General features: G+C 37.0%; 1 protein-coding gene across 4 annotated transcripts; it reads left to right on the top strand.

The window, feature by feature from the left end:
- The first annotated feature begins 84,182 nt into the window (after positions 1 to 84,182).
- Positions 84,183 to 239,844, top strand: LOC131070913 (replication factor C subunit 3). 4 transcript variants are annotated; one of them, XM_058006595.2, is made up of 12 exons: positions 84,184 to 84,597; positions 120,023 to 120,133; positions 120,231 to 120,263; positions 165,070 to 165,132; positions 174,712 to 174,880; positions 175,379 to 175,560; positions 175,798 to 175,934; positions 176,455 to 176,553; positions 182,918 to 182,987; positions 183,152 to 183,226; positions 183,404 to 183,449; positions 238,242 to 239,046. In XM_058006595.2, the coding sequence occupies exons 1-12, from the start codon at positions 84,514 to 84,516 to the stop codon at positions 238,271 to 238,273; spliced, it is 1,101 nt and encodes a 366-aa protein (XP_057862578.2). In that variant the 5' UTR covers positions 84,184 to 84,513; the 3' UTR covers positions 238,274 to 239,046. The 4 variants fall into 4 exon arrangements, with proteins under 4 accessions (XP_057862580.2, XP_057862578.2, XP_057862577.2 ...); XM_058006594.2 differs by lacking the exon at positions 238,242 to 239,046 and adding an exon at positions 239,498 to 239,844 and having other exon boundaries at positions 84,190 to 84,597; XM_058006597.2 differs by lacking the exons at positions 176,455 to 176,553; positions 238,242 to 239,046 and adding an exon at positions 239,498 to 239,844 and having other exon boundaries at positions 84,183 to 84,597.
- The last annotated feature ends 48,514 nt before the right edge of the window (positions 239,845 to 288,358 follow it).

Below are 288,358 nucleotides of genomic sequence, written 5' to 3'. Positions count from 1 at the left end.
TTTTAGTCTGATTTCCTGTATCTCCTTTTCTATCTTTAAGTGCATCAGCTCTTGAGTTTCATATGTGATATCACTAGACTCTTCTTGAGTTTTTGTATTGGATGTATCTAAGAGGTGGTCTGGACCCCATTCTTACTTGTTTGAGTCAGTTTCTGAAACATCTACTTGCTGCCTACCAGTGTATGTGATTGGAACTTTCAGTGGGGCAAACAATTCTCTTATTCTTTCTACTTTGTCTCTCATATCTTCTAGAACTTCAACTCCATGTAGTGTTGTAGTTGATACCATTGGAACTTGAGTACTGACTATTTCTTCTCTCTTGATTGGTAGTTCCTCTTGTTATTTTCTACTCTATGCTTTTGTTTGTTGAGTGTCGACTTCCTGTGATGTTGAAGGCGATATCCTTTTCTTCCACTTAGACTTAGAAGCATGTTTTTGGTTTGATGTATTTTTTGGATTGTATTATAGTCCAGCCTTATCATTTGTAGATTTTGTTTGTAGCTAAATTGGTTCAGTAATACCCTCTTGATGTTTGCCCAAGGGACCAGTGCCTGAATATCCCATGCATTGGATCATTTTGTAGTCGGGACCATATTGGTTGGGGAAATCTCACAATGTTGTACTTCCTCGTTTTAACTATCTTCCTTGAAAATCCACTTAAGAACAGCATCCTCTTCTATTTCATCTGCCAGGGAAGTAGAAGACTATACAAAAAGACCATCATATATGATATTTGGAGTTGAAGTCTATGTTCTCATAGCCTCTGATGGTTTGCCCAACTGTTTTGGTGATGGAGAAAGAAAGACTAATAACAGTATTGGTTCTATCTTGTATCCATCCATGCCAGTATTTGTAATCTTCAATTTCTTTTCTAAGTCCTTGATTAGAGCTTCTAGATTTTCATTTGTAGAGGCTACCCTATTATGAGGCACAAAGGTATCAGCACCTTTTGTCAATGCATTACAGGGGAGATTTGTATCAACAGGAATACTGACTTCAACTCTGTTATAAGAGAACTTTAAGAATTGATGGTATGTAGATGGAACTACCTTCATTTCATGAATCAACGACCTGCCCAGTAAGATATTGTATGACAAAGGAAGATCAAGTACCTGGAAAATGACATCTCTTTCTATAGGTCCCACCCTAATTGGTAATGATACCAAACCTTTAGAGGTTCTTTCTTCTTCATCATAGGCTTTAACTATTATTTTCTTGGTCGGATCAATGACATTTTTAGAAAATCCTAGTTGTGTAAGCAAACTGTAAGTACAGATATTCAACCCTACGCCTCCATCTATCAAAACATGTTTAACTCTATGTTTATGGATCATGGCTTCAATATGCAATGGCTGGTTATGTGGATGATTTAGTGAATTATCATCTTCTTCAGAGAAGGTCAAATAGTGAGGTGAAGTTAGCTGACCCACCATAGACTGAAACCGATAAATATCTAAATCTTTTGAAACATTTGTGGTGAGCAATGCTTTGTCCAAGATCTCTTTATGAGCAGAAGAGATTTTAAGCAATTAAAAGATTGAAATTTGAGCATTTGTCCTATTCAGTTGGTCAACAATGCTATATCTAGAAGATGATAATGAAGTTAGTTGTTTAAATTTAGCAAATGTTGATTCTTTTTGTTTGTTTGACAAGGTTGGTAGGTTGATGGTGTTTGAGCTGAAGTTGAAGAACTAGCTCCTTGGAGAGTTACTTTCTTTTGAGAACGGGTCATTGCATTTTCATGTCGTGATTCATGTTGTTTATCTTTGATTATAATCACATTGCAATATTCAGGTTGGGAAGACTCAATCATGTTGATAACATTGTCATTGCTGGTATAAGCATAATTTACTTTGGCACCTCCTTTTGTTTTTGAGGAATCACCTTGTTCGTAGACAAGTAAGGGATCTTTAAATGCTTTGTGATCAGCATTTGTTGGGTGATTCCCAACAACAATTTTACTAGCGTCTATGAGATCTTGAATCTCATGCTTGAGCTTCATACAGTTATTTGTGTTATGACCTTTGTTTCAATGGTAGTCGCAATATTCATTTTCTCTCCACCACTTTTGTTTGACTTTTGGATAATATGGCCTAGAATTATCTGGTAATGTTATCAAGTTGTTTGCCAATAGAGTTTTGAAAGCGGATTCGTATGATTCTTCTAGAGGAGTGAATTCGCGTCTAGGTTTCGAAAGCCAAGGTTTCTCTTTAAACCACTCTTCTACTTTCTTCAGAGGATTTTCTACTGCGTTTCAGCTGCTTTGAGTGCTTGTGTGCCACTAGCCAAGTTGAATATCGTGGGCTTTGAGTTGGTTTTAACAATGTCTACTACTTCGTCATTAACAACATTCTTGTTGTTGTCTTTGCCATACTTCCAATACTTGTTCTTCTCTTTAGAGCTAGATCTTGGTTGTGTTTCTTTCCAAGGTGAGATATATTCTTTCTTTATAAGCACATCTTCCATTCGGATAGTATTATCTACCATTTTGTTAAATGATGGGTGCACTTGCATTTGGATACTATATTTCAATTCAGGGATCGGATTGTAGATGAATATATCCATTTTATCAGAATCTGGGATAGGCCATGAATACTTAGAGAACATCTTTATCCAATGTTGGAGGAAAGTGAGAAAAGGCTCCCCTGTTTTCTGTTTGGTATTGCAAAGTTCGATCATAGTAACAGGATGTCAAATGTTATAGGAGTATTATTGTAAAAATAGTTGGATTAGTTCTTCAAAAGTTTTTATTCCCTTAGGTAGACTTGAGAACCATTCCATAGCTTGTCCTCCCAAACTCCTCAGAAAAAGGCGCATGAGATACGTTTGATCATGCATGAACTCCATACATAAAGAACAAAATTCTCTGATATGGTCTTGGGGATCTGAGTTACCATCATATTTGTCAAATTTTGGGATTTCAACTCGTGAAGGAAATGGAGGCATGTATAGATTTTTGTCAAATGGAAATGGGCATATTGTCTCCAGAGAATATTGTTTTGGGTACTTATCCTTATTTTTTCAGTTATGTGATCTCAGTCTACAAGGCTTGTAATTGTCTGTGTACCATTATTATAGGTGATTCTTCCTTTTTAATAACAAGAGTCTGAACGTCATATCCAGTAGGAGGTTTGGCGGCTTTTTTGCTAGTTCTAAAAAATAGTCTTCTTTTTCTCTAGCCATCATAACCTTCATCATATTTTGGAAATCTTTATCCTTCTGACATCTATGAATATCTTTTTCTAGAGGTTCAGAGTCTTCAGATTCACTTGATGAGGAATCATTATCGGTATCACGAATACTGAGGTTGTCTTCATTATTTTGTTATGTTCTAGGTATAGTGGGAGATAAAGGTTCATCATAAATCGGTATCTCTGATGATGAAGGTTTATTAGTCAGAGGATCCTCTTCGTAAAATGGATTATCTTTATATGAAAAGGGTTTCCCTTTGCCTTTGGCATCTTTCTTACAAGAACTTCTAGTTTGAATAGGCATTTTTATTGATTGGTGTGACCTAAAGTTGTTTGTGATGCAGAAGTCAAGATCAAATTCAGAGCTATTTGTTCGATTAACGTATTGTTTGAGAGAAGCAGCCAAGATTTAGTCTGGTTTGAGGAATGATCTATCTTGTATAAGACGTTTATCTAAGTTGATTCGAGAGAAGTGACTAAAACTCAGTCTGGTTTCAGGAACGATCTATCCTGTATAAGACGTTATCTAAGTGACTTAGGTTTGATAAGTAGTTGATTGAACTAGCTGAAAGATGATCAATCAAATCGTGCAACACAAATGGAAGAGGTACACTATCTTGATCTGTTTATGCTCAGGATAATGATAACTAGTATTATGCTCGTTGTAGACTGTTTTAGGCAAGTTTGACTGTTCTGGACTGAAAATTTTAGAGATTTGTACGACAGGTTTTACAGGACCAGACGACAATATGCTAGCTTCAGAATAATGACAATAGTGTTTCGTACGAGTTGTTGCCTAGTACTGTACGACATATGGGTATGCCTGGAACGACAGACTATTCAGTGCAAAAGTTTATTGTACAACACAGGATGCAAGGTAAAACGATAATTCTCAGACTCAGACGACAAACAATCAAAGCTCGTACGACATAGGATGAAGGCCCAAACGACAGACTATTAGGACTGATCGAATATTGTACGACATAGAATATGAATCAGGACGATAAATAAGAAGACTCATATGATTGTTTTCTAGATAAAGGCAAAATTTTGGGTTTTCAATGACTGAGTATGACTAGATTTGAGATGGACTGAGTTTTTGATCACTAACTGACGATGAGCAATTTAGGGGTGGACTGATTTTTTGATAGCTAAGGTATACTAGTTTGTGACATGGACAAAGTTTTGACTAGGATATACCATTTTTGACATGGACAGATTTTTGACTTGGATAGACTAGTTTTGGACAGAGTTTCGACTAGGATAGACTAGTTTTGACATGGACAGAGTTTTGACTAGGATAGACCAGTTTTGGATAGAATTTTGACTTTAGGATAGACTAGTTTTGACATGGACTGAGTTTTTGATCACTGAGTTGTTTCTTGTTTTTTCCAGTTTTGGTATTCTAGTTTTAGTTTGAGGGATGAAAACACAATAAACACGTAATATGAATAATAACTCCAATCACAGCATGCAAACCCTATGGAAATTCGTGAGAGAAGAAAACCTTTGCTTATAGACTCAAGTACACACCCAATAGCTAATCATAATACAGCCACTGAGTCTCACGCAATGGATTCTCAACACCGTATTAGTCGACTCCAAACGCTAATGAGGTCATGAAATGACAAGTATCTTGGGAGAGTTACTATCTCTCTTGCACAAAGATTATCCCCCCTTTCGGAGGTGAACCGGGTAGCTTCTAATTTTAATTGGAACTATTAAGGGATTCATTCGGCGCATCGAGGTATAAAATCAATTAAGAGGTCTCTTAGCCTTGAAAACCAAGGTTTAATATACCCGAAGGTAAAGACGAGAGCTATTCCCCAGCACTGTTGTTGATTTGATTTTCATCAAATCACATTTATTTTATAGTGGGTTGGAGTACTTGGCATTTAGTCATTCCCACTTGGGTCGTTCCCCTCTCACCGGCTGTAATGGTGATAGAGTTATTAGCTCCTCAAGAGGGCAGGCCTGCTAAAGATATACAAATCACAAACTTAAAGAAAACACCTCAAGGGTCTGGATTTCTAATTGTCTATAAAGACAAGAGCATACTCTCCTACCTCTCAGAATTTTCTTAAAACATGAAATACAAATTTGTTCTTTAACCAGATAGCAAGTTAGGTGCCTAAAAATGAATTTAATGAATACACAATGTTTTCTCGAATCTCCTCAGGCAACCTGCAAAGACACCAAATCAGTAGTCATATTGTCTTTATGTGACAAGCATATTCTTCGACAAGCATTTTGCAAAAACTGATTAGGCTATGAAAATTCTTCAGATAATCAACCAGGGTCAACGTCAGTGTAATCAAAATTGAATAGAAAACCTAAAGAATGAAACTTGCTTTTTAACCCAACAAAATACAGAATCGTACGAAAATTCTCACCAACTCGTACGATAATTCATATAGGATCGTACGATAATTGAAGTTTGTCATTCTGGCATATAGGAATTTCGTACTATAATACGCAGAAACTATACGAAAAAAAATCCGAAAAGTAAAAAATCTGAAGAAAAAAATAAAAAATAAAAATAAACAGTCTTGGATGCCGAAAAAAAAGTAGTCTTCCGCCCCACGGTGGGTGCCAGAAATGTGTGTGTGAAAAAGTGAAATAAGTCTAATAACTGCAAGACACAACACTTCAATTAAGTCATTACATGTATGGTTAGACAGATATAAGCATGAATAATAAAACCATCACAAATCGACCAATTGTCTTCAAAAAGATGTGAGTATAAGATTGCTCTCAGATTTTTATAAGCAATACCAATGACTAGACTACACCAAGACGAAGGATTTAATCTATATGAGCATGATATTAAGCTAAATGGATGCAAGATGGATGAAAGATTCAAGCAATATGGATTCATGCAATATGAAATATGCAAAAAGAAATTAAACTAAGATGCAAATAATATCAAAAAGAAAGCACAATATATTCAATGACTCCAGAGCAAAAAGTGTATAATAATAAATCTCCAGGGTGTTTTGAATGAGAGAGGAAGGCTGAATTTATAGAGAATTACAAGAGAGATCAAGAAAAAGCACAATTTAGGATTAATTGAAATAATTGAGAAATCAGATTCGTTAACCTCGAGATAGATTCCAATTATAGTTTAATTGAAATGCATTCAGGTTAGAAGTTTGAGTTTGCATTGGTGATAAGAATTAATTAATTTCATGCATTTGTGATAAAAGTAAATAATTCTTTGATTTATTCAAGAAAAGAGTCTTTTCAATGCAACTGAAGTTCTTTTTCTGAAAAGCTTTGAGTTCCAATTTTAGAGAAAGCAATTAAATTCCTTTTAATTGCTTTTCTAATTTCAAGTTAATCTTAATTTAGAAAAAGAAATAGTATCTCAAGTTTGATTTCTCTCAATTCAATTCTTTTATTTTATTTTCAATTTAACTCTTGCTTTGTGATTAATTCCTCTTTTGTAATAAATTAATTCCTTTTTTATGATTAATGGAAAATTAATTAATTAATTAAATATGCTAGGATATTTAATAAATTAAATAGGATAATTGATCAAAATGATATTCTTGGAATGATTTAATTAATTAAATAAATATTTAATTAATATAGAATTATTAATTTGCCATGTGACATTTGATGATTAAAGAATTAATAATGTGCTCAAGATTGATTTAATTGCTTTTGGTTAGGACCTTGGTGATCTTGTTGAGATTAGGGGCCCATGATTTAGATCACCATTTTTAGGGTATTACACATCTAAATCTTTGGGGACATTAGTAGTGAGCAAAGCTTTATCCAGGATCTCTCTATGAGCAGAAGAGATCTTAAGCAATTCCAAAATGGAGATTTGAGCGGTAGTTCATTTCAATTGTTCAAAAATGCTATAACCTAGAGAGGATGATGAAGCCAACTGCTTAGATTTAGCTGCAATCGTATCTGGCTAGTTGAAGAAGTCGGTAGGTTTGATGTTGTTTGATCAAGAGTTGAGGGACTAGCTCCTTTGAGAGTAACCTTCTTTTGAGTGCGGGTCACAACATTTTCAGTTTGCGTTTTATTTTGTTTATCTTTGATTATGATCACATTGCAATACTCAGATTGGGAAGATTCAACCATGTTGATCACATTGTCATTGTTAGTGTAGGTATAATTGACTTTGGCACCTCCCTTGGATTTTGAGGAATCACCTTGTTCATAAGCAGGTAAGGAATCTTTAAAAGGTTTGTGATCAGCATTAGTCGTGTGATTTCCAACAACAATTTTTCCAGCATCGATGAGGTCTTGGATTTCATGTTTGAGTTTTATGCAGTTATTTGTTGTATGACCCTTGTTTCAATGGTATTCACATTATTCATTTTCCCTCAACTGTTTGGGTTTAACTTATGGATCATATGGTCTAGAGTTATTTGGAAATGTTATCAAATCATTTTCCAATAAAGTCTTAAAATTTGATTCATATGATTCTTCCAGAGGAGTGAAATCGCGCTTAGGTTTTGAAAGCCAAGGTTTCTCTTTAAACCACTCTTTTGATTTCTTCGGAGGATTTTCTGCTGCAGTTTCATCTGCTTTGAGTTCTTGTGTGCCACTACCCAGATTAAATATTGTGGGTTTTGATTTTGTTTTAACAGTGTCTACCACTCCATAATTAACAATGTTTATATTGTTATCTTTGTCGTATTTCCAGTATTTTTTCTTTTCTTTGGAACTAGAGCCTTATTGTGTTTCTTTCCAAAGTGATATATCTCATTTCTTTATAAGCACATCTTCATTTGAAGGCACTGTCTACCATTTTGTTAAATGAAGGGTACACTTGCATTTGGATATTGTATTTCAATTCAGGGATCGGGTTATTGACAAAAATGTCCATCTTCTCAGAATCTAGAATAGGTCGTGAATATCTAGAGAACATCTTTCTCCAACGTTGAAGAAAAGTGAGAAAAAGTTCTCATGTTTTCTGTTTGGTATTCCAAAGCTCGATCATAGCGACTGGATGACAAATGTTACAGGAGTATTGTTGGAGAAACAATTCGACTAATTCCTCAAAAGTTTTAATTCCCATAAGTAGGCTTGAAAACCATTCAATAGCTTGTCCTAAACTCCTCGGGAAAAGATGCATGAGATATGTCTATTCATTCATGAACTCCATACATGAAGCACAAAATTCTCTGACATGGTCTTGAGGATTTGTATTACAGTCATATTTGTTAAACTTACGAATCTCCACTCTTGAAGGAAATGGAGGCATGTAAATATTTTTGGCAAATGGGAACGGGCATATCGTGTCCAGAGAATATTGCTTTGATGATTTATCCTTATTTTTCATTTATGTGATTTCAGTCTGTAACGCTTGCAATTGTTTGTTTACCAGCACTAAGGGTGTTTCTTCCTCTTTAGTGATAAGGGTTTCAATGTTATAATCAGTAGGAAGTTTAGCGCCTTGTTTTGCTAGCTCTAGAAAATAATCTTCTTTTTCTCTAGCCATGATAATCTTCATCATTTTTCAAAAATCTTTATCCTTTTGACTGCTATTTATAACAGCTTTTATAGGTTCAGAGGCTTCAGAATCGCTAGACGAGGAATAAATATCATTAGCATGGGTATTGAGATTGTCATAAGTATTGTGTTTAGCAGCTTGTCTTTCTTGCATGGGTATTGAGATTGTGGGTATTGAGATTGTCATAAGTATTGTGTTTAGCAGCTTGTCTTTCTTGCCTTTCTCTAGAACTGATGGGAGATAAGGGTTGATAAAAAATTGGTAAATTTGATGATGAAGGTTTATTAGAGACAGGGTCCTCTACGAAGAATGGATTTTCTTTTAATGAAAAGGACGATCCTTTACCTTTGGTATCTTTCTTATGAGAACTTATGGTTTGATTAGGCATTTATAACTGATATGACCGAGAGCTAGATGTGATGCAAAAGTCAAGATCAAATTGAAGCTAGTTGTTCGTTTAACATAGTGATTTGAGAGAAGTGACTAAGATTCAGCCTGGTTTCAGGAACGATCTATCATGTATAAGACATGATCTAAGTAACTTGGTTTGGTTTGAGAGACGTGACTAAGACTCAGTCTGGTTTCAAGAATGATCTATCATGTATAAGACATGATCAAAGTAACTTGATTTTGATAAGTAGTTGATTGAACTAGCTGAAATATGATCGACAAAATCGTGCAACACAACGGCAGGGGTACATGATAGAGAGGGATATGGGATGTTCAATCACTTTCTTTGGTTTTTGCTCAATAAGGGTCTCCATTAGGTGTCACCCAATGGACCAATGTCCTTAACCTTCCAAGGTTATTAGAGATTTCCCTAGATCCTTCCCAAGGATCTCTCCACTTAGGACAACTCACAGTTGACAAGGAGTCTCCTACCCCTTAGGTTCCAACCTTTCAACCAAAGTCACCTAACAACCCCACACCCCTAGCAATAGGATCTTTACTCACAAGGCGGAATTTGGCCTATGTGAATGTTCATATGTGTTATATGTCATTTGCATAGATTTTGACCCCTCATATGGGTGTTTATTATCCTCGTGTTGTTTCCCCTATTAGACCTAGGAAATAGGGCTACAAGCAATTAGCCCTCCAATCGGACTTTTCCTGATTTCTCTCACATTCTACCTAAAAAAACCCCTAAATAAATTAGATATTTGGATACCCTTTTGGGTCTTCTACAATATTCCAAACTTCTGCATCTGGGTTTTGAGTACGAATGGTCAAACCCTACTGACCCTATTTTGCCTCTTCTAGTCAGTATTGGGGTTTAAGCTCTCAAAAGCTTCATCAATCAATAAGGAATGCAAGAATGAAATTTTATAGGGGTCTATGCCTACCCAAGGGTCCTTCACATTCCTATTTTGATCATTCACCAATCTGTTGTTCAGGTTTTCTATCTCCTTTTTCTACTGCTCAGGCTTGCCACATGATCGATGTCAAGCCTAGGGCCTCATCTTAGGATAGTCAAATGATACCTCATGTCTTCACAAATACCAAGAATAGTTAATATACATTCCAAATCAACATACTCCCAGGTTTCAAATCGATCTCATAGAGAGATGTTGATTTGTGCCCCTATTAGCATTCAAACCCTTGGTATGAGGGTTTTACCAGACCAGTGGGATTGAAAATTCTCTTTCTTCCAAGCCTGAATGTTTCAAAGCCTCAAATCAACTCCAGATTATTGCTAAACCTCTTCTACAACTTTTCAAATTCTCAATTAATTCCCACCAATCGTTAGAAATCATGCAAGAATTGGAATTCAAGGGAAATGCAGAAAAAACTCAACAACCGTTTTGTTTAGAGACAAAGATTTCATTCAAAATTTACTTCTCCAACTTCTCTAACTGGAAGGCATCATTCCTCCAGGATTATATCACACCAAGGAACTCCTCCAACTACCTCAACACATATAAGTAACCAACCAACCATTAGAGTAACCACATTTGAAAATGTTGCAAAAAAGTTGCTTGACAACAATTGCAACTTTTGACAACTTTTTACAAATTGATCTTTCCTTCACACCAAAGGTCAAGAATGAACATACTACACATTATAGACCCCTAAACAACAAAAATACCTATATAATTCCCATACAAGGCCTTTGACCAATTTGACACACCTTGGAGCCTTAGGGCTTATTACATTGCCTAGGCCTAAGCAATAGGCCTTCAAGCACACACACACACACACACACACACACACACACACACACACACACACACACACACACACACACACACACACACACGAGCGCGCGCGCACGCGCGTGCACACACATTATATTCCCAATACAACCATGAATCAAAATGATTTGGACACATGTCTAGGTGCTCCTTCACTAGTACACTATCAAGATTATTTATGCTCAGGATTATAATGACCAATTTTATGCTCGTTGTAGACTGATTAGGCAAGTTTGACTATTCTGGAAAAGTGTGTAGACAAACAAGTTTCTGGACTAACAAAATTAGGAATTCATATGACAAAGTTTTCAGACTCAGATGACAACTTAACAATTCCCAGAGGATAAAGATAGTTTCTCGTATGAGTTGCAGCCTAAACTCGCACGATAGTTTAATGACCTCCAAACGATAATCTGATGAGTATGATGGTTATTCGTACGATAGTATGCTAAGAGCCAAATGATAATTCTTTAATAGCAGAATGACAATTATGTATACTCAGACGAGAATTATGTATACTCAGACGATAATTCTAGTAGGGCTAGACGACAAACTGACAGGACCAATGAAGACTCGTACGACAATATTTATGTAGCCAAATGACAATTCAGCTGACTCGTACGACAGAGGATTGGACAAAGATGAGATTCTGACAAAGACAAAGTTTTGACGACTGATAGAGTTTTCATGACTAACAAAGACTAGTTTTTTACACGAACAGATTTTTGATGACTAACAAAGACTATTTTTTGACAGAGATGGAGTTTTGATCACTGAGTTGTTGATTGTTTTCTCCAGTTTCAATCTTTCAGTTTCAGTTTCAAGGATGAAAAATATAGTAAACACGTAAGATGTATAATGACTTTCAAGCACAGCATGCTAACCCTACGAAAGTTGGCTTAGAGAAGAAAACATTTGCTTGCAGACTTAAGTACACACCCAATAGCTAATCAGAATACAGCCATTGAGTCTCACGCAATGGATTCTCAACATCATATTAGCTGACTCCAAATGCTAATGGGGGCACAATATGGCAAGTATCTTGGGAGAGTTACTATCTCTCTTGCACAAAGATTATCCCCCTTTCAGAGGTGAATCGGGTAGCCTCTATCTTATAGTTCTTAGTCAGGAATTTCGTTTGAAAATACCCCTTGAAGTCACACAAGCATGATTGAGGCTTATACCCTAACAAGGTACCCAAATAAGTTGTAGTCACATAAACGTGATTGAGACCGTGAGGCCCTACAAAATGTCCAATATGAGAGATCTCAAAGAGAAAACTCAAATAATCCCATCCTCTGAGACTTTAATCACCAAAGGCCTATTTATTATAGTGAGTTGGAATGCTTAGGTCCAACTGTACTCACTTGGGTCTTTCTCATAGGGTGATTACTTTTTTCCACTATGACAAGCCCGCTAAAGGTACACAAATTGCAAATTTAGAAAAAAACCTCAAGGGTCTGGATTTCTGATTGTCTGTACAGACAAGAGCATACTCTCCTACCTCTTAGATTTTTCTAAAAACATAAAAGACATATTTGTTCATTAACCAGATAGAAATTTAAGTTGCCTAAAAATGAATTTAAAGAAGACATGATATTCACTTGAATCTCCTCAGGCAACCTGCAAAAACAATGAATCAGCAGTCATATTGGTTTTGTGTGACAGGCATGTTCTTTGACAAGTGTTCTGCAAAAACTAATTAGGCTATCAAAATCTCTCAGACAGACAAACAACAAATTAGGGTCAGCATTAGTACCATAAAAATTCAACAAGAAAAACCCTAAAAATGCATTCTATTTTTAATACAAAAATATAGAATATCGTATGAGTATTCTCACCGAGTCGTACGATAATTCGCGACAAACCGTACAATATCTGCAGTTTTTTGTTCAGGCCTTTCTGAAAACTCATACGAGTTTTTGCAGAAACTGTACAGACAAAAATCCTAAAAATAAATCTAAAAAAATAAAATAAAGTTAATCTGCGAGGCCAAAGGATGTAGTCTTCTGCCCCACGGTGGGTGCCAAAAATCTGTGTGAAAAGTGGATAAAGTATCTGCAAGCTGTAAGACACAACACTTCAATTAAGTCATTGCATGCATGGTTAGATAGATATAATCATGAATATAAAAACCATAACAAATCAACCTATTGCCTTCTAAAAGATGCAATTATAGACTTGCTCTCAGATTTTTCTAAGCACTACCAGTGACTAGACTACACCAAGACGAAGGATTTAATCTATATGAGCACAAGAATAAGATAAATGTATGCAAGATTAAGCTAGATATGCAAGATTAAGCTAGATGAGTGAATATTAAGCTAAATGAATTCAAGCAATCATGATTAAACTAAATATGCAAAAATCAAAAACTAGGATGCAATAATATCATAGCACAATATCTTCAATCACTCTAGAGCAAAAACTGCATAATAACAATAAATCTCCAGGGTGTTTTGAATGAGAGATGAAGGCTGAATTTATAGAGATTCAAACAAGATACCAACGGTCAAGATCAATTAGTAATGAGCGGTTGAGATTATTCAAGAAAAAGCACATTTCGAGATAATTGAAATAATTGAGAGATCAGATTCAGTTAATCTTGAGATAGATTCCAATTATAGCTTAATTGAATGCATTCAGATTATAAGTCTGGGTTTGCATTGGAGATTAAATTTAGTTGATTCCATTCACTTGAGATAAAAATAGGTGACTCCATGCACTTTTCTTTAATTCACTCAAGATTTTATTAAGAAAAAGGTTTTTTAATGCAACTAAACTTATTTCTTCAAAACCTTTGAGTTTCAATTTTAGAGAAAATGATTAATTCAATTTAATTGCTTTTTTTATTTTCCAAGTTATCTCAATTTTAGAAAAAGAAACATCTTAAGTTTGATTTCTTTTCTCAATTTAATTATTTTCTTTTGTTTTCAATTTAACTCTTTCATTTGTAGATTAATTCCTCTTTTTGTGATAAATTTTGTAAATTAATTCCTTTTTTTGTGATTAATCTCTTTTTTTTAAATTAATTCCTTTTTTTATGATGAAATGACAAATTTATTTATTAATTAAATATACTAGGATATTTAATTAAATAAATAGGTTTAATTGTTCATAATGATTTACTTGGAATGATTAATTAATTAAATAAATATTTAATTAATGTAGAGTGATTAATTTGTCATTTAACATTAATGATTGAGAAATTAATTAATTAGTGCTCAAGGTTGATTTAATTGCCTTTGGTTAGGACCTTGGTGATGTTGTCGAGATTAGGGGCCCATGGTTTAGGTGACCATTTTTAGGGTATTACAAAAACTACAACACTATATGCTCAACAACAAGACTAAGCTAATAGCAAAGATTGATCTCTTGAAATACTTGTTGTCTAAGGCAACTCTCACTGGACACACTGCCAAATGTGTTATGCTCCTAAGTGAATTTGATATTGAATATGTAGACAAAAAACCAATCAAAGGATAGGTTATAGCAGATCAACTGGTTGGTGCCCCGCTACAGGGAGATTACCCCATTATCACATAATTCCCTAATGATTTCATTATGGCTATCACCACATCTTCAAAATGGTAGTTGTATTTTGATGGCTCCTGCACACAAAATGGATCAGGGGAATGTATCTTGGTAGTAACACCTCAAGGAGATTGCATCCCGAAGTCATACAAGATAGCCTTTTCTTATACCAACAATATAGCAAAGTATGAAGCATTAATTAGTAGGCTTTGTTTGGCTATCCAATGGAAGATAACACGATTATAGGTCTATGGTAATTCTCAACTTGTCATAAAACTAGTAAATGATGAATATCAAACAAAGGACGACAAGTTACTTCCTTATCGCAACATGGTTGAGGATCTCAAGTAGCACTTCACTCTTATTTAGTTTGATCAAATCCCTAGGGAAAATAATAGAGTTGTTGATGCTATGGCTACAATTGGTTCCCTCCTCTAGATGCTGGCAAATATTCAAAAGTGTGAGTTCTTGGTCGACCAACTCCTAATTTTGACATATAATGTCCTTGAATCTAAAATGGTGTGTGTCCTTATTGGTCCTTAATCCCCTTGGTAATAGGAAACCTATGCCTACCTTTGAGACAACATCATCCCACCCCACCTTACTAAAACCCAACAACAAACCTTCATCCGTTGATCCTCTTGATACACTATCCTTGGTGACACCCTCTTTCAAAGGCATTTTGATGGATCCCTCCTAAGGTGTTTAGACAAAGAGGAGGCCGAATGGGCACTACATGAAGTGCATGAAGGTATCTGTGGAGCACACTCAAGCTGCCTCACATTGGCTAAAAAGATTTTGTGCACAGGATATTATTGACCTACAATGGAAGAAGACACATACCATTATGTAAAGAAATGTATCCCCAGCCAAAAGCATAGTGACAAAATTCATGTAGCTTCTTAGGATCTATAGCCATTTATCACACCATGGCCCTTCTCTTAGTGGCGCTCGATGTTATAGGGAAAATCCACCCCACCTCATCCAACAACCACAAATTCATAATTACTGCTACAAAGTACTTCACTAAGTGGGTGGAAGCCATACCCCTCAATTAAACAACTCGTAAATAAATTTTCTGGTTCATCTTGAACTACCTCATCTGCCTCTATGAAATACCCAAGGTTACCATTACAGACAATGACATACCCTTCAAGAATCAGAACGTTAAAGAACTATGCAAGAAGTTTTGCATCTAACACTACTTTTCCACTCCATATCACCCGCAAGATAACGGTCAATATGAGGCTTCAAACAGAACTCTTATCAAAATCCTCATGAAAATAGTCAATGAATTTGGTCGTGATTTTCACTTGCAACTCCATCCTGCCCTATGGGCCTACCGCACAAGCATTCGCACACCCACAGGTGCTACCCCCTATTCCCTAGTCTTTGGCTTTGAAGTCATTCTTCCAATTGAGATTGAGATTCCTTCACTTCAGGTATCACTGCAGAACATTCTTCCTGATGAGGAATACAAAGTTGCTAGATTGCAAGAGCTTGAACTGCTAGAAGAAAGGTGCCTCAAGGCCTTGAACTATCTTCGGGTTTATCAGAACTGTTTGCAATTAAGATATAATAAAAAGGTCTACACCTAGGAGGTTGACATTGGTGACTTAGTGCTTATGAAAAATCAGAAAAATCTACAAGATCGTGAGAAGAATGGCAAGTACGAGCCTAATTGGTGTGGACCTTATGTGATCAGATCAAAATAAGGATCAAGTGTCTATCAATTGGCTTCTCCTTAGGGAGATCCTTTGGATGAGCCTATGAACAACATATACTTGAATAGATTCTATGCCTAGTCCTCAGAGGATCCTAGTATTCAAAAATCATAAAAACAACAAAAAAATCATAAAATCATAAAATCATAAAAAATATTGAAAAAAATGAAAAAAGTAAAAAAGTAAAGAAAAAATCAAATTGTCCATCAGTGAAAACCACTTCATGGCACTATGGACAAGTACCTTGGTGAAAACCTAGTTTCACACGTTAAGGTAGATAAGCTAGATCCATCATCTCATAAGACAAACTGACTTTTTAGGGATGAGACTTAAAGAATTTACATCTCCCACTTGCGATTTTATCATTTTTATAGTGTTCGCGAGAAAATTTTGCTTCCTAGCCCCATTCCCCCCCCCCCATCACTCATCTAGCTTCCATATTTCATTAGTAAAGTCAAGAATTAATTCGCCACAGTCCCAGGTGGAATTACTCCTTTTATGTGCATCTGTGCAAGATGTCCCCATTTTTTACCATCTATCCTAGTCTTTGTATTCCATTAGTGATGTTAGGATTTATTCACCTCCAACTCATCATATGCCAATCCGCTTCGATCAGTTCCCATCCACAATGGACTTGGAATGATTTCTGAATCATCCAATTCCACTCCCCCTTCCGCTTCGCCTTATTCCTCCCACGAGATGATGAGTCTTTGTCTGAACTATGAATAAGGATCATCCCAGTAAAGTGATATTTTTCTTGATACCTAAGCTTATCCCATCAAAATGAGCTTCTTCTTGACTTGTGCATCATCCAAGCACCCATGCACATGAGCTTAATTGTGTCTTTGCAATTAGTCTCACATCTACATGTGTAAGGAAACTTGCAGCCAACTTTATGACAATTTCCACATAACCCAATTTAGATTCGAACAAAATAATCACATAGAATCCATATGCAAATAATAGACAACATACCCATCAAAGATGACACAAGATATGCCTTGGGAAAATCCTCATGAGGAAAAAACCCGGCCTCCAAAAGCATCATCCACCATGTATTATCAACAATGCAAATGTGAAAGCTTCTAAAACCCAACCATCAACAAGCACTCCATGTGAACAAGCATGTAACCACACATCCCATGCCATGCTTCCAACCTCCAAAAATGCTAAACTTGGCTAACTGACTTCAACCCAAACAACTACCCTTGTAGTTGCTTTTATAAACACAAGCTCCCATAAAACCACCAAGTGGTATTACATCAAAACCATGTGCTACAATACCATGTGCAAATACCATGGGCTACCTACCCCCTTGACCCCACATCTAATATTGGGCACTTTATCAAATTATGTTCCCCAATATTAAATAAATACAATATACTAATCTCAATGTTACAATACAACTCATCAAGTGGTCCCTAGAATATTCCCAAGGAATCTCTACATGTTACACATTCATGTGCAACATCAAATAAATATTACATTACACGTCCATGGGAAACTCATATAATAAATAAATATTACAATTACAAACACTATTATGCAAGGTGTACAACACCTATTTTCCAACATTCTCCCACTTGTTGTATGCATTGCATAAGGGCCAATAAGTAACCACAACAAGAACAAGGGAACAATCCCTCTAGCACATATACCATCATAAAATCCATGTGCTCCATCAAAATACCTGCAACAAGAAACAAAGTGACCACCATTTGTCACGTCCCTTATTATTTTCATAATTATTATATAATAATTAAATTAATTGCAAGTAATTATTTAATCATGACATTTCTTATTGCATGATTTAAATGTTTTAATCAATATTATATTAATTTTTCCTTTAAATCTTAAATATAAATTTATATTAATAATATAAAAAATAAAATAAAAATTGTTTGTAATATATTTTAAGAAAAAGGATTTATATTTAACCAACGAACATGCTTTATTGTAAATAAAATCTTTAAATTTAATATAAATAAATTAAATAAAAAAATAAAATTAAAAGTAAGATTTATTTGTTTTTCTTAAAATAAAAAATTGCATGGTTGATTTATTTAAAATTAGTGCTTTATTAAAAAGCACACGATATAACTAGGAATCAATAAAGTTAAGTTAGTACTTTATGAAGAAAGCATACAAATAAATAAATAAAACAAATGTTTTATCTAATAAACTTAAAAAGGTGAATGTTTTAAGTGCTTATTTTAAAATCACATATTTTATTTAAAAATAAAGAATCTTTATGTCATGTTAGTTAAACCAAAAAAGAGAGTTTATTTTAGATATCAAATAAAAACAAGTCAAACTTTAAGTTTGACTATCTAAAGATAAAGCAACATGGCCTTGATAAAATAAAATAATAAATAAAGCAATGAACTAATTTTAGGGAAACTAATTTAAGAGAGAGTAATTAAGTCGAGAGGTGTTCTATACAATGTCAGCATATCCGTGAAACAAAAAAGAAAGGGTAGTTACCAGATATTAAGTTTAATGCTCTTCAAAAAAGACTTAATGGAATGCGGATCGCCTAATGTAACTGACATTATCTTCCGATAATGTAACTGCCATCTTAATGAATTGTACCAATGGTGACGTGGAAGACCGACCGGTTCATCTTCACTACCGTCTCTTTAAAATCGCTCCCATCTCTGTTAGAATAATTGCTACTGTTTCGTTTTCTTCAGCTGCAGGTTTGGACACTTGCTTTCCAGTCCTCCAAGTGAGCTCTTGGACTTACACCAAACAGGCAATGTTTTGCACCTCCAAGATACAGGTAGCACTCATTTAATGTACTTTATTATCCATTTTTCATAATATTGATTTGATTCGATTTAATGTATTTTATGTTTTTCAATATTTTCTGGGTTTTCCTAAAAAATGATCTATTTAGTTGAAGATGGTTTTCTATATTTTTTTGTATCTAGGATATAGTTTAAGATGACCACTCCCAGAGAAATAGATATGGCAATGATTTCCAAAATCAGGAATAATTGCAAGACAACCATGTCAACATTTTGCTATAAAGATCAGTGAATGCAAGAACCCTCTCCCTGTCACTAAAAGAACCCTCTCATCTCTCTCAGGATAATAGTTTCAAAACTGATACGATATAATTGTAATTGAATATGTATCCTCTTCATTTGCACGGGCAAATTTGTGGTAATGTTGTTGTGGGATCTCTCATTACATTTATGGCTTATTTCTTCCATGGAATGTTAATTATTTCCATTGCCAGGAGGCTTACTAAGATGGCTCTGTTATTTTATAGAACTTGTCTACTTTGATTTGTGTGTACACATCCCTTCAGGTAACATGTAATATATTGCAAATAGAACTCAATGTTTTTTATTTATTTTTTCAGAATGATTGAGTTTTAGTAATTTTTAAGCAGTTACTTCAGGATAAGTGGAATATCTTGCAAATGAATTGCCTTATATTACTAAATCAATATTCTCATGCATTAGTAAATCATTCTCATAAGAGCATGACATTAATCCAAAAGCTATGGGACAATTGCATGCATAGATTAATAAGTGGCACAATGGCATGCACAGAGTCATGTGTTGTCTTCATAGTTCTGCTAAACAATAAACGACAACACCTTGTGTCTCTTTTATAGGCTCTTTTATTGCCATAGAAATGTTGTTACCATGTAAGAATTTGAGCATTCCAAGAGATTTTTAATGGAACTTGGTGCTATCAAAATATTTTATTCTTCTTTTCTCTTGCTCCGATGATCTAATTAGAAACACAATGTGAGTGAAATATTCTTGTATCCAAAATTTGGCAATTCCTATATGTATTTATTGCAATCAGGAACTCCAAGGAGTTGAGGTGCTGATAGGAATCGATAAACATGAAGGAAATGATGATGGTAACAATGAAAAGAATCATTTTTTATATAAATGTATTTCTGGGCTTGCAACCAATAATGCCTCTTTTGGAGTTTCTTTCATATTTATGAAGATTTATACAACCTTGCACAAGCCCACAGTATTTTCATATAAGTTTGCAATGAATTTTCATCATCTAATTTATACATCTCTTTAGAGCATTATAGCAAATTGACATTATTGAGATAGAAATGTATTTGCTACACTGATTTATCTGTAAATTTTATTGGTACTTTGACAGATCTTATCTTATCAAATCAAATCTACAATATAGTATATTCTATTTTATTTCTCTTATATCTATATCTAATATGAAAACCATTATTGAGGTTTTAATTAAATGATAATGTTTCTATTTTTTTATTCGACAATTGTAAATCTCAAAAAATCAATTGTACAAATAATTTTAAAATTATCAATTTATTTAACAAATAACGAAAAGAAATATATTTTAATTTAAAAATTGAACTAATTTGCAAGCAAAAAGGGAAAATAGAATACAAATGTATATCTAGAAAATATAGAAAGATTATTTTTATAGATTTTAGTTTTAAATTTATTCTAAAATGGATGTTTCATTTTAAAAAAAATTTAAAAAAATAGTTTAATTTTAGAATTTAAAATGATTTGCATGCATAAAAAATAGAATAGAAATGTTACTTATATATTTATAAAAAATTTAGAAAGTTTTAAATTAAAACTAATTGTTGCATGCAAAAAGAAAAAAAATGAATAGAAATGTTGGTTATGTATCTAGATTGATTTCTTTTATATTTTTCAATTTCACAACTAAAAGCATACTCTACCCCATTTAAGATTATGTAAGTTTTAGTTTTAATTTATTCTAAATCTAATTGTTGATTCATTTAACAATTTAAAAAATCGAATTTTATTTTAATTTTAAAATTTGAATTGATTTGCATGCAAAAAGAAAAACAAATAGAAATGTTGCTTTAGATTAATTTCTTTTCTTTTTTTAAATTCCACAATACTCTACCCATTTAAGATCAATTAATTTCTACTAATGCCTACATAATATAATTTTAACTTTTATTTAAAAATATATAGATAATATAATTTATATAAATAAATATAATAAAAAATAGAAATATCAAATGATTCTATATATTGATGTAGCCTTTGTTATTTTTTATTATTATTCAAATAATTTTTGTAAATGATTAAATGTTTAATATTATTTCATAAAGGTTAAATCTTTAATTAAGATTTTAGTTAATTATTGTTAGGGTTTGATAAGCATTCACTTAATATTTTGGTTTAATTATTGTTAGGGTTAAGGTTGTATTAGGGATATAGTTAAGGTTTAAGGTTAGGATTAGATCAAAGGTTACAAGTAAGATCATTTTAATTAAAAAAAAATTTAAATTAAATTAAATTAAATGTCTATATTGTAAATATTCATAAGAAAAGTACATTATAATGAAGATTTTTTATTTATTTTATAATCAAATGATAATTAGTGGTATCGATGCATTACCCTGTACAATAGTAACCATAATTGTAGCGCAGCCTTAATCCTTAAAACTTATTAACTATAACCTTAACCCTAATCCCTATAATTGAATGAAAACCTTAACCTAACCCTAAGCTTAACTTTAATCATACAATTAAATTCTACTTACAAAATCAACCTTAATCTAACCCTAAATGATCCTAACCTTAATATGAACCCTAACCCTTATTGTAACCTAATCCTAATTGAATTATAGCCCAAGCCCTAACCCTAATTGAATTTCAGTCCTAATTTAACCCTTAACCATATTTTTTTAAAATCATAAGCCTAATTCTAATCCTAATTCAAATATAATATAAACCCTAAATTTAATTAAAATATTACCTTGATCAAAATCTAACCTTAACAATATCCCTAATCTGGACCTAATTGAAACCTAAACCATATCCTAACCATAAACTTAAATATAACCCTAAACATAACTAACTATAGAATTAAACCCAACCTACAAATTCAACCTTGATCTAATCCTAATTGAACCCTAACCCTAATTGAAACCCTAACCCTTATTGAACTTTGATCCTAATTGAATTCTAGCATGAATCCTAACCCTAATTAAACTTCACTTCTAATTTAAACTTAACCCAATCAAACCCTAACCTTGATAATATCCTAATCTAGACCTAATTAAAACCTAAACCATAACCTAACCCTAAACTTAAACCTTAATCTTACCATAATTGGAACCTAATTATAACCTAAAACTAAATTTAAATAGCCCTAACTATAACTTCAACCCTAATGAAACCAAAATTAAATCTTAGCCCTAAACATAACCCTAACCCTAATTGAACTCTAATTATAATCTAATCCTAACCTTAAAATATAACTCAAACCTTGATCCTATACTATTTTAACCCTGATCATAATATAATTAAATCATAACCCAAATTGAACTCTAATCTTAACCCTAAATATAATTATACCCTTACCATAACGAAACCCTAATCATAAAAAATAGAAATATCAAATTATTTTGTATATTGATGTAGCCTTTGTTATTTTTATTATTATTCAAATAATTTAAATTATAAATGATTAAATATTTAATATTATTTCATAAAGGTTAAACCCTTAATTAAGATTTTGGTTAATTATTGTTAGGGTTTGATAATCATTTACTTAATATTTTGGTTTAATTATTGTTAGGGTTAAGGTTGTATTAGGGATATAGTTAGGGTTTAAGGTTAGGATTAGAATAAAGGTTACAAGTAAGCTAATTTTAATTAAAAGAAACTTTAAACTATTTTAAAATGTCTATATTCTAAATATTCATAAGAAAAGTACATTATAATGATTTTTTTTTTAATATTTTATAAGAAAATGATAATAAGTGGTATCAATACATTACCCTACAATAGTAACCCTAATTGTAGCCTCAACTTAATCCTAAACTCTAATTAAATCCTACTTATAAAAAATTCAACCTTAATCTAACCCTAATTGTACCCTAACCTTAATATGAAACCTAACCCTTATTGTACCCTAATCTAAATTGAATTTTATCCCAAACCCTAGCCCTAATTAAACTTTAGTCCTAATTTAACCTTTAACCCTAATTTTATTGAACCATAAGCCTAATTCTAATCCTAATTGAACTGTAATACAAACCCTAAAAATAATTAAAATCTTACCATAATCAAACCACAACCTTAACAATATCCCCAATCTAGACCTAATTGAAGCCTAAACCATACCCTAAACCTAAACTTAAATATAACCCTAATTTAGTTCTACCCTAACCTAACCTTAAACATAACTCTATGATTAAATGTGACCTACAAATTCAACCTTAATCTAACCCTAATTGAACCCTAACCCTAATCTAAACCCTAACCCTTATTCAACTATGATCCTAATTGAATTCTATCATGAACCTTAACCCTAATTGAACTCTTATACGAACCCTAACTATAATTAAACCATTTCCAAAATCAAATCCTATCTCTAATTAACTATAACATTAATCCTTAACCCTAATCTCTCTAATTGAATGTTGATCCTAAACTCAACTCTAACCATAGATTTGAACCCTAACTATAACTTTAACCCTAATCTACAATTAATTGAACCCTATTTTTAAACTTAACCCTAAACCTAATTGAATTGTGACCATAATTGAACCCTAGCCCTAAACTTAACCCTAACCCTAATTGAACTATAATCTTAATTAAACTCTAATCCTAACCCTAATTGAGTCCAAACCCTAATCCTAATTGAAGTGTAATACTAATTTAACCCTAACCCTAATGTAATTGAAACACAACCCTAATGCTAACCATAATTTAACTCTAGCACTAATTATAATCGAACCCTTATAATAAGCTAACCCTAAAATTAACCCTAACCATAATTACTAAACCCTATTTTGAACCTGAACCATAACCTTAAAGTAACCTTAATTGTAAATCCATCTAAACCTTTATCATATCCCACTCTTTATGCTAACATAACCCATAAACCTATTTGAGCCCTAATGCTAACCTTGAAACCGAGCTTTATTATATAAACCTAAACCTAACAACATGCTTTATCCTTAAATCCTAACTCTTCCTAAATTATAACACTAACTCTAACCTCAATTTAGTTGTAATACTAACCCTAATCCTAAATAAACCCTAACCCTAACATTGATTCTAATTGAACCTTAACCATTAACCCAAGCATTATCCTACAGTATAATAACCATAATTGTTAAGTAAAACCAATTATAACTATTATTTAATATATAATGCTATGACTCCCTCTAATCTAGACCTTAACCCTAACCATAACTTGATAATGACCCTAAACCTTACTATATATCTAACCTAAAACCTAACCCTAACCCTATTCCTAACCGAAACCATAACTCTTATAGCTATCATCATGTATACTATCTCTAATTGCAATCCTAACCCTAACCCTAACCCTAATCCTAATTATAATTGTGTTATAATTCTAACCCTAACACTAACCCTAATTTTAATTATAATCACTAATTATAATATTAACCCTAACCTTAATTATAACCCTGACCCTAACCCTACCCTAATTCTAACCCTAACCCTACCCTAATTATAACCCTAACCCTAATTCTAACCCTAACCCTAACCCTAATTTTAATTATAATCACTAATTATAATCTTTAAACCTGACCCTAATTATGATTATAACCCCAACCCTAACCCGGATTCTAACGCTAAACCTCATCCTAACCCTAACCATAATACTAACCATAACCATAACCCTAAACCCTAACTCTAACAATAATACTTAGTCCTAACCCTAAAACCTAATCCTAACCATAACCCTAACACAAAATCCAACCGTAACCCTAACCATAACCATAACCCAAAACCTATCCCTAATCCTAAGAGTAAATCCTATCCATAATCCTAATCTTAACCCTAAACCCTAACCCAAACCATAATCCTAACCCTATCCTTAATCTTAAACCCTAACCCTAATCCTCACCCTAACCCTAAGCAGAAACCTAATTCTAATCATGATGTTACTAATGACCCTAACCAAAATCATAACCCTAACCCTAGTTTGATGTAAACCCTAACCCTAGCCATATTCCTAACTATGATCCTAACCCTAAGCCTAACCATAATCCTAAACCTAACCTTAACAACAACAATGATGTAAACAATAAGCTTAACCATAACCCTAATCATCATCCTAACTCTAACCCTAATCCTAACTCTAACCTAACCATAATCCTAAACCCTAACCCTAACAATAATCCTGCCCTAAACTTAACCCTAACCCAAATTTACCTTTAATCCTAATCTATTTCTAACCTTGATCTAGCCCAAACCCTGTTCCTAATTAAACTTTAATACTAATTTAACCCTAACCTTAATATAATTGAACCATAACCCTAATTCTAACCCTAACTTTGATGTAAACCCTAAACATAATTGTAACCCTAACACTAAACCGTAATCATAAACTTAAGTTCCTTAACACTAAACCTTACCTCTAACCATAATCCTAACCCTAATCATAAACCCTAACCCTAGCCATGATCCTAAACCAAAACTAAACCCTAACCTTGATGCTAACCCTTACCATGATATACACCCTAACCATTATCATAATCCTAACTCTAATCATAACCCTAACCATGATATAAACCTTAACCTTGATCATAAAACTAACTTTAACCCTGATCCAAAACATAAATATAAACCAAATCCTAATCCTTACCATACCCCCAGTTATATTTATAACTCTAACCTGAATGTAATTATGCTTACCCTACCCCTAACTTTGATGTAAACCCTAAACATAATTGTAACCTTGACACTAAACCCTAACCCTAACCATTAATTTAACCTTAATATTAAACCGTAACCATAACCCTAACCCTAACCATAATTCTAACTATATCCTAAACCCTAACGCTAACCATAATCCTAAACCAAAACCAAACGCTAATATTGATGCTAACCATTATCATAACCCTAATGGTAAACCCTAACCCTAATCATTAACCTAACTCGAAACTTGATGTAAACCATAACCCTGACCATAACACTAACCTTAACCCTAACGCTAACCATAACCATAATACTCGTGACTAAATAAAGTTTTATATTATCATTAAATAAAGTTTAATATATCTTAGATTTTATTTGCTTTGATCTTGCAACACATATATATTATAAAAAATAGTCTAAATAGATATATGAAATTTCATATATCTTTGCGTAATAATATAATAATATTATAATATGTTTTATTTTAATAAAAAGATACTATATAATTATATATATATATATAGATTTATTTTATGCTTCTTATGTTGCACCGCGCGACTGCCACTAGCATATATAACTTAAATTTTAATTTAATCTATATAAAGTGTGCCGAGAGATATCATTCTCGAGGCACCTATTTTTAATCAATTTTACACAGTAAAGTCAAAAAGACGCCTCGAGAAGGATATCTCTCGGCGTACTTTATATAGATTAAATTAAAATTTAAGGTATATATGCTAGTTTACGCCAAGCGGTGCCATCTACTTTTGGTGGTAATATATATATATAAATTTGAAGTGGGGGAAATTGGTTGTTCAGTGTATTGTGTTTTTTTATAAACTCTCTCTCCTTATTTGGAGGGAGATGAAGAGAGAGTGCAAGGTCGATGGATGAGAGAAGGCATAAGCGAGGAAAGTGTAAGGGTTGGCATTTAAATCTTCTTTCACGCATAGCACAATATGCTACAAAAATCAACCAGCTAAATATTTGCGGATTCTTATACTCTATCGGGTATGATCTAGACAAAACTACAACCTTCTTTAGTTTCTTTTGACTGTTTTATCGATTGAAAATGTATACACCTAAAAATGGTCTGAAGATAATTACTTGAATAAGCAATTATTTAATTAATCCCCCTTCCCAATTTAATTGAATTCACTAAGAAATTTGATTAAATTGCTCCTTTCCTCTACTTATTAATAAATCTAAGGATTTATTTAATAGGTTCATTTCATAATCCCCTTTGATTAATTAATTCCCCCCATCAAATTCATTTCTTCTAAATCCCCTAATTAATTAAAATAAATCAATTTATGAGTTGTTGAGATTAATTAACCTTTTCCTATTATTTGAATTTTTTAATTGTAATTCTCCTAACTTCTTCATGAATCAATGATGAACAGTTAGTATCAAACCGGTACAGAGAGGGGGGGGTGAATCAGTACTAAGAAAAACACTTTTCCTTGAACCTGTTTGACTGAAAACACTGCACTTGACTAGCAAGCAATAACACCGGTCTAAACCAGATTACTACCGGTTAAACATGGTAAGAATGTGAAAGACATAAACCGATAACTCTTAGCTTTCCACACAATCTAACATCTTATTTCCATTTCACCTATATGCATACACTAGTAATACATCAACAGAAATGTAAAGACTTACTGGTTCAACATGCTTTACTGCTTGACAGAGAATAACAAAGCATCACATGAAAAGCATCACACATAACACATATATTTTTCACATGGAAACCCAACTAGGAAAAACCACAGTGGGGATGAATACCCACAAGCTATTCTTTGAACCCTTTTGAAGTCCACTTTGTTAGGAGCCTAGTCTGGTTAAAGACTTTACAATAGGTTATGTTAGGAACCGATCCTGCTAGGGATCACCCGGTTAAGGGATGGCTAAAATACCCGGTTAAGGGTTAAACCCTGTTAAAGGTTACCTTGTTAGAGGATTTTGAGGACTCAATGATTTTGAGTCGCCCTGTTAAAGGATTTACAGCAAGATGATTAAAGCTACCCTGTTAAGGGATTTTCCAACTGTTGAAGTGGTTAGAGGTCAACAGGTATTACAATGATCTGGTAACAGCACTCAATGCCAATGTAGATCTGCTTTAGTTCCTTCCTTCTACAATCACACTCTGCAGGTATCTATTCTCTTATCTGGTCTGGAAAGAATCACGTATCTCTGCACTTAGATACACACACAACATTTGCCAGCAACCTCAACATGAAAAACAACATTGACCTTATAGGAAAGATAGGTCGGTAGCATAAACCCTAAACCCTAAACATTTATGTCGGTTCAATCCTAACTGTTGAACATATTGCATTGATTCCAACAGTCTTGAACAGATCTCAAGACATTCTCAAATGTTCATTCTTCACCACTTCTTGGAGGTTGATAACCCATCACGCGTTCTCCACCATTTACAGAGACTTTGCACATTCCCGAGGTAGATAGGGTCAATCTCCTTCATGCAAGATCCTTCACACGCACAAGGCTGACGTGGCAACACAATCTATTCTTCATTACAATGCTAAATCATCACACTGTCATCGGTTGAATCACACAGGCTTGGAACACTTCAACCGGAAACCCTGAAGCTAAGACTACCAACCGGTAGTCATACCATATGAAACCTTGATACAAAACATTCCATATACCAGTTCACATTCCAACATACCAGTTCACTTGGGCAGACATACCACTTCACTTTTTCACATATACTGATTCACTACATCATACCGGTTCTTTTGCAAGTTGCTTACTTCAATATACCGATTCACTCTTCAATATATTGACATCATTGACAACATACAATATCATCATGTCATCACGCTCTGCACATATGCCAACAATCTCCCCCTTTGGCATTGATGGTAATATACAAAGATATCTCTCTGCTTCACATCTTCTCCCCCAATACTGCAGATATCTTCTCTGCTTCACGTCTTCTCCCCCTTTGACAACAATGCCAAAGTGGAGGCATAAACATCTATGTTCAACTATGTTACTCCCCCTAAGGAGTAGCATCCTTCAACACACCAATCCTGAAAAAAGATATATCAATGTAAGACCTGACTGATGTGGAGCACACACCTTTAGTTCACCTCTTGAAGGGGCAGCACCCCTAATTCACCTCTCAAATAGGTAAAGGTAGCCTTCGGTAGAGACTTGGTGAATATGTCTGCTAACTGCTCCTTGCTGGAAACATGTTCCAGTACAACTTCTTTGTTCTGAACCTTCTCCCTCAAGAAATGATACTCGAAGTGCTTGGTTCTAGCATGTAAAACCGAATTCTTGGAGATGTTAATTGCACTTGTGTTGTCACAAAATATACTTACCAGTTCAGATACAGGAACTTTGAAGCTATTTAATACATGCTTCATCCATATTGTCTGGGTGCAGTTCATAAATGTTGCAACATACTCTGCTTCTACTGTAGACTAAAAGATACAACTCTGCTTCTTACTCATCCATGAGACTAGTTTGCCACCAAGAAAGAATGCACCACCGGTTTGCTCTTCCGGTCGTCCACATTACCAGCCCAGTCAGCATCTGTAAACACTTTCATGTTGAAATCATTACTGTATGGATACCATAATCCATAGTCAATAGTTCCCTCCAGATATCTCAGAATCTGCTTGACTGCTACCAAGTGGAATTCTCTAGGGCTTTTCTGGAACCGTGCAATAATGCCCACTACATGTGCAATGTCTGGTCTGCTATGTACTACATAGTACAATTTACCAATCATTGATCGGTATTCCTTCTCATTTACCAACACTGAGTCATCCTCCTTTGATAGTTTACAACCGGTCACCATCAGTGTACCAACCAGTTTGTTGTCTTCCATGCCAAAAGTATTCAACACCTCTTTGACATACTTTGACTGAGTGATAAAGATTCCATCTTTCATTTGTTGAATCTGTAGTCCAATGAAGAACTTAATCTCCCCTATAAGTGACATCTCAAATTCCTTTTTCATCTCATCTGCAAAATCATGACTCATCTTGTCATCTCCTCCAAAAATTGTCATCAACAAATACCTCACAGATTAGAATTTATTCTCCTTCTGACTTCAGGTAGATATTACTATCCTCACTTGTTCTCTCAAATCCAATCTTCACAAGATGGGAGTGTAAGCGTTCATACCATGCTCTAGGTGCCTGCTTTAGTCCATACAAGGCTTTATGTAGCCTACACACCATGTCATTGTCTTTAGATAGGGTAAACCTATCTGGTTGCTCTATATACACCTCCTCTTCTAGTATTTCATCCAGGAATGCAGATTTTACATCCATTTGATATACTTTGAATCCCTTAAAAGCTACATATGCAAGAAGCATATGAACTCCTTCCAATCTGGCTACAGGAGCAAAGGTTTCTCCATAGTCTTCTCCTTCTTCTTGAGCATATCCTTTGTACACCAGTCTGGCTTTGTTTCTTACCACTATGTCATCTTCATTCAGTTTATTTCTGAAAACCCATTTGGTGCCTATAACATTTTTATGCTCAGGTCTGGGTACCCGAGACCATGTACCATTCTTTTCTATCTGGTCAAGTTCCTCTTCCATTGCCTTGATCTAGTCTTCATCTTTATGTGCCTCTCTGAATGTTTTAGGCTTGCATTCAAAGATCATGCAAAAGTTTTCTTTGACTTTTCTTCTTGTCAGAATTCTTGCATCCTTGTCTCCTATAATCTGCTTTGGATCGTGATTCAACTTTACATACCTAGGAATGATCTTGGTTGTTTCCTCTTGCTTTTCTTCTTCATCCTCATCTTCATCAGCATCAACATCTACTAGTGTAGGAGCATTGTTACTGGTGCTAGGCTGTTTTGCAGCCGGTTCCTAGAAGGTTACTACCGGTTCATCTCCTACTTTCTCACTGTCAGTTTCCTCAGATTTCTCAAAGGTTTCATCAACTCTAACATTGATGCTTTCAACAATTCTCTGAGTCCTATTGTTGAAACATTTGAGAGCTTTTCTCTTTATGGAATACCCTAGGAATATTCCCTCATCACATTTAGCATCAAACTTGCTCTGATGTTCACTCCTCTTGATATAACATTTACTACCAAACACTCTAAAGTAGCTTACCACTGGTGTCTTACCAGTCCAATACTCATAAGATGTTTTATCCTTACCCTTTTTGATGAGTACTCGGTTCATTTTGTAGACTGCAGTGCTCACCGCTTCTCTCCAAAAAGTGTGAGCAACTATTCCTTGGATCAACATTGTTCTGGCTGCTTCAACTACAGTCTAGTTGTTTCTCTCTGCTGGTCTATTTTGTTGTGGAGTCTGGGGGGCAGATAGTTGCCTCTTGATGACATTCTCTTCACAGTACTTGTTGAATTCACCGGAACTGAATTCTCCTCCTTGATCAGTTCTCAGGCACTTAATCCTCTTACCATTTTCTTTTTCAACCAATGCTCTAAAGGCTTTGAACTTTCCAAAGGCTTCAGAATTGTCCTTCAAGAATGTGACCCACATCATTCTTGAGCAATCATCAATAAGAATCATAAAATACCTATCTCCCTGCACACTCCTAGTTTTCATAGGACCACACAATCAGTATGCACAAGATCAAGTAAATTGTTTGCAGTGAAAAATTTACCTTTGAAGGTTGAGGAAGACATTTTCCCCAATTGACACTCTCTGCACAAAGGATTCTTTGGTTTTCTCAACATAGGCAATCCTCTAACTGCCTTGATCTTACTGGCCTTCACAATTTTATCAAAGTTTACATGGCAGAGTCTCCTATGCCATATCCAGCTATCCTCAAACTTAGCCATTAGACGTGTACTGACATTAGCATTTAGCTGAAATAGGTTACCTTTGGTCTGCATACCGGTAGCTATCAGTTCACCATTCTTTCCTTTGATTTTGTACACTCCATTTTTGAATTCCAGAGTGAGTCCATTATCATTCAGTTGAGTAGCACTCAAAAGGTTGTGTCTGAGATCTTCTACCCAATAAATATTGTCAACACTATTTCTTCCATTTAGAGAGATAGACCCTATGCCATTTACCATACATGGTGCATCATTACCAAAACAAACCACACCACCATCATATTGTTCCAAAGATAGAAACTTACTCTGGTCACCAGTCATATGGTGAGAACAACCACTGTCAATAATCCACTCATTGGAATTATCAAAGCGAGAGAAAAGAGCCTTCTTGTCTGACACATCTTCCTTGACTGCTACAAACACAATATCTTCACTTCCTTCATCTTCTGATTCCTCATCAGTGACACCTTCATCAACCGCTACAAAACAGTTTCTCCGGTTTCCTCCTTTGAACTTCTTGAACCTCTCTGGTTTGTCCTTGTTATCACCATTAGGGAAGTTTACAGCAATGTGTCCTATCTGGTTATAAGAAAAGCATTTCAAAGGAAGCTTACCTCTGTATTTACCGATTCCCTTGGGAAGTCTCTTGGCAAAAAGAGCTTCAAATTCCATGAGGATCTCCTCATCATCCATTTCTCTACTTTGTCTTGGTTCACCACTGGTACTAGCTTCTTTGCCTTTTCTAGATGGTGCAGCAGATGCTATAAAGGCTTATCCAATCTTCTAAATACTGCCATCATAATTATTTAGCTCATAAATTGTTAACTTTGCAATGATGGAGTCCAGGGATACCTTTGTCTTGTGTACAGACCTCAACTCCTGAATAGCAACAACCCTTATTATGTAGACCGGTAATAAGGATCTCAAAACTTTGCTAACAACAGTGGAATCTTCCATTTTACCACCTGCACTCTTGATATCTCCAACAACAGTTTTGATTCTTATTCCATATTGTTGAATGGTCTCTCCTTCAATCATCTGCATGTCTTCAAACTTTCCCCTAAGGCTTTCTTCCTTAGCTTGTTTCACATGCTCATCACCGCCATAGATATTCTCAAGGGCATCCCATACTTCTTTGGGATTCTCTTTATCCTGAATATCAATAAACTCAATGTCAGATAAACTGTTGATTAGGGCTTCCATGACTTGCCCATTCTCCTGAATCTCTCTCTTTTGATCATCAGTGAGAGTACCGATAGGGATAACATAAGAATTCTCAACATAGCTCTATTAGGATTCCAACAGATACTGAGGGGGGGGTGAATCAGTATTTAACCGGTAATAAGATTTTCTTGACTTAAAACATGTAGAACATATTAATGCAGTATACCGGCAAACAGAAAGTAATGCAATAAACAGAGATAAAAGCAACCACATGAAAAGCACACCATAACACAATAGTTTAACGAGGAAACCTGGTGTGGGAAAAACCTCGGTGGGATTTGTGACCCACAATATTCACTTATTGGCCAATAAGAGAATATTACTGCTACAAGAGGGGCCTGCACATGCAGGAAGGCTAAGTGCCTAGAGCTCACTGCTCAATTACAAAATGGGAAGTCTCACTGACTTACAAAATGGATTATGTAAATCCAATGTCTTGTACTGCTTCAAAATAGCATCTACTATGCCAGATCTAGTACCGATTTATAGCTCTACTTCTTACATAAATCCTTAACCTATAATTCGCATAATAGGTCTGCCTTATTTCGCCTAATTACATTCCTCCATGCTTACATAATTGTTCTACAATGATCTCTTATATATATGAGTCATTTTATAATTTGCCAAGTCGGCTTACAATGATTTTACAATAATAAACAAAATAAATTACAAACAAAATTCTTGTCGGCTTTTGTGCCGGTATGCTTTCTTTCACTGCCTGTGCCGGTATAGAATCTAACTTTGCTAGTGCCAATGGATTGCCTTGTCGGTGTCATAGGATTGTAAGGTTACCATCAATGACAAAACCTTCAATCACTTACAATGTCTCATTGGAGTATGCATTTGCCAACAATCTCCCCTTTTGGCATTGATGGCAACACTCATGAGAAAAATTCAAAAAGTGTATCCAAAAATTGAAGTCCAAAAATTGTTACCAAAAATGTGTGCTCCCCCTGAGCAGATGATCCCTAAGTTATTGGGATTTTCTCATACCACTACTCCCCCTTTGGCATCAATGACAAAGGTTGTCAAAGTGTCAATAGGGTGTAGTTTCCTGTTTCAACCTTGTAACCAGTTGGTTACAATCTGAAAAAGACCTGCCAAAACCAGATTCAAGCTCTCAATGAGCTTTTTGCTGTCTTTTATTGCGGCCTCTATCCTCTGAATTGTATCGGTGAGGTGTTGCATTTTCTCTGTTGGTGTTTTATATCCTTGAATCAGGGCATTAGATATTTCTTTCCTTAAGGTGGCGAGGTAGTCCAGTTTTGGACTTAGTCTCCATTTAAGATCCTTAGCCTTACCTTTTATTCTTTCCTTTTCTCTTTCCAGCTTTAATAGTTCTTCCTCAAAACATGTTATCTTCCGCTCAAAAACTGATAATGAATCAGATGAGTTAATGAAATTGTCAGCTAGTTGATTTATTTCCTCTTGTATCTTGTTGATCTTCTTGTCTATATCAACTGTCAAAAAGTTAGTCTTACAAGTATCTCTGTACAAAGTTTTGAATTCCTTTAATGTGCTACATAATTCCGGTAGAAGTGTGTCAAACTGCCTTGTACACTTCTTTATTTCTTCCTCAAAGAATTTGTGTTTTTTCTTCTCTAATCTCTCCTTGAATGCTTCCTCTTTTATTTGTTCAACTGTCACAATGTTTTCAGTAATATACTTAGACAAAGTGTCAAGTTGACTCAAAGAATCTTTATTATCTACATTACATTTTGGAGCTATCATCTTCAGAATTGGAATTGTATCATCAATAGCCTTGTATGCTTGTGAGCTACAATCTATTATTTTCTTTGAGTCCAAAAGAACTTTTGTTACATTAGTTGATTTGAATCCTGCAGTTGAAGTACCAACACTCTGTATCCCACCAGTGGGAGCAATATCCTTGCTTGTGGTGACCTCTGGTAGGTCAGTTTGTGTTTCCATTTCCATAAGCAAAGGTTTGTCTTGCTCAGCTGATGTCGGTGGTACTGACTCTGTGTGAACCTATTGTTGTGATGGAGCATTTTTCTCTACTTATTGTTTTGTGTTACCATCTATCGGTTTACCTTCTATGTTATCTATTGTCGGTGCCTCACTAGCCATATCTATCTTTCCAGTTGTGTCCTTATCTACCACAATGTTAACTTTCTAAGTATCAATGTCAACTGTGTATAACACCTCAGAGTTTGGATTTGTGTCCTCTTCTGGTATCTCCATACTCTCATTAGCCCATTGATCTTCAGTTGTAACTACCGGTGGAGTATTCAGAGGTGGTGGGGATAAGTTATCTTTTATTTTTATGCTCGGAGGTCCACCAACCTTGCCTTTACCCTTCTCCTTATATTTCTGATATACTTTGATAGGTTTAGGATTTCTATACTCTTCCTGATTTTCTTTCTCAACAAGGAATATGTCCCATGCATTAGCAGTTTCCTCTGCAACCTCATTTACTCTACCAACCATAAGTGCTACATGTCGGTGTGCAGTTGAGAATACTGTTCGGTTAGCCTCTGAGATCATATCATCTATCTTCTTTGGTGAGTTAACAGGATAAACAGCAAGTAGTTTCTCAAATTTTATTTTCTTGTCAAGCTCTACAACAGCTTGCCTTCTAGCTTCAAGTCTCTTAAACAGTTCTGCCAGTAATTCATCTACAACTTGCATCAAAAATTTCTTATAGATATCCAAGTGTAGAATTACACTGTTTTCAACTTTCTCCTTGTCATCAACTGATAATGTATCATATAATTTGTTGATGTTTTTCAGTTGTCCATCCTCTATTATTTCATCTAGTAGTTTGTCAATTGGAGCAATATTTTGTTGAGTCTTTTTCTTGGGTGTTAACTTTTTCTTCTTTGGAGTTGTCTTCTTAGCCAAGGGCCTTACTGCCTGTTGTTTTTGTCTGGTTCTTCTAGGCGAAAGTGTAGATACCGGTAAAGGTTATCTTTTCCTCACAACTCTTTTAAATGCAGCTGGCATATCACTCTCTGAAGAAGTTTCTACTGGTGAAATGTGAGTTTTTGGCTGTAGTGTTTCTAACTCATCTTAAGTGATACCGGTTTGTTTAAGTACATCTTCTTTGATAGCCTTTGCTTGTCTAGATCCTCTTCTTATTGTTGCTTCTACCTTCTTTACCCTTTTCTTTGATTGAATTTGATTCTCAATAGTCTCAGCACTGCCAAATACCTCTTCTTTAGGTTCCTTGGGTGCTTCTAGAAGGGCTTTTGCATATGTTTCAATTATGTTATCATCAATTTCATAACCCATTTCAGTAGCCCAAATGGTTCTTGGGACAACTGCCTCTATCCAGATCTCATCCTTCTTAATAACAAAGCATATTTCATCCTTATACTTATCTACAATTGCTTGTGATAATCTGACTCTAGTCTTCATCTGGGCCTTTAATGCTTGAAAGTATTCATTTATATTCTTTTCTCTGTTTTCACCCATGTTGTGCAGTAATTCAGACAGTTGTTTGCCTACCGATATGTCAAAACCTAGATTTTTGTTGCCAATATGGGTCACCTATTTTGTTATGTGCGGCATTAAACAAACAAGTAGGTTACCAAATCTAAATGTCCCCTTTTTGTCTTTCTTGATCTTTCCAAGATTATCAACCAGTTCATCCTTCAACCATTCACACACATCTATTTTTGCATTATCCTTGATCATATCATAAGCACTCTTTATGCATAAACTAGAAACTGAATTTAACCTATTTGCATGTGTTGTTTTGTAGCCTAGAATCATGCTAATGAATCTGATATTGATGTTAGTTAAATCATTCACTCTTAAAGATCTCTTATTGGACATTGCACCTGTTAGGTTGATCACTAGGTCATTTGAGACCTTCTTTGTCTTATCAGGTTTGTTACCAGTGGAGGGTAACCCTGCTACAACTTTTACTGCCTCTTTAGTAATTTTGTGGATTGAATCCAACCAAAAAAATTCACCATGAACCCTGCTTAAAACTATCCTTATAACATCCTTAGGGAATTCTGGAATACTGAGGATTTCAGTGAATCCTAGGGTTTTGACTATTTTGTGTTTAGGTTTCACATTACCAGTATCATCGCAAATTACAGTCTTATACATGTTTTTAATTTCCTCGTCACCTAATTCTTCTATGTGACAATGAATGTACATTCTAGGATCTTCTACAAAAACTACTCCTTTGGGAATTTGAGAAAATGCACCAACATTATCATCCTTCTTAGCAATTTCAGGAACTAACTGAAATATAGGCCTAGGGTGTTTGATTACTTCAACTACAGTAGGGTTTGCTATGAATTCAGGTACAAAAGAAGATGCCATGATTATAAATACCTTTCTCTACCTTAGGAATGATTGATTGCTGAATTGCTTTTCTACTTTGCTCGAAATGTCTTTGCTCGGAATTTTCGCGCTCTTCGAATGTTTGAATGCACGATGAAGTAGAATGGAGCCAAAAACACTTATTTATAATGTTAATTTTGCCAACCACCACATTTAATGCTTGCCAGTTAAGTAATGACTTAACTTATCTGCCGGTATAGAAGTAATTTCAACTTCTTACCATCAATCGGGGGAATTATAGCATGTTTCACATTTGATTGCCAAACCCTCAAAGAAATTTTCTTCAGTTAGATGAAGACTCTCCTGCCGGTGAAATGTTACTCTTTTCTGCTGATGGAGTGTTACTTTGTTATGCCAATGGAGGAGTATTCCTATCAACATTTAGTTTTGATTTCCTAATCCATTGTTTTGAGAATTCCTGCTTTACTTCTTCAACCTTTTCTTTACCTTTCAAACTAGGACCTTTGTTATTTACCGGTGAAGACTTGCTTCTACAAAATTTTGCAATATGTCCAATCTTGTTACAAGCATAACAAGTCACATTATTTTTCTGAATAGCTTTTCCATAACCTATGCTGGATTGTGTTCTACATTGATTAGATAAGTGTCCAAATCTTCCACAAACATAACATCTCACATTCATTCTACAATTCTCTAAATTATGACCAACTTTGTTGCATTTTGAACATTGACCAGTGGGTGTATTGGTATTCTGATAATTTCTAGATCTACATTGATTTGCTTCATGACCATACTTGTTAAAGGTAAAGCATTTGCCATTGAATTTATAAGCAGTAGGTTGTCTTACCTGTTTTCCATGATCCTGTGTGTTTGCAGTACCAGAGCTTTCACCAGCTTCAAAGCCAAGACCATTAGTGTCACCATTAGGTTTCTGATTCTTCAACAAGTCATCAAGTTCTTCTGAGCTTTTCTTGAATTTTTCTTTATGTTGATTTGCAGAAGTCAGTTCTCCTTCCAAGATACCTTTTTGTCTCATGAGTTCATTTGAGTCATTCTGTGCATGCATCAGATATGTCTTCAACATATCATTTTCATAACTAAGTCTTGTGTTTTCATGTGCAGCTTCATTCAGTCTTCTAGTCAAGTCTTCTTCATTCTTCTTTCTATCTTCAATTTCTTTACAAAATCTCATTGTCATATCCTGCATCTCATTCTATGTTGTCATGTTTTCTTGTTTTAGCTTATTCATCAGATCACTAAGAGTTTCCCTTTCATCATTCTCATTTTGCATCTTTTCACAAAGTTCTCTTCTCTTATTTCTTGCAATAGTAAGATTTTCTTGAAGTTCTTGAATAATATCCTGTGTAGCCTTTAGATCATCTTCAAGTTTGATATTTTTCAATTTTTCTGCATCATAGTCTGAGAGAGCTGCTTCTAATTGCTTCATCAAGTTTTCCATCTCTACCGATGTCAATATCTTCCTCAAGTTGTTAGGCTTATGAAAATAGAGGACTAAGCTCTAATACCAATTGTTAGGATTACCACAGATACTGAGAGGGGGGGTGAATCAGTATCTAACCGGTAATAAGATTTTCTTAACTTAAAACATGTAGAACATATTAATTCAGTATACCGGCAAACAAAAAGTAATGCAATAAATAGAGATAAAAGCAACCACATGAAAAACACACCATAACACAATAGTTTAACGAGGAAACTCGGTGTGGGAAAAACCTTGGTGGGATTTGTGACCCACAATATTCACTTACTGACCAATAAGAGAATATTACTGCTACAAGACTGGCCTGCACATGCAGGAAGGCTAAGTGCCTAGAGCTCACTGCTCAATTACAAAATGGGAAGTCTCACTGACTTACAAAATGGATTATGTAAATCCAATGTCTTGTACTACTTCAAAATAGCATCTACTATGCCAGATCCAATACCAGTTTATAGCTCTGCTTCTTACATAAATCCTTAACCTATAATTCGCATAATAGGTTTGCTTTATTTCACCTAATTACATTCCTCCATGCTTGCATAATTGTTCTACAATGATCTCTTATATATATGAGTCATTTTACAATTTGCCAAGTCGGCTTACAATGATTTTATAATAATAAACAAAATAAATTACAAACAAAATTCCTGTCAGCTTCTGTGTCGGTATGCTTTCTTTCACTGCCGGTGTCGGTGGTCTATGTGCCGGTGTAGAATCTGACTTTGCTAGTGCCGGTGGATTGCCTTGCCGGTGTCATAGGATTGTAAGGTTGCCATCAATGACAAAACCTTCAATCACTTACAATGTCTCATTGGAGTGTGCATTTGCCAACAAGCTCCAGTGTTGAGCACCCATGCTTCTCATGTATATTTTCATTCTGTCCTTCCATATTTTAAAGTTGTCTCTGTTGAACTTTGGACCATCCCTCTTCATCATTAGAGTAGGATCTTTACCTCAAACGGTTAAGCTTACAACACAGAGGACCTGGAAGATGCTCTGATACCAATTGATGAATCAATGATGAACAATTAGTACCAAACCAGTACTGAGAGGGGGGGTGAATCGGTACTAAGAAAAACACTTTTCCTTAAACTAGTCTGACTGAAAACACTGCACTTGCCTTGCAAGCAATAACACCGGTCTAAACCAGATTACTACCGATTAAACAATAAGAATGTGAAAGACATAAACCGGTAACTCTTAGCTTTCCACACAATCTAACATCCTATTTCCATTTCGCCCATATGCATACACTAGTAATACATCAACAAAAATGTAAAGACTTACTGGTTCAACGTGCTTTACCACTTGACAAAGAATAACAAAGCATCACACATAACATACATATTTTTCACGTAGAAACCCAACTGAGAAAAACCACGGTGGGGATGAATACCCACAAGCTGTTCTTTGAACCCTTTTGAAGTCCGCTCTGTTAGGAGCCTAGTCCGGTTAAAGACTTTACAATAGGTTCTGTTAGGAACTGATCTTGCTAGGGATCACCCAGTTAAGGGATGGCTAAAATACCCGGTTAAGGGTTAAACCCTGTTAAAGGTTACCTTGTTAGAGGATTTTAAGAACTCAACGATTTTGAGTCACCCTGTTAAAGGATTTATAGAAAGCCGATTAAAGCTACCCTGTTAAGGGATTTTCCAACTGTTGAAGTGGTTAGAGGTTAATAGGTATTACAATGATCTAGTAACAGCACTCAATGCCAATGAGATCCGCTTTAGTTCCTTCCTTCTGCAATCACACTCTGCAGGTATCTATTCTCTTATCTGGTATGGCAAGAATCGCGTATCTTTGCACTTAGATACAAACACAACATTTGCCAACAACCTCAACATGAAAAACAACATCAACCTTATAGGAAAGATAGGTTGGTAGCATAAACCCTAAACCCTAAACATTTAGGTTAAGCAATTCAGTCGGTTCAATCCTAACCATTGAACATATTGCATTGATTACAATAGTCTTGAACATATCTCAAGACGTTCTCCAATGTTCATTCTTCACCGCTTCTTGGAGGCTGATAACCCATCACGTGTTCTCCACCGTTTACAGAGACTTCGCACATTCCCGAGGTAGATAGGATCAATCTGCTTCATGCAAGATCCTTCACGCGCACAAGGCTGATGTGGCAACACAATTTGATCTTCATTACAATGCTAACTCATCGCACTGTCATCGATTGAATCACACAGGCTTGGAACACTTCAACTGGAAACCCTGAAGCTAAGACTACCAACCGGTAGTCATACCATATGAAACCTTGATACAAAACATTCCATATACCGATTCACATTCCAACATACCGGTTCACTTGGACAGACATACCGCTTCACTTTTTCACATATACCGGTTCACTACATCATATCGGTTCTTTTGCAAGTTGCTTACTTCAATATACCGGTTCACTCTTCAGCATATTGACATCAATGACAACATACAATATCATCATGCTCTGCACATATGCCAACACTTCTAACCACCTAACCTAACCCCTTCTAAACCTAACTCATTCCATCTAACCTCGGGTTTGCCTAAACCCATCCTAGCTTGCACATCCTAGCCACCATGTCCCCTTTCCTTGAACACTTTACTCTCTCATGAGCAAAGATTTTGTGACATGTGTCACTAAGTGTTCCCTTTAATCCAACCTCTTCTAGAAGCCTCTTGACACTTGTCACTATAGAGATGGCACATGTTCCCTTTTATCCAACCTTTCTAGGAGCTTCTTGACACTTGTCACCATGGAGATGACATTGTCCCCTTTCATCCAACCCCTTCTCCTACCAACCTCCAAATGTTCCCTTTAATCCAACCTCTTTGCCAACCTCCTCCAATTTAACCATTGATATCTTCAAACTTAATCTTGACCATTGATTCCTGCCACCTCACCCCTAGCCTTGGAAATCCTATAAATAGACCCCATTTTGGAGTTCAAAGGATCCGAAATCCTATCTCATTTTTGCATTCAAGCATTGTTACTATAGGCATCTAGCTTCTAGTTTATCATTTTAGCAATGTTATCATGTTCAATTTTAGTTTAAATCTAGCTTATTTTATAGCATAATCATAGAATCATGTAGCTTAAATCATTATCTCATCTACTTCATGCATCTTTATCATTTAAATCCCCCAATTAAGTGTAGTCAAGTCACTGGAATTTGCATAACCAGATCTGAGAGCAAAATTCATACTTGCATTTACTAGGAGGCAATAGATCGATTAGCTATGGTTTTATCTTTCGTTGATTAATTTTCCAACCATTACTTGTAATGATTTATTGAGTGTTTTGTGTTGCAAGAACAGGTATACACTTCACAGGCACAACATTTTGGCGCCCACCGTGGGGACGGAGTTATCATTTTTGGCCTCTCAAGCTTCATCAACATTCATCTCTGTCGGGTTTGAATCAGAATGTCATACGAACTCATTTCTGGCCTAGTACGACATACTTTGTGAGCTGGAGCGACAAGAAATCCTATATCATACGAGCCTTCAGGAAAATTTTAATGTCATACTATCTCTCATCCTGACTCGTACGAGCACTCATCCTGACTCGTATGGTCTCAGGAAGATACTCGCACGGGAGGGAAAGGTGTGTCATACGACACTGCTTCTATGATTTTTTAAATTGACTGCATTTTAAGGGTTTGATGCTTTAATTGATTACCATGAATGCTAACTATGTTATGTTTATGAGATTTTTGGCAGCCTAACTCTTTTCTGCAGGACGATTGTCGAAGATAAGCTAGTCAAGGATCAAATTCAAGACACATCAATGAATACTAATGGATCTATTTTGTAGGTTGCCTAAAGAATTCAACAAAACTTTGTGTATTCCTTAAAAAAAATTAGGAACACTTATCTTCTGCTAAAGGAATGAACAATCATGTATTTTGTGTCTTTGATGATAGGCGAGTATGCTCTCACCTTTCTTAGGTGATCAGAAAGCTAGACTCATCTTTTAGTTTCATTAGTGCATTTCTTTAGTAGGCTTGCCCTCCCGAGGAGTTAATAACTCTTAAAGCCATTACGGCCGGTGTGAGGGGAATGACCTAAGTGGGAACGGCTAACACCAAGTAATCCAACCCACTATAAAATAAATGTGATTTGATGAAAATCAATTCAACGGCAGTGCTCGAGAATAGCTCTCCTCCGTACCTTCGGGTATAGAAAGCCTTGGTTTTCAAGGCTAGGAGACCTCTTAATTGAGTATTATACCTCAACGCGCCGAATGGATCCCTTAGTAGTTCCAGTTAAATTAGAAGCTACCCAATTCAGCTCCGAAAGGGTGATAATCTCTGTGCAAGAGAGATAGTAACTCTCTCAAGATACTTGCTATATCGTGCCCCCATTAGCATTTGGAGTCGGATAATACGGTGTTGAGAATCCATTGCATGAGACTCAGCGGCTGTATTCTGATTAGCTATTGGGTGTGTACCTAAGTTTGCAAGCAAAGGTTTTCTCTCCTCAGCCAACTTCCTTAGGGTTTAGCATGCTTGGAGTCACTCATCATATCGCGTGTTTGCTATTTATTCATCCCTAAATTGAAAAATTAGACATCTAAAACTGGAAAACATAAGCAAAACACCAAAATTCAATAATCAAATTCGTCAAAACAAATATATTTTTTATTGTCTTGTTCTCTATCGTATGAATCAGGTGATTTGTCGTACGAGGATTATGTTTTGTCGTATGGTTGATAAAATATTGTCGTATGACTCTCTGCTTTTGCAAAGGAAATTTATGATTTATCGTCTGTTTTTGTATCTTTTGTCATTTGGGACTATGTAATCTGTCATACAAAACTCTATTTCTGTCAATCTAGAACTGCTGCTTTGCATGACTTTTTCAGGTCTGTCATTTTGCTTGATCAATTTGCAGTAAGCATAAACACCTGTTATCTATCGCTTTATGCTTAGACTGTCTTCTTGGTTTGCTTGGTCAAGTTATCATTTGTCAAATCAGACTTTAGAACATATACACCTCAAGATTTTCATGTGCTCACCCTCAACAAGTTCAAGATCTAAACATCTCAAAGTGCACTATCACCCTCTTTGGTAAATTGATCTCTTAAACATAGTTTCTCATCAGGATCTATCATCCTTTATCATGAAATGGAAATGTTTGGTCAAGATAATCTTGTCCCACATCATAGGATATATCATTCCTATTGGACTTGATTTTGATCAAATCATCATCATCGCACTCGAAAATCGAAGATCAAAAAACTTGCAAACCTTTAAACACTTGAACCATCTTTTCGTGTCATGTCGTGCTATCATAATTACCTTGACAGTTGATCACTTACCAAAACAACTTTTGGACAATCGAACCCCTAAAACAGAAACGAAAACATTTGAAATAGCTAAAAATCATATCAACATGACATACCAAAGCAAAATACAAGTAACAAGACAACATATCAGATAAATCAAACCAGTCCAAAATCAAAATCCAACTATGTTAAAACCTCACAAGGATTCAAATACATCTCAAAAGAAAGGTGGCTCTTTTATGCAACTCTTAAAAATGTCCCTAAAGGATTTGGCTAAAGAAGATCAAAATCGTACACCTATGTCTAGTAATGACTCATCCCCCCATAAACAAATTGACTGTCCAAAGGCATCTATTCTTACACTTCTTAAAAATTGCAAGAACCTTCCATAGCATCCTCACCAAACAATATACCCATCAAGCCTATTTCAGAGGATCCTATTCAAAGCTCATCTCCTTCATATCCAATCATTAATTCATTGCAACATCCCCATAGCACTCCCTTGCAAATTGAAGTCCTCATTCATAGAACACTTGTTAACGAGTCCTGATAGATGGGGGAGCTAGCTTGAACATTTTATCTTTGAGTCTTGTTTGTGCTCTAGGATATTTAGAAGATGTAGTTGATCTCAGGAAAAAGATAAAAAATCAAAGCCTATGGTGAAGAAGAGCATTCCTCTAAAGGAATTGTGGTATTACCCCTCAGAGTGGGACCTTTGCAGAAAGACACAGCATGCCAAGTTCTAGACATGGACCTACCATACAACATACTCCTGGGAAGTCCATGGATATAGGACATACAAGCTATTACATCAACATGTCATCAAATGCTTAAAATTTCCATACAATGGACACGAAATCACAATATCAACAGACTCAAATCCATTGCAGTGTTGTAATAATCTGAAATCAGCTCAAGAGGTCATTGTTTCACATAATAGGGAGGTAGCATCTTCAAGCACACAATCCAAAGAACAATCATTTGCATCAATTCTATCAAGCATGGAAAAACAAATGTAGCTCAAAGATTGAGAGAACAGAAAATATTTGTTATCATGGAAAAACAAACAAGAGCAACTTGAAAGGGAAAGAGAAGAAACATATATAGATGTTGATGTAGTTCACACGTATGCAGGACAAACGATAGAAACTAGGTTACTTGAATCAGAATCACATTTAGTTGACATGGAATTAACTGAGGACGATCAAGAGTTTCTTATGAGAGGTCATTCTGACGAGAGTATCATTCTAGACATGGAAATACATACTAAAAGCTCTGATATCTCTATCATGACCCCTTATATCTTTGACATAATTCAACATGAGGATCCTTTGTCCTTAATCCCTCCTGAACCTATGGACTGGGAAAATGAAGGACATACTGCCATTGATACCTTTCCTAATGACTAGGCCATATCCTTATATCTTAATGAAATCAAACCCGCAACAAATTTCACCAGGGATTCTGCTAACGTATCTTCTAGTCAAGTGGGTGTTAAATCTCCTAGTCGCAAAAGTGAAAATCAAGAAAAGAATATCAAGTCTAATGCTAAAAACCATTTATTGGTAACATTAGATCGAGGAAAAGTAAAAATAAAGGACGCATCTAATGGTGAAAACCTCCTTGAGGCACCAGAGGATGGGAGATTTGACACCTTACCTGAATTTTATCAAGAAAGGTCATCCATTTTAATAGAACCAGTAGAGGAAGTTATCATTGGCACAAGTGATCTATATCCAGCAACTTCCCTATCAAAACATGAAGTACAAAAATATTTGGAACTCTTCAAAAGAAGGAAAATCAATTTTACCTGTTCATATACAGACATTCCAGGGTTCGATCCATATCTTGCAATACATCACCCAAATATCAGTCTGGGAGCAAGCATCAATAATGGAACACAACATGGATCAAGAGCAGGTATTCTATTCATCACACCGCAAGGTCATACAATTCCAAAAGCATACAAATTAAGTTTTCCATGCACCAACAATACAGTGGAATATGAAGCTTTGGTAATAGGTATCAAAATGGCTATAGAATGGAACATTACACAACTTCCAGTCTTTGGAGACTCTCAACTCGTCATTAATCAAATCAATGATGACTATCAAACAAAGGACGAAAAACTAATGCCTTATAAAAAGATGGTTGATGATATCAAGAAATACTTTGTAGAAATAAATTTCCAGCAGCTCCCAAGGAATGACAACAAAGCAACAGACGCCATGGCTACACTTGCTTCTCTCCTTCAGACACAGGAAAATCAACAGCGTTATGAATTCCTAGTGGAAGAGTTGTTTTACCCCGCCTATAATTGTCTCGATTCCCAAACTATCTATCAACTTGTAGGGCATGATTCCTCCCGCTATGACCAAACTTACACATCCTGAAAGATAACATCTTACCTCCTGACTTATCAAAGAACCAAAAGAGAAACTTTATTCGCCAATCCTCCCATTTTGCTCTTGTCGCGGATACCCTGTTTAAACGAGGTCTAGACGGTACTCTTTTAAGATGTCTTGAACAAGAAGAATTTGAGAAGGCCTTACATAAAGTCCATAACGACATTTGTGGCACTCATTCAAGTGGTCTTATCCTTTCAAAAAAACTCATACGCTTGGGCTATTATTGGTTGACTATGGAATGAGATTCTTTTCAAATAGCTAGAACATGCAAACAATGTCAGAACCATGGGAATTTAATTCATGCACCAGCATAAGAACTTGATGCTTTGGCAACATCTTGGCCTTTTTGTCAATGGGCTCTTGATCTAGTAGGAAAAATAAATCCTTGTTCATCTAATGGTCACAAATTCATCCTTGTAGCTACAAAATATTTCACAAAATGGATTGAGGCATTACCTCTCATAAATATCACAGGAAAACAAATTGCTGCATTTATCTTGAACTACATCATATGTCGCTACGGAATACCAATGACCATTATCACTGATAATGGGTGACCATTCAAGAATCAAAATGTACAAGAGCTATGTGAGAAGTTCAAGATCCAACACAGATTCTCCACACCCTATTATCCACAGGGGAATGGGCAAGAAGAAGCATCAAACAAAACTATTATGAAAAATCCTCAAAAAGACAGTGAACGATGCTGGAAGAGATTGGCATATTCAACTGAACCCTTCTCTATTGGCCTACCGTACCAGTATCCGCACACCAATAGGTGCTACACCTTTCTCTCTTGTTTATGGATCAGAAGCAATATTGCCAATAGAAGTAGAGATACCTTCTCTATGAGTATCATTAAAAGGTCTCATCCCAGATGAAGAACAACGAGTATCTAGATTACAAGAGTTAGAATTGACCCATGAACAAAGACAAAATGCCTTTGATCATTTAAAGGTATATCAAAAAAGAATGTGTCGGAGCTATAATCACGGGGTCAAACCACGAATCTTTCAAGTGGGGGAACTAGTACTAAAAGAAAACCCACACAACCAGGCAGATCGAGAAAAGAAAGGAAAGTTTGAACCAAAGTGGTTAGGTCCATTTGTGATCACAACAGTATTTGGATCAGGACGATATCAGCTATCAACACAGGATGAAGATCAGCTCAAGGAATCCATCAATAACATGCATCTGAAGAAGTTCTATGTCTGGAAAAGCAAAAAAAATCAAAAACAGTGAAAAAGCAAAAAAAATTCAAAAATAGTGAAAAAGCAAAAAAAATCAAAAACAGTGAAAAAGCAGAAAATCCAAGAAAAATCAAATATGAGAAAAAGTGCAATAAAAACATATGGTGAAAACCTGGCAAACAGGCGCTATCTATCAGCTAGCTCTTCCATCTATTAGTTCATGCATCCTTCCGCTTGCATTCATTTTCCATCAGCGTTGTTCATATCCATCATAAAGTATTTGTACATACGCAGGCATCGTGACTACTCTCTCACCGTGGTTTGGATCATTGCGTATATCATACCGAATTTATTTTTAGGCTTGGGGCAAAATCCTACACTTAGCTGGGGGGCAAACCTTTTGATCATTTTGAGCTTAAACAAACAGGTAAAACAAACAATTAGACAACACTTATCAAGCGAAAACACTGAGACATATCCAACATTGAACACGAGATCAAATTATCAACCATCAAACTATCACAAAGTCAGTCTAAACGCATGGATGATATTTTTTGGATAATGATTTTCACATGGTTGTTCAATTTTTCTATATTGATTTTCACTATCATGATTTCTAAGTGACTCCAGGATGTCTTTGACTAGAGGAACAAGGAAGGAACATGATATCTTTCTTGTCTGCTGTCTAAAAATTAATCATTATTATGTGCAAATTTGTCTCAGGACATGATCATCAAAGTATCATCGAAGACATTTCCGATTTGCGTATTGAAATGATTAATATTACCTGTTTTATGCAAGCAACACTCAGGTCATCTCAGTTCAATTATACCTCGATGCTTGTGCTAACTTGCCATATCAAAATCCAGGAAAGCAGTGCTCAGGTTGTCATGGTTTAATTATACCATCGATGTTTGCACTCACTTCCCACATTTAAAAAGCTCAATGATGACAAAAAATGCAATAATCCAGTGACTGGTCCGATCATAGCATTGCATTTGCATTTGCATTTATCTTGCATTTCATTCTTGCATAGGATCCTACATGCTCCTTTTATCCAAGGTTAAATCTATCACAAGAATCCTCAAGGTATCATCACAAGTGTATACACAATCAGACTAATGACTCATATCTCTCCAAATATTGACAACCTAGCAAAAATCTTATGCTATCCTCTCAACAGAATCAACATCAGCATATCTGAATCTTTCTGCAACCCGATATCAACAGATTGTTAGTTCTTTATCTAATCAACCTTATCAATTAAATAAATCAATCAAATCTGATCTATTCTATCATGTCTTATACAAGATGTATCTTTCCTGAAACCAGACATTCTGATCAAGTCTTATATAGGATATATTGTTCCTGAAACCAGACGCTTTTGATCATCTTTGTCTTATATAGAAGGTGTCATTCCTGAAACTAGACTAAGTCTAAATCTTATCAATCTAATCAATCAAGATTTATCAATCTTAACATCGAGAACCACACCATCGTGAACAAAGAACTCACAATTTCATCAAACAATCTTGCAGAAGAAAATCATTTCTAATCAGGACATCAATCTCACAAATCTCAATTAATCTCTTGAGGGGGCATCACCATACCGCAAATTTATCAATCAAGAGTTGGGGCATCCTATCAAACCAATATCATCATCAAAATGAGATTATTCTTTGAATCAACGCATCATCACACCTCGCTTCAAAGAGGGGCAAAATGTATACACCTAAAAATGGTCTGAAGATAATTAATTGAATAAGTAATTATTTAATTAATCCCCCTTCCCAATTTAATTGAACTCGCTAAACAATTTGATTAAAATCCTCCTTTCCTCTACTTATTAATAAATCTAAGGATTTATTTAATAGGTTCATTTCATGATCCCCTTTGATTAATTAATTCAAATTAATTAATCCCCCCCATCAAATTCATTTCTTCTAAATCCCCTAATTAATTAAAACAAATCAATTTATGAGTTGTTGAGATTAATTAGCCTTTTCCTATTATTTGAATTTTTAAATTCAAATTCTCCTAGCTTCTAACCACCTAACCTTACCCCTTCTAAACCTAACTCATTCCATCTAATCCCGGGTTTGCCTAAACCCATCCTAGCTTGCACATCCTAACCACCATGTCCCCTTTCCTTGAACACTTTACTCTCTCATGAGCAAAGATTTTGTGACACGTGTCACTAAGTGTTCCCTTTAATCCAACCTCTTCTAGAAGCCTCTTGACACTTGTCACCATAGAGATGGCACATGTTCCCTTTTATCCAACCTTTCTAGGATATTCTTGACACTTGTCATCATGGAGATGACATTGTCCCCTTTCATCCAACCCCTTCTCCTACCAACCTCCAAATGTTCCCTTTAATCCAACCTCTTTGCCAACCTCCTCCAATTTAACCATTGATATCTTCAGACTTAATCTTGACCGTTGATTCCTGCCACCTCACCCCTAGCCTTGGAAATCCTATAAATAGACCCCATTTTGGAGTTCAAAGGATCCCGAATCCCATCTCATTTTTGCATTCAAGCATTGTTACTGTAGGCATCTAGCTTCTAGTTTATCATTTTAACAATTATCATGTTCAATTTTAGTTTAAATATAGCTTATTTTCTAGCATAATCATAGAATCATGTAGCTTAAATCATTATCTCATCTAGGTCATGCATCTTTATCATTTAAATCCTCCATTTAAGTGTAGTCAAGTCACTGGAATTCGCATAACCAGATCTGAGAGCAAAATTCATACTCGCATTTACTAGGAGGCAATACATTGATTAGCTATGGTTTTATTTTTCCTTGAATAATTTTCTAGCCATTGCTTGTAATGATTTATTGAGTGTTTTGTGTTGCAAGAATAAGTATACACTTCACAGGCACGACATAATACATGCATACCCTCTAAGACCTTAAGCTCTCTTAGAATTTTACATTTAGAATTTCTGAAATCTATTCTAATCATTCTATAAGATTTACAATCCATTCACCATAACACTACTTTGTATGGAATTTCTACTATATTTCCAAACTTCCATTTTTGTACGGGCATGATGACCGTTGACATTAACTAGAAAATTTTCTTAAGGTTTTATATTCAAACCTTTGTATGCAAATTTGGGAATCCAACCATTTTATTTGCATGATTTATTTATTTACTTAGTCGTTCATAAAATTCGTCATTGGAGTTCTTCCATTTCTTAGGAATTTCCTTCATGTTTTAGAAAATGGATCTGTCGAGATTTGTTTTATTAAGTTAGGCTCTATCTAAAACATTCATAATTTCATATTGATCTGTTAGACGTATTAAGGGAATACTTTATAAGTTAATCTTGGTATAATATATATCCATCTATAGATATCTCAATGCTATCTTGCAAATGAATGTTAACAATTTGTAATTGCATTTATTTTCATAGTAATCAATAGACCTATTCCTCCTCCATTTCTGTGCAAATTCCCTTCTTCCTCTTCCTTTACTACTATCAGTCACAAAACTCTATTTTAATGCATACAATCAACATTTTCAATTGTATGCAAAGCTATGTGTGGGGAATGAGTAGTGTAGGTTATGGAGAATGTTTAGTGCTCTTAAGCTGAATCAACCTTCCACTCTATGCCGATTACATAATTAGTATCTTGTTATTTAGAAATATTAAAAGACTTGAAAGGAACAAGTAGCTAGCACCTAGAAATTCATGACAAGTTCTCAAGCCATAAATTCCATTCATTCGTCTAAATATTGTCATAAAGTTATGGGTTGCGAGAATGTTACCTTATTGTGCATGGGTAGTAGGATATATGAATAATTTTATTAATATATACCTTAATCCATATTTGGTAATATGTTCCATCAAAACACATTATTGTTATCATAAATATTTCTATCTTCTAAATTCTAATTAGCAATTGGGTATTAGCATGGAATAGTCTAAACGAGATATGGAAATCTTTCTCTATTATTATTGAGGAAAATGATAGAGTATTGCATCAATGTGGTAAATGTTCATTGTTTGCTCTAAAAGTATAATGAAGATTTTGAATGTAGCTATGAACTCTTGTACAATTCATTGTTGTGTTTTCTCACTGTTTGACATAATTTTATGTTACCTTTGAAGTAAATGAGAATGGGATGCAACTAAGATCTAAAAGTGATTTTTGATAGATAAGCAAGGATTGTTGCTTTGTCTTCATATTTGTAATGCATATTGTGCATCATGATATTGTTACATTAGTATAGAATTTTGATATATCATGTTAGTTACACCTTTCCATTACTCATGCGAGTATTGCATTTCTAGCCTTCCTCGTACTAGGCTGGGTATCTTTCGTGTCATGAAAGATTTCGGGGAAGTATAACTACTTTGTGGTAGGGTGGAAATGCGCTCCGACAATATTCTCACTCATGATGTGCATGAGGGAGACAAATATCAAGAATTCCTGTTAGGTTGGTCATCATGATTTGTTGCTTATGCATTTATTTTATTTAACCTTGTGGTCCATTGTAAAGGTTTACGTTTGCTTATGTTTATCTTGTTGTCAACTTATGTAATTTGAATTTATATGTTGAAATATAATTTATTGTCTCTAACCTTGTATATCCAAACACATGGCAATGATTTGCTCATGATTATGTGTATTTTGTGATTTATATTATTTTGAAATTATGGCGGTCCGTACACCATCTCATACTTGAATGCTCTCACCCTTTACCATGCCACTACCACTGGACATAGAAAAGGCCATCTAAAGAGAAAGCCACATAATTTGTCACAATGAATGATAAGTCACATATCAACTGATATCCAAACACAAACACTCAATCCAAAGGCAACCAATGTATCGGTAGCCGTCAAGAACCAATAACCATAGCTAAAATAGCATCCACAATAGTGCTAACACATACAACTATCCATACCTCCAAGGTATACATATCAAGTGAATCTCGTATCATCAACATATACAACCTGTAACATGCAATCATAAGCTCCAAAAGCAATACCTATCACATATGTACACCTAGAAACTCCCACTGCATAGGTAATGTAAAATCTGAAATGAATCCACTAACAACATCACATAGAAAGTGTAATCATAACCATGTAGTATCAAGGAACATCCGCAACAATATGAATAAAATGTAAACCAATAACCTATAAGTACAACTCTCACCACAAGTCTCCATAACTCTCTCATGTTCTCCATAACCAATAAAAGAAAGGGATGAAGGAACCCCCATGTCTTCTCCCACATGACATATCATGAATACAAACTAATCATCACATAGCTCCAAACAATCTCAAATCCAATGTAATGTGAAACCAAACATCTAGGAAGATAACCAAGACTTGAGAGAGAAACACTGCAAATCAAAACCTGTATCATGTCCTTATACATACATCTCTAAATGCCAACTATGTCAAGTATGATCTCCTCCATAAAACCCTAAATGAGAATAGCATAACAACACCCAAACCCATTCAGTCCCTTGGACCAAAAAATATATATATATATATATATATATATATATATATATATATATATATATATATATATATATATATATATATATATATATATATATATATATATATATAATGTAAACAACATGGATGCAAGCCTCTCATAACTAAGAAGATCAAACTAATACCATTCCCAATCTCAAGGGAATATTCCCAATAAACCATCTCCCAAACTCAATATCAATGAATGAATACCATCATAATAATAACTCAAATGCACAAGGAGATAACCAATGCCAAACATCTCTCAAACTGAATCCTCTAGAACTAACCATTTATCCATATCTATGAAAGATAAGCATAAACATAATGCACCTAAAAGGAACAATGGGCAATACCTCTCAAGTAATAAATCAAGTAGACCAAGAGTGGGGAATGAGAATGCTCATCCAAGATATCCAATTCATCATGACTCATCTAAGAAAAAATCTCCTCTCAAGTCCATACCAGGTGAATGCTCCTTAAACTTCCTGTTGAAACTATCAACCATCTCAACATATATCTCTAATCACAAAAGAATACCAGCATCACCTATGTCTCCATGTATCCATGTGCACCAATCAATCCATGCCAAACTCCAAATGCAACATAGCATCGCCATGAAGTAATCAAGCAAATGATCATGTACTCAATACAAAGAGAACCACCAAGATCAATGTCAAAGCTCTAATTGCAAAATCAGGAACATAACATTATCTAACCATCTCCTCCAAAGAGAAAACATGCTCCATGTGAACATATCAAATAACCATATCATTCCAAAACTCTAAACTAGTATCAAGAGTGCACCATGACATAATATCAACCATCATATCAAACAAGAATAACATGTCAAATGAAAGTATAAACCACACCTCAACCAAGGACTCCTTGAGCCCTCAAGGCATCAACATCCTCAAATATCATGAAGATTTCCATCTCCTACAAGTGTACCTACAAATGTGAAAGACCCTTCTGCAGCAACAAGATCTAAGGCATCCTACAAACATCTGCACACTAAGAAGATCATTGACCATCCAGTGGTGAATCACTACCATAAGATCTCATTGAACCGTGATACTGAGCTCTCCATAGCATCGTGATAACCATCTCCTAAATGAATATTATCTAGGTCTACACACATAAAAATGAGAGTGTCAATAACATCATGTAAACCATGAACTCCAAGCCAAGAAGATGCAAAACCGCCAACAAACAATTAAGAACCAATCCTACACCTTCACATCATCACTGCCAAAATCTCTCACTGAAAGTGTATCCAAGCTATCCATGACATCATGATAAAATCATTGTCTACCATGAGAATCAACCAAAGCCATCTAACAATTAAAGAACTCAAAGTGCACATCATAAGCTCCCAAAAGCCAAAGTAACCATGATCCTCAAACAAGAAGATACATTGCCATAACTATAGTGTCCCTACTTGAATTGACTTTTATTTCATGCATGATAGACTTATCTAGACTCTTTATGGTGTTTTGGATTATGATTATATACGTGTTTAGTTACTCATTATGATGTTAGACATTTTTTCCACATATCCTATGTTGATGACTTATGTGGATGATGACATTATCATTATTGATCGTGTGATTTGATGGATATATGTGTTTGATGGATCATATATGCTTGATGGATTCTATATGAATTACTATGTTGATGTATTATTGATAGTATATATTGATCATGGATTTGATGTTATTATGATTAGCCTAACCCTATTTCATGGTTACATACGATGAGTTGATTATGCGATGTGTTTTGATTATTGTATGACTGTCTTCATGAGAGGGACGATGTCACATCACTCACTGCGAGTGGGATGTGTCATTGTGATTCCCTATCACTTACTTGTTATGATATATATATATATATATATATATATATATATATATATATATATATATATATATATATATATATATATATATATATATATATATATATATGTTGTATCGTTGCTTTGTGGTTGCAGGATTTGCAGGTACTAGACACCAACTCCACCTGACTCCACAGGTCTGAGCGTGTCTTTAAATCCCAATGGCATGTGGTTAGGAGATGACATGAGTTTCCCTTCACATACTCTAGGTCTAAGTTGTTCACTTTGAGTCATCAACATCTCTATGTAATTCTCCATGTTAGTTAGTGAGTTGTGGCTTTGTGAGTATGCTAGTTATTGTTGATTTATTTGGTGTATTTATGTGGGATTTTATAGTTAATAATGTTTAATTCAATTTATTGGATTATAGGCCTTTTGAGTATTTAATTATTTGATATTTAATGTTTATTTATTTAATGTTGATTTATGATTTATTTAATATTAATTGTTTAATTTATATTTGTGGTTTATTTATTTATTTATTGTTTATGGTTTATTTATTTATTTAGTGTTTAATATTTGTGGCTTAATTATTTATTGTTTATTAATGCCTTTTAAGCTTTAATGTTGATTAATATTTATTAGAGGTTATTTAATTATTTTATTAGCCTTTGGGTTATTTATTTAATTACCCATTTGATTTATTTAGTCTTAGCCTATAGTATTTGTATAGTTTAATTATTCTTTATGTGGGGATAATAAAGTATCTTATGTTATATCTCTTTTTACATCCCACTTATATTTATAAAAGTGTTTTATATTTCCCTTTACCTACCCTTTATTCTCATTGGTTGATTTTGAGGTTAGGGTTTTGGCTTGGAGGCTAGGGTTTTGGTTTGGTTTTCATTTTTATTCGGCAGCCTGAGCTTGTTGTCGGGTTATCGTCCTTGAATCTTTTCTGTAAATTTTGATTTCGGGAGCTTGGATTTTCGCTTTGGAGTTTGCTGAATTTTTGTGAGCGCTTCTTCAACCTTCTTCCATCACTTCTAATCCAGGTTGGAGGCCCTTCCATGAAGTTTTATTTTCAGATTGTGTGTTTTCTCCGTGTCTGCAGAATTGGCTGTGTGTGGGAATATATTTGGGAAAACGGTTATTTTATATAGTTAGCCTAGATTTTTGGATAAACATTTCCCTTAATAGATTTTATAATATAATTTAGCCTTGGGAAGGGGGAAATTAAATCATTTCGATTGGCTGGAAGTTTTGCCGTGAACGCACAAAACTGCGGAAAATTCTTGTTTGTGGAATCTTTGTGTTTGGCTTTCTATTGATTAATTGGATTAGTAGATTTCTCAGGAAGTCTTGTTGTGCTCAATTGTCTTTGGTTGGTTTTATCCCCAATTATCTCTGAGAGCTTCCTCGTTGGAATTGTCATGAAGGAAAGACTACAAAGTTCCTTCTATACTTCTTTGCTTTTTCCTTACTCTATTTGATGCTTGCCCTTCTCTGGGATTGTTTTGATTAGATAATGTGTATCAGATTGGAAAGAGTCTTCCTATGAGTGTTTTTCTATGGATGTCTGAACGGAAGCACTTATGCTCGATTTGCATTTTATCTTTCATTTTTTTTTGGATTTGCAATTGAATTGTTGCGAGTATTTAGTTTTGATTGGACGTCACTTATCTAGTTGGTTTCGTGACTTGACTATTTTTTCCTTGATTTTTAATTCATATTCTGGCCTTTTTTCATCAATTTTATTTTCTGAGTCAAATGCGCTAAAGAAGTTATCATATCCGCCAATCATTTAGTCATATGCGCTACTTAAATTGTCATATGCACCATTCTATGAGGTGTATGTGTTAGAACAGTGAGTAAATGCACCTCAGAAGCTATTGAATGCGCTTCAGATTTGATCAAATGCACCACATAAATTGTCAAATGCACCAGTCAATTAATCAGATGCGCTAATCTGTCTATTTGAGCTTTTTCTCAGTTTTGCATTTTTGTTTTTTGTCTTTTCGGAATTTGGACTTGTACCAGAGGCATTTTATGAAGTCTGTCAAGATTTTTCAGTTTTGTATTTTGTTAGATTTTGATGATCTTTTTATGGTTTTGCTCATATACGATTGATATGTTTCGTTGTTTTGGATTTGTGCCTCTATCATGTTGAGAAGTCATGGTAGAGAGAGTTGGTTTAATGCTCTTTGATCAACAAGTTGATGTGCCTTGTTGTTGGTGTTTATTTCATTTATTGAGTAGATTTGATTACTTTATTATGACGATGCATTTCTATGCTATGAAGCTCCTTGATGTTATTTGGCATTATGATTATTGGATGTTCATGTATGTGTATGGTTGCATGATGTTGATTATGGATTTTCAGATTTATATGCTGCTATGAGCCTCGTTGTATTTATTTTTTAGGAACATGTTAGGGGGAGTGGGCTTCCTTGTGATGACCAGGATCATGAGTGATAGGCTTGCATGAGGTTCCTTGTAAGGATGCATGAAGTCTAGATCGCTAGGGCACATTGGAAGTTTACCATGATTGTAAACAAGTGATAACATTAATAATGAATTAATGAGATGGGTAGTTAGATTCACTAAACAAGATAATTAATAGTTGAACCCCATGACTTGATCCTAGGGAGGATGTTTTAGGATAGGCATAGGAAGTCCATTGCAATGGCAAGTCAATCTCCCTTGATCTCTCATAGGTTGAGATGGCTCCACATGTCCATCAAGTTGGTTCCTTGTGATATTGTATTTGCTATGTTAGAGGATGGCATGTGATGACACTCCACTCCTACATGTATCCCCTTGTCGATTGTTTGTATGCCATGTTTATTTGCATTTACGACTTGATGATTTGTAAGCCTTAGGGAGTTTCTTCTTGTGATTTTTTGTGGTTAGTTCTTGCTTGAGAGTCTCGTGTAGTTTAGTCTCTTTGGTTGATAAGTGCCAGCTTAGGTCTAGAGTGTGTGTTGGGACTTTGTGTCATCTCCTAGCACGGGGGGTGCTTCCACATGGTCGGGCGGTTGGTGCTTTTCAACCATTGGGATATTCCTTGGATTCTTCGTGGGTGGGTATGAATTCTTCATCATTGTAGCAGTTGTGGATGTTTCTCGTAGCATATTTATGTAATGGATATTCTTGATTCATGTAATGTATTATCATGTAGAGGTATTAGTGTAAAGACGTAAATTATTCTAGATCCAAATAAGACATAATATACTCTTTATTCATAAATAAACTCATAACTCAAATAATAAGTCTATTTCCTTCTTTAAATTTAAACCAAGCTTGCTAAATCAAAATAACAATAATATTTATTAGAAGATAAGGAAATTTTCATAGCAACGAAATGTATAAATATCTCATTACAATATCTTTAAACCATGTTTAGGCTTTTTATTTCCATAAGTATAATCAAAACATAAAATGAAAGAGAGAGTGTTCCTTGATCTCCAATCTGAGTCATTTCAAATGAGTCCTTCAAATGAAGATGAGAACAAGAATCAAGCACTTTTTCCACCCAACCTTGAAGCTTACGCTTCCCCAGAATTCTTGGTCAATCAAGAATACCGACCCTGCACGAATTGCTTAGCAAAAGAATTCGAAAGACAAAATGGAATCTGGTGCGTGCCTAGATAATACATGCATTTTCATTTTTCTAATTCCAATAAGAGACAAGCAAGATCAATCAAGGATATGGTAGAGATTATAAATAAAATAACTCCATCTATTTCAATGGTTTATTCAATTGGTTTACTCAATCGAGTATAATGCCATGCATAGCAAAAATAGATAGTTTGGAAAAGAAAACTATTCTCTCTAGGTTTCCATATTCGGTACCCGTCCCGGAAGGTAACTTTCCCCATACACAAGCCTATCTAGCTTGGTTCACATAAATCAAGAATACAATTTCATAAAGAAAACAATCTTTTGTCTAATAAAACTAACATCTCTCCTAATACTTTTGTTCATAAATAAAGCACTTTTTTCATTCCCACATATCTAAAAACAATCTTTCGTAGAATAACTATTTCACAATTTTGATAAGCAAACATAATTTCATTTCTAAATAAAAAGGTAATTCATCTAAGTTTAAAATGAGGAAGGTGTAGTGCAAGTATGAATCTTTTCATATAAATGAGTTAAATTTGAGTACACATTCTTTAAATGATTATCTATTCTAACCCATTAGCATTAAATAAAATTCTTTGACAATATAAATGCATTTCATAGCTATTTCATCCCATGTATCATCTAATGTTTTCCCTCTATGACTATTCAAAAGAATAATAAAACAAATTCAATGTAAACATGGAATGTCATAAATCAAATCTCATTCTACTAACCATAGCACCATTTCAATGTCATTTCTAAATGCAAAATGACCAAAAATAGATGAAGATCCTACCTCCTTATGCTTCGATATTGGCTTGCAGTGAAGTCTCGTGTACCTCCTCTATGTCGGCCTACTTCTTCCTTGATTGATGGTTCAAAATTCTCTATTGATTCTTCCTCTATTCCTATCTTTTTTCTAAATTTCTCTCTCTAATCTCTCTTCTCACACTTCTATCTTATTCTCTCCTCTATCTTGTTATTTTTCTCTCTAGCTCTAACTTGCTATCTTTTTCTATATCTTTTATGTACCCTCTCTATCGAGCCCTTGCCTCAATATATACTATTTTTCTCCTACGTAATCTTCTATATCTATGGCTTAGTTATTGTTAGGAGTTTGTCATCTTGGTTGCATTAAAGACATGTCTATTACTTTACTACTCCGCGTCTACTCCTTCCCAAGGTATTTCCAGTCTATCAATCTCTCTTATCGACACGTTTTGGAGTGGTGGAATGCCAAGTGATGTTTCCTGAAGCGAGTCGACCTTGGAATGCCAAGTGATGTTTCCTGAAGAGATGGTTTGCTTTCTCCACTATCACTGCAGAGACTGCAATCTTTCCTACTGCCATCGTGGGATATGGAGAAGTTTGTGGTTTGCCATACTGCCATGGCACTACGTGCCAAGTTTCTTCCTCCCCCATCGGTCGCGAGCTATTGTCGTTCGATTGACGTGAAGTTAAACTGCAGTTCGTGGGAAGTCGACTTGTCGACTTCTACCAGTCGACCCACCAACCGCCACCTTTGCTATTATAAGCATAAGCATTAATATATATGCTATTCAAAACATAAACGATAACATATTTTTAATAATTAACACTTTGAATTCAATCATTAAATATTAAATAGAATTAAATTCTAATTTAATCTTTTATGATATTTAATAAATTAATAATATATTACTTAAATCGGCAAGACCATTTCATTCACTTTCAAATGAAAAATAACTTATAAAATAATAATTGAATTTATACATACAACTTCGTATGATCGCAATCACGTCAACATAAAATTTGCATTCTCTTAAGCTAGAACTCTAATTCATATTTAATAGGAATGTTAAGTCGCTATTTCTTTTAACTCTAAATATCAATGTAACAACTACTAATAACTCAAATCATTTTAATCAAAATAATACATCAACAAAGTCACAAATGCACAAACAAACTTTTCTATTATGGTGTGTGAGATTCCTCTAGTCTATCAAAGTCATAAGCTAAGACAACTCTACTTGAGTCATGTTCTCGCCTTCATTTTTGTTCACATGTTCTTGCATTAATTGCACTCAATAATTCATCAGTAATGACGATCCCCAATAAAGCTAATACTAGCCATCTAATTGCATATTGCATGAGTAAAGTAAACAAATCATTTCTTATCATTTGCATACAAATTGCATTATCATCAAAATAAACGTTCATATTCATTTCAATTTCAATTCACAATGAAAAGCCTACATTATTTTTCCTAATACCACATTATTAAAAATACGGTTCATGACATCCTTCCCTTCTTGGAAGAGACATCGTCTCGATGTCTTATTATCCATCAATAAGCACATAGCAATTCTATCTCATAAAACGTTAACCATACATCAAATTCCAAATATAAACAATAATAGCATACATGCTATCCAAGTTCACGTCATTAAATAAAAATCATTGTTTCAAAGATCTCATAAGATAAGCAACTATTTCCTCTGCAAATGAGAAAAATGACGGTCAATCGTCTCAGCATCCTCCCATGTAGCACTATCCTCAGAATATTGGTCACACTGGACCTTATACTGAGTAAAATCTCTACTATGTAGCTTCATGCTACACTTATCTAGGATTCAGATGGGCTCCACTAGCACCACCCCTGGATCCTGTACCTGTTAAGATCACCAATCAAGAATATGAGATGCATCAACATGATAAGGTTTCAACAAAGAAACATGAAACACATTATGGATTCAAGCTAGAGCAAGTGGTAAAGCTAATCTATAAGTAACTAGATTAATAACTTCCAGTACATCAAAGGGTCCCACATATCTTGGTGCCAACTTTGATGATTTTCCAAATGAGATAGAGCTCTTATGAGGTTTGACTCTCAAGAAGACTTTATCTCCTATAACAAATTGTCTGAAAGTCTTATGTCTGTCAGCATAACTCTTTTGTATGGCAGCTGCCTCCTTCAACCTACTCTTGATCAACATAATTTTCTCATCCATTTCCTTAAGTAAATCAGGACCAATGATGATCCTATCTTCCAGTCTATCCCAACTGATAGGTGTGGGACACTTTCGCCCATAGAGTGCTTCAAAGGGCATCATCCCTAGAGATGCATGAAAAGAGTTCTTATATGAAAATTCAACCAAAGGCAAATACTCCTCCCACTTGTACTGTTGATCCATGCAATACATTTGTAAAAGATCTTCCACCATTTGATTAACCCTTTCTGTTTGGCCATCCGTCTGAGGAGGATATGGTGAACTAAAATTCAGTCTAGTTCCCAATGTTGCATTTAATGTTGTCCAGAATCTAGAAGTCGCCCTGGTATCCCTATTTGAAATTATGGTTTCTGGTACACCATGCAACCAAAATATTTCTTGCGCAAATTTCTTGGCAAGAACAAATGATCCATCCTTGAGATTCCCAGGTATGAAATGTGCAATTTTAGTCGACTTATTCACCACTACTAAGATAGTGTCATGCTTATTTTTGCTCATCGGTAATCCTTGGATAAAATCCATACTGATTACTTGCCACTTGTATTATGGTATAACATGTTGAAATAAAAGTCCTCCTAGATGAACATGCTCAGCTTTCACTCGCTGACATTCCAAACATTGTGCCACATACTTAATCACCTCCTTTATGAGTTTGGGCCAAAAATACAAAGATCTCAGGTCGGCGACCATCTTTGTTTCTCTAGGGTGTCCTGAATAAGGTGTATTGTGCATCTCATGTAATATTAACTTTCTCAACTCCCCCCCTTCAGGTATGTACATCCTTCCTTGGTACCTTAGAATACTGTTAGGTTCCAACTCATATCCATCATAGTGATGATCTGAAGAATCTTGCCCCAAGGCTTGCTTAACCCTTAGGTAATGCTCATCTTCTGGAGGATTCTACAACACTTTTTGTTTCAAGTTTGTTCTTGTTGTAACCATAGCAGATAGATGTCTTCTTCTGCTGAGAGCTTCGGCTACCCTATTTTCCTTCCCTTTAATATATTCAATACCAAAATCATACTCACTTAAAAATTCAAGCCACCTTCTTTGTCTTGCATTAAGGTTAGGTTGTGTAAAGATATACTTCAATCCTAAATGATCTATTTTTAGCTCAAAAGGCTTCCCTAAAAGGTAATTCCTCCACATTTGTAATGCATGAACAATAGCTAGAAGCTCTAAGTCATGTGGTGCATAATTCAATTCATATTGCTTTAGTTTCCTTGATTCAAATGCAACCACCTTTCTGTCCTGCATTAACACTGCTCCTACACCTTCACCTAAGGCATCCGTAATTACGACAAAATATCCATTGGGATCTGGTATATTCAAGACTAGTGTTGTTGTCAATTTTTGCTTCAAGAGCTAAAAAAACTCTTCACACTTCTCAGTCCATTCAAACCTTTTTTCCTTCTTTTGAAGTGAAGTAATAGGTGTTGCTATCCTAGAAAATCCTTCCATATACTTTCTGTAATATCCTGCAAGTCCCATAAAACTTCGGACTTCAGAAACATTCTGAGGTGTTGGCCAATTCACTATTGCTTTTATCTTTGTAGGATCAACTGAAATTCCTTCAGTAGTTATAACATGACCTAAGCAATGCACCTTTTCCTAAAATAAAGCACACTTAGAAAATTTCCCATAAAGCTTGCGATCTCTCAACCGCTGCAAGACTATCCTCAAGTGCTCCTTATGTTCTTCTTCATTCTTAAAATAGATCAAAATTTCATCAATGAAGATTAGAACAAAATCATCCAGGTATTCTCTAAAAATATTGTTCATGAGGTTCATGAATGTTGTTGGGGCATTGGTTAAACCAAATGGTACAACTATGAATTCATAGTGTCCATATCGTGTTTTGAATGCAGTCTTAGGAATATCCTCATCTTTAATCCTTAACTGATGGTATCCTGATAGAAGATCGATCTTGGAAAATACCATTGCACCCTTCATTTGGTCAAATAATTCATCTATCCTTGGAAAAGGATATCTATTCTTGATAGTCACTTTGTTCAACATCCTGTAATCAATACATAATCTTAAAGTGCCATCCTTCTTATTTATGAAGATCACTGGTGCACCCCACGGGGATACACTAGGTCTAATAAAACCTTGCCTAAGCAATTCTTGTAATTGAGCCTTAAGCTCATACAATTCTATTGTTGTCATTCTATATGGAGCCTTAGACTGTGGCTTTGTTCCCGGTAAGAGTTCTATAGAAAAATCAAACTCTCTCTTTGGTGGCAACTTAGTAAGGTCTTCTGGAAAAACATCCAAGAATTCTCTAAGTACAGGATAATCCTCAGGGCTTTTCTCAACATTATCCAAATTGCATATCATGACAAAAATTATGAAACATCCTTTCCTATGGGATTTCTTGAGTTGCATTGTTGAAATGTGTCTCAATTCAAGAGGCTTTTGAGACCCAAGAATTTAAATGGAATTCCCAAAATCATCTATACAACTAATGACCTTATCCTCACAGTTTACTACAACTTTGTGCTTAGTTAGTCAGTTGATACCCAAGCTCACATCATACAATCCTAATGGTACCACATAAAGGTTAACTTGAGTTTGAAAACTGGAAAGCTCTAGTTCACTGCAAAATAGACAAGAATCTACCCTCTGTTCTGCTTGATTCCCATATTGGACAATCCATGCATTTGAAATATAACCAGGTCTAATAGATAATCTAGAAACTACTTTAGGATCAATAAAACATTCAGTAGCTCTTGTATATATTAAAATAGAAACCGATTGCCCAAAAAGCTTACCCGTCATTTGAATAGGTGAAGCTTGAAAATCAGCCTGACGGTTGTCAACCGTTGCATGAATCTGGTGTTGTGAAGCTCCTTGCTGACTTGCTCCTCTTTGTGTGGGGGTACAATGTGGACAATTTGAGGCATAATGATTCCCTCCACATTTGTAACACTCGTCCTTAGGTCCTAAATGAGCACCTAACCTTTTTTTGTCCAAGTTCTACAAGGCATTGTGGTTGATATAATTGGTGTTGCTATTTGCCCTCTTATTACCATCCTGATTCACTCATCCTCTTTCTTGAGTGTTGGGTCCTCTCTTTATATTCCTTATTTGTTGCTTGTTGTTGTTTCTCTTTTGGAAATTCCTATTTCCAAAACTTGGTCTGGTATTCACATTTTTACGAAGATTCACCAACTGATGCAACTTCTGCTCTTGCTTGGTTGCTTTCTCAAATACTTCCTCCATAGTCAGTGGATTATGTATATCCACTTCTACTCCAATATGAGCTCTTAAACCCAAGATGAACTTTCGAATGTGAAATCGTTCATCCATCTAATATTGTGGAACATACTTAAGAAGGTTGGTAAACTTTAACCTTCTGTCATGCCACCTTGTGTTAGGTTCTGAAATTCAGTCGTCTTATTATTGAAGAATAACTGAGGAAGCCACCTCTTCCTAAAGGATTGCAAAAATAACTCCCAAGTAACATCTCCAGGTTGCAACTTTCTTTTGGACTTTTCATTATCCCACCAAGTAGCAACTTCTCCAATAAGTTGGTAAGCAACCCATACTGCTTTGGTTTCGTTGGACATGTTGCGGAGACCAAAGTACTTTTCCATCTCTATCACACATGCCTCTGCACCATCACCAAAAGTCTTTCCATCAAACTTTGGTGGGGCTATTATTTTCAAGTCCTTAGACAATTCTCCTTCAATCCTTGCTCGGTTATTTGGTTATTCCTCAACCCTAGGAGCTTCGTTTCGGACTTCACCAACCCTTCGAACCTCTTGTTCGAGTCCATTCATTCTTGCAACATGTTGGTTTATTAGATCAAGGATTTGATTGTCTTTCATTTCCATTACTAGATCCAACCCTTGTGGTCCTTGAACCCATTGTAATTCAAAAATTCCTGCATCAGGGAATGTTAATATTTCTTAGTGAAAAAGAAAGAAATATTTGCAAAGGTTACAATATCCATAGCTTCTACTTAATCAAACTTCCTATAAATTTGTCATTACAATATAGCCATACAGACTAATATCCATATTTATTACAAGGAACAAGCCAATATAATACTAATATAGGACATAGCTAGATAATTTGCACATCTATAGCATCCAAGTTTTATGATGTCCGACATGGTTGAATGAACTAAGGTCCATAGTATATATATTTTTCTATCATAGGAATCATACAAAAAGGTATTCAACTCAAATTTATTATAAAATAGTATCTTTATTTATTGATAGATATTAGTGACATTACAAAAATAAATCACTCTTCAGGTGGAGTCAAGGGATTATATCCTTCAAACTCACTGGAACTCAGTGGGGTATAACCTTCTGACTCATCAGCACTGAGTGGGGTATATCCCTCTGATTCATGAGAGCTAATCACAACTGGCCTAATGGGAGAATATTCTAACTCAAGCTCCTCCTCCTCTATAGGGACAATTTTATCCTCAAGGGACTCAGTAGGGACTACTCCTATCTAAACAATTTCTTTTTCTTTTGGTTCAACAGAAACTTGTTTCTCTATGGAAGGAACATCTTCTTCCTCACTTATCCATCCTCCACTTGGATGATTACCAACAATAGGCCTGACAGGAGATATAGTATCCTTCTTGACCCTTAAGTATTGAGCATACCCAACTACTGATTTGCAAGCTATTTGTTTTGTTCGCACCATCTCTGTAAGTTTCAACAAAAAGTTATTATTCTCAATGTTCAACTTGCAAAGTGACTCATAGGTCCTAGTGTTATACAACCCAGGCTCTGATACCAAAATGTAAAGACGTAAATTGTTATAGATCCAAAAGAGACATAATATACTCTTTATTCATAAATAAACTCATAAATCAAATAATAAGTCTATTTCTTTCTTTTTAATTTAAACCAAGCTTGCTAAATCAAAATAACAATAATAGATTTATTAGAAGATAAGGAAATTTTCATAACAACGAAATGTATAAATATCTCATTACAATATCTTTAAACCATGTTTAGGCTTTTTATTGCCATAAGTATAATCAAAACATAAAATTAAAGAGAGAGCGTTCGTTGATCTCCCATCTGGGTCATTTCAAATGAGTCCTTCAAATGAAGATGAGAATAAGAATCAAGCACTTTTTTGGCCCAACCTTGAAGCTTACGCTTCCCAAGAATTCTTGGTCAATAAAGAATACCCGACCCTGAATGAATTGCTTAGCAAAAGAATTCGAAAGACAAGATGGAATCTAGTGCGTGCCTAGATGATACATGCATTTTCATTTTTCTAATTCTAATAAGAAACAAGCAAGATCAATCAAGGCTATGGTAGAGAGTATAAATAAAAGAACACCATCTATTTCAATGGTTTATTCAATTGGTTTACTCGGCCGAGTATAATGCCATGCATAGCAAAAGTAAATATTTTGAAAAAGCAAACTATTCTCTCTAGGTTTCCATATTCGGCACCCGTCTCGGAAGGTAACTTTCCCCATACACAAGCCTATCTAGCTTGGTTCACATAAATCAAGAATACAATTTTATAAAGAAAACAATCTTTTGTCTAATAAAACTAACATCTTTCCTAATACTTTTGTTCATAAATAAAGCAATTTTCATTCCCGCATATCTGAAAACAATCTTTCATAGAATAACTATTTCACAATTTTGATAAGCAAACATAACTTCATTTCTAAATAAAAAGATAATTCAACTAAGTTTAAAATGAAGAAGGTGTAGCATAAGTATGAATCTTTTCATATAAATGAGTTAAATTTGAGTACACATTCTTTAAATGATTATCTATTCTAACCCATTAGCACTAAATACCATTCTTTAACAATATAAATGCATTTCATAGCTATTTCATCCCATGTATCATCTAATGTTTTCCCTCTATGACTATTCAAAAGAATAATAAAACAAATTCAATGTAAACATGGAATGTCATAAATCAATTCTCATTCTACTAACCATAGCACCATTTCACTATCATTTCTAAATGCAAAATGAGCAAAAATAGATGAAGATCCTACCTCCTTACGTGATCAGAAGAAAATTTGAAATATTTTAATATATATTTTTTAAGTTTTTCTATATGTTAGTAATTGTCATTTTTGAAGGCCTTTGGGGCATTTTCAGCCCTTGAAAGTTTGGCATGTCCTTTAGAATGCTAATATAGACACGTTCTTTTAGGACTTCGCTTCTAACTCTTGGAGACCTTTCCAACGAGTTAAACGATTTGTAATTTCGAGCCCCGAGCAGAAAGTTATGCCTAGTTAAAGTTAGGACAAAATTTCATATAGTTTTTTTTTAAAATTTTGTTGTTTTAGATTTTATTATGTAATAAACAAATGTGACTATTGGGATTTGATTCTCAAGGGGTTTTTGTGACCCTTGGAATCTCATGAACTACTATATGTTGGATTTTCGAATGGAATAGATCACTTTTTGGCTTGCTTCAATTTTGTGTTATCTTGTTCATCCACAATACACAGGTTCTCACTTAGGTGTTGTCGTCCGAATCCATAATTTGGATCAGTGGTATCAGATAAATTTAGCTCCTGTATGTCATATCACACACGATCAACATATCAAAGATTGGGGTTGGAAACAAGGAATCCTTCAGACTACCTTCCTTTGAGACGCACAAGATCACAAATGGCTAAGTTGCAGATTGACGATGACATTAAAGCCTTGGTTGCAGATGCATTAACAAAACAACGAGAAGAAATGATGGAGCATTTCAAGCAAATGCTGGATAGTCGTGGGTCACCTGCAAACCCACCATTCACATGGTATACACCATTCAAGGTGCAAGTGAATTTTGATGTACCCACATTTCAAGGAAAGATTGATGCAGATGTCGTTGATGACTAGGTTTCAAAATTGGAAAGGTATTTCTCTGTCAACCAGTTCTTAGATGAAGAGAAAATAACTTTCACTCTTCTCAAAGCTGAAAATCATGTGAAAGGTTCTTAGAAAGTGAAGTTAGCAACCAAGGCAACAGAAACTGGCACTACGTTCATATTTGATCAAAAGCCCACATGGGGAGAATTCATGGAGCACATAAAGGAAGAATATTTTCCTGTAGATACATATGAACAAAAATATATGCAGTGGCAATTGCTTCGACAAAAAAAAGACCAAATTGTTCAAGAATATACTAATCTGTTTCATGCTTTAACAACAAAACTTGGCATCAAAGATTGTGAGAAGCACCGAGTTTTAAAATATCAGAGTGGACTCCATAGGTATATTCAAACCGAAATGGAACTCCTGAACATAGAAACTTTACCTAGTGCATATAAATTTGCTACAAAAATTGAGGAGAAATTCAAACAGAAAGGAAGGAGGGCTAACTTCGCAAATAACAGATGGAAGAGTGAAGGTAGAAAAATTGCATGGAAACAAACCTTCAAGGAATCATCTCCCAATTCACCAACGAAAAAAGGAATGGGGTATGAAGAAGACACAAGAGAACAATATGTGGTGTGAATTCCATAAGAGTCCCTCTCACAACACAAAAGATTGCAGAACCATACAAAGTTTAATGATGGAGACGCGTGAGGTCAAGGAAGAACCTCAGGTGGTAGAATCTTTCCCAAAAGAAAGTCATGAACAGGTCATTGAGACTAACCCATATGCAACGGTAGCTACTAAAAAGATATTGTCCTGGGAGGATGAGGAGAGATTGTTTCACTCACAGATGTGGGTCGGAGGAAAAGCACTGCACTTTATTGTTGATAGTGGAAGTCAAAAGAACCTAATATCAGCAGAGACCGTGAAAAGATTGAATCTGAAAACAACAACACATCCACAACCCTATTCTATGGGATGGGTAAGTCAAGGGAGATATATCCAAGTGCACCAACAGTGTCACATTTCCTACTCTATAAAGCCTTTCAAAGATGAAGTAATCTATGATGTGGCTCCTTTAGATGTTTGTGATGTTTTGTTGGGACAACCATATATGTACCAATGCCATGGTGTCTATGAGTCCAGACCTCACAGCGTGACAATCAGATTAGGTGAGCAGAAATATCGAATACCAGAGGTAAGCCCTGTATACACTACCTCTTTGATTAGTGCTAAGCAATGTAGGAGGTTGGTTGCCAAAACAAGAACATTCATATTATTAATGATTCGTTCTGAAGAAGAAAGGAAGTCTGTATATAATTCCAATGCCATCACAAAAACCACAACACAACATAAAAGATCAATGGACCAAATTTTGATAAAATATGAGAATTTGTTTAAGTTACCAACAGGGGTACCTACACACTACCAAGTAAGACATACTATTGATTTGATACTAGGAACTCCATTGCCTAATGAACCAATCTATCGTAGATCAGTATTAGAAAATGATGAAATTAAGAGGCAAATACAAGAATTGATTGAGAAAGGACATATTCATCCAAGTGCATCACCCTGTGCAGTCCCATTGTTCTGGCAAAGAAAAAGGATGGAACTTGGAGACTTTGTATTGACTATAGGGCCTTGAACAAAATTTCAGTCAAAAATAGGTATCCACTTCCCCGGATAGACGACCTCTTGGACTAGCTTAGAGGGGCCCGATTCTTCACAAAAATTGATTTGAAATCGGGATACTATCAAGTACCAATTGACTCAGCTGATGTGTGGAAGACAACTTTCAAATCTAAAGGGATTGTTTGAGTGGCTAGTGATGCCTTTCGGTCTAACAAATGTCCCAGCAACATTCATGAGAATGATGAATGATGTACTCAAGCCATTCACTAATTATTTCGTGGTGGTATATCTGGATGACATACTCATCTTCAGCAAAACTTAGGATGAACATTTGCAACATGTGGAAAGAATTCTCTCAACTTTACAAGATCATGGGCTTTATGCAAACAAAGAAAAGTGCTCCTTTGGTAATGCAGAGTATCATATACTTAGGATATGTTATTGACAGTGAGGGTGTCCATGTTGACCCGAAGAAGATACAAGTAATTAAAGATTGGCCATCTCCTAGAAATCTCATAGAGTTACGAAGTTTCCTTGGATTGGCAAACTTTTATCGCATATTTGTGTTGGGATTTTTCCATTTGTCTTGGCCTCTAAATCAGTTATTGCGGGGAGGAATGCATGCAAAGTTTAAATGGATAGGTGCTCAATAGGAAGCATTCGAGGAGTTAAAATGAAGATTATGTTCTACGCCTGTTTTATCTCTTCCTAACCTGCAACAATCATTTGAAATACAAACTGATGCATCAGAATATGCCTTGGGAGCCATCCTTATGTAACATGGTCACCCAGTTGCATATCATAGTCAAACTTTTTCTGATACAGTGCATCGGTATGCCACTTACGAGAAGGAATTGTATGCTATTATCCAAGCCTGTAAGCAGTGGAAACATTATATTTTGGGTAAGGAGATTGTCACCCACATAGATCACAAGCCTCTTCAATTCTTGCAAACACAAGGGAAGTTGCAGAATGATCGACATCAACGATGGTCAGCGTATCTTCAATAATTTCATCTCAATATTCACCACAATAAGGGAAGCACTAACAAAGTAGCAGACTGTTTGAGCAGGCCTTTGATTGCAGCTATCAGTATGGTATTGGACTCATGTGGTCATCAAACTGAAGCCTGGGCTTGCTTGTATGAGAATGATGTTGAATTTATAGATGTTTATAATCAATTGGTGAAGGGACATCAAGTGAATGATTTCTATTTGCAGGATGGAATGCTTTGTCACCTTGGCCAAATCTGTGTGCCCAATGTAGAATGCAAAAAATTGATATGAGAAGCTCACTATAGTAAGGTTGCTGGTCACTTTGGCATAGGTAAGACTATTTCTATACTTCAAAGGTATTTTTATTGGCCAAAGTTGAGAAATGATGTCATTTCATATATTCAAGCTTGTACCACATGTGTTATTGCTAAGCCTGCCAATCGTAAACTTTGATTGTATTCACCACTTTCCGTTCTTGAAAAACCTTAGCATTCAGTTTCTATGGACTTCATGTCTAGTCTTCCTACCACCAAAAGAGGCCACGATTGTGTGTATGTTGTGGTAGATAGGCTCTCAAAAATGGTAGTAATAGTGGCTTGTATAAAAATAATTTCTGCAAAGGACACTGCAAAGCTTTTCTTTGAACACATTTGGGTTCATTTTGGTTTGCCGAATACCATCATTTCAGATAGGGAAAGTAGGTTTCTTAGTAAGTTCTAGTCCATATTATGGGAAAATATGGACATAAAATTAACAAAGTTTACTGCTTTCCATCCTCAAACAAATGGCCAGACAGAGGTAGTGAACCGGATGGTCATTCACATCCTACACATGTATCACTCAAAACATCCCCGCACATGGGATGAAAGTCTTCCATGAGTTCAGCGTAGCTACAATAGGGAAATTCACAGTTCCACTGGTCACAGTCCATTTGAGTTCTATCTTGGTTATCAGCCACTTACACCCATAGATGTTGCCATACCACTTACTCAACCCGTTCTGGTTCCACGTGTTGGTAAGGAGGAAGATAAGGCAGCCTAATTCATTGATAGAATTCATCATTTGCAACAACAAGTCCATGAAATCTTGGAGCATACCAATAAGAAATATAAGGAGAGACATGATGAGCATCGTACTGCTCATAATTTTCAAGTAGGGGACAAGGTGTGGTTGCATATTCAAAAGGAATGATTGCAGGGTGCCAATAGGAAGCTTTGCCCTCTGCATTATGAGCCATACACAATCATCAAGCAAGTCAGTGATAATGCTTTTGAGCTTAATTTACCCCCATTTTTGGGTCTTCATCCAGTCTTCAATGTGGAACTCTTGAAGCCATATTTTCCTCCACTATTAGATGTTGCAGATGTGGCAGAAACAATTTCCACTACAAAATTGAATCCAGGTGCAACTTCTCCATTCCAATGTGATCAGATTGTGGACACCATGGTGAAAACACTCAAACAACAACAGATCTATCTATACAAAGTAGTTTGAGCAAGGCAAATCGCTCAACAAGGAAAGTGGTTTACCAAGGAGCAGCTTCAGCTCCATTTCCCTCATCTCATTCAGAGTGTTGATGTAATGGAGCCCATTGCTCTTCAAGGGGGGAGTAATGATCAGAAGAAAATTTGAAATATATATATATATATATATATATATATAGTTTTTCTATATGTTAGTAATTGTCATTTTTGAAGGCCTTCGGGGCATTTTCAGCCCTTGAAAGTTTGGCCTATCCTTTAGTATGTTGCCTTAGGCAGGTTTTTTCAGGACTTCACTTCTAACTCTTGGAGACCTTTCCAACGAGTTAAACGACGCGTAATTTTGAGTCATGAGCAGAAAGTTATGTCTAGTTAAAGTTAGAACAAAATTTCATATAGTTTTTTGAAATTTTTGTAGTTTTAGATTTTATTATGTAATAAACAAATGTGACTGTTGGGCTTCGATTCTCAAGGGGTTTTTGTGACCCTTGGAATCTCATGAACTACCATATGTTGGATTTTCTAATGGAATATATCACTTTTTGGCTTGCTTCAATTCTGTGCTATCTTGTTCATCCACAATACTGCAGGTTCTCACTTAGGTGTTGTCGTCCGAATCCATAATTCAGATCATTATGCTTCGATACTAGCTTGCGGTGAAGTCTCGCATGCCTCCTCTATGTCGACCTATTTCTTCCTTGATTGATGGTTCAAAATTTTCTATTGATTCTTCCTCTATTCCTATCTTCGTTCTAAATTTCTCTCTCTAATCTCTCGTGTCTCACTTCTATCTTATTCTCTCCTCTATATTGTTATTTTTCTCTCTAGCTCTAACTTGCTATCTTTTTCTATATCTTTTTTGTACCCTCTCTATGGAGCCCTTGCCTCTATATATACTATTTTTATCCTACGTAATGTGCTATATCTATGGCTTAGTTATTGTTAGGAGTTTGTCATGTTGGCTGCATTATAGACAGATCTATTACTTTACTACTCCTTCCCAAGGTATTTCCAGTCTATCTGTCTCTCTTATCAACACATTTTGGAGTGGTGGAATGCCAAGTGATGTTTCCTGAAGTGAGTTGACCTTGGATCATGGAAGAGATGGTTTGCTTTCTCCACTATCACCACGGAGACTGCAGTATTTCCTACTGCCACTGTGAGATATGGAGAAGTTTGTGGTTTGCCATACTGCCATGGCACTACGTGCCAAGTTTCTTCCTTCCCCATCGATCGCAAGCCGCTATAGTTCGGTTGAAGTGAAGTTAAACTGCAGTTCGTGGGAAGTTGACTTGTTGACTTCTACCAGTCGACCCACCAACCGCCACCTTTGTTAACCTAAGCATAAGCATTAATATATATGCTATTCAAAACATAAACGATAACATATTTTTAATAAATAACACTTTGAATTTAATCATTAAATATTAAATAGAATTAAATTCTAATTTAATCTTTTATGATATTTAATAAATTAATAATATATTACTTAAATCGACAAGACCATTTTATTCACTTTCAAATGAAAAAATAGCTTATAAAACAATAATCGAATTTATACATACAACTTCGTATGATTGCAATCACGTCAACATAAAATTTGCATTCTCTTAAGCTAGAACTCTAATTCATATTTAATAGGAATGTTAAGTCGCTATTTTTTTTAACTCTAAATATCAATGTAACGACTACTAATTACTCAAATCATTTAAATCAAAATAATGCATAGATGAAGTCACAAATGCACAAACAAACTTTTCTATTGTGGTGTGTGAGATTCCTCTAGTCTATCAAACTCATAAGCTAAGACAACTCTATCTAAGTCATGTTCTCGCCTTCATTTTTGTTCACATGTTCCTGCATTAATTGCACTCAATAATTCATTAGTAATGACAATCCCTAATAAAGATAATACTAGCCATCTAATTGCATATTGTATGAGTAAACTACACAAATCATTTCTTATCATTTGCATACAAATTGCATTATCATCAAAATAAATGTTCAAATTCATTTCAATTTCAATTCATAATGAAAAGCTTACATTATTTTTCCTAATAACACATTATTAAAAATACGGTTCATGACAATTAGGAAGAGCCATGTTCATGATGTATTATTCAGATAATTGTAATTGCAATTGTATTGTAGTTGGTATCTCGGGATTATGGCATGATTTGTAATAATAAGACTATGAGATGTATGATGATGATCTTATATAATGAAAGTGAATGGTCTCATGATAATGCCATCTTTGTAATGGATTTAGACTTGAAAGGGAATTAATTTAAGTGTTTATTTGTATTGGTTTAGATTCCATGGTTATCGTTTAGGATGTAGATTAATATGTGAAAGAACCCTAAGAGAATGGAATGATCATAATGTAGGAATTGTGGTTGTTTAATATCATGTTAGGAAATTATGCTTAGCTTGCATCTAAGGAAAGCATTAGGATTCTTGCATTATGCATTTGGAACTTATGTTTAAGAAAATGATCATGTTAGGGATTTAGATGCATGATAGGCATGGATAAGATGGCTATGTTTATGCATCAAATATTTCATTATCACTTGGACATCAATAAAGATCATGTAGATAGAAAATGGCTAAGGGTTTAAGCACATTTGGGTTTTGTTACAGAAAGAACTTAAGAAAGAGGACTAGTCTTGCATTAAAAAGTAAGCATATCATGTTAGTTGGATGATAGTGTAGAGCGCATCTCATAATGGTTAAATAATCAAGTAGATTTCATATCGTAATGAAAGGAAGTATATAAGTTGCATTTGATTAAGATTAAGGATTAAATTTTAATAGTGTGGTAATCAAATGAATAGAATGTTATTTCTTATGATAGTTGTAATAAGTAATGACGTTAAGGTACCCTAGAGAGATAGTAGTTATGATTGTGATGTTATTCCACTTGCGTAATTAATTAATGTGTTTATGATTGATATTAATTATGATTAATGTTAATTGATGTAATTGTAGATGATGTTACGTGTTGCGTGAGTTTTAAATAAGAAAAAAAATCTCCATTTAGTATGTTAGATGCTTAATTTCTCTAAGGTATTTTGGCGGGCATTACAATAACCAATCAAGAATCCAATCAAATTATCATCAATCAAAGCACCTGCAAATTCAATCATGTCATGCCAAAGTCCCTAAGCACAAGGAACAATCATGACATCATGATCACATCCACGAAACAAGCATCTAACTCTCAATATGTCAAACCTGTCAGCGTCACATAGTCAACACCATAAGTCCTCTATCATGATTGTACTTGGTAACAACATCTCTCCACCTCAACATGGCAACATAGACAAACCATGTGACCAAACCAATCCACCAAACTGAATATGCATCAACAATGAAAGATCTATGGGCATAGACAACCCATATCCAAGCCATAAATGCAATCTTGTAAGTATAGACCACCTACAACATTGTACAACTTGTAGACCCAACAATGCAACATACATACTCAAACCAAAATTGATAACCATGTCAACATGAGAGCAATCAAGATACAACATCAAGTATACAATGATATCAAATCCAAATCTTCGATATGTAACATGTCATAAACTCATAATGTCATTGTAGTCAAGAGAACCCATAAACAACTCAGATCAAAAAATTGACAAATAAATCACGTCAAACCTGCTACAAATCTGAACCAAAGTGTAGTGCTCTCTAAGATCTTTTCGTTTACTATTCGAAGTCCAAAATCCAACTCTGTATGCTCAAGTTATGACCTCTCAAAGTCATAAAGGTACCTGTCACTTCCAGATGCCATTTCATTACCTAAACAAAAAAATATGGAAAAACTAATCATATCACAATAAAGTACACTGAGTCACCTTTCCAACGACTATAAGAAGTCAAAAATCCAACACCATATGACCAAGATATGCTCTGTGGAAGAATATCAACCTATTAGGCTGAAAATGCAAGCCTGGATGCCCGAAGATTCCAAAAATTTCACAAATGTGCCATGAAAATAAGTTTATAATTTTTTTTCATCTACGTGGGGCCCACTGCCCTGGCCCACCCACCATATATCTTTGGCATATAAAAAAATTCATTGGGTGGCAATTTTATAATTCCAAAGTTTTATATTTCAAAAACTTTATAAATATCAATATTTAATTTTTTGTTTTAATATCATTGGTAGAAAACTTTTTATTGATCGTGTGGGGGGATGAACTTGCACCTGACGGGTGGTTCTCATGGGGTTTACCCCACTTGGGGATCTACCCAATGGTCAGGGGCCTCCAACATACCTTGCAGCCACAGGGGGGTTGATAGCCTTGCATGGCAGTACTGCCATGCAAGGATTGTCAGTCCTTGCATTTGTAGGGATAACAGAGATACGAGAGGGAGTCGGGAAGTGGTGGCCTTGCCCCCCCAAACACTATATATATTTTTAAAAAAATTCGGGCTTTGAATTTTATTTCAAAAAGGCTTATCGAGTTTTTTTATCTGGAGGTAATTAAATATTATTTTCTTTTGACAACAACCTGTGGTATGACCATATGACTCTACTGTATAATTTTTTTTGTTTCTCAGCTCAACGTCATCAAAATAGGTCGAATTTTATATCAAAATTTGTCTCCCAACCTCTCTAATCACAACCATGGGGTCTGTTTTGTCTCACGGGGTCAAATGTGAAACTCCACCCCCAAAACCCCCAAAATACAAATCAATAGAAACCAATTTTGAAACCAATTTGTATAACACCAGATTTGCAAAAAATGCCCACAAATCTGCAACCCACAACCTACAACAAACCCTCATATCTTGTCTTGTCTTTCATTCTAACATGCATTCATGGATTCAACCTAGGGTTATAACACCATAAAACCATAGCTCTGATACCACTTGTAAGGAAACTTGTAGCCAACTTTATGACAATTTCCACATAACCCAATTTAGATTTGAACAAAATAATCACATAGAATCCATATGCAAAGAATAGACAAAATACCCATCAAAGATGACACGAGATATACCCTGGGAAAACCCTCATGACGGAAAAACCAAACCTCCAAGAGCATCATCCACCATGTATTATTAGCAATGCAACCATTACAATACAACTATGAAAGCTTCTGAAACCCAACCATCAACAAGCACTCTATGTGAACAAGCATGTAACCACGCATCCCATGCCATGCTTCCACTCTCCACAAATGCTAAACCTACCTAACTGAGTTCAACCCAAACAATTGCCCTTGCGGTTGTTTTTATAAACACAAGTTCCCACAAAACCACCAAGTGGTAATACATCAAAACCATGTGCTACAATACAATGGGCTACCTACCCCCTTGACCCCACATCTAATATTGGGTACTTTATCAAATTACATTCCCTAATATTAAATACCTACAATATAATAATCCCAATGTTATAATACAACTCATCAAGTGGTCCCAATAATATTCCCAAGTTATCTCTACATGTGACATATCCATGTGCAACAATAATTAAATATTACATTACAAGTCCATGAGAAACTCACATAATAAATAAACATTACAATTACAAACATTATTATGCAAGGTGTACAACACCTATTTTTCCAACAACATGCACCTGCATTATCCATCTGCTCTATTTCCTAATTAGTCCTATCATTTACCCCTGCCCATTGGGATGCATCCTTCCCATGCTTGGCACCTAGCCCCCAGATCCTAGTCCTACTCTTGGAAAGAGATGTTAGTTGGCCATGCGCACGTCATCTACATGATTTAGTCTTTTGCTTTGATTTGCATCTTTTTGTCTTATGACTACTCCTATCTACGACTGCTAGGATCATTTTATATCTTGGTATGTCTCGGGTTGGTGTACATTGGGGCATGTTTTTGTGGTATAGCGTGTTTGACGGTCTCTCTTGTAGAGCTTGTAGTCCTGTATCTACATCATCATCGTGTTTACATGACTGCGTGCAAGGGATACCTATTGTCTAAGAGTCGAGTCCAAACCTCAAATTTTCACAACATCCTAATTCCTATAATCAACAATGTAAATCATCCTTGGCAATATCAAAACTAGGTTTACTCTCCACATACACACAATAAAAAATCCCTCCCCACTCCATTTGCTTCATTTTGCATTCCATCCCATCGTCCTTTTTCATTTTGGAGACCTCAATATATTCACTTCTTCCCATTCTTTTGTCTAGTCCTATATCATTGTATTATTGTTGGCTCATTATAAAATAATGTGTGCATCCCACATTTATTTTCATAAATTATCAATTATCATTTTGGTTTCATTATCATTTGTGTAGCCATCTTAGCTGCATTTTTACATCATTTTAAAAACTCATTTCTCATTGTAGTTGCATATCACATGTCAATTAATTCATAATTATTAGTGTTCATTTAAGTTACATTTTGCATTTAGTTGCATTCATTACCATTAATAGTTACACTCATATTCATTTCAAGTCCACTTTTTATTACATTCCATGTTTCACTTGTACACATTATCATTTTTTAGGTCCATTAATTGCATTTATTTAGTTGCATATATAGATGCATTCACTAGACATTGTATTCATTCCATCTTAACATACATTCATTTAGACATATCCATTACATTCATTTCATTTAGTTGCATTATAAGTGCATCCATCAAAATCATATGTACATCAAATCACAGGTCATCCATTTGCATTACATACATCATCATATCATAAGAATAACAGAAGCACAATTAGAACATCATAAACTAACATGGAATATCATTAATCATATACATCCATCTTGCATCCACCACACATTAGGTATAATCACGACATATGCATACATATCATATAGTGCTCATCCATCCTGCATCCATAAGCATGTTACAAACACCATATAGAATCATAAGCATGCATATACATACATCCATCCATCTCGCATCACGAATAGGTCAGATCACATGCATAATCATATCACAAAATCATAATCATCATATCATCATCACATATAAATAATAATAAAGTTCATAAGAAAGTCCATAATAAATAGTTTATATGCATCTTGCTGCCAAAAACTACATCTCATATCATATATATCAAAAATAATAATGTGTCCAACAAATGATACAATGATATATCCTTGAGGGGTCAAAATATCACATGTAGAGCACTAGCCTGTGCTCTCCCTATCGCTCGCTCCTGCTTCTGCACCTGGGCAACCACCTGGTGTTGGTCGTGGTGCTCTCATCCCCATGGAGGTGCTCGACTGCTAGCTCTGAGTCCTATGGGATTTGGTACTCTCAGCATAGGAAGGTCCTCATTGATCCTCGATCACTACCTAATGATAGAGATCCCTATAGTATTGGATCTCTCTCCCCATCCTCTCCGCCTAGTGCCTCACCTTTGTAATCTCTGATAAGAGAGGCCCCAATCCACCGAGAGCCAACAATTATCGAGCAATATCTCGCTCTCCCCTCAACCTGGTAGCGTCTGCATTTTCTCTTCTCAATCGGGCTCAGAGGGTCTCAAGATCATCATCCATGCATGACATCTCCTCCCGCAGCTGCCCTGCCACATCACCACTCTGTGCCTCCTCAAGCATCCTCTCTATCTCATCTGACTGCACCTGTAGGTTGTCCCTCTCAGAGATGGGTGTCGCCAGATCCTCTCTCAATGTATCCCCCTCCCTCTTCAGTCGATCCACCTCCTCTTGAAGGCTATCTACCTGAGCCCTCTCCTGGTCTGCCCTCTGCCACTTTGTGCCTGGCTGATCCTCTAAGCTCTGAGCCTTAGCTCTCTTTGTATCTCGCTCCATGCGAGCTTGATCTATGGTAGCCTATAATGCCTGACCACCCTGTCCCTCTCCGACCGATATGTCCATTATCTCAACCCCATCTCCTGCACCTTGATCCTATGGTGGTGCCCCAATTTGCCCTGTTGGCACCTGTACTTGTAAAGGCACCTCCACTCGAGGTACCTGCTATCCCCTCCCCTACCTCCTCAACATCTGTTGCCGACCCCTAACTCCACCTAGTTGTGCCTATCCCTTGGCTCCCCCAGCTGCATCCCCCTCTCCTGATGCATCCCCCTCTTTGTCGACGATCTCATCCACAAATGGTGCTAGCTCATCTGACTCCAAAACCCCCAAAATCGACAGTCATATGGGGCTGTGTGCCTCCCACCAACATGTGTATACTCCAGTGCATCTAGGATCCTCACCTGCTTGTAGCATCTCATCCCATGGTACTATTTGTGCCCTTGTCTAGCTGAGCCTAATCTCAAAAGAGCCCACTTCCTCTCCCCATGTTGATGCCTCCCTCGTAATCCGAGGATGGGTGCGCTCATGACCAACAATGTCGTGCACAAGGACAAACTATCTCATCACACGATGGGGTAGGTATTGATCAATAACATGGATGGTACGTCTGAATAGCCAGTACTCGCTCTGAACCAATGCAAGCTGCCAATCCCCTCTCCACCTCTTTCTATCCATGTATAGTATCCACGTGAAGACCATCAACTCATCCAAAACCCTCCTACACTCCAACTAGACGAGTAACTACAATATGCTCCCAAGCTCAGATGTGGAGCAAGGTGACACCTGTCCTGAGGTTCTTGTAACCCCGATATACACACATATGCATGTCATGATACAACTGGCTGAGCATAGCGGCCCCTCATGCATACTCCACATAGTCCTGCAACATGTAATATACGTAGCAACTCCACCCAACAGAAAATCCATGGCCGCTTAAGCAGGCATCATCCGCCTGCTGATCAATCCACAAATGAACAAAATTAAACATGAAATCCGTCGAATCTGCATGGCCTCCCATAATTGCATCCTACTTCGATCCATAGGTAGCTCGCCGTACTCATAGATGTTGCGTAGATAGTGCTCTCCATGTTCCAACCTATACTCAGGAATAACTCCTCTAATAGGGGCCTTCAGGATCCACAAGACATCAAGCAGTGTGATGTTGGCCTCACTTGTAGGCAAGTGGAATGTGCAGGTTTCGCTATCCCAACACTCTACCAGCACTATCATCATTGTCATGTGTGTGCGGATCCCCAACCATCTCCCTACAAACCCTAATCCCACAGTGCTTAGAATCTCATGCTCACCTCTCTCCAACTGTTTATACAACGCCATCATTGACGACCAGTGCTCCCGAGAAGTAATCGGATCAAGGTCCATTTGTAACCAACATAATCACCTCATTAGCCTTCTTATTCTAGCCTATTCTACCCCTGTGGCATCTACGTGATCCCCCGACCCCTTTTCCCTTTTTCCTCTATCTCGTTTTTTTCCTTTTTTTTGCCCTTTAGGCGGAGGTGGTGTTTCTCCTAGCGGAGACGCCGAAACCGTGGTGCATACATCGATCCGTAGAGTGGAGACATCGACCCACAATTTTCCCTTTCTTTTCCTCTATCCCTATAGACTTATGTCTGCATAGACGATATTCATTTGCGTGGGCGGGGATCGACCTCTTTTAGCTAGTTTGGCGCCCACGCAGACGTTGAACGCCTGTGCAGGCATCAATCCCCCATGGAGATGCCGAATTGGTGATCAACGTCTCTACCCTGACCAACTTTCCACCCCATTTACGACCCCTAATTAATTCCCTAACTACTCAATCACAAAGTTAGGTTGGGGTACATACCGGTGGGCCATACTCGGCCAGTCGCTGGAACCACCAGACTCTCTCTGCGTGGTGCTCGGGATGTGGTATGCGTGCCATCTCTCCTGAGTGCTTTGAGCTTCTCCAATCTTTAAAGATGTATGTGTGACAATGACCCCTCCTAGGCCCTCGTGTGGCTTATATAGGGTCCCAGTGACCCCATTTTCTTCTCCTCTCCCTGTTTTCTCTCACTTTCTCTTGAGTTCTTATTCTTCCTCTTACTTCTCCTCCTTTTCTTCCATTTTATTTTCTTCGCGCTATTTTCTTCTTTTTTCTCGATTTTTTTTTCAAAAAATTTATGGTTAAATTCTCGAGGGGGCATATACCACCCGTGTCTTCACATTGGGGCATCTTTTTTCTGTCATTTACCCACTGCCAATTTTGCTGTTGCATAAAAGAGAGGCAAAATGTAGACATCTAAAATTAATTAAATTATCTTTTTTACATGATTAATTAATTTAACTGTGTTATTCCCATTCTTATAATTAATTAAATTAAATTAAATTATTCCTATCACTATAGTCCAATAATTGATTTATTAAATAAATAAATTATTCCCATTATTTTAAAGTCATCTAATCAATCAAGTCATCTAAGTCCTCTTTAGTTAATTAAATTTTAAAATTAATTTAAGTCATGTGATTCCTACAAATCACTTCTTCTAATCCCACTTAGCCTAATTAATTCTTCTAGAAGTTTGATTATTATTATTCTCCAATTTTTAATTCCTCCACTCATTCTCTCTCCTCATGTCAAATCCTCCTAACTTGTCCACTTGCATCCTAATCCTCCATTATCCCACCTAATCTCTTCACTAATCATTTGCATAGTCCTAATCACCATGATTAGGAGCAAATCAACTTTTTGCCATAAATGGCTTGTCTCCTCTCACCTTCCAAACTTTAAATGCACCAACTTTGGTCATTTCAAGGATTTGAAATTCTCCCACTTTCTAATGCTCCCTCACTTACCAAGGAATTTTAAATTCCTTTTCTATTCATTTTCTCTCATGCAATCTATTATTTGGGAATTATTAATTCTCTTGTCCTTCCCCAAAGAATTTTTAATTCCTCTTTATTTTCTCAATGTACTTATGGATCTCTTCCCCATGCACCTTGTGGATTGTGGAGACAAGAAATGCCTTTAGGGTAGATCTCTTGGTCTCCACACATTTCCCCTTGGTTCAAAACCACCTTAACACATGCATGTATCTATAAGACAATGGTGAGACACTTCTCATTAGTACATTCTATTAGTCCATTTCCACACAACATAGATCAATTTTTTGCATTACATGAAGTTCATGATAATTGAGATGAAATTCATGGAGCTCAAGATCCATCTACATCATTCTCTTTATCAATTTAGAATTTCAAACATTTATCAAACTAAAATGACTAATTTTTCAACAATGACAAAATATTCCAATCAATATCTACATCATCTATCCATCATCGATTCTAGAACTAGTACACCTATCCCTCTATTTAATTATAATACATACTTCAAATTTCAAATTCAATTATCTATCCTAGCCCAATTGTCAGATAATTATTTTTATATAATTGTTTAATCTAGATTTATACAAAATGACCTTTTCCTTATAATTAAAACTAGACAATGATCTTAATATCCATAAAATATTTGAAAAAAATATAAAATTGATTTTTTTCTTTTTTTAATAATTAGACATAAATATAATTTTTCACACATATTACACAACTCTTCATATCTAACCACCTTTCATATACTTAATATAAAATATAAATTCTACTTATTAAAAAATTGTAGTTGGTATAAAAATGTGTTTACCAAATGAGCTTCCTCCAAATGCTATTGTTAAAATAAAAACAAACATATACATATCTCTATCTCTTTATCCCTCTATCACAATGCCACACATATCTCCATTTCTCCATCTTCCTCTCCTTCTATATCTATTTATCTTTATATCTTTCTCTCTCTCTATTGTTATATATACTTATGTATCTCTTTCTCTCTATCTTTCTAAACCTTTATCTCTCCTTCTACCTCTTCCTTTCTATTTGTCAATCTCCTTATCTATATCTTTCTATTTCTCTCACTCTTCCTTTTCCATCCATCTTCATCTCTACTTTTATGGACTCTAAATTAACCACACAAAACTTGAGCTCCTTAAAAAATATGAAATATTACATGTCTAGAATCTTAGATATGTGTTTAAAATCTCACTAAAATCTTTCTTTTACCGTTACGTGACCCCAAAATTTTGATCCTATTTCGCGTAAATACAGCCATCAAATTTAGGCAGCTGGGGACAATTGTCCTAAGCTCTTAGGTTTCATATACAGTCCTTCCGAGCGATATCCTCCCGCCAAAACAATTGTAAGGGTTTTACATTGAGACTGCATATAGAAAGGAGAACGGATAGAGGTGGAGTGTGCGTCATTCGCTGTGTCAGATAAAGAGCAAAAATGCTGTGGGTAGACAAGTACAGGCCCAGGTCTCTCGATAAGATTATTGTGCATCGGGAAATTGCTGACAATTTAAAAAATCTGGTATTTTTTTTTGTTTCTCATGGTTTTTTCAGACTCTGTTTCTAATTGTAACAAGTTATAATATGTGATGATCTCATTGTCCTTCATATTTTTTTATATATTTCTAACCTAATGCAATGTTAGTAATGCCTTTTACTCAAGAGGCATCTAGCTTGAGGAGTTTAAAACGTATTCACGTTCTCAGTAGGGAAAACTTAGTAAATTACTTACCTCCAGAGAAGAAAAGAATTTTAAAAAATTCAAGTCACCTCACGAATTTATGCGTAGAACTAAAAATTATATATTTTCTTGGTGAATTTTTTTTTGATGCTGAAAAACAATTAAAACAAAGTTGTGCCTAAGCCGTTAAAATAATAATTTATTTCGTTTGGAAAGAAATGGGGAATTTTTTTTTCTTTATATTCAACTTGTAATAGCATTAAATTAAATGTAATATTTTTGATCGAGTGGGTTATGCAAATTTCATTAATGCAGTATGTGAGACCTTAAACCAACTATTCAGGGGACTCGTGTGCTATTTAGATCTCATACATGCAGAACACAAGTGAGTTATATTTCTCAGCTGAAATGGAATTGCACAATTGTTCATGTGGTGAAAGAACACCAAAGATTAGATATAACATTAAGTGGCAAATATTGCTAATTTTGTAATGGTGTTTGAAATGCCTGCTGATTTGGTCCCAGATCTGAACGTGCATTGTAATTTCAGGGTGTATATGACCCAAACATGCATATTATTTGAGGGGAACTCACGCTTATCAAAATTTCAAAGAAATAATATGATGTTTTATCAATATTCAACTCCATAGTTTTTGGATTGAACTGATTAATTCATATGTCATGAGTAGTTGTTTAGAAGAACCCATCTCTCATGAGCATCAGCAATTTATGAAACATGCATTGCATCTAGGTGATGTACACAAGGATTAAACATTAGGATTTACGAAGAGGCCACCCATCCCAGTACTACTCCGACTCAAGTGTGCTTAACTATGGAGCTTTTTGCAAGATTAAAGTCCACTCAAATTGCTACTCACTTGCAAAACCTCCAGCACACTATTGTGCCTTGTCAACCATTCATTATATAGCTCCTTTTCTCTTTCACTATCAATTAGGTAGTGTTGTGACGTATTCACACAACGCCCCATTGCAAATGGGGACCCCACTTTTTCCCGCTCTCTAGGATAGTGTTAGAGTCCTTTGCTATTAGCCTTTGCATTGAAGGGGTATATTTTCTTAAGTAGCCAGAGGGTTCATCAAGTCAAGTTTGTCTCCTTAGGTTTTAATGAAGACAGTCAGTTATCAAGGCTTTTGGAATGGATGACTTGTCCTCTGATCATAGGGCTACGATGGGAATGAATGACAAAGATAGGTCAAGTTGAGCATGAAAGTTTGATGAAGGAGCCCTTTATACCAAGCCTAGTCAACTTTGTAGGTGTTTTTTTCATCATTCAAAATAATCCAATTGCACTTCAGTGAGAGGTGAAGTAAGAGAGCAAAATTTGACTAAGTATGCTACAATTTCCTTTGCTCTAGTCTAGGAGCGAATTTTGCTTCCATTGCTCCCCTTTAGGAGCAAAATCCCTCTCCAGGCTTTTGAAATCACCTAAAGTTGCCTCTAATCATCATGTGACACCTTAGTTTGAGTGAAGGATTCAATCCTTGATCAAAAACCTTGAATGAGGTTAAGTGTGGAGGTCATTTCCATTGCTCCTCATTAGGAGCAAAAACCACTTCCTTTGCCCTCATCTTGGAGCGAAATTGCTTTCCTGAGCATATTTGAAGAAAATGAGTGAGTTTTAATGCCTTCGACACCATTTTGATCATAGAAGGAGTGAAGTTCATCATGATTTTGGCTAAGGAATGGAGCGAAGAAGGCAAATTGGGGTCACTTCCTTTGCTCCTCTCTAGGAGCGAAAAACATTGCCATTGCTCTCCCTTGAGAGCGAAATTCCCTTCCATTTCCTTTAGTTGAGAGCGAAATCACATTCAAAGCAAGCATTGAGGTCTTTTGGTGTGTGAGAGCTAAATCCTAGGGTGCAAGTTGGTGAGATCAAACTAGAAGGTGAGTTTGGAGATCATTTCCATTGCTCAAGGTTCAAGGTGAAAACCACTTCCTTTGCTCCTCTTTGGGAGTGGAATTCACTTCCTTTGCCCTTGGTTGAAAGCGAATTTGCCTCTAGAGCCCTACATGAGCATAATTTGACACACTTGAGTTGGTAGAATGAAAGGTTGATGAGTAAAAGGGAGATAAAATTCAACTTGGAGTCATTTCCTTTGCTCCTTTGGAGTGAATTTCACTTCCTTTTCTCTCTTCCAGGAGCGAAATTCCTCCTAAGGCTTTCTTTAAGGCTAATTTGATGCATCTACACACTAAGAAAGCAAAATCACAAGGTCTAAGTTGATGCAAAGGCTAGGAATTGATAAAACCTAGCTAGGAGGTGAGTTTTGAGGCCTACTTCCTTTGCTCTTTGACAGGAGCGAAAAACTTCCATTGCTACTTATTGGAAGCGAAATTGGAAGCGAAATTGTATTCCTTTGCCTGAGTTTGAGAGCGAAATTGACTTTGAGCCTTTCTTAAGGTTGATTTGATGCACTTGAAGTGATGAAAGGCAAGATTTGACTAAGTGTGAGAGAATTTCCTTTGCTCCCTGATTGGAGCGAAAAACACTTCCTTTGCTCCTTCTCAGGAGTGAAATTTGCTTCCTTTGCTCTTGGTTGAGAGTGATATTGATTTTAGAGCCTCCTTTGGGGTCAATTTGACATGTTTTCACGTGTGGATGGCTAAGGACTTAACGTTTAAGTTAGTGGAATGAAGGAAAGTGAGGAAGATTGAGCTAAGTATCTAAATTGCAATGACTTCCTTTGCTCCTTGATTGGAGCGAAATTCACTTCCATTGCTCTTTTTTTTTTGATCGGTAATAGGTTTAATATTTATATTGCTTGAAAGGAAAAATACATGCCTTCAGCTGCTCTGCAGCGTTCCGCTATCTTAAGACTATATGGGGTCTCACCCCTACAGAATCAAAATGAAACCCGAGATAGAAACCACACCAGCTGTGCCTACCACTAAGGTTACATTCCTTACAACAAGGAAAAACCACCCAAAAAACTGACGGCCTACTCAGGAAACCAACCTACCGGAACCAGCCAAGGGCCTCCTCCTTGGAGAAGTTGGGGATGGCATGACTGGGTCCTGCATTGGGTTGCGCCATCCCAACACTTGTCATGGTTCTCGACCGTCCTCCTCGCAAGTCACTGCATTCCACAATCTTTGCACTCTTCCGCGGGATTTGGTGACGCATCAATGGCCGCCCATCTTCGCCAATCGGAGCCTGCGACTTCACCGGGGTCTGCTTGCCGCGCAGTTTCGCCCGCTCCGTCGGTCCCATCTTCCGCACAAAGTCCAGCAATTCTCGCCACCCTTTCCTTGCATCCTCCAATTGGGTTTCAACCGAGCGAGAGGCCGACCACACCACCAGAGGCTGCACTGCATCATTTCGCCCGCCTCAGCGCCTCCACGACCCTTGCTCCATTCTCAAAACCACACCAATCTCCGCACATTCCACCACCTCCGCCAGGTCACCTGACCATTTTGGTCTCAGCACTAGAGATGCCACTCGCGACACCTCCTCCCTTGAACTTCCCACCATCAGCGCCAGAGCCACAAATAGGGACGATATGTCCAAATTAGTTCGCGGGCGACAGTTAGTGTCCAGGAATTCACCCCCAAACATCAAGCAAACAACCCTCCAAAATTCTTCCTCATCCACCCTAAAAACATTCTTTAGACGATGGCTTGAAATAGTGGCTCGAAAGGCAGGCATTTGGCCCAGTGTGAGTAGCGAGAAATTTGCTTCCATCATTCCCCTGCCACACAGCCAAAACACAGCGCTCGCAAAAACGAGGACCATAATGACACAACCCGCTGCCACCCCATCCATTTATTTCATCGCACGCACCACCTCACACCACACATCGCCAGCAATCAAAAGTTCCATTCACAATCATCATTGCACCTACACCGCCATTTCGCAACTTGCTGCCATTGCGGTGAACTCAATCCACGTGAGCCATCCCCACCCCTCAACGTGCATATCTAAAATGGTTCATGCATAGCTCATCACAACTTCGCGGGTTCCCCTTTCATACTCAAAGCACCTTCATACAAATTCTAAGGGATCCAAATCCCTTAAGTCTTCAAAGAAATTAAAATGTTCAGCCAAGGAACCATTTGCACCTACATTCGAGAGCACATCAGCTTCAACATTCCCTTCCATTAGAACTTGCGATACTTTAAAATCCTCGAACCCCTTCAGGAGGTCATTTATTCTTCTGATATGTTTATCCAGGTGCCAAGCCTCCATCCTACCCCTAGCGATGCCATTCACCACTAGCTGGGAGTCCCCTTCAAGGTGTAGTTTTTTCACCTCCATTTTTTTCGCCATAAGAATTGCTTCAATTTCCGCCTGACACTCAACTTCATTGTTAGTGCCATCCACCAATCTCTTTGCTCCAAGTGCTAAAATACTACCTTTCTCATCTCGAGCTATGACCCCTGCACCGGAGATCCCGGGATTCCCCTTGGATGCCCTGTCAAAGTTGATCTTGATCCATCCCCTGTCTGGCGGCATCCACACATGACTTTTATCACCAACCCTAGGAGGATAAGCCCTCAAAAGTCCATTAGCAGGCCACTTCCATTGCTCTTTATTGGGAGTGAATTTCATTTCTATTGCTCCAATCTCAGAGTGAAATCATCTTCAAGGTATTTGGTGAAGGAAATTTGACAACACTTGCATATGGAGAGATGAATTGATGAATGGAGGGCAAGAATTTGGCTAAGTATCATAAAGTTTCCTTTGCTCCTCTCTAGGAGCGAATTCTTGTTCCATTGCCTCCCTTTGAGAGCGAAAAGCTCTTCCTTTGCCCTAAAATAGGAGCGAAGTTGATTCCATGGCTTTTCTTGAGGTTATATTGACACATTTTCACGCGTGAAGGATAAAAAACTTAAGTTTTGAATTGATGGAATGAAGAGAGAGGTTGAAATTTTGGCTAAGTATCTAAAAATTTCCATTGCTCCTTGTTAGGAGCGAAATTACCTTCTTTTGCTCCTCTTTGAGAGCGAAAATCTTCCCTAGGCAATTTTGATTACAATTTCAAGCATTTCCCATGGAAGAGATGGCGATTTTGAGACATGAGAGGTAGAAATCTAGCTTAATGATTGAAATTGATGAACTTCCGTTGCCTTGATGTTGAACCTTTGGAGGAACGAATTTCCCTTTTGCTCATTGAAGGAGATGCATATGCCAAAATTTGCCAAGTGTTGGAAAATTTCCATTGCTCCAACCTCCATTGCCTATCCCTAGGAGTGACCTTCTCTCTAAATGCATTCATCAAACCTGCAACACATAGAAAATCACAGACCATGTCAAATTAAGAGGGTGTATAAAGGTTATATATATCATGTATGTTTGATATCATATTTGTTTTGTCTTGCAGATAGGAGGATTGTAAGACCCCGCCACCATGCAACTTCAAAGAGGAAAACTTCATTAGCAAATACAAGAGAATCAAGGAAGAGAGGATTTCAAGATATTCAAAAGATTTCATAAAAGGAGAAGTCATACAATCACTTCAAGACAGATCAAGGGTTCATTCCAAGGTAGTATCAAGATCCAAAACTAAGAGGAAATCGATATCTACACCTTACACCTTCATGATTGAGACATTCAAGAGGATAATTTTAGAAGAGTTAATCAAAGTTAGAAAATCATTACCATCATTGCTGAAGCTAGATAATGTTGAGTATCAAGAGACATTACTCAATACTCATTCATGATGATGAATCCAGTCTACAAGTGCAAGTTGAAGTGTCATCCCAGTCACCACTCACCAATCAGAGGAGTTCCACATCAGCACGTCCGAATTCAATGAACCAAGCTCATCATATCGAGACACAAACTTCGAGATAGCTACCCCCATTTTCTATTGGTTCACATTTAGTATTGAACTCGAATGTAATTATCTCACTGGCTAGAGGGAGTTTGTTCCAACAAACCCTAATTATGGTTTCCATTGTAAAATCTCGGCCATTGATCTCAGTCTGATCCGAACCATTGAATTGTATTGAGAGCATTATAAAAGGCTCAAGTCTCTCATTTGTAAAGGTCAATAGTAGAATAGTTAGTAATTGATCAATAGATAATAGCTAGTTAGCAATTAGAGTACAAGTTAGGTTAGGAGAAGACTAAGATTGTTGCCAAAATCTTGTTGTAAAGAGCATATAATTTCATTGAAGTTATGGTGAATTAATGTGTTATTTCAACAAGTCGCATGGTCTTTACTTCTCAATTCATTTACTTTCATGTTGATTAGATTGAATCGAGGAATTTGTTGAATGCATTTGCGTAGAATCCGTTTAGTCCATACCACTAGCCTCTTGCTGATTGTAAGAGTGCCTTGTGTGGTCAACTGGGATGATATGAGCTTAACTTCAAATTGTTATATGCCCATTGTTTATGCATTAGCTTAAATGGTAATCAATGTTTGATGGTAATGATTTGAATATCTTTGAATTATCCCTTAGAAGATTGCATTGAGTTCGTGCCAAATTGTTCATTTTGATGGTGAGACCTCACCCAATAGGATTCCATCGAATCATTCACTCTTCTCTTGCATTCTTAGGATTAGAATAGACTCCCTAAACCCCATGCCTTTTGCTCTTTCTTTATTCTCCAAGTGAGTAGGTAGAATCTAAGTTCTAGCAATTCAAGCATTCAACAATTCAACGTAAATCCCCTCGTGATTCCAACATAATCACATCAAACCAACAAGCTTATCCACACGTCGTGACCCGACATTTATGAACCTTGGAGTTGTCTCAAGTGATCCTTAAGCTAATCTTCAACATTTGAGTAACTTTGTTCAAGAGAGGATAAGATATTTTTGAGTATTTTATTCTGTGTTAGATTGTGTCTAAAAAACATATCAACAGGTAGTATTTTTCATAGTGTATCAAGTTATGTGATGCTTTATTAGGATTCAATTGTGTAATTTTCAAATCAAACTCATTGAGCTATATTACATGAGTAGGGGTGCAAAAGAACCCATCTCTCATGAGCATTGAGACTTTTTGAGAGATCCCCTATGGGTAGTTTTATAATTCTTCAACAACTCCTTCACTTTGTGATCCACCTTTTCTTGTGGATCCTCTTTTAGTTGATGTAATATATTTACTTGTGATCTATTCTTCTTTTTTACTTTGTGATCCTTCTTTTTTGAGTTCTCATTTGGATACAAGGGCAAGTATTGTAAACACTCCCTTTGGAGTGCACATTCCTCTTTTGGATGATAATATCCATTTTTCGGTGCCTTATTGATGGTAACATTCCCTTCACCACCATATTTAGAGAAAAATGAACTAGTCTAGACACTTTGTTGTTGCTTCCTTCATATACTATTTTGTAGTGGGAAGACTTTAAATGTGCATCTTTTGCTAAATCTCTTCATAATGTGGAAGAAAGTTGTTTGAATCTTGATGCAAGTGGACCTTCCTTATCATCCAATTTTTGTACATCTTCATCAACTTGCAACTTTTTGGTGCATTGATTCATCTTTCTCGACTTTTAGAGGAGTAACATATCTAATTTGGCTTCATCGAACTGTTGATACTTGATATGTTTATTTTCAAGCATTGTTATTGGTGAAGGAAGTTGTCTTGGGTAATGGGGGTGGTTCTTTTAAGTCCTTTCTTCTCTATTGAGTTTATTGTACATGGATACCTCGTTATATCTCATTTCTAGGGCCCTTTTTGAATTTTTAGCCTTTTCTTTTTGTAGAACATTCTCTAAGTTGCATTTTTATAGTGTGTGTTGGTGTGGTTATGTACCCTCCATTTACTTAAGCTTACTTGGGTATTTAGTTTACACTAAGAAATATTAGCTGTTTTATATTTTGAGTAATTAGGAAATTAGAAAAATAAGTTGAGCAAGCTAACCAATAAGAGCTAAACCATGTTTCTAGCTCGTTGGTATTTGCTTCCAAATTTAGGATTTGGGTTGATCCTACTGTAGATATGGACAAGCAGCTTGAAAAACTGTGGGTTTGTCTTGGAAGAACTTGGGTGAATCCAGATAAAACTTGGACAGATCACATTGAGTCAAGATTGAATCTGACTAGTTTAGATGCATTTTATTTATTTTTTAATGTTTTTGGATGCATAAAAACAATTCCCAAAGATTGCTAGGCATGATTTCTTACTTGCTGCTTCACTTTCACCATCTTTGTCCTCTTAATCATGCAAACTCCTTGCATGCAATTATGATTGCAAAACATACCCTATGACCTTAATATTGTTAATTATTGTAACGTCGGTCGTACAATTCCATAAATTCCGATGCATGAATTGATTACATGTTAACATATTAGTATATACGTTAACAATAAACAATAAATAAATCAAATTCGAATTATGGTGTTTGCCACCGGTCACACCCCTTCATGTTAACGGGCTGGGATTAAACGATTTATAATAAATCGCGATTAGTCAAGCAAGCGATATGTTTGTTAACGTGCTGTGATATTATGAGTGGTACGTAGGGAAGAGATGTGTCTTCCCACGTGGGAAGACACATCTCTTCTCTATGTACCCTCTCATTCACATATATATAACATGCATACAATGAGGAGGGGAACAATACCGAAATTAATAAGTGTTGTGCTTCCCTCCATTCACACTACTGCAGTTCAAATTTAATTCCAGACTATATCTTCATCTCTTCTATCCTCTTGATCACAGAATTTTAATAAACTTATCATGGTATCAGAGCTAAGTTAAGGAAGATCAAATTAAATTCTGTAACGATCATATAGACATTCACCCGGCTCTTAGTAGATCACATTCCTATAATCCTAATGGCAACCGGAGTTAGGTTTGAAGATCGATTAGATGGAGCATCAAATTTTGTATCTTGGAAATTTAGGATCATGCTTGTTTTGAAAGAAAATAAAATTGACTGCCATGTCAAAAGTGAAATTCCTGAACCCTCTAATGATACGGAGAAAATTTAGTGGAGCAAGGACAGTGCGAAGGCTCTTAAGATAATTGTGGATTCAGTGAGAGACCACATTGTGCCAGTTATTTCTAAATATGAGACGACTTTTCAGATGTTCAAAGCCCTAGCTGACATTTATGAAATCAACAACACTAGCAGGGCTCTCACCTTGAAGAATCAACTACACCATATAAAGATGAATAAAGGAGAGACAGTTACATCCTATTTCTTGAGGATCACTGAGCTTAGGAATCAACTATCCACTATTGGACATCTAGTAGACAACAAAGAACTTGCTATGATGGCCCTAAATGGACTTCCTACCTCATGGGAATCGCTCATTCAAGGAATTAGTGCCCGTTCTAAATTTCCTAGGTTTGATAGATTGAAAACCAATTGCACATAAGAGGAATCTCGGCTTGTCACAAGAGGAATAAAACAAAACAATGGTAATGAGGACATTCAAGTTCTAAACTCTAATTCCCTCAAGAAAGGAAAGAAGAAGAACTTTAAGAGAAAGAGGGACAATGACTCAAATGGAAAGGGGTCTTCAAAGAAGAAGAGAGACATTTCTAAAGTCAATGTTTCAGATGTGACCAATATGGGCACTATGCAATGAAGTGTCCACACAGGATCAAGCAACAGGCTTCAATGGTAGAAGTTAAGAAAGGGAGTGATTTCGAGAAACTAGTCTTCTACTCAGCCCTCTCTAGTCAAGTCATGTCCGGTTCCAACACATGGGTGATTGACAACGGAGCATCTCGACACATCACTGGATTTCGTGAGCACCTAGATACACTTGTGGAAAATTCAAATGAAGAAGTGACAATTGGTGATGACTCAAATTATCCAATTATGGGAATAAAAACTTGCAATATCAACCTAAAGTCAAGCATATCCCTACAGCTGACTGGAGTTCTATTTGTATTTGGTATAAAGAGAAACCTTGTCTCAATTTCTGCACTTGAAGATAAGGATTACAGATTAACCTTTATGGAAGGAAAGGTACTTGCTTGACCAAAGAATTCCACCATCAAGAAAGCCCACACCATTGGAGTAAGACAAGGGAGCCTCTACAAACTTTGCACCACTCCACCTCAAGCCTTGATTCATGAGACTCCAGATTCGAATGAACTTTGGCATAGAAGATTAGGGCACCTTCATTTCCATGCCCTACCTAAGATAGAGAAGATGGTGATTGGCTTACACAAGCTAAGTCACAGTTCTGAAGGAGCATGCAAGGGGTGTGCCTTGGGAAAGAATACTAAAGGGTCTTTCAATTCTAGCAACAGTAAATCAAAAAATGTATTAGAATTAGTTCATTCTGATTTATGTGGACCCATGTCTGTACCCTCCTTAGGAGGATTTTTATATTATGTAATTTGTAGATGATTATTCTAGAAAGACTTGGATATATTTTCAGAGGTACAAAGAGTTTGAAGAAATCCTTTCTAAATTTAAGGAATTCAAAGCTCTTGCAGAAAACATGACAGTTAAGAAAATCATAACTTTAAGAACAGACAATGGGGGGGAATACACTTCTGATATGTTTAAAGATTATTGTATAAATGCTGGGATTAAGAGGGAGTTAACTGTACCTTATAACCCACGACAAAATGGGGTAGCTGAAAGAAAGAATAGGACTATAGTAGAAGCTGCTAGGGCTATGTTGTTTGACCAAAATATAGAAACTGGGCTGAAGCATCTAGGACAGCTGTGTACATTGAAAATAGATGTCCTCATTCTCTTCTTGATAATAAAACCCTTGAGGAAGCCTTTACTGGTAACAAACCTAACATAAGTCATCTCCGGATCTTTGGGTGTCCAGTCTAAATTCATTTCCCCAAAGAAAAGAGATCAAAATTAGAACCCTCTGGAAAGAAAGGGGTATTTGTTGGGTACAGTGAAACCTCTAAGGCTTACAGAGTATTACCTGGACATAGGCAAATTGAACTAAGCAGAGATGTCATCTTTGAAGAAGACATAGCATTTAGGAGGTCCAAAAGCTCTAATGAATTAGAACACCAAGATCCTCCTACAAGCATGGATGAGGTTCCCACCCCTGAGATTCAGAGGGAGACCCCTGAAAACGCTGAGCATGAAGTTCAAGACTTACTTTTAGAAGAACATTATCCCGAAACTAGGAAGAGACCACTTTGGGCTAAAAAGATGGTTCAAGAAGCTGAAAATTATGCTGCTCCAAAGGGGACCTTCAGAGAAAGTAAGAGACCTAACCTATTTTCCAGTTATGCTGCCTTGATGAGTGAGACCATTGATGCAAAACCTTCCTGTGTTGGAGATGCTCTCGAGCATCAAGTTTGGAAAGATGCTATGTCAGAAGAGTATCAGTGAATTCTAAAAAATGATGTCTGGGATATTGTGCCTAGGCCTAAAGACAAATTTGTGGTATCTTCTAAATGGCTCTTCAAACTCAAACATGCAACAGATGGCAGCATTGAGAAGCACAAATCAAGGTTTGTTGCTAGAGGTTTCTCACAGAAAGAAGGTATTGACTATGAAGAGACATTTGCTCCTGTTGCCAGATACACTTCTGTCCGAGCAGTTTTGGCTATTGCAACATTTAAAGGATGGAAAGTCCATCAAATGGATGTTAAGACTGCTTTTCTGAATGGTAAGATTGAAGAAGAAGTTTATTTGGAGCAACCTGAAGGTTTTGTGATTCATAAGGCTGAATCACATGTCTGCAGATTAAAGAAAACCCTATATGAACTGAAACAGGCCCCCAGAGCATGGTATGAAATAATTGATCACTATCTCTTGGAATTAGGGTTTTCCAAGAATGAAGCAGATCCAAATCTCTACTACAAAGTAATCAATGGTGAATTATTAATTCTTATTCTTTATGTTGATGATCTACTAATCACTAGAGAGGATAATCGTATTTCTCGGTGTAAGAAAGAATTAGCCTCTAAGTTTGATATGAAGGATTTAGGAATTCTTCACTACTTCCTTGGATTGGAAGTTTGGCAACAGGCAAATGGTATAATCCTTAATCAAGGAAAATACACCATTGATATACTCAAGAGATTTGGAATGATGGATTGTAGATCCATGACCACACCTATGGAGACAAATTTGCACAAGCTAAAGGAAGCTGCTGCAGATCCTACCCTCTACAAACAGATGATTGGATCTCTGATGTATTTGGTAAACACAAGACCTGATATATGTTATGCTGTTAATACACTAAGTCAGTTCATGTGTGAACCTAGGGAAATACATCTTGTTGCTGCAAAGCATATTCTGAGATATCTTCGAGGAACCATTGGTTTTGGTCTGAAATATAAACATGTAGACCTTGACCTACATGGATTCACTGATTCTGATTGGGTTGGAAGCGTAGTTGATAGGAAAAGCACATCAAGATGTTGCTTCAGTTTAGGATCAGGAATGGTCTCATGGATATGTAGAAAATAGTCTTTAGTTGCTTAGAGTTCTACCGAAGCTGAATACATTGCAGCATCCATGGGAGCAAGAGAAGCAGTATGGCTCCGAAAATTGCTTGTAGGACTGTTTGGTCAGCCCTTAAATCCTACTGTCATGTATTGTGACAATCAGAGTTGCATCAAGCTTTCAATGAATCTAGTATTTCATGACACGTCTAAACACATTGAGATTCCTTATCACTATGTTTGAGATATGGTGGAAAGGAATATGATCCAACTGAATTATATTAGTACAGGTGATCAGATTGCATACATTCTTACCAAGCCTCTCCAAGATCAAGATTGAACACTTTAGAGATAAACTTGGTATGGTTGAAAATGTTATTTAATTTTGAGATAGAGTCTCATTTATTCTGATATACTAATATATTTAAAATCTTTAATGTGTAAACTCTTTTATTTGTCATGTGTGCGACTCCATGACTTCATGGGTCCCCCTGTGAACATTATTGAAGGGTGACAACTTTTCAATAATGAACACTTGTTTCAAATTGATATTGTAAGGTGACGATTTTACAATTATCAATTATATATCTTGATGGATATCATGTGACTTGATATCTGCGGACATGTCATGATAGTATATATCTCTGAGACATTATGGTAGATGTCAGTTGGTTGATATCATTAAATAAACCATAATTATGATAGAGATCTTCATGGTGAATATTATGGACATAATATTCGTGGACATGCCATGAATCATTATTAGTATGGTAGGTATCATGTGACTTGATGCCAGTGCACATACCTTACTTGATAACTATGAGTTATGGTGAGTATCATGAGACTTGATATTCATTGTTGAACCATATCTCTGAATATCACTATGGTGTGATATCTCTTCTCTTCACAATCAATGGATGAATTGTGATGTTTTCTCTAACATGAAATATGTCCTCCCTAGCTAAGAGGGAGTGTTAATTATTGTAATGTCGGTCGTACAATTCCATAAATTCCGATGCATGAATTGATTACATGTTAACATATTAGTATATACGTTAACAATAAACAATAAATAAATCAAATTCGAATTATGGTGTTTGCCACTGGTCACACCCCTTCATGTTAATGGGCTGGGATTAAACGATTTATAATAAATCGCGATCAGTCAAGCAAGCAATATGTTTGTTAACGTGCTGTGATATTATGAGTGGTACGTAGGGAAGAGATGTGTCTTCCCACGTGGGAAGACATATCTCTTCTCTACGTACCCTCTGATTCACATATATATAACATGCATACAATGAGGAGGGGAACAATACTGGAATTAATAAGTGTTGTGCTTCCCTCCATTCACACTACTGCAGTACAAATTTAATTCCAGACTATATCTTCATCTCTTCTATCCTCTTGATCACAAAATTTAAATAAACTTATCAAATATTGTAATTGCAAATATAAACTTTATAATTGTCCATATTTATTGTCATGGTATATTGTAATTGTAATCACAAAATATGACAATGGAAAAATATAAGCTTTATTAAGTTTTACCTTGCAATTGTTTAGTTTATTTATTTCTTCATATAAATTTTATTTATAATTAATATTTTTTATTAGTTTTATTAATATTATATAACGTGAATAAATATTTTGGCACACTAATAATTTTAAATTTGAACCAGAATATATAAGAAATCACAAAATTTAAGAATAACAAGGACACAAAAGACTTATCCTGGGAAAACCCTCCACCTGAGGGTGAAAAACCCAGCCCACACAAATATGATCTTTATTATATCTCTGAAAATGAATACAACTGTTGATAGTTTTAGATTACTATCAATCACAATAAGATAAGATTGATTGTCTACAAATCAATCATGACAATGAAGACAAAAGATACATCTCGTATACATTCTATAAACCTTCATAAGTCTGAAATCACTGAATATAGAAAAACATATAATGAACTGACATACTACATACACAACGTTCTCAACTTGCTACAAGACAAACGAGAGAAGCCAGCAATATATATCTATCCATCTGCCGAAGAAGAAGAGCAATGAATATAAAGAATCGAAATTGCAAGTGAAGAGACTCCACGAAGGAAGAGGAAAAGACACCAACAACCACATCTTCACCGACAACCACATGGACATGAAGAGTCACCAACAGCCACAACTACACTGATAGCCACATAGACATGAAGAGTCAGCAGCAGAGAAGTGAAGAGACTCCACGGTGGAGAGGAAGAGTCACCGACGACCACAAAAATATTTCATCGACATCCACAAGATAAATAAGAGATGTTGCATCTTGGATCTCTATCGCAGCTATACCTTCAACACTCCCTCTTAGCAAGAGAGAGATCTTCATTTGTCATCTCATGACAGATACATACAGCTGCAATTAAAGAAAGTTAACAGAGTCTTGTCACAGATTTTATTCAATAAAGTTGTTATCTCATCATAACAATATTCACCATAGCTACTCCTAGAGGGTGAACAAAAACATAAATAAAAATCATAAAGTCATACACATGACTTCCACCATAGCTATTCCCAGAGGGTGGAACAAGGGATTTCACCTCGAACTTCTCTCGCAGAGAAGAACTCATTAACAAAACCTTCAAGACAATGAGGCTCCTGAAATGTTAAGACTCCCTCTGAAGCTGGAATGACAGGCTCCCTCTGAAGCTGAAATGCCATATTCTCATTTTAAAATAAGAAACCTTCTGAATTTACATTAGACCTTGGCTCCTCCTGAGGTGTCCCTATGTTGATTTCAGCAGAAGAAGCTAGATGAGAAGACTTGAATCTGCAATCTCGAGCAATGTGACCATATTTGTCACACCTGTAACATTGAATATGGGATAAGTCCTCCTTCTTTTTCGGTTCTGAAACAGGATCTGATTCTCTGTCTCTATCCCTCTTTCTTCTTTTGCCTTTTTCCATAGAAGAATGAGTAACAAGGACTTGATTTTCCATAACATGATGATTGCGCCCAATACCTCTCGCCTCCAATCTGCATTCCTCTTGAATACAATCAGCTCTCAACCGATCAAACTTGGGTAGATCATTTCTTCCACTAATACCTTGAATGAAAGATTCTCAAGAGTTGGGAAGTCCATTCATGGCTAACATCACCAAGTCTTTATCAGCAAAAGATTCTCCAATTGCACTGAGCTGATCCTTTAACTCTGTAATTTTCATGAAGTATGAAACAACCGATTCTTCTTTATCCATTTTAACATGCAGCAGTTGATGTCTCAGGGCTAGAGCTCTGCTGGTGTTGTTGAATTCGTATAGGTCCTTCAGAGTCTGAAACATTTCTTTGGCTGAACCCAACTTCAAAATAATAGGAACCGGATGATCCTTAACAGAATCAATCATAATTTTCTTAGCCATAGTCCTATTCTTTCTCCATTGAACTTTCTCTGCATCAACAGAAGGTCCTGCAACATCTTTTGAAACATAATCAAGGAGCTCATTCTCTTCTAGAGTAATCAGAATTCGAAATTTCCAAGAAGAGAAATTTGATGACCCATCTAGCTTATCTTCTACTTTTAATCCGTTCACCATTATGAATGACTTAGGCAAACAACTGAAAGAAATAAAGAACTAAAAAATCTGGTTCTGGATCGATCTTCTAGACCACTCTGATACCATGTTAAATTTGAACCAGAATATATAAAAGAAATCACAAAGTTTAAGAATAACAAGGACACAAAAGACTTATCTTGGGAAAACCCTCCACCTGAGGGTGAAAAACCTAACCCACACAAATATGATCTTTATTATATCTCTGAAAATGAATACAACTGTTGATAGTTTCAGATTACTATCAATCACAATAAGATAAGATTGATTGTCTACAAATCAATCATGACAATGAAGTCAAAAGATACATCTCGTATACATTCTATAAACCTTCATAAGTCTGAAATCACTGAATACAGGAAAACATATAATGAACTGACAGACTGCATACACAACGTTCTCAACTTGCTACAAGACAAACGAGAGAAGCCAGCAATATATATCTATCCATTTGCCGAAGAAGAAGAGCAATGAATATAAAGAATCGGAATTGCAAGTGAAGAGACTCCACGAAGGAAGAGGAAAAGACACCAACAACCACAACTACACCGACAACCACATGGACATGAAGAGTCACTGACAGCCACATAGACATGAGTAGTCACCGACAGAGAAGTGAAGAGACTCCACGATGGAGAGGAAGAGTCATCGACGACCACAAAAATATTTCATCGACATCCACAAGATAAATAAGAGATGTTGCATCTTGGATCTCTATCGCAGCTATACCTTCAACAAATAATATTAATCAAAAACAAATAATATTAGGAAATATGTATACATTTGTAAGTTTTATATGTTTTTCTATGGACAAACCCAAAATGAACCCAACCCCAATTTTTTTGAATTGAATCCACAAATTGAATCTTGCAAACCTAAACCCAAACTAGTACTAGGATTTACAACATAGGAGTTAACCATGTAAAAATCCAAGGGGTGATGTAATATGGTCATTTAAATCACTTTTAGGGTCTACTTAGAATTTTATAAGTGAAGGCTTTTCTCCTTTATAAACCACATGATGAATGTGAGGGGATGAGTGTGATGATTTATTTTTGAGATAATCTCTATGTTAGGAGCTTACTAATGTAAATAGTACTATTATTAGATGATTTTTAGTCTTTTGAATTTAGACTCACAGCATTTGGTTTGTATTTATAGGATTTTTTTGTAAAGTACTGTTGGTGTACGTTATATCATATACCGAACATTAGAATAAAATATCCAAGGATACTCTATCCTCTCCTGAACAAAATCACTACTTGTGCCAAGATTGCGAGAAAGACCACAAGGCGACTCCAAGGTCTATATGTGCGAATGGGCGACTTTATGTTGGATAGCTTCCTTGGTTATGTATGCTGAAATACAAGGGGGACTTATGCTTGGCTTGTTCAATTCACGATGGAGATTTATCGTTAGGGTTTTGGATCATGGACTTCAAGAAAACTGAAAAGGAGATAAGGTTTAGAAATTCTAATCTATTCCTAAGAATTCAAGAGAAGGTATTGACTAGGTGACTTCAATAACAACACTTTGCTTCGCCACGCTTAGGACAACTACACAAAGTGAGTGCGATCTTCAAGGGACGTGCTTATGATTTTCATACTTATGAATAATACCAACAGTTGAACAATATTACTCAAAGTAGAAGTTAAACCTTCACAAAATAAGCTTAGACTAACTTTACACAATGAACAAAAATCATCTGTTCATCAAAAGTATGAGCGAAAATTCACCATAAATCAATACTTATAAAATCTTGCATTCTTCTAAAAGTACATGAAATAAAATCTAAACTATGATGAGGGATAAGAACCATGCAGACTCCAAAATAAGGGAAATAATCACCATCAATTCGAACAATGTATTACTTATTATTTTGGCAATCCTAAGCAACAATTACTTATCTTAACATGTTTTGCAACATGCTCCCATGATTTACAAATGAGGGCTTGAGCTCAATTTATAGGCTCCCCAATTACAATTCAATGGCCATGATTGATTTCAAATCAACGGTCAAGATTACAAAATAAAACCCTAATTAGGGTTTGCTACAACTAACTACCTCTCGACCAATGAGAAAATTACATTTGAGGACACTTGTCCTTCTTGCTAAATATAAACCAATAATAAAATAGAAGGTTGTTACATTGTGAAGTGTGCCTTCTAGAAGCTTATGGATAAGTCAGGTTCATTAAACCTAGACATGTTGATCTTGATTGTTGAATGTCCTTGAATTCTCCAATTGGTCTCGAAAAATTGCCCAAGTATGGAAATTTGTTTGGAATAGTCCTCTTGCCACTATCTGACCTTGATTGGGAGCTTGAAATCCTTCAAGAAATCTAGAGTTTTTGCCAAGCCTGAGGACTTTTCTTGATGCTTGGAAACTCTTTCAAGTGTCTTGAATTTGGAGAAGAATGCCACTGTGCCTACGCCACAATGAAGGAAATTGGAATTTTTTCTTTGAAGTATTCCCATACTTAGCCAAATTTTGGCTAGTCAATTTTATTTTGTGGCACCTTCATGTGGATCCTTCCTAGCCAAGATTTTGACCATTTCTATGCTTGGACACCCTTCGCCTTTGGATTTACCTTCACTTCTGAATCTGGCTTGTGCTAAATAGAACAAACTCCGCCTTTGGACAAGAATTTTATTCATCTCTTTATTTTCCTCTTTGTTCCCCTTCTTTCTTCCTGTTTCCTCTCCAACACTTGGTCAAAGTTTGATTCTTTTGTTGTGGAAAATTCCATACTTAGCCATTTTTCATGTGTCAAACTTTTATTTTCCAACCTGTTCGTTTGTTTTACCCTTGATTTCATGTGCAATTTTGTCAAATTTATTTTTCCCTTTAGCCATTTTCTCTTTTCGTCATGGCAAATCGATTGTCTTCATGTCTTATCCTTGAGCCATAGGCGAATTTCCATTTGGTGCAGGCATCTTCACATATTCCATTTATGCCTAGGTAAATTTGGAATGTCTGTGTTTGATCAAACTTTCAAGGTGTTTGGACAATTTACCTTGGACATTTTTCCTTTGGACTCTGGATAGTGCTTGGACTTAGGCGAATTTTACCTTCCTTATGTCATGCCTTTTATACCTCTTAGGCGGACTTCGATGTTTCCATGCCATAGGCGGACTTGAAGTGTGCTAGGACAATCTTTTTATGCTTGGTGACTTGATGGTTTCCTTGCCAAGGCGGATTTGGCACATGCTTGGACAGAGCGGAGTTTGGAGTAGCTTGGACAAGTTTCCTTATGTGCCTAGGTGGAGTTCAAGGAAGCTTGGACAGGGCGGACTTTGGACCTCTCTTGCCAATTTATATTTCCTTTAATCTTCCTTCTAGAGGGCGGACTTTGACAATTCCTTTCCAACTTAGCATGGGTGGACTTGGAAGAAGCTTGGACAAATTTTTTTGCTTGACTTTATTCCTCTCCTAGGGGCGGACTTTGCATTGCCTTGGACATCTTTTCCCCTTGGAATAATGTTTGGACATCCATCTAGGTGGACTTCATGTTGCTTGTGCCACACACTTGGTAGGGTGGACTTGGCATATGCTAGGTGGATTTAGAAGTTGACTTGCCAATTGATTTTCTTTCTTTCCACGCCTTAGTTTTATTTCTTTCCTTTCAACTTGGTAGCTTAACCTTGAGTAGGAGTTTGACTAACTCTTGCCATGAGTTAGTTGATTGATGGTAGGAGTTTAACATGTGTCGGACAACTTCACTTGTGAATGAGGTAGACTTGGAAGATGCTTGGACATGTATGCTTAGAAGGAATTCATCTTCTCTTTGTCATGCCAACTTGGAAGACTCCATGCCAAGGCGGACTTGGAAGATGCTTGGAAGGAATTCATCTTCTCTTTGTCATGCTAACTTGGAAGACTCCATGCCAAGGCGGACTTTGAAAAGTCTTAGCCAACTTGGTCTTGTTTTAGGAGGGGCAGACTTGAGCTTCTTCTTGCCATGTTTCTTCTTGCCATGTTTACCAACCACTTGTCTTGGGCGGATTTCATGGATGTCCTGCCATTCTTCTCCACCATACTTATTCAAATTGTCATGTTCATCTTCCTTGGGCGGATTTGCTTCTTGCTTAGGGAATTTTCCTTGATACTTAAACCAAATTTTGAAATTTTATTCCCCAAGGTATCAACACAACCAAGTTTTTGAATTTTTTCCTTAACCAAATGTAGGAGTTTGATGAACCTTTGCCATGGTTTACTTGACCGAAGGTAGGAGTTTGCTAGTGCTTGGACAACTTTTCTTGTGCAGGAGGCAGACTTTGGAGAGTCTCTGCCAAGAGCGGACTTGGAGGCTCCTCGGACAGGGCAGACTTGGATGATGCTTTGCCAAGGCGGACTTGGCATGTGTTTGGACAATCTTCCAAGCGGAGTTTATGTGTCTCATGCCAAGGTAGACTTCACTCTTCCTTGGACAAGGCGAGGTTGGAAGAAGCTTAGACATGCTTCCACTTTGCTTTGCCATCTTCAATTTAACCTTGGCGAACTTTCTCTTCCATTAGCCATCCTTGGCTTGGGCGGAGTTTGAAGATGTCTCGACAAGTCTCCTTATGCCTTGGGCGAACTTTCATCTTCATGCCACCTTTTCTCCAAAACATCTTCATTCAAATTGTCATATCCATCTCTGACTTGCCATGTCCATTTTGACCTGCCACATTCATCTGGAACAAAAACCCTAATTAGGTTTTTACCTTGCTTTTTGCACTTAAAAGACATGATTTTTCAAATATGAGGACATGGGTACTAATCATATGGCTGATCTTCTGGAACAAAACCCTTATTAGAGTTTCCATCTTGCTTTTTACCCTTAGAAACCAAAATTTTCAATTATGAGAACATGGGTTGTAATAATATGGCTTGTGGATCAAAACCCTAATTCCGAAAAAAGCAGAAAAAGTAAAACCTTGCTTTTTGCACTTTGAGGCAGAATTTTTTGAATATGAAGACATGGGTAGTAATGATATGGCCTGAAGATCAAAACCCTAATCTCAGAAAAAAACAAAAAAAACAAAGCCTTGCTTTTTATACTTAGAGACAAGTTTTTTCAAATCTGAAGACATGGGCAGCGACTGAATAATCTGAGGAACAAAACTCAGGTTCTACTTTGAAAAAAGCAGAAAAAAACAAAAAGCAAAAAAAAGCAAAAAACAAGCCAAAAAAGCAAAAAAAAAAGCAAAAAAAGCTGCTTCTCGGAATGCGCCCAAAGTGCCAAAAACAAAACTTTCTATTTTTAGAAAAAAACAAAAAAGCAAAAATTTCTAAAAATAGAAAGTTGTCAGAAATGACTCAAAGCAATTGCAATCTTCGTCCTTCAGACCTTCTAAACACTTTGACAATGTTCAAACATGATTCTGAGCATGATTTCCCCATTTGGCTTGAGATGATTTCTCAAAAACTCTAACTCCTCACTGTAAAAAGACTGGTGATTAACAATTGCGATGCCAAAGCAAAACCCTAAAAAGAAAAAACGGGGGGTCCCCATTTGCAATGGGACTATGTGTGAAATAGGTCACAAGTAGTACTAAGATTGGGTCCTTTTTGAAGTGGGTTATGAGCTCTTGCAATTCTCAAAAGACTGAGATCCTATGTATTCTTTCTTGACATGATCTCATTTTTTTTACAACTTAACCCTTGTTAATGCATCTTGGTAGATTGAGAATTCTTCAAAAAGTGGTTCCATTAAGGGTTTAACTCCTTTTGACAACTGGATTGTAAAGTTTTGTGCTTATCAAAAGTGCATTGGACATACTTTAAAAGAAGGTTATGTCTAAGCTTAAAGATTGACATTCCATAGAGGAAGGTGTTGAGAATGGGTGTCTCAAACTTACTAGTTTAAATCTCTAGTAGATGACACTTGGTCTATGAAATGAGTAGTTCGGTGTGGATAACTTTCGTGTTATTGATCATATTCGAAGGGAATTGAATAACCTTCGTGTTATTGACAAAGAAGTTGAATAACCTTCGTGTCATATACCTGCCTATGAAGTAGTGTGCAGAGCGGGGAAAGGAAACTAAGTCCTTTCCGTTTAACCCCGCAGTGTGACAAATGTGCGACAAATAGGGTTGCAGGATAGCGGGATGAAGGAGACTTGGTCTTCATCTCGCCACCCCGCATGACACTAAGGACCCAATAAGAAGACATGTGGGATAGTAGAAGACGGTTTGCTTTGTTTTTCCCGCCACCCCGCGAGGGTTTTCTAGTGGTTGTCGGTGTAGTGTGGGATAAGGACAAAGGACAAAGGACAAAGGGAAGGTTCTTCCTACCACCCCGCATGGTAAACAACGGTTTGGTGACGGTGCTGCGGGATAACGAGAGAGAGTGAGAAGGCTTACTCTTCCCGCTACCTTGCGAGGTATCTGAGGATTCTTTGAAGTCCCATGGGGTAACAAGGCAGCAAGAAAACTTGTTTTCCCCGCCACCCCAGGTAATTTGAAGGTTCCTAAGGAGCACTGCGGGCTAACTAGGGGAGCATGAGACATGCTCTTCCCGCCATCCCGCATCGATGTCAAAAGTGACTTCGATGATAAGTTGAGCTGAAGGCGACAAAGGTGGGGACCACGGCCGAATGTCAAGCGACTTGCTGAGCTGTGTATAGATGATTGGTGGAAACTGGAACGACTTAGAGGAAGCGATGGAGACAACATAGTGTGTTATTGACAATCTGAGTAAGTTCGACAGTTGGAGATGTGGTAACTGAATCGAACCGTATTTTGACATAGACATATAAACATCTAGAAAATGGTTGAAGAAAAGGTTGGTTGGTCATGTTGGATGATTGGTAAATTCTGTAATGTTGAATTGAAAAGCCAATTGTGAACATAATCTTCTAAACTGCTCCTGCCTGAACAGAGACCAGATCAAAGCTTGAAAATCTGTAACCCTGTATGTAAATAATTTTTACTGTTATACAAGAGATTGCTTTAGTGTGTAGGTTTTTCACCCGTAAGGGTTTTCCTATGTGAATTTTGGTGTACTACTTTGTGATTGTGTTTTTCATCATGTTCTGTTTATCTTGTATTGTGTATCTTAAGTTGCCGTAATTCGAATTGAAACACATATCTGCTTTCCTCCTCTAAGAAATTAACATTAGGAAGGTGTTTTCCGCACTTTGCTTTCCTTACAAGTGGTATCGGAGCTTGGCTAGTTGTGTTATCCTTGTGGGTAGGACGGGTTTTTTGTGTTAATTCTGCAGTGGGAGTTTTGCAGAGGTTTGTTTGAAATTGCAGATTGAGATGGCGAACACATTAGGAAGAGTGGACATTGAGAAATTCAATGGCAACAACTACGAGTTATGGAAAGTCAAGATGGAAGACTTGTTGGTTGATAGAGACCTTTGGGTTGCACTATCTGGATGAAAACCATCAGGCATGAAACAAGAAGATTGGGACTTTGCAGATAGGAAGGCCAAAGGGCTGATCAGATTATGCCTTTATTCTCTTGAATGTTCATGAGGAGAAGACAATAGTTTCTTTGTGGATGTAATGTCCCCATTTTTGGAGTAAGAATAATTAATTAATTTAATTAGTTAAGTTGTCCAAATTATTGATATTTCTTATGGATAGCTTAATTAATTATTTTAATTAATAATATTAAGTTAATTATTTATAAAGTTATCAAATAAATTAAAATATTAAAAGATGACTTTATATTTAATTAATTTAATAAAGTGACTTAATTTAATATTATATCATAACGTCACTTAAGTGAAATAATATTAAATTAATATTATTTCTAGAAGCTTTTGGATGATGGATTAAAAAAGTATAAAGGGAGGTCTAGCTCAGCTTCTAATCAGCCAGAAATTGATATTTGTTTTGTGGAGTTTGTGGAGACTAGAGTCTCTGCAGAATATTGTCTTTGGGAACGAAACTCCCATTGATAGCATAACTGAGGGAGTGAAAGATCTCTCGAGGGCTTGCATTGAGGAGGTGATACTCAAGTCATCTCATTTGAGCTTCATTGGTGGCCACGAGCCAGTTTCACTTGGGTTTATATTGGAGACATTTCCGGCATCAAGTGTCTTCAACAACTTGCTAATTGGAGCTGATTTGCATTACCATTCACTGAGTTTTTTAATCTCAGTAATTTTCTCAGGTTTCTATCAGATTTGGATTGGTGCCACGATTTTGTTCACAACACCCCTTGTGCATCTCCATGGTAGTTTGGTTTGGGGTGTATTCAGCAAATCTTCATTGTGTCACTTAGTTGCATCGACTGTATTGAGGACATAAGGCGATTCAACTTAGAATGCATTTGAAGGTGAATATGTGAAGTTACAGGGGTAAAATCAGATCTGAGGCAACTCGAACTATATCCACCAAGTTTTTGATCAGCAGACTCATTAAGTGCAGCGCCCTTCTAGTGAGGACAGGGCAATGACATTGGGTGCTTAAGGAAGCACACAGGTTCCTGAGTTGTATTTCACACTTGCTTCAGACCTACCACAGCTGTGATAGGAGCCACGACTTGATTCTTTGCCTCATTCTTGCAATGAATTATCCACCTGACTGAAGCACTCTCTTCCTGAGATTATATCGATGAATTTATGGAGCTAAGGAGGATTTATGGCTGCTGCTGATAATTTATGACAGTCTAAAATATTACTAGAACAGGGGCGATTTGCAGATCCAATTGTTTGGCACAGTGGAGGTTCCAATCAACACGATATTGCTTGCTTCTTCACTCTCAAGACTAGGCGATTCAATTCAGGTTCATTTGGTATCAATATTTCCTTGTATTTCTCAGTTATATGCATATGTCCATGGCTGCTATGTATCTTCAGACTTTCTAAGAAAATCTTTGATAAATTGCTAAGTGTTGAGCATTGGTTTGGTCATTGTAAAGAGCTCATTTGTTTCCTAAATAAAGGAGTAATAAGGTTGCCTCTCATTTGCACAATTGTCTTATGATTTCATGCCAACCGTTTGATTAAATTCCAGTCAGCTGTAGGTGTAATGTCCCCACTTTGAAATAAAATTTAATAATAAATGATAATAATAAAATTAAAATATTTAAAATTAAATTAAAATATAAAACAATATAATTAAATATAATTAATTAAAAATTAATTAAGTTAATGAAAAGTCAAAAGACATGAAAGGAAAAGTTGTGACTCCCTCAACAATGAGATATCAAAGGGAGAAGAGAACCTCATTTGAGAGGGGGAATAATTTGAAAATGAGAGGTGCAGATCTGATTTAAATAATAAGTGCAGATCTGATTATGAGAGGTTGTGTCCCTTTCAAAAGGCAGAAATAATGAAGAGTTGCACTCTTTCAAAGGGTGCTAATGGTGAAAGGGCGTGTCTCTTGCCAAAGGGTATACATGATGAAGTGGTGTGACCTCTCCCTCACATTGAGAGATATAAAGGAAAGGAATCAAAGCATCCAATAACATCACCATGGATTGATAAGATCAGAACTGTTATTATGTTACAAGCAGTAACATCTTTGTTCTTAGTGGTATGCATGGGGATGAGCTGAGTTGTTCATTCACATTTTGGCATAAAGTGGTTATATATACTTATGGATAGAAAACCGGAAGAACACCACCATTATTGCCCAGTTGGGTGGTTCAATATGCACAGAGTCAATAAACTAGATCGCATGAATACATGGACTGGTGTCAGGGATGACAGTATATACATAGCATAGTGACAAAGAACTACAACACAAACCACGATAGTACAGTTGCCATTACAAAATCAGTCATAGACACAAATTGCATACTCATATCAATGAATGACACCTTCAGAACTGCTGGTATCATTAACTCTATCAGTCATAACATATCCTCAATTGTCAAAATCCGGAAAGCTGATCAAGATAAGTTCCATTATTCGAATTAATCTCAGAATCTTATAGTAAAATATATCTAATTCTGATAAAATTGTATTTATTAATATATTACCATTCTAATTTGAGGTTAGAATGGATGTCTCAGGTTTAAATTAAGGGAAATCCCAAGTGGGGACATTACAGTAGGTGTGTGATTTTGTATTCAAATTCATGTAATTACATTGAAAACTAATTGCTCGATCATCCTAATAAGTTATGCTATGATTTAGTAGCTGTTTGCAAGTCATCTTTGATTGTAAACTGAAGTTGATGGTGTCAAAACAAGTCTGAAAAACTTTGCAACAGTCAAGACAGCATAACACGCAAGTTATACTGTAGCCTAGAAACCGCATAACACGCAGGTTATACAAACTGAGAGTTAGAACAGCAGGTTGACAGCCTATTGTTTGAAAATATTCCTTGCATTTTTAGTCTTATATAAGCAGGGGATATTTCAGTGGAAGAAACTTGGTGATATTTATCAGGGAAAGCCTGGTAAATAAGTTGTTCCTGAGGAAGAAGTTATACTCCTTGAAGATGAGCGAAGGGACATCTGTGGCATATCATTTAAATGCTTTCAACATGATCGTTGCATAGTTAACTTCTGTGGGAGATAAGAGTGAGGATGAGGACCGTTGTATGCTTCTGTTGTGTTCCTTGCCATACACATGGGACCATCTGGTGATGGCTATTGGGAGTACAACAACCACTTTCAAAAAGGAGGATGTGGTTTCTTTGCTGCTTTCAGAAGAGGCACGGAGAAATTCTTTTGAAATGGCCAAGGAGGCCATTGTTGTTTGAGGTAGATCAAAAGAGAAAGGCGAACAAAAGGACAAGAAGTCTAAATTAAAATCGAAAGAGAGATCAAAGTCTCTTGGGAAAAAGTCCAAGGTGAAATGCTGGAATTGTGGGCAGATTGGCCATATCCGGAAGGATTATAAAGAGGAGAAAAAGAAGAAGAAGAACTCTTCTGATACCGAATCTTCTCATGACGATGCAGATGCCTTCATTGCTGCCTTGGCAACGTAAACAACTGACTATGTCTAGTTGATCGACTCTGGTGCATCTTTCCACATGACATCTCATAGAGAATGGTTCTCCAGGTATGAAGAGTATGATGGTGGAAAGGTTTACCTGGCTAGTGATTCATCTCTTGAAATTGCTGGCCAAGGAAGAGTCGGAATTCAGTTTCCTGATGGAAGAACAAAGGGAATTCATGGTGTAATGCACATACCAGGTTTGGCTCGTAATTTGCTTTCTGGTAGTAAGCTGAATGATGCTGGTGTACAAGTATTATTCTCAAGTGGTGGTTGTAAGATGACTAAAGGCTCTATAGTGCTGGCTAAGGGTGCAAGGATTGTTACTTTGTTCAAGCTAGATGCATAGTTTGTTCAATGTAACAGTGTCTCTGGAAAGTCAGACAAGGCTGCCTGGAAGAAGAACGTTGCAAGTTCAATGGAGGTTAAACTTCCTGCTGAGGAAACAATGCTTTGGCATCATAAACTTGGTCACATAGGAGAGAAGGGCTTAAAATCTCTGAAAAATAAGTCTTGTTGAGGGGCTCGATGATTGTAACCTTGAATTTGAATTTTGTGAACACTGTATATATGGAAAGCAACACCTTGTTTTATTTTATTCCTGTCCTCATAAATCTTCTAGTTTGCTGGATTATATTCACTTTGATGTATTTGGTCCAGTTAATGTTCCTTCGTCGTCGAATTCGAGATATTATGTTTCTTTTATAGATGATTATTTGAGAAGGGCATTTGTGTATTTTTTGAAAAATAAATTAGAAGTGTTCAGTTGGTTTAAGGAATTTAAGACCTTGGTTGAAAATCAGATTGGTAGGAAAATTAAATGCCTAAGGACTGATGATGGTGGTGAGTTTTGTTCAGTAGAATTTGATCAATTTTGCAAAGACCATGGAATTAAAAGGCATAAGACCACACCTTACACTCCACAACAAAATGGAGTTGCTGAAAGGTTGAATAGAACGTTGATGGGAAAGGCGAGAAGCATGTTGATAGTGCTGGTTTGGAGCAGAAGTTCTGGGCTGAGGCTGTGTCTACAACATGTTATTTATGAAATAGGTCTCCCACTTCAGCGTTGGTGGATAAAATACCCATGGAAGCATGGTCTAGTAAGAAGCCCTCTTTGAGACATATTCCTATCTTTGGCTGTGAGGCATATGCTTATGTGCCTGATGTAAATAGATCTAAGTTGGATAACAAAGTTGTTAAGTGTATCTTTATTGGCTACGACTTAGGAGTCAAAGGATACAAGCTTTGGAATCCGGTGATTGAGAAGGTATTGTACAACAAAAGTGTAATCTTCCGTGAGCTAAAGACCACTTCAGTTGATATGCAGTCTGAAAAGACAGAGAAAGAGGAAGCAAAAGTTGAAATTCCTCTAACTGCAGAAAAGGAGGAACTTCGAACTCCATTTTTACTTGAAAGCGAGGAGAGCTCAAGCAGATCTGATAGTTTTGGTCAAGAAGAAGAAGAAGAACCTCCACCTCACCCATTGAGGAGGTCTACACAGGAGAGAAGACAACTTGATAGGTATGGTTTCTCATTGTTAGATACTAATTGTGCCTATGCTTTGGTCACTAACACTGATGAGCCTAGGACTGTGAAAGAGGCAATACAAATGCCTAATTCAAATTCCCGGTTGGAGGTCATGAAGGAAGAAATGGCTTCACTAAAGAAGAATGAAACCTAGGATCTGGTGCCCTTGCTTGAAGGTAGAAGACCTGTTGGTTGCAAATGGGTATTTAAAAATAAAATCGGTCTAGATGGCAGTGTGGAAAAGTATAAAGCTAGATTGGTTGCGAAGGGCTATTCCCAAGTTGAGGGAATTGATTTTGGAGAAATCTTTTCTCTTGTAGCAAAGCTGACATCTATCAGATTTCTTCTGTCACTTGTAGGAGCATATGACTTTGAGATCGAGCAGATGGATGTGAAGACAACATTCCTTCATGGCGACTTGGAGGAAGAGATTTATATGTCCCTGCCTGAGCATTTTGTGATAAAAGGTAAAGAATCCTTGGTTTGTAAGTTGAAAATGTTTCTCTATGGTCTGAAGCACTCACCTAGAATGTGGTACCAAAAGTTTGACACCTTTGTGTTGTCTCTGGGTTTTGTAAGACCAAAATCTGATCATTATGTGTATTATGAAACTGAGAATGATCGTGTACTTATCATTGCTCTGTATTTGGACGATATGTTGTTCATTGGGAATGATAAGGGTATGATTTCTGACTTAAAATCTCAGTTGTTAGCACAGTTTGAAATGAAAGATTTAGGTGCAGCTAGGTATATTCTGGGGATGGAAATCAATAGGGATAGAAAGGATAGAAAGCTTTGACTTAGTCAGAGCAAGTACATTATGGCAGACTACAAGCAGTTAGTAGTTCCAGTATTACAGGGAACGCAACTCTCTGTTGAAGATTGTCCAAAATCTCCTTCTGAAATGGAGGACATGGCCAAGGTGCCTTATGCAAGTGTAGTTGGCAGCCCAATGTATGCGGTGGTCTGTACAAGGCCAGACATTGCCCAAGTAGTGGGGGTACTAAGCCGATTTATGGCGAATCTAGGAAGACCGCATTGGGATGCTATGAAGAGCTTGTTCAGATACCTGAAAGGTACCTCTCAATATGCTCTGTATTACCATGGAAGTTTGATTGGATCGTAGAGGACTGTAAGCATTCAAGGATATGTGGATTTTGATTGGGCAGGGGACATTGACAATAGAAGATCGATCAGTGGATACGTATTCACGTTGAATGGTGGTGCAATCAGTTGGATGAGCAAGCGGCAAGCTGTAGTCGCTTTATCTACTACAGAGGTAGAGTACATGGCAGCAACTCGTGCTTGTCAAGAGGCTGTTTGTCTTAAGCGTTTGTGTTCTAATATTGGGTTTAATGCAGGAAAGATTTCTATTTGTTGCGACAGTTAGAGTGCCATTTGTTTGGTGAAAAATCCCACTTTCCATGCCAGGACGAAACATGTTGATGTCCAGTATCACTTTGTTCGTGACATGGTGGAAGATGGAAAGGTTAATCTAGAAAAGGTGGATGCTCCGAAGAATGTTGCAGATGCGTTGACGAAACCTATGAACATAGCAAAGTTTAAATGGTGTGCAAATTCGATGGGCCTTGGAGCCCATGATTCTCACTAATCACTAAGTGTTTTGGAGATATGAGTAAGTTCTTCGTCAAGTGGGAGAATGTTGAGAATGGGTGTCTCAAACTTACTGGTTGAAATCTCAAGTAGATGGCACTTGGTCTCTGAAATGAGCAGTTTGGTGTGGATAACTTTCGTGTTATTGATCATCTTCGAAGGGAATTGAATAACCTTCATGTTATTGGCAAAGTAGTTGAATAACCTTCGTGTTATATACTCGCCTGTGAAGCAGTGTGCAGAGCGTTGCAGGATAGCGGGGAAAGGAAACTAAGTCCTTTCTATTTAACCCCGCAATGTGACAAATGTGCGACAAATAGGGTCGCGGGATAGCGGGATGAAGAAGACTTGGTCTTCATCTCGCCACCCCACATGACACTAAGGACCCAATAAGAAGACATGCGGGATAGCAGAAGACGGTTTGCTTTGTCTTCCCCGCCACCCCGCAAGGGTTTTCTAGTGGTTGTCGGTGTAGTGCGGGATAAGGACAAAGGGAAGGTTCTTCCCGCCACCTCGCATGTTAAACAACGATCTCGTGATGGTGCTATGGGATAGTGGGAGAGAGTGAGCGAAGGAAGAAGGCTTACTCTTCCCGCTACCCCGTGAGGTATCTGAGGATTCTTTTGAAGTCCTACGAGGTAACAAGGCAGCAAGAAGACTTGTTTTCCCTGCCACCCCGCAGGTAATTTGAAGGTTCCTAAGGAGCATTGCGGGCTAACTAGGGGAGCATGAGACATGCCCTTCTCGCCATCCTGCATCGATGTCAAAACTGACTTCGATGATAAGTTGAGCCGGAAGCGACAGAGGTGGGGACCATGGCCAAATATTAATCGACTTGTTGAGCTGTGTATAGATGATTGGTGGAAACTGGAATGACTCAGAGGAAGCGAGACAACATGGTGTGTTATTGACAATCTGAGGAAGTTCGACAATTGGGGATGTGGTAACTGAATCGACCTGTATTTCGACAGAGACATTAGCGTCTGGAAAACGGTTGAAGAAAAGGTTGGTTGGTCGTGTTGGATGATTGGTAAATTCAGTAATGTTGAATTGAAAAGCCAATTGTGAACATAATCTTTTGAACTGCTGCTGCCTAAACAGATTCCAGATCAAAGCTTGAAAATCTGTAAACTTGTATGTAAATAAGTTTTAGTGTAATACAAGAGATTGCTTTAGTGTGTGGGTTTTTCACCCGTAAGGGTTTTCCCACATGAATTCTGGTGTACTACTTTGTGATTGTGTTTTTCATGTTGTTTTGTTTATCTTGTATTGTGTATCTTAAGTTGCTGTAATTCAAATTGAAACACATATCTGCTTTCCTCTAAGAAATTAACATTAGGAAGGTGTTTTCCGCACTCTGCTTTCCTTATAGAAGGCAAAGGCATTTCTAGTTGAGAAAAAGTGACAACCTTGAGATTTAGAGATCAGGAATCTTGTTTCTTATTTCTATAATGGTGGTGGAAATAGGACTCACTAGTTTAGCTATGTGAACAAGGAATTAACGTACTTCCATGCAACATTGACATTAAAGGGGGATGAAATCGGTAGATTCAACCTCAATTCTATGAAAAGGACTGAATGCTGATTGAATTCTATTCCCTCTTTGTCTGAGTTGAAAATGAGCTATGGAAAGATGTGAATTGAATGCAAGATCTAGGGGTTAATGATGTAGAATTGACAATAATCGGCATGCACAAACAATTTTAGATTAGATAGGTGAATGCAATGTATAGATCTGGAAATAGGAAGCAGAGGGGAACCTATGTCTGAAATCCGGACTTAGAAATGGGGGATAGTGGTGCTTGGGGCGCCACTGTCCAGGAGCTCGAATGCAGACGACAAACATATTTTTGGGATTAGGATGTTGTTTAGAGTGCTTCCTTGAAGTTTCGTCAGAAAAAGTGTTGGACCATGGTGCTTGGGGTGACCTTGTCCTCACCTTTTCGTCTTTGCAAAAGCTAGTTTTGTGTGCCTTTGCCTGCTCTTCCCAAATATGTATTTGTAGTCTCTAAATCCTGTCATTTGCATATACAAAGGAGGAAAATAGTGTTGTTGATAGGGGTTTGCCTAGGTCAAACTCCGGGTTTGGAAATAACCCTATAATTGAATTGAAATTGAAAGGAATGTTCTGAAGTAAAATACTGATTATTATACCTCAAGTTTGTTGTAATTGATGATGGTTGATGATGCAATGCTCTTTGAATGTGATCACAATTGTTGATGCAATGACATGACATGACAAGACAAGACATACATGAATCAATCATGAAAACATGCTTGCACAAAGATTGTTGCAACTTGCTGCTCCATGATGCTTAGATTTGAAGAATGCTTGAAGGATATGTTGGGATGAAATGACGTCTCGATGCTTGAACGGATAGATGAAATCGAATGTGGATGGATGAATGAAAGAATCAATGCTCTTATATAGGGTTCTCAAGGTATTTCGTAAATTAGGCCAACCTCCAACGGTCATATTGAAACATTGAGATTGGGAACCAACTGGTAGGAATTGGGCACCAACATATTTAAAATTGGGCCTAGATTGAGGGACAAGGGCGCCCAAAACGCTCTTGTCCAGGACAAGGGTGCCGCAAATGCCCTTGTCCACCTAAAATAGGGTGAATCAAGCGTGAATTAGGTGCACTCAGCCTGAGGATAGAGGTTCAGATCACTATGTAAACATACGACTTCAATTTTGTAGCATAAAGGCCAGAAATAGGCTTGGATAAGAGCTAGGAGAAAAACACACTAAGACAAGGGCACAAAAAGTAGTGTAAAATTATATAGGGTTACAATTTACGATGCTACATTTAGGCCCCACTTTAGCGGTAGTATGAACTTACGCTCATACTCATGGTAAAGGAGAAGAAAGAGGGAAAGAGACATGAGCAACTGGGAACAAGATTGCAAAGAGATAAGACATCATTAAATTCGAGTGAACAAGCCTCCAAGCCTAGTATCACACAATCACATACAAGGACACACAAAACAAGACAAAAATAAACAAAAGGAAAAAAGACAAACAAAGACAAAAGACACACAAAAGGGGTTAGCACTAAAAGCAAAGGCTCCAAGTCAACTAGTTGAAGAGACCTCTATAATAAAAATTGTCTCAACTGCTAATATCATTCTCAGAATGTTATTGCTAGAGCACAAGTGGTCACATGGAAAGAGAAAGTGACTTCCATAAGACTTCTAATTACAAAAAGATAGGTGTTTAAATTCATTTATACTAGTCCTATGTTCTATGATAGGTCAATGCTTAAACACATAAATTTGCACACATTTTTCATTGTTGATATCTTTCAGGAAGCTAAGGTAGATAATGCTAACATGATTGTTATACAGCTAAATTTACACACCCTATAGCCAAATCTAGCTATATAATCAGAGTGTAAATAAATAATGATTACATACCTTGTTGGTTGTAGGTTGATGAAGGATTTGTCCTTGTATTGCTTGATAACCTACGTAATAGAATAAGATTGGCTTTGATTTGTTGATCTTCACCTAGATGATTAGGCTAACCAGGATTTTGGGAGACTGTTTGAAGAGATATGCAGAAACTGATGTAAGAGTTGTGGCTCCCTTGGATGTATAAAGGCTTTCCTAGCAAGAAGGATCTTGCGAACATAGGTAGAAAGGATTGCTTGGAAGCTGGGACTGTAAAGAGAGAGAAAAGAGAAGAGTAGGTGTGTGGATTTCTTTCTTTGGAATGATTAAACAGTTTCTCATTTAAAGCATTACCTAACCTAATGCATACAAGGTTAGTTGGGGTTGAACTTCTCACAAGTGATGGATTTGATTGTGGTTGAACCTATAGTCCTTAGGTAGGAGATTGGGGTAAGGGTAAGTGAGATGTGCTAGGATGTATCAAGTGGCATGTGTGAAGGAGAAGAGCTTGTGGAAGAGCCTGAGGGACCATGCTAGGAAGTAAGGGGAAGGGTAGGTGAAATGTGCTAGGAGGTATCAGATGGCAAGTGTGAGAGGGAAAGGTTTGTGGGGGTGACCTGAGGGACTTTGTAATTTGATTATTGCCAAATTCTTTCCTGCATTGTCACATGTGACAAAACATAAGGGATGACACTAAAGGGTATATGTAGGGATGCCACTTAAGCTTTCAAATTTCTTGTTGAAGCTCCTTTCTCTAATGAGGCAGTTGCTCTTCTTCTCTAGATATGGTGGAAGAATGAGCATGGGAGAGCTTTTTGATTTTCCTTTGTATGGAGGTTTTCCAACAAACAATATCAAAAGCTGAACCCTTTGTATTTGGGCATTACATTCTTTTAGGTAGTTGGTCTTAATGCTATTTGCTTGGGTCATCAATTTCAGCCTGGCATGCATGTTGTTGTCAATATGAGCTAGCTTAGGCTGCACCCATCAAGGTTCTCTATTGGCACATGCCAATTGGATTGAAGTACATCACTTGTACAGAAAATATAATTCTCAACTCATGTAGAAGTTGGGGACATCTTCTGATCGGCAGGGAGGAAATAACGAGAATCATTCTTGTAATTATCTCTCTTCTTGTAATAGTTAGACAACTAAGTGAGGCGTGTTTGCATGTCCAGTTCTGGGCAGTTTGCATGGGGTTAGCCTTGTGCAGCCAACACCCACATCCCAACTTCATATTTGTAAATTGATTTGACCTTAATGATGAAGAGTGTATTGACATCAGTTTTGGCAGGATATCTCCTTTGTTTTCCTGCCATTCTGTTTCCTTTCCCTAGTGTTTAGCAGTGAGAATAGAAGGTATATATCAGATAGGGGTACATGCACAGAATTGTAGGAATTGCATATATGGTTCTTAACTTTGGCATTCCTGGTTGAATATGTCTTCTGTACAACCACAACAACAATATATGTATCTCATTTGCTGGTGAAGTGTTCTTTTTGTTTCTTGTTAATAATTTGAGTAAGATCTCTCCATCTTTACTTGATTGAGTATTATGGACGTTGTTTAAAAGAATCTAATTAAACACTTATAGGACATTCTTTTTGATTCACGTGTTTGCTTAATCATTTACTCTCCAAGTTGACCGATAGTCTTAATTGAAAATAATTTCACGTTTCTGTGTAAAATGAACTTTTAAATTTCTTTTATTGTCACTGTTAGTGGAAATTGTGGTTATACTAATGTGTTTATGGTTTTGGAATTTCTGTTTGCTACCCTCTTTTCTTATTGATTATTTAATCCTATAACAGGCAAAAGCATGATGTGATATGTTTTAGGATACTTGATTGCATATATATATATGTGTGTGTGTGTGTGTTACAGGATTATTTTTGGATTGAAGTGCTACGTTTATTTTGTTAGGTAAGTGAGCATGACTGTCCTCATCTACTATTTTATGGGCCACCAGGAGCTGGGAAGAAAACTTTAATCATAGCCCTTCTAAAGCAAATATTTGGTCCAGGGGCTGAGAAGGTTGTATTTTATTTGCTTCATTTTGTTACTTAAGCTATTGCAACTTATGGACATGTAAAATCATGAGGTCTAATGTCTATTCTTTAATGCTGTGCAGGTGAAGGTAGAAAATCGGCCATGGAAGATTGAGGTAATTTCTTTATTTTTAAAATTTGATTTTTCACATGCAAGAGAAATAGAATCAATGCATGTGTCGTTAGTCCAAGGAGATTGCAGCGAAATCTCATTTTATGGAACAGTTAGCTTCGCTGTTATACGTTTCTTACAAGGTGATTCTTCCAGGGAATTTTAAGTCACAACTTTAGTTATTAATTGCCACTTTTTGCTAATGTGATTATATAAATCTTTAACTGATTTAGGTTGCCATATAAATACTTGTTTAAGCTTCCAATTGGAATACTTGAATAAAAACATTTCTAGCATAACAAGAAACTATGCTAGTTGATTCTAAGGAATTGCTTTATGTACTTGCACACCACAGAGGGCTACACGTTTATTTGAGATAAGAAAGAAGGGAAGAGCACGTGTTTTCCATTTCTAGATGATGTTCCACAAGAACGATCATTAAGCTTTATCCTTCACAGGACTCACTTCAAAGGGTATTAAGCATGTTTGACTTCTGTAACTTAGGAAGAACAAATCTTATTTTTATCAAGTATGTCTCCAATTTTAATGAGTTCATGGAACTTACTCTTTTGTTTGGGCTTCATAAGTGCTTGAATTTTCTTCTTCTCTTGAAGTGACACAATTAAATTTAATTTGAACCATCAACCGTTTGTCAAGCATTCTTTGTTCTATTGATTTTTCAGATAGTGTGCATGAAACAGGTAACTTGCTTTGACATAACATGGAAAATATGCACAAGAAGAAATGAAATTGAAATGTGCAGCAATTAAATGGCAATTGCATATGGTGCCTTCCAAGGTTGGGAACTCTTGAAAGGGGTATTAGGAATTGAATTATAAATAGATGCATTGTTTTTTTTTTATTATTATTTTTGTAAAATTGCACGTTTGAAATGTTAAGCCATGGTTTTTGTCAATATTGAAAGTATAAATACAACAGTATTGACAACTGGTATTTTTATTGTTTAGCTGAAGGTAAGGGTTGTTCCATTGAATGAATTGTTTTTCATCTACTATAGAGGCTACCACAGAAAATCGTATCTTGTGTTGAATGTTATATATGCAAAAAGGCATTGTACTCTATATCAATGGGAATGCTGTTGAAATTTGCACTTACTCTATTTTTTTTCTATATCCTGAAGCTCATAGTGTTTCAAATACAAAGCTTTCTATATTGATTATTTTCCATTCAAAACCTCTGGGTTCAGCCAACAGGAACGAGTTGCTGACGATGGTGCTTGACAAGCTTATATTCAAATTTAAATCTTATGACTTGTAAAAAAGTTAGTATGTATTCATTGGCAATTTTTTGCTACCTTGTTGCTAATACCTACCTTTCAGCCATGCCTATTATCCTATTGGGGCTATGGATGCACATATGTAGCATAGAGTTCACTTATGTTTATTGAGATTGACGTTTTAGGGATTTCCTTCAGTGTGTGCATGTTGTAATTCTGATGCTTCTATTTTTTTGGGATAATGTTTAATATTTTATTAAAAAACGTTGGGAAAATTACAAATGAAAATCATAAGTTTCTGAATAGGAATCAGGGACTGGTATGGGCACGTGGGTATTGTATGCTGGTATGGTGTTCTGTTTTTGGGCTAGTTACATCTGTATTTTTAGTCACCAATGGACTCAATCCTCCGGGATTACTTGCAAAACCAAAAGATGCCTTCCACAAGAGAGCAACAAATGCAAAATAATGCTTGATTATGTGCAATGGATTAGATTGATTTTGGACATACAAAATGTACATATGATGCCTTACTTATATAGGTAAGATTGAGGGATAGGATTAGATAAGATTATGACATGTGTCTTAGTCCCATGACATGAGACAACTAACATTACAATTATTAAATGACCTAGGACATAAGAAGTAAATGACAAGATAAGAGAAGATCGCATGACAACTTAGACTTCTAAAAAGATTCCTAGGAACTAAGTAAATATAACATGTGAATAGGACCCACTAGTGAATTAGTTAGGTAAAATACCCTATTCACACCAACGCCCTTCCTTAAGTGCTACTTAGGGAGAGTGATACATATGCAAAGATGTATGAATGATGATTATAATTATGGGTCTTGGCTTCTAGGCCATGTTAGGTACCCATTTATAATGCAATCTCTCACAAATAGAGAAAAGGAGAAAACCTAGTTGGAGAAAATTCCTTTCTAAAAGAGAGAAAAGATATGAACAAACATGAACATGTGATGGATGGAGAAGTCAAGTCTCTCTAAGAATGATATCCATCACAAGTATACAATCGATTTCCCCTCCATAGGAAGGCAATAGAGAGACTGTGTGGCCTCCTTACAATGTATTGTCCTGTAGAAATGGTAAATGCTTGAAGTGCCTACAAACAACATTTTTCCCTATGGGAAGAAACAAAACCAAGTACAAATGAAGGAATGCTTCCCATTTTGGATAGGAATTAGTAAGAAGTAGAATCCAAATGTATGAATATTGTATCTTTGAAATCCACTTATTTGTTGCCATACCAGGGTAGATGATGATGCCACAACCAAATTAGGCACATGCTCAATCGATGATGAAAGTGTCGAACGGGGATCACAAGTGCTAATTGATGTTGAGCAAGATCTAAAGAAAAAGATGACAATGTGAGAACAACTATGATGGGGTTGTCATCAAAGAGGAGAGTTAACCCCTCAAGTGTGTCCTCCAAATTTGAAATGTGAGACTCCACAAACAAGTCTGAAATTCCTGACAACTAGTCATCCCACAATATTGAATCTGAAAGGCTATAATTTATTTGTTGCAAAGAATCTTTGGAAGCTTTCAATCTTTGGAATTTGATGAAGCAACAAAAGATGAATGGACCCGTTGAATTTGAATGATGGAAGCCTCAATGAATGACTTTGCACAAGGAATCATTGAAGGTGAAGGATTAACAACTGCCTCCACAGGTGAAAAGCAACTTGAGATTTGGGTGTAGCATAAGGTGATGAATGAGATGCATACACAAGCAAGAGTTGAATGCCATTATGTTAGATATGAGGACGTAATTCGTTCCCATGTTGATTTCTTCCACAATATGTGCACTGACAACTTTTATACATGATTCACTCCTCAAATGATAAGTTCTCTAAAAATTGTAAAGACGAAAACCCTCAACAATGATTTATGTTGTAAGTAAAATGATTTGATCAAAGAAACATCTTCCCAAGTGCTAGCATGTCTAAGAAATTCTCCAAAATACAAATATCGCAAAAAGTAATTAAAATGTACCTGGGTTTGAATTTGGAAAAAGTGCATGTGTAGATTTGAAGAGCTCCTAAATACCTTTTTAATGTCGCAAGAATTGTGAAATACGGAGATTGGAGCAAGATGTTATGAGATCGAAGGCTAAAAAACAAGATTTGGTTTTAATAGGCACCAAACAACAAATTTTGGAAAAATAACCTTTGCCATTGTGAAGTATGTTGATCTAGCTTTTTGACAATGTCTCGTTTTCATAACTGGTCTCCTAGATTGAAAGTTGTGAAAATTTGAAAAAAATGGCTATTTTAGCCACAGAGTTCCCAGACTCGCCGCGAGTCAGGCGAGTTTGCTGAGTTGGCGAGTCGAGCCAAGCTCATCGAGTTTTGCTGACTTGGGACTCGGACTCGGCGAGTTTTGACCATAACTCGCCTGACTCGCGAGTCAGGCGAGTTATGGCAAAACTCGCCGAGTCCAAGCTCCACGACTCGGCCATGACAGGTCAATGTTTTGACTTGCAAAACACAAAAAAAACATGAAGTTGTTTGACAAGTTAGTCTCTCCGTCGGGATTCATATATGGAATATAACATTTAAGTATAAGTTCTTATACTTTAAGTTATATTCCATATATATTGTCAGGATGTTTGAGAGTGGTTTCAGACCTCCATGAGTTATAATGCAAAATCTAGTTTTTGGAGGATCCTTCAAATTTCCAGACAGTCAAATTTCAGGCCATTTCAGGATCAGGATGACATTCCTGACTTTTAAGGCGAATTCACTTTGACCTTGATGTAAGGGACGAGACCTAGGAGGACACTATGCATTCAACCCAGATTTGATTTAGCAACTTGAAGCGTGACCAGATAGTACACAAAAACCCTAGGAATGATCTAAATAACCCCTAATCACTCAATTGACCTAACCTCCTTCACTCCACCTTGAGGAGATCCACCTGACTTGATGACCTTTGAGAAACTCAATCCCTTCAATGCAAAGGCTAAGACACTAAAACGACCAACAACAAAAGTAAAAGAGCTAACCCTAGAAAACAAAAAGTGGGGGTCTTCATTTGCAATGGGGCGATGTGTGAGTACCTCACAACAGGGATGTTTCTTAAAATTTTGAAAAAAAGGGGGTGAGTTGGGGACATTTCCTACTTGTCCCCACATCCCAAAAAATCCCCCCATGGGGCACAAGGTTATTTTTGGCAAGGGACATGTCTCTTCGGAGCATATTTTCAAACCCTTCTGGCCTCACAATTCCCCCTTCCATCCAACATATATATAGCCTAAAAACTATGATGTCCAAGAAAGACCAAGGTCAACTATAGTCCCAAGGTAAAACCTAAGTTCAACAAGCACACTATTTAATGCTACCATACACAAGCACTCCTTACAGTTTCCAAGTGAAGATGTTCATGATGTCTCATGTTGGTGCTCCCAGAATTTCAATTTGGCCAAAGAAAATACTAAACAGAAGCCCCAAACAAGTAGATACTCTACCAGCATGCCTTTCATGGCATAACAAGCTAGCACACATTATAATTGGGCTTTATTCAATAATGGGTGCATGAAACAAGTTTTAAATCGTTAAAAATCTCTTAATTTCAAGGGTTTTTTATTTTGCCGAGTCATTGCCGAGTCGTTGCTGAGTCATAGCCGAGTCACGAGTCGAGTTGGCCTTGCCGAGTCCGAGCCGAGTCCGAGTCTGGGAACTTTGATTTTAGGGCACTAGGGGGACATATCTGGCAAGTGGAGCTGTCCATATGATCATGACTTGGTGCTAGGGTTTTAAAAAATCATTTCTGTTGGCAGTAATAGTGCTGCTTAGGCAGTGGATCGCTGGTGGCTCCTGCGTGCCACCCGCTAAAGTTTAGCCCCTTGTTGGTCAAGTGTTCAAAACAAATGACAATTAAAATACAAAGGAATTTTTAATATTAAAAAAAATTCGATTTCAAACTGTTATAGCAATCTATTGTTGTAGGAATTACCTAGATGTTGATTGAAGCAAAAGAATATTCTACAAAGAATATACTAATGCCACAAATATTCTTGGTTTTTTGCCAATTGATGCCTAGAAATGGTATGGCCTGTATGGACTGTATCTTACAGATTTCATATAGGTGTATAGGTGAAACTATGGTGACGAACAAAAATTTTTCTTGGAGGGCCTAGGACGACAGCATTTGATTTCGATGATTTGATAGTTAATCTTGGGGTTTTTGGGCCTTTTGGATGTGATGGTGTTGTGACGTTTTCACACATCGCCCCATTTAAAATGGGGACCCCCTCTTTTTGCTTTTGTTTTGCCTGTTCTTCTCTCTGCTTTTAGGGTTTTGAGTAGGGTTTTGAGTGAGTGAGTTGTCTGGGCTAGGGCTAAGCCTTAGGGGTTTTTTTTTTTTTTTTTTTTTCAAGCCGAGTCCAGTCAAATTTTGAAAGTCATTATGCATCCTCCCAAAGATTGATTATTGAAGTAAGGTTAGTCTGTCAGGAAAGTCAGATATGTCTCAGGTTAGGTCTAGTCAGGGTTCTTTTGGGAAAATTCAAATTTTGTCTAAGTGTTAGCATTTTGAAGATGAAATTGTATATTCTTGCCTAGGTAAATTTTGATCAAATTTTTGGAGGCAAGATGATGCCTGAAACAGAGAAAGTGCTCTTGTCCTTCATTGGAGGCCAAGGGCGAATTTCATTCCAAGTGCAATTTCTTGTTTTGCGAGGGCTTGCTAACTGATTCCTGGCCTTGAAGATGACCTAACTCCGCCTTGTGAAATGATTGGAGACCTAAATTTTGAATATTTTAGCCAGAAAGGACAAAAGTGCTCCCGTCCCTCTCCAAGGGACCAGAGCACAAATGTTATTTTATGCATATTTGTCATTGACTTTTCTATTTTGTTTTGTGCAGGGTCTTCCGGAATGATAATTGGACATGACTTGATACTTTTGAAGATTTTTGAGGCACAAAAATGGTGAATTTTGAAGGTTGAAGGAAAAAGTGCTCCCGTCCCTCTCCAAGGGACCAAGGCAAAGTGCTCTCGTCCCTCATTGAAGGACAAAGGCGAAAAGACTTATTTGAGACATTCCTGGCCTTGTTTGGTTAAATTGAGACATCAAAGACATGGTGAAGGACAAAATGAACATGATAAAGCATCCAGACTTGATTGAAAACAAAGAAATGATGAAGTTTTTGCCTAGAAGGTAAAAAGTGCTCCCGTCCCTCACTGAAGGACCAGAGCACTTTTCTTTATATGCATAATTTTAAACCTTTATTGGACATTAACTTCTATTCATAGCATGAAGTAAGATGAAATCTTCCCTAGCAAAGAAATTTCGAGGTGAAAAGTGAGACAATTTGGCTTAGAAGGTAAAAAGTGCTCCCGTCCCTCACTGAAGGACCATGCCACTTTTTTCAAATTTGCACTATCTTTGCAAGGTTAAGGTGATTTTATGATTTGAAGAGGTTAAGGGAAGCATGTTTTGTCCATTGAATATAATTTAAGTAGTCTACAAAGGAGTAAATCAACCCAAATGACAAAAAGTGCTCCCATCCCTCACTGAAGGACCGTGCCACTTTTTCAAGTTTCTCTTCATTGTTCGATATTTTATGATAAAACTTGACTTGGATGGGAAAGACGAATGATGTTTTATGCCTTGGACGCAATTGAGAGGTTTAAAGAGCAAAAAGTATGCCAAAATGACAAAAAGTGCTCCCGTCCCTCACCAAGGGACCAAGACAAAGTGCTCCCGTCCCTCATTGAAGGACCATCCCACTTTTCTAAAAATACAAATTTCTTGCAAAGGCAAGGCAAGTTGCGTGATTGAAATGAATGAGAGAAGGCAAGATTCATCCATTGAAGATAATTTCGAAGGCTAGCAAAGGACAAATAAGCTTGTAATTGCAAAAGTGCTCCCGTCCCTCACTGAAGGACCATGCCACTTAATATGTTATCTTCCCTTTCTCACCAATTTTGGACAAATTGAGACCAAGGCGCACGTTTGAAAAGGTGTTTAAAATGCCTTGAAGTTGAATTGAGATGCGAGAGTTGCAAATTTTGACGACAACTGGCAAAAGTGCTCCCGTCCCTCACTGAAGGACCGTGCCACTTTTTCCAAATATGACCATTTACCTTGCATTTTGAAATGATATTTTTATTCCCAAGGCTCAAGATGGTGTGAAATGTGATATTCTACGCCTTGAGGGTAAATTGAAGATTAATATGATCAAGAATTCATGCAATGGACTCAAAAGTGCTCCTGTCCCTCACTCAAGGACCGTCCCACTTTTTATCAAAACAATAAATTCCCTCCGAGATTATGCTAAGGCAAAGTTGTGTGAGATAGGAAAGAACTTCTAAAGCATGGTGAACGAAGGTTTGACTTCAAAAAATTGAGAATCCTAGCCTAAAAATGAAAAAGTGCTCCTGTCCCTCTCCAAGGGACCAGAGCGAAGTCATTAGCATTCTTTATTTTTGCCATATCCCAACGTTAATATCCTCCAAATCGCATTAGATGCCAAATTGCCAACTTCGAAATATTTGAAAAAATTAAATTAAATTGGCATTTAATAAATTGATTTTAGGCCTTAAAAAATCAAACTTTTATTGTGAAGGCATTTAAAATTAATTTTTATTAAATTAAAATTAAAAGATGGAGCGCACAATGCATTATTTTGTCTTTATTTATCAAGTCGGCCTTCTTCTTAGTGTTTTTTATATTTTATTTTAAGGCTTATTTGCTAGGTTGGCCTCATGGTTGAAGAAGGTGAGCGCTCTATAAGAGAGGAGTGTTGTGGACAAATGCAAATCATTCATTCATCCCTTCTAAAGTGCGAAAGTGTGGCGACTAAGGAGGGCAAAATTCATTTTGAAGGCTATTGGAGAGGCAAATTTCTTGCTAGATTGGAGGATAAATTCCAGATGTTTTGAAGGTATTTAAGACGAATTTCTAGATTTTTGAAGAGGAAGGTGGGGTTCTTTTCCAAGCTAAAAGAGGTGCATTTTATCCAAGGGAGAGCTTTGATCTACACTTTGCCTAGCAAAATTCATCTATTTTTACATCATTTCTTAGAGTTAATTCTCAAGAGGAGGTATGGCAAAATCATCTTGACACCCTTATTCAAGGTTTGATTTTTTTAGAAAATTCTAAGTATTGCATGGTTAATTAGGAAATGATAACTCAAGATTTATCATGAAGTTTCCTAATTAAAATCTTAAATCTTCCTTTTGAATCCTAATTTCTACACTTAAAGACATATTATTAATTGTGAGTAGGTATCAAGATGGCGACTCCAAAGCCCGGAGGATCTACAAGTCGGCATGTTCTCATCAAGGACGATCAAGCAAGGACAAGGGCGACCTCCTCCAGCCTAGCATCGACAAGGACGACCTTCTTCGATCAAACATCAACAAGGGCGACTTCTCCAATCCAGCATTCTAGGACGAGGTACATCAACATCCTGCACATCAGAGACAAAAGAAGTCGGAGCAAAGGGTTCATTGAAGAAGCAGATAGTTCCAGATGAATTAATTAAAGCTAGCTTCTCAACAACATCAAGTTGAATATCTACCAAGTCACAAGTGTCAGACGAGGTGGCATCTTAGTCATCACTTCTCCAGTCGGATTGGTCCACCTCAGCATGTCCAGATTCAATGTACCTAACTCATGGAAGGTGGCACAAACTTCGATGTACCTACCCCAGCTATCCATTGGTTGATTTTTCCAGAGAGGACATGTGTCCAAGCAATACAATTATATCATTGGTCAAGCATTAAATGTTATGTAATGGTTGTAACAAACCCTAATTAGGGTTTTCATTGTAAAATCTTGGCCATTGATCTCGAATTGATCTAAGCCATCGAATTGTATTGAGGGCACTATATAAGCCTTGGCATTTCATTTGTAAAGGTAATAGAAAATAGTTGGAAGCAGTTAGAAGATAGATAGAGAGTAGTTAGAAGGTGATTAGCTAGTTGATAGAATAGCAATTAGAGTAGAGTAGAGAGAGAAGGCAAAGATTGTTGCCAAGATGTTGTTGTAAAAGACTTGTAACTTCATTGAAGAAATGGTGAAATTTATGGGTCGATTCGACAATTTGCTTGGTCTTTATACTTCTCATATTTGATTTCATGTTATTAGATGAGTGGAAGAAATGTGCTTGATTGATGGTGGAATTCGTATATCCATACTACTAGCAGTTTGTTGATTGCAGACTTGCCTTGTGTAGTCAACTGGAATCATTCAGCTTAAGCTTAACTTCAATTGTCGCTTCTTCATTGATATGCATCAACCTGATGGTGTCTATGCCTGCAGTGATGATTTGAACATCATAAAGCTTTCCTTCGAAGATCACACTAACCTTGTGGAGATGGTCCTAGGATGTCAAAACAAGACTTAGTTAAAATTTCATCAAAGATCATTCATTGCTCTTACATTCTTAGTGTTAGGATTAGATCCTTTCCTCGCCCTCGTCCTTTTTCCTTTTTTTTCAAATCTAAGCTAGGAAGAGCCTGTGTTCCAGCAATATTCAAAGCAGATCAGACGTTCAATCATCAAATGTGAGTCCCCTTGTGATTCCAGCAAATCACATCATACCACAGAGAGCTTATCCACACGTAGAGACCCTACATACAAGAACCTTGAAGTCATCCTGATTGATCCTTTTCCGCGATATCTTCAGCAATCAGAGGCTTTATTCAAGAGAGGATAAGGTACCCTTGGGTATTTTATTCTATGTTTGATAGTGTACAAAATACACGTCAACAGATGGTAGGGTCTGTTTTGGCTCAAATTGCTTCGAAATATCAGCTACCTTTTGGATTTGGCAAGCACCACTCAAGTTGAAACTTGAAACCCTCATAGATCTAGTCTTGTATGTCAGATTTGGACTAAACATAAGGAAAAAATGGCTTTCTTTGACTCTTTGAATTCAATGACGAGGTCCAATTGACTCAATAATAATAATTAAAAAATAAAGTACACTTAACCAAAATTTCAAGCTTGAATACCTCCTAGATTTGAGAAGGGGCTTGCAGATCTGAAGCTTTGATACCATGTTAGTGTCACCAATGGAATCAATCCTCTAGGATCACATGGAAAATTTAAAGATGTCTTCCACAAGAGAGCAAAAAGAGAAAAATCAGGTACAATGGACTAGATTGATGTTGGACTTGCAAAATGTACATATGATCCCTTGCTTATATGGGCAAGGTTGAGAGATAAGATTTGACAAGATCATGACATGTATCTTAATCCCATGACATTAGACAATTATTAAATAGCCTAGGACATAAAAAGTAAATGTCTAGATAAGATAAGATCACATGACAACTAAGACTTGTAGAAATATTCCTAGGACCTAAGTAAACTTAACTTGTCGTTAGAACCTGTTGGTGTGCGTTTTATCATATATCGAACATTAGAATAAAATACCACAAGGATACTCTATCCTCTCCTGAACAAAATCACTACTTGTGCCAAGATTGCGAGAAGACCACCAGGTGACTCCAACGTTTATATGTGTGAACAAGCGACTTTAGTGGGATAGCTTCTTGGGTAGTTGTTGTGACGTATTCACACATTGTCCCAATTGCAAATGGGGACCCCTGCTTTTTGCTTTCTAGGGTTAGTCTTCCTGGCTTAGTCTTTTGGGTTCTTGACTGTTAATCTTTGCATTAGGGAGTTGCCAGAGAGATCATTAGGATAGCAGGGTATGCTTGAATTGAAGTGGGCCAGTAGGTGGTCCAGGTCAGGGTGTCTGTTGAAACCCTCCCCTTGGTTAGGCCTGAGTCTTGTTTCTAGGGTCGAGTTTTGATTGAGCTTGAGGAATTCATTGTATAATGCTAGGAGTCTTTCCTTTTGAGACCTATGCCATTGAGTCAAGTCAAGGATGCCTTGGACATTAAGTTGAGCAAATTTTTGATCATGGACAATGAGGAATTTGAGTGAGAACCTCAATTTCGCTCCTGACCCTCTCAAGGGTACAGGAGCGAAATCTTCCTTAGCTCTTTTTGCCCTCCTATTTTGGACAAAAAATTCACTTTAAGGCATGGATTGGGAGGAAATTAGCTTGAATTCACCCTTGGAGACACCTTGGACAAACTTAGACTTGGAAATTTGGAGAAAAGGTCAAGAATTTGAGCATTATCGCAAAATTCGCTTCTGACCCTCTCAAAGGTTCCAGAGCGAATTTCCTTAGACCCTTCTCTTGCTCCCAGTTTAGACCACAAACCTTGCTTTCTAGTCATGATTGAGGAGAGGATGACCTATCTATGCCTTGAGAATGAATTGAAACCTAGCCAAATGCACTTTGATCATGAGAAAATTTGGAATTTGAGCTTAAAGAAGAATTTTGCTCTTGACCCTTCCAAAGGCCTTGACTGAATGAAGAATGATCGATCCATGCCATTGGAATAAGTTGCAACAATATTGGATGAGGAATTTGAGCCAAAAAGCAAAATTTCGCTCTTGACCCTTCCAAAGGGTCTAGAGCGAAATTCCTCTTTTGGTCCTGTCCTTCCAAAGGTACTGTTGTGACCATTTCACACATTGCCCCATTGCAAATGGGGACCCCTGCTTTTTGCTTTTTAGGGTTTGTTTTTAGGTCTTTTAGGGTTTTGTCTGTTAGCCTTTAACTTTTGAGTGTCGCCAAGGGGATCACCTGGATGGCAAGTTCTGCTTGAGTTAGGTCAAGTTGGTGAGTGATGAAGTCTGGAATGTCCTGATCTTGAAATGAAGTCTGAAAGTCCTGATCCTGAAATTTGGCTAAGTCTGGAATGTCCTGATCCTGAAATTTGACTAAGTCTGGAAAATTGAAAATCCTCCAAAAACTAGATTTTGCAATATAGCTCCTCGAGGTCTGAAACCACTCTCAAACATCCTGAAAGTATATATGGAATATAACTTAAAGTATAAGAAAGAAGAAAGATAGAGGGAAATGTCACTTATACTTAAATCTAGGACTCATTTCTTGCCTTATTTGACCAAATTTTGACTTGCAAGGCATTTTGAAGGGAAAGTTGGAAATGTTTGAAAACCTTGAAAAAATGATGGATTTTGGCCAAGATTAGGAATTTCGCTCCTGACCCTTGCTGAGGGTCCAGAGTGAAATTCATTATAAACTTCATTTGCCACCTTGTTTGAGCTTGAAACCTTGTTCCTGGCCTTGAAAATGATCTTACCTCGCCCTGTGAAGTGGTTTGAAACTAAGAAATTGAATAGTTTAGCCTGGAATGAAGATTTCGCTCCTGACCCTTGCTGAGGGTCCAGGGCAAAAATTTTGTATGAGCCTATTTTTCACTAATTTTGGCTAACTTGTTTTGTGCAGGGTCTCCCAGAAGGAAGATTGGATGTCACTTGATGCAATTGAGGGTTTGAAAGCATGAAAAATGGTGAATTTTGGGCAACTAAGGTAAATTCGCTCCTGACCCTTCCAGAGGGTCCAAAGCGAAATTCCCAATAGCTCTCATCTTGCAATGAAAAAAGTCAAGCTTTGGACATAGATGAAACAAGGACATCTCCCTTTACTCACCTGAGAAAGTGTCATTTTGAAAAAGTAAAGGATTTTGTTGAAAAATTAAAATTCGCTCTTGACCCTTGCTGAGGGTCCAGGGCGAAAATCTTGTGGGAGATGTTTTTTTGCTTAGTCTTGGTTGAATTGGAATGTCAAAGAGGTTTCAAGGAGGAAAATGAAACATTTTGAGTCTAAATGGCAAAGTTCGCTCCTGACCCTCTCAGGAGGTCTAGGGCGAAATGTTCAAATCCTCCTATTTTCCTTGCATTTCAAGATTGGATTTTGGTTTTTATGACTTGGATGGGAGAAGGACGTGATGTTTTATGCCATGGAAGTGATTTGAAGATGAAAGGATTTGAAAATTGGCCTAAAACCTGAAATTCGCTCCTGACCCTTGCTGAGGGTCCAGGGCGAAAATCATAAAACCAACAATTTCCTTTCAAGTTTGTGCTAAGGCAAGGTTATACCAAGGTAGAAATGGCCTTCAAAAACATGATGAATAAGGATTTGCTTCCAAAATTTGATGATTTTGAGCCAGGGAAGAAATATCGCTCCTGACCCTTGCTGAGGGTCCAGGTCGAAAATTTGAAAACCTCTTATTCTACCTTGCAGGAACGAACCAAGCTTGGATGGAGTGAAAGAAGAAGACCTTTGCCTAGCCTTGAAGGGTGGATTCAAGAAAAGTTGATGAAGGAGTAAGCACAAATTTGAAAAATCGCTCCTGACCCTTGCTGAGGGTTCAGGGCGAAAAAATCCTAAATGCACTTATTCTTTCAAAATTCAAGTGAAATCAAGCCCAAACTCCAGTAAAAGATGCCATTTGGAGTGGCTTGGTGATATTTTGGATTTGCAAAAAATTGGATATTCAAGGCCTAATTTGGAAAATCGCTCCTGACCCTTGCTGAGGGTCCAGGGCGAAATTGTTGTCAATCCTCATTGTGGCCTTAATCAAAAATTGATATTCTCCAGTTTGCACTAAATCACCAAAATTGCTAAATTTGAGACATTTGGAAAATTAAATTTAAATTCGCATTAATTTAAAAGCATTTTGCATTTAATAAATTAATTTTAAGCCTTGAAATAACTAAAAATTTTACCTTAGAGGCACTAAAATTAATTTTTAAAATTAAAAAAATACAAATGAGCGCTCAAAGGCATTATTTTGCCTTTATAGGCAAGTCGGCGACCTTTTTTAAAGAGTTTTTATTTTTTTTTTTATCCCTTTTGCCAAGTCGGCCTTGGAGGAAAGAAGGTGAGCACTCTATATAATAGGGGGGCATTGTTTCAAGTTCAAATCATTCATTCATCCCTTCTAAAGTGCGAAATTGAGGAGCAATTTGAGGAGCGAAATCCAGAAGATTGAAGGCGAAATTTTGCTAAGTGTGCAGACTAAGGAGGGTGAAATTCATTTTGAAGGCTAATGGAGGCGTAATTCATCCAAGGGAAGACTACAATCTAAACCTTGTCTAGCAAAATCCAGTCTTCTTTCATCATTTTCGAAGGTCTTAGAGTTAAGTACTCAAGAGAAGGTATGGAAATCATTTTGATATTCTTCGTCAAGGCTTGTTTTAATTTCATAGCAATTTTTGAAAAGAAGTCTAAGACTTGAGAGTTTGATTTTGTTGATTAATTAATTAGGAAATGAAGAATTCTAGATTTATCATGAAATTTCCTAATCAATATCTTGAATTTTCCCTTTGGAGAGTCTTAATTTCTACATTTTAAGATATAATGCTTAAAGACTAATTTTGGAATTTTTGTGTAGGCATCAAATGGTGGCCCAGAGTCGGAAGATCTATTACTTGGCAGACTCTCATCAAAGAAAATCAAGCCAGATCAAGGATGGTCTCCTCCAAGAAGATCGATCAGGGATAAGGGCGACCTCTTCCAATCCAACATTCCAAGGCGAAGTGCATCATCATCCTGCACATCAAAGACAAAATAAGTTAGAGCAAGGGTTCGTTGAAGAAGCAGACAGTTTCAGAAGAGTTAATTAAAGCTAGCTTCTCAGCAACATCAAGTTGAATATCTACCAAGTTACAAGTGTCAGACGAGGTGGCATCTCAGTCATCACTTCTCCAGTCGGTTTGGTCCACCTCAGCGTGTCCAGATTCAATGTACCTAACTCATGGGAGATGGCACAAACTTCGGTGTACCTACCCCAGCTATCCATTGGTCGAATATTCTAGAGAAGACATGTGTCCAATTAATACAATTATTTCATTGGTCAGAATTGAGTTTGTTGTAACAAACCCTAATTAGGGTTTTCATTGTAGAATCTTGGCCATTGATCTCAAATTGATCTTAGCCATTGAATTGTATTAAGGGCACTATATAAGCCCCGACTCTTCATTTGTAAAGGCGGATAGAAAAAGGAATAGAATAGAAAGTAGGGAGTGAATAGTTAGAATAGTGAATTAGTCAGTTAATAGTATAACAATTAGAGTAGAGTAGAGAGAGAAGGCAAAGATTGTTGCCAAAATGTTGTTGTAAAAGACTTGTAAAACTTCATTGAAAAAATGGTGAAATTTATGGGTCGATTCAACAATTTGCATGGTCTCTATACTTCTCATATTTGATTTCATGTTATTAGATGAGTGGAAGAAATTTGTTTGATTGATGGTGAAATTCGTATATCCATACTACTAGCAGTTTGTTGATTGCAGACTTGCCTTGTGTAGTCAACTGGAATCATTCAACTTAAGCTTAACTTCAATTGTCACTTCTTCATTGATATGCATCAGCCTAATGGTGTCTATGCCTGTAGTGATGATCTGAACATCATAAAGCTTTCCTTCGAAGATCGCACTAACCTTGTGGAGATGGTCCTGGGATGTCAAAACAAGACCTAGTTAGAATTTCATCAAAGATCATTCATTGCTCCTACATTCTTAGTGTTAGGATTAGATCATTTCCTTGCCCTCGTCTTTTTTCCCTTTTTTCAAATCTAAGCCAGTAAAATCCTGTGTTCCAGCAATATTCAAAGCAAATCAGACGTTTAGGTTGTCAAGTGTAAGTCCCCTTGTGATTCCAGCAAATCACATCATACCACAGAGAGCTTATCCACACGTAGAGATCCTACAGAAAAGAACCTTGAAGTCATCCCGATTGATCCTTTTCGCGACATCTTCAGCATTCAGAGACTTTATTCAAGAGAGGATAAGGTACCTTTAGGTATTTTATTTTGTGTTTGGCTGTGTACAAAATACACATCAACAAGTACCTAAGTGAAATTGTCAGGATGTGCTTTTGATCCAACATTTTGAACTAGCCGCACCCTTAAGATGATTTGTTAGCATGTTCTAGGGCCAGGGCAATGTGAGTGAAGGTGAAGTTTGAATGTTTGATTGATGTCCAAGACTAATCCTTCAAATTCCGCTCCTGACCCTTCCAAAGGGTCTAGAGGGAATTTCATCTAAGCTCCTGACCCTTCCAAAGGGTCCAGAGCGAAATCCTCCAAAGGACCTATTTCCTCACTAGAGACAGTGAATGGTGGTCATGCATGGCAAGAAAAGGATTCAAAAGTCAAGTCTAAGGTAAAGCCAAGTGAAAAGGGGTGTGAATTAAGCCTAAAACTCTAGTTTTGCTCTTGACCCTTCCAAATGGTCCAGAGTGAATTTCATCTAAGCTCCTGACCCTTCCAAAGGGTCCAGAGCGAAATCCTTAGAAGGACTCCCTATTTCACCTTGTTTCAAGCTAGGATGGAGGTTAGTTGCATAATCATGATAAGAGGAGGATTGAAAAAGTTAAGTTCAAGGCAAATTAATGACGAATGGAAGATGAATGGCATCAAAGGAAGGATTTCGCTCCTGACCCTTCTAAAGGGTCCAGAGCGAATTCTCCTAAAACACCTATTTACTCCTTGTTTGAGACCAAGATCTTTGTTCCTATGGCATGGTTGAGATAAAATTGATGTATACTTGCCTTGAGAAGTGGATTGGAGCAAAGGAAATGATGAAATTGAGACTAAATGACAAATTTCGCTCCTGACCCTCTCAAAGGGTCCAGAGCGAATTTTCCTAAGACCCTCCCTTTTGCTTCAAATATGGACTAATTTCATGCCTTGGGACCTCAACTAGGACATTATCATGCCTTGGAAACAATTGAAGTAAAGAAAATGATGAGAAAGTGGAGGATTCGAGTCTAAAGGAGCAAATTTCGCTCTTGACCCTTCCAAAGGGTCCAGAGCGAAATTTTCGTAGAGGTCTTGTACCTTGCTCAAACCTTTGAACTAACCTATTCCTAAGCATTTTTGAGGGCAAAAGACTTGTTTTTGATGAGAAAAGAATGAGAAATAAAGTTCTATGAAGGAAAATTGAGCAAAATGCCAAATTTCGCTCTTGACCCTTCCAAAGGGTCTAGAGCGAATTTCTCTTGAGGATATGTACCTTCCAAAGGTACCCAAGCGAGATCTCTTCTAGGCCTTCCTGGGGGTCAAATAAATGATGTCTTCATCATAAAGGGATTGAAAGGTGAAGATCAATGCAAACTGAAGTAAGAAGAAGGAAGAATTCAACCTAAAGGAAGAAATTCGCTCCCAACCCTTCCAAAGGGTCCAGAGCGAACTTCTTCAATGGACCTTGTACCTTGCCTTAGCACTTGAATGACCCCGTTCCTAAGCAATTTTTGGGAGCAAATGACTTGTCTATACCTAGAAGGAGTGCAATTATGAAGTCTAATGCCTCGAAGAATGAGTTATGATTAGGGAATTAAGTGAAATTGCTAAATTCGCTCTTGTACCTCTTAGAGGGTCCAGAGCAAATTTCATTATAGGGCCTGTCCTTAGAGAGGGTCCAGAGTGAATTTCATTATAGGGCCTGTCCTTGGAGAGGGTCCAGAGCGGAAATCTCATTATAGGTCCTGTCCTTGGAGAGGGTCCAGAGCGAAAATCTCATTATAGGTCTTGTCCTTGGAGAGGGTCCAGAGTGAAATTAATCCTAATGCCTTCTTGTTGATGATTTAAGGTAAGAAATGCCATGTTAGAATGAATACATATCATGTATTCTTAATCATCTTTTGTTGTCTTTGTAGATCAAGAAGGTTGGGCAAGAAGGAAGAACAGACAAAGACAAGGAGGACGTCATTAGGAACCTTCATCATCCTCAAGGGGCCCCTTAGGTGCATAAAAGAAGACTCAAAGTGTTGAAGACTTCAAGTGTTTAACAATTGCAAGCAATGGAGCTAACCATCCTCAAGGACCTCATTCTATCGCATGGAGAAATCACAAGATGGCAGAGAAGAAGGATCTTATAAGCACTTCAAGGCGAGGTGAGCTACCAGAGGAGGAGTGACTTGACCATGAAGAGCCCTCATCAAATAGAAGAGAGTCAAGGAAGGGTACATCGTTCATCAAGTACATCAAGGACGATGGAGGATTGACCAAGGTCATCACAGAGCAAGTACCAAACAAGGTGGCATCCCAGTCGCTACTCCTCCAGTGAGAAAGGTCCACATCAGCATGTCCAGATTCAGTGAACCACGCTTATGCACAAAGGCACAAACTCCGATGTACCTACCCTTGTTTCCTATTGGTTCTCATGCATTGAATGTAATTTTATCATTGGCTAGAGGAGTTTGTTGTAACAAACCCTAATTAGGGTTTTCATCTTGAAATCCTAGCCATTGATTGTAAATCAATCAGAGCCATTGAAATGTAAAGAGCTCTCTATATAAAGCTCTGGCTCTTCATTTGTAAAGGTTAATAGTTAGCTAATAGTGAGGGAATAGTTAGTTAAAAAGTTAGTAACTAGAATAGTGAATAGAATAGAGATTAGAGTAGAGTAGGAAGAGAAGGCAAGAAATTGTTGCCTTAATTGTAAATGAACTTCATTTTCATTGAAGTTATGGTGAAGTGTGTTGTTTCTTTGCAATATGCATGGTTTCTTGTTGAATCTTCGTTTTAGATGGTAAATGATTAGATTGAATGAAGGAAGTTACTGAATGCACTCGCGTGGAATCCGCCTAGTCCATACCACTAGCTTCTTATTGACTGTAAGTGTGCATTGTGTGGTCAACTAGCATTAAAAGAGCTTAATTTCAAATTGTTATACATTCATTGTTCATGTATTAACTTGGATGGTGATCAGCGTTTGATGGTGATGATTTGAACATCTTCAAAATTCCCTTAGAAGATTGCACTGAGCTAGTGTCAAATTGTTCAACCTGATGGTGAGACCCAACCCAGTAGGACTCCACCTAGTTGTTCATCTATATTCTTACATTCTAGATCCTAGAATACTCTCTAAACCCTACACCTTTTACTATTTCTTTATTCTCCTTGGTGAGTAGATAGGACTTGAGTTCCAGCAAATCAAGCATTTAGACATTCAAACGTAAGTCCCCTTGTGATTCCAGCATAATCACATCACCCCAACAAAGCTTATCCACACGTAGAGACCCTACATACCAGAACCTTGGAGTTATTTCGATTGATCCTTAGGCAAATCTTCAGCATTTGGATGACTTTGTTCAAGAGAGGATAAGATACCTTGGTATTTTATTCTGTGTTCGCATGTGCATAAAAAACACATCAACAGTAGTGTATGCTGAAATACAAGGGGACTTACGCTTGGCTTGTTCAATTCACAATGGAGATTTATTGTTTGGGTTTTGGATCATGGATTTCAAGAAAATTAAAAAGGAGATAAGGTTTAGAAATTCTAATCTATTCCTAAGAATTCAAGAGACGGCAAAGATTGGGTGAAACTAATAACAACACTTTGTTTTGCCACACTTAGGACAACTACGCAAACCATGTGCAATCTTCTAAGGTTGTGCTCAAGATTTTCACACTTATGAATAATACCAACAATTGAACAATATTACTCAAAGTAGATGTTAAGCATCCACATCAAAAGCTAAGGCTAACTTTACACATTGAATGAAAATCGTCCATCCAACAAAAGTATGAGCAAAAAGTTTCACCAATCTAAACTATCAAATCCTTCATTCATCTAACATACATGAAATAAAATCTAAATTATGATGAGGGATAAGAACCACGCAGACTCCAAAATAAGTGAAATAATCACCATCAATTCGAACAATGTATTACTCATTATTTTGGCAATCCTAAGCAACAATTGCTTATCTCAACATGTTTTGCAACATGCTCCCATAATTTACAAATTAGGGGTTGAGCTCAATTTATAGGCTCCCAAATTACAATTCAATGGCCAGGATTGATTTCCAATTAACAACCGAGATTAAAACAACCTAACCCTAATCAAAGTTTCCCAAAATATGTCAAATATCCGTCGGATGAGAGACAAGTGGCACAAGATGCTATTTTTTAGGATTGCACCCCCTTCTTCTGCTGAGAGGCAGTGTGTTCAATGAACCTGGACATGCTGACTTGGAACAATTGAATGTCCTCCTTGAATTTTCCAATTTGTGCCGAAAAATTGCCTAAGTACGGAAATTTGCTTGGAATAGTCTTCTTGCTACCATCTGATTCTGATTGGGAGCTTGTCTTTAATTCTTCAAGAGATGAAATCCTTCAAGAAGTTTGGAATTTTTGCCAAGTCCGAAGACTTTTCTTGATGCCTGGAAACTCTTTCAAGTGTCTTGAATTTTGGAGAAGAATTCCCTTGTGCCTTCGCCACGATGAAGGAAATTGGAACTTTTTTTGCAAAGTATTTCCCATACTTAGACAAATTTTGGCTAGTCAATTTTATTTTGTAACACCTTCACGTAGATCCTCATGCACCTAGCCAAGATTTTGACCATTTCTATGCTCGGACACACTTTGCCTGTGGATTTGCCTTCAATTTTGGATCTGGCTTGTGCTGAGCAGAACAAACTCTGCCCCTGAACAAAGATTTTATTCATTTTCTCCTTGATTTTCCCCTTTTTCTTTCTTCTTTCTTCCTGTTTCCTCTCTAACACTTAGTCAAAATTTGATTCTTTTGGTTGTGGAAAATTCCACACAGCCATTTTTCATGTGTCAAACTTTTATTTTCCAACCCGTTCAATTAATTATTCCTTGATTTCATGTGCTACTTTGTCAAATTTGTTTTTCTCCAGCTAATTTTCTTTTGCCATGGCAAGTTGATCGTCTTCATGTCTAGGTCTTGGGTGAATCCTCATGTCTCGCTTAGGTATCTTCACATATTCCATTTATGCCTAGGAAAATTCTGAAGGTTTAATGACTTACACATTTTAAAATTTCTTGCTTTCTAGGTGAACTTGTCATCATGTTTGGCTATCTCCCACATGCCATGGTCGGACTTGAAGCTTTCCTGGACATGCTAGGGAGAGGGCGAACTTCTTATCTTGTCAACCTTTCTCTTTGTTTTAATTTTCTATCATCTTCTTGGGTGAACTTGGAGTATGCTTTGCCAAGGCGGACTTGACATGTGTTTGGCACATATTTTTCAAGCCTAGCCGGACTTTGGATAGTCTTTGCCATCTCCAACTTGTTTTAATCTTCCATGTCCAGGCGAACTTGAAGATGTGATTTGCTTTATTCCAACCATGTCTAGTCCTAGGTGGACTTTGAGGAGTTCTTGCCACCTTTCAATTGACCAAGGCGGACTTTGATATTCATTAGCCATTTGTCCAAGGCGGACTTCATGCTTCATTGGATCTTCCTTGTGTTAGGGTGGACTTTCTCATACCTTGGACATTCTTCTTATGCTTGGTGACTTGATGGTTTCCTTGCCAAGGTGGACTTGGCACATGCTTGGACAGATTTGCTTGCTTGACTTTATTCCTCTCCTTGTGGCAGACTTTGATGACGCTTTTCCAAGGGCAGACTTTGCATTGCCTTGGACATCTTTTCCCCTTGGAATAATGTTTGAACATCCATCGAGGCGGACTTCACGTTGCTTGTGCCACACACTTGGTAGGGCGGACTTTGTCAACTTCTTTCCAATCTGCCAAGGGTGGATTTGGAAGACATGATGCCAACTTTGTTTTGCTCCTTTTTCACATGTGTCTTGGCGAACCTGGCTTGGTCTCTTTGTCGTGCCAACTTGGAAGACTTCATGCCAAGGCGGATTTTGAAGAGTCTTAGCCATCTTAGACAAGGCGGACCTTGATGTATCTTGGACATGCTTCCACTTCATGCTGCCTTTGCCATCCTTCTTGACCTTGGCGGTCTTGGAAGTCTATGTGCCATTCTTGAATGCGCTTAGGCGTTGACATGATTCCAAGCTGATCAAACCTTGTTTCCTTATCATGGGCTAATTTTAACTTGGACAGCCATGTGTCATCTTCCATGCTTCTAGACAAGGCGAATCCTTTGTCTGCCTTAACCTGCAAAAATACATGAAAATTCCATATTATTTTCAGATTTTAATTCTGATTTTTAATCCTCTTTTCTGAAAATTTCATTTTTAGCCTGTCAAAAGGTTAAATTTTTTGCGAAAAAGCGCACTGAAAGTGAAGGATTTGGTCAAGAAATTGATGAAAATTGAGAAAAATAAGACAGAAAGGTGAGAAAATTTAGTCAGATTGAGTTTTTGAATCCTCTTTATGACTGAAATTTACCTCTGATTCTGAAAATCTGTCTTAAAATTAGAAAAAAGTGCTTAATTTATAGTCCTTCAACACTTAGAAGAATCTACTTCTGGAAATTCTTCAAAATCCAAAATTCACAAATTTTGAGAGAAAATTTCTTCTCAATTGCTCTCCAAATTCTCAACCTGAATAATGAATTGTGAAAGTGAATGGTTGAAACTTGAAAATATATAGAGTCTAGGATTTTTAAATTTAGAATTTTTTTTTTTTTTTTTTTTTTGTTTTATGTTTTTAAATTATTTTATTATTTTTTTTTGCTTTTTTGTTTTAATCTTTCCAAAATGGAAAGTTTTATTTTCTCTCTCAAATTCATCTTTATCAAGGAATCTTCTCGAACCTTTTTTTAATTTCCAAAATTCTTGTATTTTTTTTTGAAATAATTTTAAGTGTTGAAAAATAATCCTTGAAAATAATTTTAATTTATTTCATGTGCCAAATTTATTTTCCAACTTACTTTACACTTCGATGCCTCAGTTTATTTATTATTTTATTTTTTATTTTTTTTCTTCCAACATGGTCTAATCTCAAGTAGGAGTTTAACTAACTCTTGCCAAGAGTTAATTAACCATTGGTAGGAGTTTACCATTTGTCGGACAATTTTACTTGATCATAAGGTGAGTCCGAATGAGTCTTGGACAACTTTCTTATGCTCTGGCGGACATTGATCCTGCCTAAACATCTTCCATACTTGACATCCTTGGGCGAATTTGATTGATCATCTGCTATTCCATTTGTTTGACTTTGAGCCTTGACGAGCTTGTCTAAGCATCTGCCATTTTTACTTCTCCAACTTAGGCGAAATTTTAAATGTGTCATACTTGATCAACAGTGTTCATCCCATGTTGATACCATGCTGGTTCATCTGGAACAAAACCCTAATTAGTGTTTCCACTCTGCTTTTTGCACTTGGAAACCTTATTTTCGAAATCTAAGAACATGGGTAGTGATAATATGGCATGAAGATCAAAACCCTAATCTCGGAAAAAAGCAAAAAATTCAAACCCTTGCTTTTTATACTTGGAAGCAAAATTTTTCGAATCTGAAGACATGGGCAGGATTGATATGACCTAAAGAATAAAACCCTAATCTCAGAAAAAAACAAAAATTTCGAAGCCCTGCTTTTTATACCTAGAGACAAGATTTTCAAAGTCCAACAACATGGGCAAAGATGAAATGATCTGAGGAACAAAACTTAGATTCTACTTTCAAAAAAGCAAAAAAAACAGAAATTTCTAAAAATAGAAAGTTGTCAGAAATGACCCAAAGCAATTGCGATCCTCGTCCTTCAGACCTTCTAAGCGCTTTGACAACATTCATACATGATTTTGAGCATGATTTCTCAACTTGGCTTGGGATGAATTCTCAAAAACTCTAACTCCTCATTTGCAAAAAGATTGGTGATTAGTAGTTGTGATGCCAAAGCAAAAACCCTAAGAAGCAAAAAAATAAAAGGGGGGTCCCCATTTGCAATGGGGCGATGTATGGAATAGGTCATAACAGAACCCACTAGTCAACTAGTTATGTAAAATACATTATTCACACCATCATGTATAGGAATCTGAAACATATAAAAATCTTAAATCTATACATATTTGCAACCTAAAAACCAGGAATTAAGTTCAGAAAACCACATTCCATACGTATGTTAAAGAAAACTACATAAACAATACAAATTTGATATATAGTATATGTTATGATTTCAAACTTGAAGGTCAACATAATCAATAAATAGAGTCACCTTTAGTGTAACTCTTCAGATGATTGCAATAAATCTAGGACCAATAACTCTAAACTTGTTTAATATTAATGAAACACCAAAATACGGGAATGAATCTGCAATCAAAATGGCCGTAACTCAACATTGTATATGTTACATCTGAAAGTTAGCTCTCTGCCTTTTTCTGTCTGAACAAAAGCTTTCAGATTTAGCTTGCTTTTAACATGACTACATTCCTAAGTTCATTCCCTTGTATTTTTCTTTTATCATTCCTCGCAATCTAAAAGAGACCTGAAAAAACCTAAAAGCTATTTCAAAAACAACTTGACTAAAATTGTCTATAGATCTACCTATTGATGAGTGTTTTGTGACCATACCAACACATAATAAAGTTTCCAAAGGACATTCCATCCTCTCTTGAGCAAAGACCCCTCATATGCTAAGATTGTGAAGATCATAGAGGTGACTCCAAGGTTCCTATTGCGAACTTGCTATTTTATGTTGGATATGAGCTCGTTTGGCTTGATGAAATATTCTGTTAACACAAAGGGACTTGTGTTTGGATCATTCTTTCATTTTTTTGTTGTGGCTAGAACTTGATCATCAGATATTGCAATTTCGTTATGCCTTCTCTCTTCGAACGAACCAGAAATATATTGAAAGTTAAAAGGGGAAAGGGTTAGACAATTTATTCTACTCCTAAGGACAATGATATCAATGGATAGTGCTCCAATGGATGAATTCCACATTAAACCAAGTTCGAATTGGTGCAATCTTCAAAGGGTTATGCAAAGAATTTTCATACCATAGCAAACACCATCATAACAAATAGTGCACATTCAATGATTGAAGTTAAGCATCCATATAAAAGACTCTGGCTAACTTTACATTGCAACTTATAATCAATAAGATGCAAAAAGTATGAGCCATGGAAATTCATCAAACACCATCACATTCTCCATTAAAACCAAATTACTTCAACTAACAATTGAGAGATTGGAAGAACACCATGCAACAAGATGAAATAAACATGAATTCACCATATCTTCAATGAAATCAAATTCTATTTCTCCAAGTCTTACAACAATGTCTTCTCCTTCTCCTACTCTACTTCTACTCTAAGGAGCAAGAGCTCTCTACTTCTAATGAGCTAACTATCTAATGAATTACAAATGAGAAGGCATGGCCTTTTATAGAGATCCTCTCACAAATGAACGATCAAAATTGATTGGAATCAAGGGCTGAGATTACACTATGCAAAACCCTAATCAGGGTTTTGACCAAAAATAAACCCCCGAGGCGCAAAGTAGTGGGCCTGGCAAATAGTGAGGCATCACGACCACTAAAGATTTAATAGCCCATCACTTAGAATTGCATGCCCAGAAAAATTTTAATAGCTCACAACTTAGAATAGCACGCCCACTATCCCTCTCTCTGGTAGCAAATGCAATGAATTAGGTCATGATGGTTTGGAGACATTTGATTGGTTGGAGAAGGTGACGGGGTGCCACCTCAGCATGCTAGGTGCCATGTGGACTTGGTGACTCATCATGAGGAATATTCCATTTTGATTGGAGAATATTCCCAAATCGCATCATTTGGACCAAGGTTCTAACTTTGATCAACTCTTCTGAAATTATCCTTCCTTGATCATTTTCTCCTTTCCACGTACTTGGGTTCAGTAATTTACCTTCTTGAAATGGATTGGACTCTCTTGTTGACGATTCTGTCATTCTTGAAATCTTTCACACTTGAACTTTTTGACTTTTGATTTTGGATTTCCGGAGGAAATTCTTCCTTCTAAATTTGCACTTGAACTTTGATCTTGGAGGTCTTGAACCTTGAATGCCTTGAACTAGATGTTTGGAGTTTGAATGTCCTCCTTGATGTTTGTTATTGGAATTCTTCCCTCTTGTTCTTTCCTGACTGGGATCTTGGATTTCTGGAGGAAATTCAAGATAGTTGTAAATTCTTCTCAATTGTACTTGTTTGAATCTTGAGTTCTTTGAACTGGCATTCTCTGGAATTGGAATTCCTTTATGCTTTTCGAACTTCCTTGTAATGATGCCCTTGAACTGGAGAGATGAATCTTTGATGTACCCTTTTCGTCCTTTGACTTGCCAAATGCCACATTTTATCAAAGTCATTACCTTAAACATTAAATTCCATGCCTCATGTCATTTCTTTGCCTTGGGCACATATTAGACATGTGGAAGGAATTTTCAATGCCTTAGCCAAATTTCCATGTCTTGAGTACTTGAACGCATCCTAGAAGGATAGGAGGAAATTTTTCATACTTAGCCAAATTTCGTTCATTCCATGACTTCATGAAGTTGGGCGTGTTTGAAGCTTGTAGAAGGAATTTCTCCATACTTAGTCAAATTTCATCATTTTCTACTATTCTGGAGATGGGCGCATTGTAGGCCCGAAGGAGGAATTTTCAAACACGTTTGTCAAATTTTCAATTTCCATGAATTCATGAATGCTTGGGTACACTTGGAGGGGGAAGAAGGTTTTTTCCCATAGTCAAATTTTTGCCATTTCCAAGACTTGGGCGCCTTTGGAGTCTAGAGGTGGAAATTTCCTATACTTAGCCATTTTTCACACTTTCCAAGACTCTTGGCATGTTTGGGCGCATTTTAGACCCAAAGAAGGATTTTTGGAAAATTCCTCATCTCCTTGGAATTTGTGCCCAAGGAGGTCTTTTTGGCGCATTGGAGTGGCAGAGAAGGATTTTTGGAAAATTCCTCCTCTCCTTGAAATTTGCACCCAAGGAGGTCTTCTTGGCGCATTGGAGTGGCAGATAAGGATTTTTTTTTTTTTGGAAAATTTTTCCTCCTTGGAATTTGTGCCCAAGGAGGTCTTCTTGGCACATTGGAGTGGTAGAGAAGGATTTATGGATTTTTGTAAAATTCCTCCTTCCCTTGGAATTTGCACCCAAGAATAGATTTTGTGCTCAGTCTTTCCAAGGAGGACATCTAGACTCAGTCAGAATTGGATCACCTACTTGCTCATTTGCTTTTCCGGATTTAGAATTGGATGCTCAATTTCTTTCTACAGTCATTGCTTCACTTGTTGCTAGGGACAGACCTTCCAAAAATAGACTTACTAAATATAGTAAGTTCTTCCAAACACAAAATTAGAGCAAACGGGCACACAATGAAACTTACTAAAAATAGACACTGCTAAAAATACTTTGTTTAAACTCAAAATTAGACCAATCTGGGCCACAGTGAAACTTACTAAAAAATAGTAAGCTCTAGGAAAACGCTCAAATTTCACTGGTAGGCCCTTTGAAAGATTTCCTTTTCTACACTTAGCCACATTTCACTATAGATCATAATTGGTGAAGATTACGATTTGGCAAGAAAGGATAGATAAGATCATGGCATAATTGCTAGAAACCCTAAAAATAGATAATGCTCGCTTCCAAACTTAGCACAAAATCATCAACAATGAATTCCTTGATCTGGAGTGCATTTTACCCCTAGGGAGGAACTTTTCCAGACAGCCAAATTTTGGCTGTTTCTCTTCCATTTCTTCGTATCAGTTCTCAGGGTTATCTTGGCACTTAGCCAAATATCCATCATTCCATTCCTCTGCCTGTGCATTCTTTGTTTTATCATTGCAATCTCTTCCTTGGATATCCATCATTCCATTCCTCTGCCCGTGCATTCTTTGTTTTATCATTGCAATTTCTTCCTTGGACGATGATTTCATCCATTCAACGATTTCCTCTTCTTAGCATCCAAAGTCTTGCTCCCCGCAATGTACTTGAAAAGGACAAGAAAATGTTGAGAAGTACAAGTATCAATCAAGTTCATAGTTAGCAAAATGCAAAGTTTGAAGGATAAAGCAATAAGCACAATGCATTTCTCAATACATCAAAACCTTAATTCTCGACTTGATGACAATATTAAGAGTGTCTTATCTAGGTTGTATATTCCTTAAGAATCCATTCCCTACTTAGTCGTTTCATTACTTTCAAAGATAAAAATCCAGACCAACAAGACCTTACAACTCATTCCTTAGGGTCGGGAGACGACACGAACCACAAAAGACTTGGTTTATTCAGGGAGAAGAGGGGGTCCCCATTTGCAATGGGGCGATGTGTGAAAACGTCACAACACTACCCTTAACCATCTCTAGTTGCACTTGTCACACAAAGGTGTAGTCAAGGCAACGACCAGCTGAGTCATACAGAACATAAATAAAAAGCTAAACATTCACAGCAACACTAGCACGAAAAAACACATTCAAGTGACAATGCATATTTCTGCATTATTTGACTTTTGTAGGGAAAGGAGAGCATTAATTTCCTGAGCTGGAGGAGCAGGCATCATTGTTGTCCATGTGCATCATTTAAAAGTGCATCAGGGTTTTACTTTTTACTCATGGGTGACACGACAAAAGTTACCTGTGTGAGGGATCCAGATGTTGAGAATAACTTGAGGACCACTGGAAGGTTTCCACCTGGAATCCCCCCAGGGTCATCTTGATTCAGCTGGAATTGTCTGGTTATGTTCATACACAATTCCAAAGCCCTGGTTGAATCCACAAGCAAGTTAAACCCGTTTTTGACTTTGAAACAAATTGTACCTAGAAACAACTAGGCTTTTGGCTGATTTGGGAACTTAGTCAAAATCTAAAATCAACAGCAGTGATGACCAGGTATTAGTTTGTATGATGTTATGAAACAGTTTTTAAATTGCAAGATTGCAAATCCATATAAAAGTCTACACAATTCAAAGAAACTACCATGCTGCATTATTAGATTCTCAGTGCCTCCCCAATAGTGATGCCTGTAGCATATCATGTTTGCAAAGATTCCCCACACCCTTTGGTAATTGATCTTTGATCTGATTGCAAGATAATGAAAGTCTTCTTAGTTCTCATCCTTGCTGACTTACGTCCTGATTGAAATCCTGTCATGATAGAAGACAAACTAGGAATAACTCACCATATCAGACCAAGAAAGGTGTTAACAAAATAAATATACATCCGAGTCTAATCCAACTCACAGCAAAAAGGCAATTCAAAGGTAATTTTTGGGAAAACATAAGCTTTCTGCTGTCCAAGATGTGTGATGGGATGCTTACCTCCAGGTCACGCTAGAGGATAGGCAAACCTGACTTGATTGCCTCCCGGCTAGGAAGAAGTCAAAGTTTAGATAACAATTTTTGCCAACTTAGATTGCATCCACACATTAATTGAACATGTCACAAGAGAAAACAAAGAAATGTTAATATCCACACATTGTAGTGCTTTGAATAGCAAGGTGGGTTTCAAAGTTATCAAGAAAGTGATTTTTAATGTGTTAATTTCTGTCACTCAGGATCTCTGTATGGTCGGCGAGGGACTAAGCTAAATGACTTGAAACAAGGTAAAAAATCCCTCCTCTAGGCTCTAATAGTTATCCATTCTATTCCAATATCACCATTCTACAAAAAGTGTTTTCTCAAAGTTATTGGTCTGGTTTTTATAAAGGGCATTTGTGTCCAGTGAATACATATTAGACATCATATTAATTACAGAGCTTTCCACAGTAGCTTGTATTAATGATTAGAATATCTAGAAAACATCAGAAACGTAAGCAGATCTCCATCAAGGCAATTGTAAAATTATTTTCATATCTGCTTGGATGCCAGTTTGGCCTGGATATGATAATTTGTTTATCTACACAATCTAACAGTTTCACAGTTTCACAGTTTCACAGTTCCACAACTACTCTCAAATTACAGACGCTCCTCCAAGTCACTCATTTATGAAACTTTCAGTCAGAACTTAGGCAAGAGTATGAAATCAAATTTACTATATTCTTGATACCTTTACCAGGACAATTCTCACAAACTATAGATGCAAATCCTTGGAACATTTGAAAGGTTATTTTCACATTGATATACCTTCACTTGGCACCCAACTAAACAAGTCTATAAAAGGGAAATTATATTACCATAAATATAAGTGTTTACATGTGGGCGACAAGCCACTGAAGACTAAATCAAAGGAGTAGAAACAGAACGCAGGAGCATCTTGGGAAGTTGAGTAATCAGCATAAATAGTTTTTTTTTTTTCTATCTTGTTTGTTGGCTTTAACTAACTTTGAGAATTCAAATTTAAATCATTTTCCTTGTCAAAGTGGCACCCTAGATTTGTGGAGGACTCCACTTAACACGTAAGGTGTTGACTTGCTATCCAAATGCTTGTAAAGAGGAGTTTGTGGAGTTAAATTTGGGGGGAGCTGCAATTTGCATGTGCTATCCTTGTTTGCATGCTTGGATCCTCATTGATGCCCCCACATTGAGGAAGAGATGCAACTAAGAGAAATGTTTGCATGTCAAGTTTGAGTTTTGCATGATTAGTTGCTAGATTGTTGAAGTCTTGTTTGAAGTTTTGCATGTCAAGTTTGAGTCCTTGGAGGTTGGTGCCATTTAATACTTTTTTGTTGGAGTTCCATTTAAAATATTTCCTTGCCTTTGGGAATTGGGTGTGACATGATGGAGGAGATCCTCTTGATCTTTCTTGGAAATTCCTTAGAAGTCTTCTCATTTTGGTATTACATTGAAGAAATTGATAAAAGGACCCTACATGTTTTTTTTGTAGATTAGGGTGGGGGAAGGCCTTTGAAAAGTTGGTTTGTAGGCTGGGGACTCAAGGGCAGAATCTGGGCTCATATTTGAGAGGCAGTGTTGGGTAGAGAGTCCAATTCCATCCATGTTTCTCGTAGATGTTTTTATAATGTTGGTTTTCTTTCTTTTGTCACTTGGGAAGGTTGTAGATCTGTTTCATGCCTGTCTTGTAATGGGAGGCTCTGCTTGTTATGTGACTTTTTTTCCAAGAGAAGATAAAGTTATGAAATAACCCTGTTAGAATTAAAAAGGGAGATAAAAAATAAAGGATATTATAATTCTTTGGTTTAAAGAAAGACTAATAAAGAATGTTTATGAAAAACTGTCTTAAAATAGAGGAATAATTATATTTATTAAAGGATAATTAAAGGTGACCTTTTCGAAAGGGTGTGATGGTTTGGAAACCACTCCTTAAAAGGTTATATAAGTCATTTATACGAGACTTGGAAGGGGGCGTGGGGATCACTCAAGGAAGAAAAAGAAGGTGACTTGGTGGGCTATGGACATTAGGGAAAGGGGGCACACAATGTGTGTCCAACTCGGGTTATGGAGTACACTTGGTACTGTCCTGACTAGGGCTTGGGTAGTTGCACTTGTGTTGAGCATTGTTCCAATGGAACCAACACTTGTATAGAGCAACGTAGTGCACCTTGTTCCTCCTAAATGTGCCATAGTTGTGATTGCCAAGGCCATTGGAATCTTCTTTGAGTGAGAATGAGCATTCCAAGTGCTCAATATTAAGATAAATATTGGAAACCTTTGATGATAAAAGCTATTGAGAATATAATATATGAATTTGGTGATGATATGACTGATTTATGTATCTATGTTATTCAATTAGCCATTTAGATATTCCCTTTAGAATTATTATAAATTATAGCATGTATGGTATGCATTATTATTTTTTATATCTTTTGAATAACAATATATATATATATATCTTTTGATTGATAATATTTGTTATGTATTGTATTAAAATATCTGTAAAAACATACATTCAGAGTTCAATAACAACACAAATATCTACTTCCTCCCTAGCAACCCCTTACATAAACACCTGCCATTACCATAATAATGAGCACAAACTCCCTGTTTGCCCTCTCGGGTGAATAACTTAAAACATAAAGCACGTAATGTAGAATAATAAAGCCATAGATATCAGACAAGTATATGAGAAATTATTCCATTCACAATTGTCGTTGTCTGTCACAAGTTACATTCGGAAGTATATAAAGATGCCGAGGGGGTGCGAGCACCAACCGTCGCACCGCAACTGCCACCCCTCAGTTGCCAATTAACCAACACAATTACAACTTAATTAACTAGTTTTATTTCCGTGTACAATATCGCCGCCAACATCATCCCCCCCAAAAGAAAAGAAGTCGTCTCCGGACGACTTAATACAAAATAGAGATGACATGAAATAGAACTGCTGACGCCAGTCGAGCCCGAAACTTATACACCTACTGCGTCCTCGCTTGAAAACCCTTTTTTGCTACCATCCGATGCACAAGTGCGGATTTCACCATTAGTGCTTCCTTTGACATCACAATCCTCCTGTGCCTAAACCAAACTTGTCTGCAAAACATGCTTTTCAGTCTCAGCCTCCACCAACTACTACTCAAATGATACTGTCTCCCTAGCCAATTTGTCCTCGATAGCCACCGGCGTTGCCCTCTCGGCATCCAACTCCTGGGTACGCTGAGCTAAGTCTCACGCTAGTACTGCCTCCAACCTAGTGGTTAGCTCCTCCCGAGCCCTCTCTGCATCCACCAAGGCAACCTCACGTCCAATCGAGACCTACTCCAAGTTCCTCAAAGCGTACCATTCCTTCCTGGAGGTGGCCACAACCCACTGGCACAAAGGCTAGGAGACACCTCAAATCCTCCATCACACTCCCCAAAGGCTAATAACTGAACTGAATAACTCCCTGGCGTCATACAACTGCGCGGACCTGCAATGCCTTCCCTCAAACTCTGTTTGTTCCCAACCTCCAAATCCATCTCCCTCTACGGCTTATGGCTTCCCCGCCAATGCTTAGCTGTAGGCTTCTTTCTCACAGTACGGACAACCACAACACTTACCGTGACATCTCTAATGCCCTTCGCCCAACTCCAACAAGTGTACTGTAGCTCAAAAATAAACTGGGGTCTGGGGGTAGTGCCCCCAGCGGGGTCGAGGGGCAGTGCCCCGCCGCCAACACCAATTTACAACCCTCAGAACCACACGAAAGTCCATGGCGCGCATCATTTCTGTGATATTTTATGATGTCAAAACCCTTCTTCTCCACTCTAATATTTTCAGTGTCCTGGCGCTAGATGTCATCGAATAATTTTTCAATCTGGTCGTCGTCGTTTTTTTTTTCCCACTGTAATGTCCCCGATGGCACCCCGGCCATACAACCTCCCCGTACGGTCAACAACAACACTGACACCTCCAATCGTACGACCACCTTCCCGTGCGGTCAACACCCCTCCACCGTACGGCTATGTGTTTGTTTGTGCGGGGGTTGCGTGTATGGCTACGTTGCTGTGCGCGTCTCTCCTTTTTTTCTCTTCGTTCGTTTTTTGTTTGGCGTGGGCTGCGTGTCCTTCGTGTGGGGTTTTTTTATTTCTTCTCCTTTGCGTGTGCGGACTTATGCGGGGCTTTTATGTGTGGGTGTCCACCCACGGTGGTCCCATCGATGGGTGGTTCCACCGTCGGGTGTCCACCGCACGGTGGTCCCACTGTTCGGTGGTGCCGGTGGTCCACCTCCCCACCATCGTGCGTCTTTTTTTTTTTTTTATTTCCAACCGTATGATCAACTGCCATACGGTGTTTTTTATATATTTTTTCCCCAGTCGTACGGTCAACTGCCGCACGGACCCGTACGATCGTACGGTGTTTTTTTAAAAAAATTCCTAATTTAGTTGTCTAGAGAGTCATCGGCTCGGGTCCCCTGTCTCTGGGATCGCCCTGCATCCTTCTCGATTTTCCTCGCCCAAGAGTCTCCTGCGTTGGTCCCGTGCCTCTCAAGTCGCCTGCCCGGCCTCTCGAGTCCCCTTCCATCCTCTCGGGTCCCCCTCCGGCCTTTCGGGTGTCCTTCCGGCCTCTCGGGTCCCCTGCGCGCTTCATGTGGTAGGGTTTCAATTTGGATCCGTTGGTGGCAAGTCTATTTTCAATGGCCATCCGAAGACTTGGAACCACAAATTCTACAGGGACCACGATCTCCTTCCCGTACATAAGAAGAAGAAGAATAATAAAGATTTTGAAAGCTGCGGCCTTCCACACAGGGTTCCAATCGTTGCCGACACAATTGATCTTCGGATTATCTACGTCACTGAGGTTTGGGGCATCTCCCTTCCAATATTCTATGTATTCTGGCAGGTACACCTCCTCTGTTACTTGCTCTAGTTCCTCTACTTCGAGCCTGTAGCTTTGGAACATTTCATAATCCTCCATCTGCCAATGGAAGAGCCCGTTAAATGACCCTGTCACATCCTCAGAGCACTCTCCTAGTTTGAGAATCCCTTCGTCGTTGGGCTCCTTGTAGCCTCGTCCTTCGTTCCTCAGGTTGCCTTCTCCTTCACCCTCTGATTTCGAAGATGATGCCAGTTTCTCACTAACTAACTGTGTCTCAAGGTCTATGATAAACTTCCTTCCTCCATTCTTTGTAGACAGAGTGTTCTTCTTCCAGTTGTGGGTGGCCTTGGCTGCCACCAGCCACCCTCTCCCTAAGATTGCATCATACCCTTTTTTCTTTAGTGGGATTACCACGAAGTCCAGTATGAAGGGTTGCGTCCCGATGGTAACTTGTTGGCCCATCAGTGTCCCGATGGGTTTGATTCCATGTTGATCTGCTCCGAGCAGATTGAATGTAGATGGCCACAGCGTCGGCTTCCCCAGCTTCCGCCAGGTTTCTTCTGGAAGAACATTCACTCTTGATCCACCATTGATGATGGTATCGGTTAGAATGGTGCCAAGGATACCCATCTCCACAATGGCTGGGTTCCTTCCAGTGTTAACTGCCAGCAGCATGGGGTCTATTGCAGACCCCCAGGAACATCTGTGCGGTGGTTGGTATTGGTGCGTGGTTGGGAGAGATTATTCAGCAATGTCGTTCGTAATTGAGGCATCGTCTAGAGGAGGTCGTGTACCTTCACAGGCACCTCCAGTTTTAATTTTAAAATTTGATTTAGTATAGCATCCTCCGCCTCTGGTCGGCTGGAAGTACTCGCCGTACCCTTCGCCTTCGCCCTTTCTCGTATCTCTTTCTCAATTTCTTCCCGTGCTTCCTGTGCCCTTCGCTTCTCCATCTCCGGGTCTGGGCACATTGCGTGTCTGGCTTGGGCGCGAGTTACGGCCAGCACTTCCTCTTCTTTGGTTTTCTCGACATTGAGCAAGTTGACGCCAGACTTCAGGCAGGTGGCGTCTCCGTGGTCTCCCGACCCGCACCATTTGTACAAATATTGTGTGGCCTCTCCCTTCGGGCAGTCTCGGGCAAAGTGCCCCCACTGGCTGCGCGCTCTGCATTGTACCATCGGTCGACCTTTGGGGTCGTATTGGATCCAGCTCCTTGTGTTGTTATTGTTGTTTCGTCCTCCCCACCGGTTATCTCGGTAGCCTCCCAAGGTTGCATTGTTGTTCGCTTGTTGGCCCGTACCCGCTGGTGTGGATGTTGTGGCCTGCTCCGTGAACAGCACTTGGTTCATTTGTGTATTCCGGGTTTTCATGTTGTATGGGCACTCCTTGGTGGAGTGTCCCATCACTTGGCAAATCTCGCAGAATGCCTTCTTCGGGCAAGTACCCTTTGTGTGCCCCTCCTCTTTGCACTCAGTGCACCATATGTCCCCTTTGGTCCGATTGGTGCTTCTCATTGTTTTGAATTCCCTCCTCATTCGCTCCATGTCTTTCTGGAGTGCTTGCACCCATTTGCCAGCCTCGTTGTCTCTGCTGCTTTCCTGTGACGAGTCATCCTCCTCGGACGAGCTATCCTTCTTCTTTTTCTTCGATGTCTTGGTCTCGCTCTCGAGATCCATCGCTCTATTGTATGCGTCTTAGTACGATGTAGGTGGAACGATTTTCATCTTCTTTCGAAGGGAATGCTTTAGTCCCTCCATGAACCATCGCTTTTTCAACCCATCTGTTGGTTGACTCCATTTTTCCCAATAGTTTCTTTAGCCGCTGACTATAGGCTCGGACAGTCTCGTTCTTGTTCTACTTCGTTCCATAGATCTCGGCGACTATTTCGTTGTCATCTCTCAGGAGGCAGAACTCTATCCCAAACTCCTTCTTCAGGTCGGGCCATGTGCCGACTTTGGCCTTGTCCATATTTGAGTACCAGTCTATGGCCACTCCTCTCAAGTTTGCTGGGAATTGTGTTACCCATTCGTCTTGGTCAGTAACACCGTTCGCTGACCATAAGGTTTCGCACGTTCGACAATGGCGGACGGGATCTTCCTTCTCGTTGCCATTGAACTTCGGCAGTTTCTGTTTACTCCCCATCGATGGGGGTCATCAACCTGGAGGTGGTTGTGGCTGTGTCTGGGCCCCTGCGCCGCTCCCTCTGGTCCCTCCGGTGTCGGTGGTGTGTCCTGCGTGGGTGACTGGAGGTACGGTGTTTTGCTTGCCGAGTGTGGCACCTACCGTACGGTTATCCTCCCCTTCGTTGTCACCCGCGCCCACTCCTGGCTCCCTTTGGTGATCCTCACTTTGTGGTGTAAGGGATAAGTTTTTGAACCGATCCCGGGTCTCTTCGACTAGATCTCTCCTTAACCTTGTTTCCTCGAGAAACTCTTCGTGGCTCCGCACCCTACGGTGTTCTGGCAATGCGTAGAAATTTCCGTCGGCTTCTGCACCCTCCATGACACCTCCTTGGTTCCCCTCAGGCCACCCTTCGACAGGTCGTCCTTCAGCAAGTTGCCTCAGCCTCCGTCTACGTTCTACTTGCTGCTCCAGAATCAAGGCCCTCTGCGCGGCCTCCCACTCATCCGTTTCTGCTTTTTTATTTCTATCTTTATTTAATACATTGGGCATAAATCACTTCCGTACATAGCAAGCACACGCCATGTACACAAAAAAAAACTTTTATTATTTTTCCTTTCGGCCACAATTTATCTCAACATTGTGCCGGGATTATTACAGGGTTCAAATTCCCCTTCGCCTCTTGCCATCATGCTCTGCGTCCCACGATGATTGTTCCGTTTGCGCGTTGTCGGCGTCTGGGTTAATCTCACCGACGGGTAGGCCCATCGTGTCCGTGCGCCATCCGCGTTTTCCGTTCCCGAGTACGTCTAGGCAACGGCGCCAAATGTTTGCCCTCTTGGGTGAATAACTTAAAACATAAAGCACGTAATGTAGAATAATAAAGCCATAGATATCAAACAAGTATATGAGAAATTATTCCATTCACAATTGTCGTTGTCCGTCACAAGTTACATTTGGAAGTATATAAAGATACCGAGGGGGTGCGAGCGCCAACTGTCGCACCGCAACTGCCACCCCTCGGTTGCCAACTTACCAACACAATTACAACTTAATTAACTAGTTTTATTTTCGTGTACAATATTGCCGCCAGCACTCCCTAGTTTCAAAATCGGAGACGTGCTCCGTTCTACATATCATTCTATACCCTCACCCCATACAAACAGACTAAAACTAGACCCGTTTAAAATAGCTTTCCTTAAGAAACCCTAGATATCAAACTTTACACCAAAAACCTACAAACATGGCCTTGCCTCATTGTTTACTCCTCTTGTTTAACCATCAGACCGCAAGGCTCCAGGAGCGCTTGCCCAACTTTGGTCTTTTGGCCATGCACGTTCCCTCACTCCACCCACACCGTCTTTCGTTCCAACTCCTGAGCATTTAGGTACTCTTTCAATGACACCCTGCCCATTTGGGTTTCCACTCATCCTTCATTCTTGTTTCTGAAAACACTCCAAACCAGAAAGGGCTGCATCGAGATCTTCACGTACCGAAATTACCTCTAGTCATGGTGCACCCACAAACCAACGCTAGGCTCTGCCATTGCCAAGATGACCGACATATTGCCACACCGCTCTGGTTTCACACATTCGCGCATTGCTCTCAGGACCTCTTTGGACTCAAGTTCCAAGCCCCTGGTCATAAAGGTCGAGGCAATGTTGATGTTGGAGTAATAACGATGCTTCGCCTTCAAGAATTCCTGTCCTAAAATCCACTCCTCAATTTGCTAGAACACTGGGTCATCTATCTTGAACACACTGCGGAGCCTCCTCTTTGTTATCTTGCCAGGAAAACACCGCTGCTGTCTCACAGTGACTAATGTAAAATTCACCTCCATGGCACTTGTCACCTGCTCTCTCTTCAAGGCATCAATCCACACAATGAAAATGACACATTACTGTAGGGGTTATTAAGGGAGCCGATCACCACCTTTGTCATACCATTAAAAGATGGTGTAACGTCCCTTTATTGACTTACTTGGAAAGTGGGACAATTTCTTAGATTCTTCTTCTTACTCTATTAAATGTCTGTATGTTTCTGAGATACAACTTCAATATTTGCATTCCCTGGGTGCCGTCTATGCTATGTACTATTATTGCTTGCCAGTGATAATACCACCAACATTAGTTCTTACAGAGCAAATCCATTGGGTTAAATAAATAATATAATTTCCTCCTGATTGCTGTGGCGTCTGATTTATTTATGAGGTATGTGGGCTCAAGTGTTAATATCAGCCTTAATGTTACGTTGCTGTACCTGATGGAGATTTATATGCTTGCAACTGAGGGGATGCTGTTGCTATTGTAGGTATTGTTCCTGATGCAAACGTTAAGAGCCCAAAGGCTACTCTTCCATAATTGTGATTCACTGTATAAAGAAAAGATGTCACTCCATGCCCATCTTGGAGTGAGATTAAATACCTTGTAGAGTTGAATGGTTTCATCGTTCGATTGTGAATAGTCTTACCTTTCCTTAATCGCATCTCTTCATGTGTGTTTGTATTTGTCCTAGTCATCTTCTAAAGACTAATCGATGCTCAATAGTTTCATTTGTAAGTAGTTAAGTATGCTTTCTATACTATCCTGTCCAAGTAGGGAAACCGTCTCACAGAGACAGTCCACTCTACCGGGAGGATCCGATAATCTAAAAAAAAGCTTTCTGGAATTATTGTTTTGATTTCAAAATGCAATATAACATTGATTTGTCTTTCACGATATTGGCTCCAAGCTTCTACTTGTGTCCATATTTACAATAATGGAAGATCGAGCTGTCCCAAAGTCCAATACTTGACTCTTAATACCTTGGTGCTTGTAAATGGAGATTCGCAGTAGAAGATATCAAACCATTTATATTAATATTCCCTCTTTCGCCAGGTAATTCAACGTCCTCCTTAATAGACCGCAACCCTAACACGTATAATCATATTTATTCTTTACAATATAGTGAAGTGGTGTCAATTACCCTTACAACACATGTTGTTATGATTGGTGCTCATATTCGAATCAATTTATATCTTGAGGTAGCGATACTTGATGAAATCGAATGTTTCTTTAAATATATTGTTGTCACCCTTATTCACTTATTGATACCTTGATCAAAACTAGTCATTGATTAGCCATCAATATTATAGTCTCGGGTCTAAACGATGCTAATGTTACTAAGCTGTCTTCTGTTTATGATGATAGTCTTTCTGTGCTTCCGTTTCATTGATTGTTTATGTGTAGACCATATAAACTTGGATGCTTGCAGGTCTTCCTAGTTTAAGATCATCTACCATTCCTTATTCGTATCATATTTAAAGATAATACAAGGAGCTTTCTTAACATTAATAATACTGGACCGGGTCTTGTTTGGGGACATCACAGATGGTATGGGCCGCCGTCTCTAGACTTTCCAAATCTTGATTGCGTATCCCCCTAAAATCTTCAAAAAGCTCCGGGCCATTTAATGATCATGATGACTGTCACAACAGTCTTAGATTTCATTTTGAAATCTTCGAATGTGGACAGGGCTGGGAAAATTAGTTTAATAAATTTATTCGAACTCTAAGAAATCACTTCCCCTTTAGCTAAAGCATTTATCACCAATAAGGAACCCCCCTCCAAATGCAATCGGGTAACATTCAATTTTTTTGCCATCCAAATAGTTTCCCAGGCAGCTTGTACCTCTGCCTCATTATTGGTCCCATCAACAAGTCGTTTCGCGGCAATAGCCAACAAGTTCCCTTGAGAGTCTCTCGCCACGAACCCTGCACCCGATGGTCCAGGGTTTCCCTTGGAAGCCCCATTGAAATTCAATTTTGTCCACCGCAAATCAGGACGTTCCCAATGCTCCTTCAAATCAGAATCCTCAGGATTAACTTGAGAAGGCCCATGAGCAGGCCTGAGATAACATTATATATTGCAAACTATATTAACTCTAGCATTAATCATTGTATTAAATTTGGTGTAAATATCTAATTAGCTTTAGGAGAAAAGTGTCATCACACTACCCGAATTTTCACATGAAAGTTTGATGTAATTGTTTTCCATAATTGAAGTAAAAATCAGCATATTTCCTCATGTTGGTGTTAATAGTTGATCTGCAAAATTGGTAAATTTGAAAGCCATTGAAGTTTAATTTGTTATTATTTAAATCAGAGAAGCAAAAATCTTGATTATACCCGATTTTTGTGAATATTTCCTTTGGATGATTTTTTCCCCCCAAAAAATTATTTACTGCAATTTTCAACATTGTTTTTGCATCTAAATCACATCTAAAACCTTAATCAGTCTCCCGCCAACTTGTGAAACCCTTGAAACCTGTGAAATATTTTATGAACAGTGCAGTTGTGTGATATTCTTAGGACACGACTACAAATGGGAGCTTGTTGGGACATGCATAGAAGGCACAACTAGTCACAAATTTGCACTGATTCCAGAAGTGGTGCATTTGAGTCAAAGGCAGACGATTTTTTTCTTTAAACTGTTGCATATACATTCTATAACTTCATGCCATATAAATAGTACTTAACAAAATTTGACCAGCACATTCAAATTGATGACAAAATTGTTTAAATAAATTTTCAATATGCACATCACAAGGATCTTTCAATTTAAATTAACAAAATAGAAAACATTAAATCTATCTTATTTTGGTTGAGCTTCCATGCAAAGAGATAGCATTTTAATGTTATGACAAGTGAATGGTGTTTATTTTGAGGTTATATCTTTGCTCGTTGTTCATACTTCATATTTTGTGTCTACTTTATCATGGTTTAATAGTATCTATATTCAGATGCTAGGATTTCTGTCAATATCATCAATATGCTGTCACGCATGGTTTAATTTTGTGTCTACTTCTTATCTACGTCGAATTCTATATAAAATTTTCAACCTGCACATCACAAGGATCTTTCAATTTAAATTAAATGAGATACAAAACACGTTGAATCTATTTTGTTCTGGTGAGGCTTCCATTCAAAGAGAGTATTTTATTGTTATGATAGGTGAATGGTCTATATTTTAACTCACTGTGTCTACACGTTTTATGTCTACTTTATCATGGCTAAATTTTTTGTGTACTTCTTATCTTGATATTGTGCACAACTAAATTGTTATTTTGAACATTAGTTAGTTATTTGGTCCAAACAACATTTGATGGTCTATCTTTTTTCTATAGTAATAGCCTTGTAATTATTTTTTGGAAAGAAATAATCCATATTCTTGGCCAGATGGCTTGAATTTAATGCTAATTTATGCTCTCTATCATATCATTGCTTTGCTTGATGACAATGCTATAGTTTTATTTTTTTTACATAGTCTCGTTACTAGAAGTGAAGAGGTAATGTTATGTGTAGGTCATTTTTTGTCTTTATAACATTTTATTGTTCTCTCAAGTTGTAGTATGAAAATTGTTGGCTGAATAAAAACATCAGTCTGATGTTTATATGTAACTTAGTATTGCACCAAATTGTCCAATCTTTGTGACATCAAAATCTTGGTCGTTATGATTTTGTCTACCTTCTTCTACTTCATATGAGTCAGTACTATGACTAAATTTGAAGGTTTGGTTTTGTATCTGACTTGGTTTTGTACCCTGGATCTTTGGGAATGCACAATTCATGTCCATTTGACTCTACCCATTTAGAGAAATGGTTTCTCTTTTATTGATTGATTATATTTTTATTTGAATGATATTGTAATGTCCCTACTAGTTAGAGATCACTGTTCTGCAAAATAGACTGTTAGAATGCAACAAATATATATATAACTAATCTAATTTGCAATTAAACTTCAATTACTTAATTAAAACTAATCTCAATTCTTATTTAATAAAAAGGATACGAGTGCAGTACTAGGACATGTCCTTAGGCGGTTGTAATGCTCGCCTTCTTGGAACCCATCTTGGTTCCAAGCCATACCAGGAAATCGATGGATAATTCGATTCCTGTCTTTACATTCAAGCCTACCAAGGAAGACCATCATATATGATCAATTCCTTACCTTGGATGATACATCTTAGCATCCAAGTCTACCAAAGAGGACCAGCCAGATCCGTCTCTTCTTGGGTGAGCTTTTGACATCCAAGCCTTAACATATATGCATATGAATACTCAGTATATACTGCCTATCAGGGATTATCATAATCCCTGAATTAGGCTAAGGGACTTTTCTCCCAATAGCCTCCATCACATAGCCAAATTATTGTTATTCATATAACATTTTATATTTCATTATCATCTATATTTTATGTCTGCATCTACATATTCCTTAATTACTATTATTGTTCCTAAATACTTACAAATATGCTGCATACATACATATATTTATTTGTTACATACGCATGAGACAATATTATTATACTACTATAAATCTGCCCAAGAGATTGGTATACTATCTCACATACGACAGAATCCTCATTAATATATGTGTGTGTGTGTGGCACACACGTCCACACACATATACATCCTTGTGGCGTGTAAGTTAATCGCTTACCTGTTTGCAGTCCACAGTCCGTAGCTTCTCTTCCTTCACGTTTCCTCTTTCCCGTGTCCTCCCTTTACTCTGCAGATGTCTTCTTTTATACCCCATGGAGGGGAAGGGTTGCGTCCCACCATGGGGTTCCTTCCGCAGGAAGGGGTGTGACGGTGGTCGCAGCCCAGGTTGCGACTCCCGTCCCACCACTTCCCGCGGGGGAGGGAGGGGGGGGGGTAACCGTGGTGTTAGCTCTCTCGTTTTTTGTTATATCATAATTCTATTTAATATACTTTATATAATAAACTTAGCTTATACAATTTCTCAATTCCATTTAATATTTAACATCATTTAATATATTAAATATATATTAACATTATTTGATCATTTATTTATATTAACCTTATTTGATAATTTAACATTAATTAATAATTTATTTCCTCTTTTAATACATTATTTTAATAATTGATTTCTTCATTTTATATATTTCTACTGGACTTGGTAATATATGCTATTATCCTTATTGGGATATTTTATAAGATTTACATCAGGTGATACAGTAGAGGGTTATCACCAGTGTTCCACGGGGACGCGCCCCCCCCCTTTTTGGGCGCGTCCCCCCGTCAGAAACGTCTCGGGGACGGGGGCATGGGGACACGACGTCCCCCGCCGTCCTACCACCGCCACCCAAGCGCCGTTGGGACACGGAGACGTCTCCGCGTCCCCGCGTCTCCCAGGGAGACGTGGAGAGGTGGAGACGTCTCCTGGGAGATGTCTGAGCGTCTCCCTGTCTCTCAAGAGATGCCTAGACGTCTCTCGAGAGATGGGGAGACGCCCAGGCGTCTCCCGCTTTCCCACATTCCCACGTCAAAGCTAACCAAAAAAAGCAGTTTTTAAAAAACATTTGACTTTTGGGGGGGGGTTAAGGGGTAACCCTAATTGGACGTGGGCCAATAAAAAAATAACACCTGACGCCTTTAGAAAGTAATAAAAGTATTTTTGGCCTTGCGGGGCGCTGCCCCTCAACCCCGCCCTGTATCGCGACAGGGAACGCGCAAGGGGCGATGCCCCTTGACCCCAACTTGGGGGCGCTGCCCCCAAATCCTCGTTGAAAAATATAGGGGGAAACCGCGCCAATAGAAGTAGGGAAAATTTAACCTCCGAGTCTGATTAGGCTCCAATCTCCATATAACAACACAATTAGCATTGAAGAAATCTTGGTATTTAGATTTAGTATTTCAAATTTCCTATAGTCTCATTTGAAATGTAATTCTTATACTGTAATACTGTCATACATCTTTTCAAAACTAGTTTTTCAAGTATTATATGTATATGTATAACTATATCAGCACCACCACCCCCCCGCCACCGTCCCCCCGCTGTCCCCCTGCCGTCCCCAAACTTAGGCCCTTGGTCCCCCCGTCCCGGAAACGCGTCCCTACGTCCCCCTGTCCCCAACGCCCGTGGAACACTGGTTATCACAGATATATTCTTTGAAGTTTCATATTTGAAAATTTTGTAGTGATAAAATGTTTTTTATTCTTTTATCCTACTAGAATGCAAAAATGTTTATTGTAGTTGTTTTGAGGTCTTACAAAGTTTTCAGAGTTTGTTATGATACTGCAGTCTCTATGATTAAACATTCTTTTGATATTAATAATAATTTGGAATGCAGTGGTTTTAGTAACATTTTACCATCCACTAACATCATACAACAAAACTAGAGGTCTACTCACATATCATTCAACTGTTTTATTGTTAACTTAGCAATAACTTAATCAACTTCATACAGAACTTACCAAATAATCATTTAGTAGCAAAGCTTACATGCTACACTGCATTCTGCTATTTCAGACAAACTTTTCATTTGGGCAATTCATGGGCTAAACTCTATTTTATTTGCTCTCTATATCTCTATGCTATGGAAATGCTTTAAATTTCAAAAACAAGTAGTTTTGTCTCTGTTTCAACATTTTTAAATTTTTTTTAAAATCCGATTATTTCCCTTTTAAGTCCCAATTTTTTCAAAACATCTTATACTTTCAGTTGCCAATTTTTTCCCCAAAAGTTTTTTGCTACCAACAAATTAAAGTATCAAAGAGTTAGTTATAGTGTGTAATAATTTGGTAGAACATGGCCTTGGATTTCCCTCTAAATTAGATCAAAATAATAGCTGGATCGGGCTAAGTTTGAATATCTAGTTTTCCAATTTTTCTTGCATAATCTTGATCTTATCATTTTGTAATCATGCCCTAAGGCCTTATTTTAAGTGTCTTGGTGAATTTTTCAGAGGTGCTTCTCTAAGGGAAAGGTTTACATTCAATTGATTTCCTACCCTTGCTTGCATCAAATGGTATTAGTCTAACATATCCTTGTTATATCCGCTCTAAATCAGATCCTAATTAAGTTCGAATGGCTACTTTTCTAATGTTTTTCATATAGTGTTGATCTCTTGGTCTTGTTTTGAAATATAGTTTGTAATCACTCCTAAGGTCCCTTTATAAGTGTCTCGGTGAAGTTTTGTGAGGCATTTTTGCAAGGGAAAGAATGCCATTCAGTTGGTCCCTACTCTTGACTGCATCACAGAACAACCGGAATAATTGCCATGAAAAAGGTAGGACCTTTCCTCTCCAACTCAGCAGGATACTAGTGGGATTTCAGTATAAATCAACAATTCTATTAACATGAAAAGTGGCAGTACTATGCGACAGAAATCAGGCAATGGACTCTACTATTACTTATTCTTTGTCTCCTCAAAAAACAGTAACTAAGTACTCTGCCAAATTAGCATTCACTGTCCCATACTTCAGCAGCCACATGTTCCTTGCTCTGCCAACACATGTTCTGGGTGCTGCAGACCTTATTAAAGGGCCCCAGTAGTCTCATCTTTCTCTCTTTCCTTCTAATACAAATCTCTATCCATTTAGTATGCAGCAAACAAGCCCCTCTAAAGCTGATGCATTTATTGAGATCCTGATATACCATTGACTAACAAGATTGTAGGGGGCCCAACAGCTGGTCCCAATCACACCCTCACACCACTGTCTTCCTCAAGAAAAATTGCACAATCTTCAAAATGCAAAGAATCCTCATTGCATATTGCTTTGGCTAACATAAAAGACTCCTTGCAAGGGCCTTTGATTACAATGGACGCAAAGGAAAAAGAAAATATCCTCTTTAGCAGATTGGCTCTCTTTGTCACCTACATCCAGGAGCAAAAGAAGAATGATCTTTTGCAGCAAGATGGTCTGTTGAAGTAGATGGTTTGTGAACCTAACGAGGCAAAATTTTGATCATCCTTCAGAAGAAGTTGTCACAAGTGAATGATAGAGGCAACATAGCAGGGGTAATGCAACATAACCAGCAACAATTTACAACTCACTTTGCTACAAATGCCATGGGGATTCTTTGTGTTATGGAATATGTTGGACATCCTATGCATCATCCAACTAATGAAGGAGTAGCTGAGTAGGGTGGGGGTGAACTCATCAAGTCTATGATGTCTGGAACACTGGAAAGTAGCACAGAAAGAAACAGCATTTTCATCCTGAAGGAATGCTTGAAGATATGCTGCTCTATTTCTATGCATACCACTGAATAATCAGTTTCTATTCCCAAGTTTATGACGGTTTCTGCTTTTATTGACACTAAACAGCTTCTCTAGTGCAGCTGTAATGCCCCCAGTTGGACAACTTTAGGAAATAGACAATTTCCCTAATGTATGTAAGTTGAAATAATTGTAAAATACAAAATGTAGAGTGCTAAACCTTACTGAAATTTATACTGATTGGCAATATGTTGAACTTACAAACCCTTATCAATTAAAATACACAATTATGAACAATGGATCCAATATCGTACAAGTTGATATGAATTTTGGAACCATCAAGTGCTGTAAATATTACGAAGAACTAGCAGATCTGATGTATTTATGAGGGCAGAGTAGACTTCTATAGCAACAAATAACCGGTATCAAACAACTATTACAGCAGAAATCTGATCTGAATTGAAGCACCAAAATACCAAATTAATCCCATGCTAAATATTTTATTAACAATACGTCCTTAAACAACCATTTAGGAAGGCATCTTTAATATATTTTATCAGCAAACTCACTTGCATCAGTTGGTGTGGCTATACAGAAGGTACAAACATTCAAGTGTGGCACTAAAATTGTATGGTAGTGCCTGGAAGGTGCTAAAACAAGTCTGAAACCTTCCTAAAATGGCTGCAATTGCCCATTATTAGCAGATCTAGGAGATGAACTTCAAAAGTCAGCAATAGGAAGATGGTATGACAGCAGCAATACTGCGAAACCTCTTTAAAAATTAGCAATAGCTACAAATCAGCATGGTTCATGCTGGAAACATGATGTTTGATAATTGAAAATCTTCACAAATAGCAACAATATCTGAAACACCTTCAAAATCAGCAAATCTAATCCTCTTTTTTACATTGTAGCAGCACTGGAGCAACTGAAAATGACTTCAAATTGTCAAATCTTCAACAAATCACAACAATTGGCTATCACCTTTAATGGATAAGAGGGGTTTCGTTCTTGCATGCTCCAAACTCCAAATTAGAAGGAATAGCGAAATGAAAAATATGGATGGTTTGCTTTCAGCAATGCCTTTCATCTATAGTTGCCATTTGGGTCCTCTATTTGAATTTACTTTTCTCTCCACGTATTTAAAAGTACTTTTAAAATTACTTTGAGTGTTTAAAATGTTAAGATATAGCCCTCGTGAATCTAACTGATGGTAAATTGGTTATTATCTGGAGAGTGATATATTAACAGAGCATACAGTTTGGAAATTAAACATAAACAAACTAATTGTTATGAACGGTTGCCTCCGTAGGGGTATGTCCATACGTGGCAACTGCCACATATGGACATGTCCCTACGTAGGCAACCTTTCCTCTTGTATTTAAACTGGATTCAATGATGGAGACGATCAATAACTCACGGCAATCAGTCTTCCAGAATCGCTGTCATTATTCTTCGATCCATATTTCACAACATGGTATCAGAGCCAGCATATTAAGAGAATAAATTAGACAGCCATATTACCCATAAGCATTTATCGGAAGTAAATAACAAATTGACGCAGAGGCTATATACGCAGAGGATATATCCGACTAAGAAAATATTCAAAATGTCAAGTAATATGAGAGTGGAAGATAGACTCGAAGGAGCCTCCAACTTCGTTTCCTGGAAGATACGAATCATTGCCATTCTTGAAGAACTAGAATTAGAGTCTTACATAGAAGAAAATCTAGACATGCCAAATGATGAACTAGAGAAATCTACCTGGAAAAGGCGTAATAATAAAGCAAAGAAAATAATTATTGACTCAGTCAAAGATCATATTCTTCCATCTATAGCCAGACTGCCTAAAGCATATGAAGTATTTAAAACCATTAAAAATACATATGAAGTTAACAATGCGAGCAGAATGTTAACCTTGAAACAACAACTTTTAAACATAAAGATGAATAAAGATGATACAATATCTACATACTTTTCAAGGATATCTGAAGTAAAAGACCAATTACAAACTATTGGAAATGAGGTAGATGATCAAGAAATCTCTCTCATAGCCCTAAGAGGATTACCAATTTCATGGGAATCCTACATTCAATGTATTAGCAGAACACCCCCCTTACCCAAATTTGAACAACTTAAGAATGAGTGCATTCAAGAGGAATCTCGACTAATCTCAAGAGGATTAGGGCCAAATAAAGAAGGAGAAATCCAAGCACTTAATACAAATACCTTCAACAAAAAGAAAAAGTTCTCCAAACGGAAGAGAGGAAATAAAAACCATCAGAAAAGAGATATGTCTAAAATTCAGTGTTACAAATGCGACAAATATGGGCATACTCACAGGAATTGTCCAGAAAGGAAGAAAACACAAGCTACTCTAGCCGAAGTCAAAGGAGAAACTCACTTTTCTTCTTAGCCCTATCTAGCGAAATAAATACAAATAAAAACACTTGGATCGTAGACAGTGGAGCATCAAGGCATATAACTGGATTCAAAAATCAGTTTGAAACACTTAACTGGCACTCAAGTGAAGAGGTTACTATTGGAGATAACTCCACATATCCTGTGAAAGGAATTGGGACCTGTACTATCAAACTAAGAAATGGAGTATCTCTACAATTAAAGGATGTTCTGTTTGTACCTAGAATAAAAAGAAATCTAGTCTCAATCTCAGGCCTAGCTGATCAAGGATATCGGGTTACCTTCAATGAAGATAAAGTTCTACTCTGACCTAAAAATACAAATATCAAAAATGCCATAACAGTAGGTTCAAGAGATGGTAACCTATACAAACTATGCAGTGATCAAAAGGAAACACTAAATCTTGAAGTTTCAAATAATAATGAATTATGGGACAAAAGATTAGGACACCTAAGATATAGTGCTCTATCCAACATAAAGAAAATTACTTCAGGACTGCCCCAACTAAAATCTGAACACACAGGCATTTGCAAAGGATGTGCCTTGGGAAAGAATGTGAAAGTTTCTTTTCCCTCAAGTGAGCACAAATCAAAAGTTATTTTAGAACTAATTCACTCAGACCTATGCGGTCCCATGTCAACACCATCCCTAACTGGATCCTTATACTACATAATCTTTGTTGACGACTACTCTCGAAAAACATGGATATATTTTCTAAAGTGCAAAGACTCAAATGAAGTACTATCTAAGTTCAAAGAATTCAAGGCACTAGTAGAAAACTAGTCAGGGAAGAAAATTAAGGTGTTAAGATCCGACAATGGGGGAGAATATACATCTGACAACTTCAAAGACTTTTGTAATTCTGTTGGGATTAAGAGGGAGTATACTGTACCATATAATCCACAAAAGAATGGAGTAGCAGAAAGAAAGAACAGAACCATAATTGAAGCAGCAAAAGCCATGATGCATGACCAAAACTTACACACTTCATTCTGGGCAGAAGCTTCAAATACAACAGTCTACATTCAAAACAGATGTCCGCACTCAGTTCTAGAAAACATAACTCCTGAAGAAGCTTTTACAGGGAACAAACCAGACTTAAGTCATTTAAGGATATTTGGCTGTCTCGTATATATCCATGTTCCTAAAGAAAAGAGGACAAAACTAGAACCATCCGGAAAAAGAGGTATCTTCATTGGCTATAGTGAAAATACTAAAGGATATCGCATTTACATTCCAGGGAAAAAATCTGTTGAGATAAGTAGAGATGTAAAGTTTGAAGAAAAGACTGCACTCAAAGAACCTGAGGATGATAACATTACTAAAGAAGAAGAAGATCACATAATTGAGATTGAGAGGGAGAATATCATAGAAAATTTCGAACCTTCAGACATTGAGAGGGAGGACATCATAAAAGCTTCTGAACCTCTTGTTGATGAAAATATTGAAACACTCAATAACAAGAAAAGACCTCTATGGGCAAGGAAAATGATTGAAGAGAATAATGTAGAACCAAATGAAATTTCCAAAGAAAATAAGAGAACAAGAACTCTAAAATGTTATGCTGCACTTCTAACCGAACTCACAAATTCTGAACCAACAAATGTCAGAGAAGCCTTATCAAAACATGCTTGGAAAGATGCTATGGTTGAAGAATATCAATCTATACTAAAGAATGGTGTTTGGGATATAGTGCCTAGACCAAAAGACAAATCAGTTGTCTCATCCAAGTGGTTATTCAAGATCAAATATGCATCTGATGGCAGCATTGAAAAACATAAAGCTCGCTTTGTGGCCAGGGGATTCTCTCAGAAAGCAGGAATTGATTATGAAGAGACATTTGCCCCAGTTGCCCGGTATACGTCAGTAAGAACAATCATTGCAATTGTAGCATCCAAAGGATGGAAAATTCACCAAATGGACGTAAAGACTGCCTTCCTAAATGGTTCAATTGAAGAAAAAGTATATATAGAACAACTAGAAGGATTCACCATACATGATAAAAATTGCTATGTTTGTAAACTAAAGAAAGCTCTCCATGGGTTAAAACAAGCACCTAGGGCCTGGTATGCAAGGATAGACAACTATCTCTCCAAACTAGGGTACTCCAAGAACCTAGCAGATCCCAACATCTACTTCAAGGTTTCAAATGGCAATATGATTATATTGGTCCTTTACGTGGATGATCTTTTGATAACAGGAGAGGATAATCTCATTGAGAAATGTAAGCAAGATCTGGCAGCAGAATTCGATATGAAGGATCTAGGGCTTCTACATTATTTTCTGGGGTTAGAAGTATGGCAGAAGAAAAACTACATCTTCCTAAATCAAGGAAAGTACACTACAGATATTCTAACTAGATTTGGGATGATGGAGTGTAAGCCATTAGCTACACCAATGGAAACTAATTTGCACAAGCTGAAAATTGAAGCAGAAGGTTCAGAACCTACAGATCCCACACTCTACAGACAAATCGTCGGTTCACTCATGTATTTGGTAAATACTCGTCCTGATATCTGCTATGCTACAAATGTATTAAGTCACTTCATGTGTGAACCTAAGAAGATACATCTAATGGCTGCTAAACACATTCTAAGATATTTACGAGGCACAATCGGACTTGGCTTAAAGTATGAAAATGTTGAGATTCAACTTGAAGGATATTTTGATTCTGATTGGGCCAGAAGTACCACTGACCGTAAAAGTACTACAGGGTGTTGCTTCAGTCTTGGTTCTGCTATGATATCTTGGTTCAGCAGAAAACAGTCAGCAGTTGCACAAAGCTCCACCGAAGCAGAATATATGGCAGCCTCCATGGGAGCTCGTGAAGCGGTATGGCTAAGAAAGTTATTATTTGGATTATTTGGAAAAACTCTGAATTCAACAATAATTCACTGTGATAATCAGAGCTGTACCAAGCTCTCAGTAAATCCATTTTTTCACAATCGATCCAAACATATTGAGATCCCTTATCACTACATAAGAGATATGGTAGATTGAAACGTCATAAAACTAGTGTACATCAGTACTGAAGAACAAAATGCTGATATCTTCACCAAGCCACTTGCAAGATTGAAGATAGAATACTTCAGAAGTAAACTTGGTATGACTAGATTATAATTGAGATTATTAGGATGAAATTCCTACCATGTGTAATTTGTTCATGAATAAATAAATAAACTGTATATTGCAATATTCTAACTGTGTTCAAGAAGATGACGATCTTCTTATGTTTAAGTTTACTATTTCAAGGTGACGATCTTGACAATAGTTGACCAAGTGTCAAGATTGACTACATTAAGTTGTTGTCCCAGACTGTGCCGGATATCTTGATCCTAAAGTATGTGATCATCTCATGATTGACTTCTTAAGTGATTGTCCCGGACTGAGCCGGATATCATGATATTGAGTTTATTGTCATGACAAGACTATATTAAATGTTGTCCCGAATTGTGTCGGAAGTCACGACAGAATATGCTCCCAAGAAAATTACTTAGATCCACTCCTGCTAAGAGGGAGTGTTAAGATATAGCCCTCGTGAATCTAACTGATGGTAAATCGGTTATTATCTGGAGAGTGATATATTAACAGAGCATACAGTTCGGAAATTAAACATAAACAAACTAATTGTTATGAACGGTTGCCTCCGTAGGGGCATGTCCCTACGTAGGCAACCTTTCCTCTTGTATTTAAACCGGATTCAATGATGGAGACGATCAATAACTCACAGCAATCAGTCTTCCAGAATCGCTGTCATTATTCTTCGATCCATATTTCACAACATAAAAACACCTGTTGAATTACATATTGAATTAATTGTTAATAACACTTTTTAAATATGAAATAGGCCTTATAATAGTTTTTAATTTGGTTTTTTCAAAATAAAGTGATAGGGTCCAACTTAAAATATTATAATGATAATTTCCCTTAATTTATCCCTTATCCTATGGGAAATAAAGAATAGGCGACAAATCCTGAATTAATTCCTTTAGTTTTGAAAAGGGGACAGGACAGCAGCAATCTTTTTATTAGGATTGTAACTGTTACTTTAGTCCCTTCCTTGTCCATTCTTTTCTTGGATGTAGCTCTCTCATTCTTGTCCTTTCTCAGGGGTTTTCCTCTCTTGTATGCTGATGTTTTTGTACTTCATTAATACAATTATCTTTTATAAAGAAAACTACCATCTGAAATAAACCCTATTTATGGGTCTTGCCTGGGCACATTGAGCATTCTGATATTCCATGGACCATGTGTTAAAAAGACATGGTTTCATGTGAGGTTCCTATGGTTTACTCTTCTAATTTTTTTAAGGTCTTCAGTAATATATCCAGGGTTAACAATGCATGAAACTATGACTATCACATAGATCCGTGCTATTTTTTTCTGGTCTTTTTCTCTTTTTGACTTAAGTGGGTATTCTAAAGGTTTGTTGCACATTGTCTCAGCTGCTTTTGGCTTGCTGTAGTGGTTTTAGATTTGGTCATTGGCTATGAAATTGAACCCCATAAAATATTTACCATTCCTTATCAACAGTTGGTCATTTTTCCTTTTCTTTTGGTATAAATTGTTTGTATCTTTTAGATCAGAGGAGTGAGGTACATTAGGAGCTTCCTAGACCTCCCAAAAGCCTTCAATATTCAATGAGAATGGCTGATTTAGAGCCTAGATGGGGTTAGAATCACTGATTTGTGACATCCTCTACAACTTCAATCTTTCATGCACATTGGAATTTGTCATCTATGTTCAATGTGATATATGCAGGAGAGGTATTTGGGAAACGTTTTGTGTTGGTTTTCTTAGTCTTGTTTCCCTGTGATCATATTTTCTTGCCCGGTCTTCCTCATATTCTTCTTGTAGTGGAAAGGTGGGGCATATTCTAGCAAGATATCCATGATCATGATATATCTGATACCTGAAGGATTATTCTTGTAGTTAATAGGCTGTTCCCATTTCACCCATTCTGTATCTACAGAATCTTATTGGGAAGAATTTACTCTAGATCAAAGGTGATGCATACTAGTGTAGTATAGTCACCTATTATATTTCCTATCTAATACATCACAAATTCGTGTCAGTACTGACTTGGAAGAAGGTGAAGCCTAACTCAAATGGGAGAGATGATTGCAAGATCATTTGTAATTTTGTAGATTTGAATGCTGAAGATCATTGGCCTCACTTTCTTATGAACCAAGGTTCTCCCTTGGAAAGCCTGATCATTTTCTTGCTTGGAGCTGAAGACCGCAACAAAAGATCCCTTATCCATCACCATAATAATTATTAATCTAGAATATTTCCAGTTTTCATTTATCCAGGATACAATCCACAAATCTGTAAATTAAAGGCAATTCTTTGAGAAGTGGCAACTTCTGGATAATTTCATTAATAGAAAATTGAACCTTCAGAGGGTTTTCTAATCTCATGTACCAGCCATTCTCCTTTTTGGAGAGGAAGGATTGCGCAATCTGGGCATGCTGCTGCATAAAACAGAATATTCTCTCTGCAAATGGCAGGGGTGTCTTTATAAATTGCAGATGTGAAATTCTGGGAAGGCTGGGTTTTAGAGGAGGCCATGGTTCCCCTCTTTGTGAGGGGCTTGGACTGTAAGGCATGGGTCCAGGCTTGTATATGGTATTTCTAAATTCCAAAAGGATTGTGGATTTTTCATTGCAACTTGTTTTATTTTTGTGTGTAAGTGATTCTGATGCGTCTATAAGCATGTGTTCGTTCTTGTTGGACATGAAACAATCACATAACTAAGGTCGATTAATTATAGTATTGCAGATTTGTATATTAATGTTTTTAATGGAGTATCAATGTGCATGATGTAATATAATTTATTGATTTCAAAAACTGTCCTTTTCGGGACCAGGAAAAGATGGATTTGTTAAATATTGCTATACATGCCAGTTCTTATTACAATGGATTTATAGATGCTAGTTCTTAATACAATGTATTGTAATTCAGGCTGGTACAAGGACAATTGAAGTGGAGTTGACGACAGTCTCAAGTAATTACCATGTGGAATTGAATCCTAGTGATGTGGGTTTCCAAGATAAATATGTTGTTCAAGAGATTATCAAAGAAATGGCAAAGAGTAGGCCCATCGATATAAATGGAAATAAGGGTTACAAAGGTATTTACCTCAGTCTTGCTATTTCTTGTCTGGCTCAGTACTGGTATGATGATGTACCATGATAACAAACAGATGAAACCAAAGCTACAATAACTTGAAATTTTTAGTTAGGGTAAAGGCAAAGGTACTATTCCAGTTGGTTGTCATTGTACCGGGAAATTAAAATTTAAAACCTTATAAAAGAGCCTGAAATTTATAGGGAATCACAGTAGACAAGTCAGATGTATAACTTGTGCATGTTGAGTATGTTAGGAATGATGCAAAGCAGAAACTTATTATAATTCACATTTGCAGTTTCATTTTGCTTCCTATGTTTCTTCTCTCCCTTTGACCTCTTTTTGGATAGAATGCAAGATTGAGAATATTCTTTGATGAAGGGTAAGAAGTAGAGCTTACAGAGTTAAGAAGATTGAAACAGAACTAATAGGTTCTTTTATTTATTGTAGCATTATTTTGATTCTGGAACATAGATCATTGAGGATTTTTATTTGCTGGCAGTATTGGTTCTCAATGAGGTTGACAAGCTTTCTAAAGAAGCTCAACACTCTCTTCGACGGACAATGGAGCTGTATAGTGGAGTCTGCCGAATAATTTTATGTTGTAATAGTGCATCAAAAGTTATTGAAGCGGTTAGGTCTCGTTGTTTAAATGTTCGCATCAATGCACCATCAAAAGAGCTGGCAAGTTTAGAGGAAGCTTATAATTCAAGTTATTAATAACAGATTGTTTATATATTGTGCTTCAGCAATAGTTATATTTGTAATCATGATTTGCAAATTGAAAAGAGTGAAGATTGCAGTACTTTCTCACTGATCTTTTCCTGTATATTTCAAAATTTAAACGTTATTTGATTATTCTCATTAATTACTTGCATGTATTTTTTACGTGATTGATCTATTTTTTGTTTTTTGGTTCAGATAATTGAAGTATTGGAGTATATTGCAAAGAAAGAAGGACTACAACTTCCTATAGGATTTGCAGGTCGTATAGCCATACAATCTGAGAGAAACTTAAGAAGAGCAATACTTTGCTTTGAGACTTGCAGAGTGCAACAGTAATACCCTTTCTGGTTACTTCTTTGTGTAGTTATGCATTTATTATACCTTAGGTTAAGCTTACTGAGGTAACTTGTTTACTTAGGTTTAGTTATGTTTGTTGTTTTTGGATTGTGTGGTATTATTGCCTTCCGTTGGTGTTACACTTCCTCTTTTGGAGAGTATGGTGTCATCTCATTCCTTGGAGTTGCACTTTGTGGAGAGTGAATTGTCATCCTCTCGTCACACTTTCTATAAATGCAAATTTATTTCATAAATGGAATAGCCAAGTTTTGTTCATTGCTTTTTGTATCTATGTCATTTCTTTGAGCAACTAGGTTATTGAAAACAGCTTTAAGGCATTTGTTCTTGGGAAGATATTTCATGATTATCCAAAATCTTACAACTACCTTATCATTTTTGGATAATTATAGCCATTTCCTACACTTGTTTGTCTTTATTCTGGTTTGTCATGTATCATTTTGTTTTCTCAATAATTATTGGAATCTTTTAAGTCAACTTAAAAGTTTTGTTAACCAGGTATCCTTTCACCGATAACCAACCTGTGCAACCAATGGACTGGGAACAGTACATTTCTGAGATAGCTTCAGATATTGTGAATGAACAGAGCCCCAAAAGGTTAGTAGCTAGATGGAATATGGGTCTCAGAGGACATTCATTTGGTATGGTATGTTATAAAGGAAATATGAATTTCAGTAGCTTGTTCACATTCTATATATAGCTTTATGTTCCATGGCTGAATTTGACTGCATACTCAACCACAGTTTTTCCTCAGTTTACATTCTTTAATCCTATGGCCGAATTTTATTGTATAGATGGGAATGGGCTTTACACTGATGTTTTGTGAACACAGGAGGAGAGTGCATAACACTTGGGCCTTTTTTATCCTGTTGAGTGAATGGTGTAGGGTGTTTACCTCACTGGGTAAACAGGGAGAATACAGAAATTGAACAGCAATGTACAATGCAAATATAAAAGAAGTACCAGAATAAGCTTTCCATTAATGTCAAAGGATGTTCACATTATATCCATCGTCAACATTACCTGTCCTCCAACACCCGAAGATGGTACAATATATGACAGCTGAAGGGGTGCGACACAACCATCGCGACTCCAACTACCTACCCGTCGGCTAACTAACTGACCGCCGTAACTCATTATTACCGACGACAACATAAACATAATATACCAACATAACATAATGATTATTCCCGTCAACATCATCCCCCCCAAGAAAAGAAGTCGACTCCGACGACTTAATACAAAATAGAGATGAACGGCAGGAACTACTGACGCCAGTCGGGCCCGGATCTTATACACTTGCTGCGTCCTCGCCTGAAAACCTTTTTTGCTACCAGCCGATGCTCAAGTGCGGATTTCACCAATATTGCTTCCTTTGCCATCACAGTCCTCCTGTGCCTAACCCAAACTTGTCTACAAAACACGTTTTTCAGTCTCAGCTTCCACCAACTGCTACTCAATTGATATTGTCTCCCTAGCCAATTTGTCCTCGATAGCCACCCGTGCTGCTCTCCCGGCATCCCGTGCTGCTCTCTCGGCATCCAACTCCTGGGTAAGCTGAACTAAGTCTCACGCGACTAGTGCCTCCAACCTGGTGGTCAGCTCCTCCCGAGCCCTCTATGCATCCACCACGGCAACCTCATGTCCCGCCGAGACATAGTCCGAGTTCCTCAAAGCGTACCAGTCATGCCTGGAGGTGGCCACAATCCGCTGGCACAGATACTAGGAGACACCTGAAATCCTCCATCACACTCCCTAAAGGCTAAAAACTGAACTGAATAACTCCCTGGTGTCATACAACTGTGCGGACCTGCAATGCCTTCCCTCAAACTCTGTTTGTTCGCAACCTCCAAATCCGTCTCCCTCTACGGCTTATTCTTCCCCGCCAATGCTTAGCTGCAGGCTTCTTTCTCACAAGACGGACAACCACAACACTTCCTGTGGTCTTCTGTAGCTCAAAATAAACTGGGGGTCTGGGGGCAACGCCCCCAGCGGGGTCGAGGGGCAGCGCCCCTCGCGGGGTCTGGGGCAGCGCCCCAGCGGGGTCGAGGGGCAGCGCCCCCGCGGGGTCGAGGGGCAGCGCCCCTCGCGGGGTCCTGGGGCACATCATTTCTATGATATTTTATGATGTCAAAACCCTTCTTCTACACTCCAATATTTTCAGTGTCTAGGCTTCAGACTCCAGCAAATCATTTTAAATCTGGCCGTCATTGTTTTTTTTTTTTTTTTTTAAGGCACTGTAATGTCCCCGATGGCACCCTGGCCATATTTTCAGTTGTCTAGAGAGTCTTCGGCTCGGGTCCCCTGTCTCTGGGATCGCCCTTCATCCTTCTCGGTTTTTCTCGCCCAAAAGTCTCCTGCTTTTGTCCCATGCCTCTCGAGTTGCTTGCCCGGCCTCTTAGGTCCCCTTCCATCCTCTCGGGTCCCCCTCCGGGCTCTCGAGTGTCTGTCTGGCCTCTCGGGTCCCTTGCGCGCTTCGCGTGGTAAGGTTTCAATTTGTACCCGTTGGTGGCCAATCTATTTTCACTGGTCATTGAAAGACCTGGAACCACAAATTCTACAAGGACCACGACCTCCTTCCCGTACATAAGAAGAAGAAGGATAATAAAGATTTTGAAGGCTGCGGCCTTACACACAGGGTTCCAATCGGTGCCGACACTCTTCGGATTATTTACGTCACCAGGGTTTGGGGCGTCTCCCTTCCAATATTCTTTGTATTCCGGCAGGTACACCTCTGTTGGTTGCTCTGGTTCCTCTACTTCGAGCCTGTAGCTTTGGAACATTTCGTAATCCTCCATTTGCCAGTGGAAGAGTCCGTTAGTCGAGCATACCTCATCTTCAGAACATCCCTCCAATTCTAGCACCCCTTCACTGTTCGGCTCCATCGCGTTCTTGCCCTTACTTTCATCGGGACCCCCTTCCCCTTTATTAGAGTCCTCCGAGTCGGAAGAGGCGAGCTCTTCGCCGACATTTTGGGTGTGTAGGTCAATGGTATATTTTCGCCCTCCCTTCTCCATGGAAAGTGTATTTTTCTTCCAGTTGTGGTTTACCCTTGCGTTGATCAACCACACTCTCCCCAGGATGGCGTCATAGCCTTTCTTCTTCGAGGGAATAACCACGAAATCTAACAAGAATGGTTGCGTACCAATTGTCACTTGCTGGGCCATCAACAGGCCGAGTGGCTTAATGCCGTGTTGGTCCGCTCCCACCAGGTTGAATGTGGGTGGCCACAGGGTGGGCTTCCCCAGCCGCTTCCATGTTTCTTCTGGTAGTACATTCACCCCAGATCCACCATCCACAATGGTGTCCTTCAGAATGGTCCCACGGATACCCATTTCTACCACAGCTGGGTGTCTACCACTGCTCAAGGCTAGTAACATCGGGTCAGTCGAAGGGCTGACCGAAACCTCCACCTGTGGTGTACTCTTCGAAGCGGTGGCGGGAACCCCTACCTGTGGTGCACTCGACGATGCGGTGGCGGGAACCCGTACCTGTGGGGCACTCGATGCTGCGGTGCTTTGCACATTGGTGCGGATGGCAGTCCTCAATTGTGGCATAGAGTCTAGAAGGTCTTTTACCTTTATCGGCACCTCCATCTGCAAGATTTGCCCAATGATGTTATTTTCCGCTTCCGTACGGGATGATGTACTCGCCACCTCGTTGTCTTGTCGTTCGGTCGTCATCTCACGTTCAATATTGGCCTTTGCCTCCCGTAATCTCTCCTTCTCCATACGGGGGTCGGGATAAGTGGTTTTTTTCATTTGGGCGCGGTGATCGCCAGTACTTCTTTCTCACCAGTCTTCTCAGCCTTCTCAATGTTGAGGAGATTAACCCCTGCCTGTGGGCAATTTGCGTCCTCATGGTCGCCTGGCCCACACCAACGGCAGAGGTGCTGAGGGGTGGCTTCCTTCGTGCAATCACGGGCGAAGTGCCCCCACTGATTACAGGCCCTACATTGGATAATTGGCCGGCCCTTGGCGTCATACTGGAGACGGCTTCCGTTATTGTTCGTATTGTTATTATTACCTCTTCCTCGCCTGTTGTTTCGATAGTCGCCAGACGAGGCGTTGTTGCTCGCAGGCTGGGACGTGTCGGCTGACGCAGATGGTTCTGTAAAGAGAACTTGTTGGTTACGGGTCCTCATATTGTACGGACACTCCTTGGTAAGGTGTCCGACAATCTGGCAAATATCACAAAATGCTTTTTTCGGACAAGACCCCTTGGTGTGTCCGTCGGTACGGCAGTCCGTGCACCATAACTCCCCTTCGTCGCCCTTGCTTGTGCTTCCTTTGGTTGCCTTTATCTCTCTCATCATTCGCTCCATATCTTTCTGGAGAGCCCGTACCTTCCGATTAGAGTCGTCATCACTGCTATCACTTTTGTCAAAAGAGGAATCATCCTTCGACGAGGATTTATTTTTCTTCTTCTTGGATGTCTTCTGTTCACTTTCTAAATCCATTGCCCTGTTATAGGCGTCGGAATATGAAGAGGGAGGTACTATCTTCATTTTTCGTCTAAGGGATTTCTTTAGACCTTACACGAACCACTGTTTTTTCAGTCCGTCTGCCGGCTGGTTCTCCATCTTTCCTAGCAGCTCTTTGAGCCGCCGGCTGTAGGTTCGAACAGTCTCGTCCTTCCTCTGTTTCATGCCGTAGATTTCGGCTACGATCTCATTATCGTCTCTTAGGAGACGAAACTCTGCTTGAAATTCCTTCTTCAAGTCTGCCCATGTGCTAATCTTAGCCTTATCCGTATCCGAAAACCAGTCGATGGCTACGCCCCTCAGGGTTGCGGGAAACTGTGTTACCCACTCATCCTCATCGGTAACACCATTTGCTCCCCAAATTGTTCCACAAGTGCGACAGTGGCGGACAGGGTCTTCTTTCCCATCCCCATGGAACTTTGGAAGTTTTTGTTTTTGTGCCATGCCTTGTCTTTTTACTACTGGTGGCTGTTGTCCTACTCCGGATGGGTCAGATCCTATAAGGGGGGCTTGACCGCCGTGCCCCGGTGTCCCTCCGACACTCCTGGCAGCCCCGGTGTCTTCTCCCTCTTCTGCCTCCTCCCCACTCCTTGGAGTTTTCCTAGCCTCTGGTGTGTGTGGCAAGTCCCTCAAATCCCTCAACTGAGTTTTGGTACACTCTATCCTATGGCGGGTTTCCGCAAGTAACTCCTCCCGACTTCGTGGGTGGCCGCTGGCCTCACCGTCACCTTCGGAGCGTTCCTCCTCTCTTCGCTTATACCTCTGTCGCCTTTCCGCTTGCTGTTCAAGGATCAAGGCACGTTGGGCTACTGCACGTTCATCTATATATTGTTGCTTATTTTTGTCTTTATTCAGTGTATTGGGCATTAATTCCCAGACCGCTTTCTATATACTTAATGACATAAAAAGTAGAACACTTTTATTCATTCATAACGTGGAAGACAAGTTTATGCCAACAATATGACATAATTATTACAATAAGTGTTCTTTATTCCGTCTCGTATGGCTCACGGTTCAAATGCCCCTGACCTGGCGCCATCTCGTTCTGCTTCCCGTTCCTCGTACTGTTGCAAAATTTCTTGGCGTCGCTCTTCCTGGGCAATCTCCTCCAGGCGAGCTTGTTGTGCCAACGATGCTTGTGCTAGCAATCGGGGGAGATGGTTCATCAACCGATTTACCTCCGGACTCACTTCCAACGCTGTCCACACGGCACTTAGTGGGACTTCCGCCTCCGCCGCCTCTCGTCGCACGTAGGTCTGAATGGCTACTTGGAGTAGAATTGAAAATTCTCTCGTCGCGGTGTCTTCTCCTACGTAAAGTTCTGTTTGGGCATCGTCGATCTCCGGTTCACCTCACCAACGGGTAGGCCCATTGTGTCTGTGTGCCATCCGTGTCTCCGTGTCTCCTGTTCCCGAGTTCGTGTCGGCAACGGCGCCAAATGTTTACCTCACTAGGTAAACAGGAAGAATACAGAAACCGAACAGCAATGCACAATGCAATCACAAAGGAAGTACCAGAATAAGCTTTCCATTAATGTCAAAGGATGTTCACATTATATCCGTCGTCAACATTACCTGTCCTCCAACACCCGGAGATGGTACAATATATGACAGCCGAAGGGGTGCGACACAACCATCGCGACTCCAACTACCTACCCGTCGGCTAACTAACTGACCGCCGTAACTCATTATTACCGACGACAACATAAACATAATATACCAACATAACATAATGATTATTCCCGTCAACATAGGGTTTCAAATGTTAGGGCCTATCATCCATCTAGCTTCTGTTCATTTTGTTGTGCCTTGAAGATTACCGAGCTAACAGGAACGAACTTACCAGACTATGGAGACAGGAAGGACTTTTGAGCTGACGCATCTCCTGTGCCTTCTTGTACTTCTCTATCTATGGGAATCCTGTTCATGTAGAAATCTACTGATTGTACATGGAATGGTACCTAGTTAATGATAAGAATTTCAAAGTGATCTAGCTTCTTGAAATTTATTCCCTGGTTACAAAATTGCTTGACACATGACATCAATAGTTCAGCATTTGATAGGAGGGAGGGGAAATTACTTGGAATTTAGCGTCCACATTTATGCTAGATAGCAGGCCAATGTAGTCACCATTTCAGTTAGAAGAACTTGTCATTCTCCTTCAAGAAAGACAGAAACTGCATAATTTAGATCTGAAACCTGTTTTGCTTAAGTCTTTGGGTATGTCAGTTGAATATCATGATACTTGAAGGCTGTAAGTGGAAGTTCAACTATTTATAGGTCATAACTGTTTAATGCTAGGGAGTCGTGGTAAGCTGTCAATTATCTGGTGATTTACTTCATTACATGAGAAAGGAAAAAAATTTTAACATCTCTTATTTCTTATGTTGTTTCTAAGTGATACATGATATAGAAAACCATATTCATTTGGTACTAGTAACTAGTAAACTTGAAACTCATTTCTACTTTGCTTTTGTAGGCTTTTTATGGTCCGGGGAAAGATATATGATCTTCTTGTGAATTGCATTCCTCCTGAAGTAGTTTTAAAGGTGATCCTTTAAAGTTCAGAAGCTATCTTAGAGCTTTACTTATTCAAACTATTTGTTTTATTCATAAAGTTGTTGGAGCAAAGTTGAATATTTATTAATTTTATAAGAATTTGTTCAATATCTATGATCTTTTCTAATTGGAATTCATATGAATCTTCAAGTAGAGATTGGTGTTTGAATTGATGAAGAAGTTGGACTCCGAATTGAAACATGAAGTTTGCCACTGGGCTGCTTATTATGTGAGTATTGTTATTGCTTAACTTGTAGTATTGCATTGCCCTGGTTTTTGGATTTGACTTGACCTTTCATGATTGCTTTTGATGAATAAGGTGCCACTAGCTATTGAGAAGAAAAGATGCCACTAGCTAAGCATTATTTTAACATTAGAAGTTTTCTAATTATATTTCTACTTGCAGGAACACAGGATGCACCTTGGACAGAAGGCAATATTTCACATAGAAGGTACCATACTGTTAGTCAGTGACTTTCTATGAAGTAATGACTTTCCTTTATTATGCATGTATCATCTCTCATTTCCTTCAATTTTTCGAGTTCAAGTTGGGGCATTTCTTGTGGTTGTCACCTCATAGTTGTGGCAATTGCATGTGTTCTCCTGTAATGTATCTTGATTTCAAGGCTTAATTTGCCATCTAGAAAAATTTATTTAGTTCATTGCTGTGTAGCCCAAAATGCCTTTGCCATCTTGTGGTTGGCAAATTACTTCCAGTCCTAGAAACAACAATATAGGTATGTGAATTTTAGTCAGAATTGCCCCTGTGGGAATCAAAGATACAAGAAACCTTTCTGATAGCACCATAAGCATTCTAGCTCCATTTCGTGCACTTTCCTATTGTCTCAAAATGTTTGCAGTGTGTTTTGAAATTGGTTTTGCTGCTGCACATCTTTAAAATTTTTTTTGGGGCCTTTTTCCTTATCAACTATTTGAACCACTAAGGGAAACTAAACTTATACCATTAAATTAGTAGAGAACAAAAAGAAAGAGACAAGGAATAGAAACGGGGAGACGAAAAAAGATCAATAACTGGAGGAAAGATTGCAGAGGAGAGGGAATAACAGAAAATGATATTTTTCTATTTTAGCAATTTTTAAGTTGAGAGAAGTGAAGAGAGCTGGATGGGGAACCCTTTAATTGGCATTTGTGAGGTGGAATTTGATTCCTTAGATTGTGGTCTTGTGTTGAAAAAGGAAATTGTTAAGAGCATTGCTCATCTTCCAGGCTTGGATTTTAGATGGAGTATACCTTCACAGTTCATCACTCTCAAATTGTGAATGTTTTGAGTTCAACTGCACGATTAGGTTTTGAGAGAGTTAGAAGTGAGATATCCATGAATAATGTTCATTATTTTGGTCAAGAAGAGGCCTATACCATATTTTGAAAATATGTGGACATAGCAGCCCAAAAAATTGACTTGGAGTTGGGACAAGACAAAAAATAAACATAATTACATGATAAAAATCAGAAATTAATGCATTTAGGGGACACAAAGCTCTTCAATGATCATCAATCTAATAATTTGAGCATTACATATGTCATTTTGACTTCAAACATTCAAAATTTGAAAATTGGAAATTTTTGTAATGTCCCTTTTCTAGCAGAATAATTTATGATTTGCTGTTAGCCTATTTTCTCCTGGTCCCGTAGGCTAACCGGGACACATAAGGGATCCAGGGGATATTTGGCCTAGGCATTCCCAGTTTCAGGCCAATCCAAGTTAATTTGATATGGTTTTGAAAACTTACTATTTTTAGTAAGTCAGCCGACATGGGCGGAGACTTAGCATTCAGTGCATTTTTGGATGACATTAGTGTCGGTGGTAATTGTTGAATGCCAGCTAAAGATTTCAATTCGATCTTGAGTTATTTATTATTTAATGATAAAGTTTAAATTATAAAGTTAAATTAAATATTTAACTTTATTCTTTATAAAGTGGGACTTTAAAGCTAAGTGTTTAAATATTAAATGTCCCCTTTCGTTAAAATTACATGAGCAACTTAATGTGGGGAATATAATATTAAAATAAAAGGTGTTTTCTAATATCCCACATTGCCTGTGAGATGAATAGACCTCTTGGAGAAAAGAATAAATAGGGGTTATGAGAGCTGGTCATGCATGCTTTGGATGAGATTAATGTTATATTGTTGGATTTCTTGGAAATCTGATTATTGGGTCTGGAGGATGAAATCCCTCTATGCTAACATTCTCTTCACTGTTGAAAGACAGTCAGGAGGATTTGAAATCAAGTTGATTCGAGGAAGATACCTTGCTGCTACAGTACTGTGCTACAGTGACACAGCTACAGTAGCGCAGCTACAGTACTTGCTATATTGCTGGTGATTGGCATCATTTGGTGAGATTATTCAAGCCATACAAGTCTGAGATGGATTAGAAAGGAGCTGTGCCTGGTTGACAGCAAACTTAGAGTGCCGTACAGTCTTACTGGAGCTGCTGCAGGTCTGAAAATTAGTTATGACAGTGAACTGATATGAAGCTGCACACGATGGGAATGGGGCCGTACAGTGCTGGGATGTGAAGGCAAGGGTTCAATATTGCCGTTGGAGTATTCTGCGAACATTGCAAGTCTGGGTCAGTGTCTTGGTATGCAAACTTAATGTATATTTCCCTATATTTGAAGGTACTGAAGTAATCTGCTGTTAATGACTTTCCATGGCCCATGGTGTTGAAATAGAAGACATATTTTGTTAATATTCTTGATGTTAATATAGAAATCTGCAATACTATTATTTGTGTTTATTTAAACTGCTGTACCTTTCCAAGAAACTATAACTCAGTAACCAGCTTGCAAGCAAATTGTTTGACAAAATTACATTGAGGGAAAGGGCACAATATTTGGTTTAGAACAGGGGGTGATCTTACAGTGGTATCAGAGCAGAAAATCCTGCCATCCTGAAGGGTTGAACATGAACAAACAGTGATATGACTGATTGGAGTGTACAACCATTATTGCATCATTACAACACATAGAGAAACAAGGCTTTGCTTAATACCGGACAAGAGGAACAGAGTTGCAGAAGATCACAATACTAATCAGAATATTAACAATATGGGTTAAAGAAGGGATCTAGGTGAGGAGATATTCTTTTATATGATGGAACAATTCATTCAGGAGCAGCAACAGGCAGATCAGAGAGCACAGGAACAGAACCAGCGGATGGACTTCTTGTTACAAATGATGGCTAGGCAATTGGGTGTCAATGTTAATGCTAATGTTGGAGGTGGAAACAATGGTGGGAACAATGAAGCTTATAATGGTGGACAAAATGGAATTGGGCAAAATGGAAATGGGGGTAACGGAGGAAGAAATGTGGACGACAACTTTGGACATGTAGCTCAACCCACTAGAATGGTGAGCTCTAGACCTCTTCTATCTACCTTCCCACCAAGGGCACCGACACAACTTGCGAATGAGCTTCAGATCACTAATTTACAAGATCAGTTTAGAAGAGATTGGGAGAGTGGACCAGATTTTCAGGCAGCTATATCCTTGCGAGATTACATTGATGTGAGGATGAGACATTTGCCTCATGCCGAAGACAGGAACCAAAATTTTGAATTATGGAAGAAAGTAGGGAAGTTGACTCTACCATATTTTGATGCTTCAGGGAAGACCACAACACGAGCTTGGGTTCAGAAGGTGGACACATATCTTCAGCTTAACCCTATGTCGAAAGAAGAAGCTATCAAATACGCGGCGGTACACCTTGATGGCATTGCACATGAGTGGTAGCACCATGGTATGGTTACTATGGGGCATGACCAGATTACCTCTTATGTGGAATTTACCGAGAGGTTAATTGAGAGATTTGACAAAAAGGACTTGTTGGTGTTTGTTTTATCATCTACCAAACATTAGAATAAAATACCACAAGGATACTCTATCCTCTCCTGAAAAACCACCGCTTATGCTAAGATTGCGAGAAGATCATATGGCGATTCCAAGGTCTATATGTGCAAACAAGCGACTTTAGTGGGATAGCTTCTTGGTTAGTGTATGCTGAAAATCTCAAGGGGAACTTACGCTTATCAACTGGTATCATTCACAAGCTAGACTTAGGCGAATTTATCAATGATTGCTCTTTGTTTTTTGATTTTTTGATTTAGGACTTCAAAAAAAGATAAAAGAGGATAGGGTTTAGGAATTCTAACTAAATCTAGGAACTCAAGAGATAGTATAGACTGGGTGAAACTAATAACAATACTTTGTTTCGCCACACTTGGGACAACTACGCAAAGTACGTGCAATCTTCTAGGATTGTGCTTATGATTTTCACACTTAGGAATAGTACCAACAATTGAACAATATTATTCCAAGTAGAAGTTAAACATCCACATTAAAGCTCAGGCTAACTTTACACATTGAAAGGAAATCATCCATCCGAAGAAAGTATGAGCAAAATCTCACCAATCTATACTATCAAATCTATCATTCATCTAACTTCAAAGCAAATAACTTAAGCAAATTTAATCTAAGTGTTGAAGGGAATATGCAACCATGCAACCATTTAGCAATAAAAAGATTTCAAGACAATACTGATAATGAACTTTTATTACTCAAATAGCTCTAAGCAACAATTTCATAAATCTCTCCACGAATAATGAAACAAGAGAGTGGGTTTATATAGAGTTTTGAAACCAGAATGGAAGGCCACTATCGATCTAAGATCAACGGTCAAGATTAAGACAACCTAACCCTAGATAAAGTTTCCTAAAACAAAAAACAAGATCAACTGCAAATGGGGCAAGTGGCACGAGATGCTAATTTTTAGGATTGCACCCCTTTCTGATGTTCGATGAACTTGGACACAATTTGGTCAACCTCCTCCATTGTGACATGTGGCAACATGTTGATCCTGAATTCTAACTCTTCCAAGTCATCTGCACTTAGAGCAAAGGTGATTCCTAGTCCAGTTCTTGTTTATGAAAAGCATCTTTGATGGACAGGAGGTTCGATGCCTTAGCCAAATTGCTCTTCAAGATTGGTCAAGTGATGGCAAAGAAGATGTCTTGTGTTTTGACCTTCAGATTCTCCAACTGCATATCCCTTTCTCGGATAGTTTCTTTCCCAAGTATCTTTGCAACTATAAGGAAAATCTTGTCTTGAATTGTCTTTATCTATCCTTCTATTCTATCAGCATCAACTTTCACCTTGTCCAGTGCCAACTATTGAAGTCATAGGCAGCCCCTACTTCAATTATCTTTCCATCAACCAATTGCTGTGGTGAGACTCCTTTCAGCTCTCTTAGGCATGGGATATTTCTATCTTGAATATCCTGGAAGTTAGCCCACACTTCTGCCTGTTACAAGCTAGGGTTGTTGTTGCACCAAAAGATCGACCTGCCAATGCCCGATACAACCACTAGACTTATAGAATCCACTGGAGGTTGCTAAACCATGTCGCAAATCCCCGCGAGGGACGCTGGCCCACTGCCAACAATCCCCCTCCCAGAGTCACTCGCTGCGGCCTATGTGATTCGAACCTGCGACCAAGCTCTAATACCATTTGTTACAAGCTAAGGTTGCCGTTGTACCAAAAGATTGACTTGTCAATGCCCCATACAACCACTAGACTTATAGAATCCACCGGAGGTTGTTAAACCATGTCGCGAATCCCTGCGAGGGACGCTGGCCCACTGCCAACACTGCCATGTTCTCAATCCTGGAAAGTAAAGATGACGTTTGTTCATATGCAGATGATATTCCTTCCATAAACGCGGCTACTTCTTCCCTTATATTTTCCATCCAATCTTTAGTCTCTCTGGCTGTCACTGCTTCTTCCTTAGAACCTATGACTACCTGCTATAAATTCAAAAGTGGGAGATCCTCTGGATTTGCTTGATCAAGTGGCTTAGTAGTCAAATTTTGAATATATTCTTTCAAGCACTCAACTTCTTTCTTATATTCTTTCTTCTTTTCTGTTTCTTTGTCTAGCTTTGCGTTCATGGAAGCATCTGAATTGTCTAAGTCCTTTACTTGAGTCTTTGTGCTTGGGCCAAGTCAAAGGTGGTAATCTCATACTCATGGGGACCAATATCTCCCTTTGCCTTGTTTACCTCTAGCACTGCAATTTGTACTATTCTGCATCCTGTTTCATCTCTTTGAATGGTGGAAAATCTTTTGGCTGGTTTCTTTACTGTAGTTTTCTCTAACTTGGCTAAGAAATCAGCTATGTCTTTTTCTTCTTGTTCTTCTACTACTTGTGTGTTTATTTTCAACCTTTCCTTTAGCTAATCAGGGACAATGGGCTGCTCAATACCTTCTACTTCTTGGTTGCCTTCCATTTCTTGGTTGTGCGCAATACCTCAGAGAGTGGAAATCATTCCTTCTTGAAACTCTTCCTCTTCAATATCCATTTCATTTTTTGAGTCCAGGATTTTTGTGCCAGTAGGAGACAGTGGTTGCTCATCCTCTTGATGGATTGATTCTGCTTTCTCCTCATGAATTGGAGAAGGAATCCTTACTTCAGCCAATGATTCATCAACAGTTAGTATATATTTTTCATTCTTGGATGTGGCAGAATGAGATGGTTCTAGCCTTTGTTTCTTCTGAGCAGGTTCTTTATTCTCAACTACCTTCCCCTTTCTTTTGGCACTTTCACTTGGTCTGACACTTTGAGTTGTTTCTCCATTTGAAGAATATCCTTATGCTGCTCCCATCAGATTATAAGTCAAATTTATATTTTTCCGTTTCAGCCTGTGACACTGCTGATCAACCCACCACTTGGTATACTGCATAACTGGCCGCGTCAAGGTGGTCAAGTTTGCATGGTCAGGTCTTGACCATTTGATAGGAGAAAGAGGTGCATGCTCATCAAAGCCACGCTGAGTATGTTCTCCGTTATCTTCTAACTGATTTGGCACGAGAAAAGGTTCAGTTACTCTGATGAAATTTATTGACAGTGGGAACATAACCTTTTCCCGATTTCATACTCATCAACAACATTTGTCCAAAAATCTTCTATATCTACTTTATGTCTAAATATTTCTCCATTGATTGATTCAATATTTGCCGTGGGGATCAAAGTTTGCCCTGGATTGGTAGAAGGTAAAGGGGTACCATTGCATCTCCAATCTAGTTGTTTCGGCTGCTTGTGTTGAAGGACAAGATTCTCTAACATGTTTCCAATAAAGAATGGAAAAGAGATAGCAGCCTTCTGCCTTATTCTTTTGAGGCTCTGATATGTTTCCAACTGTCTGAGAACTTCCAATAGGACCATTCCTGTTGGTTGGATAGATTGGCAATCGGTAAGGACGACCAGTGAAACCTTGGATTTTGATATAAGTAAACTTTGTAAACTGGATAAACCAGGATCCATACTTGCTGATTAGATTTTTTGATTCAGGATAAAGTCTCTCACGAGTTCCTCTTTGCAATGTTCTTGTGACGTACATCAAGAATGCATCATAGGCTCGATAACTCTTCTCCTTAAGCTGCAGCTGAGGATAACAATGATATGATTGGAATTCAGTCTCACTAGCTCCTACTGTGCCTTTGCGAATCAGCTCTGAATATCTGTAAGTTGCAGCCAGTAGATAGATTATGTAAGAACTCATGTAGAATGTCTTCGTCCTCTCCAAGTTCATCAACTGTTCATGAAGGTTGTCACTGATTATGTGAGACCAGTGGAATAACTTGGTTCTTGAGGTGATTTCATCTATGAAATAATACATCCATGTTTGAAATGGTGCACCTTTAGGGTTGCCCATTATTTTGTTCAATAGTAGGATGATATCACCATACTCCTTGAAGTAAGGACGCGGTAGATGCTTTGGCACTTTCCCCTGAGGTCTTTTCTTCTCTAACCAAGACTTGTTAACATTCATCCTCTCGGCTTGCTCCTTAGTTTTATATGAAGCCTTACTATGGCTTGGTATACCAAATCGCTCCCGAATGGATAATTCTAACAGATTAGCCAGGACTCTTCCATCTGGTGCAATTATCTCCTTGGATTGTGCGTTATAGTGCAAAGCACATTCAACTATCAGTTCAACACACTGCTTGGCTGGTGGAAATCCAGCTGCTTGGACAATTTTCATTTTGCATCATCTTGCGAGCAATAGGTGTAGGAATGTGTCCATCATGTCCATATTTTTTTTTTTATTGAATTCCTCAATATCCACATGCTCGAGGTCTGTGTCAGTGATGTTCATCCATTTGGATTTGATCTTGGACTTCAATTGCACTCCTTGCTGGCGAACTTCATTGGTGCTTGCAAAAACACATGAAAACTAATATTATTTTCAGATTTAAGTCTGATTTTTAATCCTCTTTTCTGAAAATTTCACTTTCAGCCTATTAAAAGGTTAAGTTTATGTGAAAAAGCAGATTGAAAGTGAAGGATTTGGTCAAGAAATTGATAAAAATAAGACAAATAGGTGAGGAAATTTAGTCAGATTGAGTTTTTGAATCCTCCTTATGATTGAAATTTACCTCTGATTCTAAAAATCTGTCTTATAATCAGAAAAGGGTGCTTAATTTCTAGACCTCCAACACTTAGAAGAATCTACTTATGGAAAATTCTTCTTTAAAAATCCAAAATTCCCAAAACTCGAGAGAAAACTTCTCTTCAATGCTCTCCAAATTCTCAACCTGATTAATGAATTGTGAAATGAATTGGTTGAAAATATATAGAGTTTAGGGTTCTTAAATTAGAAGTTTTTATTTTTTGTTTTTTAAATTATTTTATTATTTTTTTGTATTTTTTTGTTTGAAGTCTTTCAAAAATGGGAAGTTTTATTTTCTCTCAAAATTTCATCTTTATCAAGGAATCTTCTAGAACTTTCTTTTAATTTAAAAGATCCTTGAATTTTTGAAAATATTTCGAAGTCTTGAAAATTATTTCATTAAAATAACCTTTTATTTGGGAAAACAATTTTAATTTTCTTCATGCGACAAATTTATTTTCCAACTTGTGTGCTTGTTTGATTTCATGTGAATTTGTCAAAATTTGTCTTTCCTCTTGGAAGGAGCTTGCTTTAAAACATTTTCGCCCTGGTCCCTTGGTGAGGGACAGGAGCAATCTTGCCTTTTGTCCTTGGTCCTTGTCTTCCAAATCGCCAATTCATGTTGGGGGTAAACAAATAATCTTCATTTGTCCTTCCAATGCATGTTTCACTCGCCTTCTCAAGGCAAAATTAGCTCATCCAAGGATTTTCGCCCTGGTCCTTCAGTGAAGGACAGGAGCGATTTTTGCTCTTGAGCCTAGGATCGTTGATTCTTGGGGTCAATTCTTTGCTCACCATCTTCTTAAAGACATTTTTGACTTTGCACAACCTTGCCTTGACGTGGTCTTGGAAGGAAATGATTGATTTTAGGAAAAATCGCCTTGGTCCTCCAGTGAAGGACAGGAGCGCTCTTTAGCTTATTGCACACATTCATGATCGCATCAACTTCCAATTACCTTCAAGGCAAAAAACGTCATTCCTTATTCCATCTTGAGTGTTGGAAACGAAAGTGGCACTCTAAAATTAGGCATATTTGAAGATTTCGCTCTGGTCCCTTGGTGAGGGACAGGAGCGCCCTAGCCATTTTTCATCAAGCTTTGTGGTCTTTGCAACTTCGTTCTTCCTTGAAGCATTTCCAATATCATCGCCATCTTGTGCCTTGGCCTGGATACGTCCAAATTTGGAGGGGAAGACCTGATAATGTGTTTTTCGCCCTGGTCCCTGGGAGAGGGACAGGAGCGCCTTGGCCATTATGAGCTTACTTGCGTTTTGCTAACTTTCAAAATTATCTTCAATGGAGTGATTACGCCTTCCTTCCTTCATCTCAAACTTGAAACTCGCTTTACCTTTGCCAAGAATTTGTCTCTTGAGAAAATTGCTCTGGTCCCTTGGAGAGGGACAGGAGCTTCCTTTGAAAATCGCTCTGGTCCCTTGGAGAGGGACAGGAGCGCCTACTGGAACTTGGGTTGATTTTCTCCTTCATAGGCCACTCAAGTTATATTCAACGAATAAAACATACTTCTCTTGACCTCCTCAAATCGCGAAATCACTTAAATCTTGTGAGGACAATGCAAATTAGGAACTCAAGCTCCAGTCCATCAGTGAGGGACAGGAGCGCCTTTTGTCCTCAAGGCCAAATCTTTACAATTTTCATCTCAAATTTCCTTTGTTGGGGAAGATACCATCATTTTGCAAGCTATGAACAAGAGCCCAAATCCAAAAAATGTCCAAGAAGGTGTGTTTGAAGAAAATCGCTCTGGTCCCTTGGAGAGGGACAGGAGCGATTTGTCTTGCTAGGCTAAAAAGTTCAACCTTTCATTGCTAACGACTAAGTCTGGATACTCCATTATGCTCATTTCATCCTTCATTGCGTCCTTGATGCTTCAGTTCGATCAACCAAGGCCAAAAATGATCCAAGTAAGCCATTTCGCCTTGGTCCTTTAGTGAAGGACAGGAGCGATTTGGTCTTAATCCCTCAAAATTTATCATTTTCGAGTCTTCAAAATCTTCAAAATCTTCAATTTACGTCCAATTGTATCCCCTGGCGACCCTGCACAAAACAATTAAAACAAGTCAATAATCAATATGCATCAACTAACATTTTCGCCCTGGTCCCTGAGAGAGGGACAGGAGCGATTTTGCCCTTATAAGCCAAAATATCCAAAATTTAGGTCTTCAAATCACTTCATCATGCAGGGTTAGGTCGTCTTCAAGTCCAGGAATTAGTTATCTTGCTTCCAAAATTTGGTCAAAGTTTACCTAGACAAAAATGCACAACTCCATCATTAAGATGCCTATACTTAGGCAAAATTTGAATTTGCCCTCAAAATCCTGACTGGACCCATCCTGAGACATTCTTGACTTTCTGGCAGGCTCATCCTATTTCAAAATTGCAACCTTCGGGAGGATGCTTGATAATCTTTCAAAATTTGACTGGACTTCGGCTTGAAAATATCAAAAAAAGAAACCCCTAAGGCTTAACCCTAGTCCAGACGACTCACTCACTTACTCAAAACCCTAAAAGCAGAGAGAAGAACAGGCAAAACAAAAGCAAAAAGAGGGGGTCCCCATTTTAATGGGGCGATGTGTGAAATGGTCACAACAATACCCCGATAGCATATTAATGCCCGATAACAAATAGCATTACATATGCTATCGGGTTAATACCCCGATAGCATATTAATGCCAATTCATAAATAAATCGACTTTAATATGCTATCGGGTTATTAGCCCGATAGCATTTAGATCGACGCTTAACTATGTTAAGCAAGTCGTCGATCTAATCCATCTTTATCCAATGCCAATATCATAATCATGATCAATGTTACAATCTGATAAACATATTCAGTTCGGAAAGCATAAATCAGATAATCTAATAGCATAGATGAATAAACCATAACAGAATAAAGGAGATTAACGGGTTAGAGAAGTCTTATCTTGCAGAAGCTACTAATGCATTAACATATGGAAGGGCGAACTTTCCACATTTTCGGACAAATTTCAGTTGTATTCCTTATGGCAGATTTGGATTACCTTCTTCTTGATCAAGACAAATTTTAGAAGGCTTGGAATATGCTAAGAACATATTACTTTGTCTTTGTGCTCATAAAAGCTCCAATCTGCTATCCTTTAATTCGCTATCCATGATGAATATGGATGAGTCTTGGACAAGTTCAAACCTTGCTGTTTGTGGCAAGTTTCATGCGAATTTGCTGGTCTTCTTTGAGTATGGCGAATTCTAAGTTTGATAAAACAATCTTGTCTGCCTTCTAAACCCCATCTCCAAGGTGAACTTTACTGGCTGATCATGAATCTGATTGTTTCTCCATGACTTGTGCGAATTTATTCATATCAGTTTGATCTTCTGTGAACATGGCGAACCCTAAGACATGCTTGATTTCTTATTTCCATGGCGGACTTTACTGTTTCTGATCAAGAATTTGTTTATCTGATCAAGTCTTTTATGTTTGGAAGCTGCTTTCTTTGCTTATCCTTAGCGAATTTTGGAAGGAGTTCGTGCTGCAATTTCTGCTCTCTCAGAATATGCGAACTTTGATAGGAAAAAAGAAGTGTCAATGAAATAAAACCTTGTCTTATAGCTTCTTCAGCGGCTTCTAGAAGCTTTATTGCTTTGTGTTTTATTTGCTCTTCAAGAAATTCGAACCCTTTGCTTTCTTCTAGAAGAATTCCTTCAATCAAACTTTAGAAAGCTTTATTAATTCCTTCTAGAATGCAAACTCTTGTAGGAGAGTTGTCTTTGTTTTATCTAAGGAAAGAGCTTCTGGATTTGATTGTGTAATCAACGTTTCGGATCACACTCCGTGATCCATCATCAAGATAAATGAGAATGCAAGGAGATGAAAGATAGCAGGTTGCAGACTAAGGTAGAATATAAAGAGAGAGGAGAGCGTGGGTTGGCACGGAGACCAAAGATAGAAGGGGCAACAAAAAGCAGAAAGGAAAAAATAATAAATAAATCAATGAAATTCCAAAGGAGAAGACAAGAAAGAATAAAAAGCAAAGAAAGAGAAGTAAAATGAAAACTAAATAATAAAAAGTAAAACTAAAATAAGAGATAAAAATAAATAAAAACCCAATAAAGATAAAAGATAAAAATAAAAAAGAAAAAGGAAGGAAAAAAGAAAAACAAAGGACAAATGATAAGAAGAGAAACACAAAATAAGAAAAAAGGGGGGCAAGCCTATAAGCCAAAGAATTAATACAAACAGGCTGGCAGGAAAACCAGCTCTGATACCACTGTAATATCCCCCTTAATGTTTTCCAAACCTTTTCCACAATTACATTTAACACAACACTTTTTATGGTTAGGAAATGAAAACCAAATACTGCTGAACATACCCTCCACTTTCTGATCATTGAGAGCCCAATCTGGAACGGTGAGAGCATACAGTGACGAGGGGATCATTAGATGCCAATAACTGAAAATGATTACAATCTTCAGGGGGCAAACCAGCCCCTTCCGCTTATACAGAAGGATATTGTAAACAATGCAATCACTTGGCGGTAAATTGGCCAAGGACAAAACCAAGAACTAAAGAGTGCAATCACTCAATCGCTTGTTCAGCGGAAGGACTAGAAATGAAATTCAAATCAACTCTACCTCTTGTGTAGCGGGAGGACAGTATTACAATATCCAAAATAGGCAGCAAAGCCAACCTCTTCCACTTATGCAATGGGATTTAAAGCAATAATCCAATCAGATGGCTGTTAGTAGTACTAACCAACTTACAATGCATAATATGGATTACAAACTAAGAGAAAATCACTATTCCAAGATAGGTGGCATAGCCAACCTCTTCCACTTATGTAGTGGGACAAGAAAGAACAATAAGAACTGTTGTTAGTACTACTACCAGCATTACAATATGAATCATAGAAGTAAAGAATGGAGGACCAATAGTTGCAAATAATAACCAAGCTCCTTCTTTCCACACCAATAAACTTACACACCCCAAAATCAACTCCCAACACCGAAAAGCTCAAGGCACACCAAGAAATCTCTTCACACAACCAACTACAAATTCTGAAATTAACAATAACACACTGAAAACACGCAGACCAGCAAGCTACAAACACACTAAAATGCTCACAACTTCCCCAAATCAACTCCGAATTGCACCAAATCAAAAGCAAATGAGAGATATAACACAGACAACACAAATAGAACCTCAAACCTGCACCACCAACACCACAAACAATCAGCACGCAACCCGAGGCAGCAATGAAAAAGACCTCCCAGCTGAAAAAGTTCGATTTGCAACAATAACTCCAAATCAGCAAACTTGCAGCTATAAATTGGTAGACCTCATCGCCTTGGTAGTAGGAAACTTCAGAGCCAATACCCAGAACGATATAATGAACAAGCAGGGAGATATGAACAAAAGATCGCTTCAGCCACACCAAAAACTAGCAACACTGAAATCCACACCACACTGAAAATGTGAAAATGCACACTGAAATCGAACCACACATTCAGAAGATCCAATCACAGCTAGGAGTGATGTCTCACACTTGAAGTCTGTCAAGAACCCTAGGAGGTATTCACCCTCGAAGATTGTCTGGAGTCAATCTGATAGCGTAATGGTGTAAATTGTCTGAGATATCAAAACAAGAGCCCAACACTTTTATATATAACTTTTTGGAGCCCCAAATTCAAATTCAACTCCCTCCAAATTGCCATGAAATGAAATGAAATGGCATTATACTTGGGCGTCCAAACCAAAATAACTTTAACTTGGCAAAAATCATATTTTCCCCCTTAGTGGCTGCCCAAATAATCAACCATCAAATGTAATGTAAAGTTGTAATTCTTTTTAATAAAAAATACCTCCATGGGCACCCAGACTTAGGGAATAAAACATTAATCTATCCTCAAAGTGGTCATCTAAAGCATAAACGACATCACCATATAAATCAAATGTATCGTTTTTAATTCAATCCCTTATCTCTCCATAGTGGCATCAAAATATTCAACCATAGGCTAAAGTTCTGCTAAATATTTACAAAATGTGATGCCAAATTAACACAATTAATTCAACAATAGAATATGACACCAAAATAAAATATTAACTTAAGTCATTTAAATGATAAATGACTATGTCCAATGAACTGCACTCTGGCACCCCATTATGAAGGTAAAATATTTTGCCAAATAGACTTAGGATAAAAATGTTATTTTCTATTTTTTTTCCCTAAGTCGTCCATCCATAACATAATCAAATATTAAAACCTTATGCCTAAGGTAGTAATATAATAAAAATACCTTCACCTGAAATACTGATTATTGCCAAATTGAGCCGGGAACTAAAATGCTAGAAATTACCAAAACTGAACTGAGTTGGAGCTCTGAACTGAACTGCTAAAAATAGTCATCTGAGTGAATATAGGATCCTACCAAAATACTGCCAGACTTAGCCACTGAGATGAGCTGCAGAATCCCTGCCAAAAATAGCACTGCCAAAAATAGTACCTACTATAAATAGCATACTGCTAAAAATAGTAAGTGTTTCCAAAGTGATTTTGACCACATTTTGAGCAACAACCAAATTTACTAAAAATAGTAAGTCCTAAAGAGGTCCTTAGATTGGTTTGCATGTTATACCATCGTAGAGCTCTCAGAAAACCCAGAAAAACCCAGAGAACTCAACTACTTCTGCCTCCACTTACTAAAAATAGTAAGTCAATCAAACTCCAGAACTTGCTATGCATGTACCCTCATTGCGAAGCTTTCTAAAAACCCAGAAGGAATCTAGGGCCCTGTTGTGACCTTTTCACACATCGCCCCATTGCTAACGGGGACTCCCTCTTTTCCAACTTTCCGCGTTGTTGGTTAGGGTTTTGGCTGCTTAGTGGGCAATTTTGTGTTTCCCGTGCTCGAGTCTCGGAGTTTTGATCATGCCTAGTGTCGTGGGTTTTTGAAGTTATAGGATCAAGTTGCAAAAGTTGATATTTTAATGATCCTAAGTTTTGTCTAAGTGTAGACCTTTTTGAGCGTTAACATGTTTTTAAACACGCGCATCAGTGATTTTAAAGTGCCAAGGTATTCACAAACCTTTTGGAGTTGTTTTCTCGCTCCTAAGGTAATATTTAAGTTGGTTTCGCACTTTATTCCAATATTTTCCTAGCGTTGTGCTCATATTTTTGGAAAATTAGTCTAAGTCCAGTTAAATTTAAAGTCGCTGAGTGATCTTGAGTGGTTAAAATGATAAAATCCTAAGGGAAATTCATATTCCAAGGGTTAAAGGGTCAAATTCCATGCTAGAGATGCTTTTCCCCTCACATTCCAGACTACCCAACCCATTCCCCCACTCAAAATCCATACTACATATGGGTTTCCCCTGAAATTCATACTGGCTACTAATTTCCCCCACTGTTTATCCACACCTGGATCGAATTTCCGCTGGAAGTGCTAAAATTTGGCTAAGTGCCAGGATTTATCCAGATTGCCATCGAATTTCCCCTGGGAGTGCGGACTGGAGTGCAAGGATAATTCCATGCCTGGGTCGATTTTCCACCAGGATTTTTGTGACAACTAAGTGAGGATTTTTGTGACAACTAAGTGAGGATTTTTGTTCGGATTTTTATCCAGACAGGGATCGAATTTCCCCTGAGAGCATTTGTAAGGATTTTTGTTCGGATTTTCATCCAGACAGAGATCGATTTTCCACTAGGAATATTTTTGAAGAGTTTTGAGTCCGGATTTTCATCCAGACTGAGGTCGAATTTTCACCAGGGAGGTATTTTTTCAAGCTAAGTGAGTTTTCAGTATGGATTTCTGTCCAGACACATCGAATTTCCCCTGCGGTTGATTTTTTGCAAATTGAGTGCATTTTTGTCTGGATTTTTGTCCAAACTCACATCGAATTTCCCCTGGGAGGGTTTTTGTGTGCATTTTGACGAAATTGAGCATGGATTTTTGTCTAAGCATGGGTCAAATTTGCCTTATGGGGCAAATTTTGACACTTAGGTGATTTTTGAAGGGATTTTTCAATCCCAACCTATATCGATTTTCCCCTGGAGGCTTATTTTGGATTTAAATTGAAATATTTTAATAAATAAGCCCCATTTAATTGCTTTTAAATAATTATTAATGATTATTTAAAATTTAAAAGCAAATTTAATAACTTGCAATAATTATTAAATGTTTGAACCTTCTAGAAGCAAGTTAGGGTTTCACAAAGCAAGTATTTATACAAGTGTTTTATCCCACATTGCTTGTGTGGTGAAAGGAACTTCAGCATTATTTTATTATTATTTTTGCCAAGTGTCTCCATGAAAGCGATTTTTTTCCAAGTGGGGCGAATTTTTTAGCAAGACGTTTTGTGAAGTGTGGGATTGAGGATTTATTTTCCTCCATTTTTTCCAGCTTGCTGATCTATCCTCCTTGGCTGCCATTAAAGACCAGTTTCAGAATTTCGATTTTGCTAAGTTTGGCGATTTTTTCCAAATTTGGCATTTTTTGGTGAAAGTTGGCAATTTCATGTTTGGAGACTTGGGCGATTTTTCCTCCACCATTTTTGCTTGCTGTTCAGACCTTCATTGCTGCAGATTGCTGCCATTAACAACATTTTTCAGAATTCTGAAAATTTCGATTTTTGCTAAGGTAGACAAATTTTTGTGTTTGGGGTATCCAATCCCAACTTGGGCGATTTTTCAGATTGCTGCCATCCTTGCTATTGCAGATCTAAGCTGCCATTGACATCAATCTTCAGAATTCCATTTTGGCGCTAGACTTGGGAAAATTTCGATTTTGCTTAGGGGGTGATTTGGTGCCACATTTTGATGATTTTCGTGCATTCTTGTTGGCTGCCATCATTTCCAGCCTGTTGATTCGCTTCAGATCTGAGGTTTGCTTCAGATTTTGACCTCCATTAATGGCTGCTTTAATTTTCAGACTTAAGTTTTTATTGCCCAGCCAATTCCAACTTAAACATTTAGCATTTGGAGGTGTTTTATGGAGTTTTCTGTGCATTTTTTAGACCATTTTATCGTTGTTGCAGGTCTGAAACTCCATTGTTAGGCGGTTGTCCTCATAAATTTTCATTTCCAGCCAGCTAACCAGTTTTGGCGAATTTGCTTAGGGTCGTTTCCTTAGCAATTTTTCATCATTTTCAGGGATTTAAACCACTTTGCAAGGTGCTGGTAAGTCTGAAGTATCCGATTTTCAGACTTGTCCTCAGAAAACTAAATTTTTACCAGCCATACTTACATTCCAGAAAATGATTGTTTTCATCAATAAAACTAATTTTTATTGATTTAATGCACATTTTGAAGATTACAACACGTTTTAAGAGTCTGAATTTTAAGGTTGTCTTCAGAAAATTTGACCTCCATTGTTGACTGCGGAAGGTGTCTTCAGACATTCATTGTGTGAAAACACAAACCTTTCACACCTTTCCTTAGTCATCATCAATCTGGTATACTCCTTTGCACTTTAGCTTGCATATTTTCTAAGCGTAAGGAGGTATAAATGAATTTTATGGAAGGCTTCCATGCCTTAGTGTTGTCACACTTTGAACTTAATTGCTAAAACTTACCAAGTTTATGGATTATTTTTCCGACTCCATGCTCTAAATTAGCTAAATATTTAGAAAGTCAGGAATTTTATTACGAATATTTTCCTAAGTCTAACTTCGAGCTTCGTATAGGTACGATGTCAAAGTCAGGATACAAGGAAAGGAAAGAGCTGTTGAAGACGCTGGAGATTGGATTTTATCCAGAGTTTAAGATTTCATCCAGATGGAAGGAGATTACGGATACAAACATGCATTTTCTAGACTTCGACCAAATGTAGCGTCGGATGTTCGGAGTCCGAGATCAAGTTCCTTCCCCAGCATATGCGAATATTATGAAGAGTGGCATTTTCCATGCCGTTGGATTTCCACAATCCATACAGTGCAGTGAGTTGATCTTGGAGTGTGCACGATGTTACGATCCGCTCACAAGCATGATTAAGAGTCCTAAGGGCGTTGTCATCGCCTACCTTGCTGAGGATGCCATTGCTGAGGTGTTCGGAATTCCACACGGAACAGACATGAAGGATGTGACCAAGGAGGATTATGCAGACAGATACACAAAGAAGATGGGTGTATGCAAGAATTTAATTAACAAAGAGTGGATGATTGAGCCTAGGTCTCATCATTCCAAGGCTCCCAAGACACTCATGTGCATAGATTTTAAGGAGGAATATAGTGATTTGATATTCCTACTCAACAGAGTGATGGGGATGCCTTAGGGAGCAATATTTGATGGATGGATGGATGTTCTACTTCATTCAGGATTGTCTGAGAGGAACACTAGTGAATTGGTCCAAGATTATAAGTGACAATCTGGATTTCCAGCTGAGGAATGTAGAGCGGTCCAAGTCATTCGCCATGACTTCTTACCTGGTGTACCTATTTGCACGATTTGTTTCATACAGAGGATTAATATGCAAAGGTGAAGTCGGGAATGGGCAAGGACAATTCAAGAGTTATGAGTGCTACCCGCAGTTGAGCATGCACATAATTGAAGATTACAAAAGAGTGAATGATGCATTCACTATGTACATCATGCGGATGCTGCAAGGCGGAATCCACAGAAGATTGTCCAAGGAGGCAATAGAGCTGATAGAAAAATATGGATCGTGGTATATACAGTTTCCCACTTTCACATACCTCAGGATTCATGGGTTTCAATCTGAACCCTACAGACTTCCTAGGTATCCTATTGACAAAATGATATTATTGGAAGTGGTGAAAAAACTTCTAGAGTTCGTTGTTATCCAGAGAGAGAAGCACAGGACAGGAATGACATTCCCTATTTCAGTTGGGAAGACGTCAGAGGTTTGCCAATCCGCCATAGCCGCCAGCACTGCAGGTGAGGAGCTTGCATTCTATCGATTTGCTACATATAAGAAGAGAGAAAGATTCGATCCAGACAAGAAGGTCGGAAGGATCAGAGGAGAGAAGTTCACTCATAAGATTGACATAGAAGATTATTGGGCTAACCTGATGGACGAGCAAGCAGTGAAGAGAAGAATGTGGTCCAGAATGTCAGTGGATTTCATGAGGAAGTGTGGACTTTTCCTCATTCCTGATCAGGTATTAGATGATAGAGATCATACACATCCATAGTATGAGAGTGAAATGAAGAAGGCAATCCTATTGCCAAATTGGTCAGAGTCAGAAGAGATTGACCTGAATACATTGATGAGAGAGGTTTTGAATTTCTCCCACCTATGGGTGGATATACAGATGAATAAATTAGTTGACATGGGTGTTCCCTTCACTTATGAAAGGATGAAGCCGGAAGAGTCTACTTCCGAGGATGATTAGAGGACTGTCAGTGATGTCAGGATTCATGCAGATGAAGAGAGTCAAGCTCCCAAGAGAAGGAAGAACACGCCTGGAGAAGTCAAAGCCAGAGGGAAGAAGATTGAGGAGGTGAAGAAGAAACAAAATACTATCATCCCGCCTATCATTCCTTCACCCCCTCCTAGTGTCTCATCAATCGAAGTGATTGAAGTAACATAACAGAATAAGGAGACTCAACAGTGTTCCAACATAGTGATACTACCAGAGAATACTTAGGAATTTCATGCCACAGCGACATCTGCACCTCCTGATGAGAATGATGATCAGCCAGGATCCCCCACTGTCCTTTTGGAAGTTAGTTTGGGAAATGATGTATATGATTGGACCAGGAATAATCCTGATGATAATGATGAAGTTATCTCGGCATTGAAAGGACTTGATCACGAGATATGTCTCGATGATGGTATGGAGATGGTCGCTATTCCTGAATGGTTGAAGAAGAGTATGGAGAGAAGTAAACAGATGATAGAGGTGCAACCTATTCATGATATTGATGACTACCTAGGTAGGAGTGCTAAGGAGAAGGAGCCCAAGAGAGCGGAGATTTAATCGCACATAGCTAGAGATGAGACAGGAATTCGGATTGCGCAGATTGCTATTCCTGTTGCAGGCATGACAGCGGTCATTGCTACTCCTATGGATTTCCAGATCACTTCAGTCGCCCTTGGTCGTACATCCACAGAGCAAGAATTCTAGGAGATTGGTGACAACCTCCAGGCAATCAATGCAAGGTTAGGCAGAGCGGTTGCGGAGAATGAAAGGTACAGAGAAGAAAATATTAGACTCAGAGAGTATATTGCAAGGACAAGGCGTGGAGATCCCACCCTTATTTCCCCTATTGCAGTTGACCATGGAATACATTCACATTGCGAGGTAGCGAGAGGTACACACTCAGAAGTGGAAAAGTGGATTGAAAGCACAAGAAAGCAGGCAAATGATTTCCTTACTCAGTTTGTTCATGCATATGATAAGACAACATCACTCGTATTCAGAATCCAGTATTTGGAGGGAGTTTGGGAAGAATTTCGGTCTATTCAAGACAAGACTATTCCACACCTCCTGGCATTGAAGAAGGCCAACTTGGTCAGCGAGAACATTGTGCATAGTGGAGACATATACGATTTCGATGGCTGGTATTGTGCATTAGCTTTGAAGAAATTAGATTATGAGAACGCCCAGTCGAGTTGTATGGAGATGGAAGGATTAATTCAGGACATTCAGATGAAGACCCTTGCCTCGATTGAGGAATTATTGGGTGTTGATGTTAGTGATGCTAGTGGTTTACACTTAGTCGAATTAAGAGACAAGATGAAATTTATGTATTTTTGCCAGTTGGACTCTTTGTAGAAGAGTCAGATAGATGACTTGGTCTTTTTGTTGATTCATGTTCATAGTTCGCAGAAGCTCATGCTAGAATGGGAGAACACTTTGAATGCTTGCTCGGATTCATTGGATGTGATTGATTTACAACAGGATACCTTGCCTAGCATTTCCATGGAGGAGTTAGATTCAGTATTGGCTAGATTCTTGGAGTATGCTAGGAGAGAGAGAGATGCAGAAAGGAATCTTCTAGAAGATTCCCTAAATGATGACTAGGTATCTTTTCATTGGGCCATTTGTTGGTGGCGCCATTTTTGATGTAACCCTAATTAGGGCAATTCTAGGGTTTTGTTGGCATGATCTCGGTCGTTGATCTTAGATCAATTTGGGCCATCCATTTTTGTAAGAGACTCTATATATGCCTCATTGTCTCTCATTTGTAAGAGAGTTTTTGTAGAATTGTTGGTATATGCTGCAGCTATTTGAATCCTAATCATTGTTCAATTGTTGGTGATTTTGCTCTTCAAGTGTTGTATTTGCATTCATGGTTCTCAATTCCTCCAAGTTAGATTAGAATTTAGATTAGAATTTATTTTCATGTATGTTATAGATTGAGTGGAAGATTTGTTGAGTATATTTGTGTGGAATCCTTAATCCATACCACTAGCCTCTTGTCGCTGGTAAGTGCGCCTTGTGTGGTCAACTGGAATTTGAGTAAGCATAACTTCAACTATTATGTGTCTGTTGACAAGCATCAAGTTGGATGGTGTCTATGTTTGATGGTGATAGCCTGAAAATCTTTAAGTATACCTTAGACGATTGCACTAAGCTTTTGTCAATACCTGATTGTGAGACCTTGCCTGGTTTGATTCTACTAAATCTATTAATCATTTCCTACATTCCTAGGCTTAGAATAGATTTCTTGAACCCTATTCTTTTTTCCCGTTTTTAGTAAGAAGTAAATCCAGAGCCATATTGATAAATCTTAAGTTGTCAGCACACCTATTCCGCATCATTCATGATAATCCAAACATTTTTGTAAGTCCCCAAGTGAAACACAACAATTCACATCAACCACTGAACTTACCCACTCGTCAAGACCTGACATGTAGAAACCTTGGAATCATTTTAGTTGATCTCATTCTAAGCATCTGAGGTGATTTTGTTCAAGAGAGGGTAAATACTTTGGTAATTTATTCTGTATTGTTATGTGCATAAAAAACACATCAACAGGCCCAAATTGACAAATTCTAACACACAAGCTTTCGAAATTGCAGAAACATCCTCTCAAAGGTAGGAAACCCTAATTTCTGCTTCCGACTAGCTTACAAGTCTCTAAAATAGGCTAACGGTCAGTTAAACTGATTACTGCTGAGAAGGGGACAATACAGTCCGTCCTCCCCAAGATTGCTTGTCCCCAAGCAATGCCACCACAACTCCAGAGAATTTTAAACTGATCCGCACCAAAGCAAGTACGATCCCAGGGTCCCATGCTCGTCTCAGGAAGAACCCACCATGCTAATGCTGCGCCACTCTGATGACATCAGTGAAAACATCACGCCAAAACTACACTAACCTCCCTTTTAACTCCAAAATGTCACCATCCATGATGCTCAGATTGAAAAATCTTGAAGGATTGGCATCAATATCGTGCAGCATCGCATGCCCATAAAGCTCTGAGTAATCAATATCAACAATGCCACTATCTATCACAAGCTTGGGCAATAGGAAATAAAGTCTACACAACTCACAATCAAACTCCACAACATATCTCCATAAGGTGTCAAGCAGAGTGTAATGCCCCTACTAGGTAGAGATCACTGTCCTGCAAAACAGATTGTTAGAAATACAACAAATATACATATATCACTAATCTAATTTGCAATTAAATTTAAATTACTTAATTAATACTAATCTCAATTCTTATTTAATAAAAAGGATACGAGTGCAGTATTGGGACATGTCCTTAGGTGACTGTGAAGCTCGCCTTCTTGGAGCCCATCTTGGTTCCAAGTCATCCAGGAAATCGAAGGTTAATTCGATTCCTGTCTTGGATGTAATTTCTTACACCCAAGCCATCGAGGAGATCGAAGGCTAATTTGATCCCTGTCTTGGATGTAATTTCTTACACCCAAGCCATCCAGGAAATCGAAGGTTAATTCGATTCCTGTCTTGGATGTAATTTCTTACACCCAAGCCATACCAAGGAAGACCATCATATATGATCAATTCCTTGCCTTGGATGATGCATCTCATCATCCAAGTCTACTAGAGAGGACCAGCCAGATCCGTCTCTTCTTGGATGAACTATGTCAACCAAGCCATAACATATATGCATATAGATATTCAGTATATACTGCCTACCAGGGATTATCATAATCCCTCCATTAGGCTAAGGGAATTTCCTCCCTATAGCCTCCATCATACAATCACATTTATAATTTATTACTATTTTCCATTCCATAATCTACATTTACATGTTCCTAACTTAACATGCATTCCATAACATATATTTAGAAAACATCCATTATCATATATTCATATTTTTTTTTAAATGTATATTCCAAAGTATTCATTACTTATATTCATTAACATAAATATTAAAATATTCATTCATTAACATATATATTAAATATGCATTAATTATATTCATTAACATATATATTAAAATATTCATTCATTAACATATATATTAAATATGCATTAATTATATTCTATAACATATATATTAAAATATTCATTCATTACATATATATTAAATATGCATTAATTATATTCTATAACATATATATTAAAATATTCATTCATTACATATATATTAAATATGCATTAATTATATTCTATAACATATATATTAAAATATTCATTCATTAACATATATATTAAATATGTATTAATTATATTCATTAACATATATATTAAAATATTCATTCATTACTTACCTGTTCGTAACCCGCAGCAGTGGTTTCCCGTGCCTACTTCCTATCTCTATCTCTCTTAACATTCTATTACATGCATCCTCATATATTTGTTCAAAGGTCTGATGTGATCTTCTTACATACCTCCTCCCTCTCAATCGATTCTTGCCTTAAGAATAAATATCTTCCACATACCCCTTCACGAGAGGTAGTATCTCTTGAAAGAGATATCCTTTCTAATGGACACAACCTTTGGTCGATTCATGTAAACAATTCTTATTAACTTAATACAAGTTGTGCCTTTCATCTCATGTCTATTATATGAATCACTGGCTTTAATCAATGATTCTTAACAAATCTTTAAGTGCTGCCTTTACAAACATAAGCGCTACCACTAACATGATCAACTTCTTCCTTGAATTCTTTAATGAATGAATAACTATTATTTTATGGGTCACAACAACTTTGACTCTAAACACTGTTTTATATTATTAGGAAAGTTGGTCATCATCACAGGTTTAGTGTTTATTTACACTAATTGTTAGTTTTTCTCATCATTGCTCTTATACATCGTTGTCTTTAATAATTGTATTAATACCTTGTGGACTAATCATATCTCATCGAAATCCCAAGCTTATCTTTGGCGCTACTTTATTTGTGTGGTACTGATACAAATTATTAATTATATATGGTGGCTGATATTAATCATATAATACGTTGCTTTTAATATTACTTATACATCCATATATTGCTGTCTATGATCGTTGTCCATGTTTTGTTGTTGAATGCTGTCATGGGAGTTTATAAAGTGATTGTCTTTGTATTTATTCTATTTCTTAATGAAAATGGAACAATACAAAAATAGCTTCAAAACCTCTAATGTTGGAGTAGAACACTCCCAATAATTAGCTGCCTCTGTATTTGCAATGATTTTCTAAGTTTTTTCTTTGCCGATTGTCTATAGAAAGTCGCACACATTTAATTGCAGTTTGTTCTTAGTTTATGATTAATGTAAATTATTTCCAAGTCCGTTCCTTCAAACAAGTCACTGCTTTAGATTGCTGAATAGTTGTCAAACCAAAAGCCTTCCTTCTTGTCAGTTGTGGGTCTCTCTTCTTTTCGACGTAGCAAAGAGTTGGAGATCTTCCACTAGGACTATGAAGTCGTAGTGGGATTGTGTGGCAGAGAACGTTGCATTGTATTTATAATGAAGTCGCTCCTTACTTTCGTGGATATAGTCACTGCCTTTGGATATCATCACTGCCACCTTTAGTATTAATCACATTTTGTAATTCTAAAAATAGCCACACATAACTTCCATCTTTAGTGAATTGTTATTTATATTATATTGTTATTACGGACTAATTCTTTGTCTTCCATAAATATAGAAATTATATATATATTATTTTAAATATATAATTTTTGTTTACAATTAAGAATATGTAAATTATGTTTATAATTTATAATGTATAGATTATGTTTATAATATTAGTTTTTTTTTATTTGAATATTTCAAGAATATTATTAGTAATAAATATTAATTAAATAATAATATTTAATAAATAAATAAATTTCAAATAATCATTTGTTGATAATTATTATATTAATAATTATTGCCTCATTTAGGATATATCTAACAATCAAGGAGGGGACATGACACAGAGCTATGACTGTAAATGTGACTTCTCCAAATCTCCCTGCAAGGAAGAAAACGATCCTTTGCAAGAGCTCAACAAACTCATTCTCATAACTCCACTTGAATCTAGTAGGCCTCAATTGAATTATTCTGGTACAACCATGGAGACTTTTGAAATCTCTTATAGTTCCCACTCCAAACACCTCAGAATGATGAACCATAGAAAGTAGAGGTTCACTGTCCCAATCATAAGTAGAAGAGAGGGCATAAGGATAACCTCTAGTTCGAGCTTGAACACTTCCCATACACGGATACTGATTGCCCCAACTCGCCATACCTCTCACTTGAGACCATAAATCCGTCCTTCCAAGCAACTGTGAAGTCTGAAAAAGAGTACACCAACAGCCCACCAAGTCTGAAATGATTGACTTGAGATCTGATTTCAGGAAAATCAACATCCAAGAAGATGAACAGCTGCTGCAACACAAGAAATCATCTTCCAAAACAACACATATGCTCACATTCAAGGCTGGAAAACACCTCCAAGCAATCTCCAATTGAAAACCATTACTTGCATGACCAAAGAAATTGCACCAAATCCTTTGAATGAGAGCAAACCATAAAGTGAAGTGGTTAATCTGCAACCAATCAGCAAGCCCAAATCTGAAAATCTGATCCATTCTTTTCCAAAGAAGATGCCCAAGAGTATGCATTTGTTCAATGCTCCAATTTTGAAACAATATCTCATGGTTGCAAATTGCACCTAGACCCCAAACTCTGCAATGTGATCCACTGTCATCACTGAAGTCAAAAGTGTAAAGTTATTTCAATTTTAATTAAAGAACAAGTTATGAACTATGAATGCTATATATGGATATGAGGAATTATGTCAATGTATAATAATTCTGATTTTTATCTGCAGGTCTGAAGGAGAGAGATCATTTAATATTTTCTATGTCTTCTCCAAATGAATTCAATTGGCATATATATCATTTAGGCAACCGGTCAATTGGTGTATTGACCGGTCATGCCTTTTAGGCATGACCGATCAATGCACCCATTGATCGGTGCCTTTACAATTATACCATTAACACAATGCTGATTATCGGTTCAAAAACCCCCGATAGCATATTGTAATATCATAATATAATGACTGATCAATTTAATGAATCGGTTCATATAAACACCGATGATTCAAAGTGCATGATGAATATAATCCAACCGGTGCATTTGTTAACCAATGTTAATGCCAAATGAAGCGGTGTATTCATTAAACCCGATAACAAATATGCTCGATATAATTAAGCCCGATAATCATATGCAATATAAATCAGACATGAAGCATGTAGATAAATAACAAAACAAGGAAGGTTAGGAAGATCTTATCTTGCATAAGCTACCATGCATTAACAAAAAGGAATTCCCACATCAAACTTGAAAAGTGGATTAACAAATGTCCAATCAGCATCTGTATCAGGCAACGAACTATCAACCTGCTGATTACTATTAGAGTCATGCTCCACCTAAACATTCTTCTACTCCAAAATCACTTTTTCTGATCTTTGGGGACAAAGAGCAAGATCATACTCCTCCTGAATGCAATCAAGCTCCTCCATTACCTGATTGATCTCCTTGGCCATTTATCTATTCTCTTGCTCTCTTAAATGTTTGGCCTCATAGAGCTCTGATCATTTGCTTCAAAAAGTGTCTCTTGGACACTTTTGAAAGAAAGCCTAGTGGAATCAAGCTCAATGGTGAGCTCACAAACCTCTCCCCTCAATTGCTTATTCAAAGACAAAGTCTCATCAACAAACTTGGTGGCAACATCTCTATCATGCATCATGTGTAAGAAAACCAATTTTATTCCTTCCATTGTGTTCTTGATCATGTGCAAATCAGCAAGGGGAACATTTTGTTCACATTGGTCTCTTGGTGTCATGAAGATGAATTTTTCAACTAGGCTTCTAATGTCATCCAATCTAGATAAAGTGTGTATTTCATTTTCAGTAGACACCAACAATTCATTCTTCCAATCATAATCATGCAAGGCAAATGTATTGCTGTTGTAACGAATACCAAAATCACAACTATCACACTGGGCATCAAAGTCTTCTAAGCTGTCACAAATCACATGTGCCTCTTCTTTATCACCCTCAACAATGAACTGTGAATCTAGATCAATGAGGCCACTATGTCTATGCTCAAGATCAGCAACATGCATTGATAAATCAATCATGTCATCAACACCATCAATGCCATCTTCCATGTAAACATTGTTCTTTAAAACCAATACAATATTAGGATCAAATGTAAATTCATCCCATGCTGGATCCTCTTCAATCTTAGTTTCTTTTACACCTGAATCCCAAATGCTAAAAGGCTGAAAAACCAAACGCCAACTTAGATTTTGAATCTTCTCTTGGTTTCCACACCTTGCTATTCTCACCAAGAGAAATGCTAGAGCCAAGTGATGCTCCATCTTCTATTTCATACAATGGGTTATTGGATGTTATCCAATTCTGATCTAGGGTAGGAAGTGAACTACCACTATGGTCAAGATCTAAATCAGAATCATAATACTTGCCAACACTGATCCCATAGCTGTCCCAGCCCTCTTGTGCGTCCTCATCATCACTTTCAGCAGTGTTTAATGGATCCAATTCACCAAGATGACTAACTTCATGCTCAAAATCAGCCTCATGTGAACATAAGTCTGATTTCTTCTCAGGAATTAAATCAGCTTCATCGGTTCTAACCTGCATAACTGTATCATGCTCTTCATTCTTGAACCCATTGGTCCAAGACCAACATTGACTGAATCTGAATTAGGCTTCAGAATCGCTGTTTCGTTCTTTCCACAAAACCAATCATCATTATTTCTAATTTCATGCAAGTTTGAGGGAGTATCTTGAGGCTTTGTCACACATTCTTCATATGTCAAGACAGCTGTCATGCCCCCTCCTTGATCGTTATATATATCCTAAATGAAGCAATTATTATTATCAATATAATAATTAACATTGAAATTTATTAATTTATTTATTAAATATTATTATTTAATTAATATATATTAATATTTATTATTAATAATATTCTTGAGATATTCAAAGAAAAATAAAATAATATTACATTACAAACATAATTTATATATTATAAATTATAAACATAATTTACATATTCTTAATTGTAAACACAACTTATATACTTAAATAATTAATAAAATAATAAATTAATTCTTTGAATATAAATTCTTTATTAACAGTAATTATTTAATTAATAATTTTAGGTAAGAATAATTATTATCAATTATTAATATATTTATGATATATTATCTAATCACTAATATATTATACACTCATAGATTGAAATAAACCAATTTATTAAGAAGTCGGCAAAATGCAAATAAAACCCAATTCATTAAAGATATTTTACAAACTAATAAATGGTTAATGGAAATAAGAAGATGTGCGATTCACTTGTTAATAAACACACAACAATGATTCAATAATGGAGTATGACTATTGTATGAAGCGCTAGGATTTAAAAGAAAGAACTTTAATAAATGATAAAAGCAGTGCTAAGGCAATGATTAGGAAAAAAGGCAAAGGGTGTGATCAAAGTAATTTGACTAATGTAAAAGAATTAATAAATACAAGGACACGTCCCTTCATTTTAAGAAGCATGATCTTTAGAAATCGAGGATATATATAAGGGATCAATTTTGGAGATTGAAGGGGAATATAATATATCTAGTTTCTTTACTCCAGTTTGGAAGAGTTTGAAGGGAATTGATCAGCTCAGATCAGAATTTTTATTGAGTTACAGGCAGTGACATTGGTTTCGGGGTGGTATGCATAGGGATGTGCTTAATATGTGTGCTTGATATTTGAAGCCCAATAACATTCCTATGTAGAATTTAATAGTAATATAAATTTAGATAATAATAATAATATAATTATAATAATACTAATCATAATAATATAATTATAATTATTATAATGTTTTATAAGAACTGCATCTGCAGTAATATAATGATAATATCTGAGAATAAATAATTTATATAAATATATATAAAGCTATATGTATATTAATAATAAATATTAGTATATAAATAAGATAGAATGCTTAAGATTATATCAGAAAGAAGCCTATGTTCTTCGTTATCACTGATTGGATTCATGTTAAAGATAGTTCTGTCTCCTAATCAATTTAGTGTAAGCCAAAGTATGTCGAGATGGATTAATTATGGTTAAAACAAGCCTAAACTTAGTAGGGGACATTACAACAACCTTCCCATCCAAACGTTCGGATTTTGCAACACTCATTGTGTATACCCTTTCTTCTCTCCTCTTCTTCTTTTGGTTCAAAAATTGGTCCAAGGTGAGGATCTTCCGGATCTCTGCAGGGAGAGAAACATACTCCATGTAACTATTCCTTCTTTCATCCATTGTTGGTATCTCAATTTCAGCTTGAGGCACTTCCTTGGGTAGGAAGACAGGTTGCAAAGGTCTTGGTACTGACCCTCTAGGTGTTAAACCATTGTTGCTTCCATGATTATTCCCATTTCCATTTCCTCTAGCATTCTGATTAAAAGTGGCCAACAACTGGGACATCATGTCCATCATGGTATCAAACTTTTTCTAAACTCTCTCCACAACCCCATTGGCAACATTCGAATCTGATGTTGTCTTTGCCATTGAATCCACCACTGTTTCTCTGTCACTCAAGGAGAACTTTGATCACTCGGAACACATAGGCTGGCAGGAAAACCAGCTCTGATACCATTGTAATATCCCCCTTAATTTTTCCAAACTTTTCCACAATTACATTCAACACAACACTTGTTATGGTTAGGAAATGAAAACCAAATGTTACTGAAAGTAACCCTCCACTTTCTGATCACCGAGAGCCCAATCTGGGAGGGTGAGAGCATACAGTGACGAGGGGATCGTTAGATGCCAATAATTGAAATGATTACAATCTTCGGGCGGCAAACCAACCCCTTTCGCTTATACATTGGGATATTGAAAGCAATGCAATCACTTGGCGGTAAACCAGCCAAGGACAAGCCAAAGAACTAAAGAGTGCAATCACTCAACCGCTTGTTCAACGGGAGGACTAGAAATGAAATTCAAATCAACTCTACCTCTTATGTAGCGGGAGGGCAATATTACAATATCCAAATAGGCTGCAAAGCCAACCTCTTCCACTTATGCAATGGGACTTAAAACAATAATCCAATCAGATGGCTGTTAGTACTAGTAACCAGCTTACAATGCATAATATGGATTACAAATTAAGAGAAAATCACTATTCCAAGATAGGTGGCATGGCCAGCCTCTTCCACTTATGCAGTGGGACAAGAAAGAACAATAGGAACTGCTGTTAGTACTACTACTAGCATTACAATATGAATCATAGAAGTAAAGAATAGAGGACCAATAGTTGCAAATAATAACCAAGTTCCTTCTTTCTACACCAATAAACTTACACACCCCAAAATCAACTCCCAACACCGAAACTCTCAAGGCACACCAAGAAATCTCTTCACACAACCAACAACAAATTCTGAAATTAACAATAACACACTGAAAATACGCAGACCAGCAAGCTATGGACACACTAAAATGCTCTCAACTTCCTGAAGTCAACTCCGAATTGCACCAAATTAAAAGCAAATGATAGATATAACAAAGACAACGCAAATAGCACCTCAAACCTGCACCGCGAACGCCACAAACAATCAACACGCAACCTGAGGCAGCAATTAAAAAGACCTCCCAGCTGAAAAAGTTCAATTTGCAACAATAAATCCAAATCAGCAAACTTGCGGCTGTAAATTGGTAGACCTCATCGCCTTGGTAGTAGGAAACTTCAGAGCCAATACCCAAAATGATATAATCAATAGGCAGGGAGATATGAACAGAAGATCGCTTCAGCCACACCAAAAACCAGCAACACTGAAATCCACACCACATTGAAAATCTGAAAATGCACACTAAAATCGAACCACACATTCAGAAAATCCAATCACAGCTAGGAGTGATGTCTCACACTCAAAGTCTGTCAAGAGCCCTAGGAGGTATTCACCCTCGAAGATTATCTGGAGTCAATCCGACAAAGTAACGGTGTAAATTGTCTGAGATATCAAAACAAGAGCCCAACACTATTGTTTATAACTTTTTGGAGCCCCAAATACAAATTCAACTCCCTCCAAATTGCCATGAAATGAAATGAAATGGCATTACACTTGGGCGTCCAAACCAAAATAACTTTAACTTGGCAATAATCATATTTTCCCCCTTAGTGGCCACCCAAATAATCAACCATCAAATGTAATGTAAAGTTGTAATTCTTTTTAATAAAAAATACCTCCATGGGCGTCCAGACTTAGGGAATAAAACATTAATCTATCCTCAAAGTGGTCATCAAAAGCATAAACGACATCACCATATAAATCAAATGTATTTTTTTTAATTCAATCCCTTATCTCTCCATAGTGGCGTCAAAATATTCAACCATAGGCTAAAGTTTTGCTAAATATTTACAAAATGTGATGCCAAATTAACACAATTAATTCAACAATAGAATATGACGCCAAAATAAAATATTAACTTAAGTCATTTAAATGATAAATGACTAAGTCCAATAAATTGCACTTTCGCACCCCATTATGAAGGTAAAATATTTCGCCAATTCGACTTAGGATAAAAATATTATTTTCTGTTTTTTTTTTCCTAAGTCGTCCATCCATAAAATAATGAAATATTAAAACCTTATGCCTAAGGTAGTAATATAATATAAATACCTTCACCTCAAATACTGATTATTGCCAAATTGAGTCGGGAACTAAAATGCTAGAAATTACCAAAACTAAATTGAGTTGGAGCTTTGGACTGAACTGCTAAAAATAGTCATCTGAGTGAACACAGGATCCTGCCAAAATACTACCAGAAATAGCCACTGAGATGAGCTGCAGAATCCCTGCCAAAAGTACAACTGCCAAATATAGTACTTACTATAAATAGCATACTGCTAAAAATAGTAAGTGTTTCCAAAGTGGTTTTTACCACATTCTGAGGAGCAACCAAATTTACTAAAAATAGTAAGTCCTGAAGAGGTCCTCAGATTGGTTTGCATGTTATATCATCACAGAGCTCTCAAAAAACCTAGAAAAACCTAGAGAACTCAACATCTTCTGCCTCCACTTACTAAAAATAGTAAGTCAATCAAACTCCAGAACTTGCTATGCATGTACCCTCACTGCGAAGCTTTCTGAAAACCCAGAAAGAATCCAGACCCAAATTGACAAATTCTAATACGCAAGCCTTCGAAACTGCAGAAAATCCTCCAAGAGGTAGGAAACCCTAATTTCTGCTTTCGACTAGCCTACAGGTCTCCGAAATAGGCTAACGGTCAGTTAAACTGATTACTGCTGAGAAGGGGACATTACACTCAGCCTTTCTTTTAGCAATGGCCATTGAGGCTTTGGGTAGCCAACATGTAGTTGGTGAGCATGATTCTTCTTCTCAAGATGGTGTGGTTCTTTCTTTTGCCTCCTTATCATAGCAAGTGCCTCTTGCCCAGTTGGATATGAGAAAACTCTATAGATGGTGGAGAATAATGAGGATATGATCTTGGGAGGTTCAAAAGTTCAAGTGGTTTTGGAAGTCTTGAATGGTTTATCGGTATCTTGTTCTCCAAATCTTCTGCTGCCTTCTCAAAAACTTGCTAAGAAAATGTATGATAGGAAAATGAGGTGGAAAGGTTTATGGATACTACTTTGTATAAAATTGGAGCAGGGTTTGAACAAATAATGGATTTTTTACTTAACAAGTGTGGGAAGCACTTTGCATTGTTGAAATGAGTCCTTGAACATTCAGGGCCTTAATGCCTGTAACGAGAGGAGATTGGTAAAACACTAACTATTCTTGAGTAAATTGGGTATAGCCTTTTTGCAGGAGATTAAACTTTTTGATTTGGAAATTTTGAATTATTCAACTTCTTGGAAAGTGTGACAGGTTAGCTTAAAGGCAATTAAAGCTTTGGTTTGTTTGCGTATTCTTTGGAATCCTTTCTGCATTAATATGCAACTTCTAGCTAGGAATTCTTATTAGATTGGATGTTCTTTTAATTCTGTTCAACTTAGAATTCAAGATTTCTGTTCAAGCTTATGGACCTAATAGTTCTATTTCGAGGACTCTGGAAGAATTTTCTTCATAGTTAAGTCCATTGCAGGTAAAGAATGTTTTAGCTGTAGGAGATTTCAATTCCATTACTTGTGCTAAGGAGAAAAGGAGTGGGGCTGGCAGAGTTTCTCATTTAAAAATTGATTTCAGTAGCTTCATTGATAAGAATCATCTTATAGACATTGACCCTAATCAAGCAAGTTTTCTTGGAATAATAGATGAAAAATGTTTTTATAATATTGCAGAAAGACTTGATAGTTTTTTTCTTTCAGCAGATTGGGTAAGGAATGCTTGGGTTTCAGATTCCTCTATCCTTCTTGTTGCAGGTTTTGATCATTTTTATAGTTATGCTAGAGGTCTGTATGGATATCCCCACTCTTAGATGCCCCATTAAATTTGAACTTATGTGGATCCAAAACAAATCCTTATTTGAGATGATGTAGTCTTGGTTGAAGTTGTTTCCTTTGTCCTCTGAGTCTTTAATGTTTTGTTTCTTTCAAAAAATCCTTGAAAAATTAGAATAAGAATATTTCTGGTAATATGTTTTCATTGAAAGTAGATTCTTCTGGTATGACTGAAGTTCCTCTCGTTGAAGAATCTAATTTGTTACTCTAGCTCAAGGATATCTTGGAGAAAAAAAAATTGGTGCCAATAGTCAACAAAACATTGGGTAACATTGGGGGTTAGAAATATACAATATTTTCATTCTTCTATGTTGACTAGAAGGTATTTTATTTGTATTTTGAGGATCAAGTCTTGCTACTCCACAGGATATTTCTACTGAGTCTGTCTCCTTTTTCAAAAATCAGTTTGCTGGATTGGATTTTCAGAACCAAGGTCTTTTAATCCTTTCTTGGATTATATTCCCAGTCTCATGTTTGACCTTGAGGATAGGATCTCCTTGAATCCTTTTTGGTTGATGAAATTAGGATGGTAGCATTTTCTTAAAAGGGGACTGGGCCCCTGGTTGGGATGGGTTTTAGGTAGCCCTTTTTCTAACTTTTTGGGACTTGGTAGCGAAGGAGTTAACAAACGTTGTTAACGAATTTAGAAAATCTAGAAGATGTCATGCCCCTAAATTAATAGCCCAATTTTGTGACTCACATCAGCAGATCTAACCGAAGAAATTGTCTTACCACAGTAAGACTCCACAATTTCTTCATTGTGCAGATTGTGGATTCCTTATTATGTTTGTGGTTTCTCATTATGCAGATCGTGGCTCTCTATGCACTGCACTCTCTCTTCTCCTAACAATAATCTCCCAAATCGATTGAGATTAGTTAAACTAGAACAAAATCAGATTATAATTGATTAATTTGTTAAGCTAAGCAAGGAGGGGCGGTTTGTTAATGAAAGGATGCAATTAGGATAATGGGGGAGGATTGTTAATGAAGGGATACAATGAGCATCCAAAATAAACTCTCCACCATGGGTCATGCCCTTGAAGAGGAGTCACTATCCTGTTGGAATCCAAGAACACTGAGAGGGGTAGGTGAATCAGTGTTCTACCGGTTTGAGTATTTTTAACCTTATTAACACAACTTAGCAATCGGTAAACATAAAAGCATATAACAATAAGCAACAATGCAACCACAAAGATGAACACCATAACACCACAGATTTATATATGGAAAACCTCAAAGAGGAAAAACCACGGTGAGATTGGAGACCCACAATATCTATCCACTGATCAGATGAATAAATATTACAATAAGGGGCCTGCACATGCAGAAAGGCCAACAACCTAGAGCACATTGCTCATCACAAAAGGAGCCTCACTGACTACCAAAAACATCGGACTACAATCCGGAATGAAGATTGAACTGCAAGTATAGCATCTCCTATGCCTGAGTACAGTTCTGGTTAAGCTCAATACTGGAGGTCTTAAACCTCTTCCACAAACCCAATGCGATCACCTATGATCGACCAAAACCTCTGCATATGATTACAACATTATTTGCATACAGATAATCCCATAACTTTATTCCCATACCATGATCTACAAAGAGATCTTACATCATATTTATACCAACCCGGGACCTAAACAATTAGATTGGCCATCTAAAAGATAATACAATAAATCCATTACATAATCCCGCAAACCAATGATAAACCAAGTCGGCCTAAGACCAAAACAACATAAACCAAATAATAAATCCAACCGGGTACACATCGGGAGCATCAACCAACACGTTACATAAACCGGTCCATAACCTAGGAGAATAAGATAACATTAGGTCCGGTCCTAAATGCAACACCACCGATCAACAGGAACACAAACAAGATAACCAACAACATCCCGAAAGCTATGTAGAAGCCATACCAACACCACTTATCAAGTGTGTCAAACGATCTTCAACAAAGTGTTGTCGATAAAACCCTTATCGGTAACCAAAAGGCTTACTAGAACAAATGATAGCATCCAGATCATCAAATCCCAAACCAACTGAATGTGATACATATCTGAATAGCATGAATGACAAATCCAAACCAATTCGTCAAACCAAAGCATATTGGAGCATACCGGATCAATATCATAATCCAACCAAAACAGCCGGTGTTGCCATCAATGACAAAACATCAATGCAACACATAATCAATTCCTCCAATTTCCCAACATATCCTATGCACCGAAGGAGGAGATATAAATGGCTCATGCTGGCTACAAAGAAAGGCATGGAAGGATTCTGATTTTACAAAGATATCAGACCACCAGTTTGACTTAACACTTCAATTTGTATGAATTTTCCTTGCATATTATAAAATGCTGCAACTACATATGTTATTACTGCATACTTATAATTTATAATGCAATACTTTGTGAATTACATATAAATCAGTAAATCCGGTGAATTATATTTTGTAGTTGACTTATTGTATGTCAAATGTATCTCTGCGTATGTTCTCAATGTCTAATAGTATATCTGCATACATTCTGAGTATCTCTAGCCATGACAGTGAGAGAGAGGATTACAAGTAGGGGAATGGTGTTGGAGTTACTTTCTAGGTACACCACCTCATGGTATAAGACTGGGGAGTCCCATGAGGCCAAAGGGGTACATAGGGTGCTGCCTTTGAGCCTATGAAGGATAGACTTCCTGGGCACCCTATTGTGATGGCCCTCGTTCTCTATCATGGTGAATGTGTTAATCACGAGTCATAGGATAGGGGTGACAAGATCAAGGAAAACAGTGATTGTTAAGGAATTTAGATCAGAGATAGAGAATACAATAGTCTGGTAATATGTAGTGAGGATAGACTTTAATAAGATCACTGCAATGAATATGTTTTACCTTCGATGTGTATATATATATATAACTCTAACTATTAATCTTCTATGATAATATCGACAGCTTGCTGGTTTGTGAAACTGCCACGGTTATTGGTTTGAGTTCACAGCAAGTGTTGATGCCTATAAATAAAAGGATGAAGAGTCATGTCCACGTAGGGGCATGACTTCTACGTGGCTTATGCCACATAGAGTCATGACCCTACAGGGACATGACCCTTCATTCAATGTCGTTATATATTACTTGCTTCAATCCGAATGAAGCTATATCCTTAACACTCCCTCTTAGCAAAAGAGGATTGAATTTCATAATTAAGTTTTAAGGAAACAACATTCTAGATATACACATTCATTTGACATGATCATTCACTCAGTGACACTTACTAGTGAAATACTTCATATCTCAAAGAGATATGGATTATCTGATATCCAGCACTCTGGAACAACAACTACTTGAAGTCTTATCAGATTACAACCTTGATTCTAGTGACAATTGTAACATTGTCATTATCATAGGTGAAATAATTTTAGTATCATGATATCCGGCACATTCCGGGACAGCAAATTAATGTAGTCAATCATGATATGATTGTTATCATAATTTCCGACATATTTCGGAACAATTATTTAATGATAACAATTCAATAACTCATCATAGCAAATTTAGTATCAAGATTTCCGGCACATTCCAGGACAACAACTTAATGTAGTCAATCTTGATAATAGATCAAGCTATTGTGAAAGTCGTCACCTTACAATAGCGATCTTACACTTACATCACATGAAAGATCGTCACCTTCCATGACATAACACATACATGCAATATTGCATTCAAAATATTCATGAATAAATCAATTACATATGATTAAGATTGATATTAGAAATTTCCATTATAATTTAGTCATACCAAGTTTACCTCTAAAGTACTCCACTTTCAACTTTGCAAGAGGTTTGGTGAATATGTCGACACTTTGCTCTTCAGTGTTGATGTAGGTCAATTTGATGACATCTCTGTCTACCATATCTCTTATGTAATGGTATGGGATTTCTATATGCTTGGATCGATTATGAAAAACTGGATTTACAAAAAGTTTGATGCAACTTTGATTATCACAGTGAATCATAGTGGGGTTTAGGGGCTTCCCAAATAGTCCAACTAGCAATTTCCTTAACCATACTGCCTAATGTGCTCCCATGGAGGCAGCCATATATTCGGCTTCAGTGGAACTCTGAGCAACTGCTGATTGTTTTCTGCTAAACCAGGATATCATAGTTGATCCAAGACTAAAGCAACACCCCGTTGTACTTTTACGTTCAATGGAACCTCCTGCCCAGTCGGAATCAGAATACCCTTGGATTTGTATCTCAACATTTTTATACTTCAGGCCAAGTCCAATAGTGCCATGCAAGTATCTTAGAATATGCTTAGCAGCCATTAGGTGAATCTTCTTAGGTTCGCACATGAAATGACTTAATACATTGGTAGCGTAACAAATATCAGGGCGAGTGTTTACCAGGTACATAAGAGATCCAATAATTTGTCTATAGTATGTAGGATCTGTAGGTTTTGAATCTGCTGCTTCACTTTTGAGCTTATGAAGATTTGTTTCCATTGGAATGGATAGAGGCTTACAATCTATCATACCAAATCTGGTCAGGATATCAGTGGTGTATTTTCCTTGATGTGGGAAAATATAATTCTCTTTTTGCCATACTTCTAGGCCCAGAAAATAGTGCAGTAGACCTAGATCCTTCATATCGAATTCAGCCACAAAATCTTGTTTGCATTTTGCAATGAGGTGATCTTCTCTTGTTATCAACAAGTCATCAACATAGAGAACAAGTATTAACATGTCACCATCCGATATTTTGAAGTATATGTTAGAGTCTGCTTCATTTTTGGAATATCCTAGTTTGGAGAGATAACTATCTATCCTTCCGTACCATGCCCTGGGAGCTTGGTTAAGGCCGTAGAGAGCTTTTTTTAGTCTACACACAGAGAGATTTCTGTCATGTGTAGCAAAGCCTTCAGGTTGTTCTATATATACTTCTTCCTCAATAACACCATTCAAAAATGCAGTCTTCACGCCCATTTGGTGTATCTTCCACCCTTTGGAAGCTGCAATGGCAATGATCATTCTTACAGAAGTATATCGGGCAACTGGAGCAAATGTCTCTTTGTAATCGATTCCAGCCTTTTGAGAGAACCCCCTGGCAACGAATCTGGCTTGGTGTTTTTCAATACTATAGTACACTCCCTCTTAATTCCAATAGAAAAGCAGAATTCTTTAAAATTTTTAGAGATATGTTCACCCCCATTATCTGATCTTAGAGTCTTTATTTTCTTACCAGTTTGATTTTCCACTAGGGCCTTAAATTCTTTAAATTTCAATAACACTTCATTTGATTCTTTGAGTTTTATGAAATAGATCCAAGTTTTCCTAGAGTAATCATCAACAAATATCACATAATACAAGAATCCCCCTAGTGATGGTAATGACATTGGACCAGACAAATCAGTTTGGACAAGTTCTAGTACAACTTTTGATTTGTGTTCACTTGAGGGAAAGGACGCTTTTGAGTTCTTCCCTAGAGCACATCCTTTACAAGTTCCAACATGATTAGATTTTAGATTGGGTAATCCTGTGGTAATTTTTCCTATAGAAGGTAGGGCACTAAATCGAAGATGTCCTAATCTTCTATGCCAAATTTCATTAGAGTTTGATACTTCATGATTAGTGCTTGTTTTTGAGTATTACATAATTTGTATAAACTACCATCTCTAGATCCTATAGGAATAGCATTCTTTATGTTAGAGTTTTTAGGCCAAGAGTAGAACTTTTTCTTCATGGAAGGTGACACGATATCTTGATCAGCTAGTCCTGAAATAGAGACCAAATTCCTTTTGATACCTAGTACAAAGAGAACATCTTTCAATAATAATGTAACTCTTGTTCTTAATTGAATTGAGCAGGTCCCAATTCCTTTCACTGGATAGGTAGAATTGTCTCCTATTGTAACTTCTTCAGTTGAGTGGCCTTCAAAGGTTTCGAATTGATCTCTAAAACCGGTTATGTGTCGAGATGCTCTATTGTCAATTATCCACATATGTTTGTTTGAGTTTAGTTCGCTTGATAGGGCTAAGAAAAATAGAGGATTCTCTACTTCCTTGACTTCAGCTATGGTTGCTTGAGCTTTCTTTCTTTTTGGGCAAAACCTGTGAGTGTGTCCAAATTTATCACACTTGTAGCATTGAATCTTAGAGAAGTCTTTGCTTTTGTGATTATTTCCTCTCTTCTGTTTGAACTTCCTTTTCTTCCCTTTGTTGCTTGTGTTAGCATGTAGTGCTTGAATTTATCCCCCTTTGTTTGGACCCAATCCTCTTGTCATTAGTCGAGATTCTTCTTGAGTACAATAATTCTTGAGTTGATCGAATTTTGGTAGTGTCGGACGAGCACTAATGCCTTGAATAAAGGATTCCCAACTGGATGGTAATCCCTTAAGTGCTATTAGAGATAGCTACATATCATCTATATTATTCCCAATAGTTGACAATAGGTCTTTTAATTCTGAAATCCTCATGAAATAGGATGTGATTGTTTCTCCTTTGTTCATGTAGATATGCATTAATTGCTGTTTTAAAGTGAGCAATCTGCTTGCATTATTTATTTCATATGAGTTTTGAATGGTCTTGAACATATCATAAGCTGTAGTTAGTTTTGAGATGGTTGGGAGAATGTGATTTTTAACAGCATCAATTATGATTTTCATAGCCTTCTTGTTGTGTCTTTTCCAGGTTGTTTTCTCTGGCTCATCTTCGGGCATCTTAGCATCTTCTTCTATGTATACATCTAGTTCGCGTTCTTGAAGAATTGTTGTTATTCAAATTCTCCATGATCCGAAGTTGGATGCGCCTTCGAGTCTATCCTCCACTCTAACACTGTTCACCATGATTGTTTTTCCTTTGATTCTGAGTGCTAGTCGGAATTGTTTTTAGAAAAGAGGTGTCACTATTTTATTATTTCTCTAACAACGTGGCTCTGATACCATGTTAAGGAATTTAGATCAGAGATAGAGAATACAATAGTTTGGTAATATGTAGTGAGGATAGACTTTAATAAGATCACTGCAATGAATATGTTTTACCTCCGATGTGTATATATATATATAACTCTAACCATTAATCTTCTATGATAATATCGACAGCTTGTTGGTTCGTGAAACTGCCACGATTATTGGTTTTAGTTCACAACAAGTGTCGATGCCTATAAATAAAAGGATGAAGAGTCATGTCCACTTAGGGGCATGACTTCTTACGTGGCTTATGCCACGTAGAGTCATGACCCTACGGGGACATGACCCTTCGTTCAATGTCGTTATATATTACTTGCTTCAATCCAAATGAAGCTATATCCTTAACAGTGATAGGATACCTCACGAGGTATTCCACCTCATATGGTATGGGCCACATAAGGCCAAGGGGAATGAGATCCGTCCTTGGGCCTAGGGTAGAGGGTCTCTAGGGCACCCTATCCAGTCACCCTCTTCTATACCCTCTATGATTGAACTCTCAAGCATAATTTAATTTTGTAATTAGGACTGTGTCTTACATATGTATGATTGGTGTATCCTAATCAATAGATCTATTTGATGAAATACGAGTATTGTATATTTTCTAACTTACTTGCAGGGTTTCAATCAAAGTAACAAGTATCTCTAAACACTACTGTACCCCAATTAGGGCAAAATTTGGATACTTATAATTTGGAGACATTACAAGTGGTATTAGAGCATGTTCTTGCCAGCTTGAGGGAAAACAGTTGATGCTATTAAGTCAACGAGCCTTAAGGGCAATAGAAAGGAAAAGGAAGAGAGCTACTTTAGCCCAAGCCAACAAATGAAAGGAACAAATAGAACATGAGTTTAAAGCCTTTATGGAACAAACTGCTCAAGCTCTACAAAACGTAACAGCAACCATATGTAACCTTAGGGCAGACCCAAGAAATGAGAGGAAAAATACCCCTAGTCAATAAGAAAATGATAATAGGACCACCTAGGAGTCAACCCCAAGAACAAATGGACCAAATTTCTTATTTAGGGAGGAACCATCAAAGGGAAGTGAAGAAAGAAATACCCCCAGTACAAGGGAATTCACTGCAGAATATGCAAGACTGGACCTTGAAATAGAAAGAAGTATCCCTTTTTTTGGATTTTTGTGAAGCTGACGCAAGGAGGAACCATAGGAAAAGAAGAACACAATCTAATCTAGAAATACAACTCAAAGTGGGGAAAATGACCATCCCCAACTTTGATGGATCTGAAAGCTCACATCCCACTCATGGATTCAAAAACTGGAAACATACCTCACCTTTTGTCCTATGATAGAAAAAGATGCCATTACATTCGCCATATTACACCTAGAAGGAACGACACATGAATGGTGGCATCATGGGCTAGTTACTCAAGACCATAAAAGTATAAAAACCTACGAAGCTTTCAAGAAAAGACTTACTGAAAGTTTGACCAAGCTCACCCTCAGAAACATTTCAAGGAGCTAACCAAAATAAGGCAAAAAGGAACTCTCGATGACTATATTACCAAATTCCAAAGGCTAGTAGTCACAGTCCTCGGGATTTTGGAAGAAAGACTCACTCATCTATTTATACAGAGACTATCAGACTCACTCCATGGCCTAGTAAGTGCTTTTGACCCCACTACACTCCAAGAAGTGATTTTGAAAGCCACTTGACTCAATGCCAAAACCAATGAAAATGACCACTTTGGAAGGGCATTTGCAAAAGGCAAATACTTCCATGGAAGGGAAGGGTGCAAGAAATTTTCACTTCCTATGATGATCACGAGGAACTAAAAAGGAAGGGTCTATTCTTTGACTGTAAAAATAAATGGGAACGAGGACACGTGTGGGCAAGAGGAAAGCCAAGAAGGGAAGTGATGCTTTAGGTGCAAAGAAACATGGAAGCCATGACACCAATGCTAATGAAAGGACAAGAAAAGGAGTACCCTATGCTACAAGTGTGGAGAAGGTTGGGAACCTGGCCATACATGTGGAGAAAGGAGCCAAGCTCACCATATTGAAACTCTACCCAATGAAGAAGAGGAAGCTCCAAGTAAAAGGATAAGGCATGATGAAGATGAAGGAGGAGGGACTTTGGCCTCTATCTTAAGGGCATCAAAACATCACCCCTTTAAAATCCGAGGTGTGATCCAGGGCAAAAAAGTAACAACCCTTATATATAGTGGTGCTACCTACAATTTTATAGATGAGAAATTAACTACAAGATTGAAGTTAGAAATAGAAGACTTCAAGGGGTTCATGGTGGCTTTAGTGGATGCATTCACTACGCCATGTATAAAAAAGATCTCCCAACTTAACATTACTATGGGAAAACACCAAATCAAGGACAAGTTCTACATTGTAAAACTAGGGGATACCGATGTAATTTTGGGCACCCCTTGGCTACATTCATTAGGAGATGTCAACCTAAATTTCTCAAAATTAAAAATACGTTTTGAACACAATGGGGAAAAGGTGTTATTGTAGGATTTGTCCGATGGGTCTCCTAGGGTAGTTTCAGCCAAAAAGATGGAGATAATTCTTAGGCATGACCAAGTAGAATGGGTGGCTCAATGCTTGATCTTAGATAAAACTTCTCCCAAAGAAAAAAAGTTCATGTGGACATACAACCCTTACTAAAAAGACATAAAAAGGTTTTTAGTGCCATTCCTCTAAGCCTCCCCCCCAAAAGAGGCTTTGAACATTCCATTGAACTAGAAGAGGCGCCAAAACCCATTGTCACCAACCCCTACCACCACCCTCACAAGTAGGAGATTGAAAAGACCATAAAGGAATTTCTAGAGATGGGGCATATCCAACCAAGTTCCATTCCATTTGCCTCATCTGCTGTACTATCAAAGAAAAAAGATGGCACAATGAGGATGTGCATTGATTATAGGGCATTGGATAAAAAACAATAAAGAATAGATATCCCATTCCCGAGCTGACGAGCTTATTGACGAACTCCATGGTGCGGTCTACTTTTCAAAAATTGACCTAAGGTTGACATATTTAAGACATCTTTCAGGTGCCACTATGGCCATTTTGAGTTTCTTGCCCTACCATTTGGACTAACCAATCCACTTGCCACTTTCCAATCTTGCATGAACCATATTTTTATGGGGTAACTAAGGAAGTTATTATTAGTCTTCTTCGATGACATCCTAATCTATGGCAAAACCTGGGAGGAACACCTAAAACATGTCGACGAAGTCCTAAAAATACTTGAGCAACACTCATTTGCAAAATTATCCAAATGTGATTTTAGCATTGAAGAAATCTTGTACTTAGGGCACAAAATCAGTGCTCAAGGAGTAAAGGTGGATGAAGAAAAGATTGAGGCAATTTGAAGTTGGCCAAAACCCAAGACTCTAACACACCTCAGAGGGTTCTTGGGGCTCTGTAGCTACTATCGAAGATTTGTAAGAGGGTTCTCCAAACTAAGCGCACCACTCACCAATTTAACTAAAAAGGGAACATTTTCTTGGAATGAAGAAGCACAAACAAGTTTTGAAAAAATCAAGGAAGTGATGAGTGCCTGCCCGTGCTAGCAATACCTGATTTCACCTCACCCTTCAAGTTATATTGTGATATTTCAAGGGAAGGAATTGGGGCTAGTGCAAAATAAACATCCCATAGCCTTTGAGAGTAGGAAACTCAAGGACATAGAAAGAACATGCTCAATTTATGACAAGGAGATGCTAGCAATTATGCATGCCCTTGCAAAGTTCAGACAATACTTGATTTGCAGAAGATTCATTGTGAAAACCAATCACAATAGTCTAAAATTCTTTCTAAACCAAAAAGACTCTAATGATAGACAGCAAAAATGGGTGAGTAAGTTGCAGGCATATGACTTTGATATTGAATACATGAAAGGCAAGAACAACACAGTGGCGGATGCTCTATCACAGAGACCCACCTAGGTTCAGTTACAACAATATCCACAAATTGGAGAACATCTATACTCACAAAATATGCTAAAGACTTGTTTGCAAATGATATAATAGAGGGAAAGATACAAGATGAGAGGTACCAAGTCAGGGATAACCTCATTCTCTATAAGAACCAGATATATATTACACCAGGGGCAAGGGTGAAGAAGAAAATTTTGAAAAACTATCATGACATTCCATCACTTGGACATCAAGGGTATTACAAGACTTATAAACTAATTAGAGAAAGGTTCTCGTGGAAAGGTCTTAAGGGAGATGTGTTAAAACATGTTAGCAATGTATGGTATGTCAAAGAAACAAAGAGAAACATACTTACGCAGCAGGACTACTCCAACCCTTGCCCATACCCTATCAGAAATGGGAAAGCATATATATGGACTTCATAACGGGCCTACCGAAGGTACAAGGTAAAGATTGCATCTATGTGGTGGTTGATCGCTTAACCAAATATGCTCACTTCACGACTATCTCTACAAAATTTAGAGCCCCCCAAGTAGCTGAAGTCTTCTTCAAAGAAGTTTTCAGATTACATGGGCTACCCTAAGACATTGTGAGTGATCGAGATAGTCGTTTCTTGAGTCTATTTTGGTAGGAGCTATTCAAACTAGTTGGAACTGAGTTAACTCCCAGTACTAGTTATCATCCGTAGACCGATGGACAAACAAAGATTGTCAACAAATGGTTGGAAGGGTACTTATGAAATTATGTCATAGGGCAGCAAAATGCATGGATTAAGTGGCTTCACTTGGGTGAGTATTTCTATAATGCCACTCACCACATGACCATAGGAATGAGTCCCTTCCAAGCACTATATGGGTACTCATCAACATCCTTCAAAGACTTCATTTGTTCAGAAAGTTGGGTATTAGGGGCTAGGGATTTCATACAGTAAAATACAGACATTATGAATGCTCTTAAGGACAACCTCCACCAAGCACAAAACCAGCAAAAAGTGTATGCCGATAAGAAGAGAATTGAACGAACATTTGAGGTCGGAGATTTTGGTCTTCTTGAGGTTGCAACTATACAAACAGTCATCACTCAAGGTTAGTGGAGTAGAAAAGCTTAAGCCCCGATTCTATGGGCCATATAAAATATTGAGGAAGGTAGGAGAAGTGGCTTACGAGTTGGAGCTCCCCATGAATAGCAGAATTAAAGTGTTTCACATATCTCACCTTAATAAATTGTTGGGGCAACATGTTATCCCTAGTACGGAACTGCCACCACTTGATGATGAAGGAACATTGATCTTGGAACCGGAGGCTATCCTTAATGTTCTAAGATGGGTTGGGAATCCATCTAGCTTATATAAAGTTAGCTTGGGCTGTTTGCTCCTTAGAAATAAACATTTCACTCCTCTGTTATATTGACCTGTTATGATAATTTGAAGTTGGCTCCTTCAAAATGCAATGTGGTTGGCAGCCTCAATAAAATTTCAACTTGTGATAATTTGAGAAAGAGGTTTTCATTGTCCTTCCCAACACGTGGTTGTAAAAAGGAAGAGGAGTCAATTGATGACATTCTCCTCCATTGTTTTTCTTTTGTTATTTGGAATCATTGTGTTGAACTATTGGAGATGTGTTGAGCTCTTTTGGAGACTATTTGGCATAATGGTATTAAGTTTTTGGGACTGTTGTGGCAGATCACTCTTCTTTATACTCTTTTGGGCATATGGTTAGAAAGAGATAGTAGACTCTTTTGTGATAGTGTTACCTCATGGTAGCATTATTGGTCAAATACTTAAGCTTGTGATCTAGGCATATGTCAAGTTTGCCGTTACTTCTGTTCAAGGGAATTTTTTGAATTGATAAGTCCACCTCTGAAGCGTTGGAACATTTCTCTTTCTTTTCTTCAGTTAAAGGAGTAATCAATAAGAATGCAGTTGTAAGGAATTCAAAATGGATGAAACCTTTGTAGGGTTTTTGGAAGTTAAATTTTGATGGACTTCTAGATGTAATCGGTTCTTACAGGTGTGAGATGATTATTTAGGGATGAGTTTGGCAAGTTTGTGGAAGATACTTCATTTTCCTTGGGTGTTAGGTTTAATAGTGAAGCTGACTAAACTGCACCATTGAAAGTTTTTTATGGCTTCTGAGTTTGGTTGTAAGAAATTAAATGTGGAAGGAGATTCTTCAGTTGTTATCAAAGGCTTGAGTAAGATTTCTTGCTGGAATTGGAAACCAAGGAGTTTGTTTGAGGAGGCTTTGAGTTTATATCAATCTTTTGATGATGTTTTTTCACTCATCACTTTCAAGAATGTAATAAGTATTAGAATAGAATGATATATTACACCATTGTATATTCATTAATGATAATTACATTTTATTAGTATTAAGAATAGTCAATTGGGTATGCTTGGCTTAGTCAATTAATTACTGATGACTGACTTGCCATTGTATATCTTACTATTGTATTAATAATATCAATCTTTGATTTTGGTATCACAAGACATTATAGTTCCTGCCTAGTAAAGATGCAAAGACATGTGAGAAGAAGCAAAAGAATAGAAAAATAATTTCTTCCAAGTGATTGAACATTGTAGAAAGGGTTATGATCTTGTAATTTGTAGAAGCAAAAGCATTGTAAATCATTGAAGAAGCTTTTGCAAACACAATCTCATTCTACCCTAATCCATGTTAAAGCTTGCAAACAAACTAAAATAAATGTTCCCTGTATTGAGCGTACAACCAGACATGATTATGGCGTGAAGACATTGCTGCCAAAGTTGGTGAAGAGGGGACATGAAAAATTAAAGGGTTGTAGAGAATTGAAAATCAAAGGTGCATTCTTTTTTATTTTATCCTACATTTATTAAGTGACAAAGGAGATATATGGTTCAATACAAAGGCCCATTTATTTTTAAATTTCATCTTTTCTTTTTGCAAACTATTAATATTCTTTAGTTTCAAAGACAAATATTAAAAGTACATATTAATATAGTCCTAATTAATAAAGAACAAACTATATTATTTTTTTTTATTGCACTTAGAAAACTATTTTGTAATATTTGGAGTATTGTAATATCTTAAAAAACAATATAAGCCATTCATTTTTCTACATCTTGTAACAAACAAATAGTATCCAATATAGATGGCACCTTTGATTCACATTTATGGGTAAAGCCATTGTGTCAAATTATTGCATCTGATGCCTATTATGGCATCAACCATACAAATCATTTGGGAACAATAAGGCCCCTTTAACGAAATTAAAAAATGGCTACAAATGCTCCCAAGATCATGCTTTAGTTGTTGACAAGTGATAACTATTCTGCCTAGTAAGTAAAGGTCCAAACACAATTGGAATTGAAGAACAATTAGATATTGTAAATGACATTGTTAGATGCACATAAGTAGAGAAGATATGAAAGGCCAATTTAATAATCCTATTTGCAATCACCAATGAGGTTCCTTCATATTAGAACATCCCAAAATGTGAAAGATGTATGCAAAAGAGTAATAACTATCAATGAAGCAAAGAATCAAAATCGGATTCTTCATCTACAAAGGTGGTAGCTTGTTTGAGAATGAAAAGTGGTAAAAATTTGGATGGATTCTTGCAAAAAAATGCAGAATTGAGGACACCATTCCATTTGTTTTTGGAAACAATTTTAGATGACTTTCTTATACCAATCATCTTAATAGCATTGCTCTCTTCCTTTGAAATGTTTCTCATCTATTTGAATGTGGCTAGCAAAAATTCCACATTGGAATAGTTGGCAAGTTTGCTTCACCAAGAAGAATCATTTCAAGATGAGTCACGAACTCCACAAAAATTTAGGCTGTTGTGTCGCACAACATTTCAGAAAAAAACTTGAACGTCAGAGTGGTCCATCCAAGCAAAAACAAGGCAATTATTTTTTATAATAGAAGTGCCTCGTTTGTGGCAGAAAGGGGCAAACCGTCCAAGAGTGTTGGTACAACTCGTTTGCAAAAATAGAATTGAGCTAGTGAAAGACACAATAGAAATCCTAGGGGGACAAATAGAAGAATCCTAAATGGAAAGGAAGTCTCATAAGAAACAAGGAGATGTTGCTTCCATAGAAGATTTTGATGAAGATGACTATTTATATGTTGTAGAAACATCCTCATCCTTTGTAGAACAATTAGTTTGGTATGTTGATTCTAGTGCTTCTAGACATGAAAGGAGAAAAAGAGTTGTTTGTCAACTTGATCATCTCAACATCATTTGGGCAGGTTTCACTTGGTGACAATACATCTTGTGAAGTGAAAGGCATCGGTGAAATTTCATTGGCACTCAAGCCCCACAAATGTTGACTTATGAAGGTTCTTTATGTTCTAGGGCTAGCTAAGAACCTCTTGTCTAGTAGTCAATTATTTGAGCACAACTTGAGAATTGAATTTGATGGATATGATGGTCAAAAACTATGTCTCATTTGAGGCAAGTCTTGAAATCATGAAGTTGTAGCTCATGCTTCTAGGGTCAAAGATGTTTCAATTGGTTGATGCTTCTCATGTAGAAAAAGCCCTAACAATAAATACCCATTGATATACCACATTTGTGAACAGATGATTTGCTCTTGTCAATTTTAGTTATCTTCTTGCTTTGAGTAAACAAGACATGGTGCAAGGACTTCTTGCCATGAAGAATTCAAAAGATCTTGACTCTATTATCTTGTTGAAGAGAACATCGAATTCTGTTTACTAAATAGAGAAATGAGCTCTTTGTCTTTTGGATTTGGTGGATATTGATTTGTGTCGACCAATGACATCGATTCATAATCGTGCTTGGTATTTTCAACCATTTGTAGATGATCATGCTAGGAAAATGTGGGTATATTGCTTGGTATTTTCAACCATTTGTAGATGATCACGCTAGGAAAATGTGGGTATAAAGCATTTGAAAAGTTCACAAAGTTTCGAGCCATGTTTGAATAGTCATTTGGTTGTCCTTTGAAGGCAATCCACTCAAATTGAAAGGGAATCATGACTAATGAGTTCTTTGCACATTTGAAAGGCAGTGGGACCAAATGATAGTCGACCATTGCATTTATGCCTCAAGAGAATGGTGCTGCAAAGAGGTTTATTTGTACCATCATGGAAATGATGCAAAGTACGTCGAAAGATGCAAATTTGATTCTTGCATTCTGGGCATAAGTGGTTCATACAATAGTGTATTGGTTGAACATAGCACCCACAAAGGTGCTTGATGACATAACTCCTCAAGAATTATGGACTATGACAAAGCCCTCCATCTCATTTAAAGTAGTTTGGATGTACAATTTTACATGCACATTCCCAAGGTGTAGAGAAAAAAGCTGGATGAAAAATCCTTCAATGTATTTTCCTTAGAATTCAGAGTAAAAAAGAAGTACTTTGAAACAAGCACCAAAGATTCTTGAGAGTGAAGAAGAAATTGAGGATGCCGGACATCAAGAAGAAGAAGGTGGTGATGTTGGGAAAATGTAATGTTAGTACTCACATGGTTGTTTAAATTGGTATTATAAGTGTCATACATATTAAGTTGTTGAGAAACAACTTAATATTGTTGTTAGTGGGGCTGGTTATAATATTATGTGTAGGATAATGTACGAGAGATAGTAGACATATGAGTTGTTGGAACAACTCTTATTATTAGGAAGTGGTTCCTAAAATACAGGAAATCAAACTCCTATAATAACGTGTAATGTGTTGAACGGAGATGAATAAGAGAAGCCTATTATTCTATGTAGTTTTTTTAAGTTTCGATAAACTTCAACCATATTTCTTATATGGTATCAGAGCTTGATCGTTTTTGTGCCTATCATGAGTTGATTCTTATATCATTAAAGTTATCTTATGCACCAATTATTTAACGATGAGGAGGAAATATTGGAATATTGAGTGCCGTAAATATTGTACCACATCTTTCCTTCAGTGGTGATCGGTTGCTAAGGGCATTGTGTGGCAGCCCAATTTGATCTGGGCGCGATTTATTGTTGAGAGCAATTCTTATTGGCTCAAGTCTTTTGTTTCTGGCCGAGGCTCTACGGTTGTTATGCTCTGATCACTACCTGCAAGAGCCGTCTTTGTGATTGATTTCAGTTTCCATTTATCTGCATCATTCTTGAGTTTTCTGCTGGGATATCCCTCTACCGGCCTGTATTCCACTTCGCTGCCTGTGTGAACAATTTGTTCATTGGGTGATAGGCAATTCCATTGGTTTGTTTGGAGGATCTTCTGACACATTGGGTCATACCTGGATCGAACCCGATCCTTCATTGATTTATTCCAATATCAATGAATTTGCCACAATCCACATTGCCGTGCTCATTGCATTGAGGAATTTGGCCATCGTGTCCTTTCTATTGAAGCAATGTTTTGTTGGATCGATCTCTTTCTTGCAGATTGCAATTGAGGCGTTTGCTGACTTTATTTTCCAAGCCGTGAGTTTGCTGGCGAGGTACAGGTTGTTCTCTGTTATTGGTGACCAATACGCAATCTGTTTTCTTTTACTTGCTTGAATTCACATCACTGGCAAATTTGGAATTGGGCTCATTGTTGGTGACCACTTTGCTGTAAGCTAAGTTTATGTTTCATGCGAGTTGGCTGAGCTTCCTATTCCCAAACAGCCTGTTGTGGATTAAGGTTTCCTCTTTGTCCGCAACAATTGGAGTGGGTACGTCTGCAGTTGGAGAGGACGTAGTTTGCAGATTGATCCTTGAAGGCATTGGTGAAGATAAGCACCTAAAGTGTAGTTTCTATTGGTTAATTTGATTCTCTAGTATATCTTATAAATGAAGAGTTTGTAGAAACTGCACGGTTAAAAGATGAGTCAGAATTAGTGTTCTCACATATTAACTTTGAGCCTCAAAGATAAATTTGTTAATTAAGTAGTAAATTATTGGAGGCTGGAGGCACAGGAGGCTGGAGGAATTTTGGCGACCTCTCGTCAGTCGCCAATGACGAGGCCACTTATCAGCTTTGGTGGCACTTTATTTTCTATTATATGTTTTGTTTTTCAGTGTTCCTGGTTGTATAATAAGTGGAATTTCACATTGTGGGGGGGAATATGACCAATGTTCCATTCCCATTTGTGATATGTATTGTGATTTCTATGTAACTTCCCTGATGTGCAAGCATAGTGGTGAACAAAAGCACCAGAGTAAGTCAGTTCATGGATCTTGAAAGGGTTTGTGGGAGGATCCAGAAAACCACATGAAGTGAATAGATGAGTGGAGGTTCTTGTTCGTGTCAAGGTTTGTGGTAAGCCTGTTTAAAACCATGGGAGGAGAGAGCCTTTCTTTTGGATCAAGGTCATGAGTCACATAGCTGGACATGCCACAAGGGTGAGCATAGTGTAGAAGAGTGTGCGAATGTTTTCCTACCATGTTCACACTAAAGGGGGGAATGTTGGGAAAATGTAATGTTAGTGTTCACATGGCTGTTTAAATTGGTATTATAAGTGTCATAAATATTAAGTTGTTGAGAAACAACTTAATATTGTTGTTAGTGGGGTTGGTTATAATATTATGTGTAGGATAATGTACGAGAGATAGTAGACATATGAGTTGTTGGAACAACTCTTATTATTAGGAAGTGGTTCCTAAAATATAGGAAATCAAACTCCTATATTAATGTGTAATGTGTTGAACGGAGATGAATAAGAGAAGCCTATTATTCTGTGTTTTTTTTTTAAAGTTTCGATAAAGTTCAACCATATTTCTTATAGGTGAAGATTTGCTTAAGTCAGAACAACCTCCACCCTTCTCATTTGTTGTGCGCAAACTAACCAAGTGTGGTCACACCACCATGAAGGATGCATAATTAGATGCAGTTTTTGATAAATGTGCGTCAGTGCCAAAGACTCGTAGCAATGCTCTTGAGGGATAATTTTTTGGCTCTTGTGCTTATTGATACAAAAAAGATCATAGTCTTGGAAAGATTACATGGATGCAGACTGTCAAGTATTGATGATAAGTAACCCTTTGGGAGTTGTTGATCTTCCACTTGGGAAGGAAGCTATTGGATGCAAATGGGCCTTCTAGACAATATATTAGGTAGATGGTAGCATTGACAAGTTGAAGGCCCGACTTATGGGTAAGGGCTATGCATAGAAGGAAGGCATGAACTATAAGTAAACTTTTGCCCCCACTGCAAATATCAAGACTAGGAAGATGGTTCTGGCAATGACGGCTCAGTTTGGTTGGTTCATCAAAAGGGTGTTAAAAGTGCTTTCTTGAATTAAGATCTCAAGCAAGTCAATATGTTCAAGTAGAGGGATATATTGCATTTGGTTAGGAGCAGAATGTGTGTAGACATGTGAAATACCTTTATGGTCTGAAATAGGCTTGTAGAGCTTGGTACATCAAGATTGATGAGGATCTCCTCAGTCATGTATTCATTAAGAATCCATATGATTTGAATCTCTAACTCAAGGAGCAGTTTGGGAGGAGATTCTGATTTTGATGATATATGTCAATATTTCGGTCATTATTGGGAGTTCTCAGAAGATGATTGAAGCAATGAAGACTGATTGCAAATGATCTTTCAACATCACAGATCTGACACTACTGCATTATTGGCTTGGACTGGAAGTATGGCAAAGTAAAAATCATATATTTGTAACAAAGATAAAATATGCCAAGACATTGCATTAGAAATTTTGCATGGAATATTGCAAATTGACATCAACACAAATAGAGATAGGCTTTACAATATTCATGGATGATCCATCATCACATGTAAATGTAACTCTTTATTGTCAGTTGATTGGGAGTCTCATTTACTTGACATGCACTAGGCTAGATGTCAACTATGTTGTCAGCTATCTTTTGGGTTTAATGCAAGAACTTAACGTGTTGCTGGAAAGCAGCAAATTAGGAGTTGAGATATGTTTGTCATACAATGGAACATGGCTTGTAATTTAAGCATAATGATAATTTTGACTTGATTGGATACATAGACACAAACTATGTAGGATCCTTGAATGATAGGAAAAATCTACTTTTTGATATATATTCTTTATGGGTACTGGTCCAAGATCATGGGAGCGTAAAAACTAAAAAGAAAAACACTATTGCTCACTCTTCCATAGAAGCAAATTATCATGTCATACATGAAGCTGTTTGCAAGGCGATATGGTTGTATTACATCTTGATGGGAATGGGCATAGCGGCATGACAAAATATAGTTCTATTTTGTGACAGAGTGTGTTGAAGCTTGTTTGTAATCTTATTTTTCACGAGTGCACTAAACATTGAGGTTTAATGCCATTACATTTGAGAACATGCTCAGTAACATTATATTTCAGCTCCTGTATTGTTCAACTTAAGAGCAATATGCAAACTGCAAACACTTTTACCAAAACTCTTTTAGTAGTGAAATTCAAAAACTTTTTTGACACTTCCTAAGTCACGCTCTTGAGAAACTGATGTTATAAGGGGAGATTGTTAGAATAAAATAATATATTACATCATTGTATATTTGTTAATAATCACATATTATTATTATTCACATATTCAGTCGGGTAGTTGGTTGGTTATGCCTGGCCTAGTTGATTAATAACTGACACGTCTTTGTATATAGTGCTACTATATCAATAATATGATTGCTTATTGCCTCTCCCCATTCTATTTGTAAGTTGGCATCTTTTGGCTAATTTAGATATGAACCAAGTACCCTTCTCAGACTTGATCAGTGATAGATTGGAACCTTGGGAAAGGTTTATACAGTATCCTGAAAGCTGTCTTTGATCCAGGATGAGGGTGGTCGTTTTGCTTGTCTTTTCATGATTTGTATTTTATTAACATAATTTAAAAAAAACAAACTCAATATTTATTGATAAAAGATAATAATGAGTTCTATAAGTGCGCTGTTCCTTATTCTTTTCTATGGCCTTTCCTTCTGGAGGCAGCTTGAGGTGCATGGTGTAAGAAGAAATGTGTCTTCTGTAATTTGATTTGTGTGGGCCTCTTTTTGAGCCAACTTGATTAGTTTTGGCTTTTGAAGTTTCACTGGTCTCTCGCTCTGCTGGATAGTCAGAATTCATTTCTGTTTTCTTTCATTATATGCAGGATTTGTCTTTGCGGTGGTTTTTGGCTTCTAGTTGCAGATCCATATAGGTCTGCCGGTTTTCCTAGGGATCCTTACCACAAGGAAGCAGTGTCTGGTCGTCATCTAAATGCAAATTTCAATTGCTCTGAGGCAGTCTATATGAATTTGGTGCAGTGCATTCTTTGTCCCAAGGGTGTAGGCAATGCAAGTGTATTGAGGTCTAGAGCCTACTTTCAAGCTGATTTTCTTCAGAAATTGGAGACCAAGGTTCCTGATTAAGAGGTTCACAGCTGGGTTGTGAAAAAGCTTCTTCCACTCCTGGGACAGTTGTCTTCTTTGTTGTCTGTGGTGGAGGATGGGGTTTTGATCCCTGTGGTTTCAAAGTATCTAGAAGCACCAGCTTCTACAGTTGACATCAAGGTTTTGAGCAAGGAAAAATTGGCTGTTTCAGCAATTATAGATGGTTTGTGATTTCTATGTAAATCTGGAGATGGTTATAAATCATTTGATGGTTTTTCATAGCAAAGGTAGGAGGTAATGAATTCTGTCATGCTGCTTTTCTTTGTGGATGCCTTTTTCTGATTATAGTGATCAGAAAAGAGGAAATAATTTATGATGTAAAATTTGCCACTTGGATGATGTAAGGCTGTTATTCCGCTCATACGGTGAGGGGGTGGCAGATGTAAAGGGTTTGTGTGCTCATGCTGAGGTTTTGGATCCTGGCGATGGAGTAGGGGTATAGGGAGCTCCTAGCCCCTTTTAGGTTTTACTGCGTCCTTAATTTCCCTTTTTTGTTTTCTCAGAGATGGTAAATTTTTTTCTGCCGAGTGTATTATACTTTGGCTATGCTTTATTGTCTCTTTCCTTCATGTGGCCTTGTTTCAATTGATTAGTTGCTGACTATAATGGTCATTTTTGTTTGTAATTAGTTTTATATAGTACTTCCATAGGTGATGGCCCCATAGACTCAGGCATTAATATATCAGAAAGAATAAAGAAGAAATCCTTGTATAATTCGCTAGTATGTCTGTAAAGGCCTTACCAGTTTCCTCTCATTTTAGATAATATTATAGTATGTCGTAGGTTTCTTCTAGACTGTAGCCTAGAGTGGAATATTTTGTGATTAATCTATTGATGGATAGAGCTGTCATTTTCTTAACAGTTTTCCTACTGATAATATCATCTATGACATAAAATGCTATATATTATGTTTCTATGTGATTACTGTACTAATATTGTTATTGTAAATGTCAATAACACTCTCTTTTGTGTGCAGCCTTTATTGCAAAATTCATGAGCATATACAAGAAATTTCTTATTGCGACTTTTGGCTGAGACCTTTCTGGAAATGGACACTATACCTTCACTGTTCCTTGCCCTTGTGTGTGCTGGTTAGTGCTGATTCTTCGGACATTTTATCAATATCAAAAAGTAGCTAGGTGTTCTGCTCTACCATCGATGGTTAACAGTTAAGAGTGGTTAACCAGGCTGCTTGGCGGTCAATTGCAATACTTAAGTTTCTTATTGGAGTAATATCTAGTACTTCAAAAAGTGTAGCTAATCCAATGAGTTAAATAGATGATGTTATGTTTTTCATATTTATATAAAGCTGCTTAAATATAATATTTTTGGCAGTGTGTTTGTTTCAAACTTGGTATGTTTTTATTTTGATACGTTAGAACTTAGTTCTTTTATGGTATTATTTTCTTTTGATGGTTTCTTAATAGAATCATTCTGCTGTATTTCTCAGTTTATGTATACTGGGGAAGGCTGGGATAACTTTTTGACACTAAAAATAAATGAGCTGTTATGAAAACATTAATAGCATGTATATTTCATTTTTTTAAAGGGGGCTATCATATGACCTGGAAAGGATATAAGCATACATTTTCAGTTACACCTTTTTTCATTTTACTGTTATATTATTTTATTCAGCAGATTTACTTGTTGAAAATCTCTCTAAAAGGCTAAATGTTAAGACTCTTGATTAGTATCTTTATTCTGTTAAGCAGCTATCTCTGAAAAATTAGTGTTTGTTTATTATCTGTCAAAGATAAATAAATGATTTTTCATATTGTTTCAAATCTGCCATGGTCTTTGCTGGTTTGTTTTTCTCAGCCAATGAGGATGATCAGAGTTTGGTTATGTTGCCTTTTGTGGGAAGAGTGCACCTAATTTCTGTTGAATTGTCTGGAGATTGGATAAATAATCTCATTGCCGTGGCCCCTTTTTTAAAGATTACTTAGTTATCTATTGGAGCTCCCACCCATCAAACATTAATATTTATCTAGATCCATAGCCAAGAACTATCAAGAATAAAATATGACAATAATGATAGCATCCACCACCCCAAAAAAGAGCCATGAACCAAAATCAGCAGTCAACAAGTAACCATGCAGACATAGCAATCGACATCAATAAATACCCCAACGTCCCACCCTGAATTCTTTGTGCCTTCCCATGCAGCAGTTTCACCCACTTCTAATGTATTATTTGGAAATTGGACAACATCATCTCCACCTTAAGCAACACGGTCCAAAGATAGAAGGTTTACATCATGAGTTACCTCCACCCATCTCTTCAATCTATGTACCTTAGTGACACAAAAGACAAGGATGCTGTGGTCACGAGTGAACTCTCAGTGGTTCTTACTATGGGCTACCATCAATCTTGATAGTCCCTTGCCTATGTTTACATAGCATGCTCTTGGAAATTGCACCTTTGTTTGCAACAATTTCAACTAATCATCTTCACCAACACCAACAAAGGTATCGAAGGGATTTGCATCTCATTCCCATCGACGCATCCATCTATTTCAATTTCGACATTACAAAATGCAAAGACATTCCTTCAAAATTACCACGCAACAATAGAGGATCTAGATCCTCTAAGCTACCTTTGGGATGTATATGACCAATTTTGATACAAAATCTTACCTAATAGAGGTTTTGGATATTTGTGACCCTTGCAAACACATACAATTCTCGCCAAGAATTGCCTTGATAAACCCTAATGTAGGAGGGGCTTTGTAGGTGAAGGGCTAGATGATTGTTTGATACAATTCCCTTTCTATAAGGATCCCTAGCATACATGATATAAGCATTCTTGTCCTTTGTTGTTTGTGATTTAAAAAATTCTATCTTGCTTGTTGCAATGGTCCCCTCTGTTGCAGTGAGTTCCTTGTCGTGGGTTTGGTGAAGATGCTCTATTGCATTGTGTTTTGAACTACTCTTTGGTGCAGGTTCATGGATGCTCTTCTTTTGAATTAGGTTCTACCAATTCAGGGGCCCTTGATTTGACCATTGATAACATTTGGGGTTCAAAAGTTGTGCCTCCCCGGGGCTTCCTATTGTTGTAGTTAAGGCTCTTGTTATTGGTGATAAGGGGTTTTATGTCAATGTTTTTGGTGTTGAAGGTATTTCTTGCCTTGAGGGAGAAATCATGACCCACCCCTTGTACCAAACCACCTCCCTTGTGATTTGTGGCTAGAATGTGGTGGAAAATGAGGATTAATTAGGATATTGGTTTGTAGATTGTACAATATGTGACCTTTTCTTGACTTTCAAAAATGGGTCTTGGATCCTTGAGGCCTATTGTTGAGGGTAAGATCGAGCTCTTCCCTTGTGGAAAGGGTTCTTCATTGCAATTTTTGCTTCTTCAAAGGATGGAGATTTGACACTTGATAGTATGTTGTGGTCTTGGGGAGAACATTCTCCATAAAGCCTTGGTCAACTTTCTTTAACCCTCTTACAATGCCTCTAAATATGCAATTGGTGTTAGACTTTTGAAACTCCCTCTCTAGTTTCGAGAGGTTTCATTCTATGAGGCGATAGGCAATTCTATTGGTTGCTTCTTGAAGGTTGACAATTCCACTTCTCATATGGGGCACCCTACTTGTGCTTGCATTTTGGTGGACATTGACATCTCCAAGCCTCTTCATTGGGATGTGGTTTTGATGGTGGGGGATAGGCATTGGATTCAACTACTTGATTACGAAGGTATCCCTTTTATATGCATATGATGCTTTGTCATCGTTCACCTAGCTACATATTGTCCTTTTTTCATGCAAAGGCACAATTACTTGATGGTAATATGCAAACGAGGATCACTTGACTATTCATGCCCCTAATTCTTCTACGGATGACTCCCTTGAGAAAGAAAAGTCTTCTCAGGAGGATGGCTCTTTAACTTTTGGTGCGGCTCAAATGTGTGCTCCTCCAAGCCCTAGTGGAGAATCACCTATTCCAACATCTTAGTTCACTCGTTTGGTTTTTGATTAGCTTCAAATTATTCATGGTGGAGGGTCACCATTTGTCTTCACCTCATTGATCTTTTGCTCTTTCTTTGTGTCTTGATGAGGTCGCTATGGGCGAATGCTTCTTGTTTCCTCGTATTTTGAGATCATGGGGTATAATACCTCATGGATTATTGTAAGAGGAAGAAAGGTCTCCCTAGATCTTGATCCCAAACTAATGCTTTTGATCCCAAACTAATGCTTAGAGTGTTGGGTGAGAGGTCAAGTAGAGCAAGGTTTGGAATTGTCTATGTGGGAGCTCAAGGATCTATCTTTATTTCTTGTTTGTAGTTGTTTTTGGTGACTTGGCTACAATTGTAACTTACACCTTTTTGTCTTGTTGAGTGTTTTGGTTTGTCCCATTGATCATGGTACATATTTTATCTATGTTTTGGCTTTTTTATGATCAATGAGAAAATAGGTTTTGAAGGGGCCTCAAAACCCTTTATAATAAGAGGCATTCAACATACAATTGGAAAACAACAAAAGTAGCTAAAAAATATAGGCTACAACGAGCAACCACCAAGTTGTCACACACCAAATACATTTGAACCCAAACTATTGACAAAACAAACAAGGACAGCCAAATATGCCACTCAAACCTCCCTAATGTTGTAAGTACCCAAAACATGGGTGTGAGGCACTGACATGTTTAGGATGACCATGTTTCTTCTATGGACAATCTTCTATAGAATATCATTCTTCAAAGACTCAAACTGAGGGGATAGGGGAGGGTTATCCTATGCTAGCCCTAAAGGTGATCAAGCTAGAGGAGTTAGCTTTATTGAATCATCTAAAGTCATATGATCCCTACGTTCAACCCTTGGCATTGAAGAGTTTGAACGTGGAATGACCAAAGGGCCCATGGAAGACAACTCGGTAGGAGGCTTAGAAGATACCACAACCCTCGGGGCCAAGTCTTCCTCCAATGCCTCATCAAAATTAAAAAAATCCCTAGTTGTCAAATGCTCATAGTGGGCATTTTTCCACCAAATTGCTTTGTCTTTCTTGCTACTAGAGCTAGGGCAAGTCAAAGCCAAGTGTCTAACAAAGCATGTTCAACAATGAAAGGGGAGATCCTCATAGTTGAGTGTTTGAGTCCACAGTCTATCCCCTACAAGTAGGACAATATCCCTAGGTAGATCCTTAGACTGTGCCAATGTTCACAAGAATGTGGGTATATGTAGTATGGCCATAGTTTATTGTTATAGCATCTTCCTATAAAAAAATGACCAAGAACATTGTTGTTAGATTCAAAACAAGATACTTCCCAGAATTGGAGAGGAAGATTGGGAAGTTTAACCCAAATAGGTAGAATACATGAGGAGTTTGCAAGTGGGTTAAAGGCAGGAGACCAAGGTTTGAAAAAGGAAATGCTCTTCCCATTTCCAAACCCCACCATACACCAGCCATGTTTTATCATCACGTGATTGGAAGTATGCCACCAAAAAACCCTTAGCAAAATGATAGAGTTCAATCTCGTCCTCAATGAGGGGCCTCCCAATCTTGAATGTTCATTTGTTCAAATCAAGAAGAGAAGGCCAAAAATCATTAAATTTGCAAATGAGAGCATGACGTTGAAAGTGCTCTTCGTTATCTAATACCTACTCATTTGGCTCTGTTGATCAACAAGGGTTCAAGCCCTTTCAATCTTGCTTATCAATATAAAAAATAAATGGATAAACATTTTTTTGCATCACAATTGTAACATAATCATGTTTCAACACATCAAGACAAGTCGTATGCATATCTCGAACTAAGTGAATTTTGATTAGTCCATTCTTTTTCGAAGAAAATGGATAAATTGACAAATGGAAAATACCTCAATACAATGGAGCTAACTATTGGTCTAACATTGGTGTACACTCAATACAAACATTAAGCACATCTGATGATACAATAGTTAAAGCCACATAATAATAATAATCAAGAAGAATATGACATCAAGCAAGGAACACATACATATCTTGCAATCTTATTATGTCTCAAATTGCAATCAACTCATATGTTGAACCAATACGAGAACTTACTATTAACATATATTATTGAAATCGACGAAGTTGAATAAATTGCATATGTTTAAATATGTTCATATACAACCAATACGTTCAGATAATCACAAGTAGGGAGTGGCTCACATAATAAATATTGATATTCTTTAAAACACTTATTGATTAGGCTGCAAAACATGTTCTTCCTTGAGATTAATTATAAGACTAGGTCAAAGCAAAAGTAAACATAAGTGAGATTTACAAAATCTAGAGGCTAGAGATATCACACATTTCACAAATTGAGTAAACAACCAACCACAACCCATTTTGAATTCAACACAAACATCTTTGCTAGCACAAGCCTCCTAAAATGCCTTGCATGCACCTATTAAAGGGATCTTCTAGGTTCACACTCTAGAATTGCTTCCACCAAACCATAAATTAAACATGATAAATGGTTAATGTGCTTGGCCAAAATAAAGATGATCATAGGGTCATGAAACGAGAGGAAAAATTTAAATTAGGGGAATTATGTAAAAGAATAAAGTCTATCACTTCCCAAGATGATAGAAAATCAATGTAGTTTAGTCAATGGGTTGTGATCCACTCAATATTTTGGTCAAAAATTTGTTGTTGCATTTGCCTTATCTCACTTTTGAAAACTTAGTGACAAAACACAAAAGCTATTGCTTCTTCCATGTATCAAAATTACAATTGAAGCACAATAACTTCTTAAGGGCATTGATTACCATCACATAGCCACCCTCAACAATTGGATTTTGCACTGCTACAAATGTTTTGCAAGATGCAACCATGCTTGAACTACACCTTTCCACTCTACCTAATTATTAGATCTCACTCCCATTAAAAAAGAGAACTACCATGAATAAAATTACCAACATTATTCCACAATTTCATAAAGGGGCACCATTAAAATCTAGTTTTACAAATTTTTGAGGGGAGGCTTTCATGTTTGTTTGTCTCTATTTATTACAAGAGGAGCTAAGCTAAATTCACTGCAGATACTACTATTTTCTCTTAAAGCTTCTAACGATGCACATTGTTGTGATAATTATTTATAATTTAGCCAAAATTTATGTACCATTTTCATTGATATTATTATTGTTATTATTTAATGTTTTGAGATAGTTTTAAATTTAATATATATATTTTTATTTGTTAGGTTTTAATGCTTAAAGATCCTTTGGTGGACTCCATGTGTGAAGATGGGTTTATAAATATAAAGGTTCTATTGATGTATGTTTGGGTTTAGAAATATAAGGGTTCTATTGATGTATATTTTGACCAACCAATTTGAATGGAACAAGTTATTATTCTTTGAAAGAGAATTGCTTCCTCCAAGTTTTACTTTATATGATCTAGCTACACTTTAGTTTTATCTAGAGGTCTATTCTTTTTTCTTTTAAAAGGCCTCTGCGCATTCCTAAAAAAATTTGAGTTCATAATGTTTAATCTGAGAAGTTCAAATTAATATCTTTAATCATTAGAAATGTTTGCGATTCAATATTAAATTATTATACAAATATGCTCCTCAATTATATTATTGATTTAATTTTTTGCATGGATTTTTACTTAAAAAACAAAGTATGTTAAATTTAGACTTAACAAATATGCAATTAACATAATAATTTAGCAAAAACATCTTTGTAAAACTAAAAGGGGTAAAAATTTATTCAATCACAAGAAAAAATACAACGCAAGAGCATTACACAACCCTGTCATTTTCCACTAATTGATCTAACTTAAGAGACAAATCTCGAGGTAATTGTCTCCTATTTGTAATGTTCCAATCTTGCATATGATTAGAAGCCCATTTGGCCAAACAATCTGCAACACCATTCCATTCCCTAGGAATATGACATAAAGAAACAAAATTCAAGGAAGCACACAGTTGAAGAATCTGATTAATAATCATAACCGAATGCCAGCTGACATCTTCTAACCGTTTCTTATTTAACAAAGTCACCACCACCTGAGAATCTGACTCACAAATGATCCTTCTCCACCCTAGTTCACAACAATGCTCCACAACATATAAAATGGCAAGAGCGTCCACAAAATTGTTAGTATGCAAACCCTTATAGATAGAGAAGATAAACTGAATAGTACCAAAACTATCATGTGCCACCCCACTAATCCTAGCCGGACTAGGATTACCTCGAGAAGAACTGTCAATGTTGATTTTCAAAACTCCCAAGGGAGGAGGGCCCCAATGCCCCTCCTTGTTCATGTTATGAAGTGGATGTCTACACCTATTTCGCATGATTTGTCCAGTCACTTGAGGGGAACCTCCATGAATAGGAAGATTAAGATGATTACAAAAAACCTCATCAGGATCAACATTATCAGTCAAGTCACATTTAGCCGAGACAATCTCACAAAGAGAATGATGAATTTTCCACCACAAGTGTTGAAACATCAGCTAAACATCTTGATAAATACTGTGATTCCTCTCCAACCAAATATGCCAAATGATAAAGGTAGGCCCAAGAGCCCAAGCATCCCGAAGAAAAGAAGTCTTAACTGGAGCCTTACCCTAGCGAGCCAAAAACTAAGCCAAAGATGAGACATGCGAACAAGCGTGATTCCAAACACTCCATCGGTAGTGCCAGATGATAAAGGTAGGCCCAAGAGCCCAAGCATCCCGAAGAAAAGAATTCTTAACTGGAGCCTTACCCTATCGAGCAAAAAAATCAGCCAAAGATGATTCATGCCAACAAGCGTGATTCCAAACACTCCACCGGTAGTGCCAGATCTCCCTAGAAAAGGAACAATGAAAGAAGAGATGAAAAACACTCTCCTCACTATTACTACACAAGACACACCTCGAGGGGCCCTGACAACCTCTTTTACACAAATTATCCCAAGTAAGACATTGATTTTGAACCACCAACCACGTGAAGAAGTTGCACTTGGGCCAAGAATATTTATTCTACACTTGTTTCCACCAAGGAACCTCTATACCTCCAAACAACCATCCAACAAGCTCTGTATACCCCTAAAAAATGGAGTACCTACCAGACAACTCACTGCCCCAAGCTAGAATATCATGCCCCACCAAGGAATTACACTCATGATAGGTAAGAATCTGAGACAACTCTTGTTGATCTGCCTCTGAACCACCCGATGGCCATTCACAAGGTAACTTTATACTGGAATTGCTTAAAACAAATACTGGAATAGCAGTTAAACCAATTAAGCATAAACAATAATCAAAGAATAAATACCATCCACATGACACCAAGATTTATACATGGAAAACCCGGTAAAGGGAAAAACCATGGTGGGAAGCCTACCCACAGTCAGATAATACTTTTGCAGTAAGTATGTGAATTACAATTGAGGGGCCTCCACTTGCACTTGCAAAAAGGCCAACAACTTAGAGCGCACTACTCATCACAAAATGAGTCTCACCGACTACGTAGAAATCTAGACTACAATCCAGAAGAAGTGTTGAATTGCAAAGATAGCATCTCCTATGCCTGAGTACAGTTCTGGTTAAGCTCAATACCCGAGGACTAAATCCTCTTACAAGAACCCAATTCGATCTCCAATAATCGACCAAATCCTTTGCCTGAATGATATTACATATCCATATCTCATATCTCATAACCATATCCAATCTACAATGAGATCTTACATCTATATATACAAACCCTCGACCATAAACAATTAGGTCAGCTACTAGACAATAAACCAATTACATAATTACATAACATGTTGGCCTTAGACCAAACAAATAATATCCAACACATAAGACATCCTGGAAACACATCGAGAGGTCCAATCCACACGTTTCATTAAATCGGTCCATAACCTATTTCAACTAGAACCAAATATAGGTCCACATGCTAAAGCAATGATCTCCATCTACCAAGTCTCGAACAAGATCACCAACAACATCCTGGAACTGCACCAGAAGTTGCACCAACACCACTTATGCATATCACCAAAGATCTTCACCAAAAGCTCTGCCAGTGAAACTCTCGCCGGAACCACAAGCCAAGCTTCCAAGCAAACAGGATAGCATCCGATCACTAGACCAAAACCAACTGACTGGATATGAACATGATTATCATGAATAAGCAGATTCCATAACCAAATCATACCTGAGCCTACCGGATCATGTCGGATCCAAACCAACCAGAAACCACTCAACCTACTGGGACCAGAAGGGTGTCGGTAAAGCATCCAAACAACTAGTGTTGACATCAATGACAAAACATCAATGCAACACATAATCAATTCCTCCAAATGGCCAACAATCTCCCCCTTTGGCATTGATGGCAACAGTAGATGTCAAAAACATCTAAGTACAAAGAAATGCCAAACAAGTCTCCCCCAATGGAAGACAACCAACAATCTCCCGCTCAAAGATATAGCAATGAAGTTCTGAAACAAAGACCAAACCCTCCCTGTGAATGATATCTCTGTAAGGCTTTGAATTATACATATATCTCTCCCCCTAATGTATACAACTACTTAAGTTTTTCTTTTTCACATCAATATCTCTCCTCCTTTGACATCAATGCCAGAAATCTGACCAAAATATCAAAGCAAAAATATTAACCATTGAATCACAAAGCTGACTACTCCCCCTGAGCAGTAGCATCCCCACATAAGTGCCGGAATGAAAAATATCTCTGATAATGCATACCGAACTGATGCCAAACCGCATCAATCAAGTCTCTATTGGAGGGGCAGAAACCCCTAACCTGTCTTTGAAGTACTCAAATGATTCTTTAGGCAAAGGCTTAGTGAAAATATCTGCAATCTGCTATTTAGTGTTCACATAAACCAATCTGACTTCATTTGCTTTCACCTTTTCCTTCAAAAAGTTGTACTTGATAGATATGTGCTTTGTCTTAGAATGAAATACCTGATTATTTGATATGTCAATAGCAGTAGAGTTATCACAGTGAATAACTACCGGTCCAGTGCAATGCACTTTGATATCCTTCAACATTTGCTTCATCCATAAAACATGTGTATAGTTAGTAGTAGCAGCAACATACTCAGCTTCAACAATAGATAAAGAAGTACATGATTGTTTCTTGCTGATCCATGAAACCAACTTCTTTCCAAGAAAGAAAGCTCCATCGGAAGTACTTTTTCGGTCATCAACATCTCCAACCCAATCAACATCTATATATACACATAATGTAAAGTCATCATCCTTAGGGTACCAGAAACCATATTCTGATGTACCTTGTAAGTATCTAAAAATCCTTTTCACTGCACTCTCATGATTTTCTCTAGGATCACTCTGAAATCTTGATACAATACAAACACCATTCATTATGTCAGGCCTAGTCTGATTCAAATAAAACAGATCCCCAATCATAGATTTGTATCTAGTAGGATTTATTGGTGCAGAAACATCTTTTCTTGTCAATTTCTCACTTGTAACCATCAGAGTACTTACCGGTTTAGAATCTCCCATACCAAATCTCTTCAACAATTCCTTAGCATACTTAGTTTGACAGATGAAAATACCTTTATCAGTTTGAGTAATCTGCAAACCTAAGAAAATTTTCATTTCCCCAATCACAGACATTTCAAATTCATTTTCCATATTTTTAGAAAATTTGATGCATAACTTATCTTCATCTCCAAAAATGATGTCATCAACAAATACTTCAATAATCAATATATCATCATTAATGATCTTATAATATAAATTACTATCAGCATTACCCTTAGTAAAACCAAGTTTCAAAAGATATTTATCCAACCTTGCATACCAAGCTCTAGGTGCTTGTTTCAATCCATATAAAGCTTTCCTTAACCTGCAAACCATGTTTGTATCATCTGATAGTGAAAAACCACTAGGTTGCTCAATATAAACTTCCTCATTAAGATCCCCATTAAAAAATGCACACTTAACATCCATTTGATAAACCTTGTAGTTCTTATGGGTAGCATAGGCAAGAAATAATCTCACAGCTTCAATCCTAGCTACAGGTGCAAAAGTCTCACCATAATCAATTCCCTCCTTTTGAGAATATCCTTTACAAACCAATCTAGCCTTATTCCTTATAACTTGACCACCCTCATTCAATTTATTCCTAAAAATCCATTTAGTTCCAATAACATTCTTATTTTTAGGCCAGGGAACCAAAGTCCATGTGTTATTTTTCTCAATCTAATCTAATTCTTCTTCCATAGCTTTCAACCAACATTCATCTTTACATGCCTCAATTACTGATACCGGTTCAATTTGTGAAATTAAACATACCTCATTAGTTGCTAGTCTTCTTCTTGTCATTACTCCATTGTCCTTATCCCCAATGATCTGATCTTCTGAATGATTCAATCTCACATACCTAGGAGTCTTCTGACTCTCTGTTCCTCTTCCCAATTCTTCAGTTACTGTAGAATTTTCTGATACTGCCGGAGTAACTGTTTCAACACTCTGTTATGATAAATGTGCTAGCGGTTCAGATATAGTCATTTCCACTGCCAATTTCTTCTCATAAACTTTGATTTGACCTCTATTTAGCTCATCCACTTTGACATTAGCACTCTACACAATTCTCTGCAATGTCTTATTATAACATCTATATGCTTTGCTTTCATTAGAATAACCAAGAAATATGCCTTCATCACATCTAGGATCAAATTTGCCAATGATATCATCTCTCTTGATATAACATTTACTACCAAATATTGATTTTTGTACCAGAGGCTTTATTTGGGGTCTGTTAATATTTCCCAGTTTTGGGTTTGATCAGTTTTGATGTATTTTGATGGTTTTGAGTATATCTGTTTCTCTATGCATTGTGAATATTTTAGGCTCTCTTCCATGTGGCTAGGCCGTGGATGATTGAGATGATTGCTATGCTATTTTGGACCAGCAAGTGAGTAGGCCTTGTTGTGATGTTATCTTTATTTGATGGCAACATTTGATGGCTTGATATGCCTTTGTTTATTGCTAGCCAAGAGGCTCATTTTGCTATATTGATGTTGCTGTAGCCTTATTTATGTTGTAAGAGTATGTGTGGAAGTTGTTGGCTGCATTGAGTATTATTTTCATGTAGTTATGTTGGTAGACCCTCTTGTGGTTTATTGTTGGGCCATGTTAGGAGGAGTGGGCTTCCTTGTGATGATCGGGGTCACGAGAGATAGGCTTGCATGAGGTTCCTTGTAAGGATGCATGAAGTCTAGACCACCAGGGCACATTGGAGTTTTCCATGATTTTAAATAAGTGATAACCTAATAATTGATGGGTTGGGTAGTTATATTAATTAATAAGATGATAAATTGATTTGTGCTTCATGACTTAGTCCTAGGGAGGATGTTTTAGGATAAGCATGAGAAGGCCGTGAAGACGGTAAACTAATCTTCCTTAGGCTCTCATAGGTTGAGATGGCTCCACATGTCCATCAGGCTAGTGCTTTGTGCCTTATGTTATTATGTTTTGAGGATGGCATGTAATGACACTCCAATCCTACATGTGTTTCCCTTTATGATTTATGATTATACTTATTGGATGCATTTATGTCTTGATGAGTTTTACACATCTGGGAGTTCATTCTTGTTATATGTGTGAGTTCTTTCTTGAGAGTCCTTATGTGGTTAGTCTCCTTGGTTATAGGTGCCATCTTAAGTTTAGAGTATGTGTTGGGACCTTGTGTCATCTCCTAGCACAAGGGGTGGTTCCATTGGTTCCACATGGTCGGGAGGTTGGTGCTTTTTAGCTATTGGGATGTTCTCTTGGATTCTTCTTGCGTGGATGTGGATTCTTCTTCATGATGTACTATGGATGTACCTTTTAGCAAATTTATGTAATGGATAAGATAAAATGCATGTAATGTAACATTCTTGTATATAGTAGATGGATTCTTATAGAAGAAAGAGCCATGTGCATGATGTATTTAATGTACTCATATTTGTAAGATGAATTGTAGTTGGAAATTGGAATTTAGGCATATTGTATTTGTACTATTGTAGAGATGTGATCTTATGAATCATGGAAATAAGTGGATTATAGTTGTAATAGAATGGAATTTCATTATGGATTAGTTGTATTATTTCATGGAATGTTTAGAGGCTAGTTAGAATGTTAAATAATCTTGAAAAAGGAATATTCGAGATTAATAAGTGAATATGTTAGAAGATGTTAATTGGATCTAGTAAATAGGAATGATTCACATGGATGCATTGGTAGGAAAGAAATTATGCATATCATGAGGAATAAGTATAATGTAGGTTGCATATCTCATGGTTAAAGAATTAGAATATGATGCATTAATGAAGGTGAAATATACCTATCGTGTGTGTAGTATGTTATTGTGTAAATGAATTAAGTAATGATGTTAAAGTACCCTAGAGAAAGAATTATTGATGTTGTGTTATTTCCACTTGCATTATTTGATGAAATGAGCAATGATGTATGTTCATATTGGTTAATTGATTAATGAATGTAAATAGATGGAGATGTTATATGTTGCATTAGTTGTTATTAGATGTTAATTAAGAAATTTTTTATCTCCATTTGTATATTATTGTTTAGTTTCTTTAGGGTATTTTGGCGGGCATTACAGATGGTATTACAAGGTATCACTTGCATTTCATGGATCCATGACCTTCCAAGGAGAATATTATGGGTCAAGGGGAGATCAAGGACTTGGAAAACCACATCCTTTACCACAGGTCCCACTTTGATAGGAAATGTCACTAATCCCTTAGATGAGCTTTCCTCTTCATCATATGCCTTTATGGTAATCTTTTACTTTGAATCAATTGCACTTTCAACAAACCAATTATGTGATCAACTTCAAGGTACAAATTTTTAGACCCGCTCCTTTGTCTGTAAGAAATTGCTTGATCTTAACTCTATGGACAAGACTTCAATGTGTAAAGGTGCATTATGTGGTTGTTGCATGGATGAATCATCATTATTGGTAAAAGTGAGGGTATGAGGAGAGGTGATATGTCCCACCATAGCTTGAAATTGATCTGCATGCAAGCCAGTAGGTATTGTAGTAGTAGTGAGTGCTTTATCAAGGATAGCTTTATGTTCAGGGAATAAGCATAGTAGCTCAAGTATAGAAATCTGCATAGGCATTTTCCCTAAATGCTCTATAAGGTTGTATTGCAGAATCAGTGCAGTGGGTTTAGAACTAGGGACTTTGAGGATAAATGTGCCTCTACAGGTGGTAACATTACAATCAGGTTCTTTTCTCTTTATGATGAAGTGTCGACATGATTATCGGCTTCACTGATGTTATTTATGGTATAATCATATTTAGCATTGGTATAGTTCACGCCATCACCATATTTGGTGGCCTTCCCTTTATCCTTGTCATGCTTAGGGAAAGTATTTTTTAATATCTCACGATCAGAGATACCGGAAGGAGTATGTCCATCAACCAAAATCTTTCTTGCATCTATTGGTATTATGGATGTGTTGCATTGGTTTTGTCATTGATGTCAATACTTATCAACACTTATCCTTTTGGAGATCTTTGGTTATGTTCACCGGCAAGATCAATGACTTATGCACAATCACTAGTATATTGTTCACCAACACTGAGGATGACTTGTTATCATCTAGAGATCACTTGGTTATGTCGAAGACATGGCTTGGACACTTGGTTTTGGTATTTTGGTTATTGGTCTAATTGGGTTGACATATTTGCTGTTACCGGTAAATTGGTCTAGGTTATGGACCGGCATGCATTATCTATTCTAGATCAGCATGGAACGTTGTGGAGATGATTTAATTAATTGGATATTGTTGTAATTGCATTAAGCCAACATGATGCATCACATCTTGACTTATCTGTAATTGATTTAATTGTAATATTCTTAGTAAGCCGACCTACACATTTGGTCTTAGGTTTTGGTATATATATAAGATCTCATTTGTGAGATGATGTAATAGGTAGAAGTAAGATAACGGTATGTAAGGGTATGATGTTGTAACATGGTATGTGCGAATATTGAAGATCATATGAGCAGACCATAGGGAAGGTTTGAAGGTGACTATCAGAGCATAATCGGTACTGAATCTAGCATTGGAGATGCTACTTTGAGTAGTAAATTATCATTGGATTTAACCATCCATTTGTAGTCAGTGTGACTCCTATTTTGTGATTGAGCAGTGAGCTCTAGGCGGTTGGCCTTTCTGCATTTGCAGAACCCCATTTGTATACACATACTATCTGTAGTAGTATCATCTGATTGTGGGTAAGGTTTTCCACTGTGGTTTTCCCCCTTACAGGGTTTCCACACACAAATCTCTATGTTATGTGTTGTGGATGTTGTTTCTCTTTCTATTATATGCATTGAGTTTCACCGGTATTAATATTAACTGCTAATCTGTGAACCGACATTAAGTTTGGTTTACCGGTATTAAGTATCAAGTTTGATTAAGTTATATTTGGTTTGAAATTAATTGACAACTGATTCACCCCCCCCCTCTCAGTTGCCTCTGGGTCCTAACAATTGGTATCAGAGCCTAGTCCTCTTTTTGCAGAAGTTTAACAACTTGAGGAGATTCTATGACAACTAACTTTTTCAGGAAGGATAGTCCAAAACTTGATGGAACTAACTATGGTATGTGGAAGATCAGAATGGAGACACATCCGAATTGCATTAGAAAAGACATATGGGATGTTAAAAAGAATGGATATGTTGGTCCTACACTGGATCAACCTAATCCATCAACATTGGTTAAGGATCAAGAGAATGATTGCAAAGCAAGAGAAGCACTCTTGAGAGCCTTGTCAGATCAACAAATCATGGGATTATCAGACCGATCTACTGCTAAAGCTATTTAGGATAAATTGGAGACATTGAATGAAGGAGATACCACTGTCAAAATTACAAAACTGGAATGCTTCCGGGTCAGGTATGAAAATGAAAGAAGATGAAAGAATTTTAGGATAAATGAAAAAGGATAAATGAAATTGTTTTGGGAATACGATGTTGTGGAGGGTCCTTGAGTGAAGATGAAGTTGTTTCTAAAGTTTTGAGAGCATTGCCATCGGCATACAAAATGAAAGTAACTACTATTAATGAGTTAAGAACAATGTCTAATACATCAGTATATAGAGATACCTTGGTTGGAAAACTTTCAGCATTTGAACTTAAGGAATTTGGTCCTGTTGCTACAATTAAGACAGATTTAGCCTTCAAAGTATCATCATCATCATCATCATCATCTGATAAATCTGATTGGTAAGCACTTTATGCAAGAGAACTTGAAGATATCAGGAAGGAAAATGAAGAACTGGAAGAACTTGAAGCACTATTTGCAAGGAAAATGCCTAAAGGTCCCATTGAAAGTAAGTTTGAAGGTAAAGCACCATTTAAATGTTTTAAATGCAATAAAGTTGGACATATGGCATCTAGATGTCCTGATAGACATGCAAGATTAAGAGAAGAAGATAAAAGAACATATAAGCCTAACCCTGAATATCAGAGATACAAATTTAAGAGGAATATAGACAAATCATGTTACTATGCTGATGAAGGAGCTACTGATGATTCTGATGAAGAACCATCAGACAATGGATGGGATTTTGTTGCAATAAAAGAAGATCAACTGATACCTACTGTTCCACCAGTAGAACAGTCCCTGGAAGCTAAAATTGAAGAAAATGATGAATGGATTATAGATTCCGGATGTTCACAACATATGACTGGTGATAAAAGTAAATTCTTATCTTTTCAGGAGTACAATGGAGGTCTAGTAAGATTTGGAGATGATAAAGCTTGTTTGATCAAAGGAAAAGGCACTATATCTTTTGATGGTAAGCAAAATACTGACAAAGTTTATTATGTTGAAGGTTTGAAGCATAATTTTTTGAGTGTTGGTCAATTAGTTGCAAAGGGATTTTAGTTACATTTCAAGAATGGCAAATACAAAATCATGAATAGAACTAGTTTGGAGATTGAAACCGGTAATCAGACTAGAGGTAATATTTTTCATTTGAATAACAATGAAAAGAAATGCTTGATTGTACATATTGATGAAAGTTGGTTATGGCATAAAAGACTGTCATGTTAATTTTGATTGCATTATAAAGATTAGTTCATCTAAGGTAGTAAGGGATTTACCTAAGATTGTAAAACCTCATAATCTGGTATGTAAGGAATGTCAAATGGGAAAGCAAGTTAGAACAACTTTTAAGATAATTAATGAGAAATCCAATAATGTTCTTGATTTAATCCATATTGACTTGTGTGGTCCGACAAGAACAAGAAGTCTACAGGAAGATAGATACTTTATGCTAATCATTGATGATTACTCTAGAATATGCTGGGTTACTTTTCTCAGGGAGAAATCAGAAGCTTTTGGGAAATTCAAATTATTCAAGATACTGGTAGAGAATGAAACTAGTAAGAAAATCAAATGTTTAAGATCAGATCAAGGAGGTGAATTTACATCTAAGGAGTTCAATACATTTTGTGAAGTGAATGGAATTAAAAGACAACTATCAGCACCTCAGACACCTCAGCAAAATGGAGTTGTGGAAAGGAAGAACAAAACTATTCTGGATGCAGCTAGAAGCATGATATTAGAAGCAAATCTACCTCATGTGTACTAGAGAGAAGTAGTGAATACATCAGTTTACACTTTCAACAAAGTTCACATCAAAGGTGAAACCGGTAAGACAACTTATGAATTATGGTTTGGTAATATTCCTACTCTTAAATACTTCAGAATATTTGGAAGCAAATGTTACATTAAGAGAGATGATTATAATGGCAAATTTGATCCTAGAAGTGATGAAGGAATATTTCTTGGTTATTCATCTAAGAGCAAAGCATATAGATGTTTTAATGAAAGATTGCAGAAAATCATTTAGAGTGCAAATGTGAAGATAGATGAACAATTTAGAGGAAATTCAAGGTCTATGGATTCTGAACCGATAGTTGAGATGATCATAAATGAACCTATACAGAGTGCACCGGTACAAAATGTGGATCCAGTCACACCGACATCATTAGAGAATTCCACAGTGACTAAAGAACAACAAAAAGTGAACACACCCAGATATGTAAGACTAAATCACTCTGAAAGTCAGATAATTGGGAATAAGTATCAAGGAGGTATGACAATAGGAAGACTGACAAATGAAGAGGTATGTTTAATTTCTCAAATTGAACCAACATCTATTATTGAGGCATGTGAAGATAAACATTGGATTAAAGATATGGAAGATGAATTAGAACAAATTGAAAAGAACAATACATGGACATTGGTTCCCCGGCCTAAAGACAAAAATGTAATTGGAACTAAATGGGTATTGAGAAATAAACTTAATGAAGATGGTAAGGTAATTAGAAACAAAGAAAGATTAGTGTGTAAGGGATATTCACAGAAAGAAGGAATTGATTACAATGAAACCTTTGCACCGGTAGCTAGAATTGAGGAAGTCAGATTATTTCTTGCATTTGCAGCACAAAAGAACTATAAAGTATATCAAATGGATGTAAAATGTGCATTTCTGAATGGCGATCTTGAAGAAGAAGTTTACATTGAACAACTTGATGGATTTTCATTGACAAATGATAAAGATATGGTTTGCATATTAAGGAAAGCTTTGTATGGATTGAAGCAAGCTCCTAGAGCTTCGTATGCTAGATTGGACAAATATATTTTTAAGCTTGGTTACACTAAAGGTAATGCTAACAACAATTTATATTTCAAAGTGACTAATGAAGACATCTAGGTAATTGAATTTTTTGTTGATGACATCATTTTTGGAGGAGAAGATGGATTGTGTAAAGACTTTGCTAATAAGATGTAGGAATAATTTGAAATGTCTATGATTGGGGAGATAAAATTCTTTTTAGGATTGCAGATTTCATAGACTGATAAAGGTATATTCATATGTTAAAAAGAGTACTTGAAGGAACTACTGAAGAAATTTGGTATGTAAAACTCTAAACCGGTAAGTACTCCTATGACTACAATTGATAAATTGACATTAGAGGATGATTCAACTCCTGTTAATCCAACAAGATACAAATCTATGATTGGATGTTTACTGTATTTGACACAAACAAGACTTGATATAATGAATGCAATGTGTATTGTTTCAAGATTTTAGAGTAATCCTAGAGAAAATCATGAATCAGCAGTGAAAAGGATTTTCCGGTATTTACAAGTCACAACAAATCTTGGTTTATGGTATCCTAAAAATGAAAATTTTGATTTATGTGTATACACCGATGCTAATTGGGTAGGAGATATAGATGCCAGAAACAACACCACTGGCAGGGCATTCTTTCTTGGTAGCATATTGATTTCATGGCTGAGCAAGAAATAGAGTTGTACATCATTGTCAACAACAGAATCAGAATATGTTGTAGCAGCAACTAAATGTACTCAGGTATTATGGATTAAGAAAATGTTGAAGGACATAAAGGTAAAATGCAAAGAACCTATAATCATTTACTGTGATAATTCAACAACAATTGATATATCTAAGAATCCGACATTTCACTCTAAAACTAAACATGTTTCTATCAAATATAATTTTCTGAAAGAGAATGTTGAAGCAAAAGAAGTGAGATTGGTTTATGTGAATACTAAAGAGGAGATTGCATATATCTTTACTAATCCTTTTCCTAAGGAAACTTTTGAATATCTCAGAGAGCATCTTGGGGTTATACCCTCACCGGTAGAGACTTAGACAACTAATGATTGGCATCAAACCGACAGAATTAACAAAGAAACTTTTTTTCCGTCTTTGATGGAGGAGAGCTACTTCTCAAGGGGAGTAGTTGGTTATAACAATTGGTTATTGTAATTGGTTCTATGAATTGGTTTTATCTGGTATTTGTATTGCTTTGGCATTTGATGTCAAAGGGGGAGATATATCTATGGAAAAACAAACATTATCCTTTGGGGAGAAATTACTTATTGGGGAAGTGATATATACTCTCTGTATTTGTATTATGGTATCGATCTATTCTGGAGATTGTTGGTTTTTGTTTTTTGGCATTCTATTTTGGCACTTAGATGTTTTTCCATCTTGTGTTGCCATCAATGCCAAAGGGGGAGATTGTTGGTATTGTGGATGTGTTCATTAGTTTTGTCATTGATGTCGAAGATCAGTGACTTATGCACAGTCACCGGTATATTGTTCACCGACACTGAGGATGACTTGTTATCATCTGGAGATTTCTTGGTAATGTCAAATACATGGTTTGGACACTTGGTTTTGGTATTTTGGTTATTGGTCTAATCGGGTTGACATATTTGCTGTTACCGTCAAACTGGTCTAGGTTATGGACTGGCATGCATTATCTATTCTAGATCAGCACGACACATTGTGGAGATGATTTAATCAATTGGATATTGTTATAATTGCATTAAGCTAACATGATGCATCACATCTTGACTTATCTGTAATTGATTTAATTGTAATATTCTTAGTAAGCCAACCTACACATTTGGTTTTGGGTTTTGGTATATATGTAAGATCTCATTTGTGAGATGATGTAATAGGTAGAAGGAAGATAACAATATGTAAGGTTATGACATTGTAACATGGTATGTGTGAATATTGAAGATCATATGAGCAGACCATAGGGAAGGTTTGAAGGTGATTATCAGAGCTTAACCGGTACTGAGTCCAGCATTGGAGATGCTACTTTGAGCAGTACATTATCATTGGATTTAACCATCCAATTGTAGTCAGTGTGACTCCGATTTTGTGATTAAGCAATGAGCTCTAGGCGGCTGACCTTTTTGCATGTGCAGAACCCCATTTGTATACACATACTATCTGTAGTAGTATCATCTAATTGTGGGTAAGGTTTCCCACCGTGGTTTTTCCCCTTACAAGGTTTCCACGTACAAATATTTGTGTTATGTGTTGTGGATGTTGTTTCTCTTTCTGTTATATGCATTGAGTTTCACCAGTATTAATATTAACTGCTAATCTGTCAACCAACATTAAGTTTGGTTTATCGGTATTAAGTATCAAGTTTGATTAAGTTATATTTGGGTTGAAATTTTTTGACAACTAATTCACCCCCCCCCCCCCCCCCCCTCTCAATTTCCTCCGGGTCCTAAGAACATCAAGAAGGTCTTGTATGACATGTTGAAGTTTATTGCAACTGTTATTCTTGTGACCCTTGTGTCTATCATAGTCACAAAAGTGATCATTATTCCACCATGGGGGTTTGACTTGTGGATTATATTCTCTTATTTCAAGCAATGTTATAAGATTATTCTCAAGGAGTTCTTTCAATGCCAAGTTGAGCGATTATCCCAATGGTGTAAAATTCTGTTTAGGGAAGCTTCTTTGTTTTTATTTTCCATTGTCTGAGGATGGACCCTTAAGGTTGTAAACATTTGATGATGTTTGAGTGCTTTTTGCGCCAACAATGCTATCATTAACCACATTCTTTCTCTTAGCCCAAAAGGGTGTTTTATGGTTTGAACTCGATCCTTTGTGATCTTTATCGTTGTTTATCTTTATATTTCCATCATCAATAAAGGTTTGTTTGATCCGAAATCCCATATATATGACCTCATAAAAGGTGTCCAAACACAAAAGGTGAAGTTCTCTTCCATTTTTTTGGTTTAAATTGTGATAAAAGATGTCAACAAGTTGCTTATCAGGAATGTCATAAGGTGCTCTTTTTGTCAAATGTCTGCATATTTTTAAAAATGAAATGAAGGAATACCCTTGTTTTTCTTTGGTATTGAAGAGGTCAATCATGGTCACCTCATGTTTGCAATTGTAAGCATTGTGTGAGACAAAGTTATCAGCCAATTCTTGGAAAGATTTGATAGTTGGAGGTAATCGAGAAAACTAATCCATAGTGCTTCCACGAAGACTACAAAAAATAGGTTCATGAGGTATGTTTCATATACTACAAAGTCTAAGGTAGAAATGCAAAATTCTCTCAAGTGATCTTTAGGGTACCTCCTTTTCCTCTGTACTTATCTAGTTTTGGTATCTCCCAATGACTAGGAAAAGGTGGAATCTAAATACTTGGATCAAAAGGATAGGGGCATATACCCTTAAAGGAAAACTTGTGTGAAGATGCCTTCTTATTCTTGAGAGTGTCTAATTCCTCTCTCAATTCATTCAAAATAGGAACATTGGTATGCATAGGTTTCAATATTTTCATAGATCTCTTGTATCCTATTTGCGGGTAGAAAGGTCTGTCATATTTTATCTTCTCCTCATTGTTTGTCTTTGTAGGTTTAGATCCAATAGCCCTCAATTTTTCATTAACTATGAGCAATGATATGTCAAAGTCAGGTGGGAATTTAATTTCCTCTTCAATAAGGGCTTTCAAGTATGCCCGTGGATCATGTTTAACAACCTCTTTAAGAAGTTTAGTAAATCTGTGAAAGACTTCATCAATGGTGGACTGAGTTATTTCTCCATCATTTTTTCACTAGTCACGATGCTAATGTGTTCTTCTTCATCAAAATCAATAAGGTCTCCATCTTGAAATAGATAATTTTGAAACATTTTGATTCTCGAGTTAGGAGATATAAGAGATTGTTTTGATCTTTAACCTAAGGTTTATGGATATGACGATGAATGAGACTCAAGGAATGATGCAAACCCTAAAGTGAAAAGGGGAAACTATATGATATGAGTGAGATTAGGATGTAACTAAGGATCAATGCAAAGATTAAGGTGCAAACTATGTGATAGGAAGATCAGATTGGGATTTGATAAGGATCAATGCAAAAATGCAATCTATGTGACATAATTTAGATGGGAATGTGCTAAAGGATTGATACAAAATGTGATCTATATGATAGGAAAGTGATGTACAACTAAATGCAAAATGGGATATGAGGATGAATGATATTTGATGCAAGTACTAAGGATACTCTATTGGAATTATACACTCAGATGAGAAGGGTGGATGTTGTCATTGATGGCAAAAAGGTTCCACAGGATCAACCGGCCATAGACTTCACCTATAGGCACCGTTAGATACAACAAGGCTTATTCACACCGACAAAAGATTATATCAGCATTCCATGCCGACTTGACAATAAATATTGTTTATGCGAAATAAATTGTAATGTAAAATAATTGTATGGCTGACATGTTGTATTGTAAAGACTCATATATTTATGAGCTCTTGTAGGTCATTTAAAAAGAGGTAAGTGATAAAATGAGATAAGATAGAGATATATATATATATAGGATATGATAACGAATAGTTGTATATGCATTTTGATGTGTTCATTTTGGAGAGAATAAGAAGAAGAGCAGAGAGAAGAATATTCTGTATAAGTAGAATTATTTGATAGCGTACCGGCTAGGGTTTTTGGCAGAGGCAGAACTGGTATCAGACAGAGCACAACAACAAACTCATCCAAAATTTTGATGCAAGTTGTAAGAGTTCATTTTTATGTTTACATCAGTATAATGTTGTAGTCAGTGAGACTCCACTTTTATTGTTGAGCAGTGAGCTCTAGGCAGTTGGCCTTCCTGCATGTACAGGCCCCTTATATTCTAGTAATATTTATTCATATGGCCAGTGAGTAAATATTGTGGGTCACAAATCCCACTGAGGTTTTTCCCTTATTGGGTTTCCTCGCTAAAATATTTGTGTTATGGTGTGCATTGATGTTGATTTCTTTATTTCTCTTTACTGCATTATTGTTTGCTTACCGTCATATTAATCTCAGTTACAGTATTGCAAATAAGTTTAAATCTTTCATTTACCAATTAGACACTGATTAACCCCTCCTCTCAGTGTCTTTGGGATTAATCAATTATCTAACAATTGGTATCAGTGTTGGCATTACAGTAAGAAAGATTGTTGATATTCAATAAGGATATTGAGAAGGTTGTTGAAGATTATTGATATAACTGAAGAAGGATGATAACTATCTTTATAACATTATTTTGTCATTGATGTCAAGAAATTGATTATCTAATTCAGTATGATGTTGCCATATCTTGAGAAGATTGATTAGAAGATAATTAAGATGTCGGTAAAAGACACAGAAAGAATGTGATGAATAAAGGGAGGAATAAGTTATTCAATGAGCAACTATTATTGAGTTAGACAATGATGAGATCATGATGTTTAGATTGTTTTGATATCCTACATATGTTGTTTATTGTAAGGTTAATACTATACTATGTCACCGAGCAAAGAACCTAGTCGGTAAACCCTAAGGAACCTAGTCGATAAACCCTAAGGTTATCGATATCGGTTAATGAAGGCAAAATGTCTAGCAAGTAAAGTTTAGTATTTACTGAGTTGAAACCAAGTTATAAAAGTGCACATGGGATGGATAAAATCATTATTTAATAAAGGACAATGATTAGCTGGAGATATATAAATAATTGGTATGCCATGCATGAAGTTTGTTAAGGATCTATGGCAAAGGAAAATCGGCAGGAAGATCTACAACACAGATTGAACCGCCATAGCCTTATGCAAGTTCCAAGATAGGAATGCAAGTCCTGAGGTAAGGTGAAATGTTTTCAGATTAGAAGGATACATTGAACCTGGTCAAGTTTGAAGATCTGATGGCTAAGATTGATCATGGGAAATGTGATCAAGGAGATTTAGCGGTTAGCAATTGTTTATAAATAAGGAATTGTTAATAAACAATGTATGCGGGCAAGTGTATGCACAGGGATGCTACATAGTGATTACCGAGCACAAAAGCTTGAAGACCTGTTTGAATAATAGCGTAGAGAGCCTAGCAGAGGGACAAGATAAGTCCTATGACTAGATTGTTTTGAGCAAATAAGAATCTGCTTTAACATTTTAGATGTGAAGTTGCAGATAAATTTTTATTACTGTTATTTTGTAAGTGATAGAAAATATCTTAACCAAGTGGACTTAACAGTCTTATATGTAAACCTTCTAGCAAGGTAACATTCTAAATGAGTGTTTGAAATCCTTTAACAAGGTTACTTCTAACAAAGTGAAGATCCTAACAGATCTGAGGGAAATCCCTTAACCGGGTCACATCTAGCAATTTGTTTGTAATTTTTAACAGGATTTGCTTTTAACCGAGCATACTCTAGAAGAGTATATTTCTTAGTGGGTCTGAAATCCCATAGTGGTTTTTCCCTATTTGGGTTTCCACATTAAATCTGGTGTTATGAGTGTTATTATGATTATGTGTTCATAAGTTTGCATGTTTAGCAGTTTTTGGTTAAGTTGTTGAAGTATAAGTTACCAAGGTTGAATTTGTTGATTTTATGGAAGTTTAAGTTTGTATGATTCACCCCCCCCTCTCATCTTGTTAGCTATTTGCATCTATACTTTACATTTAGTATCAGAACTAACAATTGATATTAGAGCTTTGGACTCCGGAAGAAAAAGTTTAAAGGTACTTGAGGCAAAGATCTGAAGATGTATAAAAGGGATGCACCGAAGCTGAACAAGTCAAGTTTCTCCACATGGCAGAAAAGGATGAAGCTACATTTATCAGGAATTGGAGAATATGCAACATATTATTTGGAGAATGATTACATTGCACCGAGCACCAACCCTATGACCTTGGAAGAGATTAAGGCAAAGCAAGAACATATTCAAGCTATGATTGAAATAACATGAGCATTGACCGACTCAGAGTTTAATGATCTAGAAGGATGTAATGATGCAAAAGCAATGTGGACTAAGCTCATATCTATGTATGGAGGTGATGAACATGTTCAAAGAGAAAAAGTAGATAGTCTAAGAGGACAACTTGAATCCATGAGGATGAATGAAGGTGAGAACATAGCCCAATACAGTACAAGACTAAAGGAGATTGTCAATCAAATTAAAGGAGCAGGTGGAACTAATGAAGAAAAGATATAAGAAGTAAGTTGTTGAGAACCCTTCTACCAGCTTATGCTATTTGAGTCTCTGCAATCAATGAATTGAGGTTTGTACCTAACATGCCAGTTTCTTTGGATGCTACTATTGGTAAGCTACATGCATTTGAGTTAAGTAATTTGGATAATAGTGGGTCTTCGATAAATAAAGTAGAATCTGCATTCAGTTCTTTTCATATTGGTGAATTTGATGATTACAATGATAGAATGAGTAAGTACTCTGAAGGGGATCACAGTGGAGCAAGTGAAAGATTTCGCATGAACATGGAAAAAGTGCACAAACTGTATGAGGATATCAAGAAGAAAGAAGAATTTGAAGCATTATTACCCAGAAGGTTACCGAGAGGAAAAGGTAAGTATAATGGAAAGCTACCTTTAAAATGTTTCAATTGTGATAAAATAGGACATATGACTTCTAACTGCCCTGACAAAGAATCTAGTGAAAAGAGAGAATACCGAGATAACAGGCAGAAAGATAACCAATACAGAGGACATCGAGACTTCAAAAGGAGAGATAGAAAGACATTTCTAGTAGCAGATGAGGAATCTAACGATGACAAATCTGATGAAACTGATATTGAGGAAGTTGTTTATGTGGCTATTAAATCTGATGAAGAAAGGTATGAAGAAAAGGCCCTAATATCTCACATAATAATAATGATTCTTAGATCATAGACAGTGGATGCTCACATCATATGACAGGTGATAAACACAAGTTTGTTAAATTAGAAGACTATGATGGAGGCTATGTAAGATTTGGTAATGATGCACCATGTCTGGTAAAAGGTAAAGGATCTATAACACTTATTGACAATGCTAAATGTGATGATGTATACTGGGTTGAAGGTTTGAAATACAATTTGTTGAGTGTAGCACAGCTAAACAATACATGATACCGAATAGAATTTTAGAAAGTAATTGTCAAAGTTCATGACAAGCATGGAAAGTTAGCTACTACTGGGACACAAACAAAAGGTAATACATTTCATCTTGACTCAACTCGGAACAAGTGTCTTTATGCAAAGATAGATGATACTTGGTTATGGCATAAAAGGTTTTTTCATGTAAATTTTGATAATCTGATCAAAATAAGTAAGAAGCATCGAGTAAGAGGTCTATCGAGTCTTGAAAAACCTGAGAATGCTATGTGCCAAGGATGCCAGATGGGTAAGATGACAAGATCAATCTTTACAAGTAAGTCCTACACTTCTAAATGAATTTTAGATCTTGTACACACTGATCTTTGTGGTCCTATGAAAGTTCAAAGTTATTATGGTGATAAATATTTTATATTATTTGTGGATGATTACTTAAGGATGATGTCAGTCATGTTTTTAAAAGAAAAATCAGAAGCTTTTCAAATGTTCAAATGGTACAAGGCAAGTGTTGAAAATGAAACAGGAAGACAGATAAAATGTCTCTGATCTGATAGAGGAGGAGAATTCACTTTTCATGAATTTAACTTATACTGCAATGATCATGGTATAAAGAGGCAAGTATCTGCACTGAGAACAAGAAGATTATGAAGAATTTGTTTATGTTCAACCGAGAAGTCCTACCGAGAATGCTGTTGAAGAAAATGAAGATAATGTCCAGTTACCAAGTGATGAAGAAGATCATACAGAACCTACTGAGCCAATATTAGCCAAATATGTCAGAAGACATCATGCATCAAGTCAGATTATAGGAGATAAAGATGATCCAGTGATGACAAGAAACAAACTGAGACAGAACACATGTCTGATTTTTGAATTTGAACCGAGAATAGTGAAAGAGGCATTTAACAGTGAAGATTGGGTAAATGCTATGACAGAAGAGATTGATCAAATCAAGAAGAATGACACATGGACACTGATCCCAAGACCAAAGGACAAAAATGTAATCGGTACAAAGTGGATTTTCAGAAACAAGCTAAATGAAAAAGGCGAGGTCATTCGCAACAAAGCAAGACTAGTTTGCAAAGGTTATGCTCAAGGAGAAGGAATAGATTATGGTGAGACTTTTGCACCTGTGGCTAGACTTGAGGGAGTAAGAACATTGTTGGCATATGCCACTTTCAAAATTTTTAAGGTATATCAAATGGATGTTAAATCTGCATTTTTGAATGGTATACTAGAAGAAGAAGTTTTCTTTGAACAACCTGAAGGATTTGTTGAAGACAGGAGTAAAGATCAGGTATGCAAACTAAACAAAGCCTTATATGGTCTGAAACAAGCACCTAGAGCATGGTATGAAAGATTGCACTCTTATTTAATCAAGATTGGTTTTATAAGGATAAGTAAAAACAACAATATGTACATGAAGAAAGATGAGGACAATGGAATACTGATCTCAGCCATATTTGTTGATGACATTATATTTTGTGGTAATGACTCCTTATGGAAAAACTTTGGAAATGAAATGTGCAAAGAATTTGAGATGTCACTAATCGGCGAGATAAAGTATTTTATAGGTTTACAGATATTGCAAATGAAAGATGAGATTTTCATTACTCAATCCAAGTACATAAAGGAAATCTTGAAGAAATTTGGAATGGAGGATTCTAAACTAGTAAGTACTCCTATGACTACTGACTATAAATTATCAAAGAATGATGAATCTGCATCTATTGATGAGACACTTTACCAATCTATGATTGGAAAATTGCAATATGTTGTGCATAGTAGACCAGATATAGCACATGCAGTAGGTGTTGTAGCAAGATTCTCTGCAGATCCCAAGGAAACCCATATGACAACAATCAAGAGAATTTTTAGATATCTAAGAGGCATTGAAGATTATGGCTTAGTATATGAAAAGAGGAATAATTTTTATTTAAAAGTTTATACTGATGCTGATTGGGCAGACAACATAGATGATAGGAAAAGCACAAGTGGTGGAGCTTTCTTTTTGGGAGAAAGACTAGTAAGTTGGCTTAGCAAGAAACAATGATGTATTTCTCAGTCTACAGTAGAAGCTAAATATGTTGTTGTAGCATTGAACTGTACCAATATAGCATGGATCAAACAACTGTTGGAAGGTGTAAATGAGAAAGTTACCGAGCCAATAACTATATTATGTGATAATACTAGTGCCATTAACAATTTTAAAGAATCTAGTAATGCACTCTAAGACAAAACATATATCTATAAAGTATCACTATCTCAGAGAAGAAGTTCAAGAGAAGAAAGTTGTGCTGGAATATATCAGTTCAAAGGAGAAATTAGCCGACATCTTCACAAAGCCACTGCCAAGCGACACTTTTGAGTATCTCAGAAGCAAGTTAGGGGTCCTACCGCTATCTTCTACTCATTGACCGAGTTCGGTGAAAGCATCAATTCGATGAATCTACAGAATATTATGTGTGGATTGATGCTGATTTATGCACTTTAGGAGGTCACCTAAAGTTGTGTAGGAAAAAGTGAATAGAGACAAGTTGATCTGACCGAGACTGAGATGTTACATAGCAAGGCAAATCACTTCACAGAGGAAGAAATCATGATTTAGTTCTTTTACTTTTTGACATTGTTGTCAAAGGGGGAGAAGACTAAATGGTTGAGAGACTAAATGGTTAACTGCATGGTAAAGCCCTGAATGACAAAAATAAAAGAAGACTAATGATAGGGGGAGTAGATTTCCAAAAAAAAAAATGGAGAAGACTAAATGCAAGTCAACAACTCAGAAGCCTAATGAAAAATGGAGAAGACTTCAGAAGACAAGAGATCAAGGATAACAGGAGAAGTCTAACAACAATCTGAATCCGAATCAATTTGAATATCTTTTTGGTATTACCATTTAATTGTTGGTTTTTCCATCAATGCCAAAGGGGGAGATTGTTGGCATTACAGTAAGAAAGATTGTTGATATTCAATAAGGATATTGAGAAGGTTGTTGAAGATTATTGATATAACTGAAGAAGGATGATAACTATCTTTATAACATTATTTTGTCATTGATGTCAAGAAATTGATTATCTAATTCAGTATGATGTTGCCATATCTTGAGAAGATTGATTAGAAGATAATTAAGATGTCGGTAAAAGACATAGAAAGAATGTGATGAATAAAGGGAGGAATAAGTTATTCAATGGGCAACTATTACCGAGTTAGACAATGATGAGATCATGATGTTTAGATTGTTTTGATATCCTACATATGTTGTTGATTGTAAGGTTAATACTCTACTATGTCATCGAGCAAAGATCCTAGTCGGTAAACCCTAAGGAACCTAGTCGATAAACCCTAAGGTTATCGATATCGGTTAATGAAGGCGAAATGTCTACCGAGTAAAGTTTAGTATTTACCGAGTTGCAACCGAGTTATGACAGTGTGCATGGGATGGATAAAAGCATTATTTAAGAAAGGACAATGATTAGCTGGAGATGTATAAATGATTGGTATGTCATGCATGAAGTTTGTTAAGGATCTATGGCAAAGGAAAATCGAATCTACAACGCAGATTGAACTGCAATAACCTTATGCAAGTTCCAAGATAGGAATGCAAGTCCCGAGGTAAGGTAAAACATTTTCAGATCAGAAGGATACATTGAACCTGGTCAAGTTTGAAGATCTGATGGCTAAGATTGATCATGGGAAATGTGATCAAGGAGATTTAGCGGTTAGCAATTATTTATAAATAAGGAATTGTTAAAAAACAATGTATGCGGGCAAGTGTATGCACAGGGATACTACATAGTGATTATCGAGCACAGAAGCTTGAAGACCTATTTGAATAATAGAGTAGAGAGCCTAGCAGAGGGACAAGATAAGTCCTATGACTAGATTGTTTTGAGCAAATAAGAATCTACTTTTGCATTTTAGATGTGAAGTTGCAGATAGTTTTTTAATACTATTTTTTTGTAAGTGATAGAAAATCTCTTAACCGAGTGGACTTAACAGTCTTATATGTAAACCCTCTAGCAAGGTAACATTCTAAATGAGTGTTTGAAATCCTTTAACAAGGTCACTTCTAACAAAGTGAAGATCCTAATAGATCCAAGGGAAATCCCTTAACTGGGTCACATCTAGAAATGTGTTTGTAATCTTTAACAGGATTTGCTTTTAACCAAGCATACTCTAGAAGAGTATATTTCTCAGTGGGTCTGAAATCCCATAGTGGTTTTTCCCTATTTGGGTTTCCATGTTAAATCTGATGTTATAAGTGTTATTATGATTATGTGTTCATAAGTTTGCATGTTTAGCAGTTTTTGGTTAAGTTGCTGAAGTATAAGTTACCAAGGTTGAATCTATTGATTTTATGGAAGTTTAAGTTTGTATGATTCACCCCCCCCCCCCCTCTCATCTTGTTAGCTGTTGGCATTTGTACTTTACATTTAGTATCATAACTAATAATCAGAGCTTGGTACTCTATTTACAGAAGCCTAACAACTTGAGGAAGATTCTGAAACCAGTACCCATGAAAAATTTGAGACAACAGTTGGAAGTGGCTCTTGAAGATTTTGATGCAGAAAAATTAAAGAATATAAAACTGGAAGAACTCAGATATGCTCAAGAATTCATCAAAGCACTTCAAGAAAACCTGATCATGGCACAGAATAAGAGAAAAGAATTGTGTGAGCATTTGCATGATGAGACTATCTAAGGATATTGAAGATAGAAAGAAGAATCAGGAAGATTTGGCCAGACAACTTAATGAAAGACTAGATGAATCTATAAGGCTTAGTCATGAAAATAATATGCTTAAAACATAGTTGATTCAGATGCAACATGAGAAAGAGGAACTTATGAGACAAGCTAGCACTCTGGAAAGTGAGTTGGTCACTGCAAATGAACGCAAAGACATTCAAAAAGAGCTTAGCCAAGCTTGATGATATGCTGAAAAATCAAAGACCTGATGGAGATATAGTTGGACTTGGATTTGAACATGGAGAAAGTTCTAGAACTACAAATAATCATTATCACAACAAACCGGTAAGGCAACCCAATGCTTACAAATTCAATGACAAATGTTTTAATTGCAACAAACTTGGTCATAGAGAAAATCAATGCAGATATAGGAATAATCAGAATACAAACTCATTTACCGGTCAATGTTTCAAATGCAATAAATATGGTCATAAGTCAAATAATTGTAGAATGAATTTAAAATGCCATGCTTGTAGTAGATTTGGACATCTATATAATCAATGTAGAACTAAAACCGAGCAAGGTTATATAAAAGCTATTCAAAGAAACAATGTAACTTGTTATGCATGCAACAAAATTGGGTATATTGCAAGATTTTGCAGAAGAAAAAATGTACCGACAAACAATAGAGGATCTAATGACAAAGGCAAGGAAAAGGTGAATGAAATCAAGCAAGAATTCTTTAAACAATGGGTCTGTTAGCAGATATTTTTACAAAATATTTATGTGCTATATATGGATGAATTTGCATATAGTTTCATCATAAGAGCATTTATTGCTAGATTGTATGTGCAGGTGATATGTTGCAGTGTATTTATCAAAAGGCATCACTTGGGCATATTCAAGGGAAGTGTTGAGTGTGATGGCATTCTGGTAATTCTCATCTTCACAATTAGTCTCATTGCAAGATATTTTTTTGGAAGATCAACATAGAGCAGGGTTGTGAGCATGTTCAGAGATGTCAATGGTGTGGGAGAAACCTTTCAGTATGATTATTAAAAGTTGCATCCATGGAGAAGGGCTTCTTTTGTAAAAAATGCAAAATTTTTCTTATTGGCATAAGTCATCCCGATGAGATCGCCCAAGGAGACAAAGTATGTTGATCGGAGTAACTCATGGCGACAATGTTTCCTAAAAGGCATGAGTAGTGTGAAGAAGTGTGACTTAGTGGTAACCCATCATGGAGAGTTACGATGATGATATGATAAGAAGTCGGAGTCATTGGAGTAACATACACTATCAGGAACAAAGAAAAAATATTATCTCGATACCTGATGGGGTTATCGGTGGAACTCTTGCCGACAACTGATGGGGCAGTGTATTTATAATGATGACATTAGGTCATTGGGAGGTCTTAATTTATGTTACCCCAATACACGATAGACCAAGTGGAGAAGACAGCTATGTCGGAGTGACTTTCTCCAATAGAGCGGTACCAAGCAAAAGGGGGAGCAAGACTCATTGAGATAACATACATCATCGAGGAGCTGTATTTTGAGTCATCTCGATACCCGATGAGAAAGTTGAGCATGAAGAGATCACATTAGGAAATTTACGCCAATAGACCAAAGTAACCCGATAAGGAGAGTAAGGTACAAATTGAAATAAAATACTCATTGGGATAACATTCTTTATCGGGTAGCATTTTCAAAGTTGTGTTGAGGCTTGATGGGCAGAATGCCACAAAGGGTGGATCTATTGGGGAAGCTATAACCATCGAAAGCAAGGAAAATATGCTATGTCGATGCCCGATGAAGCCATCGAGGAAAGTTACGATGATAAAAAGGAAATTTAGATGCCATGGGGCCATCGAATAAAGTATTAAGTGATTCATTCCAAAGCCCGATGGAGCGACTTGAGGGATAAATAGAAGGAGGTTTCATTGGAGAAACATACCTTGATCTAACATAAAACAAAGATGACTAATAGAAAGGAAATGTGGATCCATTGGCATAAGCCAAGCCTCAAGGAAGAAAGTGAAATGGCCAGGGCGAGATCCGATGGACTGATCGGAGTGACCTATATCGATTAGAAAGACAAAAATGTAATTGAAGGAACACAAAATATGGGTGGCACCAAGTAATTGAATTATCGGGTAGGGTTACGCTGATTAGCCATTAGAATATATGATATGACAACCATTATTTAATTCTCGTGATTGGGTGGATTGGATCCACATGAAGAAAATCTGATGAGTTTATGATTGTTATAGACTTTAGCCATTGCATATCCAGCATAAAGAAAGAGTTTTCGCCCAGAATTATTCACAGTGTTTTTAGCCATCAACATTGAAGTTGCAGACAAGAAGCGTGGGTAATTTGAAAGTTTAAGCATTTAATCATGGAGGCTTCTAGCTCATAAGAGAAAAGGAAAGATATAGAGATTTCAGACACAATCTGCTAAATAAAAAAAGATGAAGTCTATAGAAGGTGTACAAAAGCAAAAACTGAACCAGGACATGATTGAACAAATGGAGTCATCTGGTGCTAAGTCAAGGAGGTCTAAAGCCTATTTTCCACCCAAAGATCAATTGGAGGACAAGTATAAAGGGGTTGGAGATATCTAGACAACCATAAGCGGCCACAAATTGTTTCTATATCACAACCTGAGGCAGAACAAGGAGATGCCATTGTCGAACCCTTGGACGATAAATTTGGGTAGACTGGTAGTCCCAAATATTTTTCTGAATCTCAGATTATTGGAATTGCTTATGAGGAAGTACAACAAATAAAAAAGATACATTCAATTTCCGAATGGGGATCCATTCATCCAGATATCTACCAGGTCTATTCAGGAGGTTTTTGGTATGTCTTATGAGCCTTACATTCCCCTATCCTTTATAGACCTGAAAGAAGAGTATACCCAAATGGACACCGCTCACATAGTGTGGAAGTTAGCAATTCATAAGAAGGAGAAAGGATGACTCATAGACTAGGATGGTCCTCCTTTCAAAATTACCCTATTCAGACAATACTTGCAATACACATACTGGGCATGTGACCAGGTCTGCGGGGATGAAGTACCTGATGTCACAAAGATAGGCCCATTGGTGTTGGCTGTAGATATTCAAATGCATGAGCCTAGGCCGTTTGATTATGCAACTTTCTTGGCGGAGAAGCTGCATGAAGGGTTTTTGAGTTTGCAAATGGAACCTGACCCTACTTTTAAATTTTACTCATTGCCAATGCATATGGTTTTGTTTCATGGGCAGATGAAAGGTTTGTGACTATAGGAATTAAGAGTGACTCCCAGGAATAAAGATGGACATGACCAACTAGTTCAATTATGGGTATCCCCGTGGGACTCGAGGTTTGAAAAATCACATTATGTGTTGTTTGAAGAATATTTTGTTAAGCCTTTGTATAGATTGTTTGGAGTAGAATGTGATGGGTCTATCTCACCTGAGATTAAGAGATTCCCAAGACCCCATGATTTTGGAGACACCAGGGCCAGCCACAACTGGGGTGACTGGTTTGTATGTCAGAATTTCACCTTTTTAAGGGTTTATGGTTTTGAGGGTATTCCATATATATTGCCTACATTAGTTCCTGACAGGATTGCCTATTTAGAGATTGTTAGGCAACTTAGTATGTCAAATGCAAAGCATTTGGGTGGTGCACACAAGCAGGTATTTATGCCTAGCACTTTGCATTTTGGGGACTTCACCATTGTATCTACCAAGGCTTATGAGATGATAGAAAAGAAGCTGGCAGAGGAGTACAATTTGTATGGACACTAGGCTTGGAAAAATTATGATCCAGAGGGGTATATCCACCACTGCAGGAAGAGCCAAAATCTGGGAGAGTATTTGCATATACCCATGGAGGCTGAGGATTTATTTAGAAATAAGGAAAGAGATGAGGCTGCTGCACTCTTAGAAGAATTAAACCAAAAATTAGAAGAGCCGAAGCAGAGGCTTTATGAACTAAGAGAAGAAGGAGATTATGAGAGTGGGTCTGATGAGAACGCAACTATATCAACCCTCCGTGTACCTGAATTAGAAGAAGTGGCAGAAAGCCAAAAGAAAATCATGGTGAGAATAAATGTCAATGCAGATGTAAGACTTGAAGAACATGCAACTTTTATTGCAGATGAGGTTTTTGTATAGTCTAAAGAGTTCAAGTCATTTTTGTACCATTACAAAGGGAAAAAATTGAGGGAGAACATCCCAAATGTTACCCCCAAAATGAAGCAGAGATGCTTAAAAAATTAAAAGAAGACATTGATGCATAAGTGGCCACAATGACACCATAGAGAGGGAGATGACTTCTTAGTGAGTCAAACATCATTTTGTTCCCAGGATGGGACTTAAGTGCCTCTTTTATCTTTGACAACTTGTTGCATTCTAACAGAAAGGATGTAAAATTGGACATACATGGTGTTGATGATATCTTTATTGGATCAAGGTATGATCCAAATGAAGAGGAAATGTTGCTTTGGGCCCTATACCCTCCAAATAAAAGACCCAAGATCATAGATGTAGATAAGGAATTTGGGCACAAGATGAAGTTGAAAGTGGGAGAGGTTAATCCAATTGTCACTGCAGATTTGGGGATTGACATTGCAAAATTGAATAAGGCCCAAATCTAGTGGGTGGTAAAAGAGGGTCAAAAATATAAAAATTTATATGAAGACCTGTTGAGAAGTCATGGCCATGAAGTACCACAGATAGTTGATACTGGTGTTCAATGGAAGAAGAAATATGAAGACTAGATTTAGGAAAACATCAAGTTAAAGAGGCAAATCAGGATTGCCAGGGTAGATGCTGCTTGTGTTTTGTTGACAACCATGTTTGAAAATTTGTTGGAAGTTCTCAAAGAATTCTGGACAAACTGTCAGAAGACCCAAGATAATATGGCTTCTCATGAAAGAACTTTGAAAAGGCTGAAGGCATTGTTGAAAGAGAAGAGTACCGATGAGAAAATTGTTGAGAAGATCTAGAGAAGGTTGAACAAGCATAAGGCATTTGGTGTAGACATTAAGTAGGAATTTACTGATTGCAAAGATATTGTTAGGTATGGTGTACCAAATATTGTGGATAATGTAGAGAAGTTAAAGGACAAAGGGATTTGTATTACAGAATACTAGAATGTACTTAACACATCTCTTAATGTTTCTCGGGCAGATGTTTTGGATATGAAGGAAACAGGTGAGCAGATGGAGATATTGGTTACCATGGAGATTGCTGTCAGGGATACTATATTCAACACCAGGACTCACAAGGACAAAAAGTATTTGGAGCATATACAAAAGTGTGATACAATACTGGATGACCATAACTGATTTTTATTATATTTTGTGTCTAGTAGTTAAGCAGTTCGATGTTAGGTTTTAGTTAAGTTTAATTTAACAAGATGAAAGGGTGTGTACTTTCACTCAAATCCTTTGGCTCACATATATGTAGCAAGTCATTTTTCTGTCATGAAAAAGGATAGATAATTCAGCCTCTGGCTGGGGTGCAAGTGTTATGTTTTAGAAAGGTCTAATAGGTATGAGAAGCTTTATTCTGTGTAAACTGAATGTATTGGAGTATTTGTAAGTGCAGTTTTTGTGTACATTCTTGTTCCAAAAGTTAATATACAAGATTTCATGTTTTTATCTTTAGATCGTTGTGTGTAATTTTGTGTTTGATGAAATCATATGTCCTCTTGATAAATCTTTTGAATTTTCCTATGATGTGCTATCACATGATGTTGTATTGAATGTAAACTTGGGTTTTAGTGTTCATACAACACATAATGAAACCTTCATAGTGATGGTATTATAATTGTCTCTTGAGTTGATAGTGATTCTTGTCCACAAAGTTATTCATTAACTGACAGATAAAGACACTAGTCTTTTATTAATCTTTGCTAAATAAGTTTGTATGCATTAGGTCCTTATCAAAGAAACCAATCTTCTAATTTCTATAAGTAGTGCTCTTATTCATAATGGATTAAAGTCCTAACAATAATCTTTTACATAACACAACTATATTCACACTTATTTTATCAGTTTTAAAGGCTTTTAATAAAAAGCACTTCTGTTAGCATAGTTGTAGGAAAACCTTTTGCCATCCCTGCAATTGCTAATTCCCATAATTTAAATTCACTCAAAACAAACCTCTTTTATGCTTGAGAGTGTAAGGTACACCCACCTAGGTTTAGTGGAGCCTAAAGTGAAGAGGGATTTTGTCTTCGACCATCCCTGTTCGTTGGCCAAGGCTGATTGGATCAACTGAGGATTAGGAAAGTCTTTGGTTATCCAATATATGGTTTTTGGAACCAACAGATTGGCGACTCTGCTGGGGAGTTGTCTTAGGAAGTGTTCAGAGTCTTTGGTGGTTTGTTTTAGACTCTACTAGAGGAAAGAGCCCAGGAGATTAATAAAAAATATTGTTCCTCTTAGGAGGCGGTGACTCTACACTTAATACATGAATAATAGTTGGTATTTTGAGAAAGTAAGAGAAACCCCTAGGCATTTATCAATAAAATTAATGCAGGGGAGAAGGTCTCTGCATAAGGGACAAGATAATCTTGTTTAGTTGAGTCAAAAGAAAAGATACAAAGAAAATAAATCAACACCAAGTATGCATTTGGGGGTTATAATAAGTTTCCTAGTAGACAAGATGGCTCTTCATCTGGTGATAAGTTTGAAAATATAGAGGAAAATCCTTTTTATACCTTAAATGCAAAAAATAATAAAGATGGCCATGATGAGACCCTGACTGCTGAGGAACGAGAGGAGAGGCAATGGGATGAAATCATACTTAAAATGACTGACTTAAATGGAGATGAATCCAAAATGGCAAAGGCTCTTAGGAGACAACCAGACTGAGTATTGCAAAAACTAGGATGAAAAAGAGATACAATTCAAAGCCCTAGGTCAGAAGGGATAGCAGACAAAAGTAAAGGTGAGGGAAGTAGGCCAGCAACTCCTAAATTTAGTCCCCCTCATATGAGAAGAATAGAGTAGCCTTTTGTAACTTATGATAACCCGTTATTAAATGGAAGTAGAAGATGGAGGGATGTGCATAGGGATCAAAGTGAAGAAAGGCAGAGAAACAACCAGGATAATGGAAGAAGAAATGGAAATGGGGGAAATGATGGGAACTTGAATAACATCAAAAGGGGTAACAATATAAATAATAATAAAGGAAGTAATGGGTATGACAACAACCAAAATAATGAAAACAATAGAGGTAACAATGGTAATTATGGAAATGGTAATGGTGGAGATAGAAACAACAATAATGGAAATGGAGGTAATAATGAAAATAATGGCAATAATAATGGTGGTGGAGACAATAGGAACAATGGTAATTATGGCAACAATGGTGGATTCAATAGAGGAAATATGAACAATCAAAACAACAATCAGATTGGTAGAAGGCCTATGATCATTGAAAGATACAAACAATTGGATTTCATTGGCATTGTTGGTTATCCAAATCAGATCAATAATGATTTAAGATTAGCCATCCCTAAATTCTCAGGAAATGGAATTGATTCAGCAGAACAACATGTAGTTAATGTAAAAAATACCATTGAAGAATTTGAGGTTCCTCATGAAGATGTATTCATGAAATTGTTTGTTCAATCTTTGATAGAAGATGCAGGAGAATGGTATAGAAGCCTTCCCGATGGTTGTATTGGCAGCTGGCAAGAATTTGTAGCATTATTCTTCAAAGAATTTGGATATCACAATGATCCTTCATTTTCATCCCATGAATTAACAAGTATTTAGAAGAATCAAAATAAATCAGTAGCTGAGTTTAATAAAAGATTTAATAAAGTATTAAATAGAATACCCAGAGATGTTAGACCTGTTGATTCATTTCTAATTAACTTTTATTTGAGTGCTTTTGACAACAAAACCCATTATGAGATTTTGTCTCATAGACCTGATACTCTACAACAGACATTCAAGAAAGGTGCTACCATTGATAACAACAGGAAAGTTGCTGGGAAGGTTGCCAAGAGAGATGATCCAAAGTTGTACAATTCCAAGGTTCCCAAGAAAGATGAACTTATCCAGATCATGGACATGCTTAAGGACCTAAAGGGTAAGAAAAACCCTAATGAAAAGCCACCATATAAAAACAATAAGCAAATGAATTACAATAGGCCGAGGCTACATGATATGCCATATAACACAAATTGGAAGGATGGGAAGCCAACAAAGCCTAATGTAAGAAAAGAAACTCCTGATCCACTGAAAAAGGCCACAAATTTTGTAGATGAATATCCATGGTGTGATGTTTGTAATTTACCTCATATTGCAGAACAGTGCATGATTGCCCAAGGTTTGATAGTGGAGGAAAATCATAATGAGGACCCTGAACCTACTGTAAATGTCCTTTCATCTAATCCATATTGGGGAAGGGATGAAGATTCATTTGAGGGGGAACATTTTTCTAATGTGCAACAAATGAGAGAAAACCAACATTACAGTATATAGCAGGCCTTTTCAGATGATGATGATGAAGACATTCCAGCTTTGAGAAGATTTTTTTAGGATGATACAGTGCCTTCATTAAGGAACTTAACTGAGGAAGAAAAGAAAGCCTTCACTATTGCAACATTAGAACAAGTAAAGAGCAATTATTGTCTGAGAAATAGGAATGTAAATAATGAGCAGGGCAAACTAGCAAGTGTGTTTGACAAAATTAAAAAACCAAATAGAAACAAAGACAACATTTTCAAAAGAAAAGATGCAAATTCCAAAAAGGGAAAGGAAGCAGTACCAGGACAAACCAAGAAAGAAGAAATGCTAAAAATAATTAAGCCTATGGAGAAGAAGAGAGTAAGTAAGCCCACTTTAAATAGTAATTCATTCATGTCCCATGCATTGTCTCAAGTAAAGATATCTATGCCTCTGCTAGAGGTAATGAAATTCCCAGAATACAAGAATGAGACATTGAAAATCATATCTAATGTTGGAGAAATAAGTAGGGAAGATCCCAAATCAAAAGAAGATCCTCCTGTGGTGTATCTTGGCATGTCTATTACCAAAAATCTCACATAGGTAGATCCTTTCTATCTAACATTACTGACAAACACAAAAATGCTAAAAAATTGCATGATAGATTCAGGAGTAGTAGTAAATATCATGCCAGAAGACGTCATGAAAGAATTGGGAATGCATGTTGATAACCTTATGGTAATTGCTATGCCATGGACAATAGGTCAGTTCCTGTAGTAGGAATTATGAAGGATGTTGAGTTCAGATTCCCAACCTGCCCAGACATTGCATACAAGACAGATATCACAATTGTACAAGCACCTACAAACTATGGGATGTTGCTATTCAGATAGTGGTCTAACTTGGTGGGTGGACATGTCCATGTTGAATTGTCATATGCCACTATTCCAGTGAAAGGGACAAAGGTGAGGATAAACAGAGAACCCAGATCTCCCTACCTCATAGAAGAAGTTGATCCTGATGAAGTGACTTTCTTTTGCCACTCAGATATGGACAAATTTCAGGTAAGTATTTCTAAACCTGTAAAAGCTGATAAAATTAATGAAATGGTTAAACAAAATAAAAATTTAATTTAGAAATTGTATTTTGATGGTGCCTGTAGTAAGGATGGAAATGGAGTAGGATTTGTAATTATTTCACCTAATGGAAAATCTTTTAAATACTCTTTCTTGTTAGCTTTTGAGTGTACTAATAATATTGTTGAATATGAGGAACTTTTATTAGGACTTAAAATAGAAAATAAACATGGAATTAAGTTACTAACAGTTTATGGTGATTCAGAATTAGCTGTTTCACAAATTAGAGGCAAATTTGCTACAAAAAATGCAAAATTAAGAAGCTACAGGAATGAGGTTTGGGATTACATTGAACTCTTCGATGCTTTCTCCATAAATTGGATTGAAAGGTCCAATAACATTTTGGCAGACTTCATGGCTAACCTGGCAATCAAACATAATTATATCCCTTTTGATGATATTACCCAAGTAGAAATCAAGACCAGACCATCAGTCCCTGACAATATAAAGAGTTGGCAAGTATTTGATGATGACAGGGATTTGCTAAAGTTTTTGTTTTGTGAAAATCAGTATGAGTACTAGCGGATTGATTGGAATGGACTTGTGGAGGAAAAGGATGGCAAGGGGACTATACTTGGGCAGGAGGTGTTGCAGCTAAAAACAAATAAAATCCCAAAAGGATTGATAGAGCTTGAAAGAATGTTTGATGATAAAGATATAGCAAGTTTCAGACCTAATTCAAGAGGATGTGAGGATGTTGAAAAAATAAACTCGGGAAGTGAAAGCAATCCAAGAGAAGTATATATTGGAAAAAAGATCACACCAAAAATCAGAACATTATTGATTAATCTACTAAGGAAGTACATGCATGTCTTTTCTTGGTCATATGATGACCTTAGAGCATACAGGGAAGACTTGTTACATCATGAGATACCCTTGAAGCCTGATGCAAAGCCCTTCAGATAGAATCAAAGGCCAATAAACCCTACTTTGGCTCCCAAGATGAAAGAAGAGCTGATGAAAATGAGAAATGCTGGTATTATTGAGCCCATAAGGCACTCAACATGGGTGTCCAATTCGGTCCCAGTCAGAAAAAAGAATGGTGATATCAGACTGTGTGTGGACTTTAGGAATTTAAATGTTTCATCTTTAAAAGATAATTATGCTTTACCTAACATGGAGGCTCTCTTGCAGAAAGTCACTGGAAATGAATTGTTATCTATGATGGATGGCTTCTCAGGCTATAATCAAGTAAAAGTTAGGGAAGCAAAAAAGTTCAAAACTGCTTTCACCACACCTTTGGGCACCTATGTCTATTCTAGAATGCCTTTTGGACTAACAAATGTAGGAGCTACATTTCAGAGGGCTATGGATGTAGACTTTGAGGGGCCGATTGATTACATCTTGGCAACTTACCAGGATGATATGACTACTTATTCTAAAAAAGCAGAAGACCATTATAATGATCTAGAAAAAATCTTTATTAGAGCATTATAATATGGCATATCTTTAAATCCCAAAAAGTGTCATTTTGGAGTTACTGAATGTTGGTATTTTGGATATGTTGATATAATTTTATCATTGATGTTAACACTTGTCAACACTTATCAGCACTTGGAGATCTTTGGTTATGTTCATCGACATGATCAGTGACTTATGCATAGTCACGGGTATCCGGTTCACCAACAGGTTATATTGTTCACCGGGACTTGGAATGACTTTTAGATTACTTGGTTATGTCAAAGACATTGTTTGGACACTTGGTTTTGGTGATTTGTTCATTGTTCTAATCGGGTTTGCATATTTGTTATTATCGACAAATAGGTCCAGGATATGCACCGACAAGCATATCTATTCCAGATCAGCACGACACATCATGAAGATGATTCATTATTATTGTAAATGCATTAAGCTGACATGATACATCACATATTGATTCATTTGTAATTGATTTTATTATAATATATTTTAGTGAGCCGACCTACTCATTTGGTCTTAGGTTTTGGTATAAATGTAAGATCTCATTTGTGAGATTGTAATAAGGATAGTGGAAGAGGAATATAATAATGTATATGCGAATATAAGCAGAGCTATACACGCAAACATCATTCAAGATTGAAGGAAGGTTTGAAGAAGGAAAATCAGAGCTTAACTAATACTGAATCCAACATATGAAGATGCTATTTTGAGCAGTACATTATCATTGGATTTAACCATCCAATTGTAGTCAGTATGAATCCCATTTTGTGATTGAGCAGTGAGCTCTAGGCAGTTGGCCTATCTACATGTGCAGACTCTATATCGTACACACATACTATATGTAGTAGTATCATTTGATTGTGGGTAAGGTTTCCCACCGTGGTTTTTCCCCTTACAGGGTTTCCACGCAAAAATATTTGTGTTATGCGTTGGGGATGTTATTGCCTTTCTGTTTCATGCATTAAACTTTACTGGTACTGCAATTAACTAATAAAACTGTGTACCGACATAAAGTTTGGTTTACTGGTATTAAGCATTAAGTTTGGTTAAGTTAATTTGGTTTGTATTTATTGGACAACTAATTCACCCCCCCCTCTTAGTTGTCTCTAGGACCTAACAATTGGTATCAGAGCCTAGTCCTCTTTTTGCAGAAGTTTAACAACTTGAGGAGATCCAATGTCTTCTAACTATTTCAGGAAGGACAGTCTGAAACTTGATGGAACTAACTATGGCATATGGAAGATCAGGATGGAAACACATTTGAATTTCATTGGGAAGGACATATGGGATGTTACAAAGAATGGCTATGTTGGTCCTACTCAAAGTCAACCAAATCCACCAACCTTGGCTAAAGATGAGGAAAATGATTTCAAAGCAAGGGAAGCATTTTTGAGCGCATTGTCTGATCAACAAATTATGAGATTATCAGAGAGATCTACTGATAAATATATTTGGGACAAGTTGGAAACATTGAATGAAGGTGATACCATAGTCAAAATTGCAAAACTGGAATGCTTATGGGTCAGGTATGAAAATTTGAAAAATGGAAGAAGATGAAAGGATTTTTGCTTTTATGGAAAGAGTAAATGAAATTGTTTTGGGCATACAATGTTGTGGAGGAACCTTAAGTGAAGATGAAATTGTTTCTAAAGTTTTAAGAGCATTACCACCAACATATAAAATGAAAGTTATTGCTATAAATGAATTGAGAACAATGCCTAATACATCAGTAGCTAGAGACACTTTGGTCGGAAAACTTTCAGCTTTTGAACTTGAGGAATTTGGTCCTATTGCTACAATTAAGATAGATTTATCTTTCAAGGCATCATCATCATCTGTAGCATCATCTTCATCATCTGAGAAATCTGATTGGAAAGCCTTTTATGCAAGAGAACTTGAAGAAATTAGAAAGGAGAATGAATAACTAGAAGAACTTGAAGCACTATTTGCAAGGAAAATGCCTAAAGGTCCAGTTGGAAGTAAGTATGAAGGTAAAGCACTATTTAAATATTTTAACTGCAATACGATTGGTCATATGGCATCTAGGTGTCCTAATAGACATGAAAGAAGCTAAAAGAACATATAAGTCTAACCCTGAATATCAGAGATAAAGATTTAAGAAGAATAGAGACAAATCTTGTTACTATCATGATGAAGGAGTTACTGATGATTTTGATGAGGAACCAACAGACAATGGATGGGTTTTTGTTGCTATAACAGAAGATCAACCGAAACCTACTGTTCAACTGGTAGAGTAGGCCCTAGTAGCTAAAATTAAAGATAAGGATGAATGGATCATTGATTCTGGATGTTCACATCATATGACAGGTGATAAAAGTAAATTCTTAACCTTTCAGGAATACAATGGAGGTCTAGTAACATTTGGGGATGATAAAGCTTGTTTGATCAAAGGAAAAGACACTATATCTTTTGATGGTAAGAATAATACTGATAATGTTTACTATGTGGAAGGTTTGAAGCACAATATTTTGAGTGTTGGTCAATTAGTTGAAAAAGGTTTTCAGTTACAATTCAAGAATGGTAAATGTAAAATCATGAATATAACTGGCTTAGAAATTGCAACCGGTAATTAGACTAGAGGTAATATCTTTCATTTGAATAACAATGAGAAGGCATGCTTAATTGCACATATTGATGAAAGTTGGTTATGGCATAAGAGACTTTTTCATGTAGATTTTGATTGCATTGTGAAAATCAGTACAACTAAGGAAGTAAGAGATTTACCTAAGATTGTTAAGCCTCACAATCTGGTATGTAAGGAATGTCAATTCAGAAAAAAAGTTAGAGCATCTTTTAAGAGTATACCAGAAAAATCCAATAATGTTCTTGAATTAATTCATACCGATTTATGTGGTCCAACAAGAACTAGAAGTTTACAAGGAGATAGGTATTTTATGCTAATAATTGACGACTATTCTAGAATTTGCTGGGTTACTTTTCTCAGGGAGAAATCAAAAGCTTTTGGGAAATTCAAACTATTCAAGGTGATGGTAGAGAATGAAACCAGTAAGAAAATCAAATATTTGAGATCAGATCAAGCAAGTGAATTCAAATCTAAGGAATTTAATACATTCTGTGAAGTGAATGGAATTAAAAGACAGTTATTAGCACCTCAGACACCCCAGTAGAATGGAGTTGTGGAAAGAAAGAACATAACTATTTTGGATGCATCTAGAAGTATGTTATCTGAAGCAAATCTACCTCATGTATATTGGAGAGAAGCAGTGAGCACAACGGTTTACACATTCAACAAAGTTCACATCAAAGGTGAAACCAGTAAGACCCCTCATGAACTATGGTTTGGTAATACTCCTACTCTTAAATATTTTAGAATATTTGGAAGTAAATGCTATATTAGAAGAGATGAGTATATTGACAAATTTGATCCAAGAAGTGATGAAGGAATATTTCTTGGTTATTCATCTAAGAGCAAGGCATATAGATGTTTTAATAAGAGATTGCAGAAAATTGTTGAGACTGCAAATCTGAAGATTGATGAACAATTTAGAGATAATTCAAGGTACATGGACTCTGAACCGGCAATAGAGATAATATCAAATGGACCTAAAATGAGTACACTGGTACAAAATGTTGATCCAGTCACACCGACATTATCTAAAAATTCCACAGTGACTGAGGAACAACAACAAGTAAAAACACCCCGGTATGTAAGATTGAATCACTCTGAAAATCAGATAATTGGGAAGAAGTATCAAGGTGTTATGACTAGAGGAAGACTGGCAAATGAAGAGGTATGTCTTATTTCTCAAATTGAACTAGCATCAGTTAATGAGGCATGTGAAGATAAACACTGGATTAAAGCTATGGAAGATGAATTGGAACAAATTGAAAAGAATAACACATGGACATTAGTTCCCCGGCCTAAAGACAAAAATGTAATTGGAACTAAATGGGTATTCAGAAATAAACTCAATGAAGATGGTAAGGTAATCAGAAATAAAGAAAGATTAGTGTGTAAGGTATATTCATAGAGAGAAGGAACTGATTATAATGAAACCTTTGCACCAGTAGCTAGAATTGAGGCAGTCAGATTATTCTTAGCTTTTGCAGTGCACAAGAACTATAAAGTATATCAAATGGATGTTAAATGTGCATTTCAGAATGGTGAGCTTGAAGAAGAAGTTTACATTGAACAACCTGATGGATTTTCATTGACAAATGACAAAGATATGGTTTGCAGGTTAAGGAAATCTTTATATGGACTAAAGCAAGCTCCTAGAGCTTGGTATGCTAGATTGGACAAATATCTTTTGAATATTGGTTTCAATAAAGGTAATGATGACAACAATCTATATTGCAAGTGACTAATGATTACATCTTGGTTATAGAAGTTTTTGTTGATGATATAATCTTTGGAGGAGAAGATGGATTATGTAAATACTTTTCTAAAAAGATGCAGGAAGAATTTGAAATGTCTATGATTGGGGAGATAAAATTCTTTTTAGGATTGCAGATTTCACAGATTGATAAAGGTATATTCATAAATCAATCAAAGTACTTGAAGGAATTAATAAAGAAATTTGGCATGGAAATCTCTAAACCGGTAAGCACACCTATGACTACAACTGATAAACTATCATTAAAGGATGAATCAACACCTATTAATCTGACTAGGTACAAGTCTATGATAGGAGGTTTACTTTATTTGACACAAACCAGACCTGATATTATGAATGCAGTATGTATTGTTTCAAGATTTCAAAGTAATCCTAAAGAAAATCATGAATCAGTAGTGAAAAGGATCTTCTGGTATCTACAAGGAACAACAAATCTTGGTTTATGGTATCCTAAAGATGAAAATTTTGATTTATGTGCATACACCAATGCAAATTGGGTAGGAGATGTAGATGACAGAAAAGTACCACCGGTGTAGCATTCTTTCTTGATAGCAGATTAATCTCTTGGTTGAGCAAGAAACAAAGTTGCACATCTTTATCAACAACGGAATCAGAATATGTTGCAGCAACAACTAACTATACACAACTATTATGGATCAAACAAATGTTGAAGGACATAAAGGTAAAATGCAAGGATCCTATAACAATTTACTGTGATAATATGGAAGCAATTGATATATCTAAGAATTCGGTATTTCACTCAAAAAATAAACATGTTTCTATCAAATTCAATTTTCTAAAAAAGAATGTTGAAGTAAAAGAAGTGAAATTGGTTTATGTGAATACTAAAGAGTAGATTGCAAATATTTTCACTAAGCCTTTGCCTAAAGAATCTTTTGAGTATCTCAGAGAGGAGCTTGGGGTTATACCCCCACCGGTAGAGACTTAGACAGTTGATGATTGTCATCAACCGGTAGAATTAGTAGAGAAATCTTTTTCCGACTTGGATGAGGAGATCTACTTCTCATGGGGAGTAGTTGGATAAATTGATAAGTTGGTATTTTGTGATAAGTTCTTTGAATCTTGTTTTTGTATTGCTTTGGCATTTGATGTCAGAGGGGGAGAGATATCTATGAAAAAACACATTATCTTTTGGGAGAGATTATTTAGGGAGAGATTGTTACTCTCTCTATATGTATTTTGATTTCTTGTTAATGATCTCATTTGGAGATTGTTGGTTTTTGGTTTTTGGTACTTTGATGGTTTTCCAATCTTGTGTTGCCATCAATGCCAAAGGGGGAGATTGTTGGTATTTTGGATATGATGATATGGTTTTGTCATTGATGTCAACACTTGTCAACACTTATCAGGACTTGGAGATCTTTGGTTATGTTCACCGACATGATTAGTGACATGCACAATCACCGGTATCTGGTTCACCGATAGGTTATATTGTTCACCGACACTTGGAATGACTTGGAGATTACTTGTTTATATCAAAGACATTGTTTGGACACTTGTTTTTGGTGATTTGTTCATTGGTCTAATCGGATTTGTGTATTTGCTGTTACCAGCAAATAGGTCGAGGATATGCACTGGCAAGCATATCTATTCCAGATCACCATGACACGTCATGAAGATGATTCATTATTATTGTAGATGTATTAAGATGACATGATGCATCACATCTTGATTCATTTGTACTTGATTTTATTGTAATATCTTTTAGTGAGCCAACCTACTCATTTGGTCTTAGGTTTTGGTATAAATGTAAGATCTCATTTGTGAGATTGTAATAAGGATAGTGGAAGAGGAATATAATAAGGTATATGTGAATATAAGAAGAGATATACACACAGACATCATTCAAGATTGAAGGAAGTTTTGAAGAAGGCAAATCAGAGCTTAACTGATACTGAATCCAGCATATAAAGATGCTATTTTGAGCAGTACATTATCATTGGATTTAACCATCCAATTGTAGTCACTATGACTCTCATTTTGTGATTGAGTAGTAAGCTCTAGGCAGTTGGCCTTTCTGCATGTGCAGACTCCATATTGTACACACATAC

This window comes from Cryptomeria japonica, chromosome 1, assembly GCF_030272615.1.
Source record: "Cryptomeria japonica chromosome 1, Sugi_1.0, whole genome shotgun sequence".
NCBI lineage: Eukaryota > Viridiplantae > Streptophyta > Pinopsida > Cupressales > Cupressaceae > Cryptomeria > Cryptomeria japonica.
Note: the sequence above shows the minus strand (reverse complement) of the source record. Positions and strands in the feature narration are given on the sequence as shown.

Coding starts and splice junctions, on each gene's coding strand:
- LOC131070913 (XM_058006594.2), top strand. CDS start 84,514: ATGCTGTGGGTAGACAAGTACAGGCCCAGGTCTCTCGATAAGATTATT. Junction 183,227..183,403: donor GCCACTGGGCTGCTTATTAT/GTGAGTATTGTT, acceptor TTCTACTTGCAG/GAACACAGGATGCACCTTGG. Junction 183,450..239,497: donor GGCAATATTTCACATAGAAG/GTACCATACTGT, acceptor TTTTGTGTGCAG/CCTTTATTGCAAAATTCATG.